Below are 288,358 nucleotides of genomic sequence, written 5' to 3'. Positions count from 1 at the left end.
CAATAAAAGATTTTTAAAAAATATTGTCATAATGGTCTTATCAATATGAAAGGAGGACCTTGATGACCCTTTTTCAAGATTCGAGATTCAAGAAGTTTATTGTCATGTACACTGCAAACACAATTGGTTACACAGAGTAATGAAATTCTTACTTTGCAGGTTCCCTTCACACAACTAAAAAGACTAAAAACTAACTTAAAAGAAAGCAATAATAAGTAAGTAAAATAGTGCTTGTAGATGTGGTGTAATCAGAATTTAAAGTGCAAGTAGTTGCAACACTGTCACGGTGATAATATATACAGAGTATGCAATATTACGGTGTATATGTAAAGATACGTACAAAAATTGCAAATTTACAGGTTATTATAAGTGTACATATATATAAATGTTTTTGGACACTGCTTCACAGTTTGTGTGAAAATTCAAGCTTGAATCAATAATAGTCCCCAGATATTTGTAGGGACACATTCCTTGGTTTGACCCTTAATGTTTGTGGAATCAGATGTGCTGGAATTTTTCCTGAAATCCGCAATTATTTTCTGGGTTTTCAATATGTTGAGCTGGAGATAACAATCTTTACACCACCTGACAAAGTGCTCAATAGCATGTTTATGGCTGGTTTTCCTTTCCATGCATGTAAAAGACTGACAATGACTGTGTCATCTGCATACTTTAAAATGGCCCTACCGCCGAGCATCCTACTGCCATGGAAACCGTTGCCCCTCCCCCCAATCACAGAAGGAGTTGGGGGGGTTTTTTGTTGTTGCTGTCGTCTTTCTGTACTAAAACTCCTACGTGGATGGAGAGACTTTTTAACTACAGACAGCAAAATGAATTATGAAGAACACGTTTTGCTTGCCAATACCCCCCCCCCCCCCTTTTTTGTACTTAAAAATTCAGCCCTTCAAGCAAAATGATAATTCATTTAGTAGAACAATTAAAATTGATGTTTGAAATTATTGCACAGTAGTACAGCATACACCCATCACAGACAGCATTCACGTACTGTTATACACAGTATGCAAGTGTGCTGTTAAAGCTTTCAGGTTGTGATCCTCTCTCTGCTCAGAAACCTGCTGCTGGTCTCACTGCTGACACTGAGATCATTGTTAAAATGCATCAACACCAGCGCTCTCAAGCGTACGCTCATCCATGAAAACACACACACACACACACACTTACCCTGAGCCTTCCTTTCAGTGATGCTAACACACAGTGACATTAGCCCTACTCTTTCATCCGTGCCCACACAGCACACACACACTTAGGCACATTTTTTTGTCTTCGTAAGGATAGGTTGTTGTTGATCTTGTCATCCATTCCAGTTCTTTTCTTTATATATTTTATATGCAGGAGCTCTTTAAATTTTTAATTGTGTTTATGTGTTTGTCCCTAGACTCCTGAAGAGGGCGCTACCACTGTGCTCTCTGCTGCTCTGTCACCTGCTCTGGAGGGAGATTGTGGAGGAGGTTACTGGGCCAATGGGTGCAGGGAGATGACAACACTGCTGACCTTTGATCCCCAGCTGCAAGTGAGCCTATGGGAAATCAGCCTCCAGTTGCTGAACCTCCACTAGCATGAGACAAGGATGACCAACAGGACTAAACCCATTTGACAACATCAGATAAAAAAGACCCTATATTCAGGGCGGCCAGCCATTCTCTCCTCCCTTTTTTTTTCATACTTCACATCAGGGCGTTGGTAGCAATTTGTTACGAGTGTCATAATCCAGTGCTGAACTGTGATTGGTTGTTTAGAGAGCAAAGACCTCTTTCTTTTAGGTTTTTTTTTTAGTTTTATTTTTTATTTTCGTTTTTTTCCAGACCTGCCAAAGAAGGGCTACAGGGGATGGAAGATGCTTTTTTTGCTTTTCACTGTGAGCAAGCAAACATATTTGCACACACACACAACCACACTCTAGGGTTGTAGCTATATGTCATTTTGCTGTCATGGATAGCAGAGAGTTGCTGTTGGCGCCATCTAGTCAGATATCAGTTAATATCATTAACTGATATCATTGGCACCCACCAATGATATGATGAGTTTGATTCCCTGATCGCGTATCAGAGAATCAGTCATCTGCTATGATACAAACCTTACTTGGATTTTTCAATTAGTCCGGCCCACAACTAAATTCCTCTTGGAAGCTTTTTCACATCAACAAAAAATTCCAGTAAAATAATCCAAAAGCTTAATTTTGGCAACAAAATAACATGTTGGTCAAACCCTAGCATACGCGCACATACAGTACACACACATTTATACACCACGACAATGATCTGATCTGATCCTGCCTTGCTGTGGCAAGGGAATGTGATGTCATCAGTTTGCGTTGACACATCACAGCGATTTCTCAGATCGTCTTGCCATCCGGCCTCTTTTACTGGGAGCACTTTGTTTTTATTGGTTACTATTGAATCATCATGTTAACTGCTGGTCGAAGTTGCATGAGTAGATGTTTTTACAGACGTGAATTTAGCTGAAAAGCTAAGAAACCATCATCATGTCCTCTTTCCTCTCTCTCCGGTGCGCAGTAACCCAACAAAAGATGTTCCTTTTGACTGCTAGGGGGATTTGGGAAGAGGTTTTAAAAAAAAAGTGAGATATTTCAGATAAAAGTAAGCCTAAATTTGGAATGATTCCCCTTCGACCCAAGAGTGATGAAACGTTTGGTTGTGTTGCTGTGAATTTTTATGCTGTTATTTCTAAAGCGGAATTTCCAGCTGTTTCTGGTTATCTGCTCAAAAAAATGAGAAAAAAAAAAAGGTTTGGGAACCGACCTCAAATTCATTTTGTCACCGTTTTCCTTTGTGATCTGTGCTAATCGCTTTTTTCTGTGTCTGTGATACGCGTGCATGTATTATGCACACAAGCTAAGAATTAACTCATGTATAGACCCAATTCATGCTGATGGATAGCACAACAATGGCTAACCCCGGAGGAACTGCAGCGAGAAGGAATGCGAGAGAGGGGAAAGCACATTTTTTCAGCATTCAAACTGTGATTGGTTCCTCATTGCTGCTGCTACTGCCTCTTCCTCATTTGGCGCCGCTCCCAGTGCATTGTGGGATTGAGATTTCCCAGTGGTGAGAATCAAACTCCATCTGCTGAGCTGACACACACACACACAGACACTCACTCGGAAACATTGGAAGCAGTACATTCAGGCATAGGCTTATCCAAACAAGCACACAGCAAATAAACACGTCTGTCTGTGATGCAGGAACATGCTCACACACTCTTACACACACATACAAAGACACACTTAATGCCATCTCCACTGTGATTAACATGTTTTAGCTGTGGGGATGAAAAATGTTATCTCAAATTAATTAAGTTTTGGCTAAAATCCTTAACCACAAGTCATCGCTGTAGTGTATGTGTATGTTGTTGCTTTGAATAAAGCCAGTTCACATCCAGCATTCATTATGATCTGCCGTATGTGAAGCAATAGTATCACTGTGGTAGCTAATTCAGCCAGTGGCACAGAGTCAGACATGAAGAATAGCAACAAAGTGTAATGGAAGAAAATGCATAAAGGAAAAAGACATCAGCTTTAAGGCACTCATTGCTTAAATGGTTAAATTTAATGTGATTCTCACTGTTTTGTCAAGCAGTTTAAGTATTTGTCTCAATTCAGAGACGAAAAAATCGTCCTTCAGAGAATTTGTAGGACAGACTGACCCCCGCTGCCGCCACCGCTAAATCAGACGACAGTTTACAAGGGGAAAAAATAAAGGCGTATTTGCCCCATCCTTGTCATCTTATAAAGTCATTTTTGGTTTATGTTATTCATAAGTGTGTTGGGCTTTTTGGTTCATGTGATATATCTACCGATGATGTGTCACCCTAACCCAAATATCTGCCTAATATCTTATGAATATTTGAATATATGAGTTGACAAAGATTGCCCAAATACGCAGGAACCTGCACTTTGAAGGGAGGCATTATGCTAAAAAACCCTCTTTAAGATTCCCAGGACTTTGCGAGGATTCACAATCTCGTGGCAGTCGGTCCTATGAGTATTACAAATACTGACGGTATAATACTGAAGCCGTTACATTTGGAATTTATTAGTTTTGACTGATACATTTGGCTGAGATAAGGAAGCCATCTGTATTCATCTGGCTTCCAGGTATTCAGTATCTATTATTATCCCGTGCCAAGTCAAATACGCTGAATTGTGGGGGAAAAATTTTGAGGGGATGGAAAAATGACAGAAAAAATAAAAGGAATGCCTCCCGGTCGTAGTTATTATAATTATCAGGGTGTGACACGGACTCTGATATGATGTGAAGGCACCATAACTCCAAGACAACTCATCAAAGTTTACATCCCATAAGAGAGGCTTATTCTGATTAGAAATTAAAATATAATTTTAAAGCAAACATCACAGGGTTTTTTTTTTCTAGATTAGCAATTGCGTGTGAGCTGACTCTAAATACCAGCAATATTGCTCAGTCTTTTGAGTGTTGTATTGTTTTTCAGGCTGCTTGAAAACAGTTTATTGCCTCAGTGCTTCCTTTGTTTGACTGTGTGGTTGCCTTTGGCCACTGTAAGGTACTGATTAAATAACAAACAACTAAACCTAGTGCATATCTATACATCTATATATCTCTCTATATAGATATATAGATATAAAATGCACATGCTTCCGTTCACACAAATAAAAACACCAGCCTATCCACTCAGTGGCGCTCACTGAAAGAATTCAAGGCTACAATATGACATACATCCTGTCAAAGAGCTACCGTGTTTTTCTCAGTCCAGCTGCTACAGTAGATGTATTTTAGCTGGAAAGGGCGAGTGGGGGAATGTCACAGACTCTCCCTCCTATCTGAGCACAAGGTTTTCCAAAGACGAAAGGAGGAAACGCGCATGGATCTGTCTCAGTGTGCTTATCGTGTCGACGTGCAGAAGTGACTGCTAAATTATCACTGATTACCCGGTTATATACGGTATTTAGCGTCCTCCTGAAGCATTCTACACAGACACGACAACACGGTGAACTTTCTGAACTCGATTTGCAAATATAGAAAAAGAACAACAGCTCCAGTAACTGTCTGTGATATTATCTGTGTGTTATTTACTCGTATATGATCGTTTCAAAGCATTGGAGGAGACCAGTGAAGACGTTTGTAGATTAAAAATAGCCATTCCTCTGAACAACCTGGGATCACATTTATATTAAATGTTCCAGTCCCAAGTTCTGCAAAATCTAAAATGTGTATATTTGCGCTGGTGTGAAAAAGTGTTTTTTCCCTTGCTGATTTCCGATTTTTTTGTATGTTTGTCACACTTAAATGTTTTAGATAATCAAACAAATTTGAATATTAGACAAAGTTAACACAAGTAAACACAAAATGCAGTTTCCTAATGAAAGTGTTTTATTATTAAAGGGGAAAAATTCCAAACCCACATGGCCCTGTGTGAAAAAGTGATTGCACCCTAAACATAATAACCCTTAGCAGCAGCAATCTGCATTCAAGCGTTTGCGATAACTGGTAATGAGTATTTTACAACGCTGTGGAGGAATTTTGTCCCCCTCATCTTTGCAGAACATTTGTAGTTCAAGCACGAACTGCTTTTTTGAGGTCATGCCGCAGCATCTCAATCGGATTCAGGGCAGGGCTTTGACTGGGCCACGCCGAAGTATTCATTTTGTCTTTCTTAAGTTATTCAGAGGTGGAGCTGGTGTGTTTTGGATCATTGTCCTGCTGCAGAACCCGTTTATGTTCCTTTTGCTCAGGAGGGGTTTTCGTCTTGGAACTCTATGCAGACCATTTTTGCCCAGTCTCTTTCTTATGGTGGAGTCATGACCACTGACTTTAACTGAGGCAAGTGAGGTCTGCAGTTCTTTGGTTCTTGTTCCGGGTTCTTTTGTGACCTCCTGGATGGTGTAACTGTGGTAGGCTGGCCACTCCTGGAAAATCCCCCCCAGTTCCAGGTTTTCTCCAGGTGTGGATAATGGCTCTCACCATTTGTCAGACAGGTTCTATTTAAGGGATTTCTTGATTCACCAGGTCTGGCAGTAAATAAGCCTTAGTCTAGCAGTGAAATTACACTCAACTTTGTAAAACGTGGTTAATGCAGCTAAAAACAAGGTGGGGCAATCACTTTTTCACACAGGACCATGTAGGTTTCGATTTTTTTCCCTTAGTAATAAACACCTTCATTTAGAAACTACATTTTGTGTTTACTTGTGTCATCTTGGGGGGGGGGGGTCAGGGATAGCTCAGTAGGTAAATTGGTGGCCCCATGATCGGAAGGTCGAGGGTTCGAATCCAGTGAACGGCTATCCTGAGGTACCCCTGAGCAAGGTACCGTCCCTACACACTGCTCCCCGAGCGCCCAATGCCTGCCCACTGCTTCACTGAGTGAATGGGTTAAATGCAGAGAGGAATTTCCCCATGGAGATCAATAAAGTATACATTATTATTATTATTATCTTGGTCTAATATTTCAATTTGTTTGATGATCTGAAACATTTAAGTGTGATGAACATACCAAAAAATGGGAAATCAGAAAGCAGGCACTTTTCACACCACTGTATATGAAGTGATATAAAGATGTAAAAGGGGGGTAAAACCAGATGAACTGAGTCCTTACTCTGGTACTATTCCAGTTAAAAGAAGCCACATTCTGGTGTCGTTTAACCTTTATTGCATACACCCCTAAACTGTTTTCTCCTTTGTTGTGAGAGCGACCTTTCAATTGAGCCCCTGGAGGCTGCAAATCGAAGACATTTCCCACCTCAAATCCATTGTAAACATTCAGTGCACCTGGGCCCCCTGAGTTTTTATTGAAATGTGTGGAATGTTTTATTTTTATCATTATTTCGTTGTTGTTGAGATGAACATCTTATTGCTTTTGCCGTGCCTAAAAAAGAAATCTCCCTCACCTATGTGTTAACTGTGAATTTTTTCATGTAGAAATTAACTCGTAGAACTTGTGATACCGTCTTGTCCTGTGCATTGATAAGGTTTCTCTCTCTCTCTCTGGAGTGATTGGAGTGGAGGTGAAGAATGTTTGTGTATGAATGACTGTGCGTGCGTGCGCGTGTGTCTCTAGATAAGGGTGTTGATGTCTATGATCTTTTTTTTCTTTTTTCTTTTAATTTTTTTCTTCTTTTTTTTTGGTCAATTATTGTGACATTCCAGCAGCAGCCGTCACCTTTTCTATTATCCAAAGCCTCTCAATAAACATATCATTGTGCCATTTGCTCTCCATCCTTCTTCCCAGTGTGTGAGTGAGAAACCGTCAGTCTGATGTTGCTCGACATGAGACAGCGAGCCTCGAGCACTGTCTGAACTTTTGAGACATTCTCAGATCCATCAGTGAAACGTACACACACACACACACACGGTCATTTTTCCATTACAACAGAGGACATTACGTTCACTTAAATTGTTTTTCTTTAGACTTACAGTGCCTGCCTGATCTTAACTGTAATCTCACATTTACTCTGAATGATTTTTAGAGCCTCACAGTATAAAAGTTTTTTTGCAACCACAGTGAAAACAATGCAAGTTCTCACGTTTATTTCTTCCTGTTACCTACTAGTAAGTAGTAGTAATGCAATGACTCTTATAGCATTAATTTGGCACATTACTATCCAAAGCAACCTAAAGTTACAGTCTGTGTGATTTCAGAGTGGTTGTCTGCTTCATGTCTTGCACCCTCTATTCTAAACTATGGTAAAAATTAGCAAAATTCAGATGAAGAGCAACATGTGATATTACACATTATTTACAGCATTTAACAGCAAAGCCAAAAACCAGATGCAGTGTCTGGAAATTAAGTACAGCCTATGATTCAGTAGACACAGAACAACTTTAAACTGCACTTTATCAGTCTCTTACAACACCGTTGAGGCATTTTCGCCCACTCTTCTTTACAATGTTGTTTCAACTCGTAGAGGTCTGCAAGCATTTTCTTCAGGGTCACCACAGCATTTCATTGGGGTCGAGGTCTGGACTTTGGACTATTGCAACCCTGGTAACCCCTCCTTCCTTCCAGTCTTTTTCTAATTTTACTGCCATGAAGTTTAACATTTAACATCCAATATGAGACCGGTACAGTCTGAGATGTAGCTCTTGGGCAATTTATACTCTTTTTTTCTTTTCCTTTTTTTGTAGTTTCTCTGAGCATTTCATGGTCAGAGTTTAGAGTGAATTTGCTGAAATGTCCACTCCTGGCAAAACAGGCAGCTGTCTTGAATGCCTTCCACTTGTGAATAATCTTACTCACAGTAGGATGATGGATTTCAAATTGTTTAGAAATGGCTTCATATCCTTTCCCAGATTGGACAGCAACAATTGTCTCTCTAAGATCATTGCTGAAGTCTTTCCTCCTTGGCGTTGTGTGAATGCACACACTTTTGTCACACTTTCTGATGTAATCATGTGTTTTTGATTACACTCTTATTTCCTATGGATGCAGCAACAGTCTACTTAGTGTGCAACCTGCTTCTTGCTCAGAACTTTGAAAACAACAATTTATGCCTGTTTTTTTTGTTGTTGTTTGTTTGTAGGAGAACCTGCATCTGATATTTTTTAATACACACAGGTTGTTTTCAGATGCTTCTGTGGAGAATTGGCCTCCTTTGAAATTTTTCTAATTAAATTAATGAAAGTACAAACAATGTTACAGAAATATTAACTAGAGACAGCCTCAGTTCACCTTTAGTTTGCCAATAATAAAACAAAGTCAGTGACGTGCTGGTATTCATCGTGGTAAAAAACTGAGGGTTCAAAGAGAATATATACTTCAGTGCACACAGCAGACTGGAGAGCCTTCAGACAACATAAACCTCTTCTGAAGTTTTTCTGTGAAGAACTGCAATTTAGGCTTTCACCATCACGCCACTTCATAGCTGAATGCTCTGGTACGATCAGTACTTTGAATTTGCAACCTGCAATCTGTGAGTCAAGCTAACCTTAGCAGGTCCTTGGTTATTTGTGGTTATTTGTGGGTTATGATAAACGTATATCTTTTAATATGAACCCTGCAAAAACTATTTCAAATTAATTAGTTAGTTAATAAATTTTTTGAGGAAATCACACGCACCCACAAAACCATGAGGAAAAGTCAAGAATCCCTCTTACCACTGATCCTGCCTAAATATATTCATATATTGTAAACCCAGTAAAAGTGTGACATCTGTCTGCATGCGCATGTGACAATAGACTTTTAATTAGAGGAGGCACAGAAGAGCAGGTGTTTTCTTGCCTTAAAGAAAAGTAAGAAGAATCAGAGGTAAATCAAACCCCCAGCAAGTTTGACAGCGCATCTGAATGGCAGGAGAGGAGAGTTACATCATGTATATGTCTATTTCTGACACACTCTCTTCAGCTCTCTGTACTACCAGCACACATATAGCATATCTGTGCTTAATTGAGTGCTGTCTGAGTTCACTCGAGCAGAAAACGGAAAGAAAGAGAAACCTAAAATGACAAAATGACCATCCTCATTTATGTCAAGGTAATTGGCGCTCATACTGGAGAGATTATGGTTTCTAACAATGAGCGTAATCCACAGCATCATAAACACGCTTAATAGCTTCATATTGAACCACTGAGTGTCAGCGCTTCCAGCATAAAAGTCCTTATGGAATAACTAATGAGCTCATCGCATGCAAATGCTTAACTTAGTAAGTGTCTAATAAGTATTCATTTATGTGATTACCACCAAACAACTGAGAAGACACTATTGCTCATATTCAGGTCGGAACAGGTTGGCACACTTTGTTTGTGCAGACGCCTCAGATTCCTCAAATATCTCTGGGAGCACAGTTTTTCTCTGAGTCCACAAAACACGTGTAGACTGGCCTGGTGAACTCCCATGCCTCCTCAGTCATCTGTGAGACTGTGAAAACCTTGCCCACTGTTCCACGGCCAAGATGGAGCCTGCATATTTTCTCCTCTATCTGAAGTCCAACTGTCAGCCAGAGTCTCCTTTTCAACACCCTTTCCTGTAAGGCCAAAAAGTGCGATGTTTGTGTTATAATTCGCGCCCGCTCTGATCTCCTTTTTGAAAAGGGAACACATTTTTAACTTGAGGTGTTAGTATTGGTAAAAACTGCAGGTTAGCCAAGTCAATCAGATTTTTTTTGCACACTCAAGGAGCTGCTGTCTGTTAGCCATTAGGGGGAAAAAATGCAAGTTCAAAGCACTGCAATAGAAATTTCATTTTTCTTATATACACAAAATATTCTGGCAGTCCACCCCATAACTGTCAATATATTCAGTTCTAAACCTACATTGCCCTTCACAGAAACATTCCAGTAGCATGGCTAAAAAAATCATTACAACCAAGGACACTAAACATAAACGTGCTGGAACTGGTGATAAAAAAGAATAAAAGCTTACTGTTGTGGGTAAAGAGTAGAGGCTACTTTATTTCAGGAAATAAAATGTGAATTTGCTTCTGAAAGGTACAGAGTCACCATATCATCTTCATGCAATACAGAGTTTTTTTGTTATGACCCACTGACTCTGAAACAGATTAGCTTTGAATGTTTTGCCATGTGGAACCTTGACAGATGCATTTGAGGGAAAGATGAGCATATTCACTCTTTTCCGCATTTATTTTTTAAAGATGCAACCCACCGAGCCTCTAATCACAAGTGCATCCCAAACCTGTTCACAAGTTTTGCTCAAAATTTTTTGAAGGACTTTTTCTTCCATCTCTGAGGTCAGCGTGCTGAACAGATGTGTCCAACAGATGTTTGTCTGTCGATGGACTCATTAATTTTCTTTCTGACTTGAAGGGAAAAGAGAATGGCATTTCTTTGGATAGCACACAAAGTATTGAATGTATCTAAAACCAAAATGTTTATTGAGTCAAGATGAAGTATTTATCATTTATTCATAACTTTAACATTTTTCCTTTTTTCAATTAGACAGCAAAAACAAATGAAATCAGCAGATAAAGGGAACCTGTTAATTACAGGTGTCTAATTTGCCTCTAAAATGTTCCAAAACATACAAAACAATGAAGAATCCATTACCTCGACAGTGCGGGGCAAAACACTATCTGCAGTCTCACCTATTAGCAGTATCTAAGTGTAAGATTACGACAGTCATTAATCTTCCAGGCAGCAGTGGCTTATGGGAAGGGCCTGACAACCTGGGGCTAAGTGATACATGGACCTTGTCAAGACTCCTGATGGAGGGATGAATGAGAAGACAAAGGGACTCACACATGCCCACTACACCTGACCAATACGGTCTGTGATAGGTGATAATTGGTATGTCAGCCCTAACAGTACCCTGACTATTTAGGAGCACATGATAATATTTACAATGTAAAATAAAGAAACACTTCATGCAGTGATGCGTCCTCTAATAACCATCTTTTCTGTGCACCAGCTTGTGGTTTCTTTTTCAGAGTTACATTAAAACTGCATTTATCACCTTACTGTACAGCAGTGTGAAGCGCTGCTTTGTTTCCACGTATCTCATTTAATCTATTTTTAATTACAAACTATTCTGGACTCACTAATTGTGCAGTCAGACTGACTTAGTTTGGACTCTGGTGTATGACTGCCCCCTGGTATGAGGCCAGTAGAGATCATTACAATACTTCAAAGAAAACCTATTTTTTACGTCAGTGATATTTCAGTGTAAAATGATTTTCTACCATGTGTACATTTGATCTTCATCTCAGATTGTATGACATATTTGGGCCTAGATAAAATGTTATATTAGTTGCACTTTAACTAGAAAGTAATGACATAAATATATGTATTAAGGTGCCATTCTGAATTCTGCATCTGCGTGTTGTAGCTTCAGTTCTTGTATCTGATTCTTATGACAATATACTCCCAGCAAATAAATGTCCATTGTATATTTTTCAAAGAGAAGATATGAATTCATGCTTGCTGAAAACAAAAGAATCTTTAAACTTGTATGAGTTTAAATGTGCGTTCAAGAAAAAGTAATCCCTTATCTTTTATGACATTTTATAACACTTCGGCAAGCTATGTATGACAGTCATGGAGCTGTGCCGCTGTCATGTATGGCAATGACTGGTGGTGATTTTAATATATGGTATTTTATTCTCTCCATATCTACTGTCACTTCCTCTTGTGTAAACAGTTTTATTTTGGTACTTTCTTGGTTTCACATCCTCTTCCTGTTTTGTTGTCTTTGATTATTTTCACCTGCATCTTGTTACACTGCTGTGTCCTATTTCCTGATTACCCTTATATGTATAAATAGTGATGTCTTCTCTACAGTCTTGGCTTCAGTGTCAGCTGTGTCATACATACATAACAGTCTATTTGCTCTTTGTGAGCTATAGCAACTATACCTGCCTAATCTAAGTTTCCAGCACTTTCTTAAATGTGAATGTCCTCTTGCGGATTTTTGTTTAGTTCCTGCTCAATCCTAATTTAAATCTGGCTGCTTTTCAAGCTTATTGTCCCATACAGCTGAAGCTTTTATTTATATCCAACTGAGCCAACTTGTGCGTGTAAGATCACACTGCTGTGTGTGTAGCTAGCTGTGACCCATCATAAAAGTTTTCAGCAGTTAGAGTTCACAGTGTGTTTGTTCAGGAACATTCATGTCACTTCTTTTTTAACACTCAAGGTGTCATAAAAAAGAAAGGCGAACAGAGGGTGGAACTACAAAGTGCGATTAATGGCTTAAAGTTAGAGACTTTTGTGAAATCTGTGCTTTGAAAATAATGGCTAAATCACCATGATAACTTATGCAAAACACACAACCTGGTCAATAACAGGTTATGTTTAGAGTTTTGATTTAAAATCTGTGGGAAGAGCCACATTTTCATTCTTTTATTTAGAGCCTATTTTAACTGTGATGTGGATTCTGTCCTAGAGGTATTTATATATTTATATGAATTTATATGTGCAAACTGTGTATCACATTAACACTTGAATGTGTATGTATTCAGTTGGTGATGCAGAAAATGTACAAATATTTTCATACCTGGTCCTAATCTGTAGTTAAGTCTCTTTTACAGCAGCTGCTAGTGCAGCAGCTTTTATTTTTCACTTTAAACTGCGACAAACTGGTTTCCACAGCTCCGTTATATGGGACTGTAACAAGTTTAAATGTAACCAGTTTCAGAGCTCTAATATGTAGCCATCACATTAGAAATAACAGCAGCTCTGAGACATGAAATGTTTATCGTACTGCTCTATGTGCTAAATCCTGATATTAACAATTTTCTGCTGTATTAATCTCTTGCCTGTTTGCATATATTTTTATATTAGTTTATTGCCATTTTATCATCATCATAACCTGATAATTTCTCTAGTAGGAAGCGCTCATGGATTTGTTCAAAAACCTGCAAAGGTTTTGTTGAACTTTGTTTGTAGTGTACCGCTCAGGACAGCACACACTGAGGGTAACTCAACAAATGCTACAACAAAAGACACGGGGAGGATGCCGTAAATACAGACACAGAAGGCTGATTAGGGATACAGCTGGAGGAATAAGACACAGGTGCTCACAATCGGAACCATCAGGGGAAGACAGACAGGAAGCAAGACCCGAAGCGAGACCCTAGAGAAACCATCTGTCAAAGTAAAACAGGAAACAAGCCTAAAGACATATAACTAAAAAAGGATAAAAAGATTTCCACTAATCATGAACACAGAGACAAGGGAACACCAGAGGACAAAGGCATAAACATGCGACAGAGTAATGAGCAAAGAGGGATTAAACTTGGGAAAAAACATGGAGCTCAAAATAGAAACTGAAGGTGAACACAGACCAAATTCAAAACCAGACATGAGAACAGAGCAAAAATAGAGCTGCACAGTATCACCTGAAATCAAACTCCGAGCTCAAAACAGGAATGAAGCACTTCAGATCTTAAAACTGTGCAATAATAAAACTCAAACAGAAACACAGACTCGTATAAAAATCCAAGAAGATGTGAAGCAACAGTTCATCCTCCAAGGTGAGACTTCTGATGTGTCTTGAAGGCATCTCTCTAAAAAAAAAACTCCAAAAATCAAAAACAAATAAAGCAGCTCACCTGAAGAAAAAAAAAGACAACAAACTCGCCTTCAGGCTCACACACTAAACAAGCTCAGTGACCTGAAAAACAACAAAACAAATCTTTCATTCGGTTACAAAAAACTGCTAAGTGGGTACAGTTCTCCCTACAATCTCCCATATTCCATCTATTTTTCCCTCTACCAATAAGCCAACCACTGTGTAAAACCAATTATTCCACTGGAAAATGGGCATTGCTTACCTTTTTCCCTTTTCCAGATGTGTAAATAAGACTTGAGGTTAAATATTTATTGAGGGGGATACCGTGATCTTGATTTGGTGGATGATGTTTTGTTGTGTTTTGTTTTTTAATGTGTGTGTCTTTTACTATCTCTGAAAAAACATGTAGAACTTAGACATACTCAGGCACTCAGAGATGTAGTGTAGCAGAGGATGGGATTTGCTGTCTAAAAATGGCCAAAGAGGAGGAGGAGGAGGGGTTGAAGATGAGGAGTAAGTGAGAAAATACGAGGAAATGTAGAGAGCGAGGGAGCGATATTTTTCATTCCGAGCTGACATGGAAAGAAGTGTGAGGAGAAAAAGGCCGGTCGTGAGCAATAATTAGGTCCAAAACGAAAATAAAACAAAAAGAAAAATGTCTGGACACAAAATCAAGAATTGCGGGAGAGGCAGAGAAACAGAAAATAAGCTGTCATTGTCTAAATAAGATTTATATATTTGTAGGACAACAGCGATGAAGCAATAACTCAGATCGTTTATTTAAGCCTGAATAAAAGGGAATGTCCATTTTTCTTGTTGTGTGAGGGCTCTTCAAGTACACACACTCATGCACACAAAGTCTGGCCCGTCTGAAAAGCGGATGGCACAACAATCTCCAGGGCACAATGCTTCACTCCACCCACTCATCTCCACTGAGAGGATGGAAAGAGGGGAAAAAAGAAGGGGTAAAACTGGAATGTGGGAGGCCAGAGAGGTAAATAAATAAATAAATAAAAGGAGAAAGAGGAAGAGAAATGCCCAGAGAGTAAGCGGAGGCATGCAGGGTAAGAAAACAGCAGGCGAGACAAGGAGAGGAAATGAGGAGAGGAAAGGAGAGGAAGAGGGAGCAGAGGGGAGGACGGGGAGGAGGATGACACAGCGGAGAGAAGAGAAAGAGGAGTGTATGTTTGCGTCACATCTGCAGTGGAGGAGAACTGCCTGACAGTCATCAGACGCCTGCTGAATGACAATCTCCCCTCCTCTCTCAGGTGGCTGGCTTATCCTTCCTTCCATTTTTTCTTTGTTTCTTTTTTGGGAGCAAAACACCTAAAAAAACCAAACAAAACCCAAAAAACCCAGAAACACCCCACTTGTCCTACAATGTCCTTGAAATGGGATGCGTGCGGTGGCTGATGTCACACATGGTAGGCCATATTTCCTAATAACAGCTGTGCTCCTCAAGGGTGTATGCGTAGCCTGAAGTCACATCATCACAGTCGATAAACTATTAGTGGAATCGGTGCTCGGTGCGAAACATGAATTGAACACAGTCGAGGTCCACCTGGTGTAATCTGCGGGCATCAGCTGTCAGAGCGAACAGGTTACGGATGCATTAAAGGCAGTGTGACTGAATTTGTAGACTTTCCTTGTTGTTTGACATAAACTGCAACAGTTGCATGTAGTATTTCCAGTGTTTGTACAGTCTAGATTAACACTAAGGCTGGATCTAGTTTGGCCTGTGATGACTTCATCAACAGCAGGGAAAAAAAAGAAAGACCTCGTGTAACCTGTTTCCTTTTACTTTTGTGCAAACCTCAAAAGCTGAGAAATGGTTGCAGTGATGTGGCCGAAATGAACCAGAGTTCCCATATAAGGATGTTACTGTTGCTTTCTTTGTCAGTTACAGGTGAGCAGTCAGTAAGCATCCATCGCAGCCCTGAACTTCTATAGACATTACAGGAGATGTAAGAATTGCGGAAGAGGATTTGGGCCAGTGGGGTCTTTTGGAAAATTTTCTCAGAAAAAAGTCTGAATTTGGAATTTTTTTAATCAGAATCCTGAAAATGAAATTCCTAATGATCACACCCACCCCTCCCACCACATTTTTTTCAGTCACCTTAATCCTCTTCTGTAATGAATAGTGCCGGTAACTGCCTGAAGGACTGACAACAAATTTGTGGGTGCAATGCAACTTATCTTAGCTCCTGCACCCTATAGGCACCACCCTTCACCTAAACAGCAGGTGTCAAACATAAGGCTCGAGGGACAGAATTAGGCTACGTCCACACTAGCCCGGTGTTTTCGTCTGAAAACGCTCCGCGTCCACATTAGCGTTTTCAGTCGTTTTCACACAGTTGTGCGTCCACATTGAAACGGCCGAAAACGCTTACGTTCCAGTACTGTGCATGCGTGAAACGCAAGAAGATTCGGCCTGCCTCATTTCTGTCTGCTGCTTATTTACTTTCCGGCTCGTTGAAACGTGGCGGCAAAATGTCGAGGAAAAGCACAGAGTTTTTTTTATGGACTAACAATGAGGTGGAGTTGTTGCTGTGAGTAACACAAAAGTACAAAGTTGCAAAAGCGAGTGAGAGTTAAAGAATTTGAAGAAAAGCTATCTGAAGCATGTACAGACTGATATTAATCTTTAATAGGGCTGTCAAAATTGAGAGCAAACAAAACAACTGCTGTATAATGCCCTCCGCTATCTTAGTTTAATTGGTCACATGACTGCATCACATGACTAAAATGCGTCAACGTTTTCGAAAGTCTCCATTTTTGCTGTCCACACTGCGATGCGAAAGCACCGTCTTCAAATGCATTCGTTTTCGAGAGCGTTTTGAAAACGCTGCCGTCTCAGTGTGGACGGGAGGCCAAAACGGAGAGAAAACAATGTGTTTTCAAAGGGCTATTCAAGGCCTTAGCCTTCCTAAAACTCGAATTTGGCCCCTTAGACAGCTTTAGACAATGTGAAGGAAAAAATTGGGGGCAGACTGCTGGAACTGCACTTTTTTTTTCTTATATTGAACTATCACAGGGATTAACTTCCCCTGGCTAAAATGCAGACCCGATTCTCCTGACATATCTGAAAACAGCTAAAGATGGGAGAATTAGGCAAAGTCCATACTTTACTTTTTGTTTCTAGGCTACATTTAAATGAGAGTTGGCCCATCTCATTTCCAGAGGTGGCATTAATGCATCTGTGTCATCATTTTGAAAGCTGTGAAAAAGAATGACTTAGAGTTTATTTGCAAAAGTAGGACCATTAACAGTAACAGGTAGAAATCCAACAAGTGTCTGTGAACTAACTCATAAATTAATCATTGCTACAAAGGTTTTACACTATCCTCTGCTGCCATTCACACCACTCTCTCAGCCATGCAGATCCCACTGAGATCATTAAGGCTACAGCGGGTTGTCTGCTATCTGTATGTTCGTGCTGAAATCACTAGGGGCTTTTTCAGTCCTGTCGCTTTAACGAGACAGGTAGAACAGCAACTAATTTCATCTACCAGTATCACAGGGGACGATGAGCCAAACCCCACAGATGGTGCTTCCAAGCAGCCACTTCCTGACGTAGTTACAGTACAGAAAAAGAAGCTTTTCACCATCTGATTGAATGGATTTTACCCTACTTTGCGCCTCAATCCTCTTTGAGTGCTTCTTGAGTGTATTTACACTTTTTCCAAGCTCTAGATGAGACTTTTGAGCCTTTCAGACACCAGGTGCTCTAAAAGGTTCTCTCCAGCTTTACACAGTGCCTAAGAGGCCCACACATGGAGTCGAGGTTAGCTAGTGCTCTGTCCAAGCAGGCACACGGCAGCTTTCCACTGATACAAAGAAAGAGAGGCCTGCTCTCACATTAATAAAACACATCTAGGCATATAATTGCAAATCACAGGTTTTAGGAAATGTGATAGCAGTTGTGGTTGTGCCACCTGTTTTCAATCTTTCACCAAACAGTCTCTTTCACAGTAAAACAACAGCCTTCTGTAGATGAATAGATTCCAGAGAAAAGAGATAAATAAACATGAGCTATCATTAGCCTGCTAAGAAACAGTAGCTAAGTATAACTTACCAGTTTAAATAGGGCTTCGTTTCGAGGAGCTCAACTTAAGCTATATTTGCCTGTTGCAAACATCCATCTCTTCATTTTGTGTAACCTTTCATCTGTGCGGGCTGTTGTGCAGTGGTGGACAGGACTCAGTATCTGAGAAGTGTTTCTGCGCAGTGTTAGTCTTCTGTTTTCCTACCCTGCTAAATGAAATCCTTTAAAACAATTCCTTTCCTGCTTATCTATGATGGATTTTTGACAGAGCAATTTTCTTGTAAGTTATTGCCCGCAAGTTATTTATCGCAACAAAAACACCACTTTTCACTTTACAGCTTATCGCTTTATGAATTGTTTTGTAGTAAAGCACCGTAAGGCCCTGGACTTGAACATGTCACAAGAACATGATCAAAATTTCAGTTCATTGATCCGTGTGTCCTGGTGCAGAAAATTCAGAAGGAAAAATAACTACTGTGCTATTAAAACCAAAGTTGTATAAATGTCACCTCTGAGATTTTCACATCCTCGAGATGTCACACCAAAGTTTGTTACTGTGTGAGTGAAAATGCATGAGAGTGAAGAATTTACGCAGGAGACTTTACTGATTAGACCCCATCCTGAAATTAATTAACAACCTGTGAAGACAACAGATGACTGTTTTCCTCTGGTGGTGCAGCACCTAGCCGCTGATGGTGGTTGGAGGACTTCGGAGACTTTCTTCAAGTTGCCAGTATAAATATGATGAAAGCTTGTCTGTAGGGTACAGACAGCTACACCATATCAATATAGTGAAAAAGTGCTTGCCCCCTTTCTTGTGGGCATTTCTCCCACTTGATGTTTCCGATCATCAAAGAAACAAAGATAATAAAAGTAACTGAAAAACACGATTTTAAAATGATTTCATTTATTATCTACATGGCTCTACGCAGGCCTCGCTTTGGGTGGCTGTAGCTCTGGAGATAGATCAGGTCATCTACTTACTGGAAGGTTGGCAGTTTGATCCCTGGCTGTTCTAGTCTGGGCTGATTTCTCCTGATTCATTCATCCAACAGACAGAAAGCACTTTTAGAAAGAAGTGATTGTATGAGTGTGTGTATGAATTAGTGAATGAGACATGGTAGAGTAGAAAATCACTATATAAGAACCAGTTTACCATTAACTTGCCTCAGTTAAGGTCACTTTTTCATGATACGACAATAAGAGACTGAACAAAAAGCACAAGAAGAAAACCACTGCTGACCAAAAAGAAGATGGACTCAAAAAAAGCCAAAACAAAATAAAGGTTTTGGAGTGACCTATTCAAAACTCAGACTTAATTTCAATTGATTAGCTTTGGTGCGACCTTAAACAAGCTGTTCGCACTCAAAACCCCCTCCAGTGTGGCTGAATTAAATCAATTTAGCAAAGAGGAGTGATGTGAAAGACTCATTGGCAGTTATCACAAATGCTTTATTGTAGTTCTTGCTGCTAAGGGCGGCTCAACCAGTTATTAGGTTTAGAGGGCAATTACTCTTTTGGTTGTTAGGTTTGGATAGCTTTTTGCCTTTAATAAATCATTTGAAAACAGCATTTATCATTTACTCTGGTTACCTTTGTTTTATATTAACATTTGTTTGATCTGAAAACAATTAGGTATCAAAAACTCATCAAATATGCAAAAAAAACTAAGAAATCATGTAGAGGGCTAATATCTTTTTGCAGCACTTTATATTGTAGTTACTGAAACACAGACACTAAAATATACAACTGTAAGTAAATTCTTTCTGAAGTTGTAAAAGACAAAATTTGTCTGATTTCCCCTTCCAGCTTATCTCTGTTTGCATCTCTGAGCCACTTTCATCTCAGACTTGGGCAATAAGCAAATATCAATTTCTGTGTCAAACTGATCCAACTTTCATGTTGAGGATCATTTCTGGTGATGAGAAATTACCAGCTACTAGCTATTGGCTACAAGCAAACAGAAGTTTTTAGAGGAAGGGTCCATAATGTACAAAATCCAAGGTGGTACCTCAGGTCGGGAGCAACACACGTGGTTATGCATGTTCATCTGTCAAACCAGAGTTCTGCTGTGTTGGAGCAAATTGCTATTATAAAGGAAAACATAAGACCTATAAGCCGATAAGGCACATCAGACCTTGCACAGCAATTTGTGGTTTTGCTTGTGGCCTGCAGTATTATAATTTTCAGCACTGCTTCACTGTACAGTATATCTGGAAATATTCCTAGGCTGTCAAGAAATATAAAACCAACTCCAGCGGTCTCATTAAGAAACTACAAGCATGCACTGTAGGGTTCATACAGACGACACACACAAACCATTTTGTACACATGAATATTTTCATAATTATCATCTCTCACAGTCTAGTCAGCGGCAATTCTCTATAGTCCAAGGGCAAAATTTCACAAGGGCTCCCTCCGACCAATGTCATCACCATTATGTCAGAAATAATCTAACACAAACAAAAATACTGTGCTCTCAACTCGGTCAAGTCACGGCCAGCAGAGCTGGACTCACCAGGCTCCTCTGCTAGCTAAGTTAAGTAATGTTAAACATCAGAGTATACAAAAGAAGTAAAGTGATGTCCGTTGTGTCACCACGTTTAAAACCGGAGCAGCAGCAATTTATCATTTAGCATTATATTTAATCATTGTTATCGGCTCCATTCGCCGCTGCGTTGCTTTGTTTCCTCCTCTTCTTTTTTTCTTCTTCCTTTTTTTAACTCCCATTGCTCCCATATATTTTCACTGAGTGGCTTTCATTGTTATCATTAAGCGTTTTTAAACAGAATCATTATAGCCACTTGCATTGGGAGTGTGTAGAATCAGATGTGACTCTTTGGCTAGGTCAGGTCTCTCCTTGTGTCATTGCAAATTTTGCACATTGTCACTGCTTCAGTTTAAATTCTATCAGCCCTCCGGGGCCACACACTGACTTGGGATCACAGGCAGTTGTCTGCCCTGCCTGGTAGCATGCTCCTCTGCACACAACAGGAAATAATGCACTTCTGATGGTTTCTCACCATACTGAAAATACTCCATTTGGTTTAGCCCAGGGAGAAGGCTGAGTGAAGTGTGCCCAAGGCAGGATAAACTGCACTCACTCATGGTGTATCCACAGGACAGTTACCTCTGCTATTCTTACATCGTTCCTAGGATCCAGCAGGTTTGGTGACTGATCAGATAGATTTGCATATTTTGTGTTGTCATGCAGCTCTGTCTGGTTAAGCTTAAAAAGTTCAGCCCTTGTTTTATCTCTCGCATAAAGGAAGTGCAGATTTGACCGGACACTTCTTTAAATTGCGTGTATGGTGTGAATGTTTGTGTAGGAGTGTGTGCTTTAGTACCTTAACAACATGCAGATCTCCAGCTTTCACTCCCCACGTCTTTCCTTTTTAACTTATACAGAACTTTAAGAAGAGAAGATTATGCAGAAATTGAGGAGATTAAGAAAAGGAGGGGCAATCCTCTTTTCTTTAATCTTAAAATGAGAGGAGATCATCGGTAGCTGGAAAGGAGAGAGGTAACAGCTCTGGATGAAAGGAAGAAGGAGAAGTACCACCTATTAAGAAGCCATTTGGTTTAGGTGGGAAGAGCTGCGGTGTCCTTGGCCTTTAGGTCGATATAGCCATTAGATTATAGTGACACACATACACACGCACCCACGCACACAATCAAGGCTGTCTCGGGACCTAACAGCATGGGCGTGTGTCTGTGTGGGCAGTGTTCAGGAGACAAATGAGTGACACTGCATGAACACGCAGTGTGCTGGAGAGACAATTTGTCATCGTGTGAACACAAGCTCTACCTCTGACAGTGACCCCATCTCCACCCCCACACCAGGACTTTAGAGCCAGTACAGTATGGTCACATCAAAGCCTGTATGCTTTTATGCCATTTTATCTTTAGCTGTATGCTTGTGAAGTGTGAAAACATTTGATTGACTGTCCCAGTCCTTTTTTATCTTTCATGTATCTCTCACTGGTGCCAAAGTAGTATCCTTATACGTGACTGGAAAAAATGCCACGAGAGAAGAAATTAACAATAGTACTTTTGCTAAATTAAAAAAATTCAAATTAAATCTACTTTAACAATTTAACAAAAAATATCTGAATATTTCACAAGACTAGCAACAGCTGGATGACAGGGAGAGTAGCCATGATATGATATATGACATGGGAAAACCACATTAGCTCTCAGGCAGCACAGTCAGAATTGCATGGTTAAATTAGTTTTCTACCTTGATAATGTGCTGGGATCTTTCACATCATTGTATCTAAACAGATTGAATAGCTTGGCAAGCTGTTCATCCATACATCATTCCTTTCTTGCATGGAAAAAAAATCAAAAGCTAGTGGTATGCCAAGTTTTCGGAGCATTAACTGCTAAGGATGCATGCATCCTCAAGTTTCTTTACTTGGCTGAATATTAGTCCCCTTGTTCCTAGCTGATGCTGGAAAATGCCGTATAAAAAGGGATGTGCTGTGTGCTACACTTTGTGCATTGGTAGAAACAAATAAATGATAGAAGAAGAATAAAATAAAAATGTACTGTTAAGTGTAGTTAATACTTTTGGACCACTAATACCTCAAAAAATTATGTTATTGAAAGGTAGAGTTAAGAGGCTTAGAACATTTTTTCAAGGTAGAAATGAGGTGTCAGCCTGGCTGATGGCTGGCAAACTGGGTAGAGCAAGGCAAACACTGAAGCACTAAACACAGAGAGCCAGTGGATCTCAGGACAGGTATATAAAACACCGCTCCAAATAAGATAAAGTTAGCCAGTGTGCTACAACCACGCTGGCAGGCAATGAGAGCTCTTGAAGGGAATAAACAGTAAAGCTTTGTATAAATACAGCAGGGCTTGACTGGAGAATGACTCAAATATGAATCCCCAGTGAGAGAAAGCGCGAGAGAGACAAACAGGACAGAGACAACAAGACAAACAGGGAAAATAGGAAACAGGAAAGAGGAAGCGGCACAGCCTAGACCATGACAGCTACAGTCACAATGATTTTGCATATACTTGTTTTTAGCTGTCAAGCAGAGGAAATGTTTGAGTTGATGAAATCTTGCAACTGAATCCTTACATTTAATAAAACCATTAAGATCTGTGTTGTTTCTCAGTCCACATTTTAACTGAAACCCACAACGAACCCCTCTGTGTGCTTTAACAGTGGAAAGTTTTGAAGCAGTGGGAAAGATTGCAGTGCAAATGCAGCTACAATGTGAAGAAAGTCATTCTGGGTTATGATTAATAATAAGTAATAACTAGTATAAGTAATAATTATCTTTTGCTATCATGATTGTATTTATACATATCTGTATGTACCCAATCTTCTCTTTAATGGGTGGACCAATCTCAAGGAAATTTGAGACAAATACAGTAATTATCAATCAATATCCCAGAAGTGTAACTGGCTTGATGCTACACTCTGATTAAAAAGTGTTCTTTTATTTATTTATTTATGTATTTTCATTGGGTTATTTTGGTGATTTCAGCACACATAAATAATAAAAGTATTATTAGTAAATGTCTTAAAGAAGAAATTTACTCATGAAAAATTGATTATGCAGTTTAAGTTATTTGCATTTATGTGTGAAGCAGAAAAAGAGCTCTGTCAATAGCATCATGAGAATCATTTTGAGATTTCTGACCACATGCAAACAAACTTTAAAGCTAATCTGATATGTCACTGTTTCCCATTTATTTAGTTTCCATTTTGCTGCAAATTCCATGTTCTCTGTTTTTGTGTCTGTCTGCATACATAAATCTCCGAAGCCTTCATGCTGTCTCACTTTTTAGACCTTTTTTTCCTCCAGAGTTTTCCTGTCAGTCATCAATCCTGTGCAGCTGCATGTGTCTGTGTGTGTGTGTGTCTGCGTAGATACACGTGAACAACAAGATATTTGATTTGCTTGTGCGTGCCTGTCATTATTACTCACTTTAATTATCTATGATTTGCATGTGTGTGTGTATATTTCACCATCCTGATGTGTGTGTTTCAGCCCCCTGTGGTGCAATAATGAGACATACTGGCTAGACAGCTTTGGGAAGGTCATGCTAAATTGAGGCAATGAGGAAAAAGAAAGGAAGGTGTGACTCGTGTGACTGTGAGCACCTAATAATGTATCACGATAAACCTGCACTGAATTAGCAGGCTAATATCATCTTATAATGACACACGGAGTAGAAAAGAGACAGAAATGGAGAAAGGATGTGAGGGAGATGTGGGGGAAGACTAGCAACAGCACAAGCTAACACAATTCAGTCTGTCATCTCTCAGTCATCAACGCCTCTAGGATCTGTTTCCCAGAGTGGGAGGGTGGGTGGCAAAAGCGAGGAGCAATATTGCTAACTTGTTATCGGGTAATGTGAGCCTGATGACACCAAATGCGACGCAGCTGCTGGATGGATTTAAATGACTAAGTAAACAGTGTGCTGGGTGTTTTCTGGCCCCTGGAGATCAGAACCACCTACATCCCTCACTTAGTGGCCTAAGAGCATTCAGCCAGTTACATTTCTTCTCCTGACAACCCTGTTCACTAAACAAAGGTGTAACATGGATTATAACTTTTTATAATGAAGATATTAATGTAAAAAAGGAGGTAATACGAAATGAAACATTTGATAAGGAAATAAGTGCATTAATCACATTTGTTAAGCCTCAAATACACAGTACTGTGCAAAAATCTAGACTCACCAATCATTTCTTTATATTTCTCATTGGAAAATTGGAATTAGGGTGCAGAAATGTAATGAAATATGTGCAAGAATACATACTTGTATGATTATAGAAAGCTTGAAAAGAAATATTTGGTGCTGTATGAATACATTTATTCTTAAACACAGCTTGAATTCTCTTAGGGGGCTTTCTTCTCATGCGTTTCAGTCGTCTTCAGGAATAGTTCTCCAGGTTTCTTGAAGGACATTCAGAGCCTTGGATGTTGGCTGACTGATGGTGTGTTTTTCTACCCAGGTAATCTTTTACTGCATTGATAGTGTATTTGGGATCATTGCCAAATTAAGCCAATGCCAATCAGATGCTTTTCACACAGTGCATGGTGGACAAAAGTCTAACAGTACGTTTCTGCATTCATGGCTCCATCACGATCCATTAAGATCCTAACACCACTGGCTGATAAGTAGATTCTACTTGCTAGACATCCCTTGTGATTGTGTCTCTTTTTAAGCTTGAATGATTCAGAGGTCAACGTTAAGTGGCTTGAAAAATAGCAAAAAGAAACCCCGTTCCTCTGAAAATGGTGAGATACAATGATTGAGCTGGAAGGAAAATGTGTAAAAGCAGCAAAAATCCAAATAAAAATGCTTTATTCTTTCCTGTAATTAAAAAAAAAAAACTAAAGGAAAATCTGGTTCCTTGAAACTAAAATATAAAGAAATGGCAGTTTGCCATGTGGTCTGGGAGGCTTTTGACATAGCATTCTTTATTATTCTTGTCCTCGTCCTTCTTGGAAATTGCAAAAATCTTTCTTATGCCAACAGCTGATATTGCGCTGACATGTGCAGTGAAACATTTAGTTTTTCTTTGTCAGTGATTGTGCACAGGGCCCTTTAACCTTCTACTGGAAGTTAAAAAAATAAAAAAAATAAAAATCTGAAGCAGTCACTTGTCCTCCATGGAGACACATGACAGACACAGGTGTAAATGGTAATGTGTCTTGACCACATGCGTTAGGACTGTGCCCGATGCTTTTTAACACCACATTCAAACAGGGCCATGCTGCACCTTGCATCAAATAAATTCATGCTAATAGCCCTTCAGCCACTTGTTTGAGTTCATATCTTTAGCCCTAACTATTTTATTGGTCTAAACCTAAAAATTCAGGTGGTGTAGAATAGCAGTCCCCAATCCCCGGGCCACAGACCGGTTTGGTACTGGGCCGCAAGAGTTCAGGCTCTGGTGTGAAATTTATGGTTTTCAGGGTTTTAATTGGTTTTTATTGTTATTTTGTTATTGTTTTTATTGTTAACTTGGTTTCCCTGGGTTTTTCCTGTGTGTTATGAATAAATCTTTTTTTTTGGTACCGGTACTGGGTTTATTTTGTTGTATTTATCCGCAACACCTTAAAGGCTGGTCCGTGAAAATAATGTCGGACATAAACCGGTCCGTGGTGCAAAAAAGGTTGGGGACCGATGGTGTAGAACACAAATCCTGACCTTCGCCTTCCCCAATCCTCCTCCATGCACCTGTGAATATATTCAGACAGTACTGTTTTCTCACAATCTGTTTTCCAAATTAGTTGCTTGCTAATGTATTTGTGGCAGATATGATAGCTCATATGCCAAACTGCTTCCAGATATTGGCTTTTATCTCATCAACCATTGAATGATTTATGAACTAATTCTATGAGTCATGCACCATCTTGTCTCTGACCTTGGAGGAAACCGGCCAACACAAACAAAAGCCAGCCAACAGTCCATCTTTTTGTCTTTCTCCTCCTTACCTCCTTAATTTCTCAACGGGGTGGCGAAGCGGCAGCAGCAGCAGCCTGAAGCCATAAAGCACTTTGGTGTAAACCTCCACCTGCTCACTGTAGCTGCTGCCCAGTGACCATAATAGTATATTTTTATGAACCAGACAGAGCATAGAGATAAGCCTACAGCTCAACTATCTGTGTTTTTAATTGCCAAATGTTTGATCGTGACTTGAAGATGTTTGAGAAGTGGGGGGTGTTCACCTTCAAGGTTTCCCTGCCAAATGACTACAATGCCATCTGTGGGATTTCTTCCTACATGATGAAATTATTTGCAACTTGTCCCACGCAGCATTAGCAGTCTCCTTCCAGTTGCTGAATCAATAGCACGTACTGCAGCTGTCATTCAAATGCCTGGTGTCTTACAGATAAATCCATGTGGCTCAGTCTCTGTTGGGGCGTTTGTTAACAGAATCAGCCACAGGCAGTGTTTTTAATGCAAAACAAACTCCCTCTGCCTCAGCCAAGTCATCTTGTTTCTTTGACAGGGAGGTAATAAATCGATTCTTTGGGGTCAAGTTAAACAATTCTTTATCCTAAAACACAGCAGGTAATAGAAACTGATCAGAAGTTGCAAAAGGTGTGAGTAAAGGATAGCTGCAGTTAAACTAGTGAGGGCTTTTTGACATTTAAGAGGACAGAATGTGTCACTTGTCAGGTCTTATGTGACGTTTACCTTTACGCAGACATACAGCATGCTGTACGAAAGATTCCAGTGAGTGTCAGGAGCAAAGACTGATCGGAGGTCTTTCTTACTTAATTTTAACTAGATATTTCTTTGGAAGCATCTTTTTTAATTATGGCAGAGAACCTTTATTATCTATTATCTCATCTAATGTTATTTCCTGGAGTTGTTTCCAGCAGACTGGATAAATAATTTCTTCCTGCTGTTGTTAAAAGCTATAGCTATGTTTTAAAAAGTGTGAATAATTGCATGCAAAATTTCTCTCATTTACACCTAACCAAGAGTGTGAGTGTGGCAGAACAGATCACTCTTCCTCTTGTTCTCTTTCCTTTTTCTTCCTCTTCAGCTTTTAGAGCTTGCCACAGCAGATCATCTGCATCCTCCTCTGTCACACCATCCCTCTGCATGTCTTCTTTCACTACATCCACGGATCTCCTCTGAGATATTTATTTCTTATCCTCTTGCCTGGAAGCACCATATTCAATGAGGTTTACATAATATATCAAAAATGCTTCCTCTGCACATTCCCAAAACCATCTCAGCCTTCCTTCTCTAACTTTGTCTCCAAAGTACTCAACCTGAGCTGTCTTTCTGATATGCTGATTTCTAATCTTGTCCATCCTGGTCACCCCTAACAAAGCATCTTCAAAGAAAACACTTATGGATGACTTATGATTAGCAATGATTTTTATACATTTCATTTGGAAATACTATCCCCATACCTCTAGTTTTGTACTGTATCCCAAAAATCCCAAAGATAGCATCAATCTTTGTTGTCGTCATAGCTATCATTAACCCAAATAAAGCCATCCATCAACACTTGGAGCATGCTTGGAGCAAAATCAATTGTGGATATAGAGGAGAAAAATACAAAGCAAAGCTCTTCCAACATAAAGAAGAACCTCATATAAAGCAATAAAAATACTTTATGAGACATGGCAGCGGAAAAATCCCAGTAAAGCAGAGATTCACATGGCTGTCAGCCAGGAGAGCAGAAGCACATGCAGCATGAAACCCAGCATCACTGCGTGTACTCCACAGATGCTCATTGGCATTACCTGCTCATCTCTCTGTCACACTGAAAAATCAATATGGAAATCGACGCTGATCATCTGATCATGCTCCCATTTGTTGTTTTTCCTCCATAAATTTCTTTAAATAAGTATAATTTTCCTTCATTATGACTCATTTTAAAATAATTACAGCCCCCTTTTTTCACACATCCTAAAACAAATTCAATGAAATCTATTGAAATGATGAAGAATTACTGGAGCCCACTGGGCATAAATTGTGGGAGAAAAAAAGCGAATATAAGACTCGTTATGACTGGTATATTTTGCAGTGCCCCCTCCTTTCTCATATCTAGTTATTATTCTATCCTAGTCTGCCAGGCTCTTCTTCTGTGCAGTGGAGTGCCAATTATTATGGTAATAACTGAAACAGATATCAGATGGGTTTCCCTGGAATAAGCTTTTTCACATTTCTCACACATCCCTTGGTGTGCGTGTGTGTGTGTTTATACATATGTACATGCGCATTCATGCCTGTACGTGTGTGTTTATGGAAAAGTAAGACACAGCACAAAGCCGCAGGAAGAGTTTCTCCATGATGAATTGAGTTTTTTCACCTTCCCTGGCTGAATAAGCCCTTATGGGAAAGAAAGCTGAGCAAACTACTGCTCATCAAAAACACATTTCTTTGAACATTTTGGATATAAATTTGGAATTATTAAAGGAGTCGGTGACAGAGCCAGTAGCAATAATTGGACACAAGAGAGATATGATGACAGTGCTGTTTGCAATGTCTCCATCTCCCTCTTGTTTCATCTCTTCAACCTCTCTGCTGAATGGTTCGCTGTGATCTTCATGGACTCATATAATGAGTTTCATCAGACGTGTTGGATCTGCTCTATGATGATAATGGACCTGTTTGTTTCAGAGAGGTAGTGGTGTGTGTGCTTCCTGTCCAAAGTGCAGAACCATGGAATTACTAAAAGAAAAATGAAGACAGTTTCACATTGTTTAAAACAGCTTTTCAACCTCTAATGGCTAAATTATGTGAAATGGAACCTGTGAATTTACTGTATGACAAGTGGGTGCCAGCAACTACAATTTCAGGAGCTGGAACCATTACTGTGCCTTTATGTATGCATGATAAAAATCTTATGAAATCATAAGAAATCATAATAATAGCCTTTTTTCTTTGATAAAATGTTAGTTTCATTTTTAATGCTTCTTTAAGCTTAATATCATCTTTAATTTGAGCACATTCACTACTTATACATTGAAATGTAGTTCTTGCTTATTGCAGCAACTGTATGGGCTTCACTGCAGAGCAGCTAGATTCATTACAATCCGTTCACTAAAATGCTGTTCAGTGTCTGGGCTAAGCTGGAGAGAAGCAGCTTAAACATCACATACAGTAGCCTTAACAACTTTTTTCACAAAACATTTAGAGAAATGTGTAGCTGATTGACTGCTGACAGTAATCCTGCACTCATTCCTACGTAGTTACTCTGATAACCACGTCCCTTTTTTAAATTTTACTTACAGCCATGTGAAAAAGACACCCCATTATATTGCAGCTTGTAGAACCACCTTCAGCTGCTCTACTGAGATTCATGACTCAACTTCTCCTATGGCCTCACATAAGGCTCAAGGATACTTTTGTATATGGAGGAGTTCATGGTCAACTCAGTGTCTGCAAGGTCCCCGGGTCCTGTGGCTGACAGTCCAGATCCTCACCCCTCCACCACCATACTTGTCAGCTGATACAAGGTATTTGTGCTGATATCCTGTGTTCGGTTTTAAAAAATGTGATCCTGTTCATTATGGCCAAATATCTCCATTTGTTTAGTCTTTTTCTAATTTTCTTGTGATGAACCTTAGTATTTAACATTATAACTAGGACCTGCAGAGACTGAGATGTTGATTGTGGGTGTTTAAAGCTTTAGGGATTGATGGGTGCAACATTTGCTTCTCTAAAATCATCGCTGGCGTTTTTTCTCCTTGGTATTGTGTTAACATACACCTGAATGCTCCAGACCAGCAAACTAACAAAACATCTGCTTTTAAGAGAGGTGCTCACACATGCTGATGATCAATTAATTCATGCGCATTTGATTATCGGTGCTTAACTGCTAATCAGTTTCTTAATTAAGATAATATCAGTGTGCTTAGTGTTAATATGACTGTAGCTTTTAGCAGTGTTAGTACTTTCATAGTTTGTAGCATCTTGCTGCTTAGCTTCAAAACAGCTGATAAATAAACTTCTGAAGAATAAGATGCTGCTTTACTGTAGAAGCTGGGTTGAGCTCCCAGGCGCAAGCTAGTTTTTGAAGAAGCTATTTAGTAGTGCAATTGTTTGATTTCAAAGTAATTCCCTTTTCTGGGCTTGATTCTTATTTAATTTGAATAATATATTAGTAGTGGAGGAGTGGAAAGGGTGGGGGGAGAGATTTTTTAGCGCTGCAATAACATGGATGTTATTGATTTCACCTTGTGAGTCTGAATGTGTGTGTGTGTGTGTGTGTGTGTGTGTGTGTGTGTGTGTGTGTGTGTGTGTGTGTGTGTGTGTGTGTGTGTGTGTCATGGCAAGATGTGCTCCAAGAGATACCAAGTGTAGTTGGGTTCACATCAGAGTGGGTTTTCAGTATACTTTGAAAGCTTTCCCTTCTTTGTTGTGATCAGCTTTGGGGTTTTTCCTCAAAATAAAATGTATTACACATATACACACGGAACACTTTTCTTAAAACTAATGCAGTATATTTCTTAGTTACTCCCAGGAGAAAGTAATTCATTACAATACCAGTGACGTTACTTTGGTGATTCTGTGTAAAAAGACCTGAAACCCACTGTCTCGAAATGAACATTTAACAATATAAACCCATAGACAACATTCCCACACGCCAACACAAATCCCTATCCTAATGATTCTACTTTAGAAACATGAATAGGTTGAAATAGAGTCTGGAGTAGCCTGACTACTCATCCACTGTGCTACCGTTAAAGTTCAGACTTTGGGTCCTTGCCCAGTGTTGCCAACTCCTCAGTAAGGAGAATCGCTATTGGCTGTCCTAAAAGTCGCTAGAAGTCTTCATCCAGAGAGGCTCCCGTGCTGTCATCACCGTGGACCGGCTCTACGTGGACGGACAGCTCTACCGCGACCCCGGCACCACTGCAGGTTATATTGACTGCACTCCAGATAAGAACCCGCTACACTCTTTTCTTATTCACTCACACTCTCTTCTTTAACATGTGTTTAACCTAGTAATATCAGTATGATGTCATAGCAGATATAACACCGTCACCCTCCGTCATTGCTTTAATTGGAATGTTTCCGTTTCTTTTCTTTTTTTTGTTGTCGCTCACAGTTCACGTGGTTTCTTTCTTTCTCTTTTCTTTCACTGCGGTGATCACCTACTTCCCCACTCACCTACAAACAACACCCTCTATTTCTGCATATTCACACACCACGATCACGCAAACACATGCGCTCAACGGCAGCACATTTACAACAGCCTCACAGCGCATACAGACTTACAGGACACATACGCAAGCCACGCTTGTTCATATTAGTGAATATTTACACACATAGTCAGACTTATGGAACCTCTCACCACACATTTTTTTCTCTTTCTATTTACAAACAAGTTATGTTTCCAGATTCTCTTCACCCGTCTAAAGGAAACACCCAGCGTACATCATTAGACATACACACACAATTATGGGCACGCTGAGGTTTGTCACATGGAATGTAAATGGAGCTGGCACCAGAGGAAAGAGGTTAAAGAACTACAGGCATATGTTGTTTTATTACAAGAGACTCACAGACCTGTCACAGGTTTAAACGAACTTAAAACACCTGAGTTTCCTAATGCGTTTGCAGCCTGTTATAATTCTAGACAAAGGGGAGTAGCAATTTTAATACATAAAAATGTTAATTTTACAGTACTCGATACAGTTATAGATCCAGAGGGTAGATTCCTAATTATTAAATTATCAATATTGAACAAAAAGCTATGTATTGTAAGTATATACGGTCCAAATGTTGATGATCCCTCATTCTTCCACGGATTTTTTAGTGCACTCTCTGAACACCTTGATTGCACACTTGTTCTTGGAGGCGACCTCAACCTTGGACTAAATGAAGAAATGGATAGGCTCAATACAGCAGGAACTCAGCGTAATTGGCAGTCCACAAATATAATTAAACAGTATATGAGTGACTATGGCCTTTGCGATGCATGGCGCTCCCTTCACCCCAACAGTAAGGAATATTCTTTCTTCTCACATGTTCATCACTCCTACTCTCGTCTGGATTATTTTTTGGTCAGCAGCTCACTGCTGAGTGACATTTCAGACACTGAGATTCACCCTATAGCTGTCAGCGATCATGCTCCTGTATCTTTAACACTAATGCACAAGAATAATACTACACCAAGTAAAAACTGGAGATTTAACACATCACTGCTCAAAGATGAAGACTTTATTAAATATTTTAAAAAAGAATATTTAGACTTTAATGACACTCCCGGAACATCTGCTTCTGTTCTATGGGAAGCAGGGAAAGCTGTGATGAGAGGTAAAATAATTTCTTTCTCATCACATAAAAAGAAAGAAGAAAACAAAAATATTCAGGAATTAGAAAACAACATCAAATCCTTAGAAGAAGCCTACGCGTCCGACCAAGATCAAGAAATAATGAACAAAATATGCAAAACAAAAGTAGAATTAAATGAAATTATTAATAAAAAAACAGAATTCCTAGTACAAAGACTTCGCTTGCAGAATTTTGAACACAGTAACAAATCTGGTCAATTTCTAGCTAACCAGTTAAAAATAAATAAAGAAAAAACAACTATATGTGCTGTTAAAGATCTATCGGGGAACACAATATATGACCCTGGAAGAATAAACAACATTTTTAGGGATTTCTATGCAACTTTATATTCACCACAAATAAACCCGTCTAAAAATCAAATTGATCAGTTTCTTGACAACGTAACTCTTCCACATTACTAGACAGTCAAGTGATGACACTGGATTCGCCACTGACGCCAGGTGAACTCCAGGAAGCGCTGATAAGTATGCCCAATAATAAGGCTCCAGGTCCAGACGGCTTTCCTGCAGAATTCTACAAAGAATTCTGGACAATTTTGGCACAAGTATTCCACGGAATGTTGCAGGAAATCAAGGAAAATGGCAGACTACCACCAAATATGAATTCTGCCAACATTAGTCTCCTGCTAAAACCAGGCAAAGACCCTTTATTTCCCTCAAGCTATCGTCCAATATCTCTTATAAATGTAGACCTCAAAATAATCTGCAAAGCTCTCTCAAAGAGACTAGAGAAAATAACCCCCCTCTTAATTCATCCTGACCAAACTGGTTTCATAAAAGGTAGGCACTCCTCAACAAACACTAGTAGATTACTTAATTTAATAGACTACTCATGCAGTAAAAACATTGAAACCATAATATTATCTCTTGATGCAGAAAAAGCGTTTGACAGAGTTAACTGGAAATTTTTATTTGCAACTTTACACAAATTTGGTTTTGGAAACTCTTTCATAAACTGGATAAGAATATTATACAATTCCCCAACAGCTTGTATCAGGACAAATGACCAGACATCCTCCAGCTTCTGTCTCCTGAGGGGCACCAGGCAGGGATGCCCACTCTCCCCTTCACTTTTTGCAATTTTTATCGAACCACTAGCAGCCGCATTTAGACAGGCTACAACAATTAAGGGCATAAAATGTAAGAACGTAGAACATAAAATCAGTCTCTATGCGGATGATGTGTTGCTTTTTCTGCAAAACTCACAAACCAACCTTTCTGAGGTAATTACTCTTATAAACTGGTTTTCAAGAGTTTCAGATTATTCAATTAACTGGCCAAAATCTACAGTTCTTCCCATTAACTGCTCCTTCCATAATTCTTCTTCTGCCCCACTACAATCTGTAAATATTAAATATTTAGGTATTAATGTTTCTCCTAAGCTTTCAGACTTAACTAAATTAAACACACATCCCACTTCCCACTAAAGAAAGTAGAAGGCGATCTGACTAGATGGAAATCTCTACCCATATCACTCATGGGAAGGGTCGCCACTATAAAAATGATGATCTTGCCAAAAATAAATTACTTATTTTTAATGATCCCTAACAAACCATCACAAGATTGGTTCAGATCTCTGGATTCATATATTTCTAAATTCCTTTGGAAAGATAAACCCCCGCGTATCAGCTTAAAAACGCTACAAAGAACCAAGGATAGAGGAGGATTAGATCTGCCTAATTTTCAACAATACTTCTTAGCCAACAGGCTTCAGTTCATTTCAGAATGGTTAAAACATACCTTCTTAGATGAGCCCTGGCTAGATGTTGAACAGGCACTATGCAATGATCTAGAGATTTCAGACCTACCATTTATCAGCTCAAACATCAAAAGACATGAATGCTTCAAAAGTGTCAACATCAGCTCTTCTCTGACAGCATGGTGGGAGTTTCTAAAAATAACGGAGTCTTCATTAATCCCATGCAAACGTACACCTATCTGGAATAACCCTGACATATTACAAAACAATAATACGATAAATTTTCCAGAATGGAGTTGTAAAGGAATTAAATACTTAGAACATATATTAGAGGGAACAGAATTTATTCCATTTGACAGACTAGTTACACAATATGGGATCAACAAGAAAAGATTTTTAGAATATCAACAAATTAAATCCATAGTAAAAAAGAAATTTAACCTCAGTCAAGTTGAATTACAAACACCACCAAGTGCGGTACATTTTCTTACTCTTAAATCCCCCAAATTATTATCTAAAATATACAGAACACTTTCTAAAATAGATGAATCAATATCCCTTCCTATTGCAAAGTGGGAAGCAGATTTATCAGTAAGCTTAGACCAAAACTTCTGGTCTCAGGTATGCTTAAAAATCTTTAAATTGATTAAAAATTCCAGTCTGCAATTAATACAATACAAAATACTACATAGAGTGCACTATACAGGTCATCGGATGTTCAAGATGGGCTTTACATCTTCCAACAACTGCTCACACTGTCAAGGCAATACACCGGACAATTACATCCACACTCTTTGGTTCTGTCCACCAGTGCAGAAGTTTTGGCGTGAGATATGTGAAGACTTATCAAAATGTCTGAAATGTAAAATTCCAACCTCCCCTTTAGTATGCTTGTTGGGAAAATTGGATGATGTCACTACAGAAACTAATACAGTCCACATGGTTTTTACTGCCCTATGCATCGCCAAGAAAACGGTCCTCATGAACTGTAAAAATAAAAATAATCGTAATTCTAGCCAGTATAGAAACCATCTAATAGATCACATTAGTCTCGATACAGCCTCTGCCACCACATTAGATCAATCCCTCTGGGCTCCTTTGATCGGCTCCATCACCTAGCGGGGGTGGGGGGCGTGGTTTGGTCCCGCCTTAGCTATTGTGGTTGATGTGGAGGTTGGGACAGGCTTAGGGCGCCTGGAGAACCCCTAGAGATGTTATCCCTGGAGGGCTTAACCCGGGGGGTTGTGGTCATAACCTGGTTAGTGGCTCTGGTCGGTCTTAGAGGGTGTTCTCCTCGTGGCTGCGTGCAGCGGGGCTGGGGGATGGTCTGTGCTGGCGGACGTAGGTTACTGGCCTGGTGGCCTGGCTGCCCCTGAGTGGATCCGGGGCAGGCGTGGGGGCTTGGGGTTTGGGGGTGCTTGCCTCCGTGCTGGGGCTCTGGCTGGGCCTTGGGGGCTTCAGTCCTCGTCGGTGTGCCGCCGAGGTTGTGGGCGGGTGGGTGCACGGGGGCTCAGCCCTGGCGCAGGGGGCCTCTGGTGCATCGCCCTAACTGGGGGGCTCTTCAACTGGCAGGGAGGTTGTTCCTTCCTTGCAGGAGTCCACTCTGCAGGTGGGGGAGAGACATAGGTGAGGTGGAGAATAAACTTAACCTGGGTGTCTATTGTCTTGTGTAGTCTGGGAGATGATTGAATGTTGGGGTGGGTACAGTTTCCTCTGCAGTGGGGTAGGGTGGGCTGCCCCGGGTCCTGCGGGGCTTGGCGGTGCTGCTGCCGTAGGCCCCGGTCTGGATGGGCCTGGGCTCCCTTGCCTTGGTGGGTACTAGAGGACGGGGGTGCCTACTGGGGTCAGCGGGGGAGCTGGCCCTAGGGAGGGGCATTTTGCCCCTCCCTTCTTTCCTCCCCATCCCGCTGCCTCCCTCTTCCCGCTCCACCACACCCACCCACACAGGTAGGGCCTTGGGGTGCGGGTGTGTCACCAGGGTGCAGTCCCCTTCTGGCCACCTGTGCCTCAATTTTATTCCACAACTTAGACATCCACATTACTCACACTCTCATAACACACACACATATATATAGGATCTCCTCAGCCCTTCGCAGGAGGGTGGCACGAATGCCCCTCCGGTGGTCCTCCTTGGGCTCTCGCACTCTGGGGCCTCTGGATGTCTGGAGCCTGGATCTCCTCCATGCCTGCTTCATGCCCTGGGGGACGGGGCTATGGCCCTCTACACCCTCTAGCAGACCGTTACATGGGGAAACCTTTTGAATACAAGCGCGCTGATCCACACAGGTGTGCACATGGGTGTTCACTGTTCATAGACATAAACTACACCTTTCTTAGCTGCTACTTCAAAGCACATTGTGCGCTGTCTGTCAATCAAATTTTTAAGTTATCAAAGTGACTTATATATCATGTTTAACCCGAGTAATGAAAGACCGCGGGGGTTTGAAAATGATGCGTCGATCGGCTCAGATATTTGAAGTTTCCACAGCTACATTCTCACCTGAAAATATGTTTTTTTGCGACCCAGAAAGAGAAATAAGAGTAATATTAAAACTAAGCAGCTGCCGCCATTGTTGGAAACTGGAATTGGCTGGGCCGCGCTATGAATTCTGCGATATGGTTTTTCAGTTTTGTTGTCTGGGTGGAAAATCGGGAGAAATTCGGGAGAATTGTGGCTCCGGGAGATTTTCGGGAGGGGCACTGAAATTCGGGATTCTCCCGGAAAAATCGGGAGGGTTGGCATGTATGGTTGTGGCAACATCACTAACCTCATCAAACACCTCAGAGTAAATCATATCACAGAATATGACGAGCATATGTTGAGACGAACTGAAGAGGAGGAGAGGGACAGGTGCTGCTAGGGCGAGACAGACGTCTCTCACGGAGTCCTTTAGTGCTGCAGACAGGCAAGGTGTTCAAATAGCGCACAACTTCAGTTTTTTTATTTCTATATGATGAACTCTGCATTATTAAGTGATAAGAACAAGTAATCTGATGTCCTGTAATCATAATGAGGCTATAATTTGAGATACAATAAATAAAATAAGTTCTTGTACAAAGTATCGGTATCGGATCAGTATCGTCGATACCACCCTGAATATTACTTGGTATCGGATCGGAAAGGAAATCAGTGGTATCGCACATCACTAGTAAAAGAAGAATTGACTGCGTTACAGTCAGTGCGGGAGCAGAGGCTTCGCTCATGCGCGATTCATTTGCCGTTTGAACGCATAGGTGTGAACGTCTCCTGCCCTGATAGCAGCTGGGGGGAGGACTATCCTCCGCCTGTGAGCGCTTTGGCACGGGTGAGGTGTCCACGGCAGCACCCCTGCTTGTTGAGAGAAAGAGCAATACGCGTTTTCACGTCAAAAAGTCGTCATAAATAAGTCTCCAATAACACCAGAAAAAGTCGCCAGATTTGTGGCTAGTCGCTTTTTAGAAAAAAAGTCGCTAAGGGGGTCTGAAAACTCGCTAAATATAAGTTGGCAACACTGTCCTTGCCCAGTGTTGCCAACTCCTCAGTAAGGAAAATCGCTATTGGTTGTTCTAAAAGTCGCTAGAAGTCGCTAAATGACGTCATCACCTAATTTACATAATTGGTCATGCTAATATAATTGTAACCTATGTTGTTGGAGAGAGAAATAACATCGTGGAAGAGACATAAAGTGAGTAAAAAACGTCCTAAATGCATTTAGAGTTTATTTAGAACTACAAATTAAATTTCTTTAAGCAATTATTGTTTTTTTTAATGTCACAATTCCAACCCTACTCCTTTATCTGGGCTTGGACCGGCAAAAGTGACCCGAAATAGGCACTCTGGTGGAGTTACTTTGTGTGTGTGTGTGTTTATAAGTAGTTTTAAACCTTGTGATCCACGAAACAGCATAAGAGTAAAAGAAGAACTGACTGCGTTACAGCACCCGCTGCTTGTTGAGAGTAAAAGCGATATGCGCTTTCACGTCTTTTTTTAGCGACTTTCTTTAGAAAAAAAAGTCACTAGGGGGTCTGAAAACTCACTAAATATTGCGACAAAGTCGCTAAGTTGGCAACACTGTCCTTGCCTAGCTTAACGTTAGCATGCTGTCTGTGCAAGTGCCTGCAAAGAGCTGAAGTAGTGTTAGCAACATTATGCAGTTGTTTCTGTCTGGATACAGTTTGCACTTTACCATTGTGCTCTCGTCCTTTACTGTAATTAAAAATAAAAGTTCATATCCGCACTGTAGACTGCATCTCCGGCACACAAACTTAAAATCAGCTGATTGTTGCGCAAACGTAAGTGGAACCGATAAGCAGGATCGATAGGCAAGCAGACTAATAATTATATTATAGACTAATAACTAATAATTACTACTAACCAATTCTCGTTTCCCATCCATAATTATCAGTAAGACTTACTGACTTAAGGAGGACTTGTTATGCTTTTTCTTATTTTCTCTCATATATACTGTTACACTGGTGCAGACTCGTAATATACTTGGTCAAAATTTCAAATAATGATGTCAGTGTAGTCATGTGATGAAAGCTCTAGCTCCAGATGGCCCAAAGTGCTTTGTTTTGTAATTTTTTTTTCCTTCTCCTGGATTTGTATGATGTCAGTGATGGACCGTATCCTCAGTATGATCATGTCAGGCACATACTAGTGCCCTCCATAACGTTTGAGGTAAAGACACAGTTTTTGTAGCTTTGCCTCCGTACACAACCATGGTGGATTGTAAATCAATATGTGATTAAAGTAAAGAGTTTCAGCTTTAACTCAACAGGTTTACAAAGAATTTGCAATCATTTTTAAAGGTTCAACAATAATTGGAAAAACTGTTTCATGGCCAGGTGAGTCCTTCTTTGTGAGAAATAGCACATACATAATATCTTGAGTTGATTCAAAGTTTTGAATTTGTATTTTATAGCTTTTCACTGTAATTATATATATATGAGACCTAAAGACAAAGTTAGTGCGAGTGAAGGAGCCCGTCATCAGGCTGTAAACTCAAGTAAACCTATCAGAGATGTAGCAAAAGCTTTGGATGCGGCCAAATCAGCAAAAAAAAATAATAATAAAATAAAATGAATCCACTGACTAGCTCAGCAACACCAAAATACCTGAAAGTCCACAGAATACAATAAATGACAGAATTATTGACATAATTAAGAAAAAAAAACTCAGAACATCTAATGAAGTCAAGAGTTTACAACCAGGTGCAAACCATTGAGGAAGGTCTAGTGCAGATATCACAAGGGAGAAAGCATTACATCTGTCCACGGGCTGTAAACTTTAGGTAGACATGGGCTGCAAAGTTTTTTTATTCTGAGTCTCTGAATTTAAATTCATCTTGTCTGATTAATTTTGAACCTCTGAAAATGGAAGGCTGTGTAAAAAATTTCTGTAATTCTTTAACAGTTTATGCAAAACTGTTTGTTAAATCACTTAACTTGAGAGCAGTAGCTGATCTTATGTTTGCGACAGTGAGCCACTCTGAAGACAGCTACCTAAAAGGTGACATCCGAGGTGGAGGAGCTAAAATAGAGGCTTGTTTCAATCAGAATGGGTCCTAATGCCCAATACAATATTGGCTGAATAAAAGCGTAACAAAACAGACACAAATTCTGTGCAGAAAATCTTGGTTCTTCTCATTGTTGACTTCTGATTGAAGACACTGCTGGCTTTGTAAATCTCAGAAATCTGAATCTCGGAAAGAGAGAAGAAAGATCAACAAAACCCCCACACTCAGAGGACATTCTGTTTACCTTCTATAATTCAAAATTTTACTGTTCAGAATGAGAAGATGACACCATTTATTGAAATCATTAAAAAATGAGGCTGTGTCAACACTAATCTCCCACTAAGGTTCCCAGGATGTGATGTGCTGATCCTAAAGACGAAACGAGAGCCGAGATTTATCGATAAAACTCGATGCTGCATTTTAATGAAGTCAAACTCTTTCAAGCCTCTCAGCAAATCTCCAGACTTTACCTCTGTTTGCCCTCAAATCCACAAATGTACTGCTCTTCAGAATACATGGGAAATCTACAGGGACAATGCTGAAAACTGGGCAACAAAACATTCTGTGAAAATAAGATCCCTGAGTGATGTTATCTAATCACATTCCAAGGAGTGAATTCAATAATCAAAGAACAATATGATTAGGATTGATATCTATTGCAACCATTTCTCCAATAGAAGACGTGATAGAGCATCTTCACTATGAGTTTATTAAGCTTTTGTGTTACATTTTGGTACAATAGAGATAGATTAGCTTCCAAACATCAAAAAGCACATCCTGGTAAATTGAACAGGGGTGTGTATAAAAGGATATTATCTCTGGACACGTTTGCAAGTTACTTTGGCTTATGCACTTTTAGTGTAAGACTCTGCAGGTTTGAAATGCGTGTTCAAAGGCAATTCCATCTTTTTCATCATTTGTGATTAAGCCTCAAGCCAAATGCCGTGATTGCAGCTATAAGTGTACATGAGGAGGAGGGTGATTTGCTGCTCCATTAGATTACCTTGTGATTTTGTACAACATTACTGAAGTGTTGTGGAGGAGGACACAACTGTGTATGTTGCATAGACACATTCCTGCCAAGAACTAGAGGATTAGGTACAGTTATATTAACCCAACATAAACACACCACTTGATGAAAATGACAAGTGCACGACATCTTTATGTAACTGCCGCTTTTCAATACAACAGGCGTAGGTAGGTTCAGAGCTGAGCCACATTTCTCTTTGTACAGAGTGTGCAGATGCAGAAGGGTCGATATTCCTGTTTAATTTTTTTTTTTTTTTAAGTTTTCTGTCATATAAGCAAAATAATCTCTGTTTATGACAGCATTTGAGAGAAAGAACAGTAGAGGAGGGTGGCAGTGAAATAACTTGAAAAAACAACATTAACATTTTAGCATCTTTTATAGGTGATAGAATAACAGTATTCTATTAGAGAACAGCTAGTTATTAAAGGTAGTGATTTAAAGCAAATATTATGACAGATTTACAAACTGGAATAAGATCAAAGGACAAAACGGCTCCATCTCACTAATATCCCACCGGACTGGCCTAAGATTGCTTAGATGCAAACCCATCTATCTACTCACACAAAAATAAATAAATCTGCAATTTAACAGATTTTTCCCCTTTTAAGTTTCAAATAATTTTTCTGTTATTTTTTTATTGGAGATTATATATCGGAATTTCAGGAGAGGGACCACGCCTCCAAACACGCTCCTTCCGGTTCTGATCTATATAGGTTCCCCCAGTTCTGCAAGCTGTTCATTCTCGTTTACGTGCCCCACCCTCCCTTACTCCTTGTTCTCAATTCTTTAACTTCTTCATTTCTATTTAGTACATGGGGATCTGCCATGTCCGGGAGCTGTCGCCAGTCCCCTTCGAGGCTTTCCCCAAACCGCAGCTCAAGTCATGTCCAAGCATTCACCTTTACCTACTAAAACGCTGTCAAACCTAAAATGAGGACGTGGGCCCAGCTACTGAAATACATAAAATAACACTTTGCATTGCGCTTGGTGATATGAAGTTGGATGCAGCTGCTCAGACATGGAAACCTGTTGCATGAAACTCTCTTTACACACTGTTCTTGAGCTAAGCTGAGGGCCACATGAAGTTTGAAGGACTGTAGTGACTGACTCTGCAGAAAGTTGGCAACCTCTTTGCACTATGCGCCTCAGCATCCATGACCCCAGGCTGTCAGGCATAGATAGAAGTCTTAATATAGCAATTACAATGGCACCATGTCCTATATGACAGCTTCTAAAATTTTGTTTTAACTTACATACATTCATTAAACGTTTGTCACATCCAATTTGTCCTCACGGTTGATGCGCTAAATGAGATGGTAAGCACAGGACCAAAAAGATAACTTCAAGTGCATCATGTGCACATGAAGGAAAATTAGAGACAGTTTGTCTATACAGTTGCTGCAATTTTCACCTGCTTCAAAATAAAGTCCAGCATTCTCACTTGTGTTTCTGGGATTTTCTGTTGTTTTCTACAGCTCTCATCTACAAATATTGACATCTACTAAAAAAAAAAAAAAAAAAAAAAAAAAAAAATCTCTGGTTTTGTTTTCTTTGTGTCCCTCTTACATTTTCAGTCCCCAAATAGTAATGGTATTACTGCAGTTGGTAATTTTCCAACACTTAATCGACATCATGACTTTCATTAGCTGTGCAGGATAGCAAAGCAGAAAAGTGTTTCACTGAGGTAACGATTGCACCACTGCTTCGAAAGAAAGTCCTTTGTTAGGGAACAATGTGAGTGTGAGTCATGTCATTTCACATTTCCTGTCGATGATCAGAAAGGGGGGAAAAAAGACAAATGTAAAGGAACAAAATGCCCAAAATTGCTTTTTGCTCACATAAAAAGTTGATTCGGGCAGTTTCAGACCAACAGAGGATGGATTGATAATTTCCTCAAAGGAACAAGGCCCAGTGACTCAGGGAGAACATTTTCAGTTCTAAGAGGAGTGCCTGTAAAGGATAACCAAACTTTCTGACCTGGGGTGTACTGCTGAGCTGGTGCTATGTGTATGTTTTGTTGAGCAGCCCTGCTCTCTCTAAACCTTTCTGCAGTGATAGTGTCAGTATCAGATTGTTTCTGTTGGACAGGGACAATTCAGTGACACAATCACAGGGAAATACAGACCTGGGTTTACTGGATGTGAGCAAGAATTACAGGAGGTCAGCAGGTTGTCAATGAAAGTGTTTACTATAGGTACAAATTAAGGAGACTGGAGGGAGCATAAAGACAAGTGGGAGGTCCTCTGCTAGGGTTTGGGGTTCTTTTCTTGTCTAACCGTGGTAAGATCCTCACAACGTAGGGAGAAGGGGAGGATGGTTGAAGGGAGTCTTGAACCTTGTTCAGAGAAGACCTGCTAGGAGACATAACTGGTTAAGTAGAGGGCAGGACAGTGACTGAGAAATTGGACTGACTAAGAAAATAAAAGCCACAAGCCTGTCAATAATCCACTCTATTAACAAACTATCATGGCTCGGCTGTGTGGCAGGCAGGAGGTAGGACCCAAATGCAGGACTCACAACACGGGAAGTTAACTGAAAAAGCAGGTTTTATTGCTGGGACTGAGAAGCTAAGACACTAAACAGGAGCACGAGGGGAAACACACAGCAATGACGGTGTATGACACAACAAAAGTCAAAGGAAAACACAGGGCTTAAATACACGAGGCAGTGACGAGGGAATGGGAAAAAGGAGGGAAACACAGTGGGGCCTAATCAGACATAATGAGACAAGGGAAAGCAAAATTAGATACACTGCTCACAGGACAAGGACTATCAAAATAAAACAGGAAACAAGAAACATTCACAAAGACAGGAACTTGACACAGAGACAGAGGGAACATGGAGACAAGATGAGAAATGTGGAACACGGGGAAGGCAAAGAAACTGGAACCTAAGGCCTAAGAACAAAGAAAATAACATAAACATAATAATGAGAATCAAAACCAAGAATAACAATAAAGAAGGAATATAAATTAATTCACAACCACACAACACCATGACACAAACTCAGTGTAGGTGATATTCTTATGATTTTAATAGCCAGCAGTGCCCAATGTCTCATACCATAACTCTGCCCAGATGGAGTTAAATGATGCGGGCAAGCTGTATCCAGTTGCAGCTAACCATCTGGACTTGGGGACTGAGAAAGTACAGTTCTCACCTAGAGTAGCCTCACAATAAACTGGAAGTACAACTCTGGTTTGATTAGAACTGGGGCTGAGATGAACTGCATCTTCACTTTTTTAATTAGATTTTTGGGGATGTTTTAGACAGAATGTGGTTGATACTCAGAGGCTGTAGCATATTTCATCACTGGATTAGCTACTGATTAGTTGTCTGCTCATGTCCCACTAAGGATTTTAAGACTTGCTCAGTGCGACATTACAACACTTCCTGGCTAGCTAGATCACAGTGGACTGCACAGTGGTTTTGACAAGATCGTCTGGTTCATGACAGAACCAGAACAAGTGGACTCAATTATGCAGACACAGACATCAAGCACAGATCAGAGATTTAAAGTGAAAGCCAAAGGAGTATTCCTGACTGAGGGGAATTGGGCTGAGGTAACACTGAGCAGTGGAGAGTGGGTTGGCAGGTGAGTATTTCCAAGAGGTAAGTTTCCCAGAGATGCTTGTTTCAAGGTGGAGGTTACTGGCAACAGGCAGCTGCACCAGAGGACTGTAAGAAGTAAATATTCAAACAAACTAGGAGCCGAACGAGAAGCTGTACTATCTGGTGAAGCATGGATGACAGAGTTGCTCCACGAGTACTCAGGATGGGAAATGTGCTGATGAAATGCAGGTGTAGCAGCCAGATATCCAGCTGGAACTCAAGATACCACAGATATGATAAGACCTGCCCACTCACGTACACTTACACCCAAAAAACAAGGTGAGAAAGAAGGTGAAAGAGAGAGAAAAAACTAGAAGAAGGGAAGAGAAAGAGAAAAATGAACCACGAGGAACTGGAGGCAGCCACGGCGTATGACAAAATGATCTGCAAATCATTGCATTCTGCTTTCATTTACAGTTAGCAGTACTCCTGCTTTTGTGTGTTACAATTTATTACCAATCCTTGAAACTTTGCAAACCAAATGCATTTAACAAGTAGATGTCCCTTTCAAAGAAGCCACTCCTCACCACATAATGGCAAAAAGAGGAAGCAGTTCTCTTTTACATCTGCTGACATGTTCTGCTAGCTGCCTCCTTTTCTCTCTGCCTCTCATAGTTAACAATGACAGATCCTGGCTTAGTGTTTTCTTGAAGTTGCTCTGATGATGAGTCACTCTGCTTTCCCCCATGTTATTATTCTTTTTCATGTTTTCAAGTGTCATGGATGAATATGTTTTCAGGGACAGATGTGGGAGGAAAATAAATTCTTCTTTCATAAAAAAATCTTTTGTGTATTTATATGCAGCGCACATTGCACCCAGTCATTGTGGAATGTGAATGTATGTATGTACACCATGCTCTCTGCAATGTTGGCTTTGCTATGAGTGACACAAATTGCATGCTGCTGTGTAACAATTTTTTTGTGAATACATACACCACTGGGAATGAAATGGAGGCTGTGAGTTAGATTTTTAATGAAGGCAGTTGTGGATCCTTTTTAGTCTTGAAGGCATCTTTTGCAATTTAAATAATGAATCCAAAATGTATCTATGCACTAACAAACAGAAAAAAAGGTTTAGCATATCACAGCACAAAAAATGTCATAGATCTTTAGGGTGATCTTTACTCTGATCACCCTACATGCTTAATGCTTATACTATGTAACAAGTACACGGGTAGGAAACTAACAAAGGCCAGTCAGTTATGTATGTAAATCTAAGCAAACTTTTTTTTTTTACCATAACCACAAAAAGAAAAAAAAAGTATTTGGTTTGAAGTGATAAATTATCTTTAAGCAATCTCCACAGGCAATTTACTTGGAGCCAAATTACTTTTGATTGGAGTTAATGGAGCTTTGTATTTTCCATTTGGTTTTTAATTTCTATTCTGTTTTATTTTGCTTTATTTATTAAAATCTAGCCTTAAAATCTAAGACGTTCCAAATAGGTGTTAGAATACAAGCACAGCACTTTGTGAAGGCCACAGTCACAATATTCTCATTTTCACACATATGTTTTTTCCCCTGTAATATTATTCTCTATTAATTTCTGAAACTCTTTTCCGCACATACAGGTGAAACTCAAAAAATTACAATGTTGTGCAAAAGTTCATTTATTTCAGTAATTCAACTCAAAAGGTGAAACTAATATATGATATAGACTCATTACTTGCAAAGCGAGATATTTCAAGCCTTTATTTGTTATAATTTTGATCATTATGGCTTACAGCTTATGAAAACCTCAAATTCAAAATCTTAGAAAATTAGAATATTGTGAATAGGTTCAATATTTTAGACTCAACCTGTCACACTCTAATCAGCTAATTAAACCAAAACACCTGCATAGGGTTCCTGAGCCTTTAAATGGTCTCTTAGGCTGGTTCAGTAGGAATCTGAATCTCATTTGGAAACCAAGGTCCCAGAGTCTGGAGGAAGAATGGAGAGGCAAACAATCCAAGATTCTTGAAGTCCAGTGTGAATTTTCCACAGTCCCCACAGTTGATTTGGGGAGCCATGCCATCTGTTGGTGTTGGTCTACTGTGCAGAGTCCAGAGTCAACGCAGCCGTCTACCAGGACATTTTGGAGCACCTCATGCTTCCTTCCCCAGACAAGCTTTCTGGATTTCATTTTCCAGCAGGACCTGGCACCTGCCCACACTGCCAAAAGTACCCAAAACCTGGTTCAATGACCATTGGATTACTGTGCTTGATTGGCCAGCAAACTCGCCTGACCTGAACCCCAAAGAGAATTTATGGGGCATTGCCAAGAGAAAGATGAGAGACATGAGACCGAACAATGCAGAAGAGCTGAAGGCTGCTATTGAAGCATCCTGGTCTTCCATAACACCTCAGCAGTGCCACAGGCTGATAGCCCCCATGCCACACCGCATTAAGGCAGTAATTCATGCAAAAGGGGCACAAACCAAGTACTGAGTACATATGTATGATTATACTTTTTAGAGGTCTGACATTTCTCTATTTAAAATCCTTGTTTTATTGATTTCATGTAATATTCTAATTTTCAGAGATTTTGAAATTGGGGTTTTCACAAGCTGTTAGCCATGATCATCAAAATTATAAAAAAAATCCCCAGTCTCAACAAACGTCTCATCAGGCTGGTTGTTTGGTTGTTTGTGTGTATTATTATTTTTAGTTTATTTAGTTTTCTAATGATAAAATCTTTTTCAAATCTAAAATGTAATGTGTGCTTCTATTCACTTACTCATAAATTGAGATGATTTGATTAGATTTGTATTATTTTCAGAAACCTTCTCTTGCACAAATGTTTGCATAATCCATGATGGAGATCAGACATTCATTCAAGCTGGAAGATACCGCTGGTGAGCAGAAATCATGGTCCCGTCATTTATGACAACTCATGAAGCAGGAAAGCAGCCTCAAACCATCACACTACCACCACCACCATGCCTGACTGTTGGCATGATGTTCTTTTCATGAAATGCTATTAGTTTTATGTTAGATGTAACCATATTCAAACTTTGGAGTAATTTTGGTAGGCCAGCCTCTTCTGAGAAGGTTCACCACTGTTCCCCATTTTAGGCCCCCCCTCTGTGGAACCAGCTCTCAGGTTGGATTCGGGACACAGACACCCCTCTACATTTAAAATTAGGCTTAAGACTTGCCTTTCTGCTACAGCTTATAGTTAGGGCTCAATCAGGTGACCCTGAATCCTCCCTTAGTTACACTGCAATAGGCTTAGGCTGCTCGGGGCTTCCCATGATAAGTATTTCTTCTTCACTCTTTTTTTTCACTCACTATGTGTTTATGCACCACTCTGCATTTAACCATTAGTTATGTGCTCTTTCCACAGCATTGTCCTGTCTTCCTCTCCTCACTTGAAATGGTCAGATGGCCGCCCCTCCCTGACCCTGGTTTTGCCAGAGGTTTCTTCCTATTAAAAGACAGGTTTTTCTTCCCACTGTTGCAGAATGCTTGCTTTAAAAGGGTTGTTTGATTGTTGGGGTTTCTCTCTATTATTTTAGGGTCTTTACCCTACAATACAAAATGCCCTGAGGTGACTGTTGTTTTGATTTGTGTTGATTACGCTGTAAAGTTGAATTTATTTAAATTGATAATGGCTTTTCCCTTGGTTCTCTGGTGTCCCACAGCTTCATGGCTTTATAACCCTTTAAAACTGATAGATGAATTTCTGAGTTTCTTTCCATTTGTGGCATGATGTGTTGCTTTGTGAGATCTTTTAGCCTACTCCACTTTGTCAGGAAGGTTCCATTTTTGTATTAACTCTGGTGATCTTGACAAATATTGCTGCACTGCAGTATTTCTTTTTATCTGGGATCAAATGAGTTTGGTGTGCAGGTTTGAATAAGGGTATAATATCTTTTTATATGAAATGTGAAAGTCCAATTAAAACCTTAAAAAGAATATTTCCATCAGCTGTTTGTGTAAAATTTTTCTGACATCTTTACATTACCGCTTGTCACTTTGAACCTCCATCTGTTCCATGAATTCTTCATTTTGTGCCATATCCTGTTGATACAGCTCCTCCTGCAGTGACCCAGTTTCTATACAGCGATCAGTACAATTTTATCTAATTTGTCATATTCTTGTGTACATCCAGCTATATTCACTGATTTGCATGCCATGTGTTCTGAATTTTGTGCGAAACGTCTTCCTCCAACCCTGAAGTGAGTCTTGCATGGGGAGGCTGACTTGCCCCGGTTTCATAACCAAGTAATGACAAACTCACCAGAGCGCCTGCGATGCATGACTCATAAAGATATGATTTTTGAAATGCTAATGAGGTGAAGATTATACAGAGTGGAAGAGCAAGATAGAGTGTGAAACTGTGATATAGAGACAGTAAGACAGTGGGAGCGATTCTCCGTATCTTGCTGGGTGTTTTGCTGGAGCTGACAGTCATGGTTTTCTAATGAATGTATAAGATAGTTTTTTAAATAATCCCCCTTTACCCGCTTTAGTATTTCATGACTTTGCGATGAGTCAGAGAGGGAAAGCGAGTCTATGCGGTAAAGCCTGCAGCACTGTGAGAACACTCTCCTTACTTTTTTCTCTGCCCCTCTCTCTCTCTCTCTCTCTTCATCATGTGTTCATCTCCAGCACAGTGAAACAGGGCTAAACAAGGTTAAAGAGAAGGTCAAACACACATGGACACAGTTAATCTAATTCCTGTCATTCCATCCACATGGGATACGGCTCATCCAGGAGAGACTCAATTATGTTTGGTAGTGAAATACACTGTATTTTCTGCATGCATGGTTATTGTCTATTAGTATGTGAGCACAATTAAGGTGATGTTATGTGACTGACGACCGATCAGCGGGGCAATCGAGCCCTTCAGGCCAAAGATTTATTTTAGTACACGTGCTGTGATCTCACTCAGTTTTTTTCCCAAAATTCTTTACTCAAAACGGTTTTTGCTCCTTCTGATCATGCTTGTATAATTTTTCACTCTTTTCATCATCCTCTTGCTATTTATCCTCCTTCTCAAAACACTTCCTTCTGCTCGTTCACATCTGTACTTCTCATTCGAGTCTCTTTATCCCACTCTGATTCCGTCGTTCCCTTCTTCCGGCATGTTGAACTTGTGAAGGTCATTTTAGTGTTGGAGACAGAGGGGAGGGGAGGGGATGATACAGCTGCAGTTTTTCGCAACTGCTGCTTTGGGTGAGTGCAAGAGGACGGCTGGATGGATGGATGATAAGAGGAGGAAAGTGAAAACCAAGAAACGGAAAAGACAGACGGTATTCAATCCCACCTTTGTCTGCATCCTGATGAGGACACAGTGAGCTGGAGTGTGCGTGCTTGCCTCTCATGATTAACTGTGCTGTTATGTGTGCACTAAAGCATACTGCTACCATTTGATTTCATTAGTAGTCCATCCAGAGGGGGCCCCCTTCAAATTACCTTGCTGTTAGCTGCAGCGTCTTTATTTGTCTTTTACATGAAGCATGGGGAGCCAGAGAAAAATGAGAGCCTTTTAACCCCCAAATGACCATTTGCTAAACCCGCCTTCAAACAGAGACGAGATGTTTTAGCAATTTTAACAAGCCAAAAAGCTGCATAAAGAATGGAAAATAGTGTCGTCACATTACCTGCTGTAAATCTTAAATGTTTTTTGCCTAAATGGCTAGTGGTAACAGTGTTATGTTGTTTCCAAGACCACTGAGTGTTAACCGTTTTGGTGCATTACATAGCAGCTTTGGTAGCTCCACTTCCCTTCAGTGCTTTTTGCTGGAGTTTAGAAAGCACTAGCGTTTGAGATTTTAATGGATTTTGAAAATTTTCCACCCCACCCCACACAAACTTTTTACTTAACACTGGTCTTAATTATGAAATACCTCATTTGGAAGTACTGGATACCCTTGAGCATTAAGGGGTGAATGGGTGCATTTAATCCAAACCAAAGAGTGAGTGAAAAGGAAGGAAAAAAGTTCCACAGCTCTGGAAATGGACTATAAACCATGTTGTCCAGATTTACACTCTCCCGATTTATGTCACCACAACCCCTACTGCCTCCTTATGCGAGCTTTATCGCTCTTTCAAACAGACTGTTTGCTCTTGCCGTGGCCACAGCATCAAGGTTCAGACACCACAGTACACACTGTGCATATCTCATTGATACCAGCAGCTTCTGGCAAAATGACAGATGAAAATGGGTGGAATTACTACATCTTTTAAAAGTTATTCTGCCCTTTGTAAACAACAAACTGGAATGGTTAATTACCAGAATAACTAAAGATGTCAGAAGACCTGGTGAGTCTTCTGCTGTTTACTCACGACATGCTAAAAGCTGAATTTCTTTTTTTCCTTTTCACTGGTGTAAAATACGATCCTCCTGAAGTGTTACAATATGTTGAAGAGAATTTGCCTTGAAATGGAATGTAAAATAGAGCTATCATGTCAAGAGAGACCAAAGAGCTCCAGCAGGAAGCAACTTTTCAGTTTCATTTGGTCTTGCATCAGTTAGCTCTATGAATATGTTGCTATTTTCAGGTGACAGCGGTATTGAACCGAGGACAAAGATTTTTGCCCTGCAGGCTATAAACACATGCACACTCTGATAAACAGCTGGGGAAAAAATGTGCAGATTTTGTGTGGATGTTGCCAAAAAGCTTCTTCCTCTGTCACTGTCAGATATACATCTACCCATCTCTTCCTTTGGCTTAGCAGTAACTGCACGCAGGATTTTGTTAAACCTGAACTTTTCCTTGCCTCAGTGAGAAGTATATGAAAGAGATGGAGTTAAAAGAAAGCTGCAACAGAGCTTAGCCTGAGCTCAATCCCTGCTGCACAAACTCATGTTTTACATCTACGTGAGTGGAGGTGGTTAACAATCACAGGTATTAAATGAACGGGAGTCTTTCCCTCGTGTGGATGTCCTAACTTGATAGTGTAATACAGATTAGGCACTCTGCAGCGAGATAGCATAAAGAAGAGGTTGCTTTTGCATGTAAGGTTATGCTTACTGAAAATTTCTAATAGACATTAGCTACAGCTGCCCTGCACCCTGCTGACTGTCAGACACGCTGTGTGAAATGTGTTCTGATTCCCTCAGGTACTGAACCGGGGCAGCCCTGGCATTTCCATCCTAATAAAAACAATGATGAGAAAAATATGTTAATCTGCTCGGCTGTGGTTGGCCGAAACAAACTGTGCTCTTTTAGAAAGGCCACACGCTCCTGTGAGTAATTACCTATGGCAACTGAATCCATTTAGCTGTAACCATTATGGCTCTCTATTTGACCCATGCGTGTGATGTAAAGATTAATATCTGGCTAGCTTGTCATTTTATGACAGAGCTAAAATGATCCTTAAGTGTCAGGTCACTATTTACAGGTAACAGCCCAAGGGGATAAACTTTCAGGAGGAACCATCATTGGAAAGTTTGAATAATCCTGTTCAGTGATGCAAAGTGCTGAAAATCATCAGTTTTACACAGAGGACTAAACCCAGTAAACCAGAGCATATCACAAAATGAGCTGAACTGCTTTATAGAAATAGTATAAACAGTTAGGCTGTTGGATCTTGACCAATAATGGCTCCAAGGGAAGGATTTAGTCAGGCAATGTGACTAATCACAGAAGAATACACAGTATGATACAAACACTGTAAAGAAAAATGTATTCGGTACAACTGTCAGTTATTTTCATGAAAACAATAACAGTGGAAAAAAATATAGAGACTTACAGTTTTAAGCTATGATAAAAATAGAAAAGGAAACACAGTCAAACTCCAGTCTTCTGCATGAAGGTGCTAAAATTAGCTTGTGTTTTTAGAAAGGGGTGAACTACTAATAGTTAATAGTATGTACAGCTAAGACATTAGCATTGCTTATTCCGGCAAGAGTTGACAACTTGACAACAATACTGAACAGTTGCTATGTAGTGTGCATACACCTTCTGTGTACTGGTGATGGCAGTTCTGACAATGCAGCTACCAGCAGCACTGCATAATTTGAAGGAGTTTTAAAATGAGAACAGGTTCTGACAGACAAATGTTCCAATTAGAGCGTCAGTCAGCTGATGTGATGACAACAAATCATTATTAAAGGACAAACATGTGGGGAAACAGCTGTAAAAGTTCCTGCTGGGCTGTGTTATGTTTTTAAAATGATCTGGATTCTAATCTCTAAGAATGATTGCAGGATTTACTCTCACACTGACGCTTATTCACCAGTACGTCTGTAGCAATGTTCTCATCCTACACAAAATATAACACAACACACACAACATTACGATCAAAATTATGAATCGTGCATACTGGCTAATACCGTTCCTACGTGGAGAACAAGGGACATCTGATCTGTCAGCCCTAGATGAAAATCTCACTGTAATTACTAAAAAAGTGGGTTATCACCAAGAAATGAGAGTTTATGTATTTTTCAAACTGATGTATGATAAGATAACTGGTGTGTGTAAAATATCTGGAGCTGTTTTTGTCTGGCGTTTTACTTTTTTCTTTGTATTGTAAAGCTTAGTGCTAAAAAGGTCACCTATTAGAATATTTTAATATAAACTACAGCATTACCATTATGAGTCAATATTTACATGAAATTTAACTCCTTTTGGTAATTTATTTAGTTGAGGGGTTGGTAAAATTTACTATCAAGAGAGTAATTTTAAACAATTTTTGACCAAAAAATCTGTACAGAGCCGCAAAACATATTCAAGCCTTGTAATTAAACCTAAAATTTAAGATGAACCTATCAGTATAGGGCTATTTATTACTTTAACTTTGTGTTTTCATTTCAATAATACCCATTTTTATTTACTGCATTTATGAAATTATAGAAATACAATAAATTAATCAAAAATGTTTAACTGTTATTTACTTAATTTAATTACCAAATGAACGATTGTGATGTGGATGAAAAATATAATAGCTTGTTGGGTAAATTAATCAAATTAAAGTAACCTACTTTGATTTTAAAAATTATTCTGTAAACTGTTTTAATAATAGTAAATGTTTTTTATGTGTTTTGTTTTTCAAAGGCTAGTTTCAATTTAATTTTAACTAAAGGTTGAGCTATAATTTAAGCATTAGCACTGAAATTAAACACATTTGTTTACACACTATTAAATTCTCATTAATTCTGAATCAATAGGTGGACTCAAAAATATTTATGCATATACATCCATGGTAGCCACCTCTACAGCTTCAACAAGATTAAGAGGATAAAGTGACAGGTGATCGATGTAAGCTGTAATTCAGATGTAAAAACATTAGGAATATGAACTACACACATTTAAAACTGTAGAAGATGATCCATAGTGAAGATAAATGAATAAAAATGTTATTCCCATTTTGAAATCCATCTAGTTATTTTTTTTGTTTGTTTTTTTTGTTTTATGAAACCCACAGAGAGCTACTGGAGATGGGTAAAAGAGCTGCATGGAATTCAAGAACCACAAGCTACCCCTGATTTAGTTCTGATTCTCAGCATGTCTTTCTCATATTATTTTGGAAAGCTGTAAATACTCACCAAAATAAAATAAAAAAAAAATAATAATCATAATTAGAAGAAGTAGTAATTCAGTGAATTCAATAAGACGAGGTGCTTTATACTGTAAGGTAAAGACCCTACAAAGAGAAAACAGAAAACCCCTACAGTCAATTAAATCCCTATGAGCAAGCGCTTTGGTGACAGTGGGAAGGAAAAACTCCCTTTTAATGGGAAGAAACCTCCTGCGGAACAAATTAGTAGTAGTAGTAGTAGTAGTAGTAGTAATGGTGTTGTATTATGTTCAGAGATGGGCAGTAATGCGTTACTGTAATCCGATTACCTTTTTCAAGTAATGAGTAAAGTCAAGGATTACTATTGCAAAAAAAGTCATTAGATTACTGTTACTTTTCCGTAAGCACGCTGCGTTACTGCATTATTAAACCTGTTTTTGTTTGTGTGAATGTCTCATGACAATGGCGGACAATTGTGCGACGCCCGTGGTAACAACAGATGTGTGTAGATTAACAATGGATAATATGGAGTGCAGGAGAGAGTACGACCATACAGCACTTAAAACTTGGAAGTACTGACATTACTTTGAGTTTGATCCCATAAAAAGTGACAAAAACAAACTCTGCATTGGAAGAAAACTTCTTTCTACAGCAAAAAATTAAACTTCAAATCTAAGCAAGCACCTAACACACTGCCACGGGAATGTGAAATTAACAGAGAAACCCCCGGATCCCCCCACTGACGTGACAGGGCAAACCTCCACCGGCCCCACTCCTGATCTAATGATCATCAAATTAATAATCAATATCTTTGTTTTTTCCCCAAAAACATCCATTTAGAGATGAAGACACAGAAAATGTTAGGGGTTCTTCATGCTTCTCCTCATTCTAACTTTTTTTTGTGTGTACTGTTATGCGTGTACAATATCCTCTGTATGGTGTGCCTGCACAACAACAAACTTGGCCTGCTGTATTTGCTCTAAGACAATAGAAGGCTTAATCTTTAGTCAGAGTTTAAAAAGACAAAAGTAAAGTTGTTTCAGCCGACTCAAAATTAGCTGTGTTCTGCTGTCTATGAGATACACAACAGAACTAAATGTACACCGAGTAAAGATGCCAGGTTTTACCGCAAGGTCAACAATTTCTTACACTAAATATTAATTTTAGTGTAAGTTTAAAGTGGATTTGTTAAATACGTTAACATGGCTTTAAGATATGTAAATGCTCAAAACGCATAGCTGAAATGTGTCAGTGAAGTCTTTGTAAAAATGAATGACAAACTCATACAGCAGTATCTGAACTGAGCCACCATTATAGGAGGTGAAGGCACAACTTCAAAAATTACATACAGGGTTTCACAAATATATTAACCGACCTGTCATGAAAGCAGTATTTTAAAAAAAAAAAAAAAAATGCAAAAACTTGTTTAAAACTAAAAACGATATTGTTATTTTAGGCACTATCTTCAGTACAAATGCACCAATGACACGCAGCATGCCTTCCATTCTTACTCTCCACTCTGGCATGGTCTCAGGGTTGTAAAAAATCACTTTAATAAACGAACAAATCTGGCTGTGCCTGTGTGCGTGTGTGTCCTCATTGTGGCTAATAAATCAAATGACGTCAAAAAAAGTATGAGGTATTTGTGTCCCTGATCCTTTTATGGGGAGAAGGGGCATGTGGGTGGGTGACAGGTTGCCACGAGCAGAAATAACAACCTTGTGGCTGAAATATGTCTGCCAGACCAACTTCCTACTGTGTGTGTGTGTGTGTGTGTGTGTGTGTGTGTGTGTGTGTGTGTGTGTGTGTGGATGTGTGAGACAGACTGTATTTAGTCATGCTAAGGGGCAGGACAAAGATACAAAAAACAGAAGCAACAGTAAGTGACAGAGAGGCGGGAGGGCAAGAAAGGAGGGATTAGTCATTATCAAAGGGAGAAGTGTAACACACACACACACAAAGCAGAGTCATGTTTCCATCACTTCAGAGAACATTGCATTGACTGATATCCTGGAGATTAAGTCAAACCGCATCCATGCCATAAATATAGCAGCACTTGCCATTCCTAACGTTCAGCCTGACTTTAAACCAAGATTTTACCGTGTTTACTGATTTATGTTCTCAAGACTTGTCCCTAAAATGGAGCCAAATATCCAAAGCATGAGTATAAAATCCAGACAATATGAGTAATACAAGTACACACAACCCTCTCAAGTCTCCACTAAAATGCATTCTGTTTCTGTTTGTAGCCCATGAAAACCTATGACCACCTCCGGTGTGCACTGTGTGCGCGCGCGTGTGTGTGCAGCCTACAGGGCAGACATCTTTGTCCTCAGTTCAATAGTCCTGTCACCGGCCCATGAATTATGGAAGTGTTTGGAAGTGACAAAGCACAGCTTACAGCCAAGAGACAGTTTCACTGAGTTGCGAGATGTGATGGATGTGTGTAAGTCCGTGTGCGTGTATGTGTGTATTTATAATTCTGTGTGTGTTAATCCATTCACCACGGTCCTGATAAAAAAGACACAGATTGCCACTCTCCTCATCTCCGCTTTTCTTCTTCGTCACTCTGCCGAAGCAGCGCGTCCATCACGATCTCTCGTTTCTACCTTTTTCTAACACGCAGCTGCCACAATAAAACAAACTGAGGTTTGAAGGTTTGAGGTTTTCCTTCTGAGCACTAGGCACAGTCGCCCTGGTGAGACTGTCTCTACTTGTTATTATTCTCCTCCAAAGTAATGGAAAACTGGGTTCGTACTTTGTATATTTTTCACAGCCGTGAAGGTTCTCTTTTATATGTCTGCAAAGTGCATATCTGGGTCCTGTTGCTTGCTGAAGACCATGTGACTGAAGTACTAAATAAGTGGGTCATGTCATATAAGGTAAACTGCGGATGTCATTTTTGGAAGCAGATTGTTTCTTTTCTAAAGCAAAACTGTGTCACATCAGGTTACTATAGCAACACAGGTAGATATAATTCAGACAGGGACTCTCTAAAACATTGATAACGAGATGTGGATACAGATTTGCCAGCCTCTTTCCAAAGAGGCTCTTTCCCAACACTTTTTCTTATTTATTGTGTAAAAATAACCTTGGATTTGACAAATGACTGTCTACTGATTATAATACAATTATAAAATTCAAAAACTGAAATGAGAGCCCAATTATTGATGATAAATCACTCACATTCTTAACATACAGATGTGATAACTCCTTAAAAAGGTTAATATTTTTTAATGTAGATTACGATCTTTGCACAAAAGCTTTGCTCTAAATGCAATTTGAAACAGGAAAACTTTCTTTTGAAAACTTTGGAATGAAAACATAACTACATCACAAAAACAGCCAGGAGCCCTAATAAGCAGAACACACATACACTCACAACCACACACACACACAAAGCGCACACAACGTCTCAGGCATAAACTGAGTGTGTTCCCTGAAATGCCCTGAAGTTGTTATCTTAAAGTGGCATCCTGGAGCTTTAGGGTGGGCGGGTGCGTGACTTGTGGAGCAGATTTAGAGTGTCCCTAAAGAGTACTAAACACACACATACCCCCACACACACACACACAAACACTGAATAGTGACACAGGCATGAAGACAGAACATTTTCTATATGCCAGTTAGTACACATACTGGTAAAGACACACCCAGTGAAAAATATGCAAATGAATATAAGTAGAGTTATAAATATTACATACTGTGCAGTAATTGAGGCACACTCACAGGTTTTTGGTTGGTTTTTTTTTTTTAGATAATTTTTTTCTTTTTATCTATTTCCTGGAGGGAAGTGTGGTTCTGCATATAAGAACAAAAATCAAAGCCCAAACACACATGCATACATGTAACACACATGTAATTTTTATCCAATGTTTACTGGGTATCGTTCTTTGTGTTCGAGCGTAGTCAGCTGGAGATAAAACGTCTCGGTTTCCTGGCAGGAGTCGTTCCAGGGAGGTTGTGGTTACAGTGATGTGTGTAATAGACTACTCTGCATCAGGGGTAGCCTCTGTCTTTGATTATTTTGGGATTATAGTTTCTCCTGTCTGACTTGAGCCACATGTTCCAGACACCAAGAGTAAAATACCCTGGATGTCCCCAGCTCACTATCCTCTTCTTAGCGAGACTTCCCTATTCTTAAAGCTCTAACTTTCTAAAACCATGCATAAAACCCACTCAGGTTGAACCTGAGGCCAGCACAATAATAGCCTCATGAGATGGCGCAGTAAATGGAACTGAGAAGTGGAGAGGAGAAATGTATGCCCCTTTCTCTGTTGGAGTGGAAAACACTGACCTACGTCTAAATCATTGACGAAAAGCGAGGGAAAGGAACTTAAAGAGATACTCAGAGTATCCTGCTGATTTTCTACAGCAGCATAAGAAACCTGTACATGAATTGTAGACAGATTGTTTCTCAAAAATATTCTGCTTCACTGAATTCTTTTAGAAGCTACTCCCTGCTGTAACACACACAGCCTTTTAAAGTGTTGTTATTTTGACCTCATGAGCTGGATTTCTTTAAACAAGACTGTTCATTTTTAGTGGTTCCTGTTACTTTAAAATGCAAAGCAGTGGGATAATTTCACCCAGAGAAATTAAACTTCTAACCTTTTTACATGGTTAGATGGCAAGATGGCGCGGCCACATCCAGACGCCTTCCTGACCGCTCCGCTCCGACTATCCACTTTTCTTGTTTTTTACTTATTTTTTGCACTGGTTTACACTCCAAAATCCTCTAGTCTTACAGTATACGACGGCAGATCACTTGTAAACATCGGTGACAAGGTTGCACATCTAATCTTGGACACCTTTAAACCTGACCCATCCTGGCCGCCAGAGATTCTACGCGGCGCGGAGAACAACAAAGGACGGGCCGCTCATCCGAGGCATAGAACAAAGAAGCGCCGGGGGAAACGCGCTGGCATTAGGAACAGACTGAGACAGCAGGCGCATCGCGCACCACTGCCCAGTATCCTACTGGCCAACGTACAATCCATGGAGAACAAGCTCGATGACCTAAGAGCAAGAGTCACCTTCCAACGTGACATGAGGGACTGCAACATTCTGTGCTTCACGGAGACATGGCTGACCCCCACCGTGCCGGACCAGGCCGTAACTCCGTCGGATTCATTCTTTGTGCTCCGCGCGGACAGAACGGCAGAGTCGAACAAAACCAAAGGTGGAGGAGTGTGCTTCATGGTAAACAGAAAGTGGTGTGATGCCAGGAGCATTTCTACTCTTCCCAGCAGCTGCTCGCCACATCTGGAATTCCTGAGCATTAAGTGCCGCCCTTTCTATCTGCCCCGTGAGTTCACCTCGGTGGTCTACATCCCACCCCAAGTGGACACAGGTATGGCTTTGTCCGAACTACATGATGTGCCGAGTTCGCTTCAAAACAAGGATTCGGGCGCAGCCCTCATTGTAGCAGGAGACTTTAATAAAGCGAACCTCAGACAAGTCATGCCAAACTTTTACCAGCATGTCTCGTGTCCAACGAGGGGGGATCGAATTTTGGATCACTGCTACAGGCCATACAAGCAGGGCTACAAAGCTGTCTCACATCCGGCTTTTGGGAAGTCTGACCACAACGCCATCTTCCTCATTCCCCAGTATAAACAAAACATACGGAGGGAAGAAGTAACCACGAGGGAGGTGAAACGGTGGTCTGCCCAATCAGAAGCTACGCTACAGGACGCACTCGACGACGTCGACTGGGACATGTTCAGAGCATGCGCAGTCGACATCAACGAGTTTACGGAAGTAGCAGTATGCTTCGTCAATATGCTAGCGGAGGAGATTATCCCCACTGCGAGAGTCACCACATTCCCAAACCAGAAACCGTGGATGGACAGATCGATCCGCGCTGCAGTAAACGCCAGGACCGCCACCTACAACGCGGGTCTCGCCACTGTCGATATGAGCGCCTACAAAGCGGCCTCATACGGCGTGCGGTGAGAGATGCTAAACGCCGGTACCGGGAGCGTGTGGAGTCCCGCTTCCTCCAGGGCGACACACGGAGTATGTGGCACGGACTACGCACCATTACGGACTACAAACCCAGGGACACTGCGCCGATCAACGCCGACTCTGCATTCACCAATGAGCTGAACCAGTTCTACGCCCGTTTCGAGGTTAGCCAGGCGGCTAATGCCATCTACCGCCTGACTACCGAGGACAGTGACGTCATCAGCGAGAGACCGGTGACCAGCATCGCGGAGCATGACGTCCGAGCGGCATTGAGGAGAGTGAACACAAGGAAAGCGGCGGGGCCAGACGGCATCACCGGCCGTCTGCTGCGCTGCTGTGCTGACCAGCTAGCAGGTGTGTTCACTTATATCTTCAACGAGTCCCTGGCGAAGTCTGTGGTCCCCACATGCTTCAAAAGATCCACCATCATCCCGGTGCCCAAGAACAGCAAACCCTCATCCCTGAACGATTACCGGCCAGTTGCGCTGACCTCGGTAGTAATGAAGGTGTTTGAGAGGCTGCTGAAGAACACCATCTCCTCCTCCATCCCAGACACCACAGATCCGCTCCAGTTCGCCTACCGACCCAACAGATCCACAGAGGATGCCATCGCCCACGTCCTGCACACCACCCTCAGCCACGTGGACAAGAAACAGGGTAACTATGTGAGAATGCTGTTTGTTGATTACAGTTCAGCGTTTAACACAATAGTGCCCTGCAGACTGTTCACAAAGCTGAGGGATCTGGGACTCAACAGCCATCTGTGTGCGTGGGTGTTGGACTTCCTCACTGGCAGAACTCAGGTGGTGAGGGTGGGTAGGTGTGTCTCCGACAGCATCACCATCAACACAGGAGCACCACAGGGGTGTGTCCTCTCGCCACTGCTCTACTCCCTCTACACTTCAGACTGTGTGGCCACCCACGGCTCCAACACCATTGTGAAGTTTGCTGACGACACAGTGGTGTTGGGTGCCATCTCCAACAGCGATGAGGCGGCCTACATGGACGAAGTGAAGAATCTGGCATCATGGTGCCAGGACAACCACCTCCAGCTGAACGTCGGCAAGACCAAGGAGCTGGTGGTGGACTTCAGAAGGAGTCAGCACAGAGACTACAAGCCCATTATCATTAATGGAGCTCCAGTAGAGAGGGTGCAGTCCTTTAAGTATCTTGGCGTCCACATCTCCTCAGACCTGACATGGGCTGCCCACATTCAGGCCCAGAACAAAAAGGCTAGGCAGCGCCTGTATCACCTACGACAACTGAGGAAGTTCAGGGTCTCTCCAAAGATCCTCAGGATCTTCTATACAGGCGCTGTGGAGAGCATCCTCACACAGAACATGACATCGTGGTTTGGAAACAGCTGACCAAAAAGCTCTCCAGAGAGTGATCCGTACAGCGGAACGCTGCTGCAGGATTGCTCTCCCCCCGCTTCACGACACCTACACCAGGAGATGCCGGACTAGAGCAACGCAGATACTGAAGGACCCGTCCCATCCTGGCAACAAACTGTTCCAACTTCTACAATCTGGTAGAAGGTTCCGCATCATCCAGGCAAGGACAGAGAGACTCAAGAGGAGTCCTCTCTTGAGTCCTCTACCCCCCCCCCCCCTTTTTTTGCACATGTTGAGGAGCGTGTCAGGATACATTTCACTGTGTTATACTTGTATAACTATGCATGTGACAAATAAAGAACCTTGAGCCTTTAAATCAGATAAGTGGAAAAACTTTAGCAGCTCAATCTTATCTGGTTTTAATATGAGGAGATCAGTAATTACAACCACGTTAAATCAAGTATCCGGCGCAATTACAGTCTTGAATTAATTAAAATTCAACCTCAGTTAAAATCAAGCGATAGAATTAAACAGAACACTTGTGCTTAAACCTAAGTAGGAAAAAATATTTTGCTTTATTTAACCTTCATTCAATCACATCTAAACTTTAACTAAAAAGCTTCCCAGAATGGCAGTAATACAAGGTTTAAGCAGAAAAACAGACAAATACTACTAAAGTTTAATTTAAAAAAAAAAAAAAAAAAAAAAAAAAAGACACCCTCTATTAATTCAAAGGTTTTACATACCAAGATTGGTTGTTTTTTTTTTTTAATTAAAAAAAAAAAAACAACCAATCTTGTGCCTAGGTGGTCTTAAAATTTAGAAAATATAAACTCCAGTGAACTACTACACATGGCATATTGCAAATTAAGAGGCTTGCTGTTTTCCCCAGAGTTAATGTAAAAGACAATATGGTGTAAACCACCTTCCCTTTGCTTCCTGATCCAGTTCTGATGGTCATGATGGGAATGCAGCCACAATAGCATCGGGGTAGGACAAAATATCAATATGGCAATATATCATACCACTTCCTATTGCATGTTAGTATTTTACTGATGCACTGTGCATTCCAACACCTTTTACAGGCAGCATTGTGTGGCACCGTATCTACAGGACAGTCAAACTTTCAGGAAATGCTTACAATTCTACTGCCTTTATTTGTATTGGCAACATTCAGGAAATTTTACTCCTATATGATCCTATTCAGCTTGATAAATGCCCCCCAAAAAAAAAGCACAAATTGCATGCAAAAACTCTTTTAGGTGTTTCTAACAGGCATCAACACCCAGCTGAACACGGCACTTGTAAAAGACCGTGTAATACAGCACACTTCACTGGACAGTACCAGAGTTTCCACACAGGTCAAGTTGTCTTCAGCCTCAGCACTTCATTTCCCTTCATTAGGCCGACTCTCTGTAAAGCTGTCCTCAAGGATTTGACATACATTCTAATTTGTTGCACTTTGAAGTCTGATTAATTCAAATTACTGAAGGAAAAAGGAAGGAAAGCAGACGACACGGGAGGCAGCGAGAACAAGCGAGCATATAGATATGTTACAGAGCAGTGTGAAGAAGTAGCACAGTAATCTAAATACAGCAGGTTTTAAACCATTCTAATTTCAGAAAGGCTAATAAACTCATTTTAGCTGAAGAAGCTAGCAAGTGATTCTGTGTGAAATGATCTGGATATCCAAAAGTAAATGTGACATAATAAAGCAACATGCATTGAAATTATAGCTGCAAATACTTGGAGTCCAGTTTGTCTGACAGATTGAGAGCTGTTCCAGGGCAGTTCAGTAATATTTTGAGCAAACTGCATTACATCAGAAACAGAGCAGCTGGCTGAGTTTCTAAGAAGAGGCTGACAAGTATATTCTGAGTACAACTACGGTGCACAGAGGATAACGGTGAAATTAAGCATGAACCTGGCCATTGTGGAGAAGATTTATTGAGTCACATCCATCATTACAAAGATGAAAGTGCAAAGACAGTTTTACTACGCTGTTAGGAGCAGGAAATAATGAGGGGTTCAGCCACAGGCCTTAAAACTGCATGATGAATTTAAAGATTCGAATAAGTTCATCTTTTTAGCACTGAGACTGGAGGCTTCTAGTACAGACTGACAGATTCATCTGAGTCACATTTGATTTTATTTTTATGAAAGAGCTGTAGTACAAAATATGCAGATTTTGGCATTTCATTGTTAGCATTTTCACACGTCTTCTCCATTTCTGACTGCACTTAGTGACCAACTTAGTTTTAAAAATTGCGATTGGATGTGTGGGCTAAGCATCTTTCAAAACCTTGACCTTGGAGAGTGGCAATAACAATGAGTCTCATCTGTCGTCAAAAGGAAGTCAAATTGTAGAGACGTGCATGACAAAACCCTACTGCTCACTCACCTCCGTAAAACACCTTCCCGTTCAGTCTCAGTTGGAATTTTACATACTTAAATCAAACTTTAAATTCTTTGTGGCTTAAAGTGGAGTTTGCTTTAAAGCGCGAGTATCTTGTGACAGAAGTATAAATATGCAGCATCTGATTCTCAATTCAGAGCTTCCTCGTGCTTATGAGGTCAAAAAAAATAAATAAAAAAAATGCTGCTCAAGTCGAGGTTTTTAAACAAGACTTCCAAAACAAGTGGATGACGTTATGGCGGATACATTCATATTTTATATACAGCCTACAATAAGAGTATAACTTCTGTTGTTAAATAGAGTCCCTTTCCTTTTTGCATGAATAACTGATAATGATTCACATTGTTTTTGACATAAACGATCAGTTTCTGTTGCAAAAGGTTTAAGCTTGGCTGAGGTGAGAAAGTTGTCATAATGGGAGGAAAAAAAAAAAAAAAAAAAAAAAAAAAAAAAAAAAAAAAAAAAAAAAGCAGATGTGACCTTGCAATGAAATGGATAAATGATGATGCACATAAACTGCCCTTTCTCCAACTAATGTGTTTAACTGGCACTTCTTTACTGATTTCAGTGATGAGGCAACCCACTGAAGAATTAGTCTATAAAACTGTATTTTACGTTCTGATCATCTTTTTTGGCTTCCTCTGCATTCAGTAGCTATTCAATATCCCATTAACTTCTATTAAATGATTAAAACTAAACCATTTCTTCTACCAGCATATTATTATTTTTTTAATACTTTGGGAGAGAACTACAGTATATACACATGCAAGTGTCAATACATCCGATGCATTGACACTTAACATACAAAACTGCCTTTATACCCTCATTTTTAATTTCCAGATAGATATTCTTACAATAGCATAACTTTAAAAAGTGAACAATTTCAGCTTAACAAGTCTACTTTGTTAGATCTGACGGTTTAGTTTTACCAGTTCTTGTATCTGCTGCTACATACAGTTTGCTTTAAAGCTCACTGGATTTTATTCATAAAGCACAATATCCAGATTACCTTAAATACAATTTAAGGTTTTAGGAAGGTAATGTCCCTACCCTTATGTCACAGATGACATAAGGGTAGGGAGCAGATGGAAAGGGAAGTGGAGGTATACGCTGGAGAAAGAAAAAAAATATAGATGACTCAGCTGAAGCAAGAGAAGAGGTGGTGAAGGAGTTTAAATACCTATGTCAATGACAACGCAACAGGTAAAGAGTACAGGCAGGGTGTAGTGGGTGAGGATGAGTGTCAAGGGTGATCTGTGAAAGGATGGCAACAAAGGTGAAAGGGAAGGTTTGCAAGATGATAGACACCCCTGCTATGATGTGTGGTTTGGAGGGAGTGACAAAAGGGAGGCAGAGCTGAAGATCTTAAGATTTTCACTGGGAGTGCCAAATATAGACAAGATTTAAAATGAGTACATCACAGAGACGACTCCGATTGAGCAGTCTGGACATAAAGTTTCCAATTTGGAGACAAGCCTTAGCTTTGTTTCTGAGACCTTTTCTGCTTCTTTATGGTCCTTACTAGTGGCATGCAGGGCACCTCTTGTTCTTTCTAAGAAACTTGATGAAATTTCCTGTCATACAGATTAATGTCCAAAACAAGGACTTTAGTTTAAATATCTAGAGTCAAACCTTTGATTATGCAATCAGAAATGCGACGCTGTAGTCATGCTGAAGAATTTATTCATTTTGAAACTTCATGGGAAAAGTGAAAACACACAGGAAGGGAATGTGATTCTCCACCCCCCCCCCCCCCACAGGTGATGTGAGGCTTCACTCCTGGTAGAGCATCCATTTTTCTTCATCTTATGCCTTTTTGTGTCCCAGCACCGCATCATAGATCTTCCCAGTGAGGCAGTGCCGGATGTTGGTGAATCCGGCAGCAGTCAACAGGGCAGCATACTGAACATCTGTCCTCTCTCTGCCCTCCGTCTGCACCAGCATGTTCAGGGAGTAAAGCTGAGCTGTAAGCGGGCCAGAACCATCCTCATTGAGCAGCGCCTCCACCACCAGCACAGCACCTCCTATAGCAGGGATAAAAATACCTGCTTCAGTTCCTTTTTCTCCCCCCCCCCCCCTTTAAATAAAGTGTCCTGGCAAAGCTTAGTGACAGGTTTGCAAGACACACACACACACACACACACACACACACACACACACATTTGTTAAACCAATCGATCCAATGGGATGACCTCTACTAGGTGTTGCTAAATCGGGACACCTTTCAGATGGTGATTATGGTTAATGAGTGGCATAAGCCAAATCTGGGCCCAGGTATGCTTTTAAACCCCACTTCCTTCTGTAAGCTGGCACTGTGACACTATTCACTATCCCAACTTTCTCATTTTTCTTTTGCTGCCCTCTGTTCTGTGATAGAGTCGGCTGCTTTGTGTCTGACTTTGATCAAAGTCAGAAGGACAGATTTCTCTGGGATCAGCTGCATTGTGGGATACAATCTGCTGTCTCATTTCAAGCAGAAGAAAAAAGAAAAAGCGCTCATCCCTTTCACACTCAGATATGCTCAGACCTGGTTTGCATGCTTTATAGATTCTCTGGAGTAGCTCTACGCAGCGTTCGTCTGTCCAGTCATGGAGGATTCTTGCCAGAATATAGAGTTCAGCTTCTGGTAGAGAGTCTTTGAAGAAGTCCCCTGAGAAAGAAAGAAAGAAAAAACACATCCATCCATATGAACATTTTAAAACTCCCTCCATTGAATTCCTAAGACAGCTGCATTTCAGTCATCCAGTTCTAATGACTAGATTATGTGAATGGAAGTTCTAGGCTCTGAATTTAACCCTATAAGTCAACGCTAAAGTGGAAAGGATGCTCCTGAACAGGTGAGCCATATGCATCTAGACATGCAGCAGAAATGTAAACAGCGGCCATGATTAAAAGTGTACGTTTGATACGTGTTGGTGGAACGAGTATGTCGAGTTAGTGACTCAAACTGGCTGAGTGCTTCCCTTTAATTTAATTATTCCATGTAATTAATAATTCTGTTGACAAGCCTTCAAGTAGTAAGACATGATTCGATTAGTGGTTTACATTCTCAAACCTAATTACTACTAAAGGATGATGTCCGTTATAAAATGCATGCAACCTAAAAATTACTAGAGCATATCTCCAGCTGCTGTCTTGTGCTGATAGTTATCAGAGAAAAATTATTTTACTGCCAACACAGTACCGCTGTTGTAATATCATGTCCAAGCAGTAACAATTTTTTCTATGCCCATTGTAAGAGTGTCTGCATATTTGCAAGTTATGAAATAAAGCACACTGAGGCCAACACTCCTAAAAAGGCCATGTCACAGCTTCCATTGTACTCAACACCATGATGGCTAGGAAAACAGCAGGAAGCGGTTTTGTGTCTGGGTTTAAGATTGCCATCTGCTGCAAACCCGCGCTCTGCCTTACAATAGCTGCTGTGCTGAAGGTAACAATGTACATTAAAAATTTAGTATTCTACCCAATGTTTCCCAGCATGCCACACCAACTCTGGGAGAATGACAGACTCATTTGACAACATCAAAATTCTCATTCTGCTTGTTTTGAGATCAGTGATTTTAAGACATTCTGCAGTAACGACAGGCATTACAGGCTAATATGGTTCAGACTTACTGGCCATTTTGTTAGGTACACCTGTTCAGCTATTTGTTAAATCTCTAGACAGCCAATCACAAGTAACTTAATGCTTTTATCCAATTAGACATTGAACTTCAGCAGTGACAAACATCAGAAGTGTTGGGGAAAGGATTTGAATGCTGCACAGCCGTTTGTGTCAAACAGGCTGGTTTGAGCATTTCCGAAAATGCTGATCTACTGGGAAGGGTAGGCACAGAACTTGGCGTAAACATGAAAGCATGAACCCATCCCTATGATTCAAGACCTCTCTGCACTGAATCATACTTATTAATCGCTGGCTCTCTTCCACAGCATATCTATTATCCCGTCTTCCTTCTCTCCCCCCACGGTTCGCAGCAGATGGCCGCCCCTCCCTGAGCCTGGTTCTGCCAGAGGTTTCTTCCTGTTAAAAGGGAGTTTTTCCTTCTCACTGTTGCCAAAGTGCTTGCTCATAGGGGTCATATGATTTGGGGGTTTTCCTCTGCATTATTGTAGGGTCTACCTTATAATATAAAGCGCCTTGAGGCGACTGTTGTTGTGATTTGGCGCTGTATAAATAAAATTGAATCCTGCTTCGGATCAATGGTTCAGACTGATGTAATGTGTATGAGATATTTGCTTGACACCCTTTGGGCCCTTTAGTACCAACTAAGCATCACTGAAACACCACGGCCTACCATGTGTACCCAACAAAGTAGCCAGTGAGCGTATATTTAGAGTTGGCCGACATGGATACTGAGCTGGACATTATGCAGGTGAAGTCAACTTGCTGAAAGCAGACCAAATGTCTGCTTTTGTGTTTACCTTCAACCATTTCCTAAAAGAGCTGGAGAATTTATTTTTGCAAAAGTCACTCACACAGAATTATGAAAAAAAAAAAAAATTAAATTAGAATCCATGTTTTTGTGAACAAGGAAACATGTCAACTAGAAAAATAGCATAGTTCACTGATGTCTTTTGGGTAAGAACTGAAGAAAAAGTTTTAGCTACACAAAACCCTCATTGTCATTTCATTGGGATAAGTCCACATAACCTAAATGGTCACATAGCTCCTGTCTTTAATTTCCACAACCTCGGTATCAGCCAGTTTTGTTGACTACCCCTTGCTCTGTTTATGCAATTAGCATATTTAGATCTTATCAAAATGCAACAGAACTGAGATAATGAGTCCTTTTAAAGCCACATGTAAACAAAAGAGCTCAGAGTGTATCCAAATGTAGACTGCTTGTCAATAACAGATGTGAATTATGTTATGGACACCAATCTATTGAGAAGAAAAAGGAAAAAAAAAAAAAAAAAAAAAAAAAAACACCACACGCATAATGGAAAAACATGTTATATTGAGACTTATTCCTGCTTTTGATGCATCCATCAGGGGTTTTGCCAAGTAATAATGGTGTTACCTTCATGAAAGCTTATCCTCTGGTCATCCTCCTTGATAAAGTGTTCCTTCGACATGTGCACCACCTTGGGGAGGTCAAAGATTGTCACAGTGCATTCTGGGTAGGCTGACGTGCAGTGCTTGGCTAATGCCCCACTGCAGCCTGGAGAGGGAGAATTACCGTTAGTTGCAGCACAATGAATACAGTCATCATTAAAGGAGTGCATCACTCAAAAGCGCAGTCATACAAGTGGAACAGATGCTTTCAGGTAGAATCTGGTTATTTATTTGCATGATTTGTATGCGGTGGCTTTGGGAATATAGTTCAGCTAACATTCATGCCAATAAAGCAGAGCAGAACAAATTACTTGATTTGACTAATCAGTTTTAGTCTGATTAGACATCTGAATATCAACCTTTATGCTGGAATGCATTTGAAATCATTTTAGCCATGCAAGCTGCCTGTTCTGTGCACAAATTTCACAGCAGTTCATTTCATCATTGAAGTCTCTTTAGGCCGGATAAACAAATATTTAAAGTGCATAGAGGATCGCTTTGTTTTCCACTTAGGTGACGGTCCAACTTTTCCTTTAGTGCCATTAGTAGGTCAAACCCTTCCAGTGAGGATATGGTGAGCAAGCAAATTTTTAGACCAGCTAAACATGAGCATGCAGGCATCCTCGGTGTGCATTTTAACACGACATTAGCATTTAGGAGTTCAAAAGAAGCCATTAGTGTTCCTCTGAGAACTTTGACTGGAAATCAGACTTGATGAGATGGGAAGAGAGACTTTGAAATGAGGATATGAACAAACGTGCACATGGGTGGAAACAATGACTTAATGTGAAAATATGAATCCTTCAACTTCAGGCTTTGGCAGCATAATTACCATCTTTTATGCCTCATAAAGCAAACTGAATTTAAAATTGAGAGTGACAGATATAGAAAGATTGATTGGACAAGAGAAAGTTAGATTGAGAATGTATGAATGGGACCAAGTGAGACAGTGAGGTAGAATACAGGATCAAAGGATTTCACTTTACACAAACCTACAAAGCCAGTCAGACTTGGGCTGGTGTTTATGTGGGCATATAGGCCAAACCATCTAGCCCTGTAGAGCCTCCCTCCTAGTGTGAGCTGTTGCCGCTATATTGTATTCTTGCAGAGCTTACTATAGCCCCTACACACACCCACCTAATACCATATTTGGCTCACATCAAACAGGGGTCAGTAGAGGAGAAAAATCAAAGAGCAACAAGGGGAAGCAAAACCAAACACAATATGCTGTTGGAGTCTGCCCCAGCTGACCTGACTGTCTCAGTTTGTTAATGAAATCCTTTGATGACAGTTTGAGATTATAGCAATACAACAGTTATTGCTGCATTTTAAACTAGTAAATGTCATGAGTGCAAGTTTCCCGAATTTTTGTCCACATGGTCATTTAAATAAAAATCATAAAGAATCAGGATTTTATTCTCATGGGAGTTTGTTCATTGCACAGTTTAAATCCATCAAACTCATTCGGGTTTGCACTCCACCAGTATTGTGTCAGCTGGATACTGTTGACTACATCTGCATCCAGTGCAGTCAAAGTCACTGAAGGGTCAACTTTATTTTGCACATTCCTCACAATGGGGAGTAGCCTATGAACAGTCAAGTAATGCCTCTGTTGCAGCTTTCAGAACAAGCTTCAGCATAATTATTTTTCTTTATAAACCAGAAGGTCTTTTTCAAGCTGGGGAATGGAGCTGAAGAGGATTTCCTTTGGGGAAGGCCTAATACACCCCAGAGAGATGCATATTGACAAGTGTGCAGATTGAAGTGGAGCCATGCTAGGGGTTAGAGGTCAGGATATATTGGCCTTAAGATGTAAATATTTGACCGCCTGTCTTTTGGAGTTGCCTCAGTTTTATGGATGAACCAATTTAATTTCAGTAAAGTCATCAGAATGACACTGCTGCTTTAACCAAGTGGCATTCCCTTAATACTTTGAGATTTTGTTTGCAGTCTAACATTAAAACACCCTGTCCATCAGATATATTCTGATGTCTTAAAATGTGTTTGCAGAGAAACAAATTGATTAACATGAAAATAGCTTGAAATGTGCAAAAAGAAGTTTCAGTTTGCTTGTTATGCAGTTACCATTCATCAAAAGGAAACAATTAGTTTATTTGTAGGTGTGTACCCTAGATGTAACTAAATTTGAGTCCTATTAGACAAAAGGAACCTCATTCACTTTGAATGGTGTCAGGGTTTGGGACACAGCTCACATGTCCGTTATAGTGAAGACCTATGACTTAACATTCATATCCCCACAGCAGGGTAGAAAATGATGTTTTCACCACAAAGATTTGGCTACTTTTGAATGTCCTGTCTATAGTCAGAGCCAGCACTACCAAACCAATTTCAGATCAGCACAAATGCCCAAATGTATACATGCAAACCAATTCTGGGAATTGGGCTAATTTGTAATATCTGGGCTAATTTGTAATATCTTACAAATTAGCCCAATGAAGTTGAGTAGTTAACTTGGTCACATATAAAGATGAAAATATAACTTGCTTTCATTTTTGCTGCGACTACCTCCTGATACGTTTCATACATTAGTGGCATAGCCTAGAAGCAGACACTTCAACAGCTGTAGAGCTCTAAACTGCAAACACCAACAAGCTATAGTGGGCTTGTTTTTGTTCCTTTCCTAGTTTTGTCATAATTTTCATTACTGTTTATAATAGTGTTTCTTAAAACCTTATTCTGCAAGTCTCTCATTAGAGAGATTCCCTTGGGGGGGGGGGGGGGGATATATAAAGAGATGTCTTACCCTAGATGGCAGTTTACATTTTAGAGGTTTAACAGTGGTTATAACCTTTAAGTTGATTAACCATTTTAAACAAAAACATGCCTTTTAAATTGCCATTAAATGTCACATTAAAATAAATGTAAATACATCCAGGGAAGGCTCTTTCCAGAGATGTGCATACATTGTGGTTTGTGATCCAAACCAAATCAACTAGTTGACAGAGTGCTGGACAGAAAGAGCTCCTGAGCAGCAGGTGTGCACAGACACAACAGATGCTGTGTGAGACAGTCTAGATGGGATGCTGCAGTCGTGCCCTTGAGGCTCCTACTGTTTTCCCCAAGCACACGCTTTTCTGGGATGCAGCATCATGCATAAGCATGAACATACAAGCCCATGCTGAGAAAGCCACAGAGGGGTGGGTAAAGCACTGTACACATGTAGGGTTCCATGTGGGAGAGGTTGTTCTTTATTGGCTTCACAGCGCCCCTATGTGGTCAGTAGTGGTGTTACAATGCAGCCACCTGTGGTACATGAATAGTCAAAGTAGATGCTGCATCTGTTCTCAGTGAACTAAAGGTCAGTATGGGTTCAGTGTCTGTTTAGTAGTTCACCCAGTTTGTACAGCGCAGATTCTCTTAAACATGAATACTGGACTTTCAGGGATAAGCATCAACATTTTAATGCAAGCACCACATTGTAGTCAGGTGGCTCTGCCCACTGACAACAATTGCTGCATTGTAATATCACCCAGTACTGAAGTACAGAGCTGAGAACACACCGAGCTCCTAGCTCAGCTTGATTCACATGATGGCAACTGACTCAATATCTCAGACAAAAGCCTTTTCCAGCTTTTATTCATAGTATTTTTAGGATAGAAGAAAACTCCCGTGACTACCCTTTTATTTGTTCCTCCATGCTTCTTTTTTGATCTGTTCCATTGTTGGCTGGCTTTCCTGCATATCTTTGCAAGCTCTGTTCTTATTGTGTTTGTTCAGTATTTCTCTCCCTCAAATTTTATTCATTGTGCCATTTGCTCTCCTTGTAAAGCATTTTGTAAGAAACCTGCTATTCAAAAGACACTATGAATAAATCTGACTTAAAGCAGTACACGCAGAACAGTGAAGAAAGCTTCCTTTCAAGTATCCAAAGATGGTTCACTGCTGTGAGCAGCGTCTAGTTTCACATTCACATATTTCTTTAAAAAGGCACACAAGCTGTTCAGTTCAACAGTTGTTACAATTGTATTTACTGGCTTATACCCAATTCTACTTTGTGGAGAACTTCTTGTGATAGGGTTAACAGGATATACATTTGTCATGCGTCTCCATACCTATAGAATCAAGTTAAATACAATCTACACACATCCAACATTTTGGTGAAGTGTAAAAATATTTGTTGTTTCAGTCTTGTCTGGAATGAGATTCTAGCTGCTTAAACCTGGAAATTTGCATTTTGTTAAATTTTTTGTTGTTTTTGTTTAATGAGTCAAGTGTTTTGGTAGAAGCAGTACTGCAAAGCAGTTCAGCACCTGGACTCCACTGTGCTGATGTGATGCTGTCGTAATAGATGGAAAATGTGGTCTGGCATCATCTTACTGAAATGTAGAAGGCCTTCCCTGAAAGACATCTTAAGGAGAGCATCTGTTGCTCTAAAATCTGCATATGCTTTTCAGCACAGATTCTCATTTTCCAGATTTGGAAGTTACTAATCCACACTCATATCATCACAGATGAAGGCATTTGAACAGAGTGCCGATAAGCCGGATGGTTTCTTTAATTCATATTTTTCCAAAGAGAATTACAGATTTTAACAAGTACGACTCAGAACATGCCAGCAAATAAGCCAAATCAGGCTCCAAGAACTTAAACCACCATCGCAGCCAACGAATACCAAGTTTTAGCCTGTGAGGAGATTAATCCAGACGCTGGCTCTGTTATACTGTAGATGTTCAAAGTCTTGACATTGAGGAATAGTCTGAGATTTTTTCCACAGTTTGCAAATGTAATTCTTTGCAGACCGAGTATAAAAGAGCATCCTAGCTGAGTTTCACAGAAGGTGGCCAGTTTTTCCAATCTTAACGACCTGTTGCCAATTAACTCATTCCAAGTCTTCTTTCAGCTGCCAAAATAATTCCAATAAATAAATAAAATTTAAAAATACAAACTGAGATCGGGTTGCCTCAAATTCAAGCTGACCTAATATTTTTAAGGAATGAATGTTTAAACGTCTTTGTTGTTCTAATGTGAAGAAATTATGGCTTTATAGGATTAGAAACCCTGCATAGCATCCAAACTTTTTGGGATTGGTTGTAGATGTAGATGTTACTGAACCCTGCATTTGGTCGCAGCATGTTAACTTATTGCTTTGACACTTTGAAGCCATTTTTATTGTCAAAGAGCATGTTGCTCAAAAAAATTTCACATACTAAGAGCAAAAGACAACACTGATGGTTGTAAAGCGGTTTGTAAAGTGGAAAATGCGCAGGTTTTTTTCTTCCAGATCCTATCAGATCTGAGTCATGGTTACTAAAAGGTAACTGAAGTCCTTGACTCAGATGGTGTGGGGAGATCAAAGATGTGTACACTGCAAATGTGCAGCTGACCCAGCAGCTGCTCAGTTAAGACAACCTTGGACAGACAGACTTATGGAAATCAGATCAAAACTTACCTCCAAGGTCACAGATGACTTTGAAGGGTGAAAGGTCAAAGGCTGTGACCACATCCTTACCACAGATGTTCCAGATGGAGTGCATTAACTGCATAAATTTCACCATTTCCTCATCCGACCTACACACACGAGAAACATTGTTAATGCTTTCGTCTCAATGCATTGTAGCAAAAGCTTCATTTCTGCAAGCGATCACCTAAAGGAGGCTTCTTGCTGCCACACACACACCCCTCTGGTACAAAGTTTTGCCCTGTGGGGACACCATGTTGTGTGCGTGCAAGACAGGGTGAGGCAGAACAGAAGAGCCTGTGGTGACTGCTGCTGCTCTGAGGAGTCTCCACCTCATCAACCAGCACTCCACCCTGCCATGAGGGCAATGTGCATACAAACAGCCTCCAGTTTGTAACAGAATTTATCCAAACTTCAGGGTAGCAAAAGCTATTTCCATCTGATGCACAAACCGGCTTCAGACGACACAGTGACCGCAAGAGGAACTTTGAAAGTGAATCATTGTTGCTTTAGACACTGACTGCACTGGATGGGAAAAGATGAAATGACTGTGAGGCCAAACAGCAGACTGTCATCTTCAATTTGAAAACATTTGGGGTATAGAATGATGAATGCCCCCCAACGACAATCTTCAGTCGTTTTCCTTCATGAGGACTATATTTACTTGAGCTCTCATCCCATCTCTAGTTCTATTGAGTAAAATGTGCTTAGCCTGGTTTTCTGTCCTCGTCCACATCACGATAATTAGAACTGCATGACATGTCTTATATTGTCAGCATCCCCCAGTCTCCATCATCTCTGCACTTGCTGGAGACCTAGCTAATGGCTTTCTGTTGCTCCAGCCTCTGTCCCCCTGACTGCAATAGAATAGTTTGAGCAGCAATGTTTAAAATATTATTCACCAAGTGTTGTCATGTTTTCTGACAAACTATTGCAGTGTATTCCTGCACTGACAGCTGATGGGAGACATGTGAGCCATGTTCCATTATACTGGAACATGGAACAAAGTACAAGCCCCACAGGCTCAGATGTTTAAATGCCCCAAAATGATAGCAAAAGTAAGCTTGTTTAGATTAAGAGTTGTGGGGGTGGCTGTAGCCTATTTCAAAGATCATTGGGCAAGAGGTGGTGTAGACTGACCTGTACAGTGTGTGTATTTCAGAAATAAGATTTACACCCATTTATGCTCACATTTAAACATATGGGCAATTTAGAATTTGCTACTCCAGCATGCACATCTTTGGACTCTGGGAGGAAGCCAGAATCCCCAGACAGCACATGCAGATTCTACACAGGACTCCAGCCAGCTAGTCTGCATTTTAGAGCCCAGACAATAAACTGATGGGGCCCATATATTTTTAATTTGCAGATCTACTGTAGTGGCATTTATCATGGCAGACAAATTAAAGTTTCAAAAGGCAAACAGATGAGACTCCCCATCAGCCATACTATGAGTTATGTTTTATAGTTTGTCCACCAGCACAGCTTTCCTGCTCCTAATATTCATGTTTGGATCCACAACCAACCCAAGTAAAGTCAGTCAGAGCATTACAAGTAATCCATGATTTTGTGACAATCCCAATCTTAGTAAGGACTCAAATAACCAAGTTAGGGAAATCAGTTTTGCTCAGTGCTTCAACATCTGCATTTCCTGTCAATTTCATTCAGAAGCACAAATTCAGCCAGTGATCATTTCCATTTATATGCAATCCTCAATTTGACAAGAAATTTGATTCTGAAACCCTCCTAGTCAAATAAAACTCATCTTCAGAGTAAAGTGTTTTACTATTAAAGGGCATGTGTATCACAGATCGCCAAAGCCAGACCCCCTGTTCCCTCCAAATCATCTGCTTTCTCAAGTATAAGAACTTGAGCTCTAGATGAGACTTTGCTGTAAATTATTCAGGTGCAGTACATGACTGGTTAAATGGCTGTGAGTAAACAGGAGTGACTCATCCAGCCAGTTTTGAATCATCCTGCTCCCTGCTGCAGCACTCCAAGAATGCACTGATTTCAGTGGTTGTTTTCCCCCCTTACCAATTTACCCACAGTATTCACAGGGGGAATCAGCTGGGACAAACAACTGCTTCTCCACATTAAACTGTGTGCAGGTGCAGAAATTCTCTCATGTAGGGCATTTTCATTTACAGTCAATTAACATTCAACTGCAGAGTCATCAGCACAAAGGTGTATTGTTTTACTTGCGTATGCTTCATAGTTTTTGCATGCATCTTTGTTAATGAGGTTTATTCAGTTATATCAGCTGCAGTTTCAAAGTACAAAACACTGAAAACTGCAAGTACAAAGAAAATTTAGCTTTGATATCCTGCTTAATGTGTGCCCAGGTTTACTACACTAAAGACATCTTTACTTTGGTGCTTTTCAGTCCTATGGAAAATAAACCATCAAAGTTTTGCAATTCATGCCATAAGGATGTTTTATTTATATTTTATTTATTGCCATTTGTTTTTGGCAGTGATTTACAGTGCACAGCCTCGGGGAGACTGCTCAAAACCTATTAGCAAACAAAGTGTGAATTTTTATTGCATGTGACCCCTGAACACAGCCAACCAGCAGATCGGTGAAGCGTTAAAACTGTGGGCACTAGATACTATAAACACACCAGTCCTAAAGGACAATGGCAGTTGCATTCTCTTTGCCCCAAGCTTCCTCACATCACTGCCTGTCCACACCCCCTCTGTCTCACACAATACCTGCCTTCAAATGAATTCCAGACAGTTTTTGTCAAGAGAGAAAAAAAACAAAAAAAAAAAAAAAAACTGACAGACAGGCTTAAGATGGAGAGACATGGATGGAATGCAAATGTGGTAAAGTGTGCATTTCGTCTGTTTACCACAGAGAGCGCTTCTCACCTGTAGATTGCTTCAAACAGGTCTCCAGAGCTGACTCCAAAAGCCTTTTCATACTGGTTTCTTCCCTCTCTGGGATAAGGCAAAGAAAGAATTACTTTATATGACAACCATAACATGCAATTATCTAGTTACATGAGACTTCACTAATCATATTCAACTCCTATGATACACGAGAATTTCACAGTCAGTTCATAAGATTATATCCCAATTTGGTAAGTGGCACATGCTTCGTTCAGCTCCTGCAAGATCAAATTAGTCATTTTGATCAAAGTGTCTTTGTCCTTTGGAATCTTCACTGAATGGTTTCTCAGCATTTTAGATGAACTACAGCAACAGTTCATTCAGTCACACTGCCTGAAATCTGCTGGCAGCCCATCCCCGGATATGAGAATCAAATCAATTTTAGGATGATGTTAAAAAAAAAAAAAAAAAAAATCAGGAAATCCAGCCCAAAATCCACAATCTTAAGCTACAGTTTAAAACTTACATTCTCACAGCTCATTGCTGCCTCACTTTGGTATGCTTTCATTCTCAAACTAAATCTTAAACTCCAAACATGAGCCAAAAGTTATTAAATGCCAACTTTATGATACACACTGCACAGAAATCCCTCACTAGCTGATAGACACCAGCTTTTCAGACTCTGGTTTGGAAGTTGTTGAAGTTACTGTTTAGGGTTTTTATTCGCTGCTTTTCTTAAGTGCTTATAGAAGTACTTTAGTGTGCCGAGCATTGTTCAATTTTCTAGCACAATATAAAGCATAGATTAAATATTTGACATAAAATAAGCAGTTTAATAGAAATTGAAGAGCTTACTGCTGTAATACTAAAAAGGTAATGATCTAATAAGCAACAAATATCACTAAGTGCTTGACAAGTGGTCTGTCAAGTATTGAGAAAAATCAAATTACAAAATTGGTTTGATCATTAAAAAACATTTTGATAACATTTAAATTGGATGGCAGTTCTCAACCTGGACACTGGATACATTTCTAAGCTTGTGATGTGGTGATGTTCAGTGTACCAACCTGACGGCATCAGTCAGATAGTGCCAGCAGAGGTAGATTGTTTTGGAATGGTAATGGATGGACTGGTAGAGGGACAAAGGACTGGAGCGCGTGAGGAAGAGCCTGGCCTGCTCAGTGTTACTGTAAGACACTGACACAGGTGGAAGAAGGGGTGGAGTAAATTACTGAATGAATGCATGCATGCATGCAACCCTTTTACTTCATATTTGAGATGAAGTGATATGTGCTGAAGGCAAGGTGCGCAGGTAGGAAGTGAATCTCCAGACAGATAAATTACAATAATTGATCACAAGTGTTAAATTGTGGGCTTGTAAATTCCAATTTTCTTCCACGTTCATATTTAAAACTGTCTTTTAGTTCAACCTTAAGTGACAATTAGTAATGAGAACTGCTACATGGCTCACTTAAGTTGTATTACTGATGTGTGTCGGCTGACCTTTCCCATTGTCTTGGTGTCTGTTGAGGAGCTGCATGCCAGTGCAGGCAGCCAGCAGCCTCTCTGTGCCATCCAGACTCGCACCCACAGCCTGACTGATCTCTGCTGCAGACAGGGAGCGCTCTGAACCCAATAACACATCAAACACACCCAGCTCGCAGGATGTGAACAATGTCTAGGTCAGTGAGCAGAGAGAATAGAAATAAACGGTGAGGGAAGACAATAGAATAAATTGACTTCTACAGAACGTTATTAATGAACTTCTATTGGGAAGATTGGGTTCATCTACACAGATTAATATAGATGAAAGTCCTTTTTGGGCAGTTCCTCTCAGAGCTGCTAAGATGTGCACGAACTATGTAACATATCAGAGACTACTGGTGAAGGGGAAAAAAAGGGCACATGCCTGCTGTTTTGAAGTAACATACCAAACATAGGTTATTAATTTTGCTGACATTCTGGCTCGCATTATTTCCAGCATTTTTTGGTCCAATTATTCAAACCAAGTGTTTGAAGTAAAAGGACTTTCCTTTCAGAACCCTTAAATACTGTAATTTGCTAGTCAACAAGCTTCAGCATGCAGCATCTTTGCACTGTATGCAATGGTTTTGGATATCAAGGCCTATATAGTTTAACAATAGACCATGTAGTGATTATTATGTTGGAATTTGTGTTACATAATTAACCAATTAGTTAATGCAGCACTGAAATGTCAAGTTTACAATCCAACGCATGTCTGCATTTGACCTGTATACATATACGATGTACGTATGTTACCTTGGAGATGAGGAAGCCTTCGATATACTCCATTATTCTTTTAGGGTACACGTCTGCAGTAGGCAACACCTTAGTTGGAACCATTTTCTCACTGTCAGCCATTGCCACAGATCGGTCTTCCAGACAAGAGAGAAACGTGCCTTCTCAGTTGTTACACCTGCAAGAGGTTTGCATGAATGGCAGTAAGAAAAGAGGCAGACTAAAACTACACAGCGTGCCCACCCAGCAGCAGCGAGTGTAGCAGTGGGCTAAGCTGATTACAGCCAGATAACCTAGATTAGAGCATGGGCTCAGTGTGTCAGACAAAGAAACAACTCTGAAAATACTGCTGCCTTGTTCATTCTCAATCAGCCACGGCATTCTCATACCAGACCCAGTTTCTACAAAGATTTCATCACCCCAAATCCAACAGTGTGGGATAGCCAGCTCTTTGACAGAACATAAAAGAGCAAAGTGTTCTGGTTACATTTCATACATTAGCACTAAAGTGATACTATGTCACCCCATATTTCTTAGAAGCACACATTCATTTTAATTTCATTAATCATTCAATCTGTGATGGTCATACTCACAGTCACACAAATATAAAGCCAGCAACCAAGACTTAATACAACATAACTGAGCCTCCTTAGTTTCTGATACAAACTACACTTACAAACATATTCAGCACACGTAACGTTTTGTACCAGATTTTTTTTTCCATTTGTATTTAATGTAATGCACTTTCTATCTGTTGTGCACACATTTGGTTAACTTTATGCTCAACAACGTTAAAATACGTCAGACAGCGGATTTTTTTCTTGTTTTACCAGAGCTGTGCCAGGGTCTGCTTGGGTTCTGAGGTCCGCTGGTACCAAATAATCTTCTACCCGCCACTGGAGCACTATTACATACAAGAAGTGCTAATTGGGACATACCAAGTGTTGTTACATCATGGGGAGGGGAGGGGGGTATTTAACTTAAATACGTTGTTGATTTTCTTTGCTTACTGAGTTAGTTAGTTATTTTGAATATGGCGATTTTTACATAAATAACTATTAAAAAAGTTTTTGTTTTTGTTTCTTTGTTATTGGATAGGTTTTCAGTGTTTGTTCCACTTGATTGCTTAAATTGGCCAGTACCAAAATGATCAATACTTGGTTTGTTTGTTATTTTGTATCCTGGTGCTTCATTGGAGCTTGAGTTTAGTTGACCGCTTTTAAGGGTCTAGACTATACTTGACTTTGAAAAAAGTATTTTATTTTGGGGGTGGAAATAAAGCCCAATGTTCCAAAACCTACTACACGACCCACACATGGTGGCAGTGCAGTGATCAGCCACCTTTCTCTTTTTATAACTATAATTTTTCTGCTTTTATGTTGTTTCTAATATGGCACCAGACGCTGTGGATGAAGATATCAACTAGCCAACATTAAAGGAACTAGCCATGATCATCCGGGCCTTGATGCCACAGCAGGAGGTAAAATTGAAACAAGAGTTTAGGACAAAAACTGTGTTTTTAAGGCAATTCAACAGTTTTAGCTCTTACAGAAGAAAGCACAGGCTTGCTCTTCCCAGAGCCCACTTCAGCTGATCCAGAACCACAGGAAGCTGTGATCTGGTGGTAAACCACCACCAGGTCCAAGATAAGACACCCACCACAAAATAAGAGAGCCAGTATTCCCACAGGTCAGTCAAAAACCTCATGAGCCAAGGTTACAAAAATTTGCAGAAAATATTGAGCCTTCTGTCCTCCTTATACCTTTGAGAGAATTAGAGCTGCCTATAGAAATACGACTGGGTTTTCTGCCTCATTCTTCTGTTGAGGCTGGAGGTGCTGGACTATACAGGGATGCTGAGGAGTCAGTTGCTGAATGTTGAGGCTGCAGACGTGTGACCTTTTCCTGTGGTGTTGGGAGATCTGCCTGTTCTTTAGAACTTGTTAAAAATCAATACAAAGCTTTAATCCTGCTGGCTGTTACTGAGACCAAAGTTAAATGTCAACGTGATCACTTCCCAACTTATCACATCTTTTTGTTGCTAAGGAATCAACCTGGAAAGTCTCAGCTGAGGTTGCTCCAGATGTTCCCTCGAGACTTCAGATGCAGCAAAATGAACCAACCTTGTCAGCCATCTTGTTAAGAACTAAAGAGAGACAGTCTATTGTTGATGCTGACTGCAGGGAGGAGTTTTTCCCAACAGAGACATCATTAACCATTACCACTGCAGCGGCACAAGAAATGATAGTTATACAAGCAGGGAATATCACACCCACTACACCTGGCTTGTAGCCACAGCCATAGGAAGTGACTGGCCAAGCACATGACCACTGCGACCACTAAACATTATTTCAGTCACCCGGGATTGTGCTCAGATGTTGCTGTTTTGTATGACTGGTCTTCATTGTCAGATGCCAAATGCCCCCACCCACCTAACAGATCCTTAGAAATGACAACTCTGCTCCTGAATCTGGGTGCGATGGCCACATTTGCAGTCAGAGCCATAATCAGCAACCTTATCCCAACATCTGACACGGTGTCTGATTTCATGTATCACACTCTTAGTTATTTAGCTTTGTAAAACACTAGATGTATTTTTAGCACACGTTTAGCTAACGTTTGTATATTAAAAAGTGTGCTCTAATCAGCCAGTTTTTAGACAAAGCTATGGACTTTGTCTTAGATCAAATTTTGTTTCAACATGACTTTGCACCACTGCACAAAGCAAGGTCCATAATGACATGGATGTGTGAGTTTGGAGTGAAGAACATGACTGGCCTGCACAGAGTCCTGACCTCAACCCAAAAGAACACCTTTGGGATGAATTAGAGCAGAGACTGTGAGCCATCCTAGCTGAGTTTGTGTGTTTAAAACCATGGCCTCATGCTTAATCAGACTGCTTCCTCAAACAGCCACAAATGTCATAATACCAGCATTGCATGTTTTGTAGGCCTCAAGTTGACTGAAAAAAAAATCCCTTTAAATGAAAATATGACATATTGTTGAAGAGTAGGAAAAAGGTAGCAGAAGATCAGAAACTTGATTTTAAACCTTCCATTTAAGGTTCATTATAGTAAGGAAATTGCAGGTTTATCTGGGGAAAGAAAAAAAAAAACATAAACAAAAAGGTCTCAGCTTGAATTTTTTATTTTAAACAACTTGCAATGTGCGCAAGACATGCTCTAGTGGATCATGAGCACATGGAGAACAAACAGGCTTTGACACAAGTACAAATGACAAAGTGTCAGCAAAACTTGGACATCCTCTGAGCAAGTAAAAGTCAACAACAGTCTGTACAGTAATTAGTAAGATTGAAGAAATTTACCTGTCACTACAATTTGTCTGTAAAAGCAAGAGAAACATCCTCATAGTACACTTTTACAAATGCATCCAAGAAACTGCTTTATCAAAGATCTGTGAAGTGTTGAAGAAACTAGACAGGCCTCAAATCCATCACTTGCACTCTAGATCCACATCTGACTGCGCAAAGAGCAAGTACACTAATTGCAGAGTTGGGTTTAATACATTAACAAGCCTTCAAACAAATCAAATCACGTCATTCAACTTCAAAAACAAAAATGTTCTTTGAATTGTACACAAAAGTAATTCTTTAACTAAAAACTATGTGCTGTTATTCAAAGTTGACACAGTAACAGAGAGCTGTTTGTGTTTTTCTCTGAACTATTATCAGCAACAAAGCCAATACTTAACAAAAAAATGATAACAAAAACCAGTCATTGTACCTTATAGTCTTAAAGCAGGTATGTGTTTCATCATTTGAGGATTTTTTTTTTCCCCCCACTGTAATTGAGCAGCAGCCATTTGTTATGGCCCAGTAGTCACCTTTACAGTGTTCGGCAGCTATTGTAACATGCAAGTGCTTGTTAGAACAAACCTTATGTATATTAATATCAGATCCTGTGTCTTATTTTCTAAAAATCTCACTACAAATCTGGACAAAAATAATAATAAACATGTCTGAACTCTCTGTAACTCACTGATGCGTCACAGTCATGGAAAAATTTGTTTTATGTTTTAATGAGAGAACAGACTGTCGATGTAATAACCTGTGGACCAGGATATAGCCTTTAACTTAAATTTGTCCAATCACCCCTTTAAAACTCACTTTTTTAGAATAAATTTTTAGATTTATGTTTTAGTGTACTTCAATCCAGTTTATACATTTTACTTCACACAGAAATAATTTTCCGGGAAAGGGAAAAAAGGTCAAGTTTATATTTTGCATCACTAACTTTTGTGAACATGCTACACTGATTATAGTGAAAATTTAGGTTGTCAACAACATCATCATCTGAGAACAACTTGGGTAAAATTCCACGGCAACAACTAAGGTTCACCTGCATATGCAGTCTGTGAAGTTGGAAGTTCTTCACCTAACTGAGGAACCAAAAGTATCTAATCTTCTCTGAAACTTGCTGAACTTGCCAGTCCAGAAATGGTGAGTACAAATGAATAAAATGATAACTGTCATCCATGAGTTTAGCGCCGTCTGGAGTGGCTCCTATCCCTGCTGTGTCTCCTGTATCGTCGACTGTAATGACTGTGACTCCTCCGGTCCCTGCCTCTATCGCTGCTCCTGCCACTGACTCTGCGATGACTATGCCTGTGACTCCTCCCTCTGCTGGAACTCCTCTCAGTGCTGCTCCAGCTCCTCTCTCTGCTGGAGCTTATGCTCCTGCTGCAGTGGCTGTGGCTACATCTCCTCCTGCTCCTATGATGACTGTAGCTCCTCCTTCGGTGGCTGCAGCTCCTTCTCCTCCTGCTGTGCGACCGTCGCCTCCTTCCTCGGCTGTGAGAGCTCCTTTCCCTGTGGGAATGGTCTCGTGCTCGTTCCCTGCTGTGCTTGCTGCTAAACACTTCTTCCCTTCTTCCCTCCCGGTCCTTTTTTCTGTCCTCCCCTTCTCTCCTTTCTTCCATTAATTTATTCTTCCCTGAAACTTGGGAGTGAGCACCAGATTTGGACATCTGCTTTTCTTTGCTTTCAGCTGCCTTTAATCCATTCACCCCACTCAGGACCCCAAGTATCACATCATCTGGATTACAGATATCCTCAGTCACTTCAGGGCCACTCTGATCCTGGATGCCTGCAGCTTTGCTGCTGTTCTTCTTCAGCAAGTTGGAAAGCAGTCGCTCCCTGAGCTCCTTCTCCCTCCGCTGTAGCTCCAGTGCTCGCTCTTTCTCCACCTCCACCCTCCGCAGCTCCTCCTCTTGCTTGCGGCGACAGGCCTCCAACTGCTGAAGACGGGCCAATTCCTCCTCCTGTCGAGCTTTCTCCTTCCTCTCCTGCTCTTCACGCTCAGCCCTTTCTTTCTTCTGCTGCTCCTGTTTCAAAGCCTGATGAGGAGAACACAAAAGACAAAGATAAACGAAAGCATATGATTTAGGAGTCGGTTGGGGGGGGAAGTATCACAGGAGTAACACTTTCCCAGGAGTTGTATTGTGCAAGTCCCAACACATGCAGTACTCTGGTTGTCAAAATGAAATCCAAATTAGAAACATTAGTCATCAGTATTTTTCTGTCTTTTCAGTCCTATATGAGGTCCTCAAATGCTTTTCTGATGTCTTGTACCTTTAATAAGTGTGAAAATCCTAAACTCAACAACAAACCCTTTTTTGAAGGGTTATATGCCATGTATATTTATGGCTGTGAACTTGTAGTGGGCTTAGTAATAAATTTCACATCTATGCAAGAAGAAAAACAGCACCGTTCCTAAAAAATAAAATTATTCCTTTATGCTGACATGGTCGGGTCAACTTTTATCAGGCAAGAGAAACTTTGCGTGATTCGCAGTTCAAAACAACCCTAACTGATTCTATACCAGTGCTCTGTGCAATCTCCCATTTCATCCTCTGTCTGAAACAAGATGCTTTAGCACCTCTTGCTTTAATATTACCCACTCTTTAATGTTGAGACTTTGTTTGCAACTCCAATTGAAAACACAGCACACAAACGCATCACTCCATGTTCCTTGTAATAGTACTTTAAAAAAAAAAAAAAAAAAAAGCAAGAAAAGAATGGTACTAGGTCACAAGAAAAACAGAGGTAATCCAATGAAATTTTCAAAATATAATACCCTAGTATACTAAAAAAAAACTCTTGGTGTGATCCGAAGCTGTGCAAAGAACAGACAGAACAAAACTGGGTCGGGGACATGACATCAAACACGCATACCCGGTGTATTTTCAGGATACCACAACTTTTTTCCGTTTGGCTGCCCCTCACAAGCATTAGATAGGTGTGCTGCTCACAGCCAGAGCTGTGTGCCTAAGATCAGAGGTCCCCAACCTTTTTTGCGCAACGGACCAGTTTATGTCTGACAATATTTTCACAGACCGGCCTTTAAGGTGTCGTGGATAAATACAATAAAAGAAAACCAGTATCGGTACTAAAAAAAAAAAGAAAAAAAAGGAAAGAAGATTTATCCATAACACAGGGGAAAAGACCCAGGGAAACTGAGTTAACGATAAAAACGGTTAAAAACATAACGATAAAAACCCAGAAACCCATAAATTTCACACCCGAGCCTCAACTCTCACGGCCCGGGACCAAACAACAGGTCCGTGGCCCGGGGTTTGGGGACCACTGGCTAAAATGATAATATTAAGGAAAATCCCTGTCACTACTACCAAACAGCCAAGAATAGCAAAAAATGTCTGAAAGAGAGCATTGAGAGCAGCCTGGCTGGCTCTGTCACATGTGGATTACTTGTAAATATGCCAATCTCACCATTTGAAACTTCTGCAATTAATAATATAAGCTTCCATTATTATAATCACTCAGAAACAAAAATGGAAAAGCAAGATAGTTACATTTTAAAGATCCAACATGAATACTCATATGGGGACAGACATTTAAAGTTGAGCTGTACACACTGCAGAAGTGTTAAATATTGATTAAGCTACAGGGGTTCAACAATAAAACGCAACATTCTGCTGGACCATTGTCAGGGACTGCAGAGTACTTATTCAGATGCGTATAGTGTTGCATTGTGTAAATTGATACCTTAGCCCTGGCCAGCAGCTCAGCGATGAGCCGTATCGATTCCAAGTTGCGCTGAGCCAACAGCAGTCTCCTCTCTTCCAAGGCAATCTTCATCTGCAGCTTCTTCTGCTCCTCCTCTTGCTGACGCCTCACTTTCTTCAGATTCCTGCGCTCCTCCCTCTCTCGCAACTTCTGCTCTCGCTTCCGTAATCTTTCCTCCTTCTTCCTTTCCCTCTCCTCCTCTTCCAATTCCTTCTGTTTCCTGAAAAAGTGGTTCAATATGCTCTGTGAATATTTATTGTTAACTTTTTGTCAACTCTTATCAAACCAGGTGATGAAGTTAATTTAAACGCCACCAACTCCATCAAATACTGAAAATTAATTCCCCAATTTATTTATTTTTTATTCCTCATATTAAGTTGTTTTAAACAGAATTTCTATTTTTTCCCCTCTAACATTTTTCTGTTGAACTTTTCAATATAGTCCAATTTTAGTCCATGTTCCTATGTAGGCTTCCATCATACCTCTCTTCCTCCTTACGCCGCTCCTCTTCTTCCTTCTCTCGTTGTTTCTGCTCCTCTCTCTGCCTCTCCAGCTCCTGCAACTTCATCCTCTCTAGGTTTCTCTTCTTCACAGAAGCATCACTAAGGTGCTTGCTTGTGTCAAAGGTCACCTGAGGATAAGAAACGCACATCATATGAAGGTTAATTGTCACAACAGCTTTTCATATCGAAACAGCTGAGCACTTCAGTTGACGTCATTGGTTTGACTGAATGTAGCTATTAAACTAAATGGTCTTAAAGGTGCTTTGTTTTGGTAAAATTATACACATAAAAAAAAAACCAAAACAAAAGTATGTAAATTTTTATTAATTCAGTAATTTAACCAACTTTGGAGGGGATAGTGGCTAAAGCAAAACAAAATATCATCCAAGAATACCAGATTGATAAACCCATTGGTGAGTTTAAGGGCTTATTCAAGTGCTTCACACATTTCAGAGTGGTTTACTATGATTACAACATTTTATAACCATGCTTAGTCAGGAACAGTCATTCCAGCTCTTCATTTGAAAGCTAAAAATATTACATCCATGGCAGATTACTGTGTCAACACAGATTTTAAATAAATGAATAATGGACAAATATTCCAGTGACACAGCTACAAATACAACATCTTTTCTGCTCTACAAGTTTTAAGCTATTGTCACAGTGCATTTGACATTTTCACATAAGAAGAAAAAAAAGCTACACTCACTGGTAGCCTGATGGGAAAAGGAGGTTCTTTATATTACATAGAATCATTCATTTATCAGCATGTTTATCAAACAAACCTCCCAAGGTTGCATGGTTCTCTATACTTGTCCTGCTTAATACAACCATATTTGAAAGGGCACTGCATTAGAACACCTTAATAATGAGTTAAACTCCAGTTCTCTCAAAACCCTGGCATTTAAAGTTTGTACGAAGAAATTTCTCTCCCAGCAGTGACTGAACATAATTAAGAAAACAACATTTTAGGAGATGGATTAAAAAAAAAAAGTCCTGGAATGATTGGTTAATCAATTAAGAGGTAGAAAATAAAATCAGCTTTAATATGTGTAGGCAGAGGCTTGACACTACTGTAGTCTGCAGTACCTTGATGTTGCAAGCCACGGCTTTTCCATCATCTCCTTTCAGCATCAGCTTCATGCTGCGCATAGTGTCCATGGCTTTCGTGAAGCCACAGTATTCCTGATACTGGACATACGCTTCAAAGTTCAGATGGCCCCCAAAGCTGAATGTGCTGAAGTTCTTGCCCATCATTTCCTCTCTATATGGGTCCAGCATGGGAATGTCAACATTTCGTACCTTAAAAAAAAAAAAATAAATAAATAAAAAATACTAATGTCTTAACTTTTTATATCGACATTTATTAGTTTCTTGTTGTTTAGTTAGGCACTGCTTATATCTTCTTTCTTTTTTTTTTTAATTGTGAACTAAAAATGTGAATCTTATTTCCTTTTAGCTACACAGAAACATGAATGTGAATCACCTTGCCGAATGTCTGGAAAACTGCAACGAGGGCTTCTTCTGAGGGCCGATCTGGGTACTGGCTGTCCTTCTGACTGAACCAGCGGCAAGGAAGCCCTTCTAGGTGGATGGTGTCAGGCCTCTCACCTGGTAGCGTCTCATTCATGTCCTTGGCATCACGGAAAAAAGAATCCCAATCGTGACGTGTCGGGAAGTCCACTTTATTTTCTACTGCACGAACCTAAATGATGAGAGGGTGACATAAATATACTCTGCTGTCGGTTTATTAGTGCAATTAAATTCAACCTGTAATCAATCTATGGTAGATAATGTTATAATACTTAGAACTAGCTGCCTTGCCTTTGGATAGTTGTTTATTTTCAAGGTAATTTCTTTGAGCTGCCAAATTACAATGTATTGACAAAGAGTTACAAACATTCAGAACATTTAAGTAGCAACAACAAACTCCAGTGACTCCAATAACCATGCAGTTACTAATTATAAGTACTGCAATGCTCTACATTTGTTCACCCTTACCTTCAGTACATCAGTAAAGCCACTGAGTTTGATGCTCTTCCCATCCAAACGACTTAGCAGGCTCTTGACTACAGTTTTGTTTTCCACTTCACCTTCAAAGCGGATGAAGTCCATTGTGCTCTTGGAGATTCGCAAGACTGAAAACTGCTCCGGAGCCACCATGGCCTTCACCCGCTCCATTACCTCCCAGTTGGAGATGCTTTTGCCTGGCAGCTTGAGCTGGGGCAAAGCCACGCTGATGGTCATTTTGGCAATAGGCTTGAGGTACAGGTTGTACTCAGCAGAGAGGCACACTGCCTCTGTGGTATCATGTACAATGGTGGTCATTGCTGCAGAGAGACACAAAAGCTGCAGCAGGGGGGAGAAAATAAAGATTTAGTAGTTATTAAACTCTCTTAAAACACAAATAAAACATAAATAAGGAGCAAACTCAAAGTAATAAACTAAACTGCGCATGTGCTATGAGTAGTCCTCCAAAACCAAAAATCAAACTGCGGTAAACATCGGCTCAAACACAGGCCTCGTGCCAAACGATTAAAAACCATTCTCAACATTATAAAACCCGTTATAGTTAGCTTTCGCATTTGGTTTGTTATACAGCAGTGTGAAAAGTCTTCGAAAATTACACAACAAATGTCACGTTAAAGCATAAAGCCCCTTGCGCCAGCACAACTTCATACTGCTAACCGGCTAACCAGCTCTTGTGCATTAACGTTAAGTTAACAGAGAGCATATAGGGTGACACAACGACAACAGTTTGTAGGAATAATAATTAATATAACAGTATCAGGAGGACTACGCTACATATTTCTGGGGAACGGTGTTTACTGGTTACACAAACGTTAGCAAACTCAATGTAACATTAGCTGAAAGCTAACGCTAAAGTCTTCGCTTCATCCCGAAGGACGGCAGGCTAGAAAGCTATGAAATTAACTAAACAGCGATCTGGTTAACGTGATTAATTTAACGCTATTACGTGCAAACTGCGCATTATTATTTGTTTACTGATTATTATTTGTTAACATTACGGTTTTTACGAGTTGGGTCCAGGCGACTTAGCTATAAGGGTCCTAAAACGTCACCGCTTTAGACAACAACATGCTAACGTCAACTAGCACAGAAGATAACAGACTAGCCACAACCTACCAAAATCACTTAGCCCCCCTGTAAAAACCGAAAATGCAAAACACAACAAACACACTGTTGTAATTTAAGGTGAGCCATACACTTGAGAGGCATACAGAAAATCCAACTACATGCTACTTCCGCACGCAATGAACTCCGACCTTCTAAAGAAGCCTATACCAGCGCCCACAGCGACACCACATGGATGAATATGGCGGTGAGAAAAATGGATAAAGATCTCTTAAATTGAATTCAGTTTAATATCAATATTCATAGCAATTTTCTTCTTGGGCTGCCTGGTCGCCGGGACAGTGGATCATTTGTCTCCATTGCACCCATTTCCTAGCATGTTCTTTTTTTTCTTTTTCTTTTTTAAATTAGCAAAATCAACATACAACAAAATGCACCATATATTATACATTCAGAAAATACAAATTTCAACCTTTGTACAAAGAAAAAGAAGATATAAAGACGGGGTCATAAAAGTTAACAGAGTATTAACTCACTACATGAAAATCTTCCAAAAAGGAAACAAAAAAATGCAGCCTTTTTCTTTTTAACTAAAGTCAAAGGTTTAACCAACAGGTTTAGGTTGTTTTTCCAGTAAAGTAGGGTTGAAGTAGGGTATAATCTTTTAATATGTAATTACGTCTAAGCAAATTTGGAGAATAAAGACTCCTTAATGAAGATCTCAGAAACTTATTATTGCATTTAACATCACAAAACTGAATACCATCTATATATAATTGCCTTAACTTGGGGGAGATGTCAGAATATATTATATCACTTACGACTATGTTTTTAAGTGACAATGGAATGGATTTTATAACCCGATTAAAATTACTTTTAGAACATTGGATATTAAATTTTTGGCAAAAATCGTAATGTCCTAGAGCATGTCCCTCCTCATCTACAAAATGAGCAATTGCCCAAACACCTTTCGATAACCAATCTTCAATAAAAATAGATTTTCTATTCATCAGTATATATCTATTGTTCCAAAGTGGGCTGTTATGTAGAGTGAAATTATGTTTAAATATCATTTTCTAATAAAGAAGGACCTGTTTATGGAATTCAGAGAGTTTAACAGGTAGCTTAGTAATTTCAAAGTCACATTTTAGGAGAAAATTGGTACCCCCAGTTTGTTAAAGACCTCACTTGGTATAAGAAACCAAACGGGGATTATTTAAAAAGGATTTTAACCATTTAAGTTTCAAAACACCATTCATTATATCAAAGTCAATTGGCCTAGCATGTTCTTCTGCTACAACAACTCAAGGCTATCTTCTACTCAAGGCTTTTCGTAGAAGGTATAGCAAACCTGGGAGTTTGTCTTCAAACAGCAACCATAATCTCCACCCTTTGGCTTTTATCTCAAACTAGTATTTCAACTTTTTTCTCAAAATACATTTTTGACTTTATTCTCAAAATTGTCAGCAATATTTTTTTCTTAATAAGGCCCTCCTGCCTGGGAGCTCCATGTTCAACATCTTTTGTCCAATATGTCCACTCTCCCTCCTCTGCACATGTCTAAGTCAGCCTTGCCTCTCTAACTTTGTGCTCAACCTGAGCTCTCCCTCTGACGTGCTCATTTCTAATCCTCTCCATCTTCTCAATGAAAATCTCAACTTCTTCAGCTCTGGCACTTTTGCCTTGGCCTCCTGTCTTTTTGTAGTGTCACCAGCTCCAAACTATGTATCATAACAGGTCTCACTACCATCTTGTTAAATCTTGCCTTTCATTGGTTGACACCAAGTATTTAAACTTATCTACCATCAGTACCTCTCCTCCTTGTATGTTCATGGGGTACATGGCGGTCTGATGATTAGTGCTGTCGGCTCACAGCAAGAAAGGTTTGAATCCAGTCTGGAGCCTTTCTGTGTGGAGTTTGCAGTTCTCACAGAGTATGCATGGTTTCTCTTTGAGTACTCAGCTTCCTTCCACTGAGACCTTTTCTGACGAGGCTTCAGGGAACAGTAGATGGGTCAGATGCATCTGTGAGGTCTTCACTTGTTTTTTTTACCGGGCTCACAAATTATTTAAAACTTTTGGTGTAAATAACCAAGGTTTATAGGTACATATATATTAGCAGTATTTAAAAAGAGAAAGAACACACACCCTGCTATATATTTCAGAACACACATAATTAATACATAATAGAAACTTTGGCAATTGATTGTAATCGCCCGCAATTTCATTATTTATTAGTAAATCGCTGATATAGTTTATGCAAAAAAAAATGTTGATCAGTACCGAAAAAGAGTTCAGGCTGGATTCACTGTACTTTTTTATATCTGCCACAAGACAAACAACACTCTGATGACAGTATACATTTGTTACTCACTTGATATCTATTTGGCACTGTTTGTGACTCATTAGGGTTTGTCTGAAAGCCATCATCACTGTGGTAACTGTGTGAGATAAAAATGGACTGGACTTGGATTGGTCCAACAGTGGAGGCCCCAGGCTAAAAAGTTGGCACAGTTTCCCTGAAAGGATGGCAGAGGAATTTGCATAATAGGCATTACTCCCTTCACTGTGCATGTAGGTCAGTTACTGCAGTCAAAAAGGCTCTCTATCCTGTCCTGATCAGCAGTCATCTGGTAGATAGCCTGCCTAAGGCAAATCTGGATTCTACATAGCCAGAAAAAAAGCACATCACTTTTGACCTCTATAAATCCTTATTTGACTTCTAGATCAGGGAAACCCCAGAGATTACAGAATCATCAAAGGAGCTGACTTAAGAGCATTCAGTTTTATATAAGAAACATATTGTGACTGTTTACATGTAATCCAGCTTTTATATGGTTGGTTTGATCTGGGAAACACGAAGCAGAGAACAGACAGGGTGCCAGAAGGACATCAGAGCAACAAGAGGATTGCCAGATCTGTAGTAATCTGTTCAGGCTCAGGCACTGAGAAATGTATCGTATCCCCCACACACATATGAAAGCTTGTGGGCATTAAATTCCTCTGTACCCTATATTCTGTTTACTTTCTCTAACCAATGGCAAAAATAGCATAACAGGGAAACACAAAACTGATTGTCCTCTTAGGTTCTCTTAAGTATATTAAGATAAACAACATAAAATCTGATTTTCAAGTATTTGCAAAAATGGATTAAATAGAGTTTATATCCCAACAACAGCAGTGTTGACTTTAGGTCAGTCTGCTTAACAAGAGGTGCAAAATAAGAACTGGATGTTAATCTGTCTGGTGGGCTATGTGGACAGGAAGTTGTGGATATACTGTAAATGCCGGAGCAAAGCTGGGGTCGTCAGATCATCAATTATTCAGCACCAACAGGCAAGGACAATCAGCTGGTGTCAGCAGGAAGGGCGGATGAAGCGGCTCGCTTCAATTGTATTTTTAATCTATTCTGGTAACGTTAACATGAGTATTCACAGCTGCTCTTTACATTTTAAACCTTCTCATTATTACCGAGGTCGTTTCTCTATACAATCATTCTCTTGCATCAATGGGACGATACAGTGTAGTTGACAGACTTAAAAACTTTAGTTTATGTAAATAAAAACAAAACGTCTTTATTTCACATTTATGGATAAGACATTAATCCAAAAACAAAAGTGGCTCGTTAACAGTGATTTCACACCACACAATCACTTCACAGCATTTTACAATGAAAACACATTTTCTTTATACAGACATAAGAATTAACAGTGTGCTGCATTTCCATTTCCTCTACTCATGCCGTTGAGAAAATGACATAAAATTTCTACATCAAAAGTGTCAAGACATAGAATGACACGAATCCCCGTGATAAAAGTACAAATGCTACAAATTAGTAACAGAACATTCATGAAATCCGGGAGGAAGTAAGGTTCACATATTTGGGAAACCACTTGAGAAATCGCTGTTAAACCTATGGCACATTCTGGCCAGAGTCCTTAGAGAAAATGGAGCTTGATGAATAGATGACAGTGTGCATGCAAGGTCAGACTAATATATGGGAACAATATTGACTTTGTCTCAGTTTCATATGATGTCGTTGTTTCCGGCGGATATCTATGACCGTGGCTGCCTGAACCTTTACCCTTATGAACCAATGAATCCTGTGTCACATTTTTGGAGTAAATATAGAAATGAAATGTCAGATAACAAAGCAAAACTCTGCAACTGACATTCAGAGAGCAATATCTAAATATCAGTGTCTGAACATTTGCATACACACCACACACAAAGCAATGTAGAAACAAGTGAATTAGCTTCAGAAAATTTGAGGTACGTTATCGGCAGTAGAAAAATGTATATAAAGTTGGTGACTGTGCTTCTACTAATCTGTGTTTTTGTATAACTAATTGGAAATAATTAAACAATTCTTAGAAATATCTCCCCATTAGTGAACCTAACTCTTTTTGGTTCCAACTTTAAATAAACAAAAATGAATGGAGACATAACTTACCAAGCCCCTTTTGAATATCAGTTAACTGTGCATTTAAACGGGTAAAAATCTGATCCCCTTTTGATGTTATGCCTAGAATTTTAAAACATAGATATGATCTGGGACCCAAATGGATTTTTCTACTACCAATTTTAAAAAGTGACAAGTGCAAACATGATGACCGTACACTGTTGCTCGTTATAAAAAAATCTGCGATTACAACTGTCTGAATATTAAAATCTGCCACTTTAAAAAATAAAATATTTGTTCACATTACAGGAATGTACTAAAAAAAAACGTCAGCACCATCTAATTTCAGACTAATAGTGTGTGTAAATATATTACTCTGCAAACAGAAACGCGGTGAGGAAACGAACCAAAGTGCTTCAAAGTGAAAACTTTCTACAATACTGCTTGTTGCTTTTGCATTTTTATGAACATAACTGTACTGTAACATATTTAAACTATGTTTGTGATGTTAGTTGTCCAAATTAAATAAAGGGAAAAAAAAAGTCAAAACAAAATCAAGTTTGAAAGAATTCACAGTCTAGCCAAGGCAAATAAACTGTCACGTGACTGTACCCTTCCCTCAGTGACAAACAATAACTGCAACAGGAACAAAAATAAACTAGAATTTTAGAAAACATAATTTTGTAAAATGTGTTAGTTTCTGCACTGTTATATTTTGTCACTAAAATATCTGACCTGTCAGATAATAAAAGGTACCTATGCTACAAATAAAAACACCTGGGAATGGTGTACAGCTCTGTGTCGCTGGCTTAGAGTGGTGTTGATTTATCCAAACAGGTTGGACAGCGGTCTTGTTCGTAGAGGACTGCTGTGTAGCTCCTCTCCTCTTCCCACCTCTCCTGTGTCCCTGAAGGAGGCGCTGTGGATGATCTGGGCTCTGTGGCGTCCTCTGTGCAGCCGGGCATTCAGTCGGCTCAAAGACGTCTTCCTCTGCATCCCCCCTTTACTCTTCCCGTTCCCCGTTCCATCTTCGGATGCCTCTGTTGGTGAATTCAGCAGCCGGAGCGGGTTCAGATTCCCTTGGAGGACTTTGGCAAATCTCCAGCCCCGACCTCTGCCGCTGCCGCTGTTGTTGTTCTCGCTGTCTGACTCAGGTCCCGGTGAGGTGACCACTCCTTCTTCCAGCAGGTCAGCGGCCAGCGGTGGGGACAGGTACTGCATTGGTCTCCTCCCGCTGTAATCTCGAGCTTCAGGGTCTGCATCCCAGTCTGACAGCAGGACACGAACCACCTGTCAATGCAAACACATCACATGCAAACATGAGATGTCTCGTTTTCATGGATATTAGAAGGCGACCATGTAGCAGCCCGGGTTCGAATCTGACCCGCAGCCCTATTCTGCATTTCTCCCCACTTTCATGTCTGTCTACACCATCTCTATCCAATAAAGGTTAAAATGCCACAATAATAATAATTATTAATAAAAAAAATGAATAACTAGACATTTGAAACTTGCTCACAACTGGGTGTTCCAACAGGGCAATAATCCCAAACACAAATAAAAACTAGAAGGTGTCTGTGAAGGTTCTCAGTCATCCAGGTCATCGTAGTCTAAGGAGCTTGGAAAGAAAAGCGTCTGGACTTCTTTACGTTGCTTTCAAGCAACGTAAAGAAGTCCAGACGCTGGACTCATTGGTTTCTAGCAGAAGTCCAGACGCTTTTCTTTCCAAAAAAACTAGAAGGGATAAAGAAGGCTAACATTAAGCTTCTGGTAAGAGCACTGACCTGTAATAGGTTCTAAATGAATCAACTCTGCACAAGAGAGTGGTCAAATATCCATATGGCTACTAAAACATGTGGTTGAGGTGCAACTTGCTAAGGAATATTGAACCAAATAACAGTGCACGTTTGAACTCCTATGTATACTTTTGGCGCTATGTGGATTGCAGAATATCTAAAATAAGTCCAAACTTGTGCTTTTGTCATAACAATATATGCTGTACAATGATTCCATCCTGGAAAAAAAAAAGATTCAAAGAAATCCTTAAAAAACCCAAATTACCACCCATGATGAGTGTGTTTAAACTTTTGTCTACAACCATAGTTCAGTTAACTTGTTTTGAGCTAATGTTTCTAGCCTGGGGAGATAAAGTGTAGGTAATTATGTACTGCTTCACTGAGCAGGTGTAACACATGATACTACTCCCTGCAACCCACCTGGGTGTGTCCATGCATGGCGGCCAGGTGCAGCGGTGTGTAACCAGCACTTGATCTCACATTCACATTCACAGGTATAGTGTTCTCTTTGGCAAAGGTGAGCAGCTGAGACAGCAGCTCAGCTTTGCCCTGCTTAGCTGCCCAGTGGAGGCAGGTAAAACCAGTCACAAAGTCCCTCTTGGTCACCAGGCTGGGTTCAACAGCAAGCAGGGGCTGAAGGCTGTCCCACAGGCCGTCTGAGGCGCACAGCATCCACTCGTGCTCTAGAGGGTCCAGGGTTACTGAGGCGCAGTCCTCGTCAGTGGCTGAGGAGAGTAGGGACGCCGAGTCGCCTTCGCTCTTAACCGAGTCCCGGAGGCGTGACCCACGGTTGATCAGAGATCTCCGCACCTGACAGAACATACAATAGCCGTGGCTTTTGTTAAGATTTTTGTGTCACAGTACAAAATGCAGTCATTTAGAAATTCCCAGCACACTGTTACTTTCTACAGAAAGCTGCCATTCAAAGAAAAGAAAAAGAAAAAGGGCAAAAGCAACAAATACTTAATAATAATAAAAAGCACAGTGTCCTACCTGAGGAGAACTACTCATCATCAGCTCTATGAAGTTCCTGCGACTTCCTTTGGGTGTTTGGATATCTCCTATATGGTCCAGTCCCTCCAGAGCACTGTCTTCAGACAGGCAGCTGGTCAGCATGGCCCGCTGTGACCCTTTAGACACCCTGCGTGCCCCTCTTGTCTGCTGGTTATGAGATCCTCCGGGTTGGGCCTGGTCGAGATCTGGCATCCCAAGAACTGGAGCTGACTCTCGTCTCCTTCTGTCTCTCAGCTTAACTTCACCCCCTCCACCAGGGGTAGGAACTCCTGTGCTGGTCTTGCTCTGGGATGGGGTTGCAGGTTTCTTATTGCCATTTTTCTGTTTGTCATTGTCCAGTGGAAAGTGGACCCCTGTAAGACCATTAATTTTTTTTGTGTGTTCATTCAACTTCATGCAGACTTTTGATCACATGCTGCAGAATTTAACAGGCTGTTGTTGTTATTTTTCTCATTGGTGTCATTAGTATCCTGAACCTTAGGGATTTTATGTTTTTTGGCAGGATATGATCCAAAATGAAATTTAATCAAACACTATTTTGTACGGTGAAATTAAAAAAAAAAAAAAGCAGTATGCGTATAGGCCTGTAAAAACAACAAAATAATTGCCAAACCTTTTATTTATTCGTGCTGTATTACTCAACAGACTGAACGACTGGTTTTGTCGTTTTGACAAATAAACAAGTAGACAGTACATAAACAAAAATACAGATAAAACAGCCTACGTTACACGTAAGAAAGCAATTCATGGATGAAACACGTGCGTAAAAATCACGCAAACACAATGGATCCGTCGTCCTCACCTGTTTGGTCGCCCTTATCATGATTGCCGTTGACACAGTTGTTGTCCAGCGTCTCTTGGATGTTGCCATTGCACTCCGCACCATCGTGGCCATCTACGTCCGTACGCATCACCGACGCCCCGCTGCCTTCACTGTTCAAACACACAAATTTCACGCCGTTTTCCACCTTTACGAAACCCACGCTGTCAACGATGCTTTTCAGCACCTCGCGATCCACCCCTTCCTTCGACTGTTCATTCAGCGATAGGAAATGATCGATCAGCTCCATCTGTTGGACCCTCCCTCCTCTCTCCGACAGGAACTCCTGCACGGCTTGCACTGTGCAGCGGGACGCCATCATCATCATCGTCCTCGTCCTGAACGACTCAAACAGAGCGCAAAGATCATTGGGTTATTTGCGCAAGAAGGTTTAAAAATGAGCCCATTAACGCTCTCATTCGCTTAAGGAGAGGATGACAGCATCTTCTTCTCTGGCCTCCTCCTCTCCTCCATGGGAAGACCAGTGTTTAGCTCTGTCAGACAGGGGGCGCTCACATCGTCTCACAGGCAAGGGGCAAGAATCATGTTGCGTTCCAGTGCTCATCGGAAACGCGGGCTTCCCAGACGACTAGTTATTTAAAAGTGACCATAAATACTGCGTATACATAATATATAATAAAATACACATTGTTTCCGGTCAACACACTCACAGTATTAATAATAATTGCACTACACAATTTGAACTATGCAAAATAATATCCAAGGTTTATCCAGGTTGCATTATGTTCATCCTATTTACAGCTATCTTTCATGCTCAGTTGGAATTTGTTATAATTTGTATTATGTTCTGTAACTTAAACGTTTCTTTTAACACGTTTCTTTTTGCATGCAGTGAGGAAACCGGACTCAATCTCCTTGTATTTGTGCAAAAACCTGCCAGGATTAAGAGGATTCTGATCCTAAAACATTTACCTCACAAAGAAAAGTAATAAAAGTAATCCACCGCAGAACTTGATCTTTCAGTCCTTATTAACATTTTACAAAACAACAAAAACAGGAGGTTATTTGAGTAAACAAATACACCTTAACAGTCAAGAAGTAAATTCAAGGGGAAGAGCACAAATTATTGACCTAAAAGGTGCAAATTGAACCTTAAGCTTATTAAACCTGTACTTATTTGTTATATTAAGATTTCAACCAAACAAACACAAAAGATAATACAGAACCAGGACAAAAACAAATGTTTCTTTTAAACAATGGAAATCATTCTGTTCCACATTTTTATATTTGTTTACGATCTGATTTTTAGACTGTTTTTAAAATGACATAGTGAACAGAACAATCTTAATTCCTCATTACAGTTACTCACATTTACCCACATAACAGATACACCTTGTATTTGTTTTTAAATTGTCCTGGCCCTTGCTTTTAAAAGATATTTTTTATTCTTAGTTAACATGCTTTCCCTCTAATTTAAAACCTCCAAATACAGTTTAGAAGGAGATTTTTTTGTGCTTTGTACAATATCGGTGGAGTCCGAAGCTCAATGAAACAGTAGAATTTTAAGGAATGCAATTTAATGGATATTCTAATGCCTTGATCATCATAATCTGATAATCTTAAATCTATTTATAATTGCTTTTGCTTTCTTCTGTAGCATATAAACCGGATTAGTTAGTTGGTCTTACATGCATTTCCCCATAGCTATACACAGCAGATCATATATGGAACAGTTTTAAATTAATATAATATATATAATGATTTTTCATTTCATTATTTTATTATAATAATCACACCTCAAAAAAATCTGATTTCATACACTTTAATGTTTTGTCCCCAAAGTAAGCACTGGGAAAATTAAATTGCGCTGTACCATTATTAGAAAAGGGGGGCGATTTTATTACTGCATTATGTTTTTCTTGCTTTTCAGCGCTATCTTATCTTTTATTTTTGTAAATTACATGCTGTAGAACATTTAAATATTGGAGCCGCCGCAAAATTTGCCATAACTTGCATGACTGTCGATATAAAGAAAATTTAGAAATCGTCCCATTACTACATTGTCTTTAATGGTGTCGTCTGTCCAGTTGTCGACAGCAGTAGGGCGGTACTGAGCGAGATTCTTTGAGAAAGAAGTCGATCCTTTTCTCGTTTTTTTATTTTTATTTTTTAAAAGTTATTTCTGAATCTGTTTACAACCTATCTTAAGTTATGGCTTCTTCGGATGTTGCACGGCAGCCGGTTAGTATTTTTTATTTTATTTTATTTTTTTACTCTGTGTTGTCGACAATTAACTTCTTTCTAGACAGTTGAGCAGGGAGTGTCCGAGGCTATCGTTAAGTTAGCTCCTAGCCTGAAAACTTTCAGTTATTACAGTTTTGGAAAACATTCATGTTTAAACGGAGCAAAGTTTAAAACTCGACAACATATTTATCATGTGCTATCAACACAAGCACTGAACCTTTGTTTAAAAAGATCCCCGGCTATGCCTTTCGCTACGGCAAACGGCGGAGAGGGCGCTAGCTGGCTAACGCTACACTAGCAGTGCTACATTAGTTTCATAGAATCGTTAACGTTAGCTCCGTGATAAGCTTTTGAAAATATGTGTGCAGTTCGTGCCTGCCGCAAGTATTTGTACGTTGCGGGAGCTTTGTGACACAAAGATCATTGATTATTAGCCCTCACAAATCTGAATGAAAGTTGGCGTTTTCGACCTCCAGCAATGACAAGGATTCAGAAATAAAGCAGAGCACCGCCCACAGAGTTATTAAAGGTTCTTAATCATAGCATATCTAAATCAGTGCTGACCACCTACGCTCGGGATGTTTCATTAATTCAGACTGGAGAAAGTCTGACGAAGTGGACGACGGTGATATTTAAAGTTATCTCAGGCTTTTGGAAGTTAGGACAATAAGATAAATCCACATATTTAACGTCTTCTAACAGCTTTTGTGCCTCTTTGGCCCACACAGGCTTTAAAAACCAGATTTATCTAATGAGGCAAAGAACGAAGACAAAAATACGTAAACATCTTGGCTGGACTAGACTACTCGGTGCAATATGTGATTCTGTTTGTTTGTAAGTGCAATATTTTGTGAAAGAAACAGGAAAAAAAGCATCATAATGTTACAACCCAGCTTTTTCTGTCAAATTTATTCCACAGGATAAAGGAGTCCGGTCCTTGTCTCTTGCTGGCCATGTGGGCTTTGACAGCCTTCCTGACCAGCTTGTCAACAAGTCCATCTGCCAGGGCTTCTGCTTTAATATTCTCTGCATCGGTACTGCGTCGCTCACACATAGATACATAGATGAAACTCTGCATACATTATGCAGAGTTTCTTTTTGCCGTTGATGATGAGCTAATTTTATTTATTTATTTATTTTTTGGTATTTAGGATAAAATTAAGACATTTTTTATTATTTGTCATGTCATTTAGACAGGAGTAATGGACATTTTTGTTGAACAAATTGACAGGAATAACAGAACATAGACTCTCTCAGAAAGTTTTACTGCCTTTATAAAATGTAGGTAGATTGTCTGTCATTAAATAGTAATAGAAATGCATTGCTAAATTTGATTTTGCATACAAACATTCAGTTAATGATCTCAGTTTGCAGCTCTTAGTCAGGCATGCCTGATGTTAAAGCTCCTGCACAATTAGCTAGAATTCATTGTGACCACAGTTGCATTGCTGGATAAATCTGACTTTTTGGCAGTTATAGCTACAATAAAATTGTGCTGAAAAGTTTCTGTTTCAAGTTTAGTTACTAAAGATTGCATCATACTTCTCTTTTGTGCCCCTAGGTGAGACGGGTATAGGCAAGTCTACACTGATGGACACGCTATTTAATACCAACTTTGAGAACTTTGAGTCATCCCACTTTGAACCTCAGGTGAAGCTCCGGGCTCAAACGTATGACCTGCAGGAGAGTAACGTCAGACTACGTCTCACTGTGGTCAACACAGTTGGCTTTGGAGACCAGATGAATAAACAAGAGAGGTACGAGGAAGAGCTGAGTAGGTTATTAATGTTGGAGGATTGCGACTGCCGTGAAGTGATTTTACTGTCGTTGTGAACTTGCCAGTTACTGATGATCACTTTATGTATGTCTTTTAGCTACCAGCCTGTGGTGGACTACATTGATAGGCAATTTGAGAGTTATCTCCAGGAGGAGCTAAAAATCAAGCGTTCTCTTCACAACTACCATGACTCACGGGTCCATGCCTGCCTTTACTTCATTTCCCCCTCAGGCCATTCACTCAAATCCCTTGATCTGGTCACCATGAAGAAACTAGACAGCAAGGTAGGAGAAAGGACCACAATGTTTTGTGCATGTCAGAGGGTATAATTAATGTGTTGGATTTCTCAGTGTCACTGTAATGTAATATTTAAGAAAATCTGTCAGTTTTAAAGTTGTTTTCTTTATTTTTGAAGTAGAAAAAGTAACAAGTCAAGTTGTTTCACGCGTTTTGTGTAACTGATGGCGAAACTTACCTGTTTCTGTGGTTGCAGTGCTACTAAGTAGCATAGTTAATAGCAGGCTTAAGTTCTAAAAAAAAATCTAGCCCAGCAACATTTCAGTCAGACAGCTCACATTTGAAATGTATTATTGCAGCACAAGAATATAATTGGAGTTTAGCATCTAGATATGTTACACTTGTTCATTGGGAAATGATGATGTACTCCAAAGGTTAAACCGTAATTAGAAGGGCATGTTTGGTATTTGATCTGAGGAGAGTCAGGTGTGTTAATGTGTATGTCACAACATACCTTCAAACCTAGTTTGTGCTCACAATTGTTACTTTTGCAAACAGCAGCATTCACCAAAACTGACGTCACAACTATTGGCATGCGCCATGCTGTGGTGTAGTTTGGGCTTGTCGTTTCCCTTTTCGATTGCTGTAACCTGACACATAAATCTATGATCATGTTGGTTTTTAACTACCATTTAAGTAAATATCAGAACAGAAGCTAAGATTCCTGGAATATACAGAGGGTTTGAAGAGATTATACGTTTTAGAGGAAAAAAACCAAACCAACTTGCTTTTCATGTCTTCTTGTTTTGACCTTTTCTACTCTTATGCCAGCACTAATGCCAAGATTTTTTAAAATGGTAAATGGCCTGTATTTGTATAGCGCTTTACTTAGTCCCTAAGAACCCCACAGCGCTTTACACTACATTCAGTCATCCACCCATTCACACACTGGTGATGGCAAGCTACATTGTAGCCACAGCTGCCCTGGGGCGCACTGACAGAGGTGAGGCTGCTGGACACTGGCGCCACCGGGCCCTCTGACCACCACCAGTAGGCAACGGGTGAAGTGTCTTGCCCAAGGACACAACGACCGAGACTGTCGGAGCCAGGGCTCGAACCGGCAACCTTCCGATTACAAGACGAACTGCCAACTCTGAAGTTCAGATTTCAGGAGAAGTCTGAACTGAGCTGGTTTGCTCCAAGTGCCAATATAAACAATGACGGGGCTGTGGTGACGTTACATTTGGTGTGCGTTGACCATAAACCAGGCTTAAATTGTCTACCTGACCTGGACCACTGCCCTCGGTCCACAACAGGCCAGTGATTACCAGTGAGGAAAGGGGCAATAATACAGTAGACATTCTGTAAGGCAGCATTTCATTACAGTTAAAAGGGTAAGACAATGACCAGAATTGTGGTGTGGAGATGAGTAGTAAAAAATTAGAATATGATGTAGACTATATACTAAAAGCATTGTAATCTCTGCCTTCAGTTTGGAGCTAAAGATGACGAATTGAACATTATAAAAGATGGATGCTCTGAAAAATCAAGCCAATGCTGAAGTGCCGTAAACGTTTTATGGCCGCCAGTGGATAATAACTGTGGTTCCAAAAAAGAATTTATAAAAGGTTATCTGAAAACCACCCTCAACTTCCTTTCTTTGTGACCTCAGTAAAACACCTTACTGTTATTTTTAGGTAATCCTGAATAATAAAAACAAAAGTTAAAAATCTAGTCAAGAGAATTATGGAGGATATGTTCAGTTTCAGATCCTCCTCTCTTGTTACACCAAGGAGGTGATGGCAAACGCTGTTCAGCTTAGAACAGATTTCACAAACCACTGGCTGATGTCATTGTGGTTACATCCATCTTTTGTACTGTCTGTGGATGAAGATGAAGGCTGGCTTAACTTCGATAGCTTTGTCTTCAGTGAACTACAGGGATAACAGGAGATTTAGTGATGCGTTCATGATGCATTTGCAGGAGATAAATTGCAAACTTGGAAAAGGTGCCTTCTTTTAGTGCTTCTTTAGTAGTAATACGCTGTGAAAACATTTAACACAAAGACAGATTATATGTGGTTGTGTGTGGGAGAGATGGTGGGAGTTTCTGTATAAGTTACTGCTGTGGTTGTTTTTATGTCTGACTGCTGGGAGAGGTTCACTGTCCAACTAGCTGAACCCCCTTCTATCCATTCCTCTTGAAATGGTTAGAGACTTTCCCATGCTCCCTGTGTGTAGCAACTTTGTGCTTTTTGTGTGTTTGTGTGGTTTCGCTGCTCTGGAGTGTCGGTAACCCTGGATTTGCGTGTGAAAGGGATAGAAGCAGCACTGGAATGCTGTAATCACCTCACGCACACACACTCGAGTTGTCCTTCTGTGTCAGTGTACAGAACCACACAGAAAGAGCCAATTGTTCAATCTGCAGCAGTGACTGACAGACAGTCACTCACTCAGACAGCTGTTGGATCAGATCTCTTAAGACTTCTCTGCTGGGGTCAGTGTGTGTATTCTGTATGTGTGTATGGGTGTGTGTGGTCTGGCCCCAGAAGCTCGCCCAATGACAACAAGTCATTCCAGGTCCCAGTTTGGTTTGACAACGTGACAGACAGACAGACAGGAATGCGGGATGACTTGGACAGCATAGTGAACTGCTGGGCCAGAAATGGCATTCAGAAAACATGGTTTTTATAACACTTAGCAAAAAATAGTTTTAGGAGAAAGAATTTCTGATAAAGAGAGAGACAACAAATACAGTTCCCGTTCTTGTTGAGTGATACTGTTATCAGTCTGATGACAGGATGTATTTAATGTGTCTACATGTACTTTCATGGTATGCTGGGCTGTGAAAACGACTTGTTTTAGCTCAATTAGTGGATACTTGTGATATCAGGAGTTGCTCTTTTTATTGAAGATAACTTTGTGAATTTAGTGTTTTGAATTTTATATATTGTCTTCATGCAATTTAAAGATAACAGTAGTTGCTGTCATGGTATAGCAGCAGCATTCAAAGTGATTTAGTTCTTATTGAGAACTACATTTATTTGTATATATTTTATATTTTTCAGTGTTTATCTGTATATAAATGTCCTTTAGCATACTGAGAGGAAATGCAGTGGTTTTCATGTCTTAGTTCTCAGTGTCATTGAACCATATCAAGCTACTGATATCAGTGTGGCCTTGCATTCTTTAGTGGATTTATAATTTTGTGCATTTGAGGCATTGGATGTTAATGGAGATGAAGGTCTGATTATGAAAATGGAAGCTAAATTGTGACTCCATCATAACAAAGACATGGTGAAAATATGTGTGATGGTAAACTGGATTATCAGATTATCATTTTGTTTTTAATTATTATTACTATTTTCTTTCACAGATGGCATGAAAAGTTATTGTCTGTAGCTGGCATGTATTTCTAAAAAATACTGTCAGTATGCTTATCATGAAGATTTATCACATCTGTCTGTAGGTGAATATCATCCCAGTGATTGCCAAGGCCGACACCATCAGCAAGAGTGAACTGCACAAGTTCAAGATCAAGATCATGAGTGAGCTGGTCAGCAATGGTGTCCAGATATACCAGTTCCCACTGGATGATGAGACTGTGGCCAAAGTCAACACTACAATGAATGTAAGGAAACACACACGCTCACACACACACACAGACACACACAGACTTTTCTCAGATACAGGTTTAGGTGAATGTTTTTACTGGCAGAAATGTTCGAAACATATAATTCAAATTGCAGGCACACACCATGTGTGTTTTGTTTTGTCAAAGGAAACATTTCTGAGGTGTAAAAGGCATCTGTGATTTTAAGTGAGAATATTAATGTAAGCGTTTGATCTACAACAGCTTTAGTTAAAGTATTGTTCCAAGCTGTGTCTTTTGCTTCAGATGCATGAATCCATCTTATATATGATTTTTTTTTTTCTTCAAGGGTCATTTGCCATTTGCTGTAGTAGGCAGCACAGAGGAGGTTTCTGTTGGAAACAAGATGGTGAAAGCTCGCCAGTATCCATGGGGTGTAGTGCAAGGTAGGATGAATTACTCTGTTTATGGATTTCTTTAAAGCTTTGGCAGTTTACCGTAACATTTTCCTTTACTGTGGTTTTCACTGGCTACACTTTGTGTCATGCTTGAAACTAGTGCTGGGCGATATGGAAAAAATATTTGTCACGAAATGAATTATTTTATGTCACGATAACGATATATATCACGATATACATCACGATATACCACAATATTACCACAATGTTTCCAGTTAATTTCATTGCTCACTTTTCTCCAACTTTATTTTGAAGAGACATTTAACGGAACTGTTACAAATAAGAAACAAACATTTTAGTGCAGCAATATAAATGTATCAAATGAAAACAGCTGTGGCCTCATGTAGGGCTGCGTATCTCTGCTCATCCATAGGTCAGTAGTCAAGGCATAATGCACGACACTGCAAACATCCTTCTCTACTTTGGCCCGGCATGCCTTTACAAATATAACGCGAGATGGCTCCTGTGATTTGTTTATGGCGCTGGGACGTTTTCTCATACGGGGTGCCTTGTGCGAAAGACTGCTGTATCTTCAGCTGGCTATAGTTTTTCTGGATTCTTGAGTATTCTTTTTCGTGGACCTTCTGTAGGTGATAGAAGAGATTTGTTGTGTTGCCATCGGGCATGGGAATAGTTTTATAGCATAGCTTGCAAATGGGTGTCTTCCGCTCTGTCGGTGCTGTTGAACCCGAAATGTAACCAAATCACAGACGTACCCTCTGTTTTCGGTAAAAGTGCTTCTTTTTGGGGTGCCTGTGTAGCTGTCTCTGCCTGTTGCAGGGCATGAAACTGCAACCTGTCGCGCGTCCATCGTTTTGAGTTACCATAAAGCATCTCACAAATCCGGGTGCACGTAAAGCAGCACCATTTTGTTTATACTTTATTTTCTCTTGCATAAAGTTAGAGTATGTATAGTGACAAGACAACACTAATATATTTGCCACAGGCTATTTAATGATAAATTTTATGTAATAATAATTTATAGAATTAGGTTAGAAACGATAGAAGACAAATGGCACGATAGACACTTTTCTATCGTCCACACGATATATACATATATATATATATATATATATATATATAGTCATATCGCCCAGCACTACTTGAAACTATTTTTTTTTAACTTGAAGCTTAGAATGTATTTTATTATGAAGAATAACCCTTTGATTTCTTTGATGTGTGTGGATCAGTGGAAAATGAGAATCATTGCGACTTTGTTAAGCTGAGGGAGATGCTCATATGCGTAAATATGGAAGACCTGAGAGAGCAGACCCACACTCGTCATTACGAGCTCTACAGACGCTGCAAGCTTGAAGAGCTTGGTTTCAAAGACACAGACTCAGAGTGCAAACCTGTCAGGTGTGACGTCACAAACCCATGCATACATCCACAAAATGAGAAAATGCACGGGCATATGACTTACAGCCGAGTTATGTGTGTTGCAGTTTGCAGCAGACGTATGAGGCAAAGCGTCAGGAGTTCCTGGTGGAGCTGCAGAAGAGGGAGGATGAAATGAGGCAGATGTTTGTGCAGAGGGTAAAGGACAAGGAAGCGGAACTAAAGGAGGCTGAAAGAGAGGTATACAGTGCATACATGCAAACTGATGTCCACACAACACACCTTAAGCAATGTGCTTTTTGTCCCGAGTTTCCTATTCTTTATATTTAACAGACAAATAAAATCTCGCATCAGCTGAAGAGATTAAAGTAAAAATGTGTTTCCTATTGGAAAAATAAAGTCAGCTTTTCCATTTTTCCCCATTAAATAAGTCATTTATTTATATTCCGCTTTCAGTTTTATGCTCTATTATAAAAAAAGAAGAAGAAAAAATTCACTGTTTTGTTTTCACCCAATCAGTCTACCTTTCTACACTTTTACATTCAATTTGTTCGACGTGTGAAAGTAAGACTTGACTTTTATTATGTAATGAATATGTGTTGTCACGTCTCATTGTTTCAGCTCCAGAGTCGTTTTGAGCAGCTCAAGCGCCTCCATGCAGAAGAGAAAGCTGCTTTGGAGGAGAAGAAGCGGCTTCTTGATGAAGACCAAAGCTCCTTCGGCAAGAGAAAAGCTGCTGCCCAACTCCTGCAGGCCCAGAGCCTCACTGCCAATGGCAAGAAGGACAAAGACCGGAAGAAGTAAGAGAATTCTGCAAATACCAGTGCCTGTGCTTTTATGGAATACTGGGGGGCGAGTCATACTTGATATCTGAGTAATGTGTTAGGAATAAATAGATGCCACATTGTTTGTTGGAAATGAAAATTATCAACATACAGAGGGCTGAATTCATCAAACCAAAGAAAAAATGATGGCTTAAAATTACAGTTTTGATTTTTGTGAAGGCGATGCTCTCATGACTCCTCGAGTGATGCCACTGACCAGCCAATCGTGGCATGCAGTCTGTAGATGTCATATTTTTAATACCTGCTCAGATTGCTTGGAACCCCGACTGGTCAGGTGCTATTTTAGTATCTGGTACCAGGTACTATGACCTAATGGAAAACCTTGAAAAGTCGATCTGAGTAGGTAATAATGGAAAAGGAGCTATTGTTGCCTCTTAGTGCTCCTGTTGTTAATTTCATAAACACCTCTGCTCCTTAACTGGCCAGATCAATACCCCAGAAGTTTACCTGGCGTGATGCTATACTTTGATTAAAAAGTGTTCCTTTATATATATACATAATATTGTGAGTAAGCACCCCTGCACAGGTCATTAATTACTTGTTCTCTAAGAGACAGTGCAGATGAAGACATACTCATTGAACTCAAGGGTATCAAATCTGATAACTAATGAGGATGTTTAAGATCTGTGCACATGTAAGATGTTGTTTAAGTTATTGACACTGATTAACTGCAAACGGGAAATTCTGTAAGTTGCTCATATGTCTCTCTCTTGTTCTTTTTTTCAGTTCTGGTTTCATGTGAAGATTCTCAGTTGTGACCAGCAAAACCGGTGACATTATACCCCACACCCTTTCCACACCCCTGTGGCCAGTTGTAACGCTAAAGAAACCCCCCACATAAATCAGTTCAACAAAGTGCACAATGGGTTTTAAAATGAATCATGTATTTAATTTTTTATTTCTCTAGCAGTGAAGTGGTTCCTGTGAGGTACAATTCACTTTCAGCTTGTCAGCACCATATGTAATAATCCGTCACCATTTTTGAAGGTTTGTCTAGTGTTTCTGTCATTAAGAGTTGTCAGAAGTGTCACAGGATATTATATTTCCCTGTTTCTTTCTAGTTTTTTATATTCTCTTTGTTTGGTACACCACCTTGATGCTCTAAATCTTTAATCTGAACATACTAGCATTAACTAAAAAAAAACCCCAAAAAACACTGTTAGGAACCTCACACGTTCTCTTGCGGTTGTTCCAAAGGGAACAAATTGGTTCAGAGCGTTTCACTTCTCTGCCGAGGTTTACAGTTAAACGGTTTTCTGAGGAGGGTAAAACAGAGGCTTGGTTTGGGATTAGGTACATGTTACTGTGTATTTTTATACATATATATTTTGTTTTACTTGCTCTCTTATTTTCATTTTATTTTATTTTTTTTATATATTGACACCAACCGTTGACGCTTGCAGTCCTGTCTGTATGAGAAGAGCTGACTCACGGGGAAAAAATGCATCACACCGAGTCGCTGTTTGAGGGAGAATTGTATTTCTCTGAAGACTGTATTCTACATATTTCTGTTCATCGCTTTTTGGACTTTTTAACTGTGTGAAACCCTTTCTCAGCAATACTCCAGCGTAAACCGCTGCTGGTTTCAATGATTTAAAAAAAAAAAACTTACTGTATTTACACTAGTTAAAGGTAATAGTGCCTTATCTGTATTAAACCTAAAAACTACGCTATCCAGTTTGTGAGCACATCCAGGGAAACACACCGATGCCTACTGGATAAATGCTTGCCTGAGACACATTTGTACTACACTTATATTTAAGGAATAAACAGTATTATATGGGAGCTTTTCTTCTTTCTAAATAAATCTTTGTATTTTTATGATGATGGATTGTGTTTGTCTACTTCATTAAAGGCTGGGATGTTTATAGGCAACACATTTCCTCTCTAGTGAGCTGGATTGGTATAATTCCATTATAACCTGCCCATCTATGATAAGAAATCAAAGTAGATCTTGGTTTAAAAATGAATGTAAAAAAGAATTGTGACAAACTGAAGGATTTCTTTTACTAATATCCTTGATTTATCAGGTGCACAAGAACAATGCCCCGTCCACCCACCTGCCTGCTGTTTAAAATGTGCTTGTGAGGGGCAGCCAATTAGAAGAAAGTTGACTTGTTTAACACATGGATGTGCTGATGGTACTGCACTAAGGCCCAGTGTAAGACGAAGGTTACTGTGAACTCATGCAAGTATAGAAATATAGAATTTGTGAGCTTAATTGATTATTTTTCTGATGATTTCTGGTTCTTTTCAAATTATTATTATCATTATTATTATTATTATTATTATATTTTTTGTTTTTACACAGTTGTCAAATAGAAACATAATATGCAAATGTGGTGGTTTACCTGGGATTTGTGAAGTTAAATAATTGAGAAGCTGCTGATTTGTGTTGGTGTACAAATCCAGCAGTGGTTCTGTTCTGATACAGCTTGAGGTTCAGACTGTGATGTAATGAATGAGGACTGATTTAACCGTACCCACAGTCTGTTTGCCTTCAAAGATTTGACAGTGGAAGGGCTACAAACTGAAATGTTATGTCCATGTGTAATGGCATCACTGCAGTCCTGCCAAGGAATTCCCCCAGGATATCTAATTGTGGAGATTATTACACTATTAAATGTACTGTTGGTCTGACATTATACACTGTATTTGGGGGAAATCATTTCTTTAGCGAGGCCTGTTTTTGCCTCACTAAAGTTTTGTTGTTGGTTGCTGACACTACATCTAATCACTGGAATAACACTTTTAAGGCATTTGAGTGTTTTCTTTTATACTAAAATAAAAGAAAATGCCTCCACCTGTGTGGTTCAGTTAGAAGAAATGTTAGAAGATGTCTACATTTGGTTTTCCTTTTCTCAGAAGATACGTGGAAGAGAGCAGAGCTCTCCCTTTGCTTTAGAGTAAGATGTAGTAGGTAACAGCAGCTTAACATCTCCCCTACCCACCACTTGCTATATCTGAAAACACACACACACACACACACACACACACACACACACACACACACACGGAGTGCCCTATATTGCCTGATAAAGGACTTGTTCCCTGCAGTGTCTTACCCTACAGCACTCTTTCCCTTAGTGCAACTCTGGAGCTGGCACACAGACAGGTGGAAAGACAGCTCTGGCGTAAAGCAGAGGAATGCTGATCGATTCCTTGCAGGAGCCTGCAGCACCTCTCTGGTACAATAAGCTGAGAAGTGGATACCTAGAGGAGAACCATTTCACCCAGGAAAACTGGAGAATGGGCACGTGTGTGTGTGTGTGTGTGTGTATATACAGACACCTTCAGCTGCTCTCTAGGAGATTCAGCTCCCAGGTGGGAAGTGATTTCACCCAGTTTTCCTGGAAGAACACACTCTGTGCACTGCAGAAATCTGAAAAATCAAAGAAAAAAAGTGCAGCATGGCCTCTCTCTGCTTTAAACGCAGCAGTTTGAGTGTTAGTCGAGTTTTTTATGAGTGGGTTTACAGCTAAGATAGCTGTCATACACCTGCACTCGCACATGCAGACATTCCCGTACACACACCCCTGTCACCTTTTGCTAGTCACTCTAAATGCAAATGGGGGTGATCGCTGGAGACAGGCTCGACTCGTGAAAAGATAGGGTTGTCATTTAAGGGGAGTGCCGCTGACGCTCTGAAATTTACCAATTACACACCTCATCCACGCCAGCGTTGGCTTTTAGAGGCCAAGAGGAAGAAGATAAGAAAGGAGGAAGATAGAGATTCGAGAATGAGTCAAAGAGACAATGGGGGGGGAAGGATAAAAGAGGAAGAATGTCTCCTTTATTCCTAAACACCCTTCACTAATGATACGCCGACAACCATACCTGGAGTGTTGCTCCCACAGCTTTTCACAAGATAATTATAATTATAGCAAGATACAATATGACTCTCCAGGATGGATTCTCTAATGGCCAGCTGTGAAATCTTAATGGGCTATACAGGTAATGTCCTTGTTTTTGTACCAGGAGCACATAAATGTGAATTGATTCCGCCACTTCCTCTTTCATGACAATCGTAAAGCTGCAGGCAACATGTAGGGAAAAACACACACTGAACAGCTGTTTTAAAACAAAGGCATTTATTGCGAAAAATGCACTTGACATGAAAAAACAATCAAATCAACCACGGGTCATCAGTACAAGACGATGTATAATGATCACATGGTAGAGAGCGCTGGGCGTGGCCAGCACAGAGCATGACTTCAATGGCACAAAAGGCCTATAAATATTCTGCACAATATAGAATAATATATATACTTTTTTTCCTCCCTCTGTTTCTCTCACTGCTCTGCTGGACTCTTTCCTGGAGAGGCATGAGTACCCATGCTCCACCAAACTTTTTTTTTTAATTTATTTTTTTTTAATAAAGTTTCTTTTTTTATGTAAAGAGCTACATACAGATGCCTCCTCCCAACCTCTCTCATCACACACACAAACACCCAAGTATCCATAGGAACAAATATGACCAACATCTAAGTCAAGATGGCAGGGTGACACAGCTCAGGCTTCCTGGAAGGACAAGCCAAAATTAGCTGAGCGTTTAATATTTCAAATTCATAATCTGAAACGAGCTCAATCGAAACAGGAGCATCATACAAAATCCAACGATGTGTTCGCGTCCAGTGGGAGCTACCGCTGCTGTTCAAAGCCTGTTCACATTTTCCACAACCAGGAAGCTGAGGCAAACGACGAGCTTACATCACGTACTCAAAACACATGAAGACAGTTTGCAAAAACCAGCGGTTCAAGTTATTTTGCGTAAAGTGACCACCGTGCAGTGGTTTTATTCCTGACTTTTTGACTCTTGTAAACGCTTTCTCCTCACATCACCCACCCCAAAGAAAATAAAAAAACAAACAAGAACAAACCGGGCAAACAAGGACTTGTGCTTAAGTTTGACTCTATAGAAATTAAAGTCCTCAGTTTAGCGGGCATCCAAACAGATCCAAACTTTGCTCAGTGTTTCTACAGAAACTGTTCTGGGATCTGCTGGTTTTCCGTCTTTGTGCGGACTGAAAAGCAACCAGCAAACTTATCACACTGATACAAACAAAACAAAGAGGGAAAGAGGGCACTGATCTACCTAGAAGGAAAAGTAAGAGCGTATACTTGTGTTTGCGTGTGTATTGACATTTGTAGGCACTGGGGTTTGACTGACAGGTTTTGAAGGCCAATGTAGATATGTTCAGATTGAAGTTTCCCATCACAATATCAAAAAATTTGGCATTTACTTTCCCTTTTGTTTTTTTCAAGGTAAATAAACTGGCACTTTTAATCGACTGAACCCAAACGCCCCAATGAAACACATACAAAGATCATAGTCTGGTGCACTTGCATAAAATAACATCACAAAATCGACCAGTTAAACATTAAACGTGTTAAGAATCTTCATATAAGTAATGTTAACGGGAAACAGCCTAGCCCTAGTCTGTATGTGTGGGAAAAAACTTTAATTTAGAGTCCAGTATATTTATTTTGCTTGTATTTCAAAATTATATGCCTACTGTTCAGAAAGCACAAGTATCTCACAGCATCAAAAGTATCTGGGAGGGAAAAAGTGGTTTCTAGCAAATTCTACGTTGTAGTCTGATTTAGCATCTGTTTATGTTATGTGCTTTTTTCTTCAAGTATCCACTGATTTCGCTGGAAGGTCTCAGATTTGATCATTCGGTCTGATAATTTGTGGAAAACACGTGACAGTAGCTTCCAAACATTTTGTCCTCTAGAGTTTGTAGAGTTTCCTCTCTGAGGAAGAAAAAAAAAGACCAAAATGCGACAGGTTTTGTGCCATTTATCTTGTGGATGTTCTTTAAATTAGCTAAAATTGTATGCATGTTCAAAAAAGTGCTCTATAAATAAAGATTCTCAGAGCAGCGTAGATACCTTTTCGTATCTACACTGCTCATTTGATCAACAAAATATAGCACAATGTCAGTTCGACTTCAGGGACATCAATCTGTGCAGGTAGGAAGCATGAGGAACCATTGTGGTGCACATGAAAGTGACAGCAAGACAACCCACCACAAAGGGAATTACAGGAATTATTAAAGGATTTAAAGGTGGTGGCCACAGACCATTCCTCTCTCCTCATTCCTCCTTACTCATTTTTCAGTAGTTTTTATTCTGTCTAGTGTCCTTGTCACTACTGGCAGCATGTGACAATACTAGCAGGTTATACTACAAAGGAAGTTTTCTGTGTCAAGAAAGCAGCTCTCTTCTGACTAAATCACCGTGGTAACTTATGCTGATCACATAAAGTGGTCAAGGTCAGGTTATGTTCAGAGTTTTGGTTTAAAATTGACCGGGAGCTCCACTTTCTTTCTTTTATTTACAACATGTTCTAAGTGGAATGTAAATTGTCTGCAGGGTGAATATGTATTACGTGCGCAAGCTGTTAACATCATGAATGAATCAGAGCGTTAAAGGTTCAGCAGTGCAAACTGGGCATTGGCATGATACATTTATTCATTTGGTGATGCAGAAAATCTATAAATGTTGTTATACTTCACACGAATCTGCTCTTAACTCTTTTAGACTGCTGGAACTGCAGCTAAAGAACGCAGGACACACAATCAATAAAATTACTTTTACTTTGTTCTGCTGACAAACTAAAGCAATTTCCATCCAGATGAGCAGACTCAACGTTATGGCATTTCTGTACGTGATCATCCATCATGACACTTTGACACAATTTAGCAAGGATGGCTTAAAACTGATACGTAACTTTGATGTTTAATTGTATCTATTTGAAAGTTTCAGAGCTCTGTAATTGTTTGGGTTTTATGGAATAAGCTAAAGCAAAGAAAGCCTGGCTTTGTTGAACTTTGTAGTATATCCCTCTGCTGTGTCTCCCAGCACAATCTCAAAAGTGTGGAGGAGATGGACCATCTGATGAGGAGACATGGACATCACTGACTGGCATCAGCAGACTACACCAGAATGGGCATGTCTGCTCTTGGTGGCACATAAAGTTTGCTACGGCATCTAAATGCTCTTTCACATCTTTCACATGTGCTCAGTGTGAACCTGAACCAAAGCAGGTGAAACTATTCAAAATGGTCTGTGCTTCCTAACTGTACAGCATGACATCCCTGACATTTTATTTACTTTAGTCTGTACTGTGATGATCAAATGTTCCCTTAATGAATGAATTTTTTTGTGAGCAGTGTATTTTCCTTCCCACATAACATGGATGTAGGAAGGAAACTCAACAGTGCTTAAGCCATAAAGGCTCTGTGCTTAGGATCAGGTTAGAGCCAATTAGAAATCTAAGCGGTCAGCCAATGAATAACCCTCGCCTGTGTGTTTAACTCTGCCTTGTTTAAAAAAAATAGGTGAGGAAGTGCCTCGTGCCCTGTACCTGTGCTCTTTGACCGCCTCTTTCTCTCTGCTGTACCGCCGCACACACAGCGAGTGAGTCAGACTCTGAGTGTTGCTGTGCTTTTGTCTCCACAAGCAGGAAAACAGGTAGGTGGTTGTGGCAGAACGTAAACCAGGCAAGCCTGCATCTAAACTCTGGATACGAAAGAATCACAGAAGCAGACAGACTACACTTTCACTAAAGCAGAACAAAATTATTTGACACGATCTGAGTAACAAAGTCAATTCTGGCAGTTGCATGATGAAAGTTTGTGTCCTCTGAGTCAGGCGTTTCCCCTCTCAGCTATTCTTTCACGAGCATCGAGTCTGTGCAGTTTTGGTCTGGCAACGTTGTCTCAGGATAGATAAAAAACTGTCGAGGAAAAAGCTGAGGAAGAGGAAATACTCTTCGCAATCTTTGTACTTATTTGATGAGAACTGTCAATACTGGAAACTTTGTGGTTTTTTTACATTTCAAGCTGACATCTGAAAAAAATGTTTTAGTCATTTCGTCCCACCAAAGAAATTTGTGCTTTCTTAACGAAAAATCATATTTGCGCTTAAAACAAGTATGTCACAAGCAGCAGTGGAAATCCCCTTTGTCAAGTAAATACTGTACATTAGTAAAATACTGTAAATGTAGATATTCTGGAAGGTTGTATCAAATATTACCAAGTGCATTTCTTTTGTTTCTAAACTCATACAGAAGTTCAAAAACAGCATTATAAATACAAATGAATTCTTTAAAGGAGTTTTGGTGTGACTTTGTGTTCCTTTTTACATTCAACAATTCAGCTTAATCCAACTGATGGGGTCTGTTTAAATCAGTTGTAATAAAAAAAAAAACTTGAATAAAAATAAGCGGTTCACCATTATGTTATGATATAGAAATAGAAAAATTAATGACCTAATTTAGACTTTTTGTGACACTGGCTTTTAAATTACAAATCCTGTGACAGACAGCATGGCAACATAAAATATCTATTTCAACATTTTTAAAAAAATGTAATAATGCTACATGCATCGTTAACAAATAATATATCGGGCTGAAAAGAAACATACTGGTCGTAGATTCGACACAGAGATGTGCTTACAATGATTCTGGAGTGTAGGCTTATGTGCTTCCTCGTCACCTGGCTGTATGTTCTCACTTCTCAGACAAAGAAAGCACCCGAATTCAAGTTCTGAGGTCTCAGAGGAAAAGCAGAGCTAATGCTTTTTTGAGCTAGTGTTTGCTGGTGGATGATGCCGAGGAGGAGAATTGGGAGGCAGGGTTCGTCTTTCTGTGCTCTTTCAGTCTGCGTGCCTTCAGTAGTCAACATCACGGGTCTGGAAACTGAGTCTGATGGAGCCCCTCTGACCCAACACTGGGCGGATAATGGGAAAAGCTGCCCTGCTTCCTGTGTGGCTGAGCTGGTCGAGGCAGGGACGAGCTTCCCTGTACATTATCAGTGTGTATATGTGTTTGTGTGTGTAGATAAGTTGGACTGATATGGATTACTATAGCCAACACCAATAATTAATAATAAATAATATAATTTCTTTAGGGATTAATAAAGTATTCTCATTCTGAATTATATTTTCCAATAGAATCAAAAACATTTTAATTCCAAACAGATTACTTTGGAAAATATAAATAACAAAAAATCTCCTTTGTTTTCAAGGTTAGCCGCCTCTTAAGGCCAGTGTTGAGCTTTAATCCAATAAAACAAAGATAAATCTGGGGAACCTAATATCAGCCCAACCTTGGATTTTGTGTGTGTTCATGTGTTTTATGACTCAGTAACAGGAACAATGTGTGCATTCATTCGTCCACTTTTTGCAGTTCAGAAGCTCTCGACAAAGCTGCCTGGAAACAGGCCGGTCTGACCCGTCCTCTGCAGAGTGCCTTTGTACCAGCCGTCGTCCCTCTTCTTATGGACGAACACCACGTCTCCCTCCCGCAGCTCGATCTCTGCCTCGCTCTGGGGTGGGTACGGAACCACCACACGATACCTGCCTCACAGAAACACAGAGTAGCAAAGTCAAGATCACATGCTGGGACGATCCTCCTAACTAAATTATATCAGCCAAATGATCAAAATCTCTGAGCAATGTTTCCAGCACCTTGTTGAATCTATGCAAAGAACAAATTCTGAAGGCAAAAGGGGGCCAACCAGATACTAGCAAGGTGTATCTAATAAATTGTCAGTGAGTATAAATGTTACAATTTCGATGACTAGTTAGTCACTTCTGTGGAATATCATACTTAAATTTTTATATTTTGACAATGCCATCACACTCTAATATAATCTGCAGTTTCACACACAGGTGCAAAATAGCAGCTCTTTTGAGTGACTGAGGAGTCACTTCTTGTTACAAGAAAAAAAAAATCTAAAATTTTACCTATAAATTAAACCGTTTCTTTTTTTGAGAACCAGAGATTAATTCCACAGGCCCGTTAAATCTTCCCCAGTGAATGATGTTTTTGCAAGTGCGTGATAAGTTGTTGTGATAACCATAGTGCTGATGTTTTGGTGTAATGCTGTCAAACACAGGGGACGAGATTTGTTTTCCTTCTCTGCTTTTTTCCTCACACAAACAGAATAAGCATCATTCTGTGATAACCAGCGTTCCCATTACACCAGCATCCTGCTGACGGTGATAATTTTATGCTAAATGCATTATTCCCCCTCAACGTCCAGCTGAGGAGTCTTTAAGTGCGTTCCAGCATTTACAGGTTTTTTCTAAGGAGGCACAAAGTGTGTGTGTGTGTGTTAGTGTGTGTTCATGGGAAAGAAAAAGAATGAATGTTTTCATGAGTAGGATGGCTTACAGGGAGCTGTCTATGTGTACACAGGCTTTATTCATTTGGTAGTGCTCAGATTGTTTTTGATTGGCTCTCTTATACACCTCTTGCCTGCCAGTCAAATCAATGCACATTACTGTAAGCAATCTGAGTCTGCCATGCCTGAAAACAGTCGACCACGCCAGGCAAGTGGCCATCCGGTCAGACGAGAGCACCTTTCAGTGCTGGAAATTCAACACTTTCCTATTGAAATCAACATTGCTATAGAGAGTTGAGCTCATTTATTTATGCTTTGAGCACTGAAATGCTTGATGTCAAACCTAAGGAAACATTTACAGTCTGTAGAGGACACCGTTTTATTGCTTAAAACCTTTGCTTAGTAAAGTAATCAAAAGTTTAGTTACATTACTTTAGTGTTGTAAATAACATAGCTAAATTACATCGCTTATTGCATTTCTAAGAAGGTAACCAGTGTTTTGTAACCTCTTCTATTTCACAGGTAACACTCCTAACACTGTCTGTGTTTCACCATAGTATTACGATGTGTTCTTATTCAACACTTAAGCTCGGGTACTTAAGCTCACATATTGCAGTAAATGTAGAACAACTAACATAGATGGCAGCATATATAACAAAAAACTACCACCTCAAAAGAAACCCGGTATTACTTTTCTCTTTGTGGGAATGCAGCACCAACTGGTCATGAAGGCACCTCTGGAGAGGCTCCCAGCTTTGTTTTCATCCATTGTCTGCTTATGGTTTATTATCCCAGACTCTCACAAGATTTGATGCCAAAATTGCTTAAACTTGTCAGAAAATATTTGCTGTCATTTCCAGCTGGTCAGAGTGTTCGTTTACTCGCAGTATTTACGATATTGTCAGTGTTCTGCGCTCGCACATATCCAAATATTACCTTGTCTAACTTTTTAATCACTCTGGAGAGAAACAATATAACGGATTTGTTTGAGGAATATTGCATCGCCTGCAGCCTTGTTCTGCACAGTGACAATAAACTTGTGCTTGAGCCAAGTTCATAAAAGCATCACCTCGGCCTGCAAGCGTGTTTGTTTATCTGTGTTTATCAAGCGGCAACCTCCGGGGCTGGAAAATAAAGCCAACACGGAAGTGCCAAACACTCCTTGAAGGCTGGCATTAAAACCAAATAATCCACATGTTAAAATGCCCGGATACACAGCAGAATTTAACATATTCAAAGTCTGGTGCAAAAAAAAAAAAAAAAAGGTTTTTGTCTTTAGAGCCAATATTCCTTTTCATGAAAACTGCAGAGGTGGTGAATTTTGGCCATGTGGCTGCTTTAAGTGAAAGGCGCTCAGAGTTTGAGCATCCGCCTGTTACTTGATCCCTCTCTCAATCAAGTTGGTGGTATTGGTGTCTTCTGCAGAGTTTTTGATGTCTGTGTCTATACAAACTATGGATTCAGCTTAAGAACCAGGCTTACTTTTATTGACTGATAATTTATTACTCCACCTCTCATCCAAACATCCAGTCCAAACCACTCTCTCAAACATACAAATGTTAAGCTCGTAACAGCAGGTGGCTAAATCCAACTGTTGTGTACAGACTATTTAAGTGTGCGCGTGTGTGTTTTCATGTGTCTCTGTGCCCACCTCTCTCTAGACAGGGGTTTGGGTTCAGGTCGGAGGACCATCAGAGCATTGCCAGCACGTGTTGCCGGGGGTGACATGGGGAAGTTGGTATCCAGGGAACCAGACTTTCTGTGCAGAGGCTCCAGCCCAATTGCCCCCGCCATGTCGCTCTCGATTGGACAGGAACCGGCTCGTCCTTGCGACGCCATCGGACAGGAACCTGAGCGGGCGTGGTGGTGATGGTGGTGCACGGGGTCGGTAGCCACGGCACCTTGACCAGTGGGGTCATGGGTGGGTGGGGAGGATGGGGGTGAGCGAGGTTTCTTCTTTGCTGCGGCGCCTGATAAGAGTTTTAATAAACCTCCTGCTTTCCTCTCCTTCTGAATACAGAGGCATGAAGAAAAAGATGGAGGGGAGGATGGAGGGATAGAATAAGGGAGGAACAAGAAAACAAATAACTCAGAGCTAGTAAGGGTCACGTTTTCCTATATAAAGATATATTTCGGAAGGCCTTTCTTGATAAGAGAGTAATAAAGGTGATGTTGGAAAACAACAGGTCGAGAGGGTATTGTTTGTTTCCTATAACTAAATAACAAATACATTATAACATGGAGAAATACAGAAAACAATAGAGATGGCAAAACAATGCAAGCTTTACAAGTGTCAGAAAACTTCTGGTATGATTTCCAACACATTAAATAATTTAATGCGTACTGCTTTGCTGCCTCTTATGTTGGAAAGGAAATGAGTCATAACCACTGAACATATCTACATGCTACATACAGTATGGAGGTGAATGTGATTAGCTCAGGTTAACATAAAGACTTAGGGAGTTTTAGTTAAAGCTGTCCTGATTGATTACATTTCATTCCTTCATTCATCCACCCAGTACTTCTGTGCAGTGACAGTCAAGTTCACACAAAAAGCCACAACCCACTGACTTTACATTTATAACTGATGAAGCAAGTTACAAATTGTACAAATAGTGAGATTTAGAGTTCTGAATTTGGACATAGCCAGTTTAGCTGGTTTTGCCTGTTTCATGTATGTATGCTTAATTGAACACAATATTAGTTTTCGCATCTAACTTGTGGCAAGAGAGCAAAGAAGAGTATCTATCAAAATATTCCAATTTAAATGTAACTATTTTGGATCCACTCCAATCGGCACAGGCCCAAATATATTCATACACCAGCAGTCTCCCGTTCATAGCAGGCTTGAGCCTTTGTGGTTCCTGGGTTGTCCATCAGCATCCTAACCAACGTCATCTCATCTGAGGGTAACAATTTGGATCTTCTTCCGGACTTTAGCAAAGTGGTGAAACAACCAAAGTTAATAGGCCTTGATCTTGTCAAGTTAACACACATTGTAAAATTTTCAGCACTGCTTATTAAAAGATTTAAGAGCATGTATGTATATATTTGAACCTCTATGTATACCTTTTACCCTATGTGGATTAGATAATATCATAATAAATAAAAAATTGTGCCCCAAAATTCTTGTTTTTCAAAGTAATCAAAGCTGTATGATCTACAATTATTCCCCCCTGGGAAAAAAAACAGTTCAAAGAAATGATTAAAAGCCTCAAATGACCATGGCATTCAGACCCATGATGAGTGTAACCTCTGAGCACAACTGTACCAGACTACCAAGCTATGACTGACAGTTTTACAGGTGTCCCAGTGACAGTAAGCCAAAAGTAAAACTACCATTGTTCTTAGTTAACTAATATTACTGTTAATTTTTTCTTTATTAATCACTATGAAGTATTTCGTGTAAGTCTGGAATACATTGAAAATGCAGCTTGAGTCTTCTTTCCTGCATTAACATGCCTTACACTCATGACTTAGAAAGAAGGAACCAGTAGATATGTGAGATTTTTAAGAGATCTGTGTTCACAGTGTGAATGCCCGTGTTACACTGAGTGCTAACTGAGGAAAGTGGTTGGGTATGTGGTCTTCAAGCTGATTACACATGCAGCTGACTATGGTGTATTGATTATAGAGCAAGCGTTTCTTAATGGTGTCTGTGAAGGCAGATTCATGCCTTTTCATACAGGCTTCATTGTGATTGATCATGGACGTGGTTGGCAATACTGTCCATTCAGCTCATACAGCTTGCTGTGATTTCACACCCTTAATCATGATGACATGAATCAATAGTAAGCATGTCTGAGCATGATTTCAGCTGTTTTGGAGACGCACACAGAGAATTCATATTGGCTCTACCTCTGTCTCACCTATTTTGGTTGCTGGATCAATCATCAGATCTTATATATATATATATATTAATCTGGCATTTACTCGCTTGGGCCATACCTACACCTTTTTTTTCTAACACTGAATTCAAAAATGAGAATTCAAGCTAATTTAAAAAGGTTTACTATCTTCTACATACCGGTATATAAAAACTCTAACTTACACATACAAAATGTATAAGGTGCCACTTCTCTCTAGTATCATGCTACATTCTTCTAAGTGTATGCGTAATACCTTTTAATTGTTTAAAATTATGAAACACCAGACAAAGGTTTAGCTTTTGACCCTCCTTTCTTGGCTCTGGTTTTTGCTTTCACTACACGCGAACTCTCACCTTTTACAGTGAATCACACAAAGACGTGTTCTTTATGCTTAGACTGAAACTACAAAAAAAGTGACATTGAAATTAAATTCTAAGAAAAAAGTCACTTTTTCAAAAAGTCATTCATGAGGTTTCAAGTTATTTTTCATCACTTTTATTCCAACTCAAATGATTTCTCTGGACTCTACATAAGCTATTGAGCATGCTATAGTATACAGCTGATTAGATATTGTGCAGCCTGTTACTGAAATTGAACTGAACCTTGACATAATAATATAAACAATAAGCTGTAATGACATCAGAAACAAGAGCAGTTCCAGATTGGAATAAGTAAAACTAAAAATTTACTTGACAAAGGACATGAACTGAGTCCTTGGATAAGAAGAAGAAGACGATCTGTGGACATATGTCCAAAAATTGCTAAGACAGTTTGAGATCCAGAGCAAATCCTGCTAACAAGCAGACAAACAAAAACAGACAAACCAAACTAATCATGTTACCTTAGGGGGACTACACTTCTTCAATGTAATTCAAATTTAAGATATCGCTGTCTATATATCTTCAGTGAATTCTTTGTCTACTGCCAGCCACCACTGCTCACTGGCCCTTTTGATAGTTCTGCCCAGCTGTCACAGTAAATTTGCAAGCCTTTGCAGATGGCTTTATAATACTGTCGTCTACTGAACCAGGCTTGGCGGAAAACCTGCCTGTTCTGCATGAAGTTCCGAAAACTAGAAGCCGTCATTAAATATGGAGGGCGATAAGAGTAATGATCTGTCACAGAGAAATAGCCAGAACACAACACTTTCGGGAGGATTACTTCTTCTTACTAATTATAACTAATGAGCACAAAACTGCATTGAAATGTGTGCTCAAGCGAATTAACGAACAAGCAAAAATACTAGTTAAAAAGGCACTTATGTCAAAACTTTGTTCAGCTTGGCTTGTTTGTTTCCTGCATGAAATACACCTACTTTGGCTGGTCAATAACTTAATTTGGACAGTTTAAAAAGGTCATTTGTTCAGGTGTAAATGGCTTCCTGTGACAGTCTGTAAATTAAACTCTGTTCCTTTCGTGAAAGCAAACGTGTAGAGCATGTCATTGTTTAAACTTAAATCTAAACAGGGTCGAACATGCTAACCTTTAAAACTGCTGTCTAATGGGAGTTCACAGGAGTTTCTGAAATTGAGTCCATTAACTCTGAAAACAACCAGCAGAGTATTCATCCACTCAACAACTTATTCAACCTAGGGTCAAAGGGGGCTATCATTAGCAAAAAAAGGCTAAAAAAAAGGTGGTGTATACCCTGGACGTGTTTTCAGACCACCTCTAACATCACCATTTATGGCCAATTTAAAATCCCCAGTTAAAGTAACGTGCATCTGCAGAGGCCTTGTGGGAATAACGCAGGCCCAATGAGAACACGCAAACTCCACACAAGAACGGCCCCATCGACCAGGAGGTCCACACCAGGAACCTTTTGCTGTGGTCAAAATTATAAATAATCATGAGTTGCAACCCTCAGATAAATTCAATTATTACATCTTGGACAACCAAATTCCATTAGTGATGATTGAGTGTTTTGATGATAACTGTATTAAAATAACTGATAAAATCAAGCAAAACAAAAAAGGAGACCAATAATAATTCAGTCCTAATGACCAAACTTATTATGGAGGTGGGATGGTAAGAAAAAAGTGCTTGGGAAAGCATTAGGGGAGGCTGTAAAACACTTTGACTCAGCAGACCCACTACAGAAAATGAACCGGATAACCTGCTCCTACACTCAGAGAAGTAGCGCTTTAGAGATATGCATTCCTCTAAATAAAGACATATGTTTTTTTCTTGTTAGATGCCTAAAAAATACTGCTCACCTTTCTTTATTTCCCAACCTTCTTTAAAAATAAAAGCGCTCGCTGTCTGGATAACATACAGCTGTCTCGAATGTACTCTGGCATGGTACTGAAATATACACGCATAAGATGTTGCACGGCTTTGGCAACACGGATTTTCTTCCTTTTCATGCAAATGCAGATTGTCTGGAATCTAATTTGGGAGAGCGAGGGGGAAAAATAAAGATTAAAGAGATAGAAGAAGAATGGAAGGATGGAGGAAAAAAGGAAAAGAAGTCAGAATGGGAAAGAGGTAGAAAAGAGGGAGAAAAAGAAGAAGGTCAACAGTGGGTGGGAAAGAAATACAGGGGGCAGGATAGAGAGAACAGAGAGGTTCAGGCATAGAGATAGAGGGAGGGAGGCGGGAGTGAAATGGCACAAAAAGTGAATAATCACTCCCTCTCTTCTTTCATCTGCTGGCTTAAAGGCTTAATCTGCCTCCTGCGAGTGTGTGCGCTCATCTGTGTGTGCGTCTGTTTACACGAGTGTGTCGAGCCCCTGGTGTTCTTCCAAAATGAACCACGAGGGGGCAGCAGCTACTCGCATTTAATCGGCTTGTGAATCTGCCGTCCAGTCTGTGATTTGCACAGTATGTAAATAAATACTGTTGATGCTTGTGTGTGAGTGAACCTGTCTTACACTTTAAATGTGAGAAAGCTGTGTTAAAGTCGCAGTGTTTTTAACTTCACTTTTAAAAGTAGGCACCATGGAGATCAGGGTTGATAGGAGTAATGCACTGGATGCCACTTTCTGTCCACCCACAGAGCTAATTACTCTGCCATTTTACTCACCCACGCTCAACACTCTGCTAAGGTTTAAAAAAAGAAGAAAAATTAAGAAAGATTAATCAGGAAATTTTAAGAATGAACATCTCCTTCATATTCATATATCTTATTTAGTTTGATGTCCTTGTTTTTGTTAGTCACAGCTGTCGCTTTAAGGACAAAAGAGCCTCTGGGTATAAGGATCAAGGTTCCAACATGATTTAATGACACCACTATACAGCTAAATGTGAGACTGTTTTACAATCAATCTCCAAAGTGTTTCAAGGCATTTTCAGACTTCCTGCAATCACTTCTGACAGCCTTTTTCTTGGCGGTTGGCCTGTGAGGGCAGGCTTCTTGGAAGTGGTGTACAAATGCATTTCAGTGTCCGGCGTGATATGCGTCTGTAATGCTGGCTTGCGCTCTAGACAGTGTGTCGAACAGAGATTACCCTAAACTGCGTCTGGCAGAGAGTTATCATAGCTGCTTCATCATTTCCTCTGTAACAAAGTCTGTGCAGCCTCACCGCCACGCTGATTTCATACCTGATGTTTCAGCTGTGCCAATGCAACCGCGAACGAGCCAAGTGCATAAGGACAGTGTCATATAATGGGACAAAAGATGTCAATACCCAGTTTTTTAACCAATATTAATTAGGTTGTAACATGCCTGTTTGCCTTTGAAAAAAAGAAGAAGAATTATCTGGCTTTACTCTGAAATTTTAATCAGCATTTAGATGATAAATGGATGTTACAACTACAGAAAAATCCATACTGAGAGGGGCTCAGAGACAGCTCAGAAAGGATGTTTAAGCCAGAAGATCAGTTAAAAGCTGAGAAAAATCTTCTTAAACCCTCCAAATATATGATTTTAGGAGGGTGGTGCAGCAGTGAGCTTGGGTTTTGTACATGTACCTGTGTGTGCACAGGGAACTGTGCTTGTTTGGCAAATGGTGATTTGAAACTGACCATAGATGTGGGTGTGAAAGTGTAGTTGTCATTTTAGCTATTTGTCTAGGTTCTACTGCGCCTCTGGCCCTATATCAGCTGGGATAGGCTCCAGGCCCCCTAAGAAAACCGTAAATTGGTTAAGTTGTTAAGAGAAGACCATAGTGTGTATAATTTTAGTGATAAAAGGCAGCGTTCTTTAAAATCATAATGAAATAAAGGATGTCATAAATAGCCATTTTAAATGAATTACACGTAGTTGTAATATATTTATTAGTATGTGGAACACAAACTCCTAACAAAAAATGAGAGGCATTTCATCTATGAGTGTGACAGTGTCAACAAGGCCTCTGCCTGCTGTTCCATAGTCAATGAGCTGTTTGTCAGCTAGCCATGTAGTTAGATTAGCTGTCCCAGACAGTGAAGCCAACAGTGAAGCAAATGGAGCTGAGACAGATGTGAGCTTTCGGTGCCATCCTTCACTGTCAAGGCAGCCCGACTTAACATCCACAGCTTTAACGCTGCGGTTCTTATAACATATAGGTTGGCACTCAGCGTTTGTGCCAGCTGCCTGGGTGAATGACACTTACCGAGGAAGAGGAGGACATACACAGCACAGATTTCACACCTACTTAACTGTGAAAGGTGAAAGACAAAACACATTTTCTCCTCGCGTGGTGTGAACATTAATTAAACTATATGTGATGAGTATTAATAGGAGGAGTATAATGTCTGGAGACATAAAAGTAGAAGTGGCACCAATTACTTGTTCCCTCAGTTACTATCCATGTAAATGAGAAGAGCTGGGCGGTCTGAAATGAGGGAATTTAGGTGCAGGCAAAAGACACAAACTGACAGATGAGTTTTGCCATGTTGAATTTCCAGCCGTGAAAAACGATTCTGTGAATATTTTCATTAATAATTTTGGTAATTCTGGTATATTTTTTTGTGTTCATGTCCACAGATATGAAATATTCTTGCCCTGATATAAATACAGTCATTTATAGTTATTTTATGATTAAGAGGTGTGACTTTCATTTCTCATAGAACCTAATTCCCACAAAAACAGTTCAGTTTTGTGATTATATATGTGAAGAAAATGATGAAAGCCATATCGTAATGTAAGACATCCAATTATTCCATTAGAGGAAAAGTCCTTGTGGCTGTAATTTCACAAAATCCAATAATTTTTTTTCAAAATCTGATGGCAAATGTTTGTACAAAAAGACAAATATTGAAGCAAGCTAATAATATTTGCTCTCTGCTGCAAAGTGTCTTCAGAATTATCAGGGAGAATGAGCCTCACCTTCTCTGCTTTGGGCGCGAGGACGCCTTGGGCTGGGGTGTGTGAGGGGCCCGGCGATGGCGGTTGCAGTGGACTGGCTGACTCTCCGTTGAGGAGCACCGCGGACACGTTCGGAGGCGTGAGGCAGGAGAGAGGGGAGGAGAGAGGGAGGATGGGGCGCGAAGCCGGGGAAGAGAGGGGCGAGGGCCCTAAGCTGGGTCCCGGAGACACCATGGAGAGAGGACGACCCGATTGGCCAGGGCAGCGCGACGGGGAGGAGCTCTGAGAACGCAGGGGAGATATGGCCACCGTGGGGCGTTCCGGGCTTGCAGCAGAGGGACTGTGGACTGGAAGACACAAAGATGCAGTGTGGATTAGTATAAATGAGAGGCCTTCACTGACTGCAGCCGTCACTCGGTATTAGGCCCTGGAGGGAACAAATCAGTGGTTTGACATTGAGTCTCACTGAATAATCACTTAATATTGCAGGAGAGGGCTGGTTTTAAAATTGTGTCTCGGAAATAATAGGTCTGCCTGTATCTGTAAGCAGTTAGCATCATTATTACTTTCAAAGTCATCTTAGCTTGTTTAAGATGTACCCGTGCTACCTCACCCCTCTGTCTCCTGATACTCCTCATATACTGGCTAACACTAAATTACTTGATACACTATTGTGTCCAAGGCTCTGGTGCAATTTGCACAGGATAGAAAACATAGAAGCAGTACAGTCAGCCGATTGTCAACACCCATGTTGGTGCAAATATGCAAAGAAGTTGTCACCACTTTAGTTCTTACATGAGAAGTCTTCCAAAACTGCAAGTTTATAATGTCTGTTTAGAAACCAACTTGTCCAACAGTTAAGATAATAGTCATTATAATGTATTACTTCATGCATTTATAATTATATTAATTAAATTTATAATGTAGGAAATGCAATTTAACACTATTAGGCAAGATCATACTAAACATACTAAACTTTAAACTACATCCCTGCAGAAACAAAAGCTGCCTGAGACGACCTGAGTTAAGCTGTTAGTTGAAATAAGGAACATTTGGTTCTCGTGAGAATAAAAGTGCACAAATATACAAATCCACGACAACATTCAGGCAAGCATGTGAGTGTGTTTGTGTATGCATGTGCACGCACAAATGGACACATATGGTTGATAGCCACCTGCTCTTCTACACTGCAGAACAGAGGCAGAAATCCACAGAGAGGTGTACTGGTCATGTGAAAAACCACAAAATGCCAGAGCTATGCGCATACTTTATTTTGTAATTGAGAACAGATGCATGTGTGTGCATGTTCGTGTGCGTGCGTGCGTTTGTGTGCGCATATATGTGAGAGGGAGCGCAAGAGAGGGAGAGAAAAACAGAGCGAAAGGAGAAGCTCTGTCATTACGCCTCCATAAAACAAAAAGCACAGTGATGTCATTCAGCTGTGTGTTTTGTGAGTCTGTGTGTTCACTTGTGTGTACGTATGTACGTGGGAGTGCTCGTGTGTGTATGTGTGTTATTCTTGGCTGTCTCCTCACAGTGTGTACTCTTTAGCTTCCCAAATGAAACACTCACCATTATTTTCTCAAAGGGAGAAAGCAAAGATTCAAAGAGAGAACAAGGCTGATGTGATCGAGACCTTGTATGGACACTGCTGTGTGTGTGTGTTTCTGGGAACTGTGTGTAAGGGTGCTTCTGGCAAAAGCAGTAACACTGCATGATCAGAGTGCTTAAGTGTTAAGTGTTGTGTGCATAAGTCCAGTGTCTTTATGTGTGAGTGCATGTAGTAACACTGACATTGTGCTAAATTATCCAGCTGAGGTACAATGTGTTCTTGTACAGCCTCTCTGAACATAAACTCCCATGTTTAGTGTTATTCCTGAAGGTTTATGGCGTAAAATGCAGTGATTGAGTGTATGATACACATTAAATAATGTCCCATGATCACAAGTTTTTTCTAAATTTAACAAAAATGTTTTAGCGTCTAACCTTACTGCAACTATATTTAGGTTTTGCTGCTTTACTGAGGACTGCAACCGGTTGCAATCAACATGCTGCAGATACAGACAATACGATTGTTGGAAATGCATCATATTTACCCCACAACATACCCTCTGGGCCATTTTATTAGGTATACCTATTCAGCTGCTTGTTAATGCAAATATCTAATCTGCCAATCACGTGCAGGCAACTCAGTGCATTTAGGCTTGTAGACGTGGCAAAAACAACCTGATGAAGTTCAAACTGAACATCCAAATGGGGAAGAAAGGTGATTTAAGAGACTCTGAACCTGACATACCTCTCGGTGCCAAACTCCCTGAGAGAAACTATCCAGTGAGCGGTAGTTCTTTGAAAATACTTTGCAGATGCCAGAGATCAGACGAGCAAGACCAGATGGCTTCAGGAGGACAGGATAGCAACAGTAACTCAACGAACTACAGGTTCCAACCAAGGTATACAGAAGAGGTTCTCAGAAGGCACAACATGGCAAACCTTGAAACAGAATACTTTCAAGCAAAAGACCAGAGAAGAGCATCATTCAAACCCCACAGACTACTAGGACTGACATGTCCTTCCTTTTGTGATCACAGCGTTCCCATCTTCTGATTGGCTGCTTTCAGCGGGATAATGTGTCACGTCACAGAGCTTACATAATTTCAAACGGATTTCTTGAACATGACAACGGGTTAACTGTACTCAAATGGCATCTCCAGACACAATTTGTCAATCCAATACAGCACTTTGAGACAGGGTGAAACAGGAGATTCACACCAAGTCTGTCCAGTCGACAAATCTGCAGCAAGTGTGTGATGCTTTCATGTCAATGTGGACCAAAATCTCACCTTGTTGAAGCTATGCCACGAAGAATTTAGTTCATTCTAAAGGCAAAGGGGGAACCAACCTAATACTAGCAAGGTGTACCTAATAAAGATGATGAGGGTATTTTATGAATGTATTAAAGTGAAGTAGGGTTATAAAAAGAAACCTTGGTTATCATGTTGACTAATAAAAAATTCACCAGCTGTTAAATCAGTGTTTTTCTCTGTCTGGTTTGGGAAAACCTGGGTGGATATGTCCACTCTGTTCATCATTAGTGCACAACTGCTTGCCAGCACAATACACTTTAAAAGCCAAGTGTGCACATACCTTTGGATATTTTGTCTATGTGAACACTACTAACTGGGTTTCATTTATTTAGGCACATTCTTCTTGTTTGCTCTTATTTAGCTGCTGCCAAAAACAATCAGCACATAACTAACAACATGGAAGAAGGTGAAGATTAAAGAGGTTACTTGTAAAACTGCATATGGTAGCTACTTGAATTAATGACTGTTCAATATTCCATTATTCTGTAATCAAAGACTACGGGGCAACAATGCTATAGCACCCCAAATAATCTGGACTCTGCTCCTTAAAGATTGGAGGCTGCTGAGCAGTTTTACTGAAGCACATTAAAACTGTAAAAATACTGCACATCCCCGTATGATTTCTTTTTACCGAATATTTCTTTGCAGCAAAGATTCAGTCATCTGTCATTTAAAGAGACTTTAATGTTTCCCCTTCTACTGCAGAAAACCTTATTCTTTGTTTCTCAGAAGTATACGTCAATTTTGGAATAACTGATTTATCATCAAAGTAAAATCTTTTACCAATCACAGAACATACTGCCTGTGTCACTTTGTTAGTCAAACCTTTGCTTTTTGCTAACTCTGAACTTGAAACTAACAGTCCTATTAGCCTGAAATCTGTAATGCTGCAAAGTAAAGTTTTTAAAGCATATTACAAAAACCCATGCATGATATTTTTCAGGATCTCCTTTGCTGTTACCCTGCATTAAAGTAAAATAAACATGCAATTAAAGCAATACATCTATGTGATACTCTAGGTAACTGAAAAAAAAAATGACTTTTTCTCTGTGTCACAACATCCCACCTGGATGCAGTAGCCTTAACCTGGCCTGGCAGGCTAGGCTCAGTACAGCTGCTTTTACGAAATGAAGGGGAACAACACTGTTATGCTCTCTTCTCTGCTGTATATAGACCTTTTTCTGGCTTATAAATTGTTCCATAATGAAGAAAGGTGGTTTAGAATAGAATAGAATAGAACAGCTCTTGTCATTATGACAAGCTAACAAAAGCACAAGAAAACAGATATGATAGTCTACTTTAATTGTTATATTTGGGTTTAGTACATTAAAATCCAATTAGTAATTTTTTTCTCACAAGAGGAAAACTTGTCCAAAACTTTTGACCAAGTAGAAACATATAGATTTAAAATGTTTCTGCTCACCCAGCTGCATTGAGGTGCGTGCTTGGTTGACCGTATGCTGGCTGGAGCGCAGGCAGTTTTTCAGCTGGGCGGCAGCAGTTTGTGGCGAAGAGGCGGGACTGATGCTGTTAACAGCATTGGCTGAGTTTACCAGTGGGGTGCCAGGACGGGACGAAGAGGGCCCCGGGGATCCTGGAGACGAGGGGTCTAAGATTTTACTTGCCACCTGACTGCAGCCACTTCCTCCTCCTCCTGGGCTGGACAAACACGAGCTCCGAGTAGCACCAACTCCAAATGGAGCCCTTCAACAAAAAAAGGTGAAAGCGATATAGACTTTTTATTAAATTTATTTTATCATTTAATTACAACTGCTTTCTACTGTACTACTGACCCATTAACATTTACTGCTCTGAAAACATCAGTCTCTTTCAATACAGTGACTTTTCTTCTAGTGCCACATTAAGATTCATTTCAGTGGTTTAGAGTAAAAACTGTTGAACATATTGCCTTGAAATTTGATGTACCACTGGCCCCTGACAGTCCTCTTCTGTTTATTTGCTCAGTAACTCAAATACGCATTTAATGCTAAGTAGCAAATCAGAGCTTGAAAACCTCACTTTAATGTGGTCAACTCCAGCTGTTTCAAAGCTTTATGTATAAATAAACTTGACTTGAGAAAGTAGCTTTACAATCCAAGATGCACTGAATGTATAAAAATAAGATGGAGATAGCTTCTGGTCTGAAAAGTAAAGCCAGTGTGGAAGTGCCCTAAACATACTACCATTGCAAAGGAAAATCTGATTGGACAGATTTACCCAATGATATATTAGTTTAGTTAACATCCTTTTTATGGTCTCTATCTATAGTCTTCTTTAACACAGCATGGTGTTTACATTGTAAGTTAGCCATATTTAAAGTAAAAACAGAAAAAAATGAGGGATAAGTCTTTAAAAATGGCTACCCCAGTCCTTACCAACCTGCAGCACCTCTGGGAACTAATTCTGGCCTTCTGGTGAACGATGAATGCAACTAGTTAACAGATAACAGATTTGCCTTTTTCACTAATTTATCAGGGTTAATTGCCATATTATCAGAAATTAATTGCATTCAAATGCAAATGTGATCCCATTCAGATTTAAACTGATAGACTGGTAGCAGATTGATAATGAATGCAGTTTTATCACAATCTTATTGCATCAAAGTCACTTTAAAGACAGCAGCTGACTACAAGTGGTTGCAGACCTGGTCCCTTTCTTTGAAGCAACCATTTCAAAGGCAACAAGACTTTAAGTTCATTGCACGCGGTCACAGTAATTTAGTCATGCTGCGGTCTCTAACCACTGCTTTCCCTAGTGAGACCATAGCACAATGGGGAATATAACTGAAAAAACAAACATCATATCATACTTAATAAGCGACCGAGACAATAAACTCATCAGGAGTTATGTTAAATGTTAATTATGAGCCAGTACTGAATCCAAAATTAAAATTTGCAAGCTTCCCTGTCAGTACTATTACCCTCTGTCAAAGTGAAAAATTCCGGTACTATTATCTGACCGGTGGATCAGCACAAGAAAGTGTCCTGCTGTAACATATATGGCGTTGCAGACTGCTCATGTTTCTGTCTGCAGAGTGCTGAATGGCAGAACAGTGAGCTGAACATTATTGACGCAGTGGTATTCACACACTTATGGTTGCCCATCGACTTCCCGTCAGACACATACAGAGTTATGGCTTTCTCTCCCTGTGTGTGTTTTTGCCAAAAGAAGCTGCAAAGTTATCCACTGTTTCTTTGACACACTAAATTCAACTGCTTAAAATGTGTGCTGGGTTTAACTCAGGTCTTTTTGGCCTTACTTATGAGTAAGTTTGAAGATTTCATATAAAAGAGGATTTTTTTCCCCCCCAGTATGAGTTCAAGATCGGAAATTAATCCGGCAACACAACAATCAAAAGGCTTCTTGGGAGTCTTATTTTTAATCACATGCATTTGTTATGTATACTCACGGTTTGCATTAACCAGGATAATGAATTCCACAACAAATATGCAAATATTCAAAGTGAAATTTAAAATTGCCAGTATGGGCCACCTGTGTAGCTCTAAAATAAACATGCATTTATGTGTTTGATCAAGTCAGTGTGTTTCTGTGTGCATATCTTTGGCAGCTTCTCATTATCATACTGAGAAATTTCTGAGCTGCACTGCAGACAAAGGGGGGTGGGGGGTAGGGGGGGTGTAAGGAGGGAGGAAGACAGAGAGGGAGAGAGTATGCTTGCGTAAAAATAACAAATTGCCTCTCATTTGATTACTCGCCCATCCTGTCTTTCTCTCTTTCTCTCTTCTTGGGATTGCATAATTGCAAAATGTGAAGCAGCCATTCATATCCACTGGAGAAGGACACCTGCTGTTTTTGCACCCATTTCATGTCTTTGTATCATTTTCTTTTGCTTTCTCTTCCTTCTTCTCTCTCCTGCTCCTCCTCCTCACTCTGTCAATTTCTCTTTCAGCCATCTTCTGTTTGAATTTCTTTCCATAATTCACGCCCTTCTTCACCTTTTCCTTTGTCAAACCCATTCTATTCCCTTTCAACCATTTTCTTCTCCTCTCACATTTTGCTTCCCTCCATTCGCTTTCCCTGTTTATCCTGCATAGCCTCATCATGCTCTCCAGCTTCTCATTACCTTCCTCTCTCTCATTTTTTTGGCTCTCTTTTCTTCCATTACTGTTACTGTGCCTTGCTTTCATTTTCTTCTCTCCTTTTTCTTGACTGCATCATGGAGCGGAATACAGATGAGATATAAAGCAACTGAAAACGTTTTCATGCATATGGGAATAATGAGGGTAATTAAGTTGCAAAATATTTCAGCACACCATTTTTACTGGTTTATTTGTTTTGGACAGCTACGAGAAGTAGCTGTAATACTAAGTAACGACGAGGATGGTAATTATAATAATGACGACAGTCGCAATGATCTACGGTGAGGCTGTGGAAGCCAAACACTAGAACGTCGGACTGGTTAAATTTTATGATGTATTTAATTTAATCCTCATGTAACAACATATAATTTAAATGAATTGATTAAGAATGGATTAGATCAAGATTAAGACATTTTTGCACTCAAACATAACAACACTTTGTTTCTTCTTGTCTTCACAGCAATATACAGTTCCCCTCCTAGCACAGACTTCCCAGATCATACTTCTGGTAAATGTGCTGGCTCGACCTAATCATTTTGGTGGTTTTTGTAGCCACGTTGGAGATAATATGCACAGATTGCACCTTTCTCCAACTAAAGCCCCCCAAAATTACCTTTTTGGGTGTGCCTTTGTGACGAGAGGCAGCCTGAGTGCAGAGAAACACATGTGCAATTGCCATGCCATAATACCGGGCAAATTGCACATTTCAGTCTGCAACTAAGTAATGACTGCAAAAAAATTACACAGTAAATTACAACAACTATGTTGATGCTACCATTCACATTGCCTTTGTGAGAGGACAAAATTGGGGTGTGCGTCTGATTTGATTGCAATGCTGGGTACATTAAAAAAAATAACAGGGCAAAAAGGCTTTAACAGGGCATAAAGAGATTAAAAATTTAACTCATGTGCCCTCTGCTCATACTGTGGAGAAATTCAGTTGAACTTACTTGTCCATCTTCGGTGAACGAGGTTAACTGTACTCTAAGCTTCATCACCACAGCTATAACCCTGATATGATTGGCAGTCATAATAAGAGCTGGTGGAATTCTCTAAAAGCTAAGGTGCTTTAATTGTACCTTTATTACTTCTTTAAGGCCCAGCATAACTAAGACTAATTCAAAAATCAATGCACCATTTGGGTGTTCGTGAAAACAAGCCATCACCAGGTAAATGACCACTTTTACCAATATGTTGAACCCACAAGTGCACTATAAACTTTATGCCGTCATAAAATCTGCTTGTTAAGTAATTGTTGTCTTGTATGCAGCTCTTTGTAATGTGGATTTAGAAAAGATTATAGGCTCTATTAAATTGATGAAAGTGAAGTTGATGTAGCACAGCATAAGATACTTTTATTGCCAGCCTTTTACTTCAGTCACAGAAGCTGAAAGCCTTGCCTTAATAAAGGCTAGACTTCAAATGGATTTTCCACTCAGCAGGAAGAGAAAATATAAATGGACACAAGGGTGAGCATCAAGTCTCGATGTGACAACCATTTCATTTCACTTTACTGTTTTGCGTTTCAGCTTTGGTAATGAAGTAAAAATGCTCAGTGTGGGGTCCCAGTTTATTTAGCTTACATCAAACAACAAGGTAAGAACACCCAGGGTAAGTATCTCTGTTATCTGTCTTCAGAACATTGTAGTTTTACCACAGCAGACAAGTGGATGGATGGACACATCTCAACAAAATCTGTCATTACATAACTAAGTTACCAAGTGTTCATGCAGTGGTAGTTTTTTTTTACCTTGTACAATTTTTCAGGATAAGGGTGTAGTTTCTTTCACTATTTAACCACATGCATGCAATACTTTCCGCTCTCACCTGGACACAGGAGTGACATAGTTTCCTGGGAAGACGCCAGAGGCAGCAGTTCTCAGTGACGTGCCTTTGAACCATCCGTCTTGACACTTCTCAGTCACCCGATACATCTCCCCTTTTCTAAGCTCCAGCTCGTCAGCCTTCTGGGGTTTGTAGGCATATAATGCCAGGTATCTGAGAAAGAAAAGTGACACGCTGCATTGCAAAAGCAAGTCATATAATAAAAATATTTAACTCTAAAGGAAATCTTGAACAACTGTTCACCTAATTATAAACTCCCACTGGACATCTTCTTCTTAAAGCATGCATGTGGATTACTCCGAGCGAACAGCAGCAATTCAATCTTTTAATAAGGCAGTGCTGTTTGGTCCTTCCACTATAAATCACCTGTTTTCACTGTATATTTCATGTCTGTGTATTACTGTCTCCTTTAGAAATAGAGGGAAGGAGTGGGACTGCAAAAACGAACAGTTGTCAACTATTAATAACTGGTTTAAGTGAGACTATGATTATCACCCTAACACTGCAAATAAATATATACATGTACAGCCCTATAATGTTTTACTCCAAAAGTTGATTCTGTTCATCTGGATGTAGCGTTTTCAGTGGGAGAAACGTTTTGTCACTCATCCAAGTGACTTCTTCAGTCTCAGCTGACTGCAGGTTTCCCCAATCTTATAAAGAGTGCATTTGATGAAGGAACTGACCTCCCAGCCCATTGTTCCTTCAGTGGTGCTAGTTTCAGTCACTACGCAAATGCACTCTTTATAAGATTGGGGAAACCTGCAGTCAGCTGAGACTGAAGAAGTCACTTGGATGAGTGACAAAACGTTTCTCCCACTGAAAACACTACGTCCAGATGAACAGAATCAACTTTTGGAGATTTACTTACCTGGATGACTGAGCATGCATCAAGACGATATAATGTTTTACCTTTACTTATCCACTAATGTGTCTAAGAATGAATTCTGTAATGCAGTTGTACAGTTGTTGAGTACTAAATAAGAAAGAATATATTTAGACGGATCTTACAATAGCTTCAAGTTCCTGTTATGACAATTTGAACTATAAGACAACAAAAACACTGTTAAAAAAGAAAACATCAATTTTTTGCATCATATCTAAGACGTAACACCTTTTTTGCATACTTCCTATTTTTACAGGACAACACTTTTTTTCTGTTTGAAGGACCAGTGTGACCACTAGAGGTGAATGGTACACTTTGCCATACGTGTCTTGGTTTATGTGTTTACACACACATTTATTGATCAGCGTAGTATTTTGAATTGTCCTAAATGTGACTGTATATTGAGTTTTGTGGGTTCCACAACTACTACATATACATGATATCCCGGTACCGGTGCTGGAGTGCACTCATAGTTTTGTGGTGCCAGACTCCATCAGAAGACGATAATACCAGAAAGTAAACAAGTACTATATATGCTGCCTTCCCGTTTCCATGGTAACAGATGTAGGGACTGTCTCCGGTCTCCCCATGGCAACAGGAACAGTTGCCAGGTCAAGATGAAAACGTCCAACCTCATCAGTAGTATGAACCCACTCCGGACGCACGTGTGCATATTGTGTGTGTGTTTGTGTGCGTGTGTGTGTGTGTGTGTGAGAGAGCGCACGTCTGAGTGTGTACCTACTACTTGGAAGGTGATATTATTAAATCTGACAATGTTGCTGTATTTGGCTCACATCCTGCAGGAAGGACACCGGTTAATAGTAAACAGCACACACACAGGCCAACGCGCACACACACACATACACACACGCGAACTTCTACTTCTATACAAGTGAAGACCTTCACTGGTGTAATGTTGTTCTTGGCACAAATGTATGGGTTTCTTTTTTAACACAATATCTTTGTTATTTGTTTGAAGAATGATTTATAGTAATGATAAAACAAACGAGCAGATACAAATAAATCCTACAAAATAATACAATAAAAAAACCCCCGAAATGTCTCAATTCCCAAACACTGACACTTTAAAAGTTATACTAAAGTAAACACTTTTGCTGTGGTTTACACTAAATAGTCAGTTTTTCTGTTCGAGCCAAAAGCTTTAGAAGCTTTAGAACTTTTACAAATCTCTTTTTTCACCCTGAAAAAATAACACTATTATCTTTTTGTAATTTGAAAGAATATTGAGTTTCATTAATGTTTGTCCATTGTTATTATACCATAGTTCTAATTCTAACCTTGTATGGCGCGCAGACTAAGCAGGTGTCCTCACTTTCCAAAAATATCCACACCCTCAAGGTCTCACTCTCAAAATTGGTCCATGCAACAATGGAAGCACAAGAGAACAAGCACACGCTCACCTTGAAGAGACCTTTATTTTCCTAGTTAATTTGTTTGTAGGTTAGTTATGTGGTAAAATCAGGTTAGCAGTGGCACTTCCCCAGGACTGTTGACCACCTAAATTTTCCAAAGGATTCAATCTAGTTTTTGTGTGTTTGTGTAAAGATAAAGCTTCTAACTGCAGAAATTAATTACTTTATCATGCACATCCTAATGCATAACACCTCTTTTTATGTTGCAATGTACGCAATGTTAGTGTGATAATCATAGTCTCACTTTTTATGTCATAATATTTATGACAGAAATCTTTTTTGTGTGCATCTCTCATCCCTCTTGACATGGTCATCCTAATGAAATAACATGAAACATGTACAGCAAAATGCTGTTAAGAGCCTTGTTACGAAACACTGACTTAAGCATCGCACAAGTGAGGAAATAGCATAACAGAGGTGCAATTTTCCTTTCTGGGGAGAATTTCATCATTGACCAGTGGAGGAGCGAATGTGCAGAGGTGGTGGAACACGGCCAATATCTCAGAGCACAACAAAGGAAATATTTTTAACGCTGCCAACAGGCGGCTTGTGAAATCAAGCTTGGATCTGAGTCGCACGTATGCTGTGATAAACAGAATGGGCAGGTGGAAAAAAGAGAAAAGAAAGTCACAGCTGGGTGAACTCACAGCACTGAGCCATACTCACATGTTGAGTGGGAGCTGAACCTTGGCATGGGCCAGCAGCTCAGAGGTTATGGATGCCACTTTGGGGGGCACCAGCACCCCTGCCGAGGAGGGAGAGGGACCTGGGGGAGACGCATCCTAAAGAAATGCAGAAAGATATACAATGAAAACGCCTACAACCCACATGCAGATTTACAGTATACATGCTGGGTATTATTCACAGAATACAAACTGAACCCACGTTAAAATACAACCAGAGGCAGTATTTGCAAGAGCAATGCGTCTCTAGTGAAATGCTGTAAATAAGAGGAATGATTTTATTTACATGGAACTGGACGGGTAGGTGATTGGGGAATAAGTTATTAAATCTAGAGTAACAGAGTGACTGAAGTGAACTCTGGTTTGTGAAATGCAAGCAATGCCTTAGAGGTGAAACCAAGGAATCAGCAGGGGCAATACACTGGCTGATATTAGTTCCCCGCAGATATATTACATGTCAAGCAAGGTATTTGTTGACTGGTGTTTAACTAGAAAGTGCACAAAAAATCCAAGTGATTTTCACTATACACTTTTTAAATACAAAACAAGCATAGTACTTGTACATAATGGGGCCACATTACATCTAATCAAGTATTTTTTTTATGCTCAAACAAACTGATTTTCCCCCATATAAAAGATCTGCTGCGTTCTGTAATTATGGGGTCTGTGTACATCACAGCGTTCGCATGCACCTGGATGCGTGCAGCCGCTCTGGGGTCAGAGGAGCTGATGAGGACTGGGTGGGAGATCTCCATGCTGTGTCTGTTGTTGAGCTGGGCAGCCCTCTGGCTGACGGATAGAGCGGTAAACGAATGGCGCTTCTTGGCGTTCTTCTTTCCTTCGCCTCTCCGATGGCCAGAGCCGTTTCCATTAGACGGGGACGCGCTTGGGGAGGGCCCGGGAGAGCAGGGGCCCAACGGGGCCGGCTCAGAGCTCGGACCCGGTGCATTAGCTGGTATAGGTTTGTCAATCTCCATCAACTGCTTGGCTGTTTCATTTAACTGCGAGGAGAGCAGAGGAGAGGAGAGGGGGAGGGAACTATGAGAGAGAAGACGTTCAGGTGTTCGATTTCAGACCTGAGTAGTTCAAGTACATCTCCAGTACATTCAAGTGTGTTTGTGTGGCTCTCTTGCTGCTTGTTCTTGCTGGCAGCTTTTCAAACCAGCAGCACAAGAATCATCACTTACAACAGCAGGTCTGGTGAGACTCCCTCTGTGTAACACTCTGACAGTAGCTCAAACACACAGATACTCAAATAACCCACAGAAAGGTGAGCATTCACTTTGCTTGCCAGAGTTTACTCCTTTTCTCCTCACCAATAGATGGTCTGGTACATTAAATGTTTCAAACGTTTATTTACAGAGTATTTCCAGGCAAAACAGTTTTTTGGGGGGAAGACACAATCAGCCTGATTTACTAAACAGGGGACTGACCTGCAGAGTGTGGGGGCCATCTCCAAATAGCACTCAAAGGTGTCGTTAGCTGTATGGGTGATTTACAAAAGCTGTGTTGTTTTCTAAACACAGGTGCAGTCGGCTCATTTCAATATAAAGCACAAAAAATGAGACATGCTGCTTTTTGGTGTTAAATATTGGCACAATTAGCAGGAAATGATGTGCCGCAAATGGCACAGTAAATCACTTACTTTGCACTATTGATTTAAATATTATTCTCCCTATAATTTGCACCTTGAGAGAGGAATTCCCAGAAATACGTATGCAACACGGTTAGTGGCAAAACCCCAGAGTTTCCACCTCTTACACGCAATCTTGACACTGCACTCTTTAGTAAATACCTTTTTTTTTGTTGTTTTGGTAAAAAATCCTTTTAAGACATGGCAAAATTAATGAATCCAAAACCTCATTAACTGGGTGATTAAAAAAAGGTTGGCTCTGTGACTCTAACATCTGGTCAGAGCTCTGGATTTTAATAATGTGTCAATTTTATTTTTATTTTTTTTCAACCAGAAATTGAGGAAGAAACACCTACTTTAAAGTAACAGAGCTCACACAATCGGTGCAGGTTTTGGTATGTTTACAGACAGTGTGATTTACTGGCAGAGGAGAAGATGCATCATTTTGTTGAGGTAAAGAAGGAAAATAATTCGAAAAAAACAAGCCAATAAATTATGAGTGCAAAGTATCAAATTCCAAGTTCCCTCAAAGCTGATAAATAATTTTACTTATTAAATCCTGATTTATAACAGTTACACATGCGATACACTACATAATACAAGTATTAGACATCTAAATTATGGATCGCTGTGCTGGGAAAAAGCACCAGTATAGGAGGTAAAAGCACCTCTGTATTTCTAATCTATCTTGATTATTTTTGGTCAGGCATTGACCCGCAACAAGAAGTTTCTTGGTGTAGTCCTGATCGTTGCCATTTCATACTGTACTCAGTATGTATCATATTATCACCAAAGGAGCAAAACGTGTGTATCGACATAAAAAAGTAGTGAAAATATGAGAATGAGTGTTCCATAGAAATTGAATTATGTTATGTTATTATCTGTAATACTTACCAAGCATTGGAAAACCTCCTATATGAACTAATCTGATTGTGTTTTTCTGTGGACGTGAGCACATATTTGATCGCAAATGGGATTACTGAAAGGAACAATTAGTATTTTTTGACCATTATGTAGCTCTCAGGTAGTTTAAGCTGGCAGTGAAGTTGTTTTACTGTCACACGTTCCTTGTACAATCCAATTAGTCATCCAAGCAATCATTACAAGAACCTGCCGCTCATTAATTCTTTTTACTCCGGTGCTTACGCTGCTTCTCTTTGTTACTGAAGTATCTGTTGCTTGCAATTCAACCTCCCTTCGCCTCACTCAGACAGAAACCCTGCAGCTTTTACATAAATACTATATGCACATTAGGACCTGAGTATTTCACTTTTCTTACCTCAGTGAAAGTCTAACATTTCCTCTTCACATTTTTCTTTAGTGTAAAGCAAAGGTCTTTAAAGTGCTGCCTGCAGGCCAATGGCAGCCCTTTGTTACATGCTGTGCAGCCTGCAAGCATGCCAAGGAAACAATGCACATGTACATGTAGTTCATCGGCACTTCATGCCAAATTAAGGTATGACTTGGCACAGAACAAGACCAAAGGAACAACTCCTTTCAATTTTAACTGTATTCTAGTCATCAAAGCAGACTGAATATTTATAACTTTGAAAAATACAGCTGGGCTCAGAAATATCTATGAAGCAGTGAGTTTCTAACAATAAATGTCTGAACAGAGAGATGACATATAAGCTAACACATCTGATACATTAACAGACATCATCAACTTTGGCATCCTCCAACAAATTCTCTGAGCAACCCCTGGAGAGATATGTGTGGTATATAAGTGTGTGTGTGTCGGAGAGAGAGACTCAGACAAAGTGTGTACAGGGCCGCCCTGTCTGGGTTCAGTGTTGGTGATGTTGCATTTCCATATTAATAGATATGCTAATCAAAGCCAAATCATATGCTAATGAGCATGATGGATTGATGCTGCAGATATAACTCAGTTTGCTCTCATGAGGTTGACTAGAGGACACACACACACACACACAGTCAGGAATTAATCCAACACTTTCACTAAGTGACTTACACAAACACATTCCAGTTACTGTCTGTGAATGCAACAACTGGACGGATACACAGACACACATAAATTTTCAGCTTTTCCACTGAAAATGGTGCATTAAATGACAGAGGGTGCGTGTCGGTGTGTGTCTGCGTGTGTTTGAGTGAAAGTGACAGAGTCAGAGAAAAGAGAGCGAAGTTTTGATAGGCGCAGTTCTTCATTTGGTGCTTTTGGCTGAATGAAATCTCCAAGGTCATCTATTATGTGTTGAGCTAACTGTAATGTGTGCCTTTTGGAGAGTCAGTTCCTCTCTAGGGGTAATACTGAGACTCGAGCTGATGAGCTGATATCTGCACTGCGAAAAGGGTAAGCCAGCAGGACACTTGCATGTACTAGCACAAGCACACAAGCACACACACAGACACACACAGAGGACTGGTGGCAGACGTGCCAACTTCCTTTTGCTGCAGGGATACATAAAAGTGGAAAAAGCTCTCCACAACAAAAACGGAACAAAACAAAGGAAGTCCCAAAATGTCTCCAGTTACCATCATTAAACTTAAACCAGTCATTGTCATTTAGCACAAACTTATGCACACTGATCTCACATCTACCTGAAACCACATCAGCTCCTTCAGCGCCTGCTGTAAACTTACACAACACAGACCAGCCCACTCATTATATATCCACTCAAAGTCATGTCAGGTACAGTATATTCAAATGCAAAGCATATCTACTCCTTTACATCATCCACCCTACTGTTCTCAAACCCCCCCCAAAAACCCAAGCACATCCAATAAATCCACCCAAACTTACCGAATCAAACGAATCACAAATTTAACGATACATTTCCTGCAGTCAGTAAAATTAATAAAATCTGTCCTCTTGTTTTAATTCTCTTTTCAATACAGTTGAGATTAGAAATAGAGACGTGGTGATGCAAACTCTTGCATAAGCTCTAAAAGACCTAAAGACATTATCAGATAACATGTAGATAATGAAAAATTAATTATTTTGGCATAGCTCATAACACGTGAAATGTACTGACATGTATGAAAAGATTAGAGCACCCGGCTCTGCACGGCTTCCCATGCAATTAAGATGTTTAAAAGAATAGTGTCAAAAAATAACACCCTTTCCCTTTAGGGGAGATCTACTAATGCAGAGGGCCCCAACAAAAAATTCAAAGCTTTCTGGCAAATAAAATGTTGGTACAACTTTTGGTGCAAATTGGTGCAACATCAACCAGCAATGCAAGTGATATGGAAGTGGTATTTACTTCATATCCAGTAGGGCAGACACACAGGGATCTTAGTATACTAAGTCAGCTCATGTCTGGCATTAGAATCTATCTCCACACGGTTCTTGAGTGACCTATGATTGAACCTCACCTTCCCGCCTCTGTATGTGAAAACACAAGCATATTATTTCTGTTTGTCAAGCTCAAATAACAGAGTCATGCACAGGTCAACATTTGGAAATGCACACTCTATCTGTATAGTATAACAGACTTCAAGAACCAACCTCTTACCCACAATTATTTCCAAGCAAATCTAAACCAGCCGTGACCCTTTAATATAAGTACCCGAGATATTAAACACATCCACCTCAAACAGCTTCATTTTTATTAAACACTTTGATGACACCATTTTTAATTCCCTCTAAGCTTCCTTTTTTAAAAAAATCTGCTTTCTGAGTTCTGTTATCACAAAAAGTTATCACAAATCCCAGTAATATCTGTTATAACCCAACAATATGAGCTAAATGGGCTGTAATTTTTTCTTGAGCAAGCGGCCAACAGCCTTATGCAAAAACAAATAGCTAATGACAAGCTGTGGATAATCAAGCAAGTGCAGGACTCTGCCAGACGCACTGCTGCTTTGCACCTGCAGTAGGCACGCCACTTGAGTAGAAGGTCCTTTTAAGTGGCTCGCAATGATGTAGCAACTGCAAAAACAATTTGCCCATATGTGGCTCACACCACCTCTCAATGAGGTCTGAGTGATGGGATGTTATTGCATCTTTGTTGCATTAAAATCTGGAGCTGTCTACTTATGATTGGATCACTCAAAATTAATGTTAATACCTGGTCTGAACAGGGCCACAGATTGGCAGAGGCTCCAGCTGGGTCCTCCTTATTGGCTTTTAAATGATGACACACACACACACACACATCAAGCACTCACACGTCTGCTCGCACGCCATCAACATGCCCCTGCACCCCCACTGTGTGAGAGAGATGGAGAGGGCTAAATTATTGATGCATCTCAATCTAATAGGAACCCCTGTGCGTGTGGGTGCGTGTGTGTATATCCCAACACAACTCAGCCTATGGCTTAATCACCATCACCTAAGAGAGTCCTTTTCTAGAGTTGTTAGCTAATTTCAAGGACATTGTGTGTGTGAGATTGTGTGGCCAAGAGTACAAGCATGAGTAGGCTGCAAACCCAGACATAGAGAAAAAATGAACATGATTCAGAGAGCAGTATGATTAAAGTTTAGAGAAAAAACACACCACTGATTTCATATACACATGTATATGGATCCTGATTGTAACACATGTGCTGTGTTGTACTACTAAGTGTTTTATTGAATATGTGCTTTAATCAGCAAGAAAAAGCAATATAATGTATAAAAGCAGCATATAGGATGTCTCCAACCTACAGCGACTTGCCTCTAATCTGTGCATTAAAAATCTGCTTTGACTTTATAAAGAAGACAATGCAGCTACTACACTGCATCTGAACTCCTGGCACTCCCACTGTTTTGAAAATCACACACACAAAAGCTCTTTCTAGTGTGGGTGAATCTCATGTCAGTTCTGAAGAATTTATCATTTGTTTTGGACAGGTCATGTGAGAATCAGCGTTTTTACAAATTTGTGGTGTCGTAGAGATAAAAAATTGCAAACACACTTGCTACCAATGCTTTTTTCCCCCCACAACAGCTTAAAAGCCTTAAATGTGATCCAGTTATTTTTTTTTCAGTTGCACAGGGATTAAAGTAAACTATATTTTACTCTTGACAGCCATGGCACTATGAAAGAAGGTAGAATGTTTGGGGTGTTTTCAGCATTTTACTGAGAGAAAATTCCTTCAGCCAAGTTTCAAATAGCATTACAAACTATGTTTGCATTTCTGAGGGTATTTATGTGTTTGTGTTGTGCTTTCCTCTAGATATAGACAAGTGACAAATTAAAGGAAAATGAAACCTTCGCTGCTACAGAGAAAGGATCTGGCAGCTATTATGCTGGGGAGCTCTTGCTGGCATGGTTAGGGTCTGTTTGTGTCCTAAAGCAGGGATGTCAAACTTATGGCTTTTGGGCCAGAACTGGCCTGCCAAAGCGACCAATTTGACGCACTCAAAAGCCCTGCAAAGTTGTGAAATGTTTCAATTTGGGAGTTTCCATTGCATTTTGCATCCCGAGGCATGCAAATCATTAAGAACGCATCATGTCTCGAAAGTGGTTTTCGGAACTGTTATTTTAATCCAAACCAGAGTTCTGAGTCCTTTTTAATTTTACAGCACTCTTGCCCACAAAGGCATCGGACATGTCATGGAATACCATGCTGAAAAAGACGGATAAACAACAGAGCGATGCTTTTAAGTTTCTTTGAATTTAGTACACTGAATGAATGGTTATTAATACAGAAAGAGAGAAAACAGAAGTCATTGTTTGTGTCCCCAACTGATTTGTACCTAAGATAACAGAAACTCTAGGTACGCTTCACACAGGAACATCGAGGTACCTTTGACTTAGTCTACATTTTGGATTCTCTGGTTCGCTTTCGCTTTTTATCACTTAAGAAATATTGCCAAGTTGAGTTCCACTGTGTCACACTGTGTAGATTGTCATCCATGCCTTCATTTAATCACATCTGGATTACTGTTTACTTGTCTTAGCAAGGCTTCCTTTGAACATCTCCAAGTTGTTCCAACGCCGCTGCAAGCCTTCTGACTAAGTCTTCTAAATACTCACATATCACACTGTTGCTAAATCAGTTGCTCTGGCTCCCCATCAACTTCAGACTTCACTTTAAGTGAAAATGACTTGACTTTTATAGCTCTGCGTGGACAAACACTGCCATACAACAGTGAACTTTTACATCCATACATCCCCAGCAGGTCCCTGAGGTCATGTGATCAGGACCTGCTAGCTATACAGCGTACGTGACTGTGAAATAAAGGAGACAGAGCTTATGCAACAGTGGCGCCCCTGAACTCTGGAACACTCTCGCTCTGAGTCTGAGATCTGTGGACTTGGTGATCTCTTTTAAATGGCAGCTAAAAACTCTGCTTGTTTTTCAGCTTTGTTTTTGGCTAACACTTTAGTTTTAGGTTTTTATTATTGTTGTTGGAAAGCACTTATTCATCTTGAAAGGTGCTATATCAATACAATTTTACTAACTTGTTTAAAAAAAGCCATTAAGTAGAAATGAATGGATGTTTTCAGAAAGTACTTGGATTTTTTTAAACTTAAAAAAATGCATTTTTCTGGTTTTTACGTAAATATTTTAATTGTCTGGCCCAGTAAATCTCTTGTGGTCGAGCTAAAATAAGACAGACCGCCTTGCCCGAGAGGAAAGGGTCACTGCAAATCAATACAAAGCTGTGGTGGCGCAGCCCCTCACTAAGACACTTAAATTTGTCACCCGTCTGAAAGTGGTCAAGCCTTAACATCCTGATATGGAAGCATAATGTGGAATCTCAATGCACAAACATCATGATTAATGGAGAATTATGAACACACAATATGCCTCCTTTCAGAGTGAAATCCCAGCGTTAATTAATATTAATGCTGGAGGCTTTACAACATTTCATTAATCAGCCAAGAACATTTAACCATCTCCTCTCACATCCTAACTTTAAAGTGAGCACACACTCTGTGTGTCCCTGCTCTCTGCACTTAAGGTAGTGAGGTTATTAAAACCAAAGAAAATAAATAATAGATTACTCATTACCACTGGCAGTGAATTTAGACAAGAGATATGCTTTCACTAAGTACAGAGAAGAAAGTGCAGCTGTGCTAAAGAAGAATAGAGTTAATGACTACAGTAGTAGCAGTACCTTTGGTAAAATTTATAACTGGATCGGAATGCAATTTAGTTTAAACCTACTTGGTATCAAGAAACAATAATTTAGTAAAGGTGAACATATTCAGCTTTTTTACTGGCGACTATACTGATTTATCCTCCGCTCGCTAACAAATCTGAACCAGTCAGCTTCTTTCTTTAACATGGAAAGCTTCTACTTGTCAGTTTTCGGCACATTCCACAGTAGACAAGAAACAGCGTTTTATCACTCTTTCAGTGGACACATGCAAAACTAACTTTAGAAGCCTTCATCAAGCGTTCGATAAAAGGAGATCGCATTTTCTCCCTCTTCTCTTAAAAGTAGCAATGTGGCAATGACAATATATGTGACAGTGGATGTTTTGCTACAGCATCATCGACGCTTCTACAGTGGGTTTGTGTTTGTATGTCATTTTACCTCCACATAAAGAATTGGGAAGATGCCAATCTTGTCTCCCAGCATGCCTTCTGCCCAGTTCTCATCTACTCGCCTGATTACTGTCAGCACCTCATCCTGGGGAGAGAGGAAATGAGTGAAGCTACAAACACACACAAGTATACACCGTATACCACACTTCCAGAACAATAGACATTTAACTACTTTTGATATGCTGCAGACAAAACAAAGTTTACTTGTTCTGCCTTTGCATATAAAGCATTTATGCATAATGACGTGACTTTTTTTAAAACATGGGCTACTTATGAAAGCATGATCAAATCATTCCAAGTGATGCCTTGCTGCCTTGTTGAGGTCCCTGGAAATATATTTAGAAAATGGCAAATCAACATTTTTTAAGGCTGTTTATGTTTATGTTGGAACAGCAACTCAGGACTGATACAATTCCAGCATGACACACTGGCATCCTTGCAAGCCACTGCATATTAACTACAAACTGTAACCCTTTTCAGTGACTGCAAGCAGGCTACTGAATTCAAATTACTTGAGCTGCTCCCATTTCAAATGTAAAATGCGAGCTAAAAATGAGCTAAATATGACACTCTGCAGAAATATTTAAAATGACTGCCTTAGGGCAAAGTTAAGGTGAATACTGATGATTCTGATTTTCCTTTTTTTCTACATCTGCGTGCCCAACCCAACCCAACCCAACTTTACATCAATCAACAGTCGTGTCTATAACAACAAAAACCAACAATTTGATGTCAGTTTACATACTGGTTATCAGTAAATGTGTACCTTTGTGTACACTTCCATCTGTACATTGCGCATATGATATAATATCACATGTAATATAATAAATATATGATGTTTTTCCCTCTGCTTCTCCTCTCCTCACATAAAGGTCTTGGTTAGACCGTTACGGGATGGCAGTGATAATGCTACCAAATGACTCTGCATTAGTCATACTGAGTAATTACCTCTCACACTGAGAAAACAATATCACACACACTGGTTCTGCATGACAACACGCATACAGAACTCCACGGGGGCACGTGTCTCTGTGTGAATTATGGTCTTGCATGATTTTCAGTTGTTAACCTGTTGATTAGTTTAACCCTAAAAATCAAAATAATGTGATGCCCCAGCATTATCTGTTCTCCTGGATGCAGAGAGCGGTGTGTCAGAAACAACGTGTGTACACTTTACATTACCGTGATAGGTCTTAAGACGCCCACACTAGACTGAACATTACACTGTAATTTAATAAACTATCTTGTTCTCTTGCTGCAGACACATTTAGAGTGCAAAGACAGAGTGGAGGTGTCGAGCCTTCAGTCCTAGCACAAATGAGGCCTGTGTAACAGCGGGAAAAAAATGATAAGCTCAGAGGAACACAACATTACGGAGAATACAAATTACTGTTTACACCAAGCCCGACCTGGACGCGCACTGCTCGAGGACTGAGTGTCTTCTCTCATTTCCATCCTATTCAAAGTATAATTTGAGTGATATTTTTGACATCAGCTACTCACATTATCTACCTCTTATATGATAGAGGTCATTAAGATCAGTAAGACTGACACAGAAAATGTACCCACGCTTGTACAATTTAATTCCCAAAAAACAGAAAGCTGCGGACAGCAAGTCCCGAGGATAGTTAATACCAGTTCTACATGTATTTGAGCTTAACGGTATTATAAGATAGAGACATCATTACTGGCAGCAACATGATACCCAACCAATTAACAATCTGCTTGGCCACAAAGAGCAGAAATACATGTTCTTTTTCTTGCACTTCCAGTTCACACTTCCTGTCTTTTGTAAAAGCACCATTTTTTTCCTGCACTCATGATGACGCACAACCACAAGCGCATTAGAAGTACTAGAGAGCAAGCTCGGATTTGTAATAGACATTTTGACACTCCAATCACAGATCCACGAGCAAAAAAGAGCCCATGCTACACAGCTGGTTAGGATCCAGGCACTGTTGGGAGTAATGCCCCCTTCAGAGCAACACGTTATTGTAATCACGTTAGAGTTTTCAGTACCATAGTAGTGTACCATGTTACTGTACTAAATTTGGCAATTATATTACAGTCTTAATTATGTCATTACTTACAAGACAAAGGTTCTTCAGTTATCTGCATGCTGTATGGTTAGACAGGCTATAAAGCTAAAACACATGCTTCTTGTTGTGCACTTGTGCTACAGACATCTGATTTCAGTTTGTGTGCAGGAAGAGGAAAATGGTGGAGCAAGCTACAACTTTTCAGCAGTGGAGGAAATTGACATTACAGTGGTCCCTCGCTATAATGTGGCATCGCTGTTTTGCGTTTTTTCTTTTTTTTGTGGAAAATTTTGCATGCTTTTTTTACATTTTTTTTTTTACAATGCATTGTGTTCTGCGCCCTGATTGGCTGTAGACCATTGTCAATCAATCTCGTGCCATGTCTCTACAGTACAGAATGTGTTCAGCTTGTCAAATTTTCATAACTCTTCGATCGCTAGCAGTGTGAGTAAGTTTTCTCCACAACAATATTGACGAAACGTTTTGCACCGTCCAAGGCACCTGCAGTAGCACCCAAAAGGCAGAGTGAGATGCTGACCATCACACAAATAGTTGGACTTCTGGACATGCTAAAGGAAGGTAGAAGTTACTGTATTATTCGGACCAGAAGGCACATTAACCGAAACAAAACAGTCAGATAAGTCAAACTTTACTCAGCTCATTCTTCTTGCTTCCTCTACTTCCGTACTACTGATTCATTAATGTTGAATTCCCTCGCAGCTGCTCTATTCCCATGCTCTGGACTTGAAAACCGGGTTTGATCTTTGGTTTCATTCTATAATACTGGACTTATTTTTCTACGAAGGTTTGAACTTTGAGAGAAAAGTGTGAAAATGTTCATGCCTGTCTGAGAAAAGTGTATAAAGTGTGTAGTGAGGGGTTTTACAGCCTTAAAACATCTATAATAATTGTAAAAAATAAAGCAGACTACTTCGCGGATTTCACCTATCACTTATTGCGGGTTATTTTTAGAACGTAACTCCTGCGAAAAACGAGGGACCACTATACTATTATTTTTATTGAAGAAAAGGAGCGTGTTTGTAAAGTGCAAACGACGCCCAGGACAGAAAATCCATTACCTTGCTAACCCAATTTCTGCACAGACAGCATGCTAACACAAAGCTAGCCAAGAACCCAGAGTGATGGTACAGCTAAGCTATGCTGAGCCCAGCAGCCAGAGCATGAACTTCAACAGTCTCTTTGTGATGGTTTTCTTTGCTTTGTGTTATCAGCTTTTTGTTTAAATGTAAACACTAAAGAACGATCTTTTGTGTCCTCATTGGGACATAAAGCATTTGTGTTGGTGTGTAGAACTGTAGCCTGTGGTTTATATTGTTAGCTGGCAATTATGTAACAGTGAGTTTCAGATAATTTTATGGAGTAATGAGAAAGTAATGTAACAGATGTTGTAACGACTCACTGTCTCTTCAGAGTAATTAAGTAACATATAGCAGTGCTTTTCAGAAAGGTAACCAGTAATTTGTAAAACATTCCTTTTTTTTTAAGTAACAACTCCAACACTGGATGCAGGAACATACACCTGACCAGGTGTAGAAACATATACTTGTTTGTCACTGATGTGCTGCTTGTGCTATTTGTGAGGCACCAAATCTGTCTTGGCTCGTTTTCAGATCCAATCTACATTTTAACATATATGAGAAGGTTAGGTAGGGTTATGTAGCAAAGATTCCTGAAATAGCCCTTCCCAATTTTGTAATGCAGAACTGATGCCAGATTTTTAGTACTGGCAGCATAACAGGTTCTACATAAAGCACATATCTGCTTCAATAGAAAGGCAATAGTGTCCTCCTGGTGGTTGTTCCTCTCTGGCCTTTGCTTTGGAAAATACTTTTAATATTAATTTCACATCAAACAAACCAAAACCCCACAATGGATTTTACTCTGGAATCCCAAACACTTCTCATACTGCCTAAAAGAAATGCAAATCCACATGAAAAAGAATAGATTAGACTCCACCAGTAAATAAATAGTGGTATTTTAGTGGTGTTTTTGAGTATAATCATGGTGTAAATGCTGTCTTGGCATTAAAACAGAAGAATATTTGAAGATGGGCATAGAGAGTATCAGTTGCCAGAACTTTCATTCCCCCCCCCAAAAAAAGAGTCAGTGTTAAAAATCAACTTCAGCCAAATCCTCGAGGAGACTGGTAATGATTGCAGTGCAGCAACTCCCCGCTACTTGTCTGCTGTCTCCATAGTAGAAAACCTCATAACAAACACAATACACAATCACTTACACTGATGAAAACATCAGCTGTAAAATAAAAAAGTGGTGTAAACTGTTAAAATGAGAGAGAACAAAGTAAAACATGAAACTAGAAGTAAAAATCCAATACTGCAACTACTGTTGCTTTAAATACCAGCACCTTCAAGTAACACACTACCACAAATAGTAATACTTATTCTGGTTTTCCACTCAGACAGATCACATGACTTTATAACAGTAACAAAGGCATTAGTTTTCTAAGTCAAACAATTAGATTTCATGAACAGCACTGATCTTATCAGAGACAGCAGACTATTTTGTTATCTGTGGACTCCACTGAGGAGAGCTTGCACTTGTTTCTCTGTTTGAAGATGTTCCAGTTTACATTCTGTGAACCAATCTGAAGAGCAGGGTCTGAGCTAATAAATTATTAGTGCCCTACAAAGAACCAGCCTGGTTTAACACTACAGATAAGTGTTTTCTTCTGCTACAGTATTTATGCTGTTGTAAATTCTGAACACATCAGTCCTTCGGATCTTTTCACTGATTTAAGCATGCAGCCTTTTTTAAAGAAATGTTATTCTGTGTCGGATATTTTTTTATAAAAACAGGGTTCTCAAGGGAGCATGTGTATAATATGAGTGTGTGCTACCTTGCTGAAGGCCAGACAGTCTTTATCCTGGTCCTTGTCTTTGACCTCAAAGTCGTACAACGCTTTGCCCTGGGGTGGAGTTTGGCTCAGGGGACGCAGCAGCTGGATGTAACTAGCAGGCAAGAAACCATGACAACCATTGAGCTCGCCGTGGTACCAGTTGTCATCCACCTTGCGTCGCAGGATGATGATGTCACCTTTGGAAAACTGGAGGTCGCCCGGTTCCTTGCCCTCATAAGAATAGAGGGCTTTGCCGCAAGGTAGCGCTGGGATATTCTGTGAAGCATACACACAGAAGCACTTAATATCAGAAGAAATTTATAACGTTTTAGAAGAGCATCAATAAAAAGCATTATTGAAAGGGGTGGATGGCATGTGCTATTGGGGTGCTTTTTCATGTTTAATACTACATTTTTGTATCTCTTCAGGTTTTTAAAAACCCTTCCAATAAATCTTAGAAGATAAATTCTGTAATATACACTCTGAAATCATAACCTACATGATGAAGGGGTCAAAACAGAAGCTGAAAGGATTAGATTAGAGCACTTGGTTGCTGGTGTTTTGAAATGATTTGCATTTTTCTCTTATATTTCAATATGAAGAATGCTCTCCAGTACAGCAGGAGTTATTAATATAAAAGGTTAGACGGCAGGTGTTCTTTTGACATAAACATCTTACACAGAGCAGCTTTAAGAGCTTTTTTACATCTCTACAGAAGACTAAAAGCATTTCTGTTTAAAATGAGTGCAACTGTGCTGAAATGTTAGGAGATAACTACACTTGCCAAACCTTGGGGTTGACAGATTACAGGGTAATGCTTTTTTATTAAATTCTGTTAAGATGCAACAGACTTTCCCTTTGTGTCATGTCCGGAATAAATGGGCTTCAGGTCTGTTTGCTAATCACAAACAAGGTGGTGACCCCTGCAGCGATGAGTAAATGAAGTTTAAAAAAAAAAACCTGGAGGTAAACATGCTATAAACCAACTTAAAACACTGGCAAATCAAATATATTACAAACTACAGGCCCTGGAGACAAATTTGTAGAAATTGAGAATTGGATATGTGCTTGAAGGTTCATTTTATTCCCCCCCAGCAGTATGTGAGATATGATGGGTTATTAAAATGTTTGCGAGGTAATTGCTGCTCCCACCTTGGGCCAAACATAGTAATTTTCAAAATGCCAGAACGGCATGAAGCATGACTCCCCTGAGTTTCATCAAAATCAAGTCCGTGGTGTCTCACTTATCAAATGTCCAGGACAAACGCACCCTCCACCATTTATCCTCCACACATCAGATACATGAAGCAAACTTGAGTAAAATGATTAAAACGTCACACTGAACTCAATTTGTGTTAAAACTGCATTTAACTAGTGTGCTTTTGAAATCATTTAAAATGATGATTTGCTAGGCAGATACCCAGTATGCATAGGTCTATCACAGGTACACAAGACCATAACTCTTGCCCTATGACAGCGGATATAGGTTTCAGACCTGCAGACTGTGCAGCCCTAAATTGGAAGTTAATGGATGGATGGATGGATACTGTATGAAATCCTTGGGGTATACATTCTGCTATATGTGCTGCTCTGTCTGCAGCACATGTAACAGAACATGAATCACAGCTAAGCAGATGGCGTTTTAATTGTAAGTTACTGACTAGCTCGTACAATAAATTGCTGGAAAGTTCATGAACAATTACCTCATCAATTCTGCCTTTTCAATATGACTCTGATGTAAATATATATTTGGGTTGTCAGAAAAATGAAGACAGTAATTCATAATAAAAACAGTATTGATATTGTTCACATTGAATTCAGGCAGGTACGCAGCCCTCCCCTCACTAGCAGTTATAACAGATGATTTGTAAGGTCAGTAAAGCTCCTGTTTCGAGAACATTAATGTTTTTAACAGTTATATCATAAATGTGGACATGTTTGAGTCAGCCATGTCTTTTGGGAGCACCCCAACAGCCACATTAGCCTCTTGTTAGGTTATGATTATAGTAGTGGCGAGTGGCTGTGACTAATAATGAAAGGATAAAGTTAATGTGGGAGTCATTCAGCTAACGTTATCGGTCCTGCCTGTCTGTAATTTTAAAACAGTCTTAGTTTACCAGGATAGCTTGATTATTTGTGTCCAATGAGACGTCAGAGAAGGAAAAGAGTATGGTGCAAGTCACCAGAAGCACGAGATAAATATATACTTTATAGTAATGCTATTATTATTATTATTATTATTACTATTACTTGCTTTAGGTGAGTGTTGTTGTTGATGTTATTATTTGTATTTTTCTAAACTTTATTTAAAAATAATTTATATTTGTCTTCCTGTGGTGTATTGAAAAAGTATTGAGTTTGAAATTCTCCCAGTTAAGAATAAACATGAATAAATAAAAATTCAGTATACGCATCAGCCCAAAAGCTCCAGTAATGGTGGGACCTGCATGATAACACAGCACTGGCATATCTGAATAGCTAGTTGTAAATACTGTAACATGCTATTTCTAACTTACAATAATAAAGACTTCTGTTTAGAGTGCTAATATAACGTAGCAGTCTTTTTTTCCCCTGTTAACATATTCTTCCCTTTACCTTAACTTGCACCCCTTATGCCTAAGAGAGGATTAGCTTAACTCCATACCCAGTTTTCTCTGCCACATTGAACCTATGTTGACATGAGAGGTGTGGGGGCATAAACACAAGATGCGCTCTGGATGCTCTTGCCAAATATTAGCTGTTCTCTTAATTACTTCTTTTTGTACTTGGAAATGTAAGCCACTCTGTTGAGCAAACCCATATACAATATGATAGCGACAATGGGATCTGACATTTTTCCATATCATTCTTATCACAGTAGGAAAAACTATCTCTACACTGTAACACAATTACAATGCTGTTTCTTTATTTGGTGTTACATAATGCTGCCTATTGAAAGGATCATCATCTGGTGAGATATTATGACAGTTTTCTAGTATGCTCTAGCATAATATCATGTCTGTAGACAATAGAATGAAGACATTTTCATAGAGACAATACCCCTTAACCAGCTAATTATAAGTCCTCAGTCGCACAGGCCTTGAGACAGATTAGCAAGCATCTGGCAAGTGAGAAAAATAATGTATTCCCCTGACCTGTTGCTAGTGGTTGCTGGAGATTGCTGGTTGATGCTAGGTGTAATTAGTTGCAAAGAGGGTGCTGCAGCACAACCTCCTTGCAATTGCTTTAGTAATTGCCACGCTCATTCATAGTTTGCATTAAAGTCACAACTTGTCTGCACTCACTATTTTATTTTGAAACTTGAAAAGGTGTAACACAAACCAGAAACTTTGACTTCTAGGTAAAAGTTGTACCTTACTGCTGCAACCGTCACATTTCAAAAGGCACAACTTTTACTTTGAAGGCAAAAATAGGCCATAGGCCTCTTTGCTACCGATTTCACACTAGCGATTTCCAGTAGCCTCAGAAACCACTCAGCAACTGGTCATGGAATACTTTTCCCTAGCTCAGTGACCAGCTGTTGGCAAGGGTTCGCTGACCAGTCTCTAGGTCAATGGGGTTTTAGTTATTTGTTTCAGAGCGACTTTTAGCAATCTCCAGCAACCACTCGCAACTGATCGCACAACACGCTTTTTTCTCTCACAACCAGCTTGTGTGCTCAAAAAGTGATGAATTTTCTCTGACTGTGTGTGACCCTTTAGCAAATAACTGTGGGTTGAAGGTGAGCCATTGTTGGAGAAGTTATTTAACCTGCCTACGTGGCATGCTATAGGGGAAATCTTGACAGCAATAGCAACAGCAAGTAAGGGGGAAAGGCTAATATAGTCTAGATCTAGAACCAGTGATACATAGATATGCATCATCGCAGTACACCTATATTTACTTTCTCTAACACCACACACACATAAACAAACACTGCAGCGTTCAGCAGACACTTAATAAACCGAACATGTTCTTGAAGGCAAGCGGTCCTGAAAGGGAGTTTATCTTAAAGAAGATCCAGGTAAACAAACAGCACTGTGTAACAGAAGAGACAATGCATGAGAGTGAAAACTTATTTTCTTCACAGAGAAGCTGTTTACAATAACACAAACACACGCACACAGACTGACTTTTTATACACTCACATATAGATAGATTCTCCCCAGACAGAGCACTGAAGAGAACAGCCTGAGGCTCCCCTGCCTGACTGTTTTGAGATCAGTGATGACGCAATAAGAGGAAACACAGACACACGCAAACAACTAGAAAGGAAAATAAAATACTAATGCTGCTTTAACTATTACTACTGCTTCTCTCTTCTACTGTAACACATTTAATACAGCTTGTGTTTCACTACTATACAAAACAACACTTGGTCAAAGAAGACCTTCCACTAAACATATTCTCCTCCTCTCCTTAGTGCCAGACCTGCCGGCACAGATGTTGGGCAGAAAGGTGTGGACTGAGGTCAGGTCTGTTTAAAACAGAGGTGTGAAACATAACACCCAGGGACCAGAATTGGCCCGGCAATCATTACCTCCACTGGACCGCTTTAGAAAAAGTGAAAGAGGGCATAAAGTTTGCACATTTAAATGCATTTTAATAAGTTTTACAGTTTTTTCCTGCTGATAAAGACCTCCCCCATGACAATTTATACCATACCAAAATAATCACGTAAAGGACAAACAGTTAAATGACTATCAGCGATCAAAATGTCTGTTTTTTATAATGGGTCCACAGTAAAAAGAACAGAATTTTCTGTGAATTATCAGAAAATTTCTGTTTTATAATTACAGCTCAGTCTGTGCAATGAGCTACCAGAAACTTTTCTGCAATTTCACACATTTCTTTCATTTACTACAGAGGCATTTGTTTATCGTGTAAACAAATTGAGATGTATTGTTGAAATTGCACATTTTTACTTATATTTAGACATCTTGGGGATTAAATGTGTAGTTGAACTGTTTCCACTGAAAGGCAGAGGAGTTTCACTGGTCCGGCCCACTTAAGATCAAAATGAGGTGTTGTGTGGACCATGTTGTAAAATGAGACATTCATAGTTTAAAGGATATTCTTCTTCTTTCAAACCAAAATAATACATACGCACAGGGATTCCCATTTATGCGCGAGGGCATTCATGTCAGGTTAAAACAGGAAAGAGCTTTTCCTAACCTGCTGCCACAAAGCGCAGCTCCTGGTGCTCCATCTGTGTCTGCACAGGATGTGTTCAGGCACAGTAGCAGTAGGTTGCCCATGTTTTGGAAGTGCTCAGAGCCCAGCGCACAATAAAGCACACAATACAACAGCTGCACGTGTAAAACACAAAAAAATAGACAACCTGCGTAGACAGCTGGTACACAGCTGGATTCATTAAAAGAGGAATCTATTCTGTAAGTAAGAGGTGGTCGACTGAAGGATGCAGCTAAAACACTTTCTCTTAACTAAAACGACATGACCTGATATTTTAGTGGAAGATTTTTTGTCAGGCAACAAAATTTAATAAACTACTTTGTCATTATTTTAATGATACGCTGTAAAAGTGTAGCTTCCAGCATTACATCAACAATTCATCTTCATGTTATTAAAAAATGTAATCTGAGTGGCCTTACATTTCCAAGAAATATTCGCCATTTAGATTAGTTGTATAAACTGTGTACATAGTTTCAAGGAGACGTACTTCAGCGAGGCTGCAATTCATTTTGAGAAGACTCCCCCAACACTGGGAGTTTCGCTTAAATAGTTGCAGATGGCAAAGATGGTGGTGGAGATGTGAGACATTGTAATCTGGCAATAGAAAGACAGTACTGGAGGAAGAACAGCTACATCACACGAATTTCTTAGTCTTCATTTCCCTTTGGAAGACTCACTTGTTTCTTCTCACCTGTGCCCCTACAACTCTCATTTTCTGCTCTCCCTCTATGCTTCTTATCCTTCCTCCTCTGATTATTTTCACCTTTCTCTCTTTCCCTCAACCCTCCCTCCCCCCCTCTCTTCAATCTTTATTTGCCTGCCCCTGGGCCAACAGACTGGGTGGTAGAAGCTGCCGCATGGCTTCATCAGGGAATTGCTGTGTTTGCTGCTCAGTGCTGGGAGGAGGGCGATGGCTACGCTCTCTCTGCTTGGCGATCATCTGAGACTGCAATACATGCCACAAGAACAAAGCCACTTTATCAATCATCTTTGGAGGAACAGTCTTTGCTTTGCAGTTGTTTTTGGTAATAAACTGATATGTATCACTGTGATATATTAGTAGTGACAGGGTGGTGCAGAACCAGACAGTTCTAGGTCTGGACATCATGACAGGGAGATTCATAGTTTGCATGTTCTGCCTGTGCGGGTTTTCTCTAGGTACTGTTTGTGTGTATTTTAGTTGCTTCCCACTTCCCAAGTGTGAGATTAAGTGGTGATTCTGAATTGGTGTGGATGTGAGTGGGAGTGGCTGTCTGCCTCTCTGCTAGCCCTGTGACAGACTGGGTATTGTGTGTACAAATGTGTACACTTCTTAATCTTTCACTTCAGATGTTTTCAATCTCATTGTGCCAGGTGTATAAATTCAAGTACCATGCAGTCTGCCTTTACAAACATTCGTGAAAGAATGGGCCATTTCAAAGAGCTGGTGAGTGGTATTGTTGCAAAGTAAAAGTTTTTAGGAGCCACAGCAACTAAGCCACAAAGTAGCAAACCATGTAAAGTTACAGAATGCTGAGCCATGTAATGTGTTAAAGTTGCTAACACTCTGCTGACTCAATAATTGCAGAGATCCAAACCTCCACATTAACATCAGTACAAAAATTATGCACTGGGGCCTTCATGGCATTGGTTTCCATGGTTGAGCAGCTCCTGCTGGTGTAAAGGGTAGTTGTCTCATAGAGTGTATGACTTAATCTAATTCCGTTTTAAAGCAATCCCCCGTAAAAACTCTGTTAGTGAGCGTTTAAGCAGAAGTTTTTGTGTTTAAGTGCAATAAACACAACCCAGCTGAACCAGATGTTGCCACTAATAATACTGCTGTCCTCCTGTGAGCTTTAACCTGGACTAGAAGCTGAGCTTGCAAGTAAAAACTGTATTCTCTGTTAAGAAAGATGTAAGGTAAATGTTTTCATTACACAAGATACATAATCTGCCACTGAAAGTCAAGTGAAATTTAATATAGAACACATTTCAAAGCAAGAAATATAAAAAATAACTAATATAAAACAATAAAAACAGAATTATTGAAACACTGAAAACAATCTAAAATTTAGGCACACTGTCTAAAAGGCCAAATAACTGAAATAAAATGTAGAAAAATCTAAAAAATTGGGAGTGCAAGAAGTTTAATTTATCATTTATTAATTCAGCTGGAAACATTTAACTTCAACACTCTTCAACACACACTGTGGCTAGCTATTCAGTAGGTAATTTGGCATACACCAGTGCTAGGGTTAACTAGATGCTTTCAGCTTTCAAGTTGCTAAATGAAAACATTACTCTGCTCCACACTAAAACCTGAACATTTATGTACAAAACTAAACCTAAAATTCCAGGAACATTACATTTAGAGGACTTAAATATTTCTTTTTACTTTGAACGTTCCTTCCACCCTAATGTTTCTCTGCTGCTTTCATTCCACCCATTACCCCACTTGTTTGACTATAACGTTATTAGTGCTTTTCTAAGTGTCTCTGCAGCACTATAAAAACCCTTTAACATGTTAAATTTACTGTATAAACATTCCAGCACATATGAAAAAGGTCCCTGAGTCACTCTGTTCCCTCTAATTGCTTCTAATTGAGCTGTAATTCATCCCTTGCAGCTCAACACAAAACTTTGCTTTGCTACGAGGTACCCCTACCCTCATAATTTAGACATTATTTGAATGGCTACAAAGTATTTAGAAATGCAGTTTTACAATTATACCTTTGTATATAGCTACTTTTATTGCATTGCAATAAATCTAACATTTAATTTGTATTTCCTATGCATAAATTAAACAAAATAAACCCTTTTTCATTTACAAATAAAACCCTTTAGATAAGCTAGTTCCAGCTTCATTTTTGTAGAAGATATATATATATTTTAAGCTGTCCTACTCTTGAATATTTGTAGTAGCAGATCAGGGGATGTAAAATCTCCCCGGCAGAAAATTGCATTCTACATGCACAACACAAAGTTTTTAGAATTAATTACAATTTTTTACATCATGGCCATCCGGGAAAACTGCTTCACCTACAAGATTAACGTCAAGCGAGAGTATGGTAGGGATTAAATGAAAGCTAAAACTTATCTACAGTTTTGTGTTGAATTTAACTCCGGTGGCTCGTGTGTTGTCTGTCAGGCTGTATCTCGAGATAACATTTTTTTCTCCATTTTTTCATGAATTAATGATAAAACTGAGGCAGCAAAGTTTTAAACCATCACTGAAGGTTGCTGTAAGGTAAGTGACAGCACTCTCACACTTTTCTTTTGATTACTTTCAAGCTCAGCGGTGCTTTCCTGCAGTCCTCCCACCATTGTGAGAAAGGAAACTAATCTATCCTGAGCTCTCATTACATGTGTGAAAGGATCAGAACTGTGTGAGTGGGCAAAACCAAGCCAGGACTCTTGGATCTCAGTGGGGAAGCAGAGGGAGTTTTTTGTGTCCTTTCAGCAGCGCAATATTCTCATCAGTAAAAACACACATGTACACACACAGAGACAGACATACACACCACTCCTTCTGACCATTATAGTGATTCACAAATGGTATAATCACTGCAGCAAAAGGGTAAGAAAGTGTTCGGAATACTTTCGTGTGTGTGTTTGATTTTCCTTGGAGACATACAATAAATGCACAAGTCACTGCTGGGACGCCCATCTGTCACATCTCTGAGTGTGTGCTTGTGTATGTGTGTGTGTGTCTCCTTTAGCCATAAGGTATACACAGGCGACTTGTCCAACATGTGAGTGACTGCACCATTCAGCGGGGCTACTGTGAGACAAATGCACGCACACACACACACACACTAAACAGATACATATGGTTACTGGGTTGAGAGTTGCGTGTTGTCCACCTTATTGTTTCAGCTTATTGTTTTAAAGCTTTGCATTATGAATGATAATCAGAGACAGTTTTCACAAGGCACAATGTACTTCAATGAAATGTGCAGTTAGTATAGTTACAGTTAGTGCAGTAATCATCCATTTAAGTCACCTACTCTTTAATTTAAACGCTTTTTATTTGGACACCTCTATTAACTTGTGTGTTTGTCAGAACAAGCACACATATGTAATTTGTGAATAAAATAACATTTTCCCAGTTTTACATTGGTTATACCACCTGACATAGAAAGTGTAGCAGCCTACATATGAGCTGAATTCTGCTACTTTTATCAGTATTTAAGAGAGAGGCACAAACATTTTCATCCGCCCGTGACAAAATATTCTTTTCACTATTATTACTTTTCCCCCTCATAATAAAGTAATAAATATTACTTGACAATTATATTCACAGTGATAAAATTATTGGTATCTACTGAGATTGTGTAGACACATGACCTCTAACCATGTGTCATGACAATGGTCCCTGTCACACAGTTTGATCCATGACCATCTGGCAACCACCTGTCATAAGGGAAAAATTAATATTCCCCAACCAGTTTAGAGTGGTTGCCAGAGATTGGCAGTTGCTGGGAAAATGATGCTTAATTTCTTATTATTTAAATGCCATTCATTCAAATGGAGAGTGGTACTACCTGATATTTTAGGTTTACATACAATATATTATTTCAATGCCCTTAAAACAAAATCTATTTAAACTTTAGAGGTTTTATAGAAACGATAAAACCATGAAATTAACAGATTATTTAAACAGAAATGATGCACAACTGCATGTCACTTCAGTGACCCATATACACACAACTACATACACATTCACACACAGTATTAATGGCACACTATGTGACACACTGATGTGAGGTTATCAGCAATCAGCAGCCAACCTGACCTTATTATACATGAGCCAATAGCAAGCAGATTCACCTGCTCGAGCAATAAGTTGCACCATTAGCTGCTCTTATCCTTGCCAGCTAAGTGACACAACTAAGATTTTACATGAGTGAAATGGATATAATCTTCACATAGAAATAAATACACAAACTAAGTACACTAAAATATAATCTATGAAAATCTAATACAAAAACAACCAAACTTATTATTACCTTTGTACCGGACACAAGGTTAATAATGTTTAGGCAAAACATCAGCATCCTGAAGTAACAGCATCATTTAAAGTTATTTAAAATGGCTTAAATTCATTTAGTGAGACCAGCCAGCTCTTTAAGTTTTGGGCAAATTTGAAGACTAATTTTCCAAAAACAATTTATAAGTAGATTTTTGTTTTATTTTCTTTGATATACATTTGGTTAAATGTCAAGCTAACTACAGCTGATCTACATATTTAAGGTCTACTGAAGGTTCTTCCTCACATAGATGAGCTAATACTACAGCATTAGGGCGTACGCTGCATTCAACATGGCAGCATAAACAGCTGCTGATGTTGCACCGCAATTGGAAAGAGTTAATAATGTCACCCATGAGAGCCCCAATCTCACAATGCTGACAATGGTGTTTAACATTCACTTTTAAAAATCAGTCCAACATTGTTCTTCACAACAAACATCTGCTGCTGTGAATTGTGTTTTGTGAAAAGGATTTATAATCAAGATCTATTGATTGAAATAAAGCTTGCTTTATGAGTTTGGCAGGTTGAAAGCTTCATCAGGAACGCCTGGCCTTCGTTCTGAAAGGTTTTTCTCACTTGTGGGTTTTCATTGACCTGCACTAAAGAGCTGAATGCTTCCGCTAAACACGCACACAGACACACATGTGTGAACCAGCTGTTACATTCATAAGAATGCACACAGATTCCACAGGCAGAAGAAATGCACTTGACTCTGACAGACTGAAACAACAAATAATAACAAAACACTAATATTCACTTATTCATGTAAATCTATTCATTTATTTGCTGTGAATGATGGCAAACACTGAGTCTCAAATAAATAAACGTTATATAATGGTAAACAGTGGTGGTTGTTGAGGTTGAGGATATACTAGGGAAATCATTTGGTGATCGGTGACTGTTGTGACTAATGTCCTTTGAAATGGTGGCACATCACAGCACTCCTGGCTCAAAGATGTCTTGTTATAATGCACAGATTACTATATAATTCATCTATCATTATTCTTTATGTTTGTCACTTAATGTACAGCTGTTTTTCATAGTTGGTGTTACTCCTCAGAGGAAATAGGGACAAAGAACTCATGACAGACGAACCTTCTGCAGGGAAACAAATGAATATGCTGTTCTTCAAACTTATAGTGAACAGTTGCAGGTTATATACACTGCTGAGACAAACATTACTCAAGCTCTAGTGTCCACCTCATGCTTCCAAAATTCTACATATCAACTACAATCGAATGTATTAGAAGAATTGTTTGAATAACTTAACTTTGTTGCCAACAGAAACCTTTGTACATCACAGATAAGTTTAACTTCCAAATTTAAAGTTTTCCATTTTCCATTTTTAAGTACTCTGATTGTGTACTAGGCTCCGAGTGCTGTAAAAATGCGTGACAAAACAGCAGCGCTGTGGCTGAATGGATCCTGAAGCTGCTGACTTGTTGCTTTTGCTGTGTGACCGATGTAAAAAGAGCCCTCTCAAAAGGCAGTTAAAGGTGTATTGTCAGTGAGTGTGCCCCAGTGTCACTTGGCAGAAAACTGGATTAATCTTTTGACCAGCTGTCACTCAACGGCAGCTCTTGCTCTACTGGGCAAATATACCACTCACTGTCTGTTCTTAAACTTGGCTTCCAGCTGGTATTGTAGATGTTGAGGCAGTTTAGAAGATTTGTCAAGCCAAGCACTCCTGAATGTTAGATGACAATGAGGAGTTCCGCTTTACTGCTGCACTTTGTTATCACCATCTGTGGCTGAGCTCTTACGACCCCTTACATTGCCTTTTTTGAGGCTCAAGTCCCCAGTAACATAACTTAAAAGGTTATTTTTTAAGAATCCAGAATTATTTTCCACTATGCTGAAAGTAAACTGTGTTAGGCACATTCTTCCCTTCTTCTTTGTCACCAAAGAAGAGGAATTATTGTGTACACAGCTTACATGTATGTGGGTGGGACAGCACATATGGGAAGTCACGGTAAATCACATCCTGTATTGCCATTAACAGCAGTGATTTCCCTGGCGTGGTGCACTGACAGTATTAGATCCAAATTGAGTTTTTCTATGAGAAAACTAATGGCCTGGAACATGCTGGGTTGCAGCTGTGAACCTATGGCAGCCCAATATGTTGTCATGAATGTCTCGATTAAAGTTACATTTATTTTTTATTTTTTTCAGTTTATGGCCATGTTGAAACTTTGGCAGACACTAAGTCCTTTGTGAGTGGCACTGTACAATTTTATGTGACACATATTGATTTAAAGTTGCCAATGCAACTACAGTGCCATAAATAAAAGTGAAAGTACGATGAAAAATGTTCTCTGGTGGTATGAAATGTACTGTAATCCACCAATGAGTAGCTCAGCAGAAGACAGAAACTCTCCGCACCCACACAAAAATAGACCCAATATGTTAACTGCTACAAAAGCGTGATACACATCACTACAGCTTCTTTTCATGCTGTTTTCGCAAGTGAAACAATATGTAGATATTTTTTTCAATATGTGCACAAAACAAAAGGCAAGCTGAAACAAAAAAAAAACAAAACCCAAAAAACAAAAACAATACACCCACAGAACATGCACTTTAAAGCAGAATACTCCAAAACAACAGAGTCAGGCTCTTTTAGGGACTGACATCTACAACATGAGCTTTAATACTCTCTAATTTTCAGATCATGTAGCACAGTCATGGTTCTTACTCTGCATTTCATTTTGTTGTTTATAAAAGTCTTGTGTATTATGAAAGATTCTTTTGGACGTGTATGATATACCTGATCCGCTGCTAAGGGTTTAACCAAATACCTTTCAACTGTTTGTTAATAAGAATAGGAGTCTGAGTATTTCAGAAACATAACCATCTTTACGGTTTACAGAGAAAATGTGGATGGTAGGCAAAACAACATGAAAGCATGGCTTTAACTTGCCTTATATTACTGGTTGGTTGGTGCTGGTGATGTAAGAGTATACTAATTTTGTACCAAGTGAAAATTATTTAAGCATCACAGACATAAGCTACCTGAGTATTGTTGCTGACCATATCCATCCCTTTATAACCACAATGTACTTATATCCAGTTTCCAGTGGGAAAATGCACCATGTCACAAAGCTCAAAGCATTTCAAAGTGATTTCTTAAATATGGAAATCTGAGTGCACTGTACTCAAATGGCCTCAAGGGTCACCAGATACAGCTGGCAAAACTGCAGCTACTCAGTCTTGACATTCATCTCATGGAGAGCAGCGGTCATCACACTGCAGTTGACTTCACTGTTCCTAATTTATCAACCTTATTACTAGATTTAACAGATTTTCAGACTTCAGAAGCAACCTCATGCCAGATTTTGACTTAAGGGGCAATACTGCTTCATAAAAGAAGTTATTTTTCTATCACAAGTACTCTGCTCAAAGTAATGGCACTATGAAGGGGAAGAGCATCAATACTGTTGACCTATCCAAAAAAAAGGAGAGACTAATATGTAAAAACTTTTTTAAAAAAAAGCATCGGTCTTACAGTAATGTCTATACTGCCTGCTGTGAACTGAGACTCAATTTTAGAGGTTTCGCTTCAGTGGCAACATCTGCATACTGGGTACGTGGAGAAGCTTCAGGTTAAGTGAGCTTTGAGGGAAATATGGAATTAAAGCAACTAAACGGCCATGTTTGGAGTACTGGAACACATTCCGTATCCTGGATTCACTCATCTGTCTACTCCACTGCTCAAGAACACTAACATAACCACACCGAACCGCTCCATGTGTGAGTGCAAGTATGTGAAGAATGGTAGATGGGACAGGATGTTCCACTCGGTTCATATCCCCATCCATTTTTTCCAGCACCAAGCCATTCCTGTGTCCCCTGTAGTACGTTTATTCACCTCCCTACAGACACACACACACACACACACACACACACACACACACACACACACACACACACACTCTCTCTCTCTCTTTAACTGTGATTACCCTGCTCGCTCCTCGCTCGCTCACCCGTCCTTGGAGGGGCAGTGGGCCATTACAACTTTTCTCCTGCACAGCCTGTGTGTATGTGTGTGTATATATATATATATATATATATATATATATATATATATATATATATATATATATATATATATATATATATATATATGAGTGTGTGTGTGGTAATAGCATAGTAAATCTGCAGAGGTCTTTTTCCACTCTGCTGTGAGAGCGGCGTTCGATCATACGGTGCTGTTTTATTGGAGCACACACTCAAGCACAACACAAACACACAATCCAGCCCAAAAAAGGGGAGACTGCACACATGTTAAGCTGAGGTAATTGGCAGAAACCGACTTTTTTTTAAATGAAAACACACGACCACGCCCACACACAGTTACAAAATCACAGTGCTGGTGCAGGAGAATATCTGAAGATGAGAAAACGCAAGAAATTATTTATTTATATACATAAAATGTGAAGCAGCAAATTTGCACCCATATACAACCAGTCTCGTGCTAACATCAGTGCATATACACACACGTGCACACACACACACACACACACACACACACACACACACACACACACACACACATAGAGGCTGTCTGTCAGTAATCCAGTGCACTATTGATTCAATTTCCATCTATAATTCATGGTACAACACACACCTCAGGTTAAGTGCAGACACACACACACACACACAAACTGCCAGTTTCTGAGAAGCAGGAAGAGAAGAAACACAATACCACTCGCTGTACATAAACTTAAACCCACTGATACACACACACAGTCGCACACCAGTCTAGCCAGCAGCTACCATGAGTTCATTCATCTTAACCTTGTCTTCACCTCCCCATCACTCCCTCATTCTTCTCTCTACATGTCTCCTCTCTTTCTTCACTCGCAGCACATCACAAAGCTCAGGTGCCATTCTTCAACCCTGCTTTGGATTATCCTCGGGTTTTTACTCCCTTCCACTTCTTAATCTGAGGAAGCTTTTGTGTCACAAATGAAACAAGTTTAATCCTCTGTGAAAATGCTTTTTTAAAATATAATGGATATTTCCCTAGTAGATGTCTGTACAGCCATAACAACTTACCCTAACATTAAACCAGGTGAAATTTTCAAAGTTATCTTAAGGTGAGTTGCTTTTGCATCCGAAAAGGGAAATGAGTCCTCACAATGTGACTTAGTAAACAGATGTCCCCACAACATGAGAAAAACAAGTAAACACTCCCATACATGCACATGCATGAATACTCATGCCCCATTATTACCATATGGGAAAAGCCACTTCCCAAGTGTGTTTACTTTATTGAAATTACTGGGTCACTGAAGCAGCATGAATGAGGAGCTCAGCAATCAGCATAATTCATGTGCGTGTTGCTGTGCTGAGGTCAGACATGCTGGCATTGGGACTGTGTGCATTCTTCACTCTATTAGGGATTCTATATACATAGGATGGGACCAGAGCCCATAAAACCTTGGAGTTCTTTGCTTATTTTGTGCAATAACATACATTTAAAAAGTGAAGTGCTCACGCTAACAGGAAACTATAACTTTTTTCAGGATCAGAGGAGAATTATGTCGTGAAGGCAACTTGGACTTTTCTGGTTACTGATGAAGTTAACAGTTTATCAGGATCGCTAAAGTGCACTCACCCATGGCGCTTCAGTCGAGCTAGTCTTTTCTAAATGAGGAGGTTCGATCAGAAAATTATTTCTCTGTCCATCCGGCTGCCTGCCTGTCTCTCTCTTACATTATCACCATGTAAAACATATATATCTGAGTGCTTGATTGATCAATGTTTTTTAGGCTCCCACCATAAGTATTTAAAAACAAAAACAAAAAAATAACCCTTTTTATTTATTTTTAATTTGTGTTTTGTTTGCATATTGTGCCTTGGGGGTGGGGCATGTACAGGCCATGTATATGTCCTGTGCATATGACAGAACTGACAACACGGTTAACTTTAACAGTGACTCTAACAAGAAGACACAATCCAATTTCTGGCCATGTTAGACCTTGATTGAAGCACAGGGTGATGCACTGCTCAGTAATGAATACTTTTTAAGTAAAGGTTTTACTTTAAACTGGGAGCAACAGTTGACAAGGGACACTCAAGGTTTTTTTTTTTTTTGACATTTTCATGATCTAAAACTATTAACATATAATTGGTTTAATTTTAATTTTATTGATGAGCATTCCTAAAAACATAAATATGAACGAAAACAGATAAGAGTACCAACTGCTGCCTTCTGAGCGTCTTGCACCACAAAGGTGTGGAAAGCACAGAGAAACAGACTGTTTATCTCACTAATGGTGGTAGCAGTAGGATATTTCTTTGTTAATCAGGACAAAGACAGCAAGACACAATTTAACTACTGTAGTTCGTTTTTTCCTTCGTGCTACGTTTCACACGTTACTGTTTCATAAAGGTGACAAGACAAATCAAGTTTGCCAAGAATAGCGTGCATGCCTATATCTTTATGAATATTAATCGACAATGGGATAATTTTTATGTATGATCTGCAATGATAAAGAAAAAGAATCGCAGAAACGCATGGGAAGAATGGTATAGTGCCAATATCATAATCTAGGAGCTTGTGTTTACTAAGAAGAGCCAAGCTCCCGCTGGCTTCACTGTAGTTGCACCCTGCTGGGATGGCACTTCTGATTGATGGAAAAATAACAACTTTTTGTGTTTCTTGCAATAAATAAATGAAGTCATTATCACCAGAAAATGTTTGTTGTCACAGAAAAATAGGATAAATTTACCAGTTATCGCAAAACCTTAGACAAATATTGCAAGCACAAACGTCTTGGATTCCATAACAATCTGATATATTTATAATGTATACAGTTCTGTGAAAAAGCCACCTGCATTTCTTTATATTTTGCAATGGAAATGGGAAATATGTGTAGTGATTTATTGAAATGTGTACAAACATACATGTAAATACAGTATAAATGCCAAAAAACAGAGTTTGTACAATTATGATGAGCTTGAAAGTCAATATTTGGTATGAACATCATTATTCTTCAATGCAGCCTGAACTCACTTAGACAAGCTTTGTTGTAATTTAAGTGTTCAGTTCTCCAGGCTTCTTAAAAGGTATTCAGAGCTCTTCTTCATTCTGTTCTCTGTCAAGACTGCTTCAGTACTGTTGAGGATCTACTGCTCACAACCTCTTAAAAAAATAAATGATATATATATTTAAATATAATAAAGTCTGTCTCCCTGAAAGTAAAGTATAAAGAAAGTTGTGGCTCAGAACTTTTGCACAGTACTGTAAAAATCAAAATTAAAATATATATAGCTTGTAGCTTACCATCACCAGTGCGTGAATGTGTGTGTGAATGGGTGGATGACTGGATGTGTAAAGCGCTTTGGGGTCCTTAGGGACTAGTGAAGCGCTATACAAATACAGGCCATTTACCATTTACCATTTAAAGAGAAAGTAGATAGAAATAAAACACAATTGCGCTGCTAGAGGATTTGCTATATGTCAGAAAAATCTGAGATAAAAACCCCCACTAATTTATGTGTGGAAAGTAAATATACTGCAATGATTGCAAGGGAAAAAAACAATGCCAGACACAATGCATACAAATTAATAAACTTAAGATACTTCATTGCACTGCTTCAGCTACACAGGGGTGTTTCTCCTCTGCTTATCCAGAATCTCTTTTCTCAGAGATCATTTCACAAACATAAATTTAATTGATCAAAAGTTGCATTTTTTAATATTTATAATTAATTTATTTCATAGTTTATTAGAAGGAGCAACATGTGAGCATAGTGCTTTATGTCTCTGACCTGATGTCGCGATACGTATCCATGTTACATAACAGAGGACGTTTTAAAATCTGTGAAGTAAGACAGAATAAATGCTACGATTCTCCCAGAGCTGAGACAGCCTGTCAAAAAGAATTATAATTGTTTTAGCACACACGCACTCTTACAAACACACTGTTATCTTTAATCTCTCCTCAGACTTTTGTACAATGTCACACAAACTTTCATCTTCACATTGAATATTCTTTGTGAATATCGTCAATGATCTACTTTCACGCCTGAATGCCAGGGTTCTGCATTGAGCGTTTCTGACTGAGTGAATGACTGAGTAGAAGCGATGACAGAGAGAGAGGAACAGAGCGAAAGATGGGAAGGAGACTCGACAGCAGGCTTTAGTTCAGAAAGCTCGAGGACTGCATGCATATTCATAAGGCTCATTTCCATCTGAGCTGTGAGAGAAAAAGTAGCCCTCTAAAAAACACATACATGCACAGCACGCTTAAATATGCAAGCGCTTCAGTGACAGTGGAGTTGTGAAAATGATGGCGTCTTACCTGATCAAGTATCCAGAGGGTTGATCCACATGTTAAGGAAGGCAGAGGGGAGGTAAAAAACAGAAGAGAAGAGGAGAATAAGTATAATTAGTCTATGAGTTATTGACAAATGAATATGATTGTCTATCCTATTGTGTAGATATAAGAACAACACTTGTGATAACAATAATTTGCAAAGCTCCATTCAAAAATGACACCAAAGCTCAGTTTAAGCTTTCACATCATGGAAGTCCCACAGCTCCCTGAATGATAAAATAATATATGTAGAACATGACATGCCATCTGGTTAGCATGTGGCTAACAGCTGTCTCCATCCTTTTTTTTATACATTTTAACTTTATTACCTTTTGTGCAGTTGCTGTAAAAGCAGTCAAAACAGCAACTGATTTGACATGAAGTAGGCAGTGTTGTATTTGAAGATTTTTTCTTTGAGTTACACTACTTAGATATAGCGCATGACTGGATAAACTTATACAATAACGAGATTTATTACAATACAGAAAAGGCTGACATTTCAACAGTGTGAGCAACAAGCTGTAAAAACAAGTCAAATCAATCATCAAGTATAATAAATAATCTAAATTACTCCAGTAGAGTACTGCATCGTGAAGATATTTTAAATAGAAGCCTCTTGTACGCCAGGTATGAGCGATGGATCTCAAGTCCTGTGTCAGAAAGGTAACCTTTCAACCCTAATTTCATTTTGGCGAAGCAGACAAAGTGAGTCAGATCAGGTGAGCAGCGTGAATGGAAAACAAATATTGTGTTAGTGTGATCCAAAAAAGCCCTTTCAATACTCTGCGTGCTTCAATTCAGGTAGTTTTCCCTCAATTTTTTCTGTGTTTTACAATCTGAACCTTGGGGCTTAGTTTACTATGCACAAACCTGTGAATGTTAAAATAATGAGCACGCTTCGGTCATGCTCCTGACCTGAATCACCACCTTCAGGCTGGGATATGGTTCACTACTCTCCTGAAAACTCGCCAGAGATTTGGCTCACTTTGATGAACCTTGTTATGGAAGTTAGGTCAGTCTGACACGTAAGTAGATGTTTGTTCTCTGTGTGTGTGTTTGAGGTTGATGGTGTAATCACAGATTAGAATGGGTGCTTCCAAGAAGACATCAAAAACACAGCAGCCAAGCCCAGAGACTAACTCTTGACTCGACTTCTTGGGCAAATATAAGTCAGGTTTTTTCTAATTGCAAGTTGCTGAACTCTGAACATCACACCTTGTTTCTGAATATTTTTAATGATACACTTACATTCTTATTAAATTTGGCACAGACATTTATGGTCTAGTAATCCTAAGAATTGATCTACAAATTTAACTTGTCCCGTTTGTATGGGCTCAAATTGTGGCCATAAATATTTTGTACTTGTAAATCAGGATTTGTATGTGTAAAAAGAATTTGTGTGTGTGTAAAAAAGATTTATGTGTGGAATACGTGTGAAACTCTGCACTCAAGTTTCAAGTTACAAGTACGGATTTTGACCCTATTTTTCTTCCTTTCATCTGATTGGCCAATGTCATGTCAATCACAAATTTAACAATCCAATCAGAGAACAGATGGGTTTGGGTTTGTGTAAATGACAGTCTTCACTAGTTACAAAGCTTTCTTCGTTATGAATTAGCGATACATGTTTTTGTTGAACATTTGAAGATAAAAAAAACAGAAACTATTTTAGAGGACATAAAGTCAGAGATAGAAACGACAAGGAGCAGGTGCATCAAGTACAGGTAGAGCTGCCGCAAAACCCCACAGAGCTCAGCAGCCAGTCCACACACAAATCTTTTTTACGCACACTCAAATTCTTTTTACACATACAAATCTTTTTTACGCTCACTCAAATTCTTTTTACACATACAAATCTTTTTTACGCACACTCAAATTCTTTTTACAGATACAAATCTTTTTTACGCTCACTCAAATTCTTTTTACACATACAAATCTTTTTTACGCTCACTCAAATTCTTTTTACACATACAAATCTTTTTTACACACACACAAATTCTTTTTACACATACAAATCTTTTTTACACACACACAAATTTTTTTTACACATACAAATCTTTTTTACACACACACAAATTCTTTTTACACATACAAATCCTGATTTACAAGTACAAAATATTTATGACCACAATTTGAGCCCATACGTTTGTCCCAAATAACAAGACTTCTCAAGTTGTGGAATATAAGTCTCAGTAGACTGAGTTTTCAAGATTAACTGTCTTCTTTATTTTTTACAAAGACATGGAGAGGTCAACATGCATCAAAGGACAATAACTGCTTGCAGAAAGAGACAGAACAGCTTTATACTTGCAATGACAATTTCATTCTGTCCTTGAAAAATTGTCAGACCCACTACTGAAGCAAAACACCCCTAAGAACAATACCCTACACCGTCTAGCTATTCTGTTTGTTTGGAAAGGGCATCACTATGTCCAGGTGTCCCCAACGTCCCGACCCGCACAAATATGAAAACACAACAGATGATTAGCAGGACAGATATTAAATTAAATTAAATCACATAAGTGAATCATGTAAGTAATTACAGTTATGTCACTTGTTTATTCATAAACTCTCAGCTGCACTCAGACACATGTGTTTTAGATTTACTCTGTTTAAGTGGATAGTGGATACGTAACACCAATCAGAAACGATTTGGGTCATTCCTGCCCTTAACTGTGCAGTACCTACTTTAACTTAAATGTAAGTCATGTAAGAAAAAAAAAATCAACAGGACACAACGGCAAAATACAACATACAAGATACCTTGATGCATGCTCAGTAATCTTGGTAAAGTTTCTCCAACCTACAGTCAGCTGAGACTGAAGAAGTTACATCAATAAATGATGAAATGTTGTTCCCACTGAAAATGCTACATCCGATATGAACAGAATCAACTTTCTGGGAACACACATTTTTTTGTCACAGTTTACAGGAAACAGTATTTTGGTGAGAAGTAAACCACAGATCCATATGTTAAATATCACAAACAAGACTGACTATTTAAATCTTCAATCACCGTTTGCATTTAGCACGCCGCCTTGTAATTTCTACTTGCAATAAAATGCAGAATTCAGCTTCCAAGGCTTTCAGGTCTGGAATTATGCCTAAAAAATGTGGTTGACAACACTGTTAGTCCAGTCATCTGAAGCATTCAAGTAGATACCTTCATATCACCAGCTGATTCAGTCGTTCAAACCTTAAAAGTTTAAACGTTTGTGTTCTCAAATGAATTTTTGAAGGCCTTTAACATTAACAGACCCATGTTCAACCCTTCCGAAAGATTAAGAGAGCCAAATCAGCTATGAGGACAGAAAAAGGTGCAGGTGAGGTTGCTAGGGATAATATGTTGTCATGGATGTGTCCTTTGAATTGGTCCCCTCCCCTCTCTAGACCCCTGTTACTGTGGCAACAGGGGGCCTTGAGTGACGGATGGTTGCTAAGGCATGTTGATGGTTGTTAAGACTACTAAATGTGTCAATCAGAGTCACAGATATAAAGAACTTAAACGATATAATCATTGCCAGAAGAAACCCAATCCACAGCGAGTAGAGTGCGAATCACATGATTTGCAAAAGAATCATTATTTAGAAGGGATTGACATTTTTCACTTGTAAGAACAATAAAATTACTCATTAGTGATGTTTACCACACAATACAAGCTGAGATCAGGCCCTGCAACTCTGAACATTCACTAAATGAGTGGCTGGATGTGCATAAATAATGAATAATTGAGCAAGTGAGCACTAATTACTTATTAACTCTCCCCATCAAAAGGCAAACCCTCATTTATTAAGGAAAAATATGAGCGCTGGAGCATTTTGAATAACAACAGGGAAACATAAGCTAGCTTTGTCATAGTTTGATTCTCTTTCACTCCAAAGAAAAATAGCCCATTAAGAAGATGAAAAAAAATTAAATCTAGGATGCGTGAATTTTGTGCACTGAATACTAATACTATAAGAAAGCTGTTTTCTCCATGTCAGCATCAGGCTTGAGGATATTGTAGGAGATTTTGGAAAGTCTATATTGATAAACCCTGGTCTCTACAAATTCAAAATCCATAAATCTCAACATGACAAATCCAAGCAAAGGAAAATGCTGTTTAAATTGATCAACTCTACTCCAAAACCCATAACTGTCAAAAACAAAAAGTTTAATTAAAAAACAAACAAAAAAACAACATAATTATTCAATTACACCTCGTTTAAAATTGATCATTGATTACTATAGAACGATTCCAGAACAAAGAAAAAAGTGGTTTTAGTCAGTTCTGATAATATTGATACATTCTGACAGGCTTGTGTAGGTGGATTGATTTGTCAGATTAAACATCTTATCACAATATTTAATTTTTTATCAGATGATATCAATACATATGACAAAATAAATAAAATCAGAAAGGTTTTATTTTTATTCCTAAGTGTGGAAATGAGTTTGATAAACATACTGTAGAACATCAGTTTTGTTTATTCTGGGTTTTTGTGGAGTTTTCATAGTTTTCTCTTTTGTATTTTGTATTCCTTAGTTATTCTTTAGCACTGCTGTTATTTCCCAGCCTTTAGGTTTTGTCTCTGTGCCTCCCTTGTGTTCTTTGTGTGGTGTCTTGTGTTCCTGGGTTGATGTACATGTTGTTTCCTGTTTTGATTTGACAGTCCCATGTCCTATGTCAGTGGGTCTAGTTTTGCTTCCTGTTGTCCTGTTATGTCTAATTAATCTCAGCTTCCTCCAGTTTCTCATTCCCTCGTTATCCCTCAGTGTATTTTAGCCCGGTGTTCCTTTCTGTCAATGTTGCGTCATACCTCCTTATGTCTGTAAGTCTCTCTGTGTTCCTGGTTTTAGAGTTAGTTCTATGTTTCTAGTTTCCTTGAGTTGTAGTTCAAGCTTCTCAGTGTTCTTTTCCTAGTTTTCAAGTTTAGTTAGTTTTTTGTGCTTATGTTTTGGATATTTTTTCCAGCAATAAAGCTGCCACATTAAGTTCACTTTTTGTGTCTGAGTCCTGCATTTCCTGCAAATCTAAAAAAAAAACCAAAAACTAACCTGTATCATTTCTTTTTTATAGATTCAAATATTTGTAATAATTACATTTATTGTTTTATTACCCAGCCCTATATACACTCTATAATTTGGCAATTCCAAACCCAAGTAGCAGTGTCCCTGTAGTCTCTCTATTTCTAAAGCTACTTCCACTAAATCTTTAACTGGTCCAGAAAAAATGTGAGACATAAGAGACAGTGACATATCCATCCATTCAACAAAAAAGCAGACCTAATATACAGTCGACATCTGACAGAGATGAACAAGACTTAAGAGACGAGGATAGTGTGATCCAGAGCTCTACGGCCTAATGTTAAAGTGTGAACTGCGTAGGTGCATGTTAATGTCAAGAGCTGCGCTACACTGATGGGTGCAGTGTGTCGAATCAGAGATGTTAACCAAGAGTCTGACCCTGCAGACTCAACACAGGGTGAGAACGCAGTACATCTCTGCACCTCACGTGCTCCTATTACAAATTTACAAGTGCGCGCGCGCGCACACACACACACACACACACACACATACATCACTGCATGTACACACAGGCATGAGCACTGAAGTCAAAGGGAACAAAAAGGTTCTTCCCCCAGGCTCTTCACTGAAGACTTGTTGAAAAAGGAGATTCCTCCACCATGTCGTCAGTCTGTTACACAGTACACCCAGTAGTACACACACACACAAACACACACTAGCTTTGACAACAAAGATGATTGGAGGATGGCTGTTGGCAACAACCAATTATCTCGCACTAACACATGGTGACAGCAGTGTCTACCTCCTTTATATTCCTTCCTCTTTCCAACACCTCACCGCCGTATGTCTCTATCTTTATATCCACCACCTCCTCACACCTCCACCTGGTGTGGTGCATGGTTCCTTCCTTATCACATGTCACGTCTTTCCCTGTCTCTCCTTATCTCCCTCTCCCTATCTCCCCCACCCCTTCTCTCATCCTGTTGCTTCAGGGTGTTATGTTTATTTCTGATGTGTCTCTTTGCTCAATTCAATTTTACATTAAAACATTTTCCCTGACAACAAAACCAAAGATATTTAAAAAGAGAACAAGCAAAGCCAGAATCAATGCCAGTGATGCACCGTTAAATCATAATAATGCAATATCATAGAGTAGTGCAGTTCAATGATAATGAATAATTCTTTGGACATATTTTTATTTTTCGTGTCTATATCAGTACATGGTTTTAAACATTAATATCACTTAGTAATAAAAAATATGTTACCATACATCTAAACCCTACATTCCCAATAATTCTTGGACTTGGTATTTGTAATCAACACATCCTCTTTTTACTGTTGCTTGTTTTCAGGTCACCAATATATTATATGAGACGGAACTCACCACTCAGAGAAAGGACCTTACACAAACTAAATATCTTCCTATAGCCAAGCTACTTGTCTAAATATAACCAAGTAGCTTCCCAGCAAATTGTTGTTACTCACCAAAAATGGTTCATGTTTCACAGCAAACACTGCAGCATGGTTATAAGGCACATGGGCAGGGGGTGTTGTGTACTTAGTGGTGGTCCAGTAAGGCTCTTTTACAAATCAAAACATATTGATCCTATTTCCTATTTTGCAATGGAAAAAGCCAGAGGTTTTTTTTCCCCCCCATGTGACAAATAACATTTTTTTGGTGGTGGAATGGTCATGATCAGAAAATCAAAACTATTTACTTTCTTAACCACTTGTTTTATTCAGGTTCATGGTAGGCATGGATCCTGTCCAAGCTATCTTAGAGAGACACTTGAAATGTTCAAATCACTTTTAAAAATGCAGCTTTTTTCCAAGGCTTTTTAGGAGTAGTACCACAGTCAGCTTGTAGTCAGTTTTAGTCAGCTTTTGGTCGTTCTTAATCTTTTTTATTTTTGTTAATTTTATTTTATTTATTGTATATTTTAATGTTTATTTTCCTCATGTTTTAATATTTAACATTTACTGATTTATTTATATCTTTTTTTCATTATGTATTTTATTGTTATTTAACTTTGTCTGTCTGTTTAATGTATGGTTTTTAACCTTTATCTCTGCTTTCTACTGGAAAGCACTTTGGTCAGCCATGTTGTTTTAAAGTGCTCCATAAATAAAGTTGGATTGGATTCGATTGGAGAATGGTGAGGAACACTCTGGACAGGTCACAGATTAACACACAGAGAAAGACACACTTTTAGAACCATCAAATAACCGAACATGTATGTCTTTGGACTGTGGAGGAAGCTGAAGTACCCAGAAAGAACTCATGCAGGCACAGCGAGAACATGCAGATTCCACAGAGAAAGGCTAAAGCCTGGATTCAAAACCAGGGCCTTCTTTGCAAGCAATAGTGCTAAACGCTACTCTATGTGCTAACACCTCTATGCCACCCCTAAACTTAAGGCCATACCACCCTGAGCATGTCTGATCTCTTTAAAAAAAAAAATAACAATAATAAAAATACTTTTATACCATTGATGTTTGTCTTGTTGGATATAGCATTGTGAACTTTTGTACATGGGCCTCAAGCCTGTCAAGGTGCATAACAAGAGTTCACTTCACTTCAAATATGAGCTTCATTATTAGGGACTTAAAAAGAAACTCAAAAACAGAAAACAAACTAAGAAAAAAATAATGGCTTCACAAGTCAAACTCAAGCCTCTTGGATGAAATGGATTATCTTGCATGCCTGCCTATGTCAGTGTTGTTCGTCTTGCAAACCTGAGTGAGAATGCGGTTCAGTTGTATGGAAGTGTATTTTAGCAGGCAGCAGGGCTACGTAGCCTACAGAAAAGTCCCATGGTTGAGCTTTCTGGCCTGGGATTATCTCTTCATCTGTGTTTTTACTGCTACTTTCTTAATGTCTTTCTGACAAATCAGATTACAAAATGATCAGTTAACGAATTGAAGTAGAACTCAGCAAATGTTATTATATCTGTTTCTAATTTCACTATCTTATCAGAGGTAGTGAAGAGCACTGAGGGTCCTTAGGTATCATATAAATTGAAATGGAATAAAGGGGGGAGTAAATTCATCCTAACAACGCACGGGCAGACAGTTGGCGAGATTTAACTGTAGACTTGGGAGTCTTCCATCACTGGGAACATGGCAAAGAGAGAGAAACAGAGAGTGGAAGGGATGCACTGAAAACGTTCTTATCAATGAGCGACAGTTCATTTGTTTTCCCATGGCACAAGTACCGCTGCCCCTGAATCTTCACATCTTTTCTTTTAAATACCTCTTCACATTAAACCTATAATTACCTCACTGACTTATTTAAGTGTGTGTTTAACAGGTCTCTGTGGACAGGGAAAACCACATCAGTGTAGTCATTTTCACTCATGGGGAGTTCCTTTAAGTAAATCAAAGGAGAAGTATAACCTCATTCAGCAACACTGCAGGTCCCTGGTTAAGTGCTCTTGAAAGCCAAGTACATGGATGAGCTAAAAGTTGAAAAACAAATAAAAACTTTAAATATTCTCATTAATCTATTCAATTTTTGTAAGAAATAAGCTGATTTTCATCAAACGATTATTCAAGCGACTACTTTCAAACAGACTAGTCAGTGCTTCTGAAGCTGATTCTACACCTTTCATGTTTAATGACACAGCGGGATATGTATTATTAAAAGCAATGTGACCATGACTTGCCTCCAAAACACATCACATCACCAGACACTTCTCTATCCAGGGCCTCCCCTGCTGCCAACTTCAGCTCTCGCTTGTTTGATGTCTGTGGACTTTGACTCTATTGGACTGAGATCAGATGATTGATTCTGCCACACAAAAATGTTCCACCTCTTCATTCTGAATAACTCTTTAGTTGCTGTTGCTGTAACTTTGGGCCTCCTTAACGATGCAATGTCACAAAACATGCCTGTATATCTTACTCATCAGTAAATCCCAGTGTGCCAGTTTCATTGGGAGCCATACAAGTTGAAGCCATACTGTAACTGTTTCCTTCAACTATATTTTCGAGGTGAAGTCTTATGCTTTGGATGAAGAGATGTTCCTTTTATTCCTCCACTTTTTACCCTTTCAATAATTGTGATTGTGGATGATTTTTTTTTGTTTGATCAGTCCACAGAACTTTGAGGACCCTGCTGGTTTCTTTTCTGCGTTTCTGTGAATGGTCACTGACTTTTTCAAGGTTACCAGTGGATTGCATCTTGATATGAATTCACTAAAGTTATGGTCATGTAGGCACAAATGTTATATTATGTTATATTTCGGGAAGTAACAAGAAATATTGTTGTATTCCTTATTACTTCTCAACATTTGCACTTTTAGCATTACTGTAGATGGGCATTTTGAAGAAATGCTGATAACACTATTGAATTAAATTAATCTCTGTTTAATTTATTTTGTGCCAAATCACAACAACAGTTGTGCAAATGTACTGTTTATAAGATTGGGGAAACCTGCAGTGAGCTGAGACTGAAGAAGTCACTTGGTGACGAAACGTTTCTCCCACTGAAAACGCTGCGTCCAGATGAACAGATTCAACCTTTGGAGACACAGCAACAGTTGTTATATTGTAAGGTACAGACCGTACAATAATAAAAAGAAAACAGAGAAATCCCCAACAATCATATGATCCCTTATGATCAAGCGCTTTGACGACAGTGAGAAAGAAAAACTTCCTTTAACAGGAGGAAACCTCAAAGAAGGGCATCTGCTGTATCTGGTTGTGGGTGAGTGGATGAAGACAGGACAAAGACATGCTGTTGAAGAGAGCCATATAATTAAATGCACAGAGGTGTATAAACACATAGTGAATGAAAAAGGTGACTGAAGAAGAAATACTTAACGCATCATGGGAATCCCCCAGCAGTCTAGACCTATTGCAGCATAACTAAGGGAGAATTCAGGGTCTGATTGAGCCCTAACTATATGCTTTAGCAAAAAGGAAAGTTTTAGGCCTAATCTTAAAAGTAGAAAGGGTGTCAGTCTCCCAAATACAAACTGGAAGCTGGCTCCACAGAAGTGGGGCCTGAAAGCTGAAGGCTCTCCCTCCCATTCTACTTTGGGAACCACAAGTAAGCCTGCAGTCTGAGAGCAAAATGCCCTAACGTGGTGATATGGTACTATTAGGTCATTAAGATAAGATGGGGCCTGATTTTTCAACACCTTGTATGTGAAGAGCAGGATTTTAAATTCTGGATTTAACAGGGGTCCAATGAAGAGAAGCCAGTATAGGAGAAATATTCTCTCTCTTTTCCACAAATGGAAGAAAGCAGTCCTACCTATTTTCTGACCAGGATATATCCTGGTCAAAAAAACAACTCAGAGATTCCTCACAGTTTTACTGAAGGCCAGATTAATGTCATCGAGAGTAAGTATCTGGCTAGAAACTGCATTTCTAAGATTTTTAGGGCCGAGTACAATAACCTCAGTTTTATCTGAATTTAGTAGCAGAAGATTTGAGTTCATCCAGGTCTTTAAGACATTCCTGCAGTTTTACTTTTTGATGTGTGTTATCTGGCTTCATGGATAGATAAAGTTGGGTGTCATCTGCATATCAGTGAAAATCTATGCTATGCCTTCTAATGATGCTGCCTAAAGGAAGGATGTATAATGTAAACAATAAATGTCCCAGCACTGAACCCTATGGAACTCCATAATTAACCTTAGTGTCTGAAGAGGACTCTCCATTTACATGAACAAATTGGAGTCTATTAGATAGATATGATTCAAAAACTGGAGTACCTTTAATACCTACAGCATGCTCTAACCGCTGTAATCAGCGGTTATGGTCATTGGTATCGAATGTTGCACTGAGGTCTAGCAGGACAACCACACATAAGTCCACTGTCAGAGGCCACAAAAAGATCATTTGTAACCTTACTAAAGCTGTTTCTGTACTGTGATGAGCTGTGAAACCTGGCTGAAACTCTTCAAATAAACTACTCCTCTGCAGATGAATTTCTGAGATAAAAGGAAAGCTGGAGATTGGACTAAAATTACCTAAGACAGCTGAGTAAAATGATGGCTTTTTAAGTAAATTTAACTCCTGCCAGCTTGAAGGCCTGTGGCACATTATTACAGATAGGTTGATCATATTCAAAACTGAAACATTAATTAATGGTAGAACTTCCTTGAGCAGTCTTGTAGGAATGGGGTCTAAAAGACATGTTGATGGTTTGGAGGAAGTAATTACTGACGTTAACTCAGAAAGATCAACTGGAGAAAAAGAGTCTAAATAAATACTAACGGTACTGAAAGTAGCTGTACATAATGTTATATCTGTGAGATGGTTATGACTAATTTTTTTTTCTAATGGTTAAAATTTTAGTTCACACGGTAAATTTAAAGGAATGGTTCAACAGAGCTCTGACTTTTTGTCAGCCTTGCTACAGCGCTGAAGAGACACCTAGGGTTGTTGTTATTTCCTTTAATCAGTGATGAATAGTAATATGTTCTAGTTTTATGGAGGGCTTTTTACACTATATACTATATAAATATAAAGGACATGAAACTGCAAGTTTGGATCACCCAAAAACCCTGCAAAATCCAGTATCTATCTATCCATCTTTACAATTTATCCAGCCATGATCATAGGAGATGCAGTTTTGGCATGATACCACCAGTCCATCCAGTGTCTAGCTCTTTAGCTAAAGTCGACTGACACTTTTTTTTTCACCACCTATATATTTTTCAGTTACTTTGAACCTACCCATCTGATATTTGAAAAACACTTAGGAAGATAATGGCTATGACGAATATAAATGAAAGCAGATGGGCCTATCAGTTTTTCTTTTGCATTTTGCTGTGAGAGGTAAAAAGCCACTAGCATTTGTGTTGGGAAATCCAAGTGCAACAGCTAAAATACCTCTAATATACCTCTTTTATATCCATCTATTCCACTGCCTCCCTGTTGCATTGTTAAACCTGCTATCATTGGGATTATTGCCTTTTTATTTATTACTTTATTTATGATAGTACAGAATACATTTTTATTATTCTTTTACTCAAGTAGTATGGCTGTTTGTCTGTATATACACCAAGTTCAGTTGTGCTTCCAATTTCGTTGGATGCTTATGCTTACAATGACAATGAAGCTTATCTTATCATATGTGAAACTTTGTTTTCATCCATAAGCCACGTAAAAGTGAAAAACACACTGTCAACAAATGCAGTTTAACGCCAGAAATGATCACCACAACACCAAACAATATAAACACAGTCGGTTTTACTTTGATGTGAGCGAAGGAGTGACTGAATGAATGAGTGAGATGACATTGATGATACAGTCTCAATGATAAGGACCATTTCTACATATTCTCTCTTGTGGAAAAGTAAACTGTATTTTTCCAGTCTTTATGCAAATCTACATTTCAAAGTGCACAAAATGCATAATTTTGTGCCTCCTTGCACCTTGTTACTTTGAAATGCTAATGATGGTGTTGGTTCATGCTTGCTCTATGTCTGTGTGTGTGCGAAAGTGAGAGAGATGTGTGGCAAAGTGGTTAGCATAGACTCGCTGCTGACTGAATGACATCTTCAGCTCTCGTCTGTCCCATTTGCTCTCATTTGTTACACACGCAAACCCAAATTTCTAAGGTGAAAAAAAACTCTTCCATTCTCTCTCTCTCTCTCTCTCTCTCTCTCACACACACACACACACACACTTACACAGTTGCATTGCCCTGCATCTATCTTGATGTACAAGAAAAGTGAGGGCCCATCCAGCCATTATTCTTCATATATCAAATGATAGCGTCTGCCGCCTCCCCGGCTATAACACCTATACAATGCTCACACAGACACACACACAGACACACACACACACACACACACACACACACACACACACACACACACACACACACACACACACACACACACATTTTTTATTGCTGCAGTTACTTAAAAAAGGTCATGACCTATGTAGGTGTCATTAATCATGCAACATGAACTGCTTTGACTGGAGTGCTTAGATTTAACAAGGGGCGGAGACTCACCTTTAAATGTGAGGGAGTTATAACTGAAATGATTTATTTTTGATGCAATGCTAAAATGCAGGTTTGATAGAAAATGCACGAAAAGTAGAAAAACTGCATAGGTTACCTTCTTTGTTCTTGTTTCTGTATGTTCAGTTCAAACATTTATATTTGAACACGCAAAACTCACAATACCCATCTCATCTTTCAGCATCTCTCACGACTGAGACTTCAATTCTCTCTTTGCAACGTTAACAGTTATGCATTTGGTTTGACGTCTATTCAGAGCTGTGTGTGGGTGTGCCTATATATGTGTGTCAGGGCCCTTCCTCTCTTGGGAGCCAAACGAAGGGGGGAGGTCTACAGAAGATGACAGTGAACAGTAAAAGGGAAAAATGACTTTTACATTATCTACAGAATATGCTTCCTCGAGGGGAAGAAACGGTAAGGTTTCTAAAATGAAATCTGATTGCCAAGTGATCTATAGAAAATGCAGTGTGAAAGCTGAATTAATGAGCCTTAATGTAAATCCCAAATTCTACATCCGAGAGCTCATTTATAAACACAGAAATAAATCACGCTCTCACAGTTTGTATATGCCGCGTTCCTCTGCAGAAGTCAGGATTTAAGCAAATATTCAAGGAGCATGTGTGCAAGTGAAAAGAAGAAGTACAATGTGTTATTGAGTCTTCTGACACAGTTCACTTCAATCCATATCAAATTACTCTAATAATTATACCCTGTCATAGCAGACACCGTGGTCTAATCAGTGTTTGTTTTTGTTTCTGAGATCAGATGAAATGACAAGCAGCTAATGAAGTGTGCTGTGCTGTAGACACAAAACAAGAAGAGGCTATTTAGCTCCTCTTTTTACAATCTGAGCAGACCGTGACATTATAAAACCCCACAAAATGACTGCTTTCACAAACCTACACAAATTTAGCCTTGACAGTGAGACAACAGCCCATGTTGGTTGACTCCGTAAAATGACAATACGAATGTGGGTTTGTAATGCTGTAAAAACAGACATTTTTACCTTTTTGTGATAATTTTAGCTGCAATTTCTACTAAAAAATGAAATTTAAATAAAAGGAAATATTTCGAGTCCTTAAATGGTGCAAAGAGAGATGTATGCAACAAAGATGACCTGCTCAGAGAACTGCACTTAAATGCAATTTCTGCACACTGCTTTTTACCAGTTGTTTTGGCACTGCTTGTGAAATTATTTCTTCCACTGTGAGGTGCTGACAGGTCATTATGAGACCAAACACAGTGGTTATACTTTATACATTATATATAATGGCTTATATTTCCACAGCTGGGATATGCTCCAGTCTCCCCACAACCCTAAACTGGATAAGTGGTTAAAAAAATAGATGGATGGATGGTTTGTATTTCCTCCTCATTATGAGCATCCACCTAGCCAGACTAGAATGTAAGCAGTCCAGCTTAATGGCCTGATCAGCTGTCATGCTCAGTTCACATATCTGCTTGCGTGGTATCTATCCCCTGGTCTTGAATAAGGCATGAGTCTTATAAAACAAAAATCATAAATAATGTGATTTTTGTAAAGACAAAAATCTCCCTGCACCATCCATTACAATCCTACCCTAGTTTTCCATTGGTTCTTAGAGATAATTGAGGCTAGCCGCAGAAATGTGTGTGTGTGTGTGTCTATGTGTGTGTGTATGTGATTTGTGTGGATGGTTTGTGTCTGTGTGCTGCTTTGAGACAGCAGTAAGCTTGCAGGGCGACGTGGAGGGATTGGGTAGCAGCGTGTAATGACTTTGGGGGTGAGGGGTGGCCTGGATCAGGTGGCGCATTATGTGGGTGGGCCACTAGCCTGCATGGGGCCATATCCACACACACACTCACACACACATTGCAAAACCACTAGATATACTCACAGATATATCTAATATGTAGTGATGTAATGTATACTAACTGATACAGGCAGGAAGACACAAATCTAAGGCATTCAAACACACACAAACACACTCTGTGTGCTCAGAAAATCTGGTATAACACAAATATGGATTCTTCTCTGACCTTCTCCTGACCTGATAATAACCCTTAACCATTAGCAGACTGTAAGTGTGAGTGTGTATATGTTTGTGAGTGTTTGTGTGCACACTTCCATCCTCAGCTGCTCAGCTCATTCAGTCCTCCCCAGTGTTCAGCTGCTTGACTAAGCAGACTCGACAGCGTTTTCCCAGATTTATCAGCCCCAGCGAGTTGGACAGTGAGATCTCTACATGTTATTTTTTTCACAGGCTATGGCTACACTCTGTTTAACCATTTAATTAACAAACAGAGATAAGTATATTTTGACATTTTTGACGTCCATTTGTTTCATAAATTGCATATTAAATAGCTTCTTCTATCTAAAGTTATTACATCTGGTAATTATTTAAATTAAATGTATTTATACAATGCCAAATCACAACAACAGTCGCCTCAAGGTGCTTTATATTGTAAGGGGAAGACTTAACAATGCAGACCATAACCTCAACAATCAAATGACTCCCTTTGAGCAAGCAAAAGACCAGTAATTTGCATCACCATAGAAAATGTGGGTTTTTTGGTGTCAGTTGTGTGATCATAAACACAACAAGAAGAAAACCGCTAAAGACAAAAAGTAATGGAAAACATTCAAGTCAAAGAAATAGGGGTTAAAGTGGGCTTTCCAACACCTTCAGTTAATGAGTAATTAAATCTAATCAAAATCCAGCCAAGGGAGTTAATTTTTCAGTGTGGTGGTCCTTTCAGCTGATGCCACAGAGACAGTTAGGTGCCTACATGATCTGGTCTGCACACACACTTTTTTTCTGTCATTCCTGTGATGCATTCACGGTCCAGATGGATAAAGTTATGTTTGCTGTGCTTCAGCATCTAGCTGGCACTAAAGAAGAGGAATGAGCATAACTGTAACTTTTTTAAGTAGCTAATAATTTCACCATTTCAAACAACTCAATATATATGACACACAAACTATTTCTCTGCAGCTTTGCTCACAATCTGTCTGCCAGCTAATCTGCAGTGGCTGTATTTTCCAGGGAGGAGAAAAATGTTAATGCGTGATTATTTTACTCTCAGAGATGGAGAAAAATGTCACATAGAGAAATACTTTTCGAAGGTAATAACTTTTCAGCAAGTCACATTACATTATCTAGAAATGTGTAATTACATGTAATTACATAAATAATCAGATATGGGTCGTGCAGGTTGTTTCATTGAAGTGGATGTTTCATATTCTGAAATGTTTTTGGAAATAACACATTAAAAAGTAACAATTCCATGTTTCTCAAATTTCATTCTTTTATAGTGCAGGCTGAAGTGGCTTGCAGTGTTATGGTACACTGTACACTGATGAACGATGTTGCACTGGTGGAGGCAGAATGTGGAATCTTATGTCACTGCTAGGTTAGGTCCTGAATCAGAGGCATCGTAAGAGAGAGACACTCCAATGATTCTGACCTGAAATTTATATTTTAAAAAACATATTTTTTAATCACATTTGACTGAATTTTCTGTATATTAAGTTTTCATGTCCATCCGACTTTAGAATTATATATAATAAATTATTAGAATTGCAATAATTTATAACTGATTACAGTGTTTCAGGGGTTTGGAAAAGAGCCATAATAGCTCATGTAACATGGACCTATTACAGTAGAATGTAGTTGGCTAAATCCACAAACCAGTAAAGTTATTTACTTATGCTAAATTAGCGTAAGTAAATTATTACTTCAACCCCACTACACAAGAACTCAGGGTTCCTCCACCTGCCAAATCCCACATTTACTGCTGCAAAGAACCCTTCAACCATTTTTACCCAGAAGTAAAGCAAATAACTAAACCCATAAATAAATGGAGTACAGATGAGAGGGGAAAAACATGCATCAGTTTACACAAACAATTCAGACCATTCTGCACAGCTGCAGTTATTTATAGGACATTAAATTTGCCACAAATAATAACAATATACTACTAATAAGATGATGATGGATGAAGAATAATCCTTATACAATTTTTGCACAAAAATGTTCATGTAAATATATTAGGTATGTTTTTCTACGTACAAGTAATGCAAATTCTGTATAAAAAAAACCCCCAAAACAAAAAACAAGTCGGTTGTTTTGCTCTATGGTAACATTTGGCTTCATTTCGCTTTGCGTCGTCACTTCATCTTGACTTGACACATCTGCTTAAGCATGCATGAGCTCTGCACATTTTAGCCACATATATTTATTTTATAGATATCAGTTTATGTGTGGGGAAGAAGTGTGTGCATGGTTTTGTGAATGTACACATCCTTTATACAAAAACATAAAATATACAAAAATCTGATACTAAAAGGGCCTTTTTCTTAGAACTATCATCATCTCATTGAATAATTTGTTAGTCTAGTCTTTTAAAGATTAAAAAAATATTTTACATTTAGAAAAGTTTTGGTTTTGGAAATGAAACTAACAGAAAACTAGTAATTAGAAGTGCATGTACACACTGCATATTATTTATAATTAATAAGTGGAGTACACATAATTCCTCTTGGGAGTCATGAGCAATTCTTTTGAGATAATTACTGAGAACCTAAATTCATATATTCTGTCTGTGTGTTTTTTTTTTCTCCATATACACATGTGCAGTACAGAGTATCAGTGGCTGGAGACGGGAGAGAGAGCTATCAGTAATGGAGACAAATATTCCTCAAATCCCTTCAGACAATGCATAATTCATTACATAGGGGTTTGAATTATATATATTAATCATCAAATATTTATAATATTTGTGTTTCTTTTTTTTCTTTGAAACAAGGGGTGCTGGATGTACTTCTTTGCATTGGCTTCATGTATGGAGAGAAAAAAAGAGATAACGTGAGATTTTGGTTTCACAGGGATGCCTTAAAAACGACTTTCTTCCTTCAACTCGTGAATTTTTAAACTACAGTAATAGATCCTTTCCATCTATCTTTATTTATTTATTTACTGGTAACTTCTACTTTATGCGATATAATTTCCCTTCACGTAAATAAATGTTGCTCATTCTGTCTGAGATTACAGTAAAAGCACTGAGAAGACTGATGGCAAACTAAAATGTAGTAATCAGATGATAAGGGTGTTACAGACCAGACTTAAACCTTTGTAAGCTCTCAGATACATGCAGACAGACATATGCAGACATTTGTCATCCAAGCCTACCTATATGTCAGACAAACACATCTGCTTGATCTCTGTGGCTTTTCAGCCAGGAGATATTGGTGGGGTGCACATACAGTTTTACAATATATTACAATCCAGCCCAACAGGCATAAAAATAAACATTCTTTGCAAAGTTTCACAATATTCTTTAAGATGTTCATTGTTTTGTCCACCCCTGTTGAAATTGCCCAAATGAATAGTGGATTAATTCCTCCCAAATAGATGGATTTGGTGACGATAAGAAGCAGATTAACTCTGTGTCAGTGAGAGAAGAGAGAGGGGGGAGAGAGAGTATCAGGCGAGGTTATAATTCTTTTTAAAGGAGATTAAACCTTTATTTTGGCAAACATCTTACTCAGGAGTGATCCCTCTTACATACACACACACGTGCTCTAGGGGAGTGCAATTGGGAAGTGGGCCAGATTAGAGGGATGGAGGGAAGACACCTACTGGGGAGGGGGGGAGAAATAGCAAATAGGACAGATGCAAGGCCATAGTGGGTCAGATAACGCTTCACTGATGGAGACAGAAAGAAATCTGATCCTCTGATACTTTTTCATCCATTCTCCCCCTCTCTCTCTCTCTCTCTCTCTCTCTCCCTCAGTTTCTCTGTATGCGACTACCTCTCTCTCTCTGTGTCATGGAGCCACTGAGTCTTGCAGTCAAGCGTGCAGCTGTCAGCCACTTTGTAACAGGTCAGCAATACGCAACCCCTCCATCACCAAGAAAATCATGCTGCATACAAGGGGTGTAATAGCACATAAAATACAATGTTTGGTGCATTTTACAGCAGAGATTAAGAAAAAAATGTGATAATAATAAAGTAAAGCTTAAAGGTTACTGTGTAACTATTTTCAAATTTTAAAGTGTATTATTGCACTGTAGATGATCATTTACACTGAACTGCAGCTCAACATAGCACACATGAAGAAACACTACAGCAGGGCTCAAGCTTTTGGGGGGGGATGAAGGCTGCAGACCTGTGATATACTTACTTTTTTCAGTTTTCTTGGAAGCAACCAGTTAGACTAGGAGCTAGATAAGTGTCACGGTCCATGAAAAAAAATGTGATAAGAGTTTATAATAAAGGAACCTGATTAGTTATAAAGAAGAAGTGAACTCGATAAGAGGCATTCATGAATGATAAAGGGAGAAGAGGATTAAAGGAGCGATAGTGGATTACTGCCACTGTCATGTTACTTCTGAATGCTTCACGGGTCATATGTACGTGAATAGTACCGTTATGGCCATGAGCTTAAGAGTACAGAGCAGCGAGTAGGTTGATGCTTTGTTTGTTTCCTGCCCACGTGCAAAGGCACACATGCACATCTCACCAGCAGATTTGCAATAACACTGTAACACTGACTAACACTTTACATTACAGGAAGATTAAAGTTGAAAATTGTACCCTTTGGGAGCCTTTGGGAGATAATCGGCAAACTAATATAGGTTTTGTTGTCAAATAAATAGATTTAAAAGATGATATTTTATGGAAATCAGCTTTTTGGTCTGTCACTTGCTAAATATACCAACAGATTCAGTCATCTGGGAAGAAGCCTGGCTGGAAAACCTATTTATTCATGATAAAAGGCTGCATTAGAAGAGTATTAATATAGGCATAGAGTTTATCTCCTAAAAACTTTCCCCCAAGGAAAGAGTGTATATGGGTTCAGGGCCTCTTTCAACCTCCATTGCCTCGGTAATGGCCAAATATGAGCTAATGAGAAAATGTTGTTTTTCTTCTCTGCGGGAAACCAAGAATAAGATCATCTGATATGAAATGAAAATCACACAACACGCTAATATACGACATTTCAATTGTGGGACAATGCGCGGACCAACAGAAAAAAGAAAACAGCAGGAGCAACAAAGGGTGAAGATTTCATGAGGAGCGAGAAGGATGGGATGCACAAGTGATAAAAAAGGAAGGGGAAGGGAAGAAGCAGGCTGTTGTGTCAGATGGACAGGCAGATGGTCGGAGGGTGCAATTCCAATCAGCCTGGTGACAGGGGTGAATCCTAAAACACTAAATCCAAAGAAATCCGTATGATAAAAAAACACACATACTGTATCCTCACTATCCTCACAGCTAAAGGTTACAGTAAGCCCTCCTCTCGCTAAAAACCACCATTTTATCTCCTACAAACAGTCGCTTGCTCCTGAGCGTGACAGCAAATTTCTGACAATAATTTCACACGCAAGTCTGAATATATTTTAGAGTTCTTATGAAGTCATTGGATATTTTTGCCCCCAGCTGATTTTCATGTTAGAGTCACAAGTCTGCATTTAAAAAAAGTAACTTGTAGGTGGAACTGATACTATGTGAAGATACTTTTGGCTCCTGCCTTATTTCCCAATGGGTCGCCAAAGTGGATGGATCCACATAGTTGATTTGTCAAGGATTTCATGCCGGATGCCCTTCCTGATGCAGCTCTCCCTTTTATCCAGACTGGAGACTGCCACTAGGCTGGATTTCTGTCTCCTCCCAGAATTGAACCAGTGATCTTTATGTAACTGACTAAAATGCACCTCATCTATTGATGAACTGTAGTTGACATAATAATGTAATGGCTCTTCACCCCAAAGAGCCAATCACCTTGTTTTGTAACAGGTGAATGGGGAATCATACGTTAATTGTGTTACGCAAAAATCACCTTTCAGCCAAGAATCACGGCAGCTACATTTACGTGCTGTTAAAGATATGAATGAAAGGTATAGATAAGTGTTTTATTGCCCTCTGTTGGCATGACTAATACAGACTGACCATGCTCGCATTCTAGTTTGAGCCATAAATTAAATAAATGCAGTGTTTTATGAAACTGTGCCCAGAATTGCTCAGAACATGACAGAACTGAAAAATACTATTGCATCATTATTACTGGATATGTACAGTATGTCCTGTTTGGTCAGTGAGGGATGGATGGCTTGTCAGTATCATCACTGAGCTGCAGCTGCTTGTTGACATCATTACCACGGGACAGCTGAGAACAGCTGCAAGAGCCCCAGAGAGAGAGGGAAGCTTAGGTCATCGACCCAGACTGACCGCCCAAATCTTTTCACCTTTCTCCGTTTCTTCTGTTTCTCTCTTGTGTTGTCATTTTGTGTCTTTATATAAACCGCAACCTTCTCCTGAACTAACATACTGGAAAACATTGGAATGCTCCCAAACACTTAAGCATCGGGAGCAGACTGCCGTCATTAATGTGTTTCAGAGACTAGAACGTGCACCCAGCCAACAAGGATTAGCTCTTTTAGTATTTGTCTCACACACGAACAGACACATATGCACATCCTACAACGGGCCATAAACTGAATTTACTGTACATACACACATGCACAGTGTTGCTTAGATAACAAAAGTATATGTTTATTCCTGGTTTGGTCCCCCCACCTGATGGTGGAATCAATCAATGGCTGTAGAAAACAGTACAGTCATTGGTGGGAATATAAATTACAGTAACACACTGAGGGGCTGCACTTACCTTTTGTGAAAAAAAAAAATTCTCCAGATTTTCATCATCACATTTCAGTACAAAGACTCGGTGTAGAGTATTGATGTAATCGGATTACAGTACATCTCCAGGAAATTAATGTAAGTCAGTAAAATATCCTCTGAAGTGTCGGAAACATTTGTGTGTGTGTGTGTGTGTGTGTGTGTGTGTGTGTGTGTGTGTGTGTGTGTGTGTGTGTGTGTGTGTGTGTGTGTTTGTGTGTGTGCCAAAGTAGTCTGGCCAAGACCACAAACCAAGAGGAAGCTGTACTGCTGGTGCAGACGGACACATGCAGACACACACACCTCCCTCCATCTGTCTACTCAATCAGGTCAATCATAACTTCATTCATGCAGAGAAAAAAGGAGAGACTGGATCAGGTCTCCCACTGTGGCTCACACACCATGTGAACAGAGCTGCTTTGGACCAGATTACACTGGAGTGAATGGGATTGTAATAAACTGAACTGGATCATGTGAGTCTCAAACTGATTATGCTGAATTAGTGGATTATTTAGAACTGGATTATAATGGATAGATTAAGACTGTAGCAGAGGAAATAGGAATACATGGCATTGAATTAAAGGCGGAATCAGATTATACTAAACTGAACCCAATCTTACTGCACTGGAATAAATCAGTGGGCTTGGTTTAGGTTTACTTGTTTTGCTTTTTTTGTTTATTATTCTTTTTTTCAGATGCATTCACTGAGCTAACCATGATTTTAGGGATTTCCTGCTGGTGTAGCGTATGCTACTTTCTCTTCATGATGAGACTCTTATCACGACAGACACTCTCTGGTCTGTCTTTCTCCTCTGATCAGCAGTAGCATGTCTACACAGAAAAAACACAAGAGCTGCAAAAACAAAGTTCAGCTTTTGTCTCTGCCACATGTAAGCCATGTACCATGGGGTGTGGAAAGTATTAAACATATGCTAAGTTAAATCCCTTGAACTTTGATCCTTTTTGAAATAAAATAGTAAATACTAGAATAAATAGCACAGTCTCAGGAGTGGGTTTTAATTAATTTTCCTCAATTAAAACTGGACTCTCGAATAGTGAATGTCTCTTACATTGTTTCAGCATAAGTTCATGCAAAAAAGAGTTCAAGATGGTGTAAGAGTTGAACAGTGTCACACTGAGGAAATAAGACGATGAGGAGATGAGCATCATGCACATACAAAGGAATGACTGAAAGATTCAAAAAAGCAAAACTCTATCACAGAGATATCAAATATAGCAGGTTTACCAATATGAACATAAAAATCAAATGAATACAAAAATGATAGGAAGAGGAAATATCTGAGATAAATGTTTTATCGAATCACCATGTCATTGTATAGAGTAGGAATGGCCTTAAGTAGAAGTTTTGTGAAATAAATTCCTTATAAAAAGCCACAATCACCAATGCATTTACAGTATTCATCTACCAAGTACTATGTAGTCAAAGCATGATACCACATCCCTGTGTGCTGTAGAATATCTGAGTTAATTAAATACTCATATAGTATGCCCCCTGCTTTATTGCCCAGTAACAGGGTGCTGCTCAGTCCCTGACCTCCAGAAAACCCTAAAGTTTCTCCACTGGGATGAACAGAAGAGCTCATTATTATCTAGAATTAATTGGTTTAGTTCATTACGTTTCACTGTGCTCTTTTTGAACGGTTCTGTGAAATACCTCACTCAGATGGCTGGCCAAACAGAGATAGCTAAGGATAGACGCAAACACACACAGGCAGCTCAAATACCACGTATAGAAAAGCCTCAGCCCTGCAAGCAATGTAGACTGGCTCCAAACATCTCTCACTCTGAACACACACACACAGACGACTGTAGACCACCAGAGAGACAACAGACTGTCCCACCTGTCCACTCATGGACCACCAGCGGCTAATGGATCACTGTCTGTTGATGTGCTCTGGAGCAAAAAATGACACCATGAAAATCAAGTCAGTTTTTTTCTTTGGTTATCTGCACAACCACATACGTGTGTCGTTCTGCCTCATGAGCCACACGCCAGTCATAGGATTCAATTATGACGAACAACAGATCTTTATTCACGATTGACAACAGCAACACACACAAACATCTGCATAGTTTCGGAGCCATCTGTTGTTACAACTGCTCAATCAGCCCGATGTGTGTCTGTATGTGTGTCTGAGTGTGAATGTCACACATCTTCCATTTAGACATAAACCATTGTCTTCTGAATGTGTGTGTGTGTGGTTTCCGAGAGTATGTGCAGCTTGTGGCGGGGAATGTAGCCTGTCTGTGAAAAGGAATGTCAGTCAGCAGAAACTCTCCGCTTTATCATAGCGGGAGCAAACACACAAACTTTAACCCAAAAGCTGTCAAAAAAGCACATATTCATTGTGACAGTTACAGGAGGAATCTTGGAAGGATTTCAACAATGTAAGGAGTAAATCACTGCTCATACGATAATGGCTGTCATTTCTCTGTAAACTGTGTGTGGCTCTGCTTTTTGTGATCAACTTTTTATGGGCTTAACAATGCAAAAACTGACAAAAAAGACAGTAGGAGCCGACATCCCAACACAACACAGCGCAAATCAATAAATAAACAAGTTGATACTTGCCATCATCATTGCATATGTTGAAGCCCTATCAGCGAGACTGCTCAGAATGACAGGGAACTGTCAAGACCACTGTGTTGGAAATGAGAGCACTGCCTACAGAAACATGCATTGATTTTTTTTCATATAACAAAACAGTCAGGTCAAAAAACCTGGTATGTCCAAATCTTGCACAATTAATTGTACTTTCATCAGGTTTTGTCCTGAATAACGATAACTACTGACCATTTTATAGTCACAATCTTGAAGAAATCAATAAATAAAGACCAGCGTTACCCAAACTTTCTTACTCCATGTGAAACTAAACGCATGATTAACTGTGGCACAACTGGGACACTCAAATGCAGCACATGCACTCAGGGGTGTAACTTATTTTGTAAACAGTCGACAGAACGGCTCAGCAAACAGTTTGGGTTTGTTTTAGTAAGAACAAAAAGGTTCTGGTTTTCAAAAGTTGTTTGGCATATCAGGATCAGATGTTTAGTAATGTATCTGATTGGTAAAGTTTACAGGGATTAAACCAAACGATGAGCAGATGATCATATGGCAAAAAAAAGAATGAGAGATTAGATTTGGGGTTCCTAATATGACTACGTTATTTTGTTCATGCTTACCATATGTAGAACTGACAAGCTTTATCAGTTTTTCTCGCTACCCTTCTTTCTCCCATTATTGCTTATTTGTCTCTACTTTTCCTGTCTTAACTTTAAAATAACACTTTTATACATTTTTTCATTTTGTGTTTGATTAGGCTGAAATCATGCAGGCCTCGAGACCTGTTGTTGGTCTCCTGCCCACAAGTTGTCTTGAGTATTTCCCAACTACTTGTTGGGGAATACTCAGTTAATAGTTGCTGGAAGCTGCTGGCAGTCTATGGGTGAAGTTGGTTGCAAAGACGTGTACAGTGCTGCACTGAAAAACTCCTTCTGATTGCTTTAGTTGCTAGTCACCATTCATAGTTTTCATGGAAGACACTGGCTTGTCTGCAAACACTTGCCGACTTGTACTGAAACTAAAAAGTGTGACACCAAATGGAAACGAGACTGCCTTACTTGAAACCAATTTTCTAACCTCTAGCAACCACTCACCAGCTGGCTGGGGAATAAACATCTCTCCCTAGCAACCAGTGGTTGCCAGGTGGTCCCTCATCAGTCTCAGGCTAGTGTGACTGAGACATGACTTCCAAAATTTTCTTCATAATAAAATGTCACTGTTTTTCTTCCAAGCCTCCTTCACGTGTTCTTTGAATGAGTAGTAATTGCCCAGTACAAGTAAGAGTTAGGTTTATGAACCTTAACGGTAAGTACTGCAAAACTAATGGGACACAGCTCATTCACATCAGCCGCTGCCATTTCAAGTTTATATTTCAAGTTGTGATGTTATCTCTGGTTTCCGTATTACGCTCTAAATCTAATCCTCTGTTCAGATGCTTTTACACCCTGACATGAATACAAACAGTGAATAGAGAGGAAATTAACTGCTTCTACTTTTGGTATTAGCAGTTGTCAACAAACAGCAGTGTTAGTGTACATTTATGCATGTATGTGTGTGCGTGCATATTTGTGCCTTTATATAGGCACTAGGGGACATGAGTGACTTATCTGGGACAGAGACATCACAGGGAACAACAGCAGTAGAAATTCAATTTTCTGGTGGCGGTAGAATAGGGAGAGAGAGCATGACTGAATAGGTGTGACTGCAGAGGTTTTCCTTTAATACGTCCAACATCATACAACGCAAACAGAAGAACAGGCCGCCAGGAAAAGCCTTCCTGCTGACATCGTTTTATGTCTTAAAAAAACGCGTGAGAAAGTGTGGATGTGTAAAGCTGCAGCAGCTGAATTCAGCAGATATAAATGAGCACTGTAGTGTCACTCAAAACAGGAGAAAAGAGGAAAAAAGAGAGAGCAAGAGAGTGCAGAGAACAAAGAGGAAATAAAAAAAAGAGTAGGAGCAACAGAGAGTGGACATCAGTCAGTTGAGGTGAATAGCTCCATTTTTTTCCAGCATGTTTTAACTTCAGGGTATATTAATGTAGTTTTCTCTTAGCAGTCATCTTGAAGTGTACTTAACTCGTGCATATCACCCAGGGGTGCTGTATATCAGGAGCCCTGTGAAGGGCTGGACCCTGGCCCTAAAGTTCAGTGGACAAAGCACAGATGCAGTACCACACCTTGGACTAAGTCACAGTCGCTGTAAGTCAGTGAAAACTGTTGGTCACTGTAGGTGGCAAGAATACATTTCCATAAATGTACTTTAAACTTTGCTGCAGTGTTGCATCACAGTTTAAATTTGGAGCACCAAAACAAAACCTTCTGTACTCAAAATAAAATATATATAGATACCTCAGTGAGACAGTGTGTCTTCTTGTGAGTGTGAGACACTAAAACTTGGCAGTTTTGCAAAGATATAGAACTCACAGTAAGAATGATGCTATAGTTACATCCCCTAGAATATGACACCTTCCAGTGTCAGTAGATTTTCTTCAAATACTAACTAGATATATTATAGGGGTGTGTGGAAAAGGCAGAAAAATGTTGAATTTCACAGAAAAATGAGTAGGCATAACAGTTCTCATAATACAAACGTGTTTTTACAGGAGCTGTCAGCATTACTTTGGTTAGAGTTTCAAACAAAAACAGTGCATTACTGCTAATTACACAAACATTATGTAAGGGACTGTTATTAAGTGCAGTTGAAGCTCAGAACTTTTTGAAGTTTGTCACCGTGCAGGTGTGAAGGGTGAGAAAACAAGCTGGCATTATCACATATTACCAGCGTGAGTCATTATACCAGTTACATCAGCTCTTCTCTCCCTCTGTAAAAGCAGTACTCTCCCATCACGATGTACTGAGAGTCTGCTGATGGAAAGTGCAGGAGAGTTTCTCCTGAAAGGAAACTTGGCCAGGAAGTGCAGTGTTGCAAGATGAAATACAGAACAGTGCAAATATGCTGGCAGGGACAAATTGCGTCTCCACTATCCAGAGGTCATCATGATTTACAACGATTTACAGCAATCCATACAATAACCAGATCTGCAGTTCCTAGTAAAACTGTGGTGTAACAAACATAAATGAATAAATAAATATATAGCACTGTGCAAAAGTCCCCTCATTTCTTTATATTTTTCTTCCAAGAAGCTGCACTTGTATTTTTTCCTTCAATTTTTTTTTCCAGTCTTTTCAGTATCTGATCATTTTCATCATTTTTTTAGTTTTTTGTTAAGCCACATAACACTGGTCTATTAATCATTCAAGCATAAAAAAGGCATCTAACCAGTGTTGTGTCTACACATAACAAAATGTTCCCATTAGTAATTAGCTCATTAGCTGAATCCACAAAAGACATTTTGACAGGCACAAAATAGTATGTTTGACCCAACGAGGTGATTCCCAAAGAACTGGAATATCATAGAATGGCGTTTAGCACATTCTCTAAAAATATTCCAAAATTGGACACGTAGAGGACAAACGAAGATGTGGCAAGCTTAATAGAAGCACCTGATTGGCTTATGCAGTAGAAGTATACTTGGATTGAAAAACACATAGTGATGGATTGGCCTACCCAAAGCCCGGACCTCAGCATTATTGAAGCAGTTTAGGATCATCTTGAGAGAGAACATAAGAAAATACAGCCAGAGAAGAGCTTTGGAATGTCCTCTAAGAAGCCTGGATAATTATTCTTGAAAACTACTTAAAGAAATTACAAAAAGCTTGCCTCAGACAGTTTTTTGTTTTTGCTTTATATATACTTTATCTCCCTGTATGTTTGAAGGTTTCAGTAAATCACTGCATTTATTTCCCATTTTCCAAGCAAAATCTAACAAAAAGAGGGGTGTTTCAAGGCCGTTGCACAGTGCTGCATACATAACGTAAGTACATTTATTTATGTGGTGCTTTACATCAAGATAAAACTAACAACAACAGAAACACAACAAAACAACAATACAGAAAAATACAAATATAAATTAAATAAAAGGCTATTATCTTTCCTATTATCTTAACTTTTACCTTATATGGTTACCAAGGTTGAATATTTCTTGATGCATTATTATGTTAGCTGCATAATAACAGAAATAACATAACGATGAGTAAATTTGCACATCTGTTACATAATTAAAACATTATTTATGATACATTTTTATTAACACACACACACCGTTCTTTTCAGTCTCATTATTTTGAAACTTATAGTTTAATATCTCTGGCAATCATCCAAACACTGCTTCAGGCACCGAATACCCTGGTGGCACTGAATGAAAGTAATTGAAGTATTTTTCGGCGGCTTGATGATATTTGATGCATAAACCGCTTTACTTTGCTGAAAAGTGAAATCTAACCAGACAGTTTAATTGGTGCAATGAAACAGAGGTTTGTGTGTGCACAGTCAGGTATTATATGTGGCTCAGGAGGACTGCCTAACTAATTTTGAAGAACGCTGCTCCCTTCAGCTAAAAGGTAAAGCCTCCACGTCGTATGCAAACTGCAGGAATGGAAAAAAAAATCTCAAGCATGTGCCCCTTGGAATACTGCTACAACCACACTTCGATAACAACACATTCTTCTTCTGCAATTAGGTGTGTCAACTCTATACTTTCTAAAGCTTAATTCACTCACCAAAATAACACAAAACAGACTCATAAAGTTACAGATGAGGGCTGGCAGTTTTGACGTTTGGCTGAGTCACTGACCACAATCTGATTTAGGTTGAAGAAACATTTGGCTATGTGTATAAATGTCCCGCAATAATGTTAATAAATGTCTTATTGTGTAATCACTGTATAAGCAAACTATAAGTATTACTTCATCATATTTTGTATGGCGCTGTTATAACTCTTTATTGTATTTCAAGTGTCTCCAACTGTGTAATGATCCAACTAAAAGCTTGTAAAACTGGTCTCAAAGCAGCTTTTGCGGTTGTAGGTTTCCATCTTCATAAAGCATGGCACCGACATCCATTGATTTTTAATCCATTCCAAAGGACCTGCCAACCTTACCCACAATTATATATCACTTTAACAACAGTGCTGTTACCAAGCAGCGCAATGAACCTGAGCTGGGTACTGGGAAGACTGGGGAAAAAAGAAGAAGAGGCATAAATGAGTGTGAGACAGAAATGTGGTGTGTGTTGATAAAGGCAGAAATGGGGTTAATGTATGAAAGAATGCGATTTCAGAGAGGAAAAGGGAAAGCCATGGCTGCAGGGTCTGACACTGCCCCAGTTTTGCTACAGAGCCAGAATCTCCTGTGGCTCTCCAACACATTTCTACCCAGTTGATTAATGCTGCCATCACAACCATCGCCAGTCTCTTTGAAGACTGAAAAAAAGAAACTATGATGATCCACATAAAATATCTGCTCATCACAGCTCTCCGTTTCAGCCTAGTTTTAGTGTTGATTGCCTGAGAAAAAAAGTTCTGGGACATGCTGGCATCCTGGTGGAATTAGGGCATGAAGGTACACTAGGCTGCTTCAGGATGGTGTGTGACTAACGTATTTTTATAGCTTGGTTAAAATGGTTGTCAGAAAATTTATTGCCCTGGATTCTGTGCATTAAGTGATTTCAAATTGGAAGTTCTCTAGTGTGAAAGACGTTTAATTTGTCACTTCCTGTGAGAAAAAGATTTCATTCCAAAGGCTCTCAGTGTGTCTGACTGATTTGGCTTTGCATGATTATATGTAAATGTTTAGCAGCTTTGATACAACACAATATTGTCTCACTTAATTCTTATGGCAACCACTTAATCAAAGCCTAAGGTGGGGGGGGAGAGAAAATCTTCTATTCTTTGAGGTAAAGGCTTTAAATCTGAGCCTAAACTGACCCCTTGTCAGGTCAGTGCACCAAGTATTTTATTTGTTTGTTTGTTTCTAATTTTGAGGCAAAAGCGACAACCATTAAGTTTGCTTAATTCTCTGTAAGTCATAGTGTAAGTTTGCTAATGCTCGTGGCCCAATAGCTCAGCTCTAGTTTGCAATCCAGCTTTTTTTTCTGCACATCCATCACTGTATGATTTGCAAACAGGCATACAACAGGCCCATCACACCCTGGGGAGACACTACAGATTTCTGTACATCAAAACAACAAGACATCTGTACAGTTTCCACAAGCCATCACTTTGATGAACACTTAAATCACTCACATAGTGTCTGTACCTATCTACCATATCTGCTACTGAATTAAAAGCAAGACCATCATGCAAATGCAAAGTTTGTGCCACGGCTGCCCTCATTTTTCTGTAGCACTGAGTACCAAAAACATTTTTTTATGTTTCTGTAATGGTTAATCCAGTATTATGTGCAAGCTGTTTCAAGGAAATGATATAATTTTTCTCACTGATAAATTGTCAAATTTACTGTTTTCCCAAAAAGCAAAGAAAATAGTGAAGCCTGTTATTATTTTTTTATTAACATACCAAATTATAGCTATTTACTTGTGAACAGAAAAAATAGGTTTCATTGTGGTGGAATATTAGGCTTGATACATTTCTGACGTCTTACAGAAGTCCAGAGTGTGTGTTGGCTCGTTGACAGATTTCTCAAATAATTGTTTTTCCCTTGTTTTTATGACAGGTGGTCTAATACATTTGTTAAGAACTGGCAAGTCCTCGTGTGTATGTAATAACCAGTTATTCCTCCATTATTTATTCCATAATTATTCCTGCATCTTTGCACCATTACACACAAAAATAGTTGCCTGAATATTTAAGTTTGTTATTTTCTGTATTGTCTGTACTGCACCGGAGCCCAATTCCTTGTATACGTACACATACTTGGCCAAAAAGCTGATTCTGATTATTACCCTACTGCTCCTCCTTTAATCACATTTACATAAAAACAGCTCAAATAAACCTATGAAAAGTTAAAAAAAGAGAGCTTAAAGAAGATAGCCATCCACTGATCTTAACTAATGAAGGTGCATAAATTATTAATCGCTGTGAGGTTTAAACAGGGTTTTGTGCCCTCCCACTGCTTAATAAATATCGATTTCATATGTCTGTTCATGCTGGAAGTGAGTAAGAAACTCTTTTTTTCGCCATGTGCAGAGCTGCACTAACGCATCGCCGCTGTTCTGTCTGAGCTGCCACACAATTAGCAATTAGCTTTATAGTAAGTCGATATCAAGTTCAACATTAAGTTGAAATAATAACCAGCACCTCAGCATACACACACATAACCCATCGAGTCCAGCAACCTTATTGCACAGCCCTGCCACACGAGTATTTAAAGCAATCCATACATGTTTAAGTAGCAGAGCATAGGTTCTTTATTAATTACTCTGGCCAAGCAGCTATTTGATTCTTTAAACTTTCACTTACTATACACTTACTATAATGTTCCGTACTATCATGTGACTAAGAAGTTTTTGTCTTCCCAAACTCTGAGATTTTTTGTGCCCAACAAAGAACTCCTAACTTCTCAGGCTGCTGCACTATCAAATTTCAATGCTGTGTTAAACAGGAAATTAGAAAAATATGTGTCATGGCTTCTAATCACAGCCATCACGGCAGTAAAAAAGGAGAAACAAATGTATCTAAAGCCAATTTTAACAAACTGTCACACATGTTTACTTTAAAAGATGATGAAGGTCAAAAGCAAGTACAGATACACTGTCAGCTTTCCCACAAGTGATGATATTACATGTGTGTAAAAAGGGCTTAATCTTAATCATATTACACCACGCATTCTTAAACTTTCAACACAAAATGGACAAGCTAAAAGGCTGCTTTACTCAGTTAACACAAAAGTCTGTTACTGTACATTTTATGCGATTTCCTGATGGCAGCGATGTACAGTTTGTGCCAGAGAACAGCATGATGACCTGTGGTGTTTTAATAGAGCTGGCAGGACTGGGCAAAGGAAGCGTAAGATGAACTTGGATCTCAGCCAACTGTCTGAGGAGGGATGAAGAGAATGAATGAAGAGCTAAGAGGAGAAGTGGCTGCAATCATTCTGTGAAAGTCCCTCTACGACTGGACAAACATCAGTCAAAGGCAAAGATTAGAGTAATGAAAGAGAGAATGCAGAAAGAGAGGAAAATGAAACCATGTAAGCTGACAGTGATGCACGGTGGCAGAGTGAGACACAGAGGGCTTTAGCATTCAGACAGAACACTCTTTAAACTTTGAGTTTAAAGAGTGTCAACATTTGTCCCAGTTACTTGAAGAGATAGCAGATGGCAAAACAGATCCAGCACCTTCTCCTGTTAGCAGCCATGACAGCAAGGCTAGTATTGTTTTCCTAGTGAGTCTCTGTGCGTCTCATCTTGAAAAAATATGGACACTGTTAATGCGGTTGGCTGCCTTAGTGAAATGAAATAGTGGGTTAAACTTAATTTAGGAGTCATTTTATTTTTATTTGCTTACAGTATGTTTTCTCAACTATTTACCCGCATACTCATTTCATTAAATCAGATATACTTGATTTGCATGGGGTGTTCCACACAGGTAAGTGCCAAGGCTCGTGGGATTGATATTAAGGTTAAGATCATAAATTTAGAAGAGTTGTGGTGGTTATTTCCATCCGTCTATCTTCTTAACTGCTTATCGAATTCAGGGTCATGAGGACGCTGGAACCTTTCCCAGTTTTTATTGGGCAAAAGGCTGGGGACACTCTGGACAGGTCACCAGGGGGGTTATTTCCATTATGATGTTTTTCACTAATTACACTGAAGTTTCAGCAGGCGGGAGAGCAACACTGAGCACTGAAAATGAATCTCTCTGTATATTTGTTCACCTGTTAGGTATTCAGTTTTGAGTTTAGGGATTCTGATGTCAGTTTAGCTGGTTCTTTTTTCATTTGAAAATATAAACTTGGATTGGCGATCTGACGTATCTCGCACCACGCTACAGTTCATTGCTGGAAGCTTAATGATTGTCACTAGACTTTGCAAACCTGTGTACCTCTTTTTATTTTCAATATGGTCAAATGAAAAATGTGAGGACAGGACTGCTTCACAATAAGTTCTTATTCTCTGTGGGAGAGGCACAGTTTTCATTCTGTGTCTGCTCTGTTCAACAGTAGAGTGAGAGAGAAGCGAAGACAGTGAACAACAATGTCTTTTTTTGTTTCTTACAATCTCTCTTCTTGATTATTATACATGTTAATGTAGCGAAGAAACAGAGCAAAACCACTGCAGGAGATATTCCCCTTTCAATATGTAGTGCTTATTGCTTTCAAAGCTCTAAATCCCCAAAATAATGGCAGGCTGTTCAAGCCCTACTAATCATATTTTAGTGCAATCTAGCAGGTGTTTGTGTGTCGATCATTTGTGCCAATGTGTCTTAGTAATGCACAGTCACATAGGCCTAAAGAGTGGTCTGCGACTAACTGGTAAGTAGTGGCTGCTAGGAGACGATGTGTATTCCCCAACAGGGGTTTGCAAGTGATACTGGCAGTTGCTGGAAGTCGATGTGAAATCAGTTGCTAAAACCCATTTGCACAGGCCTGCAGGTCAGTCAGTGATCATAACACCCCCTGGTGATCCCTTGGTCACTTCAGGAAACGTGTATTCCACAACTGTTTAGTAAGTGTTTTTGGAGGTTGATGGCAGTCGCTAGTCTGAACTAGTGTACCGAAATAGGTACACAGTAGGGCTGGGATGACGCGTCGACATAATCGATTACGTCGACACGTAAAATACGTCGACGTAAACAAATGTGCATCGATACGTCGTCACTTTCAAAACAGACATGGCGGCAGCGAGTAGCGGCAACATGAGTGAGGCAGCCGCAGTCGACTTAAATCACTCCACCCAAACACGCAGTTCTACAGTATGGGAATATTTTAACAGAAAAGGAAGTGATTCAGTCGTTTGCCAGCTTTGTAAGGTGGAAATGGCCTATCATAAAAGCACGACGGCTATGCACCAGCACCTCAAACGACGGCATCCAGGAGCAGCTTCTGCAAAGGACAAACCCTATGCAAGTCAAATAATGGGGAAATAATCGATAATCGAATCAAATCAAAATAGAATCGGATTGAAAAATTAATCGCTAGATTCATCGGTTAGGAAAATAATCGTTTTGCCCAGCCCTAGTACACAGTGCTGCATAGTCGCCCATAGTTCACATTGCAGATGTTGATCTGACAGCAAATGCTAGAGGACTACTTGCTAAGTGCAATCAAACTCTGGAAAAAAAAAGAACAGGAACGGTGACCACCCTTCGAAATGTGTTGGTTGCAACAGTAAAGGACAACTTCTACCTCGAATGTCTTTGTTTCTGGTTTAGGTTGCACTTCTTCAAGTTTCACTAAACCTCAGAGAGTACAATGATGAGTGTTTGCAGACAAGTCTGCATCTTTCATGCAAATGATGGGCTACCACGGCAATCTCCTTGCAACCAAAGCAATCACAAGGAGGTTTTTGGTCCAGCATCAGTTTTGTGACTGATTTCACCAAGTATCAGCCAGAAGCCTCTAGCAACTGATTGCGGAATACACATTTTCCCCTAGTGACCAGTGGTTTCCAGATGTTCACTAACCGGTCTCTAGGTCTGTGTAATACCCACCACTATAATAACTTCAATGACCTTCAATAGTTTTAGAAACATGTAGAATCAGTATTCTACATGTTTCTAAAACTATTGTCATCCTTAATATCATGATTATATTTCACTCAGGACAAGTTTCTTTAGACTAGCCTTATCAGAGAAAATTTTACACTGGTGAAATTTGTGATTTCACACAATATAGTGAAATGTCTGTATCTGGAGGACAAAATGTCAAAGAAACATTCACTATTATAAGCACAGACCCAGAGATTTTGCTATAACAAACCGTCCCTCCTTTTTTATGAAGAGATAAAATTTGTAAGACTGGTCTGTGCATGTTGCAAGAGTAATGTCCCTGTTGATACTTCTGATCTTCTCCCTCTCCCTCTTTACTTCAATTTCTGTTTCTTAAAATAAGCCCTATGTAAAGCCATAAAATATCTGATAAAGAGGAAAGTGGCAGTGAGTTTAATGTCACTGTAGAGTCTGCAGGGTTTTATGTTTATTGTGTCTACCAGTGTTTCCATTGTTCCCAGTCTACACAGCTGGAAAAAAAAACCGATGGTATTTGACCTTACTTCTCTGTGCTTACATAATCCCTGTCCCGAAGGGAGAAAACTGCCAGATCCTTCTTACACATACACACACACACACACACACACACACACACGCACACACACACACACACACACACACACACACACACACACAACACACCAGACCCAAAGCCAAAAATTCACAACATAATTGCCACTAGGCTTTCATGCTTTTCTTCCAGCTTTAACCCCCCACCCCCAGATACACACCCTTCCCCTCTAACACACTACCATGACGAGTTTCTAAACTTCTAAGCACACAGGCACCAACAAAAGTTTGAGCAATCCTACTTAAAAACATAAAGCAGCCAAGAACACATACACATAGCAATTTCTTTACTGTAAGTACACACACAAACCAACACCAAACACCACACACGTATGCAAATGCCAATTCAAATACGCGCACATACTATTTATGCACACACACACATAGACTCAAAGACAGAGCCAGGAGTAGATGTTTGGACACAGACGTCAGAGTGGAAAGCTGATCACAGCTGTACTGTAGCCATGAACACTGAGGATCAGTGTCCTGAAATAACCGGCAATGCTTTTATATGACCCCAAAATTTTATATGCATGCAGAAGAATATCACATTCATTCACACTCAGGAAAAAAATAAATTAGAACTCAGTATTCCTGTAGCCCCTACAGGAATATTCTATTCTATTCTATTATAGATCTTATATATTCATGGTTTTCTGAGTCTGACACCATATTCAGAATATTTTAACAGCTGTGCTATTACACTTTGTGATTTATTAAGGATTAAACGCTGATTTTAGCATAAAATATTCACACTTTAATACTTCATGTGTAAACGAAACAGAGTTCACTTTATTTTTCACTGGTGTTTTTGTCTCCATACCTTAACTTTTTAAAGACTGGATATAGTTCACAACTTTCAAACTGTGGAAAAGTCTACCTGAAATATTTCAGAAAGTACACTGAGTAAAAAGGGCACTGTTTATAATTTTCTCTTTATTTTATTACCAAAGTGTGACAATAATTTCCTTACTTTCCTTACTCAGTTACCACCTACTCACAGTGGCTTTTTTCAGCGGTTTTCACTCTAATCCTTATACCTGACCATTTTCAGAAAATTTATTCTTTTTCTGCTACACCACTTAACACTAACCTATGAATCACTGAAGCATAAAAAAGGCACCTAGGTCAAAGGATGAACCTGCACCTAACAGACAACTCATCAAAGAATCAATTAACTGTTAATTTAGGCACTTTGTTACTAGCAGCCTGTTGTAAAAACACATCATTTACTCTGACTTCTTTAAGTTAATCTATGAAAAATGCCAAATATAAAACAGTTTGACAGGCATAAAATTCTATTTTTCCACCAACAAGGTGATTCCCAAAGAGCTATTAGATGAAAACGAGTCATTTCTCATCATGGTGTGTGGTGTAAACTAGACAAGTAGAGGACAAAGCAGTGGGAAGCCAATAAAAATATCTCAACAGTACTTTAAAGTCCTGACCTTAAAAATAGGGGGGGAAAATCCAACAAAATCCTGACACTGGCCCTGAGAGATGCATCTGGTGGTTCAGTTGATCAATCTGCTGTTTGCGAACGACTCATCACAAATGATCTCAGTGGAATGGTGATTGTCGAGACTGGCTTCTTGACAGTCACCATTCAACAGGGAGAAAAGTGTTCCAAAATACACATGAAAAGATGAAATTTTTGGTTCAAGTCACTGTCAATATGTATTGAGGACGTGAGGAGTGAGGTACAACAGTGAGTTTCTACAGCCATCTGTGCAAACCCTCTGCCACGCTTTAGGGCTGCGTTTCAGCCAGTGGTGTTTGGGATCTTGTCAAAATTGATAGAATTATGAACGGAGAAATGCACCATGGCAGTTTGACCCACCATACAATACCATCTGGAAAGCATCTGATTAACAACAGCTTCGATTTTCAGCATGACATTGATCCTAAACACTGGCACTGCACTAAAAGCATACCTGGAAAAAATAAAACACACACAGTGGAACACAATCAGTCATGGATCGGTCTCCCTATGGCCTGGCCATCAACATTATTGAAGCAGTGTGGGAAGAGAACAAAATGTAGCCATCATCCAAAGAAGAGCTTTAAATGTTCTTCAACAAATCTGGAGAACTATTCCTGAAGACTACTTAAAGAAATGACAAGCGTTGCAGAGCAAAGGTGATCATACCAAATATTGACTTTCAAGGTCATTAAAATTGTACAAACTCTGTTTTTGACGTACATATTGTATTTCCATGTATATTTGAACTTGTTAAAATACATTCCTGCACCTGTTTCCCATTTAACATTTTAATTCAATCAAAAGAATGTGTTTATGCACAGTGAGCACTTTGCCCCAGTGCCTTTCTTTCGCTCCACTGCAGTACCAACAGTGAGCGACACTGGCAAAGTCTATTTATAAATGTAGTCCATTCATTAATATTGCCCCAAAAATGATCGTTTTATTCAGTTACGCCTGTCTGGTCAGCCAGAAATTATACTGATGTCATTAAAAAACAAAACTAGGGTTGACATCAGCAACACCGATTCATGGAGATCTTTGGATTTTAAAATAAAAAATAAAAATAAAACTATTTACAGATGTTTTTTTCTGCCTAATTTCACAAACAGAAAAAGTAAAGTTTATAGTAAAAATCTGGAAATTGATTACACATTAAACTAGGAACATCAACAGCTCCTGAGAATATTTTTAAAGAAAGGAAGGAATTATTTCCACACAACTGGTGATGAACTGAAGTCAAGAGCTGTGAAAATGAACAGCAGGTCGATAAAAAGGAAGACCTGTATTCACTGCCATGTTTCCAAATTCTGTTCAAATGTGTCTGCATGTATGTGTGTATGTGTGTGCGCTCTGATGTGTCTTCTCTACTCCAGCCAAGACTCTGTTTCCTGCCAAATCTAAAGTGGGTGGTGGGTGCATTTCAACATCTCTCCATTACAGAGAAAGATGAGGAGAAGGAGGAGGGGTGGCAGAGGAGGATGGAGGAGGCATTTTTGCAATAAGACAGGAAGGAACTGAAACATATTTACACTTAGGCATACAAGCGCAAGCGCTCACGCACACACGCACCCATGCAGCGTCTGACACCTGAAGAAACCACTGCGTGTTTCCACGATTCTCTTCCCCCAAGAGAACCGTTCTACTTCTTCAAGCACATCAGTAGTGGAACCTTATCTCATATTTCAACAGACATACACACATTAAACAGCAGGCTGTTAAAGGAGTCAGCACCAAAGGAAAACGTGCTACAAGTCACAAACTGTTACTTGGAGCACTTTTCCAACATTGCAAAAGAGTACAAATTAAACAGTTACAGTCCAGGAGAGCAGCAGGGCTGGTTTTGAATAGTGCCAGTTTCACAAGTCAGAAGTCATGTTATGAGACGCCAGTACAGAATCTGTGCCTTTCCCACCAGGAGGAAACACTAGATTCTAAATAGTGGGCTAATTAGGAAACCGTCACAATAAACAAAGCACGCAAAATTGCTTTTCAGGAAGCTGCAGTTGCCCACGGAACTGCAAAACTTTTAACACATCACACTCACTCAAAACCTAACACTGTTTTTTTTTTCTTTAAGATCATCAACTCCAAAGTCTTGCAGCATACGGACAATGAATAAAGGCAAATTTCTTCACTTATTCAACCCCTAAACATACCTTGAGATAAGCACCAATTTGGGGATTAGATACTAGGATGGTTTTCAGTACCTCACTGTACTAGTCATTATAACAGTATAGGGAATTTTGGGGCACAATGACACTTTCAGCCAAAAAAAAAGTATATATAACTTCCTTAACTCTGTCATGTTTTGCTAATCGCTACCTTACCTGCTGTTCACATTCTGCTGATGGGGCACAATTTGTATGTTACCTTTTTTTCTTTTTTTAAAATTTACTTAAGATGTGTGTGTATAATCAAGAGAGTGACAGAGTGGGGGTTTCAATTGTGTCTAATAGTTTTAAATGAAAAAAGAGCATGTGTAATTCAGCAAAAATGCAGGGGCTATATAAGGTTTTTTTGTGTTATTTAAAAAAAACAGCATGCATGCATAATTTTTACAATTATTAAACTAAAATTAAATTAAGGTTAATAATTTAGGTTCTCTAAAGCACATTTTCTATTCATTATTCCTGTGTTTTAATGCAACCATTAGCTGTTGTAATATGTAAAACCTCACAGATGAAGACAGTAGCTTACACAATTCCTTTCACTGGGAACAGACTTTGACAGATATGCAATGATTTAATGAAAGAAAAAACTCCAAGAAAATTGATTGTGGTTGAACCGTAGGAGAAAAACCTGATTGAGATATTTCTGCGAGGCATTCTGTGATGACAAATTAGAAAGATCCAGAGTTACGCAACAAAAATGTTCACAGGGAAACTTTAATCTGATTTCGTTTTTAATAATTACAGTTTTAAAAAATCTGTCTTAAATGTAATGTCCTAGAATAGATTTAAATGTTAATTGGATCTAGATAATAAGGTGTCAATCTTCCATCTAAAATATAATGGCTTGACTAGTGGCCAGTGACTTCTCACCCTTATCTCCATAGTAACAAAAGGAGCAGTAGTGAGGGGGTTAACCCTTAACCCAATGTGTGTGTGTGTGTGTCTAACTGGCTACACTCGTGGGAATAGCAGTCAAGCTCCAAAGCTTGTTTAGGCCTTAACACCCGTTATACATCAACCCCCAAAACTAAACACATCTCCCAGGCTGGAAGCTGCCCTCTTCTGTCACACTGCTTCTATCCATTGGAACATTATTTGATCCACCTTTCTCCATATCTATACTAGTTAGATGATGGTAGGGTGCAATATGATATAGAATTTCACAGATTTAGCACAATATAGACACTATATAATAAAGTTGTACAAAACAGGAATTGGTACTGCAAAATATATTATTATAGGCAAAGCTGTCTCCCACCAGTAAGCAAGAACAAAAAAACCACTGACAGGGGGAAAAGGGTAACATTGATCACCTTGTTACAATACCATATCCTGCAGGGAAACTTTGGCTTCTGGCATTCATGAGGATGTTTCTTTGACACATACCACCCACCTAAACATTTTTGCAGACAAAGAACACCCTCACTTGGATTAAGGTCATAACCAGCTCAGAGAACACAGCATGAATCCAAGGTGTTGATCTGGCCCCCAGTCTCCCCAGGTCCCAATCTGATTGAACATCCACTGGATTTCAACCACAGGGGTTCTCACCCTGCAACCCACGGGACCATAAGATTCAGTAACGTGCCAAAATGAGATATCAATGGGAATCTAAAGATGCCACCCCATTGTGTCCGTTCTTTGAGTGGTCAGAACTGTTTGTCAGTATAAGGAAGGCTCGCGCAAAACGTGGCACTTGATTCTAAAAATCTAGGTGTTTTATATTTCCAAAGAAACATGACACCGAAACATATCTAGCCATACAAGGATCAACATTTTTTTAAATCACCAGAAGAAATAAAAATGACTTTTTTTTGGAGAATGCGTATATTTAAAGTTAGGTTTCTGTTCTTTGTCTAGTGCAGAAATAAATACATTTCCCATGAATCTACTGAAAATGTGAATGAGTAGTTTTGGTTCTGCCCCATATTTTAAAGGAGAGCAAAAAATAAACACTGGTCCACTTTAGGCGGACAAGAATAAAATTGTGGAGGAAACAATACCACAGCACATTCTGGCAAGGAAATGGTTTAAACTACAAGATTCTGGACACACTCTGTGGGCTGCTTAATTGCAAACCATTCAAAATCCCATTGTGCTCAACTGATAAACACAAAAATAAGCATGGGACCATATGCATACTGCAGCTACCACACATTTGTGCAAGCACACCACAAAACAGCATAATTCCATAGATGCCAGAGGAGAACCAGAGTACTAAATGCACTTCTTGCATGTGTGTGGGGGATGGGGACCTTATTTTGCGACTTTATTTGAATTAATTTGATTCTTCTTACTTCAGAAAAAGTGAGCAGAAGATGAAAAGTAATAAGCAGAGAGTCACAGAGGTAAAAGATGTGTTTGTGCAAGTATGTGCTAACAATCCGAGCTGAAAAGGTCGCGCGCGCTGACAGACATAAACATATACGAGCACAGAAAAAGAGAGTGTCTAAAGCAATACTATAATACTCACGAAGATGATTTGTGTGCATCTGTTTGGCTGTGTGCGTGTACATCGCTGTGTAGCGTGTGTGCCAGGCCTTCGTTCAGTATTCATGAAGTTGGGGGGATAATGTGGAGGTAATGACGAGGAGCTCGTTGTTTGCTGCAGAGATCGGCAGTTTGCAACACTAATGAGTGAATAAATGTGCATGCACATGTGTGCATGAGAACGTGTGTGTTTGTATATGCAGCTGGGGAGAAGGAAATGTGGTGATTGTGCAAATGAGTGAGCAGATTCTAAGTTTGTAAGTTTTAAGTGAGTTTTAAGACTTGTTTGGAAATTGTTTTTCTAGTTAAAAAACTGCGTTCCAGAGTTAAAGTTAGAAAAACCGTTTACATTAAGAAAACACCTTTGTGTGTGTGTGAGTGCCTGTGTGTGCATGCATTGTGTTTCTTTGTGTGTCTCTACTGTGCTATCATACAAAGGACGCAGGTTCAAAGGATCATTACAGGGACTGGTAAAAGACTATTTCCTTTTGGAACCCCACCTAATCCCTGGGAATGACAGGGCAAAGCAATATCTGACTCTGGAGATGAAAGGAGGCGGCGTCATTACTGCAGTGCACTGTCATGGTAACCCCAGGTGTCACCATAGCAACCCCAGGTAAATACAGGTAAGGAAGAAGATCAAGGGCTGGGATCTTCGTGACACACTGCTTTGATGAAAATTGGACAGCTACAGATGGGTGACAAATTAAAGGAAAGATGTGAACCTTTTGACCCCTAGAGGGAGGAGATCACGTGGCTCTGTTGTGCCTCTGAGAGCATTTTGCTAGCATGTTTCGGATCCACTCGTCCCCTCAAAGAGAATGGTTACCGCAAGCAATTAAAAAGTTGCTGTGAGTGATCCTTTGGATGCAACTTTTCTATCCTGCAGCTGTGGTCTCTTCCAAGAAGGCAATACCTCCATCCATTGGGTACAAGAAGTAACTGAACACTTTGAAAAGTATTAATGCATTATCTTCACAGCTATCAGATCTTGAACTAATTAAACAGCTACAAGCAATTTTGGACTGATAGGTTAGACAATGCTCACGATCACCTAATGAAGGAACCCTCCTTTACACTCTTAGAGACTTTGACAGTCCATGGCAAATCACAGTGAAACTATTCTGGGGTAGCCCAACAAATTACTTTCAGTGTGACGATATGCAGCAGTTTGCTTGAATAGATATTTGATAGATCAGTTTAGCTCTGAATTTTGACTGTTGATGCTCAGGTACATCATAATTATCTGTAAATGACCAGAATATAATTCTGAGGAATATTCTTGATTCGTGATCGCATCAAAATGATTGAGAACTTCAAATGTTTTATACTGTGCATAGCGATCCAAAATTAATCTCTTCTAAGACAAAATCTACCACTGACAGATGGATGAGCAGACGAACTGAATACCAAACAGGAGTCTGGGTAAGTCACTGAAGTATAAAAGAGAGCCCAAATAATCCATAAGACCCTAACTCTCAAAAAACAATCCACTCTAAAAGGACATATTCCTGCCAAGGCCAACCTGCCAGAAGAAAGCCACTAAAAATTCATGAATCTGTGAGAGTCATCCTTCAGTGTCATCATCAGGTCCTGATGATAGCATTCTAATGCTTCAGAATGCAGACTTCTTATTTGCCTCTCTTCAGACTTAGCAAGTGAAGACATTTCTGATCAAACCAATGGAAAAGGCTCTGTATCAAATAGGTTTCTGCATTGATATTGACCAGATTCAGAAGTAAGATCTGATTCACTCTGTGCCATGAGAAAAACTTGACCATAAATATGCCGGCATTTTTTCCCCCATAAAGACTATACCTACAGCTAAAACTTGATAAAGACTGATTTTTTTTATATACAAATGTGCAATATGCAAACTTTACACAGAATAGCCCCAGTGGTTTCAAACCAGGAACACTTTTGCTATGACGTGGAAGGCTAATCAGTGTACAACCATACTTCCCTTGGGTTATCTATAACTGGACTAATATTCCAACCAAATTTAACGTACATCCAGTGACAGAATTTCTGGAAATCTAGCTAACACACATGCTAAACAGGACTAAAACAAGAGAATTGAAAATTGAGAACAACGCTGCAGTCAGTATGAGAACTGATAATAAAAGACAGGTGCCATAACTGAGTCTGGGTATTATGCTTTAATAAGACTTAACATAATTTAGTTGACTGACAGAGATCCATTCTCTTCCGCTTATCCAATTCAAAGTCTCAGGGGAGGGGCTGGAACCGATCCTGGCTGCCCATAGGGCAAAAGGCGGAGCACACCCTGAATAGGTCACCAGTCTGTCACACAGCACAGAGAGACCAACAACCATTAACACGTATGGGCAATTTAGAATCACCAGTTAATCTAACCCCACTAACCACATGTCTTTGAACTGTGGGACAAAGCCAGAGCACCTGGAGAGAACCCATGCAGACACAAGGAGAAACATACACACACAGAAAGGTGGATTTTGTTGTGAGGGAACAACAACACCATGCTGCCAAGATTGAAAGAGACTAAATATACTAAAATTGATTTACTATAAAAATCTCGTGCTATTCAAAGCAAAACAAAAAAAGAAAAAAAAAAGAGCAAACAAATGCAACATCACAACGACTGAGGGACTACTTAAGATGTATTAAAAATGCAAATAGGCTCCAAATTTCTCCTTTCAAGTTAAGAGCAAAAACCAAGGCCAATTCAAGCAACACAGCACTTGAATGTTTGACCCCCAAAAAACTGATTTAGCAGAGGAAATAACGCTGCAAAGGTTTGAAAATCCCTGTAAAAACAATGTGAAGTAGCTATTTTTTGACACTGTTATAGATGGGGATTGTAATTTCTCTCTTTCTGGACAAGTTACATTTTTCTGAAACCTCAGTTTTAAATATTGATTGGCAAAATAGACTTTATCGGTCTTGATAGACTTTAACTGGTCAAAGCACGAAGTCGGCAACAGAGGCTCAAGGAGCACAAAGAGCGGGGGAATTGCAGATCTCACTGCTGACTCAGCATGCCTGCCTCTTCTTCCTTTTCCATAGCAACACATTCATTCTAATCTACAACCCCAAATACATGATGTAGAGTGCTCTGTTTCACCTGTTTGACTCCCTCTGTGACCATGTGTGGTTGTGAGGTAGTGCTGCACAAGTGTGTCACTCAAAGAGAGAATTAAATCCTTTTACGAGACCCCTGCTCTTTGTGTGTTGAGGTGTGTGCATCCAAATGCACACGTGCGCACACACACACACCACTGTTAGAGGAGATTAATTCACACTTTCATCACCAAGCCTTGGTCCCAGGAGAGCCTGGATGGGACTTGGGCAAAGTGACTGCAGTGGGATTGCGGGGGGGCATTAATGGGTTATAGGTGTGTGCACGTGTACTAGCGGGTGACTGTTTGTGTGTTCACTGGCCAATAAAAGCTTGGTCCACAGTGGAGTCCTCTCCCATGGGGCCCTAAAACAAGCACAGACTGGCCACAATTAAGTAGTAAGCGTCCACTGAGCATGTATGTGGCTGCTTCGGACGACAGCTTCTGAAATCCATGTTAGTACAGCTGAAGTGATCTGCTGATTACTTGATTAGTCAATAAATCATGTACATTTACAAGTAAATGTTAAATGGACTGGTTCTTATATGGTTCTTATTTCTACTCACAGCGCTTTATACAACATCCCTCATTCACCCATTAACACCTATTCATATAAGCACTTTTTCTAGTGCTTTCTATCTTGCATTCACACACATTCACGCTCCAATGAACACATCAGAGAACAACTTGGAGTTCAGCATCTAGACCCAGGATACTTTGGCATGCAGGCGGGAGCAGCCAGGGATCGAATTCAATTAAATTCCGATTCTGTTTTATTCATATAGTGCATAATCACAACAACAATAATAGCCTCAAGGGTTTGTAAGGTAAAGACCCTACAATAATAGAGAGAAAACCCCCACAGTCAAACTACCCTCTTTGAGCAAGCACTAGGCGACAGTGGGAAGGAAAAAATCCCTTTAAATAGGAAGAAACCTCAGGCAGAACCAGGCTCAGGGAGGGGCAGCCACCTGCCGCAACCGGTTGGGGATGAAGCAGGTGGATTGGCAGTGGATTGAACCAGCATAGCTCAGGAGGTAAAGTCACCTCCTGAGCTACAGCAACCCTAAATACATCAAATATAAAATATTTTCTGGATACCATTATTTCCGGTGCAAACTGCAAAACAAGATGTCACTTTGTGCTCCAGAGCAATTGTCCAAAAACTTTTTTAAAACTAACAGTTCAATATCCTTTCTACACTTTCTGTATAAAAATATTAATATTATGAGAGCTTATATCACCACATGTCGCTTTTGCTGTTCCAAGCTCCAAAATTGCCTGTAGGCCCCTTAAAGTTTAACAAGCAAAGTGAAATAAAGGCTTAAGTGCTGGCAGAAATGTCACTGAGGGTCTGGATTCTGTTCACCACCTCAAGCGCTCCACATCTTCAAACAATGTCTAGCTAACGTGAGAAAACTCAAGCACTGAATATGGTGTGAGACCTGACAGGAATGTTTTTAAGTTGCTTGAACATTCTTTGCATCTTTCTTACTCAGGTCCTCACTAAATTTATGACGGAAACTCTTGTGTACTCCAGCTCTAAGAAATCTCATTGTTCTTATCAGAAAACACACACACATACACACAATATGTCCACAATAAATTTTGTAACATGTCACAAATTATTTTTCAAAGATCCTTCTGACACCTTACCACATTTATGGTTTTTAGCCAGTCTTTTCCATTAGCTGTTGAATTTTCTGATTTCACTGTCAGTATGAGTTTACAACTAAAATTCGAGCCTTGAAAAACATCTTAAAGCACTTTAGCTATTTGTACAAAAATTAAAATTGTTTAATTGCAGGATGTTTAACCACACAATTCTGGTACTTCTGAGAAACATCTGAATTCAGTAAAGCAAAAACAACAAAAACAAACAAAAAGAAAAACCCTGAGCATTTCTATCAAACCGCAAACCATAAGCTTTTCCAGAGTTTAGACCCCAGGTGAAAATTCCAGCAAAATGTCAATATTTTTGCAGCTCAGTGCAGATTGTCTCACATTTTACTGCCTCACTGCCATATTCTTTAACAAGTTACAGCCATAAGACAATGCGCTGGCTGCACTGAAGTAAACAAAGCTCTCAGATCTACTCCCATTGAGTGTGAGTAATAAAACCTCAGAATGCTGCAGCCTGTGGGCGGCTGGACATTACCAGAAGTATGGCAACTGTAACACTGACCAGTGACCCCATCCTCTTCCATCTGTCTTCACGTTTGCCTCCCTTCTTGCTTTGCAAACTCAGTTCAGTTTAATTAGGTAACACAAGAGAGATTATAAATGAGTCACTACACATCTCTGTCTTTGTAACAGTATGGGAAAACCACAGCAATGCATTTCTCCGTTTCCATTCAGTTACATATTATGAACATTGGAAAGGAATGTTCTCATTCTCTCGATCAATGTATTCCATGACTTGGAGTCTTATTCCAAGTTTTTTTCCTCCCTTCATTCAACTCATGAAAGAGCCCATGCATGAAATCACAGTTTATATAATCAGGATATAATTGGAATGTTTGCATCTAACTACACAGCACCTGAATATCCAAGCAGGCGGATGATGAGCACGCTGATCTCAGTACGGTACAGAGTGCCGTGCAAACAACCTTAAAGTTGTGCGTTACGTATTGCAAAATGAAAACCAACTAACTTTTTACAAAATTGCGTATTTTCGAAAGTGTTGGATGTTAGGTGTCGTCATCCACATCGTGCACAATGGGGGGAAAAGTGACTAACCTTAACAGGAGAACTCCTGGTGGCCACGGGAAGCTCCCTGATCGCTGTGCCCGGAGGAGAGGCGGATATCCCGGCTGCGTACCCCTGCAGCGAGCCCCCGGCTAGGGACTGCCTGCCTCCCGCTCCTACTCCCCCTCCTCCTCCGCTTCCTCGCTGGGGCCGCTGCTTGATACCATCCAGGAGGCGAACCAGGAGGATGTTAGCGGGCAGGTCGTCCACCCCGCAGTCCACCAGGATGCGGCACTCCGGGCAGCGGAGCTCGTTCCGGGAGCTGACAATGTTCTCCAGGCATCGGCGGCAGAAGGTGTGCTGGCACGGCAGCACCTTAGCCGTGGTGTCCAGGCGCTCCAGGCACACCGAACACTCCAGCAGATCCAGCAGTGACGAGGACTCGTCCATGTCGGCGGAGAGGGTGAGCATCTGGGCTTCAGTGTCCGTGGGGACGCCGCGGCGACTGTTTCGTGTACCGTAGAAAAGAACCGGGGGCACAGAACATTCTGGGAGGCGGACTGGCTGGGAAGCAGTCCACGGACGCCCTACGACGACGGTGTTCCCTCGTGCCGAGCGGTTCCCCGCTGAGTTGTGAATGTTCTCCGCTGTTCCGCGCCTCTCTCTCGCTGTCTCCCTCGGCGTGTTTGTGTTGTTCGCTCCGCTCTCCGTGTGTCTCCCCCGCTCTCCAGCAGCTGTGCAGAAAGCGGTGAGGTCACGCTCTCATCATCATCATCCGCGCGCCGATCAGAATTGCGGCGCGCGCTCACGCACCAAAGACAGATTGATAAAGACTGAGAGAGCGCGAGAGGGAGAGAGAGAGAGAGAGAGACCTTACACCTCAGAACCACCACAGGCATGCAGGCGGCTCCACAGCCCCCCTCGGTAATTACCAGCAGCCCGCTCTCTCACTCCTCACACCTTCACACCGACTGGTTAAGAAGGAAGCTGGTATCGCTCCTTGAAAGGCCGAAAGGTTCTTTGTCATCTCACCTTCTTATACCTGTCATAAACAATTCATTCCTAGTTTTTGATTCTCTAAATCCTCATAGCTCGCAGCATCCAGAGATACAAAAGTTGATTCCTGGACGCTTTTTCTCGATTTTGTTCCCTTTTCTGTTAAAATGTGACCAACAGGGCGCGGGGTTGGTATCAGTCTATATGCTGTCTTTTTGTGTGATGCCTACCTGACAGGAGAAGACATCCTTTTGATTACCTCAGTAACAACATCCAGCTGATGGTTGAGGGAAGGAGAAAGGGTGGTTTGTGGCGACGCCTGGCGGTCGTTTCCTGTGACTCTTTAATTTAAATCGATTAGTCAGAGATTCTCAAAGTTTTCGTGACTCTGTCAATTTACGGAGGCAATGTACAACTGGGGCGAGGCAGGGGAATAATGATTAGTAATCATTTTCAATACAAGGAAAGTGTGGTCTGCTATCATAGGTAGAATAGATTATTTAAAACAGGAGTGATGATCGCTCAGTAGTTATAGTATGACACGAACTTTGGATGAATTACATAGTAGTGCCTTCTTTCCTTGCCGTGCTTGCACATTTGTTCAGAAGTGGCAATTATTCTACGGACAACACTTTAAGAACCCTGGTTACGATCCATCCATCCTTTTAACAGCTTATCAAATTCAGGCTCATTCAGGCTGGGGACATACAGAGCCTAGCTCATATGACAATGGGCAGCTAATTGCCTCATTATAAACTAGTTGGTTAGCGCAGCGAGAAGGTCCTGAGTTCAAATCCACCAGCCATCCAGAGCCTTTCTTTGTGGACTTTGTGGACTTTGTATGTTCTTCTTATTCTTGTTTTCTGACTCTCCGTGTTAGCCTTGCAATACACTGGCGACCTGTCCAGGGTATACCCTGCCTTTCGCCCTATGATAGCTAGGATAGGCTGCAGCCAACTGGATAAGCAAGTGAAAAATGAATGGTATCAATAGATGGTTATCATGCAAAACCTCATTATCATTAGTTTCATTACAAATTGTAAGAGGAATGTCACTGAATAATTACAGGATTCTATTTACAGATAACATTTTTGACAGCGCTACATTAGAAACATGGTAAAATGATTACAGTGCCATTTCCTATGAAATTACATGACCTTTATTTAAAGATACAGGGAAAGAAATCTGTAACATTTCCACTGACCTATTCCTGGCATGTGCTATATAATGAGCACAAAGTAGACAAAGGACAAGGAAATGCGTGTATGTGTGTGTGTGTGTTGGGGGTCCGTGTATTACTCATTAGCCAAATTGCATTACAAATCTACATCATGTAAGCTAAATCAGCAGACTGGCTTTAGTTTAAAGTTATGTTTAAGTTAAGTTTGGCTAGTATTGTTAATGTTACCACGGGGTATTGCTAAGACAAATCCACAGCAAATTTCTATGCAAGTCAGTTAAATTCTCTGTGAAGTGACGATAACATGACCATGTGCTCTGTTTCTCAGCCATAGTCTTTCTCAGCTCGTCCACCTGTTCAGACTTGCTCTGCTCTCACATTCAGGAGAGGCAGGGAGTGATTAAGACCACTGTGTGTGTCTGTGCTCATTTGTGTGTTTGCGAGTGTCTATGTCTGTGTGACTAAAGTGACGCCTTCCTGGTTGCAGGGTGAACCCACTCTTTACCACCCACGATGAAAAGAAGAGGGTGTACAGCTTAGGGATACAATAAGAAAGAAGGAGTGTATGTGTGTGTATGTGAGTGTGTCTGTTTGTGACACAGTATTGCAGTTTTTCTTTGTTTTTATGATAGTATCGGGCTGTTAAAATACACTTACGCATTCTGTACAAAGTTTTAAACACTGAAGAAGATTTCAGAGCAGAAAAGCACAGTTAAAATAATGTAATGAGGCATAATGATTTAAAAAAGCACTCTTACTGGAGTCCATGTGTTTGGTAATGAATGGTTTAGAGCTAAACAGATAAAAACTGCAGAAAACTGCATAGCACAGTAAAGGCTATAATAAAGGAGCTGGAAAAGAAGCTTCTACTGCTAACTAGAAAAAGACTGAAATCAAGGGCTTGTTTGTTTGTTTTTTATGCCAGTAATGGGGTTATTTTAAAAATTTCTCTGTGACACAGAGCTCCACTTGCCTTTTATCTACAGAGGCCTCCCATTTCCTAAAGGTGTATTTGTATCTCTATAGCCACGGAGCAATCCAATGCAACTCAGCTGCTAAAACACATGTATGTTGTTGTTATCAAGCCCTGATTCTCAATACCTCACTAGTGCAGCAGCCCACGAGTGCTGGCAGTGAACCAAAATTCATCCTGTCTCTCTCCCTCTCTCTCCCCTCTCGTTATCATACTCACTCCTGTCTTATGCCCAGTGTCTTTCATCTGCTTAATACAATTCTTCACAGCCAATGATTCAGAATTAGAGGGGAACTACAGAGAGAAGTGAACATAAATGATTATTGGATGAAAATCCCCTCAATCCATTTAAGCAGGATCGTCAGGGCTCCCTGTAGGATGCACTGCTGTCAATAATAGACAAAAGCTGGATGCTGTTTAACCAGCACATGTGTCAATTAGGAATGATAACTAGCTTTCTGCTAATATAAGGGGTTAGTCAACTCTCAGAGAAATTACAGAGTCTAACAATTTTGCAAATCATGAACACACATGCACTCCACATGCTTTTCTGCTGCAGTGCACATGCTGTTGTTTTGCATGTTAACGCTCTCTATTAGATACTGTAATGATGCGCTAAAAGGTTATACAAAAAAAGTGTTATTTTTCATGTAATCAGTTAGTACAATAGTGCATTGCACGTAAGGTAAATTATATGTACATTTGTGTTGGGTTTATTTGAATTTTTTTTTTACATTTCCCAAGGAATGAGCGTCTGAAAATGGCAGATTGCTCAGTGCTTTGCAAAATAAGTTACAGTCAGCCTTGTGAGTGATTTCTGTGAGCTTCGTGTGTTTTGTGCTCTGTATTCAATTTTACTGCATAGTGCGCTGCAATTTTTCGTTTTATTCTTAAAATAAATAAATAACTTATTGTTTTTATTACTGCAGTGTAGTTATTTTGCAATTGGATATTGTCCTCTGGGAAATTCTTGCTGTGATGAGCCATGAAAATAAACCTGATTTGTGCTGACCTCACTTCAGCTGCATTTATATTCACATTCCTCCTGCTGGTTTTCTTACAGCTGTTTACTTCTGCACAAATCTAGTTCACCGAAGTTTCACAGACTCCTATATTATCTTCATCTTTATCAGTTCTAATTTCATTGGACTAAACTGAAGGAAGATGAAATCTTGTTTGCTTTTGGTATAAAAATGTAATAAACATTTACTGTGCATATATGTGTGCAGGCGTGTGAGTGTATATGTGTAAATGGGTGGATCTTTACCGTGAACCTATACCATACACCTCTCTCTCAGCCGCCAATGACTTTCCTTCATGCAAAAGTAGGTTAGCTGACACGACAGTTACCATGGCAACCGGCTCTTGCTTCCTCAGTGAAGAGTGGTGCATGTGTGTGTTCTCACTGAAAGACTTCCAGGGGTAATGGCAAGGTCATAGAGTCTGTTGTAGGCAGTTTCAGTAGTACAGTGTGCGCATTCCTCATGGCAAAACACCTTTTTAAATATGTAACAAAAAATACAATGTTCAAGAAGTGTTGTCTACCTGCGATGTGACACATACAAAGTTATTTTTTTATTTTCTGTGGACTCTGACTACTCATAATAATATTGAAACATGATTACATTTACACAGTAACCCTGAGATCAAGTGGAAAGCCTGTATAATTTGTGGTTGTGGTTATTAATATGAATCAGAAGAGGTCAGTGGTTGCATTTTTATTATGTCTTTTAAATATTGCGCACATCTACGGATTTTTTTAAAATAGTGTTTCGCATTTTGTACATTTAAGCCTTATAAAAGGCATGAGAAGTGTGTTTTGGTGGTAAACTGAAGTATCCTAATTCAATATACCAAACAAATTAGGCCTCCGCTGACTTCTGTCTTCTCAGAGCTACAGTGCTATGATTGGAGCTTAGCTGGGTTATAAACAGGGTAGGCATTCTGTGACAGATGCTGTGCTCTTGTGATTCTTTAAAACTGAGATGTCCTACATCAATGCATTTTAAGACTTTGTGGAGACTAAATATATTCCACCAATGATTAGATTTGTTCATCAAGTAGTGGTAGCTGTAAACCTAATTTGTTTAGCATATTTCATAAAGACAGACCCCAAAAAATAAATGAGAAAAAAACATGAAGTGAATAAATAACAATCACATATCATTCATACCATGTATTATTAAAAGGAGAAAAAATGATCAGAGCTGTCAATTTTTTTTGCATCTTTGTCACATGCTTCAAATGATCAAACACATTTTAATATTAGACAAAGATAAACGGATTAAATACAAAATGCAGTTTTTCAATGATGATTTCATTTATTAAGGGGAAAAGGTTATCCAAACCTACCTGGCCCTGTGTGAAAATGTATTTGCCTGCTAAAACATAACCGGTTGTGCCAGCAAGAAGTGCACTCAAGCATTTGCGAAAACTGACAATGAGTCTTTCACATCACTGTGGAGGAATTTTGGCTCACTCTTCTTTTCAGAATTGTTTTAATTCAGCCACATTGGAGGGTTTTCAAGCATGAATGGCCTGTTTAAGGACACGCCAAAGCAACACAATTGGATCTTAGTCTGGACTTTGACTAGGCCGATCCAAAACTCATTCAAAAGATTTGTTTTTTGAGTGGACTTGTTGGTGTGTTTTGTACCATTGTCCTGCTGAATAACTTGAGCTTCAGGGCATTAACTGAATTGGTAGAGAGCAGCATTCGTGGTTCCATCAATTACGCCAAGTCATCCAGGTCCTGAAGCAGCAAAGCAGCTCCAGACCATCAAACTACCACCATGTTTGACCCTCGGTATGATGCTCTGTAAGTTTTATGTCAGATGTGACAGAACTTAAACCTTACAAAAAGTTGAACTTTTGTCTCATCAGTCCACAAACTCTTACAAATTGTTTAGCAAATGTGAGATGAGCCTTTTTGTTCTTTTTAGTCAGCACTAGTTTTCACCTCAGGACTCTCCCATGAATGACCCAGTCTCTTTGCTATTGGTGAATCATTAACACTGACCTTAACTGAGACAAGTGAGGCCTGAGGTTCTTCAGATCTTGTTGTTGAATTTGTTGTGATCTGGATGAGTCATCAGTGCACCACTCTTGGAGTAATTTGGGCAGACTGGCCACTACTGGAAAGATTCACCATTTGTGGATAATGGTTTTTACTGTCGTTTACTAGAGAACCAAAACCTTAGAAATGGCTTTGTAACCCTGGATTGAAAGATGTAAATGACTTTCTTCTTCATCTGTTCTTGAGTTTCTCTAGATCATGTCATGATGTGTTGCTTTCTGAGATCTTTTTTAAATACTTTTTCACATAATGTCAGGAAGATTTGTGTTTTTCAAATACATCCTGTTGAACTACATAGTTCAAATTTAGCAGGCGGAAATAAGGATATTTTCTTGATTTGAATGCAGACCAGAGGAGCCATTAGAGCATGATAACTAAGGCTTCATCCATTTGAAACCTTGCTTTTCATTATAAGATGCACTACATTTTCCGCATATAAGATGTATTACATAAATTGCATGCCATATTTAGAAAATTACATAGCAAAGAAAAAATCCTTTATCTCATGACATCTGCTTCTGTTTCTTTTCGTTGCATTATGGTTCATCTGTCCCAGCTTGTCTCATTAAAGCATCTCTTTCATCATCTATGTCATATTATCTAAACTAAAGTGTGCTCCACCATCTACCGCAGTAAATACAGGTTTTGCTTAATATGTGTTTTTGTCCGGTGTGTGACAGAGCAGCCATCGTTCTCTCAGCAGAACTCATCACTTTTCTTGTTATCCCCTCCTCATCCTCTCTTTATCCCCTCCTCTCATCTAATCTCTTCTCCTCTCATCCTCCGTTTCAGTCAGGAAGCCCTGGACAGACATCAATGAGGCTCCAAAAGAGGAGCGAGGATGACAGAAAAAGAGAGAGAAAGAGAGAAGAGGATGGAGAAGGAAGAAGACGATGAAAAGAGGGCAAAGAAAGTGGGAAAAAAACAGAAAGTGACCAAATAAAAGAAAAACAAAAAAGACATGAAAGACGAAGGCAGAGACAGATAGACGGACACCGAGATGAAGAGTAAGTAATTACAGGCCTCCCAGTGTTTTCAAAGCCCCTCTTTTATCTCATTCTTCCTGTGGCTGAGAAAAGGAGAAGGAGCGGAAAGGAAGAGGAGGAGGAGGAGAAGAAGACTAAAGTCGAAGCTTTATTCCAACTCAGACATCAGGCACCAGTTAGCTACATCACAGACACACTCAACCTATGTCTTGTGTATGCGTGTGTGTGTATGTGTGTGTGTGTTTGTGGCGGTGGGGTATTTGCAGGGTGTTTATATTAAGAAGTTTAATTGTATATTTCAGTCTTAATGTGCAACTTTTGTTTATCCATCTACAGTAGCAATATTGTGGTTATCATTTATTGTTTAATGTGTCGTTTGATGTTCTGTTGTTATTCCTTCACTGTGTAGCCTTCTTGTTTCAGCTGCTCTCTTTAGGGTTCACCACAGCGGATCATCTACCTCCATCTCACCCTATCCTGAGCATCCTCTTCTGTCACACCAATCCCCTCCGTGTCCTCCATTACTACATCCATGAACCTTCTCTCAGGTCTTCCTCTTTTTCTTCTGCCTCGGCAGCTCCATCTTCTACATCTTTCAACGTCCGGTCTATCCACGATCCTTCCTCAGCACATCTTCAAACCATCTCAGTCTTCCCTCTTTAACTTTGTCTCCAAATCTGATCTCTCGCTCAGATGTACTCATTTCTAATCGTGTCCATCTTGGTGACTTTGAATGAAAATATTAGCATGTTCAACTTTGCCACTTCAAAATAAAAACATAAATAAACAACTTGCATCATCTCACACCATGCCAAGTGAAGTGAAATGAAGTAGCTGAGGTCACGGGGTGGATGTGGTAGTTGTGGTGACATTTTTATGAATTATTAAATGTACACAAAGTGACCTTTAGTGACCTTATTCTGTTACTAATTAGACTTTCAGTACTTTCATGTAAGTGCAAACTATAACTGAGCTTCTTGTTTCCCTCATGACAACCATAGACTTGTTTAAGACTACATTCATGCCACTGTGGTCTTATGAACGCTAGATGGCAGAGTCGAGTTGTAGCCTTTAGCACATTAATTGCCCCGACTGAAAAACATAGTCTACCTGGGCCACGTTAATCCGTTTCTTATCCAGGGCGGGGAGAAAACTTCTCCCTTTTTTTATCAAGGAGGAGCCTGGAGACGCACCGACAAGCAGCGGCGCAGAGGCTGGGGCACAATTTGACTTTGCGGAGTAAAAACTCTTAAACAGTGAGTCAGTCCCTCGGCGATGCTCACCCGGCTCCACGCTCGAGATTGATCACCAATTACCGGGACTGATCATCGGGCAGCTTAGCCGGTAGCGCAGGGGAGAAACCAAACCAGTGCGCCCCGCTCCTGAGCTCCAGGTAAGAAGTGTGATCAGCTCCGCTCTCAGGAATGCAAGGACGGATTGCTGCAACACTCGGGGAAATTCCTGAGCAGCACTTTTTTATGCCAAGCAGACATGTGCTTCACTGTAATTTTCACTCAAAGGGGAAATGCACGAATTGTTGCTTTTATTTTGTTTTATGGGAAATGATAAAGAATCAGTGGACCATGGCTTATGGTCCACTGATTCAGAAGTGACTTAAAACAACAGCGCACAAAAAAATCTTTCTGCTTTCATATAAACACTTGACAGGATGACTTTGGTGCAAGGCATAATTATCTAGTAATATATAGTTTTGTTTATAGTGAACACGGCTGAATGGAAACATGTTCAATGTTATGATTTGCAGGAATGACAGCTTCAAGAAATACATTTTTTTAACAGTGAGTGTGTGACAAGCATATAGCTAGATGATTGTGGAGCATGTTAAAGGTGTGCGTGTTGATGCAAAGGTTTTAGCCTAAGGTGGTAGAAAAATTAGATTGTTTTTCCATTTCTCACATTTTTCACATTTCCGACCTCAGTTGGTTCGTGATGAATGGTTGATAATGAATTGGATTAAGTACTGTGCTGATTACTTTGATTTGAAAAACGGATAGCGATTTCTATTATTAATTTCGTCTCAGTGAATCATTTTAGAGCTTCTATGAATAACAAGCCACGTCATACTTACAGTGCTCGGTGTTATTTTTCCTGTGACACTTGAGGTAGTGCGCGTTTGTGACCTCGCACACCTTTCTCCTCTGTCTGCGTAATTGTTTTTCTGGTGCCGCCTGACTGTCCCGGGCCCCGGGCCCCCCAGGGGAAGTCCTGCCCGCAGACAGGCAGCTCGGCCCGGCTGGGGACATGCCGGGTCCTGCCGAGCCTCTGAAGTCTGCTGGCTGGCTTTGAACTGAAGCTGCTGGAGGTGGAAATCAATCCGTCTCGATCCCCCCCTCTCTCTCTGTCTCTGTGTCTCTTGCCCTGACTCTCTCTTCCCCTCACTCTCACTCTCTCTCTCTCTTTCCCCTGCAGCCCCCGGTGCAGACATCTCTTCTGCCACTGAATCTTTCATGTTCACAGGTAGAAAGGCAAAGGATACACAGAGAAGAAACAGGAGGGATTGTAACTCATCTTCAAAAGAAGTTAATATGGTTTCTGAGGATTAAAGGGATGAAGGTAGAAAAACTAACAAAGCCAGCGCCTGTAGTCATGATCATCCTATACTAGGCTGAAGTGAATGGAAAATTTGTTTACTTACTCGCTTTTTTGGCGTGATATCATTGCAAGTGTTTTTCTTGTGAAAGTTTAATGTTGAAATTTATGCTAGATGTCACAGCTGATTCCAATAGAGGAAGCATAACCATTTCCCCCCATGGAGAAATTTATAGAGCTCAGGAGGCCTTCTGGGGTTGAATGTTTCGTAAATGCTTCACACATCTAAGAGGAAACTCAACTAAAACACGTCATTCGGAGTTTACTTATGGTAGTGAAGTTATTTCAGCTCATTATTTTAGTTAGCGGGACAATTTATGATACAGCTGTTTGGTGGAGTCTTGCAGCCAAACTTACAGCACCGGGAACATGTGTAAGAGTTACAGTGACCCTGTGCATTTTGCATAATATGCAATATATTGTTTATAGCTTTATATGAAGAACATAAAAATCTAGGTCCCATTTATCCACAAATTAATACTTCCATTTATTTAGGAGGCATTTATTGCTTTTAGAGCTGAAAAAGTAGGCTAGATAAAAAATTTTTACTATTACTTTTCTGCATTAGTTTTGCATTAGTTGTAAAATAAACGTGTCAGTTCATCAGCTTTCAAACCTTTTAAAATATATTCCATTAGTAGAATAAATTATTTGATTTTAAGCTTTAGCTTAGTTTTACCCTTGTAAAATAAAAAGGTTAGCTCTGTGAATGTGCACACACAAAAACATTATAGCATCAAAGTAAATTTAAAGTACAAAAAATAAAAATCCAAGTAATATTTTTATTTTTAAAAATACATTTAAGTCTGCAGAGATTCTTAAAAGCACATACACAAATAAATGATTGTGTATTGTGTAAAGAGATACATCAAATATTAAATGCCACCTAAATTAAATCCTATGATCCTAAAATATGAGAATTATTTTGTAATTTTACAGACAAAATTAGAACATAAGTCCAATGGCCTTTATGATACTCTTGTGATAAAGAGTGAAGTGAAAAACTGACCCTCCCAAACTCTTGGGTGGGCCATTAATTACTCATTATGGGTCAACAGCTTAAAACAGGGCAGTGGCTCTTCTTTTCTGCGCTCCGTCATGGGCTTCCAGGAGGTCCCAAACAAAATGAGAGGTAGCAGCTCCACTTCATTGTATTTTATCTTTGCAATAATACTTTGCAATAATCCCAGCAAAGGAACATAGAGGCAAGAAAGCTTTTCTAATCATAGGTTTCATTCTCACCGCTATTATTTCCCCATGCACAGTGAAGACAGTTCAACAAACCAATACTAAATCCTCTCCGTGTAGACCCCAGAGAGGGACGTTTTAATCAAATTGGGGTTTGTGGTCTAATTTGTGTCTACTTACAATTCCTCCTGTGTATGGGTAACCTACTACATCAATGTCCTTCATGTAGAGTCTGTGGAGAGAGCGATCTGGCACTTTGTGTCTTACATTATGGAAAAATGCTGAGAGTGGTTTTAGAAATCAAAGTTCGGATAAACACATGCAAGAACGTTTGTGCCTTAAGATGAAGTTAAAATAGGTTGTCCTTTGCTGGTTGGCAATTAGAGGAATTCATGGGCATTGAGGATGCTTTCATCTCCAAATCTAGTGTTTCTCATTTGGTTGGACATTTTGCAGGTGGAGAGTCTGTGTGGGACCGTGTCATCAGTGCACTAAGTTGGGCACCTGTGCAGCTGAACATATGAGCTGTAAGATCTATGATAGCATGAGCCCTCCTTGGGCTGTTAGTGATGGCAGATGAAGGCATAAAGTGTCCTTTTGATGGTTTGCAAATACCTCGATGTAACTCTTTAAATTCCCAAATTTGGAGTTTTGGGTTGATTGACTAGGAATTTAGCTTTGAAGATTTCCCTTCTCTCACAACCACATCCATCCATCATGACAAGCTTCGGCTCAAAAGACTTAAATTATCCCTCAATTTCAACCGCTTGAAAAATCTGATTTGTATTGAAAGCTTTTAGAAGGCACACCTATATGGTTCCTTTTTTAAAATTGTAGAAGTAGCAATGAACAGTGCAGATTGATTCTACTTTGAGCCAGAGTTTTAAAATGCACTCGCTCTGTTGACTATGAGTGTGGCTAAATTCTTGCTAATCACATCAAATGAGTCATTGCTGTTACTGAAAAGCTTGTCCGCTGTTGATTTGAGCTTGATTTGATCATTAAACACTCTTTAACATTCTTTGTTACAGCACAGTGTCTTCTAGGAGCAAAAAGGCCAGTGAAACCTTTTTTAAGGGGCACACCCCAAAAACATATTTATGCTAATTTTTGAAAGTTGTTTTTTTTTTTTACTGTAGGTGTATTGACATACAGAGGAATTTCAGGTAGAAGATTAAGCTTCCCACCTACAGTCAATGCAAAATAAACAGAGACAGACGTGGAGACAGGGAGAGAGATGTTATGCACCGGCAGAGCTAAAGAGAGAACAAGGGATCAAGGAGTGGAGACGATGAAAGACAGATCACCGGCAGGCAGAGAATCAAAGAGCACGGTGACTGACTTGAACTGCGATAGGTGTGTGCTGCATGTGTGTGTGTGTGTGTGTGTGTAGGCATTTGCGACTTCTTTTCATGTGCCCTAAGAGTTTGTTTTTCCTGCGCACTGAGTGGGAAGCTGACAGTAAGTCTGTAATTAAACCAATCAAAAGATGAAGAGACATGAAGAAACATCACACATGTATGCACACACACACACACACACGCATGCACATAAACATACATTTCGCTTTGTGCGTTCAAATTATTGAAAGTGTGTTTCTGTTCTGCTTAAAAAATATGGACATTATTCAGCATCAAGGACTCAAGTCTGTCTTCGAGCTGGCTCTCATTATCACGTCTCTTAGTGGCACATGTTTACATGAATCACGGTTCTCTAGATGACATCTGAGTCACTGCACTTGCTGCGTGTCCATGTTACAGTAGAATTGCACTCTGATTTGTTGGTGGAAATTCAAGTTGCAGCAAAGCATGTTTTGACGCTCCTGTGAAAACGCAGCTCGAATTGATAAAAGCACGGATGATGCCGTTGGGTGGGATTGGAGTAAATGGATATTTAGTGAGGAGGCAAGAGCCAGCTGTTGTCTGAGGTTTGGGTATGTCTCCAGAGTTGGAAATCCCTTTAATCAGCGTTTATTTTCACATCAAACTTAAGACAGTAATCATGTTGCAAATCAGATGTATTTATTTCCGGCTCATTTAGTTCCCCAATAGTGAGGCTTGATGGCTACTTCATTCAGTGAGTTTGACTTTCTCAAGGACTTGTCAAGACTTTTAAACTTTAACTTTTTTTTAAAGACTAGTACAAGAAGTCAGTGAGATCCATTAATAGAAGTTTTGATTGAGTTTTTGATGGCCTGACTCAGCTGAAGGTGAAAGCGGTTGGTCTAATTTGAGTGACAGGCCTGCTGCTGCCACCACCCCTTTATTTACTTTCCAGCTGCCTGCAAATCATTCAAAGGAGACAAAATGCCAGCAGCACATTCCTTCTTCATAATTCACTTGAGAAAAGAAAGACAGTTGGTGCATTTATGATTACTGAGGATACCTAAATATGAAATGACAGCAAAATGGCCTCATTTTTAAACACATAGTTGGATTAATTTTGAAAGCTGCACATTGTTTAGGAGTAAAGTGTGATTTTATGCTTTTCGAGCAGGTTGTTAAGTGCAGGTAGCTGATTATGGCCACTGTTCAGTTAATGACATGGTGTTACACTGAATAGAATAGTTTATTTCTTTTTTTCCCTGATAATTATAGGCTCGTGCAGTATGGGTTTTATGCTTATAATCTCGTTTTAATCTCTTTATAATTTGAGGTTGCAATGTGAAATTTTACTTTATTCTACTGCGTTTCAGTGATTTATCCTCTTGAGTGTAAAACCTGTCACAAAACATAACAACGCATATATAAAAAGACGTACAATCGTCCAGTTTCGGTGAAAATAAAAATCTGTGCTATGTAAGTCTTGTTAAAGTAGGTTGTTTATCGGAGATGGTGGAGGTTTAAATGACAGACTACAGAAACTTGATAGTGGGGAAATCCACAAAATGTGTGGTTTTCTGCTTTCTGTTTTATCTAGAAACCCACTCCACTGAAGTTTTATTACCTATAAGAAAACCGATAATTGACTTGCATAATATCCCAACACTATAGTTTACATTTTAACTGATCACAACTAATTGTCGGTTGGTAATTGGTATAAAGTTGTATACAGTCTGTTGTGATTCAGGGCTAATGTAGTGGGAATGCATTAAAACTATAAACTTCCTTAACATGTTAGAAAATGCACTAGAAATAAAATGTTGTAATAGCTGGAATCTTCTATAGAAAGACATCAAGTGAAGACATCTTGTGTTCTGACAGAGGCTTAAAGATGGTGATGCTGAAATACAGCTGTTGATAGGTCTGCAAGAACACAGATGGCTTTGAGGTGTTGTGCTTCCTGGATGCACATGCAGACAAACAAGGTAGTTTAAGGCAGTCAGACTGTGTTACATGTGTTTGAAATTGTGCCTGGATTTGGCAGGTTGAGCCCCACTCTGTTAAGCGATCAAATCATTTGCCTGTTTAGGGATAGAGCTCCTCCAGAGAACGCTGATTAACTTTGGAACTTTGTTTATGACCTGGTTGGATTGTGTAGGAATGTGTTTATGGCAGCGTTTGGCAGGTTTATTGGTTAAAAAGACCAACATTGCTTGCTTTTTTTTTTAATAGATGTTCAAATTGAAGTATAATTCTCCTCAGGTATACTGGATATGCTATATTAGATAGTTTGATTTCTTTTTTAATATGAGGAATGCATTAGTACTAATTGTGGTTTTCTTGCAAAACTTTCATTGTTTCTAAATTTGCATTTTTATGACACTAAGAATTAATTTTGGCATCACTTAAACATTATATAAAGTATATGACTATTAGGTATTTAGTTTTAACATGTACTTTCATCGGTATAACAAGAAGTTACATCGTGTTTAAGGATCATTAAAAATGTCATTAAGACAGGAAAAGGGGTTGGTTAAATGAAAAAGTGGGAGGAAGAGTGAAAGAACGATCTAAATGGGAAACAGATTTTTCCTTTTAGAAAAACCAAGAAATCCCAAGATGAAAAAAGGCTGGACCCTCCTGCTGATTTGATTGTCATCAGAAATTAAGTGCTTTTCAAGAGACCACAAACCATCCTCTTACCAAATTCTTCATTTTCTACATTGGTTAGCTTGTTGGCTTTGTTCCCTGGCCACTGATTGGCCTAATACTTCATGGGGCAGGAAGTCAGGGTAATAAATATCCTTTACAGGGTTAAACACTGTTGCTGAAAAGCCATTTTCCACACAATCCATCTGTAACATTACTTAATGATACAGACGTAGGAGAGCACAGAAGGAAGGAGTGAAATAGATGTGGCATATTTCCCAGAAAAAGCTTAATGAAAGGAATTAAATCAGTGACACAGAGGAGAAAGAGGCCAGCATCAGGAACGAGCAATGTTTAAGATGATTACCATCATCACTGGGTTCACTAAAGATCATAGTAAAACACTGGTTGACCACTGGTGAGAACAAATTACATATAGTGTGACAATCAGACAATCTTTATGGCCTATAACAGATCTAAAAACAGGTGTACAAACGGTGGACTACCTACATGCTAACTAACCATCAGCATCTTTTACTTTGAAACTCAGTGGTCTGTTTCGAGTCTGGGTTGCAATTTTGAAAGTTAAACCACTTAGTGAGCTTTATTTGCAGACAAGTTGTTATCTTCCAAGCAAAATACAGGGGACTCTGGCAGTCTGCGAACAAATAAAGCAATCACAATGAGGTCTTCAGTGCAGCACCAAATACCTCTTGGTGACCGGTTTCACCAAGCAACTTCCAGCTACCACTTGGGAAATGCTGATGTTTTACAAACAACCAGTGGTTGCCAGGTGGTCACCAGCAGGTCTCTTGGCCTGGGTGATTGGGACTCAAGATGCTTGAAACGTCAGTTTTCCAAGGACCCTTGTGAAGTTAGCCACAGTCTTTCATCTTACTTTCTGCTTTCTCCTTACTTAATCTCAGGCTTACTCCATAATGCTAACATTGACTCTCTTTGGGGCTTTGCTGTAGGACTCTTGTAGTTTTTCTATGGATGCATTTTTGTAGATGCTGAAGAGTGAATTTAGGACCGGTCAGACAATCCTCTCATAGTACTACATAATGAAAAACTTTAGCACTATGTTTTAGATGTATGTAGCATTTTATATACTAATATAATAATCCCCTGACTAAATGATCTCATTGGAATTAACATCTAAAGAACTAGACAGCTACATGGATAGGTAAAGTTGGATTGAAATTACATATGTGAGAATTTCCACTTTTAAGAAAGTCTGTATAAGCAAACAAGATGCGTTGAAGAGCACAAATACACCTGGGATCATTTTCAAGTTTTCTCTTCATTCTGTTTAGTTTATTTTGACAAAACCTGATCACAAAAACAACTTATTAGAAAATTGTCTTGGTTCAAGTTAAAATACGCCTTTTTACAATTTCACACACATGCTACAGGACTCGATTTTCTGACTAACTTAAGTTAATAAATTAACAGTTTGCACACACAGCCTGTCTGCTCGCGTTCTCAGGGTGGACATCCTCACGTAAACACTGGACAAAGTACTCTGAACCACATTTGTGGTCATTTCCGCTCCAGTAAGTGTAGCATGACCTCACACAAAAACACACAGAATCACTTGCATAGCTTCCAACAGCTATGGTATCACGACTTGTAATTAGTCCACTATACAACTCATACAATAAAGTGTCTTATTAAAGATCAGTTCTTATTTGTACGTACAAATTTCAGTCCTCAGATTAAACAGACTGCGACTGTCTGTTCAGTCCAAATAGTGATTGTTGACATGATAGATAGAATTAGTCCATTTCCCATAAAAAGTAGATCTTATAAACTAATCATTGGACTTACACACACTTACACACTTGACAGCCTTTAGTGTTTTCTTTGTAGATATATAATTTACTTATGCATTAAAATCTAAAGCATTACTGCAAAAATTCAAGCACATTGAGCACATTAAGCCACATCTATGAGTGGTACATTGCTTCACTTGCACAAAAAAGAGGACAAGTGGAATTAGCAAGAAAGACGTGGAGCCTATCTACTTAGTCCTTGTATGATGTAATCTATGGGAATTTCCAAAGACCAACATCTCCTTTCACCTGCAGGATGTAAACATCACCGTAATGACTTTAAGTAAGTCTATCACATTTAGCTGACACATTTTGTTGCAATCCATATCAATACAGACTTTAACCCGCTTTGAAGTTCTGCTCTGGATCCTTAGCAACATTACAGCATTATACTTGTCACTGTAGGCCAAACAGCTTTGGCAAAAGATGCCTTCTTTAGGTCTTGCTGATTAGCGTTACATGCGTTTAAGGTTAATGCATTTGAAATTGTGCATTTTTGAAATGAAGCGAGATAAATTGCCGCCCCCTCGCTTTGTGGTATTGCACATTTAATTTCTTCCGCTAACAAAAACAGCAATCAGATGCAACCAAATGAAAAGCAGACATGAAGACAGAGCTAATGAAGCCAGGGAGGCACCAAAAGGCTTCTAGAAAATGTTTACTACTGTAAAAATGTACTACAGATGAACAATGCTGGACTGTGATTCATACACAGTACATTTGCTGTGTAACTAAGAGCAGCTTACACTCTTACTTAGTAATGACACAGCTAAAGACAGAAAGGTTATTTATCTGCGATTTTAGGATCGTTAGAAGATTAATACCCTTGGGGGGTTAAAGGCTTGGGCTTACTTTCATCTTAGACCTGCCCCAACAGAGAAAGCTGAGGTTAAAGAGACAGCGTGCGGGTTGAAAGAGGTAAAGCAGACTGTCAGAAGACACCAAGAGTCTTCAAACACTGCCGTGTTGGAGTTATGTGTGTGTGTTGTGCATGGGTTTATGTGTGTATCACTTTAACCCCATAATGAGAAGCCTTGAGGGGGTCCATAGCCATTTGGCAGATCTTAATTTCCTGATTTAAAAAAAAACAAAAACTGTCTCCCCTTTTATCTCCTTTTCAGCAGTGACACACACACACACACACACACACACACACACACACACACACACACACACACACACACACACACACACACACACACACACACACACCGGTTGTGGTCTTACCACAAGTACTTGCGCAATTAAGCCTGTTTTGCCCTTAAAAGCGAATTGTGTGCATTTATAGCCCGCGTATATGTGTGTTCATGTGCGTGTGTGCATGTGCGTGTATGTGGATGCTGTAATTAAGCAAGATCAAACCTCTGGGTTTGTAGAATTAGCCATCGTTGAAGATCAGAAGGTTTTTAGTCAAGTGTGAGACAGGAAAGAATGAATTTAGAGGTTTGGAGCCAGGCAGCAGACAGATTGTGACCTCAGATAATTGTGGTCTCTTCCTTTTTTTGTCTCACAGACACACTGACACATACACAAAAATACTTTGATACTCTCGACAAGTTCAGATGGATTTAAAGTTCAGCCGTCAGTGTGCGAAACTGAACTGATCTGACCTGGGGCCACACCGGTTAAAACGGTAAAACATGTTTTTATCAAAGTGTCAGTGCATGTGTTTGCTGGTTTTCTGATTTAGGCAGCTAAAACTACTGGTACATGTCAGGGAGTCATTGCCTTGATGGATGATGAAAGCCAGTCCTGCTACAAGACAGCACTGTTGTTAATTTCCATGAATGCATCTTGATGACTGTTAAACTGATCCATACTTAAAAAGATATCATAGAACAATATGACATTGATTTTAATGAGCGATTTTAATGTGGTCACGTACTTTTCTGTATAATGTTCTTTTGATAGCTGATGACCATATAATCAGGATTCAAACATGCGGGGATTTTTGTGGATTCTTCAAACAAAAATGTTATTTAATTTTATATTGCAGGAAGAAAAAACATGTTACCTGTACTGAGCCACAGATACACCAAAAATTGTGACTTGAAAGTGCAAAAAAAATCTGTTAGTTTGCATAATGTGTCATCCAGTATTTAGTATGTGTCATGGCCCATTATAAACAGGCGGAAAAAATGACTGCATCTATTATCTGATGCCTGTTATCCAGCAGGATAACACACTATGTCACAAAGCTGAAATCATCTCAGTCTGACAACAAGTTCACTGTACTCAAATTTGTGACAAAACGTCAGCAGCTAAGTGATGCTATCAGGTCAGTATGGACCAAAATCTCTGGGGAATGTTTCCAGCACCTTGTTGAATCTATGCCATGACGGACTAGCAAGGTAGAAATAATAATAATAATAATTAGAACGCATCCCAGCCAGCTGAGTTACTCGGAGACATATGTATTTATTTCCCTGTTGACAGTGATAAACTCATGACTTAATAATAATTTAGTAATTTAATGTTACAAGCAAAATATATCAGTAAATAGTATTTAAACATAGACACAGACAGCCACACACACACACGCACACAGAAATGCTGTATACTCAGTGCAGGACAAACATACAGTGACTAAAATCAGAGACACTTTCTTGGAAACGCTTGCATTTCCAAGAAATAAACAAGCAATCAAACAATACCACACAGCAGATTAATTTCTGGCACATTAAGGGGAATACACACATGTTTTATGAAGTGCTGCTATCAACAACCTTATATCCAAACACAGATGTCATTTCACAAAAACCAAACTAAACAAGCTTTCTCTTCCTCCGTGATTTTATAGCTTTCCCGACCTTTGCAACCTCTTCGTTTTCTCGTCAGCTTGTCATTAAACCGTTTAGCAGTGAGGTAAAGAATATTTTAGCGTGTTTGCAGAAACAAACACAAAATGTAAAATTGCTGTTTACCTAATGTCAACTTAATTATCGGAGTAGCTGTGGAAGTATGATTTGAAAATGCATCCTAGGCATTTTATTTTAAGTGTTTTCCTTCTCCTTTAACCAGTGCTTAGCAGAACTATAAACTGAATTAGAAACATTAAATTGATTTATTACCTACTGATCGACTATATTACTCTGGGGATTTACACCCTACTGCAAGCCAACTTCTTCCACCCTGATGCAATACCAGGTTAGCATTAAATATTAGTTGCACTATTAAGTGGCAGCCATCAGTGTGAAACTAGGCTTGAAAGATGTTTTTACTCGCGTTTCAACTGAGGTTGAGGTTTGGAGAAAATTTCTAACCCAACGTGACAGAGACATAACAAAGAAATAGGCGTATAATTAAATGTTGTTAAGTGATATCACCAACCTTTATTGAAGCAGAGGTTAGCCAACGGTGATGTGTGCTTGTAGTTATGAGTCAGAAGAATGCCATGGGCTGTTCTGTTGCTTTTACTTGCTCTTGGTGTGACGTGCTATCAGCATGAGAGTGAAGTCATTTGGGCCACACCGACACGTACACACACACACAGACACACAATATCCCCACTGACAGCACTGCTGTCGGCAGGATGCTGAGATTCATAACAATGCTGTTTTATGATTGAAGTTTTGTGCAGGAGTCTGAATGCTGGAATGTTTGCATGAATATAATTCGAATGAACAACCTGTCTTTCTCTCAGCTCTCCCAGGAAGAACACACAAAAATGTCAGAAAGGAGGGAGAAGAAGTCGATCTTTCTGTCCTCGTTATTAGTAAGTTTTCCTCTCCTGCCTCATATCCGCTCATTTTACCTTATATTTGATAAAATCTTCTCCCTTGCATATCTTCATACATCACTTACTCCCCCTCTCCACCCCTTCTCTTTGTCTGTTTGCATTCCTCTGCTCTTCTCTTTACTTTTTTCTTCTTTTCACGCCCTCTCTAAAATCATAAAGCAGTAGCTTTAATTTAAATTTGTCATCGTGTTTTTGATGCTGACCCCTCAGAAACCCATATTGGTCCAGCAGTATGGCTCACAGCCATAATAAACTCCACATTTGGCACAGGAAAAAAACAGACTTTGTGGTACTATGTGCCAGCAGCTTGCATAATTCTTCAGCACTTGTACCAATTAGTGAACCTTGGAGTTTTTATAGAACAGATATCTTTATAATCTGTCTTAGAATCTGGAGATTCTCAGCTTGTTTTGATGTTAAAACCTACTGGCAGTCTTCTGACACACACCCCCATCTTAACCTCTTTCCCAGAATGACAGACAGTATACTTCTCGGCTACTGTCATACAACATAGCACCCTTTTGATGATTATAGAAGTGATGGGTACTAGCACTGTATTATTTGCAGTCCCCTTAGTTTCTGCTAAATTTTAATTCTATAGGCTGAGATAATTATGACACATTAAAGAATGCATCATCTTGCTTTCAATGCTTTTTAAATACATCAGCTGCATACAAAAAAAATGAAAGCTGATGTGCTTTAAACATGCATACACTTGCAAGGCCAGCAGGGGGCGACTCATCTGTTCGGTTTCTTAGTCAGATCCAGCTGTCGTTCTTATGGCTAGCTTCAAATTACCAAGACAGCCAGTCAGACAAAAATGGGAAACCACAAACTATGATAGATACCAATATATGGTCTGTGGCAACAGACTAGCTTGAGATTGTAAATGAGTTCAAAGTTGTTCCACTTTACTAATCAAAAGATTGGTACCTCATAGGCGCACTGCAGTTGGACAATCTGTGCTGTTAGTAAAGGGAAGTAAATATCGGAACAGCTTACTAATGACAATAAACGAGCGCTCTACTTATCCCACATTTAAAGCTCATCTTAAAGAAGCTGATGGGAAACCAGGTCTGTGACCATTTGAAACTAATTTCTCTCTGATGAGGTATTTATATCTGTTTTTGCTGAATCTCTTTTTTTTATGCGACTTGCCCTGGGAAACCAGATGTAAAATAGCACTTTTGATCAAATCTGGCATGTTTAAATCTTTAAATATTTTTGGTATCTTGATGTCGATTAGCATGTGTTGCAACTGTTAAATTAATAAAGACACAAAGAAAGACAATATCTAAATGTCACTTGCAGAAAGTGATTGCTCTCAGTGACTCCACACTATCTCTTAAACTAAGGATTTCAGTTTCAAACTAAGCATTTTAAATCCACCAGTTTTAGTTTACTCATCATTGGAAGCACTACTTAACCTGTGAACTCTTGCAAGCTATTCTGGAGGAACTTTCCAAACTCTGATAAGGATTCAGACTATTGCTTTCTAGCAGGATGTTTGTGTTAAGTAATGGAGATACTGGCATCTGAGAAGGACTGGTATAAGAAAGGCCATACCATAGGGACCAAAATCCACACTTATAATTAAAAAATAATAATTAAATCTGTCTCTGTTAACCAAAAACTTGACGTAATTTAAGTATTTACTGTAGAGACTGCATTAAATATGTATTAAACTATATTTAAATTGTACAATGGTGCTTAGGATATATAGGCGAAGCTAAGGAATAGATTAATCTGGTTTGACTCACCAAATATCTGGTATGAGATAATATATGCAGTCAAATACTGAATATCTAGACACATAAACACACTCGTGGTGTAGATGTATATTTATTTAAATGGTGCCTTGTGTCTGCTGACATGAGATGGTTATTAGGGAGAATACAGTGAGTGGGAGATGTTATTAAACAATAGAGAGAAGATGGAGAAACTTAGTCATGCACAGTCATGCACTCATTTACTTTCACTCCATCATTTTCTGGACTGCAAATGATTTTTAAAAGTCAGTTCGTTTGTTTGGAAAAGGACAAAGTGTGCTGGTAAAGCTATAAATACCAGCTGCTACTTATTACAATGAGCCACAGTGACACGGCACAAAGACACATAGGCTACACCGTCACATTTTCACATTTTAGAGGACGTTATACTGACTTGCGTTCATTTCTAAATCTTAACCAATACCACAATTTTCCTTCATGCAACCCCAACCTACACCTGAAAGGTCTAAACCAGGTCTTCACCTCACACTTCAGCAATTGAGATTAATGAGTTACTGTGCAGATATATTTATGTCTAAACAACATGAGTAATACAACCACAAACAAATACACACACATGCAATTGATGGGATCATGCAAACTCTTGTTTAACACGAGGACAGCTAACGATGGTCTCCATCTGAGTTATTGCAGACAAAGAAGTCAGCATGTTTGTTTTATTTGCTGCTTGTTTATTTCCAGTTAAAGTGAAGATGCTGATTCATGGACGCTTAATTTTATTTATAGACTCTATAAATAAAATGAAAGATGGATGTAGCCCCTATATATATCATCAGCCATTTCTTTGTGGCCCTTTGGAGAAACTGGAGTATCTGCTTTTCCAGAACTTAAACTATGATAATAAGAATTAAAAAATGATGTTTAGGGCAAATACCAATACCAATATTAGGTGATTTAAATATCTAATAGTGCAATATATTGGATGATTAGTAAATAAATAACTACAACAGTGTAGCTGTATCTGTTTTTGCTTGAATAAACTGGTTGTTGTTTTTCCAAACACAACTGTTAGTATTGGGAAACTTGCAGAGTGCCCTCTTGTGGATGAACTATGCAATGTCAACACTTGTAACATAGTTGAAGAGTGTTTTACCCTGATTATGATTTATTGGAAATTACAAATTCCACTACTGATAGATCAGCAAATAAGTAAAATTAGCCCTGTGATAAATCTGTTAGATTAGGCGTTGATCTGGATCTATTAAGCAGCAGTGCCTTTATTTTTTTTTGCCGGTGGCAAACATGTCTTGCACAGGGAGTCTGTTAGCAGTAGTATGTATCTGTCATTTCTGTTTTCACAAGTTATTATATGTTGTTTTGTCCTTATTTTGTCTGATCTCGACTCCCCTTTTCTGACTCTCTTTCTCTTCCTCCAGGTGTGTTGTGTGTTTGCTAGTGCAGAATATAACATCTGTGGACAGAATGAGTTCTTCAACCAGACCAGTAACAGCTGCCAGGCCTGCCCTCAGTGCCAGCCAGGACATGAGCCATATATGGTGAGAATGCATGCATGCACTCATACATAAAAAATGTTAATTTAACTCGTAAAAGTTTTTTTGCTTTGTTACACTACCTGAGTACATTTTGAAATCAACTGTTGGAATCAACTGACAGCACGAGTGAAGGAAATGCAGTAGCAAATCATCATCAAACTAAGACCGTCAAAAACTGAAGAAAAAACTGACTTTTTGAATGTAGGTGTCAGTTTTGCCTGGACCACCCACAATCCATGCATTCCAACATATACGCATATATACAAATACACAGCACGCACACATAGCTGCACGGTGAAGGGTGCCTTAATTTAAATGAACAATTTCTTTATGGTTTATTGCTATCATTGACTTCAACATGAAGGCATGCATTACAGTGAATGGCTTGCAGTAGTCACATAGTGATTTAGCCCTCGTCAGTCAGTCTGCCAACAGCCAAAGCAAACAAAGTGCAGGTAAATGCTTCAGTGGGCACCTGGGGGTGCCACACCCGCTTGAGAGAGACAGCTGCACTCAAGGGTGAACAGAATGAATTACAAGCTGTTTTCACACATGCTCTACATCTCTAAACTTTTCTCGGTATTACTGGTGGAGCTGCTTATGGGAACGCAAGTGTCCTACTTAGTCAAAGCAGAACAGTGTATGGTCTTTACCCGGCTAGGCAGATAGCACAAAGACATTGTGAGGCACCCGTGTCCAAACAGAGCTGGCAAATATCCAGAATTCCCAATAAGTCATAAGTTTGGCCTCTTGCATGCTTTGCTCAGGTAGCACCCTCGACTTCAAGCAGTAGTGAGACCAACTACATTATTGTGTGGTACAAAAAAAAGCAATATTTTTTCAACATTTGTAGAATTCTTGTGCATAAACAGGAAATCTATATGCTGCATATATTCAATATTTTGAGCAGACCCTTTATCAGAATTTACTTTTATATATATATTTGTGCGTATACATGTGTCTGTTCAGTAGAAGCTGGATTCTCTGGGCTCATTAACCTGCATGAATAATGCTTAAACCATTTGATCAAAACATAACAGAAAGAGAAATTCAACTTCTCATCTAAAGTCGATGTCCTTTAAAGCAGCTGTGGGTCATCTACTGATTGGAATGTCGGTCATTTGATCCATGGCTCCTCTAGTCTGCAAGCGGAAGTATCCCTGGGCAAGACACTGAGCCCTGAGTTGCCCCCAGTGTTGAATGTATAAATGTTAAGTTAAAAGCTCTTAGACATAGAAAAAACACTTGTGTAGGTGTGTGTGTGTGTGAATGTGGCTTGTAGTAAAAAAGCCTTTGAGTGCTCAAATAAAGGAGAACAGTGCTGTATAAGTGCAATTTAAATCTAAATTTGCATGGTAGTAAGAGTTATAAATTGTATTGATATAGATACGGATTTTACAAAACAGAATGAATTTTAGAAGAACCTTTTTATCAAAAACAGAAAACATGGCACACTGTTTTGTCTCATATTTTATCCTGCTGAAAATAAAATAAATGAAATAAACCCGACTAAAAAAATGAATATAAAATGTTAAAACACCCTCTAGGTATTGTTAATTAAGACTAACAGTTCAAACTGTCTTGCTTCATAATGGTTGCGTGGATGCAACGGTTAATTTAACTGACAATGTCCCCAGGATCTGATTTGTACCGGCGCACTGAAGTATGTGGCGTCACTGTTTTTCCAGCTGAATGCGAGTCACCTCAAATTAGGCATGATGTTATGAACGGACAAACCACCCAATACTGCAGGTTCCCTCGGCACTCTGACTGCTCAGTGGCAGTTTTTAACCACAGCAGCTTATTAAAATAGACAAAAAACCGCTCGGCACTCTAGACTCAGCGCTGGACGGGCAAAATTAGCAGCAGCTGGATGGATGTTGTAGTGCATTCTGTATTTAAAGAGCTTAAAAAACAAGATCACGGAAAAAGCATGAACCAAGAAACGATCAAATACTACAAGTATTTTAATGATCCCCAAAGGCAGACAAAAAACCCCACAATTACACATTTGCATGGAAGTGATCACAGTGCACTAAACCCTTTGTTTCTATCTTAGTTCTCTCCTCTGGTGCTTTCCTCATTCCTGCTTTGTGTTTCTGCATGTTAACAGATACTTCTATAAAGCAGCTAGTGAAATCAAATGTTCTTTCTCCTCTTACTCCACCTGATGATAAGCTCAGTCTGATAATCAAAGAGTATTGCAGCCATTTGAATGTAAACCTCGAGTAGTTTCATCAGTGACATGAAAGCCCTCTTTGCACTCTGATCCTTTAGGTGCCACAGTCTGGAACAGTCTGTCACTTGTTCTTCTGTTTCCCTGACATGTTTCTTGTACATGTGTGTCTTAATCACAGTATAACCAGAAAGTTCTTGCTCAAAACAGGGACTCCAAAAAGTACATGCCCGCACACACTCACACAGACACTATGCAAGACTCCACACAGTTCAGAGAGATATTGAAGACCCATTTCAGTGCACATCTTGTATGCAGATTTCCAGGCTAGTTAACAGCCCACCCTTACATTTCTGATTTTGGTAGAAGGGTTGGTGGGGGAGGAAACATTGAAGAAGTGAAGAAGTACAGAAGTTTTACATCAGATTGCATCTTGTATTGTGTATTGTGATTATGGTCCCTTGTAACCTCAGCGTTTGATGAATAATATGCACTGCAAGTCTGAGGTAATCGCCTTTATTTCTCTTCACGGTCAAGTATTATAATACAAGCATAACTATCTGAGTTTCACTCACCTCCATAACTCCTATAATAAGCAAGATTCAAAAAGGCATCAATTTGCTTTTCAAAGGAACGAGTTCTTAATCATTCTGGAGAAGCTTTGAGTCACTGTAATCCTGAGTATAAATGATCCAACGAGAGCTTTAACTCAAAGCAACAAGATCCTGCTGATAACCCAGCACGTTTTTATATCAAACAATCACACCGGGACTCACGGACGTCAAAAAAAGAAGGGAGAGAATATTAGATTTCTGTAAGAGTCAGCCTGCTGTAGCCTAAAGCTAAGAGGCATAGGCTTTTTTTAATAGACAGATGAAAGTGGGAGGGAAATGAAAGATGAAAGGAGCGAAAAAGAGAAAGAGGTTGATGTGTTTTTACATGTGTGTGTTTGCGTGTGGCCTGTTTGGCCTCCCAACTGAGAGGAATTACCATGTGGAGATGGGAGGAGATGGATGCTCGAAAACATACCAGTCATCTTAAACAACACCAGTCATTGAAAAGCATGCGCAGCGAGCCCCTGCTTCTCCAGCCACACACAAATCTGATATGCGAGAAAATCAGATTTTCCTTGTCTTTTGAAAAAGTAATGTCAGATTGTCTCAGAACAGAGGTAGAAACACATCACTGTTTTATAATATGTGTGTCCACGTCACAGTTGGAATGTCAGTGATCAGCGATCTGTAAATTGTATTTGTTTGTTTTTTGATTTAATAATTGATCATAAAACTGAAAACGTCTCTTTATAAAAAATGTCTTTGTGTGTGCTTTGCAGACCTGCGGTCATGGTGTGAAGGATGAAGGCTTTACCTGCGTGCTGTGCCCAAAGGGAAAATACTCCGGAGGGAAATATGAGATCTGCAAACGTCACACAGACTGTCATGCCCTTTACAGTGCAACTGTTCACATACCAGGAACTCCCGAACGCGACGCAGAGTGTGGACCCTGTTTACCCGGGTAAAGCACACTACAAGCAGAGGCAACAGCCATTTAACACACAATGCAAGACACTTTTTAAATGATCACACAAAGAATCATTGAACTATAAAATATACTCAGTGTTTTTCATTGGCTTCAGTTACTTAATCAATGTTAAATGGTAAATAAGACAAATGCATGCGAAGAATTTCCATGTCATTTATGGTCAGCTCCACCCATCTGTTATTCACTTTGCATTATAATAATGAGATAGTGTGTCAATAAAAAATAGCCTTTTAAACATGCAAATAACACGTGAACTGTCACTTTTTTCCTGGTGCGTCTTCTTATATGTCCTTGTAAATACGTGTCCCATAAGAAAAACAGGTGCTTAAGCCTTAAAACATCTGGCTCAATGTTATATTTAAAAATGACTCGAGCATTTGTTTGCCTCCAGTTTTAGCTGCTTAGTTTCTAAGTTCTTTTTACCTTTTCCTGATGCATTACTGCATTTCTTGGCACACTACTGCCACCTATAGAACACTGACTGGTGTAAAACCAATGACATCACTCGAACAAATCGCCCTTTGCATGCAGACACAAGAAGAAGAAATAATAGATCCAGGTGCTTTGTAGCACTAACTGTGATCAGAATTCCATAAAGTACATTTAAAAGCAGCCTGACATACAAGAGACATAAAAGAGTAGTCACGTGCAGTCTGAAAAAGAAAAGTACAGATCTTATGAAAATGAAATAAGCATATGACTTTTTTAAAGAGACATTTTTTTGTTTTGTTTATTTTTTTTCTTAACAAGATACTTAATCTGATCAAGGCAGATACAACAGACGTGGTTATTTTAGTTGGCAAGATCAACATTTCCCAGATGACTCATTCGGTCTAATTGTACACATCGCAGCCGTATACTGCTGTATCCCGATAAATTTACAGAGATGGATAACTTTGCTATGGATGCAAGTTAATTCTGCCAAAGAAGGATATTTATGACAACTCATCTTTGGGCAAACAGACACGGCTGATTACGTCCTGAATGGATGTTCTACTCAAGCGTCGATTTACTGTACAGCATGCATTTTTAATATGATTCGCACTCAGATGCATTATTTAGCATGTGAATAGGCTGCCGTGCTCCATTCGGTTTCATACATCCTCTCGCTTTGTATGCATACACACTAAATCTTGCACTTTTCAATTTGCACATGGCAGTTGTCTTTGCAACCCCATGCCACATAAATATTAAGTCAATAAGGGACTTTTAAATGTTGCCAGACCTTCCTCTCCTCCCTCTTCCTTATTTGCCCTTTGCATCATCAATCATGTTGTGTCGCCACCGATAAATTGCTTGCGTTTATTTTTTTGTTTTTTTTTCTATTCAATCGTATTTCATTGGAAACATTTTTTGGGTACATGTGGGCAATATAGCAATACATAATATAGTAGGTAGGAAATTCATGATTAGGGGATTTTTAAGAAACCTCCCACTCTATCACAGGGAGTCTAATGTTGAAATCATCTCATCCTGTCATCAGCCTGGATGATGATCTGCTGTCTTCTAATTTTCAAATTTAATTTGAAAAGCACCAAATCCCAACAAGACCTGCTAAAAAATTAATAATTTGTGGTGTTTTTCCAGTATAATAATTATTATTCTGTTAATAAATAAATAAATTCTTTATTGACTGTCAAGTATTGAAAAAAACTGCTCATCCTAAGTGAATAAGATGCTGTTTTTTTTATTCTCATGAACTGTTGGACTGAGTTTGCTGTTACGGTTATATTTAAAGTCCATTACAAACATCGAATCAGATGTCTCCTTATATGTCTGCACAGCGAAGACCTCATATATGTGTTCTATATTAAATCATTACTTAATTATCTGCAATCATGTGTATTTATTCAGATATTTCACTTGTGCCCTCAAGCACAAATGATACACTACCTTCCTCTCTCCTTTCCTCCCACAGACGCTTCATAACTCAGAGTGATATCTGTACCAAGCCATGCTTCATGCCCTCAAGGCATCAATTATGTACATACCCTCACAGATTCAAACTTTTAACCTTCGCTGCTTCCACATACTTTTGAATCGTGTTGAACTTATAAGTGTCTTGAAACCCGGATGTGTCTGAAAGTCTTGCGCTTCATACATTATGTGATTTCTCTATTTAGTTTTTCTCTTGCTGCCTTTGTTAAAGACAGTTTGTGTTTTCCAGGTATTACAGGTTGGGGAACAGATCAGAAAAGCCCTATTGGATGGTTTGCCATTCCTGCCAAAACGCACCACGCAACACCAAAGAATGTAAGTTTAGCTATTTTTTTCTTAATTTTTGCTCCGATTTTTGCTCCTCGCGATTTTTTAAAATGTTATCTCCCAACTCTAAATTTGGAATTTTAGACTTTTACGTTACAGCTTTTTCTATCCATGCATACAACAACTACAAAAGCTACCAAACATTAAAGTTTTTTTTCCTAAATGAAAGGAAGTACAATATGACAGTGGAAAAGCAGATGTCTGCCGTAAGCCTGTGCTCCATTTAAGGAAACAATTAAAGGTCAGAGGTTGTGTTGAGTTCTGCCAGACTCTCTGATGGATACAAGGAAGTTGTACGCCCACTCTACCCCCCTCCTTGGATCAGTGCTTCTCTGGCTCCACAGGGCTGTTTGGCTGCTTATCAATAACATCGTTGCCTCACTGGTTATTCTGCTTACCTGACACTATATGCTATATATGTGTGTGTGTGTTAGTGTGTGTGTGCAAACTGTTGCTGCAATCACAGACATTTCTTGAGACTTGCAACACGGCGCATAAATTTTGAGCAGTTATATCTTCTTGTTTGTTTGACCGTCCTGAATTGGAGGCCTAGTTGCTGTGTAGTGGATGTGTGATGTGTTGTGATGTGGAAGCAGATTAATTGCTTTTTCATTGTACAATTGTCACAGAGTCTCTTGCGGGTTGTTTTCCTTTTTGCAAACTTTCAACAGTGCTAGTGTGTTTCTAATGATGAGCAGTGCTGAAGACGTTTGCTGTTCTGCTTTGCCCCCCGTGGGTTCATCCAGATGTGACAGATCAGAACATCAGCAGGATCCGAACTGCGTTTGTGACCCTGGCTGGTACATCCTGCTAAGCAAACGATATTCATTGTCCCATCATTGCTCAAAATCCCCTTTGAGCCGGAAACTATTTTTATTGTGTCATATTTAATGAGCGTGTTTTGAAAGATTGAAACCCCAAAAAGCAGCCTGGGCCTGCAGAGAAGAGGGTGTGAAGTGTGTGTGTGTATGTTGTGCTTGTTTCTGTGTGTAAGGATAAGCACTTGATTTTCAACAGCAACCTAATTGTCTCTCCCAGGCATGGAAATGAGTGATTGAGTGATGTTGTAAAGAAATGCAAATAAGATAAGATAAAGTGATGTGAATACTACAAAGAAATGGCAAATGTAGCAAGTATTTTATCTAATTTAAACTGTTTTCATTTAAACATTTTGCATTTCTCCTCATTTTGAAAACTGGAAAATACCTTTCTTTAGATAGGGGGATTGATAAACTCCTGTAGCTCAGCTTTTTATTGTATGGATGACTGCAAAAAGGTTACCAACTGCGTTTTTCCTAAACCATCCTACTTGTTATGCTTCAGCCAAGGTGGATCTAAGTTTTGATGTTGTGGCTTCTCTTTCAGCAATATTATGCAAAAAAATACTGGCTCGGTTTGATTAAACTCAGAGAAGCTGAAGCAAGGCCAAAGGAAGAACCCATTAAATGTTGGTGCCGATCCAGATCATTCTTTTATATTTCAAGACAAGGCATTGGCCTCCAAGTGCCCTTCTACTTTAAAGATTTTAACCATAACTCTAAGATATGTTTGGAATACCAAATCAGTTTAAAAAGCAAATAAATCAAGTCTTTAACAAACCTGACATGGATCATGCAGTGTGGCTTCCTGGAGTTAGGTTGGTTAGACTGGATGAATTTTTCTCTATCTTTTAAATCATGCACAATTTAATTACATCCCTTTGAATGAGGTCTTCAAAAATAATGTGCCCCCAACAGTAAATACGAAAGCTGGGAGTTCTCTTTGCTTAAGGTGAAGGCAGGCTGACACTTGCCATGTAATCTGTAAATTACCCTGGCTCCTGCCTCGCTCTGTGTGTGCGATAATTAAAACTTTGGCGGGTAAAAAAAAAAAAAAAAAGATGATTAGCATGTTTGTGCTTGCGCTGATGCTACCCTTTGGCAGGCTGCTGATGAGTCTGTAGACGTTGCTCAATTTCTTCGGTCACCTTTTGATTTCTGTGTGCCGTTTCTCAAGTGAGCATAAATGCACTAAAAATAAAAAGATGGTATTTCCAGTATCAACAGAGATCATAATGTTAATCTTTTTTGCCAACCCTGCTGTAAGAGGCGTCACCTCACACACTGCTGGGTAATTTTGCTCTTCTCAGTTTGTTGGGACCTAAGCAGTCAGATTGCCCAGCGAAATTATCTTTTTTTTAGCCTGGGTTCAGACTCCGAGACATGATTAAGAGATTAAACCACAAGACGCTAAAGAGAATTCCAGATCAGGCTCATATCCTTATCCAGAGAGTCTAAACAGATACCTCACGTTAATAACTTCAGCCACAGGGCACTGCGATCTGCGCGTGTCTGTGTTTGTGTATGTGTGTGTTGATATGAGGCTCTGAGACCATGGGAAGTGGCAAGCCAAATGCCAACAAGATCTATAGTATATCAGCTCGGTGAAAGGAAAGACTGATTAAAAGAGTTGATTTATGAGCTGCCAGGAGTTTACAGCTCCATTAGGAAAGAGGAAAAGCAGTTGATGAATAATCCAGAAAGAGTCACAGTGAGAGGAGGCGAAAAGAGCAGGACAGATAGGAAACAGGGAAATCTGGACAGAGAGTTACTGCTTTGTGTCCACCCTGCCCAATGTAACAGTTTGTTTACTGCAGCGGGAGAAGGTCTGAAAGAAATAAAGTTTTACTGCTGCTAGCGCAGATGATTTTCTTTTGTGAAATGTTAGCGTTTGCAGAATGATCCAGTGCATTGCTTTTGGGGTCAATAAAATGCAAGGCCAAAGCTAACACGCTGCCAGTAGTGAATTATGGGATGCAAACTTTGCCAATAACAAATGTCCATACCATGAAGCATCTGGGGTACCTCCCTTTTTGGAGCAATCTGAAACATTTACTCATTTATAGAGAAATATGGTGATGCAGGCTTCACCAGTCACCATTTCTTTGCTTGATCCTCAATATTTAAATAGGAAGTTTAAATATTAAATTATTAATTAAGTTATTTAAACTTAGCATAAAGCCTGAAGACATACACTAGGTAACAAAAGCAACCCACAAATGGTGAAAGGACTCTAATATACCTAAAGTCTAAAGTGCCTTTAGGCGACTAATGTGATTTGTTGTTTTTATCTAAATAAAAATGAATTGAATTTGTTTAGTTTTCACTGAATACTTGAAGTAATGTGATTTCTGGGTTACGTGTGTTGAAATGTGTGGCGATGGACGTGAACTACAAATTATCCATAAACGAGAATGTGTGTGTTATAGCCACAGTTAACGAAGTAGACTGAATTACGACACTCAGCCTGTCTCTGTGTGTGTTTGTGTTTGTTTTCCAGGCATGCAAACCAACAAACCGAAAGAAAAAACAATATTTCACAGTGGTAGCACAACTGTGTTCCCTTCTGTAATTAAAGGTATACACAAATACACACAAACGGAAATATCATCCTCTGTCTCCATCAATCATCCATTCTTTCTCTTTCTCTCTCTCGTTTCTCACAACACATAACTTTACATCATTGCCTCCATCTTTCAGATTCCCCCGGACAGGGTCACCTGGCAACAGCTCTCATTATCGCCATGTCGACCATTTTCATCATGGCCATCGCCATTGTTCTCATCATCATGTTTTACATCCTGAAGGCCAAACCGAATGGCCAGGGTGAGACGAATAAACAAACACGCGCGCAAAATCTCATCTGAAAAGTAGATGTTTGTGTTTTGTGATATTTATAATGAGCGCGTGTGTTTTTTGGCAGCATGCTGCTCCGGACAGGTTGTGAAAGCAGTGGAGGCTCAGACCAACAAACAGGAAGACAAGAAAGACGTCCCTGGTGAGACAGGCTGCGCACACTCTACAATTAATGACACAAACACTGTTATTATTGTTTGAGATGTTTTTTTCCACTCTCATAATTGGTAGTAAAAAACAATTAATTTGTTTACATGTGTGCTAGTATCCCGCTTATGACCCTTATAATGGTTTTGATTATACATTGCGATGTTTATGGGAAATATGAGTAATATACTTGCATAAACAATTGTAACATTTTCCACATTTTTGGCCATGTGTATAGATGCAGACACACTTTTGACCCCATCTTGCGTATTCTCTCTCGCTCTCTCTCTTTCTTTCTTTTTTTTAATTGGATAATGGCTTGGATTGAAAACAAGTCAAACAAGTTGACATTTTAAGGCAGAAAAACACAAATACAATACATGTGTTCAATACATGTTTTTAATAACTAGGATACTAGGAAGCCAGTGAGGAACTCTCCACTTCAAGCATATGTGCCACAAATTTGGCTTTCCACTCTAAGGCCACATAAAGTTGGTGCTTTTTTCCCCCCTTTTCTTTTTGTTCTTAAAACCAAGGTCAGCTGTGCTTAAGAAGAAAAGTAGCTGCAGTTACCGGCATCATTCAGAGTACTTAGTTAATATAGATGAAATTATAAGCTAATATACCACAAGATATTTCTTCCACAATCTATTACAAGAGGATAGTTCCCTGTCCTGAAGGGTAGAAACAAAATAACTACGAGCATACATTTACTTTGGGACATTAGGGGTTGTTTATGCGCCGACCATCTGTTTTTCTTCTCTAACTTTCTCATTGTTTTCATATCTGTAAAAGTAAACAGGCCGACAGTCACTAACTGATCATTACCATGTTTCCATAAACTCCCGTCACATGTTGCACGTTTTCAAAAGCTTAGCCCACAAAATATATGCTCGATAAAGTTAAATCAAACTTAAAAAGCGCACTTCAAATAGCACAAAGACACACAAATGTACATGATTAGAGAAACAAGAGCAACTCTAATTAGCATTTTTTCCACTCTTAGCTTTAAAGACTGTAAGATGACTCAAAAAATAGTTGCGATGACACGAATGCGCTCAGCAGTCAGCGGAAGTATGAATAGAAACCACGCGGCAGCACTAAATCCTGCAGAAAAAAACCCTTACAAACCTTAATTCAGGTAAATGAGTGACTGGCTTTGTCAAACCAAACACCGAATGTTATCTTTGGACAAGGTGTCCACACATGTATTATCCAAAGCTTTATTGAAGCGCTCTGGGCTCAGCTGATAATGATTTTTCTTTTTGATTGAAGTTAGACATTGCAGTCTGTTCTGCAACCATTACATACTGAAGAAGAAAAAAAGTGTTTCCTTGTATTTGAAGAGTGTTTGGAGCAGCTTCCACATGTGAATTATAGGACACATGTTAAAATCTGCCCTGCAACCAGTGCAGTGCTGACCATGTGTCATCAAACAAACTGTATCATCTCATCAGATCTAATAGAATCCCGTATAAATGTTAATACTGTGTCGGCTCCGCGTGTCAGTGCTGTATTTATGTGCACACATGCGATTTGGAGCGTTATGTATTCAAATGCAGCTGTGTGCTTTTACACTTTATGTGTGTGTGTGTGTGTGTGTAGGCTGATAGACGTGCAGCGTGATGAATACATCATGGTGGAATGCAAAAGCTTCTAGAGCCGAAGCCATACGTTGCTTTAGGCACCATTTTTCATGACAATGATGCTCTGTTCGATTTCAATCCCAGACTGGCTGACTAACCACTTACATGTGGTGTGAATGAGAACACACTCACACAGTTACTGTATCACTGGCCACAGACACATTAAAACTTAAGACGTGATAGGTTAAAAAAGAAAAAAAAAGTGGTTAGAGTGTCATTAAAGCTAAATGTCTGCATTGTTAGTTAATTTTGGGTTATCGTAATTGGCTGGGTCAGTGCGAGTCTGTGAATGCACTCTGGATGACTGGTGTGTGTATTTGGGAGACAAGCCCATTGCTTGGAGCTCTACCGGTGCTATCTGCCACTCATGTAGACACTGACTTAATAAGGCTCCAAGATGAAAGACACAGGCGCTTTATTTCACACACACCCTTACACACACACACACACACACACACACACACACACACACACACACACACACACACACACACACACACACACACACAGGGCTTGTTCCACTTTGGTATTCACTCATTATGCTGTCTATCCCTATCAGTGTCCATGATGTAAGTGTAATTTAATATAATATCCACTGTAATCATTTTTATGTATTACTCCAAGTGCAGTTCCGTTTTAGGAAAAAAAAGCTTTTAGCCTCAGGAACCCATGTTCATATTTATATTCTAATTGATGCCAGCGTGGATTAAAAATTGCTCGTTTGATGCAGTCAAAAAACGGCGGAGCTGACAAAACTGGATTTGTGCGCTTTTCTTTTCAGTTTGGGGCTTGTGGATCGCTTGTGTGTTCGTAACGAATTTTTGTCGATGATATTTTTGGGTTTCTTTGGTGAATAATGTGTCTCGACACCATGTACTGTAGCACACTTGATGTCTTATGGTTACTGAAGTTTTCTGTGTGTCTCTTGTGGTTTAAATTAGTCTGAAAACACCAGTAATCCTGTGTGCTCTCTCTCTTGTTGTTGCAGACAATGTGGTGATATTCTCAGAGAAAGACGAGTTCGACAAACTGAAAGCTCCTCCTCAGAAGACGGTGAAAAGGTGAGAGAAGAGTCTGACTCACTGGCCTACTTCAACCTGAGTGCACAAATAGGTTCAGACAAAATGAAAAGCTTCTCTGTGATTGCTGGTAAAAAATCCAGGCAGCTTAAAGTTTTAGGCAGCAAAAAACTGAAAGCGTGATCCGGTAAGAGCTGACATGCAGCTTGTTATGAGCTCAGCTACACTGGGTCTGCAGAAGATGAAGGGTTCCACACACACGTGCATGATTTTAGGGATTTAGATCAAGGCGATAAACAAAAGACTTTATTTTATCCAGTGAGATCTTTACAACCAAGGCTATAATAGAAAGTCTGCTACAGTACAAGCAATCAATCACATGGCAGCAACTAAACGGATTTAGGGATTTAGACATGGTCAAGACAACCTGTTGATGTTCAAACTGAGCATCAGAATGAGGAAGAAAGGTAATTTAAGTGACTTTGAAGGTGGCGTGGCTGTTGATGCTAGATGGACTAGTGTGAGTAGTTCAGAAATTGCTGATCTACTTGGATTTTCCTACACAAGCATCTCTAGATTTTTGCAGAGAATGGTCTGAAAAAGAATAATATGCAGTGAGTGGCATCTCTCTGGCCAAAAATGAGTTTTTGATGCCAGAGAGGAAAATCGCCTGACTGCTTCGAGCTGAGAGGAAGGCAACGGCAACTCAAATAACCACTTGTTAAAACCAAAGTATGCAGAAGAGCATCTGTGAATCCACATGTCAAGTCTTGAAGCAGAGGAATTATAGCAGCAGAAGTACCATGGTGTACCTATATCCTGATGGCCACTAGAAGAACGGTAACAAATCACAAATAGTCTCAAACTTATGTTTTGAACACGACAATGAGTTCACTGTACTCAGATCATCTCCAAAGTCACCAGATCTCAATCCAATAGAGCATCCTTGGGATGTGGTCGAACACGAGATTCATATCACGGACTGAAAAAAGCTGAAAATTTGCAGCAACTGCATGCTGGCCTGTCAAGATGGGCCGAAGTCTCTGAATGTTTCAAACAGCTTGTTGAATCTATGCCGCAAAGTATTAAAGCGGTTCTGAAGGCAGAAGAGGGTCCAATCCAGTACTAGCAACATGAAACTAAGAAAGTTGGCAGTGATAGTATTTTAAATACATTATTAATTACAATAATGATTAGGCAAATGAGTTTAAATGGATCTGCTGATTGTTTATTGACTTTGTTTACTGTATGAAATTTCTATAAAACAGCAACATTTGTAATTTTATTATACAGAGGTTATAGAAGCCAAACATATCCAGTGGACATAAGCAGAAAAATTATCACATTTAGGAAAATAAGTTCAAAAAAGGAATAATAAGGTACGAAAGAATAGCTGCCAACCCATTTACTCCTAAATTGTAAACGAATAAACTTGTGTGTGGTCTTCAAACCAAAATACTTTTATCTTCCAAGCGTAACACTATCCAAAGATGAAATGTGCGAATGCTGGTGACTTCGGGATAACTGTGCTAAATGTATCGGTAATAATGTATAAGTACACTCACTGTTAGGCACACCCACTGTGACTTTATTAACCACACAAAGTAGAATTGCTTTCTTTTTACTTTCATAAATTTTTACCTTATGGTAAATGCAGATTCATTAGATTTCACGTGTACCCAATGAAGAGGCGACACTCTCTGAATGTGCATTATATGTTTGTGTATACTAATGTGTGTGTTTGCATTTGTATTTGGTGCCGTAGACTCAACAAAGAGAATCTTTAATCAGTATTCCAGAATGTGCCCATAATTAAGCGACCACAAAACAAGTCACTGCAGTTTTGTCCTGTATATACATACACATATGTGTAGTGTTCAAAACACATTCATTTTGGGTTTTTCTTTGTCTTTTTTTTTTTAAATTTAGTAGAAAGTCATTATGTGGCTTTGGAGAAGGCAAAGGAGGTGGGTTTGGAGGGGGATGTGAGGGCTACAGATGAGCCCTGAAGTCTGGCAAATACTGAGAGACAAACAGAGAGGGTAGTTGTCAAGCGGGATAGGGGTATTTATTCCAGGCCTCATCTTAAACCACCACCAGGTAAAAGCATGTCCTGGCAGACAACAAAAGAACGACAGTTTTCTTACCTTCCTCTTTCACCTACATCTTGTTCCGCATGTGAGGACAGTGCTGCTGGTGGCTAATGTGCATAAAGCATACAGTACTGCACACAAAGTTACAATGAAGCACTGTGTTCAGATGTTACAGTGTTCGTAGTCAGCACGCTTAGATTGATAATACTGAGATGGGTGTAAATTAGAGAATAAAAGAGCCACACATATGCACACACACACTCCACAGCATAAATAGTGTGGTACAGCAGCATGCCAGAGGATGTGCTAACTCACTGCATTAGCTGCCAGAGTGGGTGTAAGATGTCTGGGAAACAATGCCATGTTGTGTGTGTGTGTGTGTTTAGAAGATGAGTCCAGGACATCGAAACAATGGCATTCTGTAAGCATCTCTGTCAAAAAAAGCGCTTTTGCGAGAAAATCCAGAGCAGAGAGAGAAAGAGGGAGAGGAGCGGTATTAAAATGATATTACATAGTATCATATTTTAAAATGCCCTGCTTATTTCAGTCAATCACAGGAACTGCTTAGAAACATCAGCAACAAAACAGCATTCTTCTCTGATTCCTGCTACGGTTGCAAAGACAAAAGTCATTCTTTGGGTGTTAGCTGTCACCATTTGCATGTTAATGTAATAGTGTTACAGCAGGCAGGGCAGAATTGCTCTGACTGCAACAAAAGAGTGGCTTTTTATGCGTGAAAAGCAGCGTTCAAGTGTAAACGTGCAGTCGCCAGTTTATTTGGCATACCTAGCTACAGCTAGGGCAGTTCAGTACATTTACCTTATCTTATTTATTATGTCAGTAAATAAAAGGAATAGCAGCTTGTTATAGAGCAATTCGGCGGGATGAGGCAGAGTAGGTGAAATTAAGTTGAATAAATGTGATTTTTTTTTTTTAGGGAAAATTAAAAACAAATAGCTGATTTTCCATTTATTAAATAAAAATGTTTTATGATCAATGATTGCTAAAAACGCTGCATGGTGGTGAGGCAGTGAACTTTCCTTCACCTCTGAAGTAAGGCATGCCAGAAAAAGTCATAGAGACTAGAAATTGAGAAATAGAACTGCCCGCAGGTAAATAAATCCACCAATCACTGTCTCTGAAGTTCACAGAAATAACTAATCCTCACCAGGAACTAGTGAGGTGGGTTAACCCTTTAAACTTTGTACACCTTAAGCAAACTGCATTTGTGTTTATTATTAAGGCATTGAGGTGTTGGTGGACACCTCTGTAGCTTAGAGGTGCCTGCTTCTAATCCACTGAGGACTGCTGACTGTGGTCTTGTGACTGCATACCATATACTTTTAAATACCTGCAAATATGAGTATCATCGACCTATGTATGCATACTTACTTTATATTTGCAGTGAAAATGATGCATCTTCAGAAAATGAGCAGCTGTTGAGCCGCAGCATCGACAGCGACGAAGAGGCAGGAACAGAAAAGCAGGGCTCGGCAGAGACCACTAACCTCGACCCTAACCTGTGCCTGGTCAACCTAGGCAACAAACCCGACCTCTGCCTGCTCTCCCTGGGGCTCTTGGACCGTGGCCGCGTATGCAATGGCACCCCAGGCATTGCAGCCAGTCAGACTAACATCCTGAGTCCCAACCACATGAACAATGTCAACCGCATCGCAAGCAGCAACCACATCAGCAGTGTGAATGGGATCAACAACAACAATAAAACCCCAGGGGTAGGAAGACGAGGCCTTTATTGGTTATAGTGGAGAAAAAAAATCTGATTATGAACAGATTCTCAGTTAAGTATCATCTTGGGATAACGTTTTTTTTTTTCTAATTCACAGATGCTACAGAGTCGGAGGAAAAAGATTCTAGATCTGTATGCCAGAGCCTGCAATGCGACTGAGGGTAAATCTGTCACTTAGAGGAAAATACCCTCTGTAACAAGTTTTATCATCAACAACATGTGGGATGGTTTCACAGTTTTCTGGTGCCAACCTGTGACCCTCAAACTCTACTCCATAAAATAAAGCTAAATAACGAAAATTAATTCAATATTAATTTATATATGAGTTTTTTGTGTCGTACTTTCTGTATTTTTTGCAATTTCTTACTTAAAAATGAATTTTGCAATTTATAAGGCATTTGAGAGGAAATAAATATCACACTGATTATGTAGAAGTCTCAAAAACTCATAAAAACCGATATGATAAAATAGGTTTTAAGGGGTTAATGGCATCTACAGCTCCACTGAACCTTTGAATGAAAGTTTTGAAACAAGCTTATTTGTCTCTACCCAGGCCTCAGTCCCACAGAGCTTCCCTTCGACTGCCTGGAGAAGGCCAGCCGCATGCTGAGCTCCTCCTACAGCAGTGACGCCGCCGTGGTGAAGACGTGGAGGCACCTGGCTGAGAGTTTTGGACTGAAGCGCGACGAGATCGGCGGCATGAGCGACGGCCTGCAGCTCTTCGAGAGAGTTAGCACGGCGGGCTACAGCATCCCCGACCTCCTGACTCGCCTGGTGCAGATCGAAAGGCTGGATGCCGTGGAGTCGCTCTGTGCAGATGTGCTGGGCAGTAGCGAGGGGGCAGCAGTGGCTGGACGGCAGGGAATTGGCAGTTTTCACAGCCAGTTAGTGTGTCCTTCCCCCTGCCCATCTCCATCCCATCGCTGCGCCAGTGTTTAAATACGAAGTGAAGCAGAAACATAAGAGACTTAGAGACTTGATTGCCTTACAGTACACATGTATGTACGGACATTTACTGCTCTGACAAGGAGGAAAGCACATTTAAATACACACGTTACCCCATTAGATGAAGAATGTCGATGGACTTTACTGTCCATAATCCTTTTTTTCTTTTATGTATAAAAGCTAATAGTCTGAAATACACTTTCTCTCTTTCAAAGTGTTTGAAAGAGAGAGCAAAATCAAAGGCCTCAGATTCACATTAACCTCAAGTTTGCCATTTCAAAAAATTTCTCTTTTGCAAGAATATAAGAATCAGAATTAGCTCCCATTTTGATAGATTCTTGACTTTCACAAATGCAACACTTTAGTAAAAAATCATGTGGAAAGCCTGTGCGCTGGATGCACAGTTCTTTTTTTTTGTTCTATCTTTTTTTTTCCTAAACATTTTTTTAAGAAATCACCAGGAAAAGATGAAATGGCATGCTAATGGAAAGTCACTGGAAAGTGGCAGACTGAGGATGCCTTCCTACTGGCTCACTCACTTAGGTTTCTCACCAAAGCCTTGCCGCAGTGACATAACCAGACGTTTGTGTCAATATAAAGAAAGTGATCTGGTGTGACCGCAGCATGAGCGAACATTCATAACTCAGTCATGTCTTAAAACAGGAAAAACGGCTGATTAGAGCAGTCATTGTGTCTGAGTGGAAAACATCCTTCAGCTCAGCTCGGCTTACATTTTGGTAAACCTGCTTGCGAACTCTGGCCGTTTGTGGACGCCCCGGCGTCTCTCCCTAAACCGTGAAGTCACCAGCAAACACACAACAGTGTGCTACAGTGGATTGTGATATTTTTATTCTCAAGGATCAGTTTTGGGTTGACTCTGCACTCTTGTTTACTTTAAAACACCGACCGGATTTATTCATTGATTAACATATGTGTGGTAAATGTGGAAACACTGATCACAAGCAGATGTTGTGTATGGAAAAGTTCAACCAAGCACCTCACAAAAAAAAAAAGAAAACCCCAAAAACACATGGACTCGTTTTAGGTGGTGTGTTCAGTGTTTCAGCTTTAATCCCATACACTGAATGAACACTACTCCGCTGCCTGTACTCCATCTAAGCACGCGCGTCCGCAGTCCACCGCCTACAAGTTTATAACACAACTCTCACATACTCTCTTACTTCACGTACTTCCTTAGCAATGACCCATTCTCTGACCCCCCTCCACCTCAATAATTCGCCCTCTTCCATCTTATACCCCAATACTGTGGTCTAGTGCTGCCGCCAGCCCTAATTATTTGGCGTGTGGCTCCCCATGCCCCTAATAGGCTGAAGTGTTGTGGTTTACAGAGCGGGTGTAAAGTGCCTGTGATTTCCAGCACCTAATTAAGCATTTAGGGCCACTTAACCACTGAAAGCCCAGTGGAAAAGCTATAAAATCACTGCATTAAAAAGAGCAGTGCCAGGCCAGAGGAATGACTAAATGCCTCCGGGGTTGCTGCGCTGTCAACGGTGAGATGGTGCAGTCGGTTGCGGTGGAGGTAGCACTACAGTTTTGTCCTATAACGTCTGGTCTTATTCAGCTCTTGTGGTTAGCTCAGTCATGCTCACACACAGGATTATAGCTCGCCTCTCCCCGATGGGACCAATATAGCAAACAAGATCAGCATGCAGTTGTGTGAGTTCTGGAAAGCAGCTGAGGCCACTTAGGTGCTGTACGTACAGTAAATAAACTGTGGGTCTGTTAAGCATCTGATTGAACCTTTTTAAAGACCTGCATTTTAATGATCCTCTGAAGTCCATTATAAGTGATGTTAACAGTTAACATGCTGTAGGTTGACTCTGCTGCTTCCTGCAGAATTTAAGCTTCAAAACTTAACCAAAAGTCCAAGCAATGCCGAAACTGGCTTTGATCTCATTTCTCGGGAATGGAGCTGATCTTTATCTGATACCTGATCTTGTCTGCGTAATCTGCCATGACTGATAAGCGCAGACCTTTTTCTTTCCTAAAGCTCGTTGTTCCCATTTTACATGCCAACCTGGAGCTGGACTCCAATATTTTAAATTTATTTACATTTATGCTTATCAAGTCTGACTCCAGAATCTGTTTGTTCTTGATTTAAAGCTTACAATTAAATGTACTGCTTTATTAGAGCTTGACTGTCATCATCAAATCCACTTCAGTTCACAAATATTCTTTTTAAATTGTAATATGCTGTTGATAGATTTTTAAAAAGAAAAAAAAATAGTGAATCAGTGGACTGAAGTGCAGCCTGTTTTAAGACAAATTTTGTGTGACATGTAATATGCTGACATAATAACAAGCAGAAGCCAAACATGAATTACTTACCTCAGTAGCACATGCAGTATAGTAGAGCATGTAAAAACACACAAACTCTTTTACAGAACCAAAGTGTCGCTGTATATATAACTTATTATTGTACATAAACTATATCTTAATAAAGATGTATGGCTGAAATGGCATGGTATTTTAATCTGTTTGTGTATTTATTGGTTTGTCCTTATGCAGCGTTCAGAAATCAGGAGAATGAAACCAGATTTGAAGGTAGATGGTTATTTATAACAGAGCTATAGGGCGCAGTATAGTTGAGATTACAGTATATGTTGGATGAATGTGTATTTTGTGCTTTTGCCTGGTATGTTGGACCCTTCATAGACTAGCAGCCTGCCCAGGGGTGTAAAACCACATCTTGGCCTGTGGCAGCTTAGAGACTCTCTTCAGTATAAAAGGAGAGAAATCATCACAGAGATCATCTTTACCCATTTTTTTTCCTTAGGATGACATTACCCCAATCTGCAGGGCACAAGGTGGCACTGAGCAGCTGGATGGGAGCTGAAAATTATCCATTCATCCGTTCTCCTTCGCTTATCCTTAAATTATATGATACACATATCCCATGTATTAATTTTAGTCACCAGACCTTAGCTCACATGAACACTTTTTTGACCAGCCTGCCAGGGAGCTCTCTCTAGAACCATCTTCAAAACACCAACTGAGAGAATATATTTTAGGGGAATGGCTTTTGTGAGCATGAAGTTCCAATGAATTTCTAAAATCTATACAAAGGTGCATTGAAGATGATCTGCTGGGTGAGAGAACGCTTTACTAAGGGACTTTACGTTGATATTTCTTTTAATATATCACCTATGTAGATGTGGCACAGTAGTAAGAGAATACAAATAAAGTATTCAGTTTGGATTATAACTTATCATTATTACTTTATAATCTACAACAGTCAATACACAGACTGAGTATACATAAAAAGAGTACCATATGTGTCATGAATCATGTCAGAAATGAATGACATACAGGGTGGTAAATAACCCATAAAGTTCTTCATCACAGATGGCTGTTAGTCAGTCGTTACTGCTGACACTGACGGGGTTGGTTAATGGCTTGAAAACACCAAATGGAAAATCACTAATCGCAGCATTTTCCACTTCATTCAACATTAAATTAAAGGTCATTAAATGTGACATATTAACTAGACGGTTAGACAAATGAAAGATGATTTTATTGGGAAAAGACCTTAGGACAAGACAACACAATGAGTTCATCGACTCATTATATCTCTCCCTCAAATGTTTGATCTTTCCCACTTGCTTTCTACTGCTAACCAAAGTACTGTTTTCTTTATCGGGATAATTACTTCTTATTATCATGCCGCACTACAAGGTATTTCTTTTAATCACTAGTTCTTACCAAAGTATGAAGAATACAAACTCTTGTGATCTTTGCTTTTGCGTCATCCTTCCAGTTTGAGAACATTTAGATAATGTAACCTGACCTGCAAAAACACAGATCTAAGTATAGATGATACCTGCAAGAACGTTTCTCTATCCACGTGGCATTATCCTCTGCAGTGGCAGTCATCACCTCTGCACACATCTCTGTTATCAGGCTTTTGCTTAGTGTGGGTGTGTGCCAGAATTGGAATAGACCTCAGTCAAACAATAAAGTGTGTGTGTGTGTGTGTGTGTGCTGGAATGGGATCTTAAGGTTGGTTGAAAAACAAAAAAACCCCAAAACTCTGGCTGGCAGTGGAAACACACCGATGCTGCTTTGGGGCATCGGGGATGCATTGAGGTCTCTCTCTCATCTAGTCTCAAATACTCAAAATTGACCACAAATAGTCCTTCCCACTAAATATGCCTTCCAGTCCTCACACATACACAGAGTAGGTACACATGGGTAGTAGTGAGGAGGGGTGTGTTTGTCTTTAGGGGCTGTTACTGCATCTAAAGCACTTGGCATGGCTTACTTTCATATGACAAGGGATGAAGTCATAAAAAGCTTCTTCAGGGCAAGGAGTGCCAACCATGAGGGTAATTAAACCTTTGCCAGACAGCAACACCAACATGCACACACCAAGCCCTGTCACTCACCTGGAGACACATCAAAGAGCATGTAGTGTCCAGACCCCAGCCAGGTGTATTTTCTATAACTTTTATGGATCTAAACTAAATCTGTCTGGAGTTCCAGATAAATGTGTTCACATGCAATTAAAAGTTTTTCAACTGAAGACTGGTGCACTCACATGCCTGGAATATGGAGGGGATCGTCTTAGCACTAAGAGTAAAAGCAGAGGGACACCGATGGCCTGTATGCGCAGAGCCTAAAATCTTCAAGACAGCCCTAAAGCTCACTACCACATAACCAACTTTGACTCTTTTTATAAAATCCTGCTAGTTGCTGTAACTATTTCCATCTCACAAACAGAAGGATGAAGCAAAACAGTTACATAAAATATATAAATCTGGGACTCCTGTTAAATTCGAAAATAATAGTGTTCATATTGTTCTTTCCCTTTGACCAACTCCGCAGTTATGTTGAGCAACAGAAAAAGTTTACGAGTTAGAGCCATAACATGCAGGCCTTCAGCACATCGTGAAAAGCAGAAAAACAAACAGAAATTTAGAGGCACGGGGACACACACCAGGCAAAGCAATATGTACGAAAATCCCCTGGTTTAAATCAGGCTTGACATTTGACAGAAGTGAAAACAAACTCAAAGTTGGAAACTGGTGTAACCCCAGCCTTTCTACCATATATGAAACCCTGACAGCTGGTTCCACTTTGCCTCATCACACAATTGCTCATTTACAGTCAGGTATTACCAGAACCTCCATGGACCTTTTTTTTTTTTTTTGCATTACTTAAAACTTAAAGAGTATATTTACACATATTGTGGCTGGTGGAAATAATAAACATTTGGTGGGCTGCCACATTAAATTGCTGATTGTCTCGACTCTAAGGTTTTGCTGGACTGGAAGTGCTGATGCTTCTCCCTTACCAGAAAACATTTTAATAAGGCTTACCAGCCAAACCAGAGCAAGGTGACTTTTGGGGTAATTTTCTTAATTTCTTTACCACTAAAAAACCCCCAAATATAAATCAAGTTCAGAGGATAAAGTCATGCAGATGATATTGTTCAGGGTAGACTTGAAGACGTGAGCCTGTTAGGAAACACAGGCCAGACACTGCAGTGTGAACCAGGCTCATAGCGTAAATAATTCATCTGTTGACAGTTCCTGGAATAGACACATAGGCAGTCAAGGGCTCGTTAGAGTGATACTCTGTCCAAAATCCATTTTACTGTCAAACGCCCATCGCGTTTAGTGTACAAAGACAGCTGTAAAAAGTTTGAGGAGTCCTGCACCTTGAATCCATGTCAGCTACAATAAATTTCACTGATGAAAAGTTAGCTGAAATAAATAGCAACAGTAAGTTCCATCAGTTCTGTCTATCCTTTGTTGGAGCGTTTCAGTCACGTTGCTGCAGATGTCTCTTAGAGAAAAGAGCTGTGTTAGCTGTATATAACACAGTTATTGGCCACTTACATATCACACTATGTTGTGCAACATACACCTATGAGAACACTTTTTAATCACAGAATATAATGCAGAAAAAGATGCTTGAGATAATTCAAAATTGTGTTTTTAAATAAATATGTGTGTTGGAAATGTCAGAATTTTATTTCCTAAATGTTTTGGCATCTGACTGCATTTGACTTAGACAATCAAATGCAACACTTAGAATTGTAAAGCCTATAATGAGAGAAGCCACAAGATAGCGATAGCATATTTTATGATTCTGCATTCTTTTCAGTTGCAGTGTTTTTTAACATTCATTAGTACTACATGCTGACTACAGTACAGTCAAAGTAGAACAAAGGGAACAAGATCATATTAAGGCTAATGAACTACACTTAAGATATATTTGGTTAGTTCTAGAGAAACATCTTTGTGAGGCGTAATTAAAAGGTAACCGATTTAACTGCTTTTTCTCATCAGCCAATTACATTGCAGCAACTCACACATTTTGGCATGTAGAGGCGGTGAAGAGGACCTGCTGAAGTTCAAACTGAGCAACAGAAGGGGGTTAGGAAAGTGACTTTCAATGTGACATGGTTGTTAGTGCCAGAGGTGAGAGGACAATAGCCAGACTGCTTCAGGCAACAGTAACTCAAACAACCACTAAGGTATGCAGAAGACCAAAATTTCATACAGGCTAACCAAAACTGGGCAAGATTGGAAAAACATTGCTTGTTCTGTCTTTATTTCTGTTTTGACATTCAGATGTCACAATTTGGTGTAAACAACATGAAAGCAAGGATCCATTCTGCCAGTATCAGTTGTTCAGTCTGTGGGGCATATTTCCTTGCCATGCATGGGGTCCCTTAGTACCAAGTAAGCATCATTTAAACACCTACCCAAGTATTGTTAGTGATCATGTCTATCTCTTTATGACCACAGTGTACCATCTTCTGACGGTTTCTTCCAACAGGAAAACGGTCTTTTTGTATCCACAACAATGGTACCTACAGGATAACTTGACTGCTCATCGAGAAACATTGTTTTAATCTGACAACACTGTTTAAATGGCACAGACTGCACGTGTTACCATTCTGCACAAGATCTCCATATGCAGCTTTGCCAAAGCAACAGATGAGTTGACGAACTCTGAAAGTGATGAGTGAATGGATGCTGAGCTCCAGCTCAATCTGTACTACATCCAAAGAGAGACAGATTTGGATGAAACAGCTGATTTAACATGCTGATGTTGACAGAGATTTCATTAACCACAGCACATGCCCTGAACCAAAAGATTAAATTATTCAGACTTCTCTAAGATAAATTCAGAACATATTGATGTGCTACCACAAACACTTTAAGTTTACTCTTTTGTACTGACCTTACAAAAGTGTGAAGCAAAAGTCAAGCAAATAAATTATTTTCATCCACATTAATTCTATTTTCATATCAAGGGACAAACATATAATATTTACTTCCAACAAAGGAATACAGGAATAATCAAATAATCTCTCTCTCTCTCAGAGAGAGAGCGAGAGAAATCTAGCTATCCATCTATAGATATAGAGATATAAAGATATATGATTTAAAGCCCCTATGTTTAAGAGTGATAATGACCTGTTCTATAGTTCTAACTATAAACACATCACTCACACAATTGATCAATAAAATTGTTGGTGCAACATCAAACATAGCAATAAAAGTTTCTTTATAATTCTTAACCTCCCAGGACCTGGCGTCCACATATGTGGACATCACATTTTGGGTTGTCAATGCCAAAATACTAAATTTTGCTCTACAAGGGCCTGATATCCGCTTACGAGGACATTATACTGCCACTGTTCTATTGAAATTTAAAACGAATGTCCTCATACATGGATCACTTTTGTCAGAAACAAAAATCAGGTAAAAAATAAAAATCAGGTAATTCTTTGTTTTCACATTCATCAGGTCCCATCAGCCCAAATAGCAAAGAGAAATTAAAAATGCATGTCATGAAAGAGTTCGGGTCTTAGGAGGTTAAGCAAAATCCTGAAGCTTTGAATTTTAGGGTCTGTTACTTTAAATAAGTAGATGTAAGTGGATTTATTGGTTTGTCCTTCTGCAGCGTGCAGGAATCAGGAGAATGAGAGCAGATTTGAAGGTAGGTTATTTATAACAGAGCTACTGGCTAAAAGCTACGTTTTTATCCATTATTATCCCATGACATGAAAAACATCAAAGATGGATACAACACAGGTATTCCTTGTAACAAAGAAAAATACAAATGACTTTATACACAGATTAAAGTGGTGCATATACACTGTGAGGTGCTTTCTGCAATTAGGCAGAATTAGATGGTTGTCTGTAAGACTTCAAGAACAGGAAGTGAGTGAAGGCAGAGGCAAGGATTAAAAGGTGGAAGCTGAAAATGGAAGAATGTTGCACCAAATTCAGGAAGGAATTGAGAAAGGTTCTGGGTAGTAATGGAGAGTTACAAAATGACTGGGAAGGTACAGGCATAGTGCTGAGAGAAACTGCCAAGAATCTGTTTGGTGTATCCTTTGGACAAAGGAAAGAGGACAAGGAGACTTGGTGGTGTAATGAGGAAGTACAGTAAAGTATTCAAAGGAAGGGGTTGGGAAAGAAAAAGTGGGAGATGAAGGAAGAAGACAGTAGTACAGGGAGGCTGGACATACAGCATAGAGCAAGAAAGGGCTTATAGTGAATTGTATGTGAAGCTGGACAGTAAGAGAAGAGAAATGCACTGTAGATGGAATAAGTTGATGAGCCATGCCAAGAGTTGGGGTGAGGTGATGATCAATGCTGAGAAAGAGCTCTACAGATGTGATGTTTGCTTTGAGAGTGCTGATGGAGAACTACAGAGGTCAGAGGGAGTTATACGGGGTCTTTATGGATCTAGAGAAAACATGGTAGGGTTCCAAGAGAGGGACTGTGGTAACTATGAGGAAGTCAGCAGTGGCAACAAAGTATGTGAGCACCTTTTTTTTTTTTTTTTTAAATTCGCAGAGGCTGACAGATGAGGTCAGGTAGGAGGCTCTGGGAAGTCTCTCCTGGAAGACAGTCTGAAAAGGTGGAGGTCTGCACTGAAGAGAAGAGGAATGAAAGTCAGCAGAAGCAGGACAGAACACATTTAAAGGGGTAGGTGAACATGCAAGGAGTAGAGATAGTGAAGGTAGATCAGTTTCAACAATCAAACTAAACCAAAGTATAGGTGCACAAATGAGGTGAAGAAGAGTGCAGCAGGGTAGAGTGGGTGGAGATGAGTGCCAGGGGTCATTTGTGACAGGATTGCAAAAACAGTGAAAAGGAAGATTTGCAAGATGCCAGTGAGATCTGCTGTGATGTATGGTTTGGAGATGATGGCACCGACAAAAACATCGAAGGAGCTGAAGATGTTCAGATTTTCACTGGGAGAAACAAGAGGAAAATGACAATACAAATCACTTGTCAGTTTTATCTGAAAATGACGTTGCCTCCCAGGAAGTGTGTCGTATTTACCAGTGAATCAAATCATGTGCAAATTTAAATCAGTTTGGGGGTTTTACAAAGAAACCCAATGATAGAGTACCTGGTAGTCTATACCTTACAATAAACACATGATTTAAAAACACAAATCTTTCATCAGGATGAAATCTTTCATTCCAAAAACCTAACCTGAGCAGAAGTCTGCACTTTAACAAACGTAATTAATTGGGGATTTGCTTTGCGGATATTAAAAAACCTGCATGTATAACCTTTAAATTCACCAAAGAATGACCCAATTATATTTGAAATATCAGCTGTAATTGCTCCAGTGCGTTCCATCAACCACCACTAGCGCATCTCATATTGAGACTATTACTCTGTCAACTCAGACTTGCTCTGGAACAAAGAAATGAGACAAGTTTATACAAAACACAGGGGGGGTGGGGGGTTCAGTACTTCATGTGCCATCCAAACTTAATATGCTTCAGTTCTTTTTGTTTATTGCCATTAAACCATTTTACAGTCACAACCTCTCTTGGCAAGAGTGACACTCACTTTTATATGGAAAAATGGGTTTATGATCTCCAAAAAAAAGAACAATTTGCATTTTGGAAAACAAAAAATATGGGTCAGAGACTTAAAACATACACAGCTTTAAATCAAAGTGCTTATGACAAATAAAATACAAACACTTCATTGTATTACTAATAAAGAAAGCATGTCTCCAGTTATAATCTGAGGTAAACCAGGGTGGAGCTGCTGTTTTCATGTACTTTTGAAGTTTAAGCAAATCTTTCAAAAAGAAGAAAAAAAAACCAAACAGAATCCAGGGAAAGTGTTGAAATAGTAAAGGAGAAGGGATGTCATCTTGAATAAGTCTCTGCAGACCAACATGATGAGAATTGTATTATTTAATGTTGTGGAGGATCGATCTAAGGTTCAGGCAGAGGAAAGTGTGTGTGTTTTTGGTTTTGTGATGCAGCTCTTCTATTTGGAGATGCAGGGAGGAAAGTTCAAACAGATGGTGGTTCTTCCTGGAAAAAGTTAAAAAAGAAAATGAAAAACAAAGGGTTTGTCTCTACCTGCTGTGAACAAAGTCCATTACTGTGCCGTTTCAAATTTCACATTATGTCTCTAGCCTCCAATGTTGCATATCAAAAATACAAATAAGTGCTCCATGGCACAACATAAGAAGTTTTGGGACATTGCTTAGGTTGTTTGATTAGACTGCTAATATGCTAAATGCTAGCAAGCATACCCCTTAAAATCTAGTAATGTGCAAAGGCCTTGCGCCCACCCCTCATTTCTTTATATCTTTTAAGGAAAATGGGAGCTGAAAGCGATTTAATAAAACCTGTAAATATACATGAAAACAGGGTCTAAGAAGCAGCAAACATTCTAACAAGCTTAAAAATCAATATTTGTTATGACCAAATGTATTATTCGACACAGCCTGAGCTTTTATAACCAAGCTTTCTTGTAATTTCTTTCAGTAGTCTTAGGTATTAGTTCTCCAACCTTGAATGCGCTTCTTGAAGCACAATCAAAGCTCTTCTTTGGATGTTGGCTGCATTTTGTTCCATTCTCTGTCAAAATGATCCCACACCACTCCAATAATGTTGCGGTCTGGGCTCTGAAGAGGCCAGTGCATAACTGACAGTGTTTGATTGTGTCACTTTCTACTGAGGTGTACTTTTAGTGCACTGGCAGTGTATTTGGGATCACAAGCTAAAATGCAGCCCCAAACCATGACAAAGCCATTATACTTTCCTCCCAACCTACTTCATACAGATTCATGATGATTTGAACCAAACATTTCGAATTTTGAAATGAGAAATTTTATGAAACACTCCATAAAACTTTTGCTACTGATCTCCAATCCAATAAATAAAAGAAAACATTCCTCTAAAAATGGTGCAGTATTAGGACTGGACTGAAAAAGAGTGAAAGAGCATCCAATATCCAGGGTAAAAGCAAAAAGCTGTGACCTGAAGCTGTGCAAAGGATGAACAAAACCATGTTGAAAATGCAAAGACAAATCTCGTGTATTCCTGGAGTAAGTCGTGACAATCCACAAAATAATTGTTGCAAAACATGTTCACTTCCACTAAATATTCTATTCAAATGCTGATTGGCTGTTAAATATTTCTATCCATGAAGTCAAACGTAAACACAGGAATCCAGGCAGGCAGGTAGTTTTTAGCCACGCCCAGAGAAATGCTTCCATGTTTAATGTTTAATATGGACATCATCGTGTCTACCTGATGTTGGAGAGCTTCTGCAGAAGGATGGAGAGCTTCTCCAAGGATGGGAGGTCCAGATGAGGGTTTTTAAGGAGCAAGGAAGCTGTTTGGAAAAACTCTTCACAGCTACATGCATCCAGAAAGGAATTTAAGTAGCCTATGAGCACAACAACAAAAGCAAAGAGAGCAGGATATTATCAAGGCAATTCTGATGATCTGCAACACATTTTATTCAATGTCAAAACTTCTGAAGAGATGGGAATTATCAGCTTAATTTTGCCAGCAAGAAAACTACACGAACACACTAACAAACCATGAATAACACAGAAAAACAGGAACACATACGCTGGTCAGAGTGTCTCTTAGAACATTGTATTTCCATATTGTCACTTTTAACTTTGACCTCAAACCTCAAACATACACAAACTCACACAGGGAGATGAAACAAAGGACAACAACACCAGCGCACACAGATGGGAGCTGTAGATCTCTTAAATTAATAACAGCAAACGTTGACCTTAAAATGAAGACGATTTCGAGTAAACAAACATTTGTTTCTGCTAAAAGTCACATTCCTGCTCCTTGAAAAAGTAGCTGTGTGTTAAAACACACATGCAGCGAGGGAATACAATCTGAGCAACAGAGGGACTTTTTTTGGCTGGTGAAGCAGCGCTACTGGCATCAAATCACAGCGGAAGATTGGATGGGGAAGAATAGCACCAGGCTTAGATAAGAAAGGATCAGACAGATAGAAAGATAATATGACAAAGATAAGCAGGAAAACATGGATTGGCCAGTCTTTTTCCAACAATATCTTGCCCTCAAAATTACTATGGTAAAATGAATACTACTGGTATTCATTTTACAGCTTATAGGTACATTTGGCATATTGCAAATTTAAGCATTTTTAAACTGCCTTTAACTGCAGACTTTTAATGTAAGCTTAAACATGGCCCACACAGACAAACATAATCCACTAGTGCAGCAGAAGGTACAAGGCTCCAACTAATTATATGTTTCAATTAGACAATTATTTTTAATATAGTCAAATCAAATGTAGAATAAACAGTGTTATCACCAAAACTCCCCAAGGTCCTGTTATTTAAAACTATGCTGGGTTAATAGTTGAAAAGATTGAGTTACCGGTAGGGAATGTGACTACCTCTGTACAAGAAGAGGCGGTTTGACCACAGATGTTTGGTACATTTGTGTATAAATGGACCTTTTTACATTTTTTTTTTATTGCTAACCTTAAGGTGTAAACCTTTCCCCCTCTTCCTCAGCCCTTTTCCATCTCCCCTCATTATTGCTTGTAAAACAGAATAATTAGCAAGTCTCGCAAGGCTTACAATCCCCTTGAAACACACAAATATCTGCACACACATACAAACACACAGACCTCAGTCCCCAGTCGCCTCTGGCATATGGTCCTGCTGTTTATTAGCATGCAGCAGTTTAAATGATACGGCTCATAACCCTGCTGAACTCACCCTTCCATGAAAACACACTGCAGCTGGTATCTTAACCTTGTCCACCTCCATCTACTCTTTTGTCTTCCAATAAGTAAGACAGAAAGTGGTAGGGGTCCAAGGTTTTATGGCCACGATTTCCAGATCTATTGCCTGACCACTAGTTATGATTGATCTAAGTTCAGAAAAAAAACAAAAAAAACCCGTAATTTTTCACATGTGGTTTTTATGTGGGGAATATATGGAGTGATACACCAGGAGGGCTGTTTTAACTCAAAGAAAATTGTGATATTCAAAGCAGTCTATAAATCAGGGCTAGCAAAGTAATCAAAGCAGCTTTGTCAATCAAAACCAGTTTTTAGGCAATATGAATTATGCAGTTTTAAAATTGGCTCATAAGCTGGATAAAACTTGAACCATCCATTTAAAAAGTTGTTTTCAAAGAAGTCAGCAGAATCTAAATAAAAGTAGAATGCAATATGTTTTAAAAAATTAACTCTACATTTTATTGGAAATAGTGAAAAATATAAATATGCTTATTTTAAATTGAATTAAAATAACCTTTTTAGAAAAGTCAGGAGAGGGACTTCTTTACCACTGTGTTGCATCACTTTTCTTTTTTTTTGTTTTTTTGTTTAAAGCCTTTGGGAAGAGAAAAGACCAACCACTACCACCTCGAAACATGTTTTATACACAAGCTTCCTGTGTTGTTTCCTCCAACTGTAATGAACGAATTGTACACTTTTAGAAAACTCATCCTATAATAGTAATAGGAAAAAGCACAAACAGTTGTGGTCAGAGGTTTACATACATGAGTGTATGTAAACCTCTGACCACAATTTCATGGTAATTTGAGTCTTTTAACCCCTACTAGCATTTCGTTAATTGTCCATCAGGACCCCTGACCACTCTTTTTGGACATTTAAATGGGTTGGTTTACTGGGACAGACTCTGCTTTAAGCGTAATCCATAAATTTTCAACACGGTTGACATTGGAGCTTTCCAGCAGCTGAAAATGTGCATGCTTTATCCATTCCAAAACCAATTTTGATGTGTGTTTGCGATCATTGTCATGTTGGAATACCGAGACATGTACAAGTTTTAAATGTGTAGCTGCTGAGTTAAGAAGAAGTTGAAGAATTCGGATGTAGCCCTTAATTTTCATGATTTCATCCACTTCCTAAAATGTACCAGTACACCACTGGCCACACAACAGCCACAGAGCATGATACTACCACCACCATGCTTGACAGCTGGTACAGTGCTTTTTAAAAGCCTGACACTTACTGAGGTCTTTAGTGCCTTCTTTGTTGGCCGACACCCTCTCAAGTCCAATGTAAAACCAACTTTACTGTGGACAGGGGCACTGGTGTTCCAACAGTTTCCAATTCCTTCCACGCTTGAGCCTTGGTTGTTCCTGAGCCTCATCTAAGGGTAAAAATTTAGGTGTTCTCTCCAAGACCTTGGCAAATTGGTGACACAACTCATACGCAATTGTTTAGAAATGGCTTCAAGTGCCCTTCCCAACTTGTGTAAATCTATTGGTCAATCAATTGGTAAAGCTGGTAAAGAGATACTACCAGTTATAGTCCATCATGATCACTAGTGAGATGTTAAAAGGATTAAAAAATTAACCCAGTATATATACACTTTTGACTCTGTGTGGATTAGAGAGAAAAAAAAAACAGACTTGTATTATTGCTTTTTAAGCACTCAATCTTTGTTAAATAATTAACTGTTTACCATTATTATGGGATGTCCATACAGGAAATCATTCTTTCACTGGGCATTGGTTTGTAGCTAATTATTGGTCCTGGACATTTCAAGGTCCAGTTGCCTAGGTGACTCTCTAATGTCTTTACCGCCCTGTAACATTTCAATCAACAGTAGCCCTCACTATCATTAGTAGTTACTTTAAAGTTTCACCTTGAAGTTCAGAAAAGTTTAACTCAGAACATGCTCACTTTGTGTTTGTCTGTGGTTATTGTGCTTGTCATTGCTTGGAGTTGGTGAATGCCAGTGACGGTCTATGGTTTCATGTTGCTGCCCCTTGCTTCCTTTGTGAATGTTCTTTTAAAATATAATTGCTGATACCTTTAAAGAAACTATTCTGGATTAAGAAAAACAAAAACAACACCCCAAACAAATCAAGGACCACCTCAAACAGCATTAAACTGTCAGATAACAGAGCATCAATAGATTTTAATATCTTCTAACATTGTGCAAATACCAAGTATCTTAGATTTAAAAATGTTTTCAATCGTGAAATTGTTTTTGTTATCACTGTAGTGTAAGGTACAATCATTTAAATAAATAGACTACAGTTATTCACATTAACAGATAGTATTCATGTATCAAATTCCCACTTTTTAATTATTTCCTAGGGTGAGGGATACCAATGACTGAATGGTAAATGGACTGGTTCTCATACAGTGCTTTTTAACTCTGAGAACTCAAAGTGCTTTATATAAACTTGCCTCATTCATCCATTCATACAAGCACTTTATTTCTATGCTTTTCTACCTAAGTGCTTTCTATCTAACATGCATCACACATATTCATACTCTGATGGATGCATCAGAGAGCAACTTGGGGTTACTACCATGCCCAAAAACATTTGGCATGCAAAATGTCTTGCTACTCAATGCAAATGCAAAACTACTACTACTTCTACTCAGCAGGCACATGTATCAACATTCTGAATTGATCAGCATTGACCCTTTTAGGTTAAATGTACCAGAAGGACGCTTTAATTGTTAAGTTACAGAAACTGTGAGTCACCACATTATATTCACTAAAAATAGGAAAAAAAATTACAATGGAAGCCAAAGCCTTTTACTGTAAACCTGTCTTTGCTCTGAGCTGCATTGGAAAAAAAAAAACAAAAAAAAAAAAACACGCCATAACCATTTATCTAAAAGTGTTTACCACAAAACAAGCCTACTTACAGGACTCTTCACTGAGTTTCATCAGAATGTCTATAGGCATGTTGAGCCCTGTGCGACTCCCCTGAAGCACTGAAAGCAGCCTCTGCACTCCTCCATAGTGGATGAACAGCCCTCGACTCTCCTCATTCATCAGTTCTCTATAGAGACTTTCAAGTGCCTGGGACAGCACATCAGCTGCACATGAAAAGAGTAAAGTAGAAACAGTCAAAAACACTCCAGGTGTCTAGATAAAAATGACACATTTCTTTCAGCTGAAATTATAGTCTTAAAATATGTAAAAATAATACTTTTTTTTTTTTTTACATTTAAAGTAGCTGTTTTTGTTATTTTAATTATTTTTTTCCAATAATTTTAAAAATAATAGTAACAATTATAATTAATGGTATTACTAACGATTTTTAATATATTTACATACATACATGTTTTTTTCAAATACATGTTTATCGTGTTAAAAGGGTAACAGCTCAGTGGAAGATCTCATCGAATTTTGTTTGAAGGTTTCTACCTGTTCATTTCAAGCTCGGAGACCCCTCGGTAGCCTAGCCCCCACCATTTTCATTGTTTTCTGTTCTTGCTGAGAATTTTACATACATAAAAACTAGGGGTGCAACGATACTCGTATCGATATTGAACCGTTCGATACAGTGCTTTCGGTTCGGTACGCATATGTATCGAACAATACAAAATTTTTAATTTATTTTATCAACTTTTCTTCTGACGATGCTGTCTGTGTTGACCGCTCAGTGAATCTGCATTCGACTACTCCGCCTAGGCTGCACTGTCGAGCACAGATCCACTGAGCGCAGCGCAAGCTAGCGAGACAGAAGTTCAGCTCGTTGCAACATGGCAAATTGAACCTCCCCCTCCCTCATTCAGATCTGGCGTTTGGAACTGTTTTGGTCTTCATGTGACGTATGACCCTGAAGGTAAGCGCATCATGGACAAAAGTAAAACAGTATGTCAGATGTGCCACGCAATGCTCAATTACATTGGTGGGAACTAGTGCGTTAGCGCAGTTAGCTTGTTAACGTGTTGATGCCGTCCAGCCCCACGCACGGGGCGATCCGCGGTAGCTCGTTAACGGAGATTTGCCGCGTTGTGGCGTTAACGTCATTTCAACGAGATTAACGCTGACAGCACTAGTGGGAACACAACGAATCTGACTGCACATTTACTCCGACATCATCCTAGTGCAAAGACAAGTGGAAGCAGACAAAAACAACAAGCACGCATGCTACAAACTTTACCCGAGCCATTTAGACAGCCGTTAGCACATGATTCTCCTTATGGGGACCTGATATGTTTAATATGCTGCTGAGAATACACCCCAGAAGAAGCGTATAGTATAGCTTTTATTTTGGAAAGAGCCATTTCTCTGTAATAAACTCTCTTTTCCAAAGATGAGTGATTTCTCGATCAGATAGATTTATTACTTTGTTGTATCAGCAACATTAAATTTAAAAACTGTACTTTTGAGTTAAAATATATATTTATAATTTTAATAAATGACAAATTAAAAAGGCATGAACAATTTTTTGTATCGAAAAAATATCGAACCGTGACACCAAAGTATCGAACCGAACCGTGAATTTTGTGTATCGTTGCACCCCTAATAAAAACAGCTTGTACAAACTGTAAAGTTAATTAAAAGAAAACAAAACAACATGCAAATGTTTATAAGTCTTGGGATATTGTATTGAGCCTCATACTGAGAGGTCCAGTGAACAGCTACGAAATGCAAGTTCATTTCTTGTCAGTCAGTTGTTCAATTTCTTTTGAACATCTAAAAATGAAAGACTATGTGTAAGAATGGCTGTATTTCCCAGACAGTCAATGCAAAATTTACTGAATCCCTTGAATTAAAGCTGAAAATCTGCACTTCAATCACATCTTTGCTGTTATAAAATCCATTGTTGTACAAAAACATAAAAATTCTGTATTTGTCCAAATACTTATGGTTCTAACTGTATGATTACTTATTTGAGGTTAGATTACTCACTGAGGCAGAGACCTTTCTTAGTGTATCCCTTTGCATTAGATGCATTACACATGGAAAGTACTCATTCACCAGCTGTTTCCTATCTTCTCCCACTTAACTCACAACTCTCCACTGTACTTTGGATGTAATGGCTACAGTCCTCTGACAAAGTTATTTTCAAATTTCCAAAAGCTTCATATTTTACCTGACATATGATAAAGGCCAAGCTTTGTTAGTTTAAGTGCCTAAGTTTGGTATATATAAAAATGAGCAATTAGCAAAGGAGCAGAAATATCTCTTTATTACAGTCAATTTGGCTCCTCAACAATCCACAAGGAGAGAAAAAAGAAACCTGGTAGGCAGATTGACAGAAAACAGTCTGCACTGACGTGCTGAGGGAGCCCTCGAGCAGACGGAAGGTCATTTTAGAAAAGAGTTTCATAAAATATGTCAGGATTTGTCAGGTTTGTGGGCTGAACCCAGAGAGCCAACCAAGATTTATAGTGTGGAAGGGCAAAGAGCTCCTTGCCTTTTTAAAATATTTGCACGTAACGGAAGAGGGCCAAGAACCTAAAGCAATGCTAGCAGCTCTGTGATCTGAGGATTTTCCTTATCAAACCCAGCCGAGAGTTTAGATCCAAAACAATCCCTATCGCTCACTGTCAATATATAAACTGTGGATGGAAGGATAACATGTTAGTGTAACATGATGCCAATATCCTAACCTTTAGCAAGAAATGTTTACCATTCTACTGTCTTAGTTAAGCTTTGTTTAGGAACAAACACAAATCGTGTAAACCCATCCAGCAGTTTAATATTTAAGTCTGAACTCTGACACCAAACCCTGACCCAGGTTCAACTATATAGAACCAGGCATATCTTCTAATTATCTCAGAAAAGACAGTAGTTACTTATATTTTTTTTCTCTTTCTTATTTTACTGGTTGTGAAAATTGTCACACTTATTTCTCTGAGCTCTAATGGGATGAGACGCTAACCGTGTCGGCACTCGGAACTGAGCTGTTAGTGATGCATATGTAGTAGAAGTATAACTTGACAGAAAAAAAAGCTTTTAAACCTCATTTAGGACCAAAAATGCCAAAGTTTTATGTATTTTTTGTATCATTCATTTCCTTGTAAAATTCAATGTGACCACTGATTCTATATATGCAGATTTTATATCCTAGTGACCAGTCAATTAAAGTTACCGCTCTCCATTCATCTTTGTTTTAAAATAACATTCAAAATAACTGTCCAGCAGCATTAATGACACAGCTGCTGAGTGGTGACACTTGCTTCTAAAAGGAAACTTCAGGGCTGGCTACCTCTAAATGGCCATGGATAACAACTGGTGTGCCTAACAATGCTTTAGACTGCAGTACTGCTTTACAATACAATATAATTTTTGTAATGGAACTGAACTCAAAGACAATATTTACCTGTTGTTAAGGTAATTGATGATAATAAATATCATGTCTTTGGTACTTCTAATCATGACAGTGAATGCAGTCTACCAAACATGTCCATAATTTAATCTCCGCACTTTTCATACGCTGGGACACTTTAAATCAGAGCATAGCATCAAGTCAGTTATACTTCTAGAATATTGATCTGGTCATTTAAGTAGCAGAGTGGGGGTGTTAATCAGTCTCACCTGCTTCGGTGTTAATGGCATTAACAGCAGATGCACTAGAGACACAATAATTGGGCAACCTGCAAAACAGTAATGGTTTTACAGGTGGAGGCCTCTGCCTTTTTTTCCCCAACCATCTTTTTAATTTATTTTCTCATTAGTTTTGCATTTGACTAGGGTTAGTCTCACTATTGGTAGTATGATGAGGTTGCACAGATAGTACAACTCCTTCTAGGATGGCACATCAATATGTGCTATTGCCAGAAGATTCACTGTTGCTTCCAGCACAGTCTCAAGAGCATGGAGGAGACTCCAGGAGAAAGGCAGTTACTCTAGGAGAGCTACACAGGGCTGTAAAAGATACTTAACCCATCAGCAAGAATGGTATCTGCTCCTCTGAGGAAGGAGGGAAATGATGAGCACTGCCAGAGCCCTAACAAAATTACCTCCAGCAGGCCACTGGTGTGAATATTTTTGACCAAACAATCAGAAACAGACTTCATGAGAGTAGCCTGAGGGCCCTGTATTGGGCCTTGTGCTCACTGCACATTGAGATCTGATGTGCTTTCAAAATGTTCTTTTAATTTTTGAGGAGTATATGTATATATTATACACGTGTTTTCATTAATACCTTGTGTGATGGTGCTGAAGATAATGAGGACAGAAAGGATCCGTGTATGAGGACAAGGGCTTCGGTAAAGGGGCCAACTTCCAGCTGCTTCAGAGCATTTCATAGGGTGATCTGAATCTTCTGCAGGCTTTGACACTTCCTCTCCTATCCATTGCAGAGTAGCAGATGGTGCTACATGCTGGGCAAAATACACAGAAACACACACTCAGATGCTCTGGTCATTGCGCAATATTAGCAACTGTGCCTGCAATCATTTACTTTTGTTATATAACTGTCAAAACAGAAATTACATGCCTACAATGATCTTCATCAAATGCTAGTGTATAAAATACAAGGTCAGCCTGACAGGGAGCCAGCAGGCTTCTTCTGCAACTTTTCCATAACTGATGGATCTAATAAATCAGCACAGTAAACTACAGCTACTATCCAAGATTTATGTATTTTGAAAGCTGAAGAGCTGGTGGTCTTCTATTCCCTTTCCCCAAGGTCTCCACTGGTTCACCAAGAACCCTCATCTTAAGGTCATCTCTGTTTCTCCATCTATGTGTTTTGGCTCAAAGCCAGTTGGTATTCATCATATAAAGGGAACAAGTTATTCAGCAATAAGGAAGCAAGTGGTTTAACGGGCCCAAGCTCCCTGTAGCAGGACTAGTGACAAGGACTTAAGGCTGGAAGATTGGACACCGTAGAAAGTAAGTGGATAAGGACAGTTGGTATAGGCTGAACCCAAGCTCATAGCTGGGACTGAGGCCAGATGACTGGCAGCTGGTAAGGACTTCATACGAGCATGAAAATTGCAGTCCAAGTCTGCAAATGGGATTGGGCCACGGTTTAATAATGTCTCACATTCAGATAGCAATTGCTGATGTACAGTGTTTGTTATCTAGGACTCTTGAGGGGCTTGTGGCCAGATAAGGAGAAGGACACACACCCTTATCAGAGCCACAAAAATGGCGACAGCCTGCTCAAATGTCTAGACTCTGTCTGACACACATACAGGCAGGGGACTTCAGAAAACCAAGCATCTCATGTAAACACATGATGAAACTCGACAGGACTACCAAACAAGAAAGCCTTCCTTAGTGTGAAGGGAGATGTAGCAATAAAGTGGATATCCCCCGCTTGAAGTCAATGTGTACTTCTGATGTGTGGGGAGGGAAAAACTGTGTCAACTTTAGAGCCAGCCTCATGTTTTGAAATGGGGTCCAGCAGCTTTCTGCTAGCAGAATAATACTCACCTTTATAAAGGCTGATGAAATATGAATGAGCCAGGCCACAGAATTACCTGCATCTTGTTATAGATTGTAATCTCACCCTGCTGTGTTCTTACTTTCTAAAAGCAAAGCTTATCTATTAACAGGAATAACACTGCTGCTGAAAAGTGTCCAGAAGCAATGTTTTAGGAATAAAGCGGCTGGTACTTAGATTAATGTCCTTTCAGCCAGCTATGTGGGAGATTTAGTTTTTAAACAGTGGCAGATCATATAAACAAGATGCAGCCCATTTTGTCTTTCTTGCAGAAAAACAAACCATCCCCCCCGAAGGTCACTGTCTTGGCAACGTTTTTTCAGCACTGGCTTGTTTGCTCACAGTGAACACACGCTTAAAAGTTTCATGAAAAAGAATAGTGACTGTGTTACACTTTGTTTTTAATGATCTCAGCCAGGGCTTAAATAGTCATAGCGTAACATTTCTTTCAACAACCCAACAAGAACATTTCCTAATAAATATCGTGCATGCCCAAAGGTTTAATTATTATTTTTTTTAGCTGAATTCCGGTAAAAATGTCATGCTCCACATGTCCCAATGTCCATAATATAATACAGTAAGTTCCTTGGTGCATCTAAAAATTACCTGCTCTAACAACACAGCTTGCTCACAGAAAAAATATTATCTTTACCTGCCTGCTGTTGTCCAAGTGTCTCAAAGCAGAGTAAATGAGGCGAAGCAGGTTGAGGAGGAGCTTAGGTTCTGACAAAGGAGTGTGATGAAGCTGGTCTGCTAATAACGGCAGCACCTAAGAAACCCAAGATAAGTTATGTCTAATCAAACTCTGTCCGTGTCTCATCATCTCCTGCTTTTTTGTTGTTGTGACACCAACTGTGTGTATTGGAATAGAGCCGGGATGAAATGCAAAGATCAGAGCAAAGCTGCATTGAGCACACCACCTTGAGGCATCTTTCGCTGAGCAGAACCTCTAAAGGCAGACACCGGCCTACACCTTCCACTTTGTTTTCTGTTACATCAAGCACCCACTCCAGCAGAAAGGCCATGAGCTTCAGTGGAGAGGGCGTTACGCTGCCCTGAAGGAAGAAGGGTGAAAAATAAGTTGCAGTTGCTGTGTTTATTAGACCTCTCCCAGCTCAAATATAATGCAAAGAAAAAGTGTTAAAAAAAAGAAAATAAAGCAATAAAAGTTTGACAAAGCCAGCTTTCTCAGCAGCGATATAACTGTATCCAACTCTGTATATCTATCTTCATCAACAGCAGTGATGATAACTTAACATAATCACAAACTATGATTTATCATGTCAGTTGGAAGTATGCGTGTGGTTTGTGGAGAAGGGCTGTTGTACCATTTCCTTTCCGGGTATGTGTAAAGAGCTGTGTTAGTGTTTGTCTAACCACACTAAACCATGTGCAGCGTTTTTCACTAAACACATTAACGATAAATTAAGTAACATGGCTGTAATTAGAGGAAATCTGTAAATCCTGCTGATTGGTAGTACATTTAACTGTTAAACAAACAACCCCCCCGGTCCCACTCCCACACACAGAGATGCACACACACAGAGACGCACTCAGAGTAGATGAAGTACCTTGTTGTTGGGTTTTCCAGAAGCTGTTGCTTTCTCCTTGTTGCATGAATTAAAACACTCGGTACTCTTAATACTCCCTTTGTTGCAGCTTCTTGTTGCTAAATTGTGCTCATATTTCCTCTTAAAATAATAAAAAAAGCCAAAAAAGTTAATGTCAATATCTGTTTTGTCTATTTACTAAAGATAACAGATACCAGAATGGCCTCCTTTATTCAACTCTCATTATTAGATGCTGAAAACTGATTGTGAGACTAAACGTCACAACTTGAAGGCTTTTCTGCACTGATAAATTTGTTGTTACCTGAAGATTTTCAAGCCGAGCCTGCACCCTCTTGGATTGGCTCTCCAGCCTCTTATTTCGTTCACTGATCTCATTCAACTGTTGATTTGAAAAAAAGAAAAGAAAAAAAAGACAATGACTATCAGTGTGCTGTTGCAATATAAATTCCCCAAAAGCACTTAGATCAACAAAACAAGTGTAGACAAAGCAATCCTAATACACTGTCGTAGTAGTGAACTTCCAGATATGTTATGTTGTAGCGCCCTCCTCTGGATCAACAAGCTACTGGCTTGGTAAGAAAACTAACTTCATTTTTGGGAAGATTTGAATGGTAATTTTGAAGATGCCATCATCTTCATTTTGAATATGACATTCAAAAGTTGGAAATAATTATGCTTATGACATGTTCAGACCTAGATAAGAAATTTTACGAATGCAACCAATTCCAACCTGCTTCTTCATGTTATCATTGAGCTCCTTGATTGTCTCAAAATTGCTTTTAAGCCTCTTGTTTTCTTTGTTTCTCTCTCGAAGAAGGTCCTGCAGCTGGCTCAGTTCATGCTGGTGTTTCTGGTAAGATGCACACATAACTGAACATTCACACAAAATGAAGATAGCAGTGACACCTTATGAAATAATCCATGACCTGTAAGTGCATGGATGGTTATATAGAAGGTGGAAGGAAAGGGAACTATATGTGGTGAGGAACACGTCCCTTCTTTTTAATGTAATATGATGTTTTATTCGTGTCAAACCTCCTCTATAGTCACAATGCGACTGTGGACCATCTCTTTCATCTCAGCCAGCTTCAGAAAAGCCTCTTCTTGCCGTTTTAGCCTCCTTTCTCTCTCATGCAGTTCTCTCTCCCGCTGCTGCTGATTTTGTCGCTCTGCCTGTGAACACACAAATGCATGCTGAGTCTACAGCTTCAGCACAATAAAAACCGAAATACCTAACATGCCATGTTTGTAAGGTTTCTTCATTTTAATTGATTGAGCAATTCTGGACATAGAGCTTTGTTTATTCTATTATGAGAGGAAGAAATACTAATGTGCAAACCTTTAGCTGTTTGTGTATGGTCATCATTTCATGGTAAATCTTGACTAGTGCAAAGGAAGATGAGTCACATGAGTTGGGAAACTGGAAATCCCACTGCAGCTCTCTGTCACTCTCAGTTTCCTGGGACCCAGAGCTACCATCCAGATAGGAAGGCAAGGTCACATCTGGACAAGAGTATCAAGTTATCAAAAGAAAACTTTAAATGAACTTAGGATATAATTTCAGCTTCCGATTGAAGCAGAAAACATTTGCCTTGGCAACAAAGTGGACTACTAGCTGTGAAACACACATACCTGTTTCTGTAAACAGCACCTGAGACTCCTGAAGTGGGACTACTGTGGAGTCTGCACTCAGGTCCTCATTACTGCCATGCAGACTACAATTGTGCCAAATCAAACCAAACACAGTCACATACAGGATTTGCTGAAAGAAGTCATCGTACACATGCAAACACTTCCATGGTGTTACTGATCACTTACTGCTCAGGGTGATTGGCGACTGCTTTGAACAGTTCATGCAAAGCTCTGTTGTAGCATTTCAACTCTTTGCTTAGCTCTTTGGACCCACCAGTCAAAACAAGTCTTTGTGCAAAGTCTGAAAAAAATAATAATTAAAACTAATAATTATAGTAATTCAATAATTTATTTAATTTGTGTAGCACTGTCCGTACATGTGATGTGGCAAGTGCAATATGTGGTCTAACTTTAGAAATGTGTCCAAAATAGAAAAACTAGCTCTCAGTGAGATTTTATATGAGCAATTGGCAATTTGTTTTCTCAAGGGCCCACATGAGAAACCAGGATTGTTGTAGGAGGCCGCACTAACAAGCTGAACTCAATTCTGCTAAATATGAATTTTAGCTCTTTATAAGCTTTCCCATGCGTGCCTCCACAGCAGTGCCAGTTTCCCATGTGACCCTTGGGAAAATTAACCGCCCACTCCTGTTTTAGAGCTTCAGTAATTTGCTTAGACCAGTTGAATGTTTTTCAAAACACCAAATATTTAGCAATGGGACAATTGCACTTGAAATTTCTTTTAAAGAAAGCTGGGCTACCAGCTGCAGTAGCTCTATATACTTTGTTTCACTTAAAAACAAACAAACAAGAAAACAAAAACAACAATGTAATTTCCCCAAGACTCTCTGAACTTTTGCATTTTGTTATGTACAGAAGATTGCAACCCACTGTGCTGACAGTAGCATTTGGGGCTTGCTTTAAAGCTTTTCACCATTTTTAAAATAGAAAAAAAAAAGCTATATATTCAATAATATCCTGTTAACCAGTGAAGACAAATGTGGTGTGACGTGCAATATTTAATAAATATATAATGCTTAAAGATCTGTTGGAACCCAAAAGGGCATGCGACACCCAGACTACACTTACCATCACTGGTTCCTGTGGTGGTTCCCTTTGGATGTAGAACCTAAAAGACAGAGCAACATGTTTTAGAACATAGGTGCAAAAAGACAAAATGTCATATAACTATTTGTCAAATAACGTGGTGACTACTCTTACATTTAGCCTACATACACAGCTGGTAACCCACAAATACAGAGGCTCAGTGTTCAACTAGCTACACGTTAACCTAGTCTGTTTCTTATTAAGTTAGATACAGGGATGGGAGACCAGATATTAATGATTTAAACGCGTAGGTTAACGTTCATTTAACCAGTGGTAACTATGTAAACAAGCTTGGTAAACGTCAGTCGGAGAACAAACAGAAGAATGGACAGGCAACTTTTGCACAGTTAGCGTTTCCAAGATACTGCACCACAAGACTTAACTGTGTACTTCAAATTGTCAAACCTGCTTCCTCCTCTCCAAATATTGCTGCCCAGGCTTTTCCACTGTGTTATTCAAGTCGGCATCCTTGAAATGTTGGTTCATAGCTACTGCTCCTGTGGTTAGAATCCACTGAATCTTCCTCCTCTTCACTTTTATCCCACGAGTTCACGTAAAATAAAAAATAAAACCAACTTCCGGTTAAAACTTTCGAATTAAAACCTCTTCATATCGTGGATAAAGGTACTTTTTCTGAGCTCGTATTCTGTAAAGTCGTAACATATTCGACATTACTGGTGGCATGTTTGAAAACTTCCTTAACCAACCGTGTTCGCTAACTTTAAAGCACCATCCAAAATTTGGCGGATGATTAATCACGTGATGCATTTTCTTCAACGCCATCAGCGCTGTTTAGTGGGGGACAATGGCGCCAGCTAGTGGCTTTTAAATGTAATCCATATGTGTGAACGAGAGGCAGACAGGTATAACAGTGTAGCTGCATGGAGCAGAGGCAGTGAAGGTGGATGAGTTTAAATACCTGGGGTCATCCAACCAAGTGAAGGAGAGAGTGCAGGCAGGGAGGAGTGGAGAGGACAAAAGGAAGACCTGAGAGGAGTTGCATGGATGTAGTGCTGAGGACATGCAGAGGGTTGGTGTAACAGAGGGGCATGCTAGGAATAGGGTAAAATGGAGGCAAATAATCCTCTGTGGTGATCTCTAAAGGGACCAGTCGAAAGAAAAAGAAGAAGAATATTGCTCAAAGAAAAGAGTTATTGCTCCAAATAAAAAGAGAGAAGTACAGGACTATAAGTGACAGCAGGTGCGGAGGATGAATGTATGATCAGCATAGTCATCAGTGATATTCTCTAATTTCTCCAGCAGTGTGTAGTCATTTGATCCACCCTTCTGTGTTCACTAGTGTTAGGCTAATGCAAACAGTAAACCACCATTTTTTCAGCAGCTTTAAAAAAAGAAATCAACAAAGCTTATCAAAAAAGTTGCTTTTATTCAGCAATTTTATGAATACAGTGTAATTGTGTATAAGTCAATCCTCTAAAGCCCTTCGAATCAAGTACATTTGACATAACTCCTCTCTTATTACTTGCCTTTAAATCGCAATATTTGGTTTAAAAAGCAAAATTTTATACAGTGTACGTTTCATCTAATTTCAGTTTTGGATTGCCTGAGGTGAGATCTCTGCGACTGATGGATGAAATCTTACCGGCTCAGTTACAGTGTAGTTACACCAATCAGCCACTAAGTGTCAGTGCTTCATCAAAGACAATAGACACCATCAGTCTTTAAGCTTGTCAAATCAGGGCACAACGTCAGACTGAGCAACTCAAACATCCCACTTTCACTTACAGTTCACTTACAGTTTTTCACCGGCTATCACAACATAAATATCTGTCTTTTATATTATTACTATCAGTGATAGCTTTGTTGCATGCATTCCCTAAAATCCTGAAGGGTCACTGAAAGCAGACACTGTGCAATACAAAACTTTACATTTCTAGAAACAAATTGCATAATGTTTTCTTTTCTTTTCTATCTGACTGTATGAGCTTTAAGAAATTTTAAAAAAATCCATCATCAGCAAATATGATGACTGAATAACAAATATCAGTCGAATTCTCTGGGTTTTTAATTGCAATTTTGTAATAAAAGTGTGAGAATTAAAAAAAATGCATAATGCATCACTATGAAGTCAATAAAAGTGCAGA

At 39.4% G+C, this 288,358-nt stretch overlaps 8 protein-coding genes across 13 annotated transcripts in view; 3 read left to right on the top strand and 5 right to left on the bottom strand.

The window, feature by feature from the left end:
- The window catches only part of LOC134644314 (dehydrogenase/reductase SDR family member on chromosome X-like), a 49,872-nt gene extending 42,654 nt beyond the window's left edge, over window positions 1-7,218 (top strand). For all 3 annotated transcript variants that reach the window (XM_063497233.1, XM_063497231.1, XM_063497234.1), the window contains exon 7: window positions 1,397-7,218. In XM_063497233.1, the coding sequence (XP_063353303.1) occupies window positions 1,397-1,576 (180 nt within the window). In that variant the 3' untranslated portion in view covers window positions 1,577-7,218. The remainder of the gene's footprint in view (window positions 1-1,396) is intronic.
- Window positions 7,219-65,500: 58,282 nt separating this feature from the next.
- On the bottom strand, window positions 65,501-79,710 carry asmt (acetylserotonin O-methyltransferase). The gene is made up of 8 exons (XM_063498289.1): window positions 79,427-79,710; window positions 78,650-78,824; window positions 78,214-78,343; window positions 77,186-77,254; window positions 74,304-74,422; window positions 68,859-68,999; window positions 66,362-66,484; window positions 65,501-65,858 (listed from the first exon to the last, which is right to left on the bottom strand). Exons 1-8 carry the CDS (start codon window positions 79,526-79,528, stop codon window positions 65,641-65,643), a joined length of 1,077 nt encoding a protein of 358 aa, XP_063354359.1. The 5' UTR covers window positions 79,529-79,710; the 3' UTR covers window positions 65,501-65,640.
- Window positions 79,711-82,535: 2,825 nt separating this feature from the next.
- Window positions 82,536-90,223, bottom strand: akap17a (A kinase (PRKA) anchor protein 17A). 2 transcript variants are annotated; one of them, XM_063499721.1, is made up of 8 exons: window positions 90,100-90,223; window positions 88,954-89,301; window positions 88,777-88,815; window positions 88,439-88,657; window positions 88,042-88,254; window positions 86,932-87,080; window positions 86,429-86,669; window positions 82,536-84,759 (listed from the first exon to the last, which is right to left on the bottom strand). In XM_063499721.1, the coding sequence occupies exons 2-8, from the start codon at window positions 89,278-89,280 to the stop codon at window positions 83,905-83,907; spliced, it is 2,043 nt and encodes a 680-aa protein (XP_063355791.1). In that variant the 5' UTR covers window positions 89,281-89,301; window positions 90,100-90,223; the 3' UTR covers window positions 82,536-83,904. The 2 variants fall into 2 exon arrangements, with proteins under 2 accessions (XP_063355791.1, XP_063355792.1); XM_063499722.1 differs by lacking the exon at window positions 88,777-88,815.
- A 3,375-nt stretch (window positions 90,224-93,598) lies between these two features.
- Window positions 93,599-98,596, bottom strand: sowahca (sosondowah ankyrin repeat domain family Ca). The gene is made up of 4 exons (XM_063499910.1): window positions 98,063-98,596; window positions 97,240-97,613; window positions 96,667-97,056; window positions 93,599-95,740 (listed from the first exon to the last, which is right to left on the bottom strand). The coding sequence occupies exons 1-4, from the start codon at window positions 98,406-98,408 to the stop codon at window positions 95,276-95,278; spliced, it is 1,575 nt and encodes a 524-aa protein (XP_063355980.1). The 5' UTR covers window positions 98,409-98,596; the 3' UTR covers window positions 93,599-95,275.
- Window positions 98,597-100,147: 1,551 nt separating this feature from the next.
- Window positions 100,148-110,358, top strand: septin10 (septin 10). The gene is made up of 10 exons (XM_063498661.1): window positions 100,148-100,282; window positions 101,205-101,319; window positions 101,847-102,042; window positions 102,160-102,346; window positions 105,768-105,929; window positions 106,240-106,336; window positions 107,539-107,707; window positions 107,794-107,926; window positions 108,308-108,486; window positions 109,258-110,358. The coding sequence occupies exons 1-10, from the start codon at window positions 100,253-100,255 to the stop codon at window positions 109,271-109,273; spliced, it is 1,284 nt and encodes a 427-aa protein (XP_063354731.1). The 5' UTR covers window positions 100,148-100,252; the 3' UTR covers window positions 109,274-110,358.
- Window positions 110,359-112,641: 2,283 nt separating this feature from the next.
- Window positions 112,642-220,224, bottom strand: LOC134645360 (E3 ubiquitin-protein ligase SH3RF3-like). Of its 2 annotated transcripts, none has more exons than XM_063498772.1 (10): window positions 219,453-220,224; window positions 153,577-153,852; window positions 148,649-148,744; window positions 140,270-140,578; window positions 139,561-139,676; window positions 136,558-136,728; window positions 132,054-132,334; window positions 127,788-128,113; window positions 120,319-120,677; window positions 112,642-117,897 (listed from the first exon to the last, which is right to left on the bottom strand). In XM_063498772.1, exons 1-10 carry the CDS (start codon window positions 219,870-219,872, stop codon window positions 117,729-117,731), a joined length of 2,523 nt encoding a protein of 840 aa, XP_063354842.1. In that variant the 5' UTR covers window positions 219,873-220,224; the 3' UTR covers window positions 112,642-117,728. The 2 variants fall into 2 exon arrangements, with proteins under 2 accessions (XP_063354842.1, XP_063354843.1); XM_063498773.1 differs by having other exon boundaries at window positions 120,319-120,674.
- On the top strand, window positions 220,219-260,673 carry edar (ectodysplasin A receptor). Its single transcript, XM_063498774.1, has 13 exons — window positions 220,219-220,325; window positions 226,419-226,633; window positions 239,860-239,931; window positions 243,122-243,241; window positions 246,748-246,929; window positions 249,124-249,209; window positions 252,540-252,617; window positions 252,740-252,865; window positions 252,963-253,037; window positions 255,677-255,749; window positions 259,206-259,533; window positions 259,645-259,708; window positions 260,101-260,673. The coding sequence occupies exons 3-13, from the start codon at window positions 239,884-239,886 to the stop codon at window positions 260,484-260,486; spliced, it is 1,566 nt and encodes a 521-aa protein (XP_063354844.1). The 5' UTR covers window positions 220,219-220,325; window positions 226,419-226,633; window positions 239,860-239,883; the 3' UTR covers window positions 260,487-260,673.
- A 9,352-nt stretch (window positions 260,674-270,025) lies between these two features.
- Window positions 270,026-286,956, bottom strand: LOC134645531 (coiled-coil domain-containing protein 138-like). 2 transcript variants are annotated; one of them, XM_063499001.1, is made up of 15 exons: window positions 286,659-286,956; window positions 286,236-286,275; window positions 285,333-285,447; window positions 285,147-285,229; window positions 284,854-285,017; window positions 284,550-284,687; window positions 284,245-284,364; window positions 283,816-283,893; window positions 283,515-283,634; window positions 282,864-282,998; window positions 282,596-282,712; window positions 280,696-280,873; window positions 276,455-276,628; window positions 272,056-272,194; window positions 270,026-270,828 (listed from the first exon to the last, which is right to left on the bottom strand). In XM_063499001.1, the coding sequence occupies exons 1-15, from the start codon at window positions 286,737-286,739 to the stop codon at window positions 270,702-270,704; spliced, it is 1,809 nt and encodes a 602-aa protein (XP_063355071.1). In that variant the 5' UTR covers window positions 286,740-286,956; the 3' UTR covers window positions 270,026-270,701. The 2 variants fall into 2 exon arrangements, with proteins under 2 accessions (XP_063355071.1, XP_063355072.1); XM_063499002.1 differs by lacking the exon at window positions 284,245-284,364.
- Between the last annotated feature and the right edge of the window lie 1,402 nt (window positions 286,957-288,358).

The sequence above is a fragment of the Pelmatolapia mariae genome, linkage group LG16_19 (genome assembly GCF_036321145.2).
Source record: "Pelmatolapia mariae isolate MD_Pm_ZW linkage group LG16_19, Pm_UMD_F_2, whole genome shotgun sequence".
NCBI classification, from domain to species: domain Eukaryota; kingdom Metazoa; phylum Chordata; class Actinopteri; order Cichliformes; family Cichlidae; genus Pelmatolapia; species Pelmatolapia mariae.
This window is presented reverse-complemented; position numbering and strand designations above follow the sequence as displayed.

Excerpts from the sequence above, each read along its gene's own strand:
- edar (XM_063498774.1), top strand. The coding sequence starts at position 239,884 with ATGTCAGAAAGGAGGGAGAAGAAGTCGATCTTTCTGTCCTCGTTATTA. Across the intron at positions 249,210-252,539 it reads ACCACGCAACACCAAAGAAT|GCATGCAAACCAACAAACCG; the intron begins GTAAGTTTAGCT and ends TTTGTTTTCCAG. Across the intron at positions 255,750-259,205 it reads CCTCAGAAGACGGTGAAAAG|TGAAAATGATGCATCTTCAG; the intron begins GTGAGAGAAGAG and ends TTATATTTGCAG.
- LOC134645360 (XM_063498772.1), bottom strand. The coding sequence starts at position 219,872 with ATGCTCACCCTCTCCGCCGACATGGACGAGTCCTCGTCACTGCTGGAT. Across the intron at positions 136,729-139,560 it reads GTTCAGCTCCCACTCAACAT|ATACCTGGCATTATATGCCT; the intron begins GTGAGTATGGCT and ends TTTCTTTCTCAG. Across the intron at positions 117,898-120,318 it reads AAACCCCTGTCTAGAGAGAG|GTATCGTGTGGTGGTTCCGT; the intron begins GTGGGCACAGAG and ends TCTGTGAGGCAG.
- asmt (XM_063498289.1), bottom strand. The coding sequence starts at position 79,528 with ATGGCTGACAGTGAGAAAATGGTTCCAACTAAGGTGTTGCCTACTGCA. Across the intron at positions 66,485-68,858 it reads GAGGATAAGCTTTCATGAAG|GGGACTTCTTCAAAGACTCT; the intron begins GTAACACCATTA and ends TTTCTTTCTCAG. Across the intron at positions 65,859-66,361 it reads CTATAAAGCATGCAAACCAG|GAGGTGCTGTGCTGGTGGTG; the intron begins GTCTGAGCATAT and ends TCCCTGCTATAG.
- LOC134645531 (XM_063499001.1), bottom strand. The coding sequence starts at position 286,739 with ATGAACCAACATTTCAAGGATGCCGACTTGAATAACACAGTGGAAAAG. Across the intron at positions 283,894-284,244 it reads ATGATAACATGAAGAAGCAG|TTGAATGAGATCAGTGAACG; the intron begins GTTGGAATTGGT and ends TCAAATCAACAG. Across the intron at positions 270,829-272,055 it reads CAGAAGCTCTCCAACATCAG|GAAGAACCACCATCTGTTTG; the intron begins GTAGACACGATG and ends AACTTTTTCCAG.
- sowahca (XM_063499910.1), bottom strand. The coding sequence starts at position 98,408 with ATGATGATGATGGCGTCCCGCTGCACAGTGCAAGCCGTGCAGGAGTTC. Across the intron at positions 97,614-98,062 it reads TGATAAGGGCGACCAAACAG|GGGTCCACTTTCCACTGGAC; the intron begins GTGAGGACGACG and ends ATGGTCTTACAG. Across the intron at positions 95,741-96,666 it reads CCATGCATGGACACACCCAG|GTGGTTCGTGTCCTGCTGTC; the intron begins GTGGGTTGCAGG and ends TTGCATTGACAG.
- septin10 (XM_063498661.1), top strand. The coding sequence starts at position 100,253 with ATGGCTTCTTCGGATGTTGCACGGCAGCCG. Across the intron at positions 100,283-101,204 it reads CGGATGTTGCACGGCAGCCG|GATAAAGGAGTCCGGTCCTT; the intron begins GTTAGTATTTTT and ends TTTATTCCACAG. Across the intron at positions 106,337-107,538 it reads TCCATGGGGTGTAGTGCAAG|TGGAAAATGAGAATCATTGC; the intron begins GTAGGATGAATT and ends TGTGTGGATCAG.
- akap17a (XM_063499721.1), bottom strand. The coding sequence starts at position 89,280 with ATGACCACCATTGTACATGATACCACAGAGGCAGTGTGCCTCTCTGCT. Across the intron at positions 88,658-88,776 it reads AAATAAACAACTATCCAAAG|GTTCGTGCAGTAGAAAATAA; the intron begins GCAAGGCAGCTA and ends CTCATCATTTAG. Across the intron at positions 88,255-88,438 it reads TTTTCCAGACATTCGGCAAG|GTACGAAATGTTGACATTCC; the intron begins GTGATTCACATT and ends TTTTTTTTTAAG.